At 41.7% G+C, this 241,709-nt stretch overlaps 6 protein-coding genes and 3 long non-coding RNA genes across 19 annotated transcripts; 5 read left to right on the forward strand and 4 right to left on the reverse strand.

Moving 5' to 3' along the window:
* Window positions 1–7,903: 7,903 nt before the first annotated feature.
* Window positions 7,904–17,415, reverse strand: LOC106598990 (mediator of RNA polymerase II transcription subunit 26). 2 transcript variants are annotated; one of them, XM_014190026.2, is made up of 3 exons: window positions 17,105–17,415; window positions 11,517–11,591; window positions 7,904–11,421 (listed from the first exon to the last, which is right to left on the reverse strand). In XM_014190026.2, the coding sequence occupies exons 1-3, from the start codon at window positions 17,174–17,176 to the stop codon at window positions 9,739–9,741; spliced, it is 1,830 nt and encodes a 609-aa protein (XP_014045501.1). In that variant the 5' UTR covers window positions 17,177–17,415; the 3' UTR covers window positions 7,904–9,738. The 2 variants fall into 2 exon arrangements, with proteins under 2 accessions (XP_014045501.1, XP_014045499.1); XM_014190024.2 differs by having other exon boundaries at window positions 11,517–11,594.
* A 10,838-nt stretch (window positions 17,416–28,253) lies between these two features.
* Window positions 28,254–41,339, reverse strand: LOC106598992 (CREB-regulated transcription coactivator 1). Its single transcript, XM_014190028.2, is given in 12 exon segments — window positions 28,254–29,325; window positions 33,343–33,511; window positions 33,947–34,030; window positions 35,431–35,535; window positions 36,962–37,138; window positions 37,477–37,595; window positions 37,827–37,940; window positions 37,943–38,037; window positions 38,601–38,635; window positions 38,878–38,963; window positions 40,708–40,796; window positions 41,206–41,339. Coding segments are annotated over 12 exon segments (1,416 nt in total). The 3' UTR covers window positions 28,254–29,116.
* An 8,702-nt stretch (window positions 41,340–50,041) lies between these two features.
* LOC106598995 (uncharacterized) lies at window positions 50,042–51,919 on the forward strand. 2 transcript variants are annotated; one of them, XR_006769075.1, is made up of 6 exons: window positions 50,042–50,174; window positions 50,831–50,932; window positions 51,048–51,105; window positions 51,218–51,287; window positions 51,389–51,435; window positions 51,643–51,919. It is a non-coding gene; the product is annotated as an uncharacterized lncRNA (long non-coding RNA). The 2 variants fall into 2 exon arrangements; XR_001327332.2 differs by lacking the exon at window positions 51,389–51,435 and having other exon boundaries at window positions 50,046–50,174.
* Window positions 51,920–52,246: 327 nt separating this feature from the next.
* On the forward strand, window positions 52,247–54,061 carry LOC106598996 (uncharacterized). Its single transcript, XR_001327336.2, has 3 exons — window positions 52,247–52,878; window positions 53,531–53,590; window positions 53,751–54,061. It is a non-coding gene; the product is annotated as an uncharacterized lncRNA (long non-coding RNA).
* A 343-nt stretch (window positions 54,062–54,404) lies between these two features.
* LOC123741613 (CREB-regulated transcription coactivator 1 homolog) lies at window positions 54,405–75,699 on the reverse strand. 2 transcript variants are annotated; one of them, XM_045714537.1, is made up of 4 exons: window positions 75,517–75,699; window positions 67,624–67,740; window positions 56,430–56,502; window positions 54,405–56,234 (listed from the first exon to the last, which is right to left on the reverse strand). In XM_045714537.1, the coding sequence occupies exons 1-4, from the start codon at window positions 75,640–75,642 to the stop codon at window positions 56,206–56,208; spliced, it is 345 nt and encodes a 114-aa protein (XP_045570493.1). In that variant the 5' UTR covers window positions 75,643–75,699; the 3' UTR covers window positions 54,405–56,205. The 2 variants fall into 2 exon arrangements, 1 of the variants encoding a protein (XP_045570493.1); XR_006769074.1 differs by lacking the exon at window positions 67,624–67,740.
* A 2,250-nt stretch (window positions 75,700–77,949) lies between these two features.
* LOC106598999 (uncharacterized) lies at window positions 77,950–84,302 on the forward strand. Its single transcript, XR_001327339.2, has 3 exons — window positions 77,950–78,107; window positions 78,456–78,778; window positions 79,098–84,302. It is a non-coding gene; the product is annotated as an uncharacterized lncRNA (long non-coding RNA).
* A 6,471-nt stretch (window positions 84,303–90,773) lies between these two features.
* On the reverse strand, window positions 90,774–93,195 carry LOC106599003 (growth/differentiation factor 3-like). The gene is made up of 2 exons (XM_045715754.1): window positions 92,850–93,195; window positions 90,774–92,249 (listed from the first exon to the last, which is right to left on the reverse strand). The coding sequence occupies exons 1-2, from the start codon at window positions 93,193–93,195 to the stop codon at window positions 91,456–91,458; spliced, it is 1,140 nt and encodes a 379-aa protein (XP_045571710.1). The 3' UTR covers window positions 90,774–91,455.
* An 8,137-nt stretch (window positions 93,196–101,332) lies between these two features.
* On the forward strand, window positions 101,333–181,867 carry LOC106599001 (microtubule-associated serine/threonine-protein kinase 3). 2 transcript variants are annotated; one of them, XM_014190039.2, is made up of 28 exons: window positions 101,333–101,537; window positions 103,195–103,226; window positions 126,439–126,527; window positions 127,345–127,417; window positions 129,971–129,991; window positions 130,147–130,225; window positions 148,137–148,294; window positions 151,727–151,802; window positions 153,311–153,520; window positions 157,037–157,138; window positions 157,431–157,563; window positions 161,732–161,799; window positions 162,085–162,170; window positions 163,743–163,951; window positions 164,294–164,432; window positions 164,851–164,983; window positions 165,857–166,022; window positions 167,209–167,310; window positions 168,207–168,329; window positions 169,161–169,282; window positions 170,788–170,969; window positions 171,385–171,506; window positions 171,723–171,914; window positions 172,256–172,482; window positions 172,918–173,040; window positions 173,542–173,678; window positions 174,177–174,364; window positions 178,096–181,867. In XM_014190039.2, the coding sequence occupies exons 1-28, from the start codon at window positions 101,499–101,501 to the stop codon at window positions 178,902–178,904; spliced, it is 4,140 nt and encodes a 1,379-aa protein (XP_014045514.2). In that variant the 5' UTR covers window positions 101,333–101,498; the 3' UTR covers window positions 178,905–181,867. The 2 variants fall into 2 exon arrangements, with proteins under 2 accessions (XP_014045514.2, XP_014045513.2); XM_014190038.2 differs by lacking the exons at window positions 101,333–101,537; window positions 103,195–103,226 and adding an exon at window positions 123,703–124,162.
* A 1,966-nt stretch (window positions 181,868–183,833) lies between these two features.
* On the forward strand, window positions 183,834–224,780 carry LOC106599005 (phosphatidylinositol 3-kinase regulatory subunit beta). 7 transcript variants are annotated; one of them, XM_045714539.1, is made up of 17 exons: window positions 183,869–184,122; window positions 186,390–186,468; window positions 191,193–191,965; window positions 203,605–203,697; window positions 213,507–213,581; window positions 213,934–214,071; window positions 214,500–214,719; window positions 215,375–215,460; window positions 215,789–215,888; window positions 216,190–216,288; window positions 216,695–216,875; window positions 217,485–217,610; window positions 218,097–218,239; window positions 218,451–218,627; window positions 221,889–221,960; window positions 223,282–223,455; window positions 224,166–224,780. In XM_045714539.1, the coding sequence occupies exons 3-17, from the start codon at window positions 191,647–191,649 to the stop codon at window positions 224,347–224,349; spliced, it is 2,187 nt and encodes a 728-aa protein (XP_045570495.1). In that variant the 5' UTR covers window positions 183,869–184,122; window positions 186,390–186,468; window positions 191,193–191,646; the 3' UTR covers window positions 224,350–224,780. The 7 variants fall into 7 exon arrangements, with proteins under 7 accessions (XP_014045523.1, XP_045570495.1, XP_045570494.1 ...); XM_014190048.2 differs by lacking the exon at window positions 186,390–186,468 and having other exon boundaries at window positions 183,834–184,122; XM_045714538.1 differs by lacking the exon at window positions 186,390–186,468 and having other exon boundaries at window positions 183,869–184,283.
* The last annotated feature ends 16,929 nt before the right edge of the window (window positions 224,781–241,709 follow it).

The following is a 241,709-nucleotide window of genomic DNA, read 5'->3' on the forward strand; positions in this document are numbered from 1 at the left end:
GGTTAGCTAAAAGGATTAAGGTTAGGGGAGGGTTAGCTAAAATATACTGCTCAAAAAAATAAAGGGAACACTTAAACAACACATCCTAGATTTGAATGAAATAAATAATCTTATTAAATACTTTTTTCTTTACATAGTTGAATGTGCTGACAACAAAATCACACAAAAATAATCAATGGAAATCCAATTTATCAACCCATGGAGGTCTGGATTTGGAGTCACACTCAAAATTAAAGGGGAAAACCACACTACAGGCTGATCCAACTTTGATGTAATGTCCTTAAAACAAGTCAAAATGAGGCTCAGTAGTGTGTGTGTGGCCTCCACGTGCCTGTATGACCTCCCTACAACGCCTGGGCATGCTCCTGATGAGGTGGCGGATGGTCTCCTGAGGGATCTCCTCCCAGACCTGGACTAAAGCATCCGCCAACTCCTGGACAGTCTGTGGTGCAACGTGGCGTTGGTGGATGGAGCGAGACATGATGTCCCAGATGTGCTCAATTGGATTCAGGTCTGGGCCAGTCCATAGCATCAATGCCTTCCTCTTGCAGGAACTGCTGACACACTCCAGCCACGAGGTCTAGCATTGTCTTGCATTAGGAGGAACCCAGGGCCAACCGCACCAGCATATGGTCTCACAAGGGGTCTGAGGATCTCATCTCGGTACCTAATGGCAGTCAGGCTACCTCTGGCGAGCACATGGAGGGCTGTGCGGCCCCCCCAAAGAAATGCCACCCCACACCTTGACTGAACCACCGCCAAACCGGTCATGCTGGAGGATGTTGCAGGCAGCAGAACGTTCTCCACGGCGTCTCCAGACTCTGTCACGTCTGTCACATGTGCTCAGTGTGAACCTGCTTTCATCTGTGAAGAGCACATGGCGCCAGTGGCGAATTTGCCAATCTTGGTGTTCTCTGGCAAATGCCAAACGTCCTGCACGGTGTTGGGCTGTAAGCACAACCCCCACCTGTGGACGTCGGGCCCTCATACCACCCTCATGGAGTCTGTTTCTGACCGTTTGAGCAGACACATGCACATTTGTGGCCTGCTGGAGGTCATTTTGCAGGGCTCTGGCTGTGCTTCTCCTGCTCCTCCTTGCACAAAGGTGGAGGTAGCGGTCCTGCTGCTGGGTTGTTGCCCTCCTACGGCCTCCTCCACGTCTCTTGATGTACTGGCCTGTTTCCTGGTAGCGCCTCCATGCTCTGGGCACTACGCTGACAGACAGCAAACCTTCTTGCCACAGCTCGCATTGATGTGCCATCCTGGATGAGCTGCACTACCTGAGCCACTTGTGTGGGTTGTATGCTACCATTAGAGTGAAAGCACCGCCAGCATTCAAAAGTGACCAAAACATCAGCCAGGAAGCATAGAAACTGAGAAGTGGTCTGTGGTCCCCACCTGCAGAACCTGGTTGTCTATTCCATTTGCACAACAGCATGTGAAATTTATTGTCAATCAGTGTTGCTTCCTAAGTGGACAGTTTGATTTCACAGAAGTGTGATTGACTTGGAGTTACATTGTGTTGTTTAAGTGTTCCCTTTATTTTTTTGAGCAGTGTAGTTAAGGTTAGGGTTAGCTAAAAGGGTTAAGGTTAGGGTTAGCTAGCATGCTAAGTAGTTGCAAACAACGTTCCCTCTAAACTGCGTAGCCCCGAGACTGCCACACAGCCTGCCATGCAGAAATATCAGCCCACAGAGAGAAGTACGAAATTGGACTTCACTCAACTTTCTAGAGCAGTGGTCACCAACCGGCATTTCTAGTCGATCGCCAAACATTTCTGTAAAAAACCCAATGATTTCTTGCTCTAGCGACTCCTGTGGCGAGCCGGGCGCAATGCACGCTAACACGGTCGCCGGGTCTACTGTGTTTCCTCCGACACATTGGTGCGGCTGGCTTCCGGGTTAAGCGGGCTTGTGTCAAGAAGCAGTGCGCCTTGGTTGGGTTGTGTTTCGGAGGACGCACGGCTCTCGACCTTGGCCTCTCCCAAGTCCATACGGGAGTTCCACCGATGAGACAAGACTGTAACTACCAATTGGATACCATGAAATTGGGGAGAAAAGGGGGTAAAAAAAACACAAACATTTATAGGTTACACTTTGTTTTAATTAGTCTTGGGGTGTTGTCAGTAGGTGCACCGATTCAGCTGCCCTGTGGCCAGGTAGGCAAACTGTTGCCATTTTTAACAATTTTATATGTCTGAACTCTACCTTCATGGCAGGCCCATATAGCAAATTAAGTGCAGTATAGGCCTATAGTTGATACTGTGAGATTTCAAAATGTTTAAAACCATGACCAGAGAGAAACTGTCAATGAATACAGCAAAGAGATGCTGTTTTTATTAGTGAGTTGATGTTTAACTTCTTACTCAGAACTGTCAACACTTTGTATTCAACACTTTCATAAGCCATAAAATGCATGTTTTTCCTATTTCTACTCAGCGCTACAACAAGCACTGCAGCAGTAATGAATGAGTAGGAAAGTGTCTATAGGCTTGCGTTGATGTTATTATTAGCGGCTTGGGTCTTTTTTAATATTGAGGAATATTTCACTTTCTCTGTTCATCGGAGTAACAACATACATTTTTGCATGAGGCAGAAATAATATGGTGCAATTTAAGTTTCACCATCAGCTGGAAGACGGTGTCACTTTTTGGTGAGTGTCAGTGGAGGAAAGGGAGAGGGGAGGGATGCTGATAGGCAGAGCCTCAGTCTCTTGCTCTCTCCCTCTGCTGAGACTGACCATCAGATGCAGGCACTATTAGCCCAGTAAAATAAACATAAAAAGCAATGTATTCTCAGCTGTGCTGAGTGAGAATACAGCACAATGGATCTATTACCGGTGTGATCATATAGCCTACCTCACATTTAAAAAATGGCCCGAACAACATTGCAATGGCACAGCAATTCAAGCAAAGCCAATATGCGGTGATAATGTATTGGGCCTATAGTTTACTGCACAAACCTCATTGCTACAGTAGTTTTTAATTGGTTAATGTTGCATAGGCTTACTTTTTTTAAGTCATATTAAAAAAAAAAATCTGAGCGGCAGATCTCGGCTTGCATTTTGACTCAAAGTGATCTTGACTCAGAAAAGGTTGGTGACCACTGTTCTGGAGTTTGTCCCGTTAACACTATCAACATTTCCCTTTACTGTGCCAATTGTGATCGAATCAACAAAATATTAGCCACTTTCAATGCAACATACTGAAACAAAACAAACTATGCAAACTTTGTTCTAGGCAGAATGCATCAGAGTAGGATTCTATTGCATTGACAAGCGCTACTCAGCCCTTAATCTACACAGACAGGTGCGGCATAACCAATCAGAGCTGCAGTAGGCCTATATGCAAATAGACCATTGCCATATATGGATTTTTTTAAATGTAACCATTATTTAACTAGGCAAGTCAGTTAAGAACAAATTCTTATTTACAATGACGGCCTACCCGGGCCAAACCCTAACCCTAACGATGCTGGACAAATTGTGCTCCGCCCTATGGGATCTGTGCCATTTACTTTGAACTGGACTGTGTTTACCTCATGAGTGGTCGTGAGTAGATGCGCTTGTTTTTAGATCAAAGAGAGAGCTGCATGTAGCCATGTTGTGACGGCCCTGAATTTTTCTGAACCGTCTCAGTGCTTCTCCTTCCAATAGGGCGCTTTCCCTTTAATTCTCAATTAAATAGTGCTTCTCCTTCCAATAGGGCGCTTGTGATGGAGACGTGAATGAGGATGTGTTCAACCCTCAGTTCTTAAGCTTCTCTCTTCCGTTTGTTTTGTTGCCTATAAAAGTGTGCTTTGTAGCCTAATAGCAAGTTTACCCAGGACCGGATCCACTCTTTGCGTCCGTGGACTACACCTCTCCGTTGTTCTTCGTGGCCTTTCTCCGCTGGAGATCTGTCGGCGGATTGGCTTGTCAGACTGACCACAACCTTTTTGTATACGGCATTTCATTTGTTTTGGTGTGGTGTATACCGTGATGATTTATGTAGTTAGTTGTAGTAGAGGATTTATTAAGATGTGATACGCTTTATAGTTGTGTGGTAAAATATGTTATTTTGATTGTATGATTGACACTGGGTTTACGCTACACTGGTATGAACGGACAAACATTGCGTGACTAAGGTCACTTGAGTTCCCTGAACTTGTTTACCGGGCTGGACTCTTTTTAGGCCCGACGTACAGGACATTTCTGGAGGAACCAGTGCTCATTATTTGTTATATTGTTGTGTGTTTGATGATTTATGTTGGTAATACAACCCACGCAAAAGAATACAGTTGTTTTTGAAGTTCTTTCCAATGTTTTAAGGGTTTATGAAAAGTGTATTTCCATCCTGACTTTTACATGAGTCCTTTGTATTGGTGTAGACTTGACGGACCAGATGGGACTCATTCCCTTCCAAACCAAAAGGAGAAACCAATATTTTCTCTGGTAGGCACAACCTACCTGGCACCCCTATAAACGATAACCTCAAGTCAAAACCGTTACAATGTGTGCACATTGTGTTCATATACTTTGTTAGTTAGTGAGTTATTAGTCCAGTTATATATCATTCGTATTCAGCAATAGGGATGATTGCTTCCAACAAGAGCACAAAACGTGTACATTTCTAGACATCTTTGAAAGGCAAGTCAGGTAAAGAGCTTTTTTGTCTTAAAAGGGCAGTGTTGTATTTTGAGACAGGCTTGAATAAACTAAGTAGCCAATAGGCAGAGGGAAGCATAATTTGTCTCATTCTCTGTAATAATGGTGTGGGAATAATAATTCTTTTTATTTTGTAAAGTGGTTTACATTTTAGTCATTTTGGTTTCTTGCATTAAACAACACAACAACATTTTTAGTCACCTCCTTGTCTGAAGGACAAGTGGATAAACAGGTTAATGTCAAGCCCTGCATGTTTTGTTTTTTTAAGTCTCATGGAATGTAGGCCTACATTAAACACCACACACTGGCTTCTACTGTAGGCAGAATGATAGAACAGCTATTTCAATGTTAAAATGTTATGGGATGCATTTTCTCCATTTTAGATGGTAGACCACTCTGGTAGGCCTACATTATGATTAAATTGCCACAGTAGTCTACATGGCCACAATTAAAACTGTAACTTAAAGCGGGTACAGCCTCAGTGTTCACAGTCAATGTGTGGTGGAAGTTGCACAAAATTTTCACAAAGTTCAAGTTTGCACTCAGCAGACCTGAAATTTGCTCAGTGCTGAAAAAAATGAGAGGGAACATTGGTTGCAAAGTAGCTAAAAAGTAGTAAGTAGTTGACAAAATTTTAAATTTGTCCCTGATGAGATTCGAACTCGCAACCTTTCAGCTGCTAGACATTTGCGTTATATGCACGACAAACCCTCATACTTTTGATTTTGCCTTAAGTAACCATCTGTCTTATGTAACCATGCCAAACCTAACATACAGTATCATACTAATTTGAGTGTGTCGGATTTACATTCACTATGTTACGTCGAGTCTATGAGACCAGGCTGGGAGTTTGGCTGCTGCTGTATCCTTGCAGGATGGTGTGGGTGTCTGGCAGAGGCACAGTTGAAGTCAGGACTTTACATACACCTTAGCCAAATACATTTAAACTCAGTTTTTCACAATTCCTGACATTTAATCCTAGAAAAAATTCCATGTCTTAGGTCAGTTAGGATCACCACTTTATTTTAAGAATGTGAAATGTCAGGATAATAGTAGAGAGAATTATTTATTTCAGCTTTTATTTCTTTCATCACATTCCTAATGGGTCAAGTTTACATACACTCTTAGTATTTGGTAGCATTGCCTTTAAATTGTTTAACTTGGGTCAAATGGTTTGGGTAGCCTTCCACAAGCTTCCCACAATAAGTTTGGTGAATTTTGGCCCATTCCTCCTGACAGAGCTGGTGTAACTGAGCCAGGTTTGTAGGCCTCCATGCTCACACACACTTTTTCAGTTCTGCCCACAAATTTTCTATAGGATTGAGGTCAGGTCTTTGTGATGGCCACTCCAATACCTTGACTTTGTTATCCTTAAGACATTTTGCCACAACTTTGGAAGTATGCTTGGGGTCATTGTCCATTTAGAAGACCCATTTTCGACCAAGCTTTAACTTCCTGACTGATGTCTTGAGATGTTGCGTCAACATATCCTCATGCCATCTATTTTGTGAAGTGCACCAGTCCCTCCTGCAGCAAAGCACCCCCACAATATAATGCTGCCACCCCAGTGCTTCACGGTTGGGATGGTGTTCTTCGGCTTGTAAGCCTCCCCATTTTTCCTCCAAACATAACGATGGTCATTATGGCCAAACAGTTCTATTTTTGTTTCATCAGAACAGAGGACATTTCTCCAAAAAGTACGATCTTTGTCCCCATGTGCAGTTGCAAACCGTAGTCTGGCTCTTGTATGGCGGTTTTGGAGTGGTGGCTTCTTCCTTGCTGAACGGCCTTTCAGGTTATGTCAATATAGGACTCGTTTTTACTGTGGATATAGATACTTTTGTACCTGTTTCCTCCAGCATCTTCACAAGGTCCTTTGCTGTTGTTCTGGGATTGATTTGCACTTTTCGCACCAAAGTACGTTAATCTCTAGGAGACAGAACGCGTCTCCTTCCTGAGTGGTATGACGGCTACGTGGTCCCATGGTGTTTATACTTGCGTACTATTGTTTGTACAGATGAACGTGGTACCTTCAGGCATTTGGAAATTGCTCCCAAGGATGAACCAGACTTGTGGTCTAAAAAAATATTCTGAGGTCTTGTCTGATTCATTTTGATTTTCCCATTATGTCAATCAAGCAAAGAGGCACTGAGTTTGAAGGTAGGCCTTGAAATACATCCACAGGTACACCTCCAATTGACTCAAATGATGTCAATTAGCCTATCAGAAGCTTTTAAAGCCTTGACATTTTCTGGAACTTTACAAGCTGTTTAAAGGCACAGTCAACTTAGTGTATTTAAACTTCTGACCCAGTGGAATTGTGATACAGTGAATTATAAGTGAAATAATCTGTCTGTAAACAATTGTTGGAAAAATGACTTGTGTAATCACAAAGTAGATGTCCTAACCGACTTGCCAAAACTATAGTTCGTTAACAAGAAATTTGTGGAGTGGTTGAAAAAACAAGTTTTAATGACTCCAATCTAAGTGTATGTAAACTTCTGACTTCAACTGTATATCATTTGATCATTGCCTGAAGGCAAGGGGTAGGGAAGCAACAGGGCCATGAATCTGATATGAACAGCCACCAACCACCAGAGAATGAAGAGAAGTGAGGTCACAAGTGAGAACTTAGAGGGCCCAAAGACCCAACAGGCAACAGAGCTCTGATCTGGTCCTCAGTGACATGTTTCCAGACAGTCACAGGAGTGCAGCTGGTTGTCAGAGAGGTGACGCCATGGATGTGTAATGATAATTCATAAGTCTAAAGAGGAGGAGTCATCTAGAAGGAGCAGCAGTTCACTGACTACAACTCAGGTGAGGTAAAAGTGCACTGAGCAGCTTAGTCATGGGTTGATTGGAGGATTCAGCACGGAGGTGTTCTGAAATGCATGTAGAGACTCGGTTATGCGATCAGGAGGAAGAAAGGGAGTTGAGTTGTTGCGGTTTATCATAACAATGAGGACAGCCACAGAACCTAATTCAAAAACATAAAGCTATGATATACATTTCTGTTTAACCATAGAACTTGTCATTGCCCATTCAACTCCATGCTTAAAACCTACCGAAGTGCTCCCCCATGAGGACACAGAATACACAATGAAAAACAAAGTAGTTATGTACCCATAGACATACGCATTTACTTCATTGAACGTACCATATTAATGCCAAGATTAAACAGTTAACCCCAACCTGACTACAGGTTGGGTTTATATTGTGTCAGAATTAAGTCTTATCGCAAATAGGAAAATAGAGCAGAGGGTTTAGAATGTCACTTTATTTTTCAAACTATTGAGAGATGTTAAACACTGAACAAATAAAGATGTCCCAGTCAAAACTGACCAGATCCACATCAATCATCTTTAACATTTCTTTATTGCGAGCTGTGTTTGAGTGATATCGCAGTCTGCAATTTACCCATACTGGACCAGTGTTCACTAAGGACCATTGCTTCAAAAAAAAACGGTGCATATTCCAGCATTATCGGACATAGAATTTGGAATTGTCCCACACATAAACCTAGCTCCAAGGACAGGAGTATTATGCGGAACAAATACAGATTCAAAGGCACATTGGTAGGGATGGATTTAGCGGCACACAGTCTGATCTTCGCCTATCTAAAGTCATGTTATATGTGGAGAACAGTAGCAATGCAAGATGAGAAAAGGAAGAAAAAAAAAACTACTTCTCTGAACTATTATGTTTGTCACATGGAAAAAGTTTAGAACGTGTGATGGTACCACAGCACTCTAGGTTTATGTAGTTAACAAAAAAAGCTAAAGAAACTATGCTCGTTCATTCACCATCATGCATGCTTCTCAGTGAGTAGAACATTTCTGCAAAACAAACTTAAAAGATCTGAGGGAATTTTGACATGGATGTCAAAACTATGTACAAAAATTTGAACTTGCAGGTGTTGTGTATTTTTATCTACACGTAACTTTGTGTCAATTATGGAATTACAAAAGTTATCTACCAATGTATAACTAAATACAAAAGGTCTCATTTCTGTACATTCACTAAGGCCGTTCAACTTTAAAAATCTTGTGATGAAATTCCATAAGGCAAAATGATAGCTAAAGGAATGGTGACAAGTATAGTTCGCGCATACAAACATTTCCGTATTTTCTTGTCCTCACAATTGTTTACAGTTTTAATGCATTAGCGCCCTCTGTTTTGACATTTTTGCTCACAGTTCTGCCTGGGTGAGGATTGCTAGGGGATATGGGAGGAAATACAAAAGGTACATTTAACAAATAATTAATTGAAAAAGTAAACAGATTAAAAAATATATATACTTTTTGGATTGAACACATTCAAAAACAGGCAAAATTTGTTTTCAAGTATTTCCTCCCGGGAATAAGTGTATGATGGCATGGGTACATTAGAACAGAGTGAGGAGAGAGATGTGAGGAGTATGGAATGTTGGATAACTAACGCGCATCGGCCAATAAAAATAAAAGACTGTGCAAAACAATGGTATGCCTCGTTTGCATTGCAGAACAGGTCAACATTTTGTGATGCAAACAGAAAAGCTCTACAGGTTTAGTACATCTGTTTCGATAAACCTCCCCAAAAAACAGAAAAGGTCAAATAAATAGATGCATACATGATAAGACATTTTATAATTTATTTTTTATATATATATATGTGTCACATAAAGCTTCTTGTAACTGCCAAATTGGTGCCAGTATTCCACTTGCTGGACACATTCGGCTTTACTTGTGCTAGATGAACTCTTTCAACCCCTTCTGAGCATAACTGTGCCTCGACTGGACACCTAAACCCCAGTCAACCCTCAACTAGGAGCTTAGTTTGCAATTCCTTGTTAGTAGCAGCACTGCAAACAGGGGCACATCTTTTCTGCAACTTTCTTTTTATTTTTTATCTTTGAAAGAAAGAAAAAAAGAACTGAAACGGCAGCCCTTTGACCAACCAACCAACCAACTTTTTTTTTTTTTTACCAAAACCTCATTCGATTATCTCTGAGAGGGAGGCACGGAGGGAGTTTTGCAGTTCTGGCTTTCCACAACTCACAGTGGCTAAAAAAATAGTTTTCCTTCCTCTGTCAAGTGACAGAGACACTCCATCTACTCAGTCTAGGCAGACATATGGCAGGATGTTAAGTTTGCTCTCATCCCCGTGCGGATCCAAAGATATGCACTCTGTCCAGTCGTACCAAGTGCCCTTGGTGTCGCAGCAACCGTTTACCCCTTGCCAGTGCTCCATATGTACTCTGTGGAGGTCCTCGTCAGTCACCTCTCGGCTCACCCCCGGTGTGTCCGTTACCGAGCTGTCCAGCTGCAAGACGTGGACTCCTCGCCTCGCCTCCCTAACATCGCTCTCCTCCCGTTTCAGGTATTCTGACATGAAAAAGTGTGCGCCGGGGGCCTGGACCCCCGAGGATGTGAGCACGTTGCTCTGAAGGTTTAGGTAGGACTGGATGATGTCGTTTCGGGACAGCTCTTTCCAGTTAGTCTGTTGGAAGGGGCTGGGGGTGGGAGCGGGATGCTGCTGCAGGGGCAGGTGAGTCCTCTGCTGGGGCTCAGGGGGAGGTGGCCTTGGGGGTCCTTCCACCTGAGAGGGTTCTTTATGTACCATGGACTTGATCTGCCCCGTCACAGGGTCAAACGTTAGCCTGCGCTCTTTTAACCGCACAGGCCTCGTTTGGTCCTCTGTGTCCTGCCCCTGCAGGTTGACAGAGTAGTCCCTGGACCTGTACTTCTTCCTCTTTTTGCGGTCCGAGCTGGAGGCAGCGACTTCTGCCTCAGCCTTGACCACCACTACAGAGGAGGAGGGGGTGGGTCTCTGTAGTTCTGAGCTCTCAGAGTTGGTTGGGGCAGGCTGGGAGGTTGGAGGGAACACCGGCGGGGGTTCCAGTGTTGCAGCGTTGCGTGGGGGATGGGTGGTGACCTCTGAGGAGCCGGGCCAGTGCAGTGAGGCCCTATGGGCAGGGGGTGGCAGCCCATCCACATGAGACACTTCGGCTAGGGACTTTAAAGACGGGGACTTTAAAGACTGGGACGACAGCAAGCGAGGGCTCCGAGCTGGGCTTGGGATATTCCCTTTTGGTGCAAATGTTGAAGAGCGCTTGGACATCGTCTCTTGCTTCATAGTTCGCGGACTCCGCAGACTTGATGAGAGACAGTGGGGGCTTTTGGCCTGATACTGCCCACCGCCTCCTTCGTCCAGCCTTGCCTGCTGCTGCAACACAGCAGTCTTGAGTAAAGAAGAAGTGCTAGGTAGTTTGGTGAGGCCCGGGGAGCTTGGGTGAGGCTTGACAGCATTGACAGGGATTCTAGAATGTTTGTCATTCTCTAGGTGCTCTGTCCGGGCCCTGTCCGGCGATGGGGGAGCCTCAGGGCTACCTGCAATCCCATTTGTGGGTGGTGGGGTGTTGTACATCTGCTCGTAGGGGGACAAGTTGGAGATTTTGTCCGTTAAGTGCACACTGTCCCTTTGCTCCCCTCTACGCTTTCTGCTGCTTGACTTCTCTGCTTTTGGCGAGTGGATGTTGTGGACGTCATTTCTAGTTTTCACCTCTGGGACACCCTTGCTTGCCATTGAGACATCAGGGGGTGGAATGTCAGTCCGACAGGGGTGGGCACTGCCATTGGCAGAGCCCGGGACACACACGGCCCCCCGCGATGGAGTCTCATTTTGCCCCGGCTCAATCAATTTCTGCCAGCTCCGCAAAAGCTTCTTGGCACGCTTGGCAAGGTCTTCATCCTTGGTCTGCTTCCTCACATCATTGATCAGTTTCCCCAAGCGAGTTTCCTAAGTTGGTAATAAAAAAATTATAAAAAGTGGTTAAGAACACCAGAATCAACAATACATTTTTTTTTTTAAACGTACAAAGCTTTGGGTCTTACCTCAAGAGCTTCTTTGGTGATAGGGAACTTCTCCAAATATGTGATAACTTCTAATACTGCCACCATATTGCAAATCTGCTGGAAGGAGCAAAAGTGGTGATCAGAACACAGAATTTCTCACAATATTGCTCAACAGTCAAGTCACTTAAAAAGTTGGTGTCAAGCAACTGCAGTTACTAGCTAGCTGACACTTCTAAGTAAACAACAGTTGGCTTGCGAGCTGGCCTATTACCTAGCTAGAGCTAAACGCTATGCTGTTATCAACTGGCTAACAAGCAATCTGGCCAATTATTAGTGATGTTGAACGTTCAGGCTGCTGCACAGACACTATGGAAGTTAGCCAGCTAGTGTTAGCTAGCTACATAGTGGTCTTTATCATAGTTTTATAATTGTGTAGTTTAGAGTAATTATCGAGGTTAGCTAGCCAGCTATTTTCGTCCCCCGCGACGCCATTTTTCCAAACCTAGCCAACTATTACCGACGAGCAGCATTGTAGAAACTAAATACATTACAAAGGAACGTCTTGATTAGTGCTATGTTAGCTAGCTACATAGTTGCTTTTGTATCATGATAAGGTGTAGTACTGAAACTATCGAGGTTACCTAGCCAGCTACACGTTCAAACAAAGTCAACAACGCAGCCACTGCTAGCTAGCCTACTTCACCAGCCAGCAGTACTGTATCATTTGTCAATAAGAGTTTTGCAACGTAAGCTTAACTTTCTGAACATTCGAGACGTGTAGTCCACTTGTCATTCCAACCTCCTTTGCATTAGCGTAGCCTCTTCTGTAGCCTGTCAACTATGTGTCTGTCTATCCCTGTTCTCTCCCCTCTGCACAGGCCACACAAACGCTTCACACCGCGTGGCCGCTGCCACTCTAACCTGGTGGTCCCAGCGCGCATGACCCACGTGGAGTTCCAGGTCTCCGGCAGCCTCTGGAACTGCCGGTCTGCGGCCAACAAGGCAGAGTTCATCTCAGCCTATGCTGCTCTCCAGTCCCTCGACTTCTTGGCGCTGACGGAAACATGGATTACCACAGATAACACTGCTACTCCTACTGCTCTGTCCTCGTCTGCCCACGTGTTCTCGCATACCCCGAGAGCATCTGGCCAGCGGGGTGGTGGCACTGGAATCCTCATCTCTCCAAGTGGACATTCTCTCTTTCTCCCCTGACCCATCTGTCTATCTCCTCATTTGAATTCCATGCTGTCACAGTTACCAGCCCTTTCAAGCTTAACATCCTTATCATTTATCGCCCTCCAGGTTCCCTTGGAGAGTTCATCAATGAGCTTGACGTCTTGATAAGTTCCTTTCCTGAGGATGGCTCACCTCTCACAGTTCTGGGTGACAACCTCCCCACGTCTACCTTTGACTCATTCCTCTCTGCCTCCTTTCCACTCCTCTCCTCTTTTGACCTCACCCTCTCACCTTCCCCCCCTACTCACACTACCTTGTATCCTTTTCCCTCTCGCTCTCATGCAACACTTCTCACTCTGCCCCTACTCGGATGGTATTGCGCCGTCCCAACCTTCGCTCTCTCTCTCCCGCTACTCTCTCCTCTTCCATCCTATCATCTCTTCCCTCTGCTCAAACCTTCTCCAACCTATCCCCTGATTCTGCCTCGTCAACCCTCCTCTCCTCCCTTTCTGCATCCTTTGATTCTCTATGTCCCCTATCCTCCAGGCCGGCTCGGTCCTCCCCTCCTGCTCCGTGGCTCGACGACTCATTGCGAGCTCACAGAACAGGGCTCCGGGCAGCCGAGCGGAAATGGAGGAAAACTCGCCTCCCTGCGGACCTGGCATCTTTTCACTCCCTCCTCTCTACATTTTCATCTTCTGTCTCTGCTGCTAAAGCCACTTTCTACCACTAAATTCCAAGCATCTGCCTCTAACCCTAGGAAGCTCTTTGCCACCTTCTCCCTCCTGAATCCCCCCCCCTCCTCCCTCTCTGCGGATGACTTCGTCAACCATTTTGAAAAGAAGGTCGACGACATCCGATCCTCGTTTGCTAAGTCAAACGACACCACTGGTCCTGCTCACACTGCCCTACCCTGTGCTTTGACCTCTTTCTCCCCTCTCTCTCCAGATGAAATCTCGCGTCTTGTGATGGCCGGCCGCCCAACAACCTGCCCGCTTGACCCTATCCCCTCCTCTCTTCTCCAGACCATTTCCGGAGACCTTCTCCCTTACCTCACCCCGCTCATCAACTCATCCTTGACCGCTGGCTACGTTCCTTCCGTCTTCAAGAGAGCGAGAGTTGCACCCCTTCTGAAAAAGCCTACTCGATCCCTCCGATGTCAACAACTACAGACCAGTATCCCTTCTTTCTTTTCTCTCCAAAACTCTTGAACGTGCCGTCCTTGGCCAGCTCTCCTGCTATCTCTCTCAGAATGACCTTCTTGTTCCAAATCAGTCAGGTTTCAAGACTGGTCATTCAACTGAGACTGCTCTTCTCTGTGTCACGGAGGCTCTCCGCACTGCTAAAGCTAACTCTCTCTCCTCTGCTCTCATCCTCCTAGACCTATCTGCTGCCTTTGATACTGTGAACCATCAGATCCTCCTCTCCACCCTCTCCGAGTTGGGCATCTCCGGCGCGGCCCACGCTTGGATTGCGTCCTACCTGACAGGTCGCTCCTACCAGGTGGCGTGGCGAGAATCTGTCTCCGCACCACGTGCTCTCACCACTGGTGTCCCCCAGGGCTCTGTTCTAGGCACACTCCTATTCTCGCTATACACCAAGTCACTTGGCTCTGTCATATCCTCACATGGTCTCTCCTATTACATTTACATTTTAGTCATTTAGCAGACGCTCTTATCCAGAGCGACTTACAGTAGTGAATGCATACATTTTATATATACATATATATTTTTTTTTTGTACTGGCCCCCCGTGGGAATTGAACCCACAACCCTGGTGTTGCAAACACCATGCTCTACCAATTGAGCCACAGGGAAGACTATCATTGCTATGCAGACGACACACAATTAATCTTCTCCTTTCCCCCTTCTGATAACCAGGTGGCGAATCGCATCTCTGCATGTCTGGCAGACATATCAGTGTGGATGACGGATCACCACCTCAAGCTGAACCTCGGCAAGACGGAGCTGCTCTTCCTCCCGGGGAAGGACTGCCCGTTCCATGATCTCGCCATCACGGTTGACAACTCCCTTGTGTCCTCCTCCCAGAGTGCTAAGAACCTTGGCGTGACCCTGGACAACACCCTGTTGTTCTCCACTAACATCAAGGCGGTGACCCGATCCTGTAGGTTCATGCTCTACAACATTCGCAGAGTACGACCCTGCCTCACACAGGAAGCGGCGCAGGTCCTAATCCAGGCACTTGTCATCTCCCGTCTGGATTACTGCAACTCGCTGTTGGCTGGGCTCCCTGCCTGTGCCATTAAACCCCTACAACTCATCCAGAACGCCGCAGCCCGTCTGGTGTTCAACCTTCCCAAGTTCTCTCACGTCACCCCGCTCCTCCGCTGTCTCCACTGGCTTCCAGTTGAAGCTCGCATCCGCTACAAGACCATGGTGCTTGCCTACGGAGCTGTGAGGGGAACGGCACCTCCGTACCTTCAGGCTCTGATCAGGCCCTACACCCAAACAAGGGCACTGCGTTCATCCACCTCTGGCCTGCTCGCCTCCCTACCTCTGAGGAAGCACAGTTCCCGCACCCCCCCCTTAAATGATTTAGATGCACTATTGTAAAGTGGTTGTTCCACTGGATATCATAAGGTGAATGCACCAATTTGTAAGTCGCTCTGGATAAGAGCGTCTGCTAAATGACTTAAATGTAAATGTAAGTTAGTCATCAAGATTACATTTACAAGACGCTCTTATCCAGGGAGATTTACAGATAGCATTCATTTAAAGACAACTAAGTGAGACAACCACATCACTGTCGTAAGGACATTTTCCCCCCTCAATGACACTAAATCGATTGCTTTAAACAGATTCATATTTTTGGTTTGTCGAACTAGCGGAGGTAATGATTCAATAAAATGATGCAGTCAAACAAAAGTGCTGGGTTTCCTTTGGCTATCTACTGTAAAAACATTGTGGCACAAGGAGATGAGCTAATAAATGGTTACTACAGGTTCTCATCTATCGACAGGTAGGCTATATGTAGTCCTTTAGAAGAGCGCAAATAGTACATGTTGCCGTGGTTATTTTCCAAGATCCATTGATTAATATACAATATCAATGTGAACAAATAATTTGTGCGCAGTACTGATTACAGTACAAGCCACTTGGTAAATGTTGGTGTGAGTAGTTTATAAGGTAGTAATTTAGCAAAATATAAGTTCTCAACACATGTATGTGTACAGAGTAATTTTTGTTTTATCTTCAAAATATCACAACCTATTTCTGCATGTTATGAATTTGGACATTTAAAATTGATATTTTGACACTGGACTACAAATCAAAAATCGATAACAGGAAGCACCAACAGTACCATTTTCAATTTATGTTTTAGGAATATCAACAGGATTCTACTTAATCACGTAAAAACTACTGAATGAGCCCAAAACGTGCTTTGATGTATTGATTTTGATGATACAACTGAAATCGTGAAAATACGTTTATTTTTACTACAATTATTTAAAGCATGATACAGTAGCTTGTTGCACATAACTAGCTACCGATAGCTACATTATCTTATCCATAGCAGGAAACACTGAATAAGATAGCCTGACAACTAGGTAACGTTACGTGACATGAGGCTAGCCATGTTAACCTGACCGTATGCTATTTATAATCTTAGCTAGCTAACTAGTTTGCAATGAGGAGTCAACTGTATAGCCATTGCAGCTAAGTAATGTAGCTAGTACTGTAGCTAGGTAGCTTTCTACTAGTTAAGTTAACTAAGCTACCTAAACCTTAGCCAACAAAATCACTACTGGTGTTTAGATAGGTATTGGATAACACATGTCATGTGATTACCTAGCCAACTACTGTTAACTACTTAGAATTTAACAGATAAACACTTGTTTGAAACAGAGGTTTCATTCGCTGGCTCATTGGCTAACTAGCCACAGTTAGCTAACTAGTTCGGTGAAGGAATTAGAAAATAAGCTTGCCAATAAATAACAAAACAAGTTCGACCTCACTCATTGACAAGTTAACTAACGTTAGTTGTTTGGCTAGCTAAGTTAGGTACTTGGTAGCTATTAGCTTGCTATGTACTGTTAGCTACGCAACAACGTGTATGACGACGCGGGCGAGGAATGGGAGAAAAGTCAAGTGTCAAGTGGGCTAGATTGTTAGCTAACTAAAGTTAGGCTAACGCTATTTTGTCTGATATCGATTTAGTGTATCAAGAGTTAAGCTAACTTGTTTTCAACATAGCTTGGTAAACATTACCCTGTTGGCGACGCTAGCAACGAAGTTAGCGTAGCAAGCTGGCTAGCTTTAACTACCTACAGTAGATAAGTCAGTAGCTAACTTAAGCTAGCAAGCAAGGTGTCAACTCACAAGCTTGTATTATTAGCTATAATTTATCAGTGGATATTTGGCATATTATTTTTAAATAAATATGACGGCAAGTATTCGTCCAGATAGCCACATCGTGTTGCTAGCTACTCACATTGCTGTGACTATCGATGGCCTGCAGCAGCCGGTCTCTCATCTGCTGCGGAGTTGCTGAGGCCGTTGTCATTGCCTGTTTGGTGCGATCCGGCGGACGGGGGAGGAATCCTCCAAAACGAATACTTTGGTACTTGCCGACACTCACGGGCCTTTATGGAGATATGCTAGATACTTGAGCCGCATATTTATCTAATGCCTGTACGCTTAAACGTTCGTATAATGTCACATTGATTCGGAAACGGTTATCGCCTGCTTCTGCCTCTTCGGCGCTCTGGAAACTCACCACCAGCTGCTGACTGCTGGATCATTCACAACGGCCTATTGCATTATGGGATGCAATGGACGCACACTTGACCCGCGCACGTAGCTAAACCTAAACACACCTAGGGTAAGTGAAGGCCTAGTGTGAAGGCCCAACTACTGTGTTTTCAATAACATTTGCTTACAATAACCTACTGTGAAATTAATTGTAGCTTATATTAAACACTACAGCCTTCCCTGTAGCTCAGTTGGTAGAGCATGGTGTTTGCAACGCCAGGGTTGTGGGTTCGATTCCCACGGGGGGTCAGCACAGAAGAAAAAAAAACGTATGAAATGAAATGTTTGAAATGTATGCATTCACTACTGTAAGTCGCTCTGGATAAGAGCGCCTGCTAAATGACTAAAATGTAAAAATGTAAGTGTTCAGTTCTAACTGTTCAGAGTTGACACAGTTGTGTCATGTCATTTTTTTCAATAGGAAGTTATTCCTACTGATGGTGCCTTTTGTGTATGACCCTGCATTGTATTGTTCTTATGCAATGAAAAGCTAAATTAGGTGAACATATGGTCCTATGGAAACCTCACTGGACTTGATTAGGTCAATGATTATTTGTAGTCTAATAGTGTGGACTATTTACTGGCCCAAGCAGTTAAAATAGTTATTGTCAGCATTGCTTTCCTCCAAACTGTTGCTGAAATGTTCATTTGCTGGGCCTTTACAAGATGTGACTAGAGGGACCAGGGGAACCAGGTGAATAATGTTCTTTCCAGCGACTCACCTGGGAAACTCCCAAAGATGTGGAAAAAAATTGCCAATTGATGGGAACTAAATGCATTCTCTTTCTGAAAAGTTGATAAGTAGTTATTATATTTTAGCTGACATAAGACTTGAATGTGACTGCTTCAGGTACAATGGCTCTACAAAATATTATTATTATTATTATCATCTTAGTGTGTGAACATAATATTTGTGCTCTCTACAGCCATCCTACCTCTCATGATCACCAGATGGAGACATTGTACAACAATAAAACCATGGGCCAACAACATTCAGTGGGGTCAGTCACATTGATATGCTTATTTAGATTTTATTTAATCTAATTTCATTTACAAATAGTAATGCAAAGATACAAAGACTGAAGCCTTCACACAAGAAAAATACATTAGGTATGATTCGAATAGAAGCTTAACATCCGTTTTCAGTTATTTAGCACACATTTAATACAGCCCACTTGGATTTTTTGGTCTGTTTTTTCCCGTTTTATATAAAAGCAGAATTTAAAAGAACAAGATTTGATCCATTAATTTTAAAGGGTCAGCTCAACAAAAGTACAGGATTGCCAAGCTGTTCTGCTGAATGCTAGGATTTGCATATTCGATGAGCATAACTGTCCTGTTGCTGTGAGTACAGTAGGTGTAGTATCCAGACATTGCAGTTAAATACATTTGCAACATTTGAGTAATAGTACTGAAAAGAAAATACATTATATTACAATTTAGCTGCCGTTGTATGAGAAAGGGACCACTAGAGTGGGCCATCCCCCATTAAATGCACATATCAGAGGATTTCTAGTTTTTTTTGTTGTTGTGGTAACTATCCTGAATGATCAAACAATGATTATCTCCATTTCATCTGTCTGGTTGATTTTCCCTTTTCACATGTATTGCCACTATAATAAATAAAACATTTACAGACTTATATTGACATCTGCATTTTATCCTACTGGAGATGCTTTGGGTGAGCAGGTTTTAGTCACACAGAGTGTGTTTGCACATGGTTAAGCTAACCTAGTCAGAGCTAAATTCTTGCTAAAAGCAAAAAATATCACATCAAGACTTTTTTACATCATAAGGAGATATTTACAAATTTGGTACCATGTAGAAAGAGTTACTTCAAGGTATCAAGCTGAAAATGTCAGTCACATGTCAGTCTTAATGCAGTAGGTTAAGCAGTGAGAAATAAACTTAAGATAAAGCCGATTTATATTTTCCTCAAATATTTTCCTTTTCTAAATGTAAACAATTCATAGACAAGTGTACAGTTTTAAGTTTATGTAATTCTCAGTCTAACAAAAATGAAAATGTAACTTTTGAGATGCAGTGGGAAATTAGAGTATTTCAAGAGTATTTCAACATTGACAGAAACACATTTTAGTGAAGGACAGATAACAATGTGCTCCAAAATAAGTGCATTACTGGAACTATAAATAAGAGTTAAAGGGACAATTTCTGAACGTAATACGTTGTAAATACAGTAATTTATTTAGCAGCTATACAGCCTGGATCTGTCGGTTTCAGCATTGGACAGCTCCATTGTCACACTCATGACATTAAGGGAAGCTGTCAACTGCTGATTCAGCCAGGCAACCAGGCTAGTTGGCATATGTTAAAATGTTGAGATAGCCATGTTTGGCTGATTACCTGTCTGGTGTCACGGGGAAGTTGATGGGTTTACAGCAGGGTTATTCAACCCGGGGTCCGCAAAAATATATATTTATTTACATCACTAGCAACAGAATAAACTGATTTTAAATTACATACCTACAGTATAAAATATAATACAACTGCTGGTTAGCTTTCTTGACTTGGACATACATTTTTGCCAAAACACAACTAAACTTTGTTTAACCAGCTAAACAGCTGCTCTTAGAGAAAATGGGTTTCTAGCTAATAGGCTATATTAGAGTTTATACTTCCTCTTCCAATTAAAATGTGGGGTGGTGAAAAATATCTACCAAATCTATTTATTTTACATTGTTGATTACTTCTTGCTCTTATCAGTCACCTAATGATAAGACAAGACGTGAAACCATGTATTTTTGCTAACTTATGATGGGGGTTTACAGACTCCTGGTTTACAGTATCCTGTGTGGATTGCAAGGGTCCATTTCATATTAAAACAACATCTTTCCCCTTATTTAGAGAAGGACCTTTGTGTTTGGCCATTTCCTTTTGCACACAGTTGATTTGTATGACTGATATACTATTACAATTCCAAAACAGTCCTTTATAACCGAACTGATATCTACCTGTAGTTCATGTGGTTTATCAATTTCTATCCATGATAAGATATATGAACGTACACACACAAAACATCCGAACCGGCTCCATTCTTTGTAAACGTTTGCTTCTGTAAACGTTTTGAGTATAAACCGTTGGACACCCGAATATTGGTGCAAAAATTGTGGCAGTAATAATAGATCTATCAAATCAGTAAGATTTACTACATAAAAACACCGTTTTTTTTTTTTTTTAAAGAAAAGACAACTGATTGTAAAAACATCAGTCTGGATGTTTGGATCAGTCTGAAATGTTTTGGGTAAACCTATACTTTTAAGTCAGAAAAACAGAACAGAAGAACAATGACATACTGCAGCACATTAATTATCACTGCATGTAACACACATTTTCACTTTTGACATATCACATAAAGCACAAAAACATTTCTACCGAAAAGCAATATACACAGTTAATCTATACACTTGGCAAACATAATACACTTCAGTGGGCATCTAGCGCATAAACACATACAAGATCAAATGTATAGGTAGTACACCAAATAATTGCATCTCCATGTGAATAAAATGCTGATAAAACATTTTTTTTGTTGCTTTTGGACATAGCAGTTCAGTTTGTGTGAGGCCTTGCCACTGTTCGAATCGAAGACAGACAATTGACCATACGAGGAAAACGTAACAGAACATTAAACCACATTTAAACAAAGTCTATTCCACCTTTCTTCCAATATAATCTTTTGCATGACATTGTGCTTGATAGAAAAAAAATAACATATAAAATCAAGCTAAAAATAAGAAAAAGTTTGTCTTGAAACTCATGCAAAGTAATCAGAAAAAAGGAGTAGAAAACATTTCCACACACAAAAAGTAAAAATCAAGCGCTAAAGATTAGAAATCCAGACTGCTTCTGATTTCAGAACCACTCTGGCAGCCAAAACTGTTCTGACATTCAGATCTGTAACCAATAATGTTTTGCATGCTTGGCCAGCTCACACTGAACCAACAGATTCAAGGAATTTATTAATACAAAAAAAACATGTAAGAAGGAAGGTGTCCCTTGTATCTATGGTAAATGGTGATCTGCATGTATTTACTGTGAACATAGCGAAAAATACACTAACATACATGAGACCAGAATTTAGATGAACCTTTCAAATAACACAAAATCCAAGATAGCACAAAGACAGCTCATCATTTGTGTAAGATCACAATGCATTATGCTTTCTGCTATTGCATTACAGTAGCTGCACATTAAGGAATGTACCATATGCCTTCTCCACACAGTAACGTTTTTTTTTCTCGCAAGCGTATCAAAAGACAAATAAAGTCTGTAACACTACTGAAAAGGAAAATGACAGGTGGAAGCCAAACACGTTCAAAGGTCAACTAAAAGAAATGAAGACCAAAACCAGGGTTTGAAAAGATTCCCTCATATTTCTCTCTACAAATGACCAATTCAGAATTGAAAATGCCTCAATTCATTACATTAATTTGAATTGAAGTAGTAAACAGGATACAGAATTCTAATTTGAATTTGAATGAAAAGGAAATAAAATTGAATTCAGTGAAATTAAAATGCCTCTTCTATTCTATATTAGGTGTAGTCTATACAAATATACATCTTGTACATAAAACATGTCATTATATACATGCATATAAAATATTGATTTCAGGACAAACTCTTAAAATCAATGATCAAGGAAAACAAAACCTGAATGTGAAAATTCTAAGATATTATATTTAATTAATCTCTTAAATTTAGTCTAATATAGGGAAAATACTACATTTCCCATAATGCATTAGTTCCCAGAATGCATTAGTTCAATTTGGCCCTAAAGCCTTCAAAATAAGCCAAACAAATGAAATAGTTGGTGGAAATATAATTGGCTATTCTATGCACTGAAATAGAATTTGAACATTGTTTCCAGAGAAAAGTCATATATTATTTGGTATCTGGATGTGTGACCTGTCAGATTCAGTGAAAAACTCATGCTCTATGTCTGAGTGGAATTTCTTTGAATTGCACAGAATTGAATTCTACTTCCTGTCAATCAAACTCAAATTCTACATCCTGTGGGGTGTGGCCAATTCAAATTTGAACTCATGAATTGAATGGGAGTCAATTCTAAAATTCTGAATTGAGCACATATCTGACTGATAAAAATCACATAACTAGTGGTATTTCTTCAAGGTGAATTTACTCACACAGCACTGAAGTATAGATAGCGAATGACACAGTTAAATAGTGCATATTATATGATAATAGTGGGTTTTGTTTATATAGACTCTATGCACAACAAGACGACTGTTCTCACTCCTGTCTATGACATCTTTAGTACATATTTTAATATTAACCATTAAAGTGGCTTCCCACAGCACTCTTTGATGCATCAATTGTGTTACATCTAATTGCTTCCCAATTACATGATTACTTCACCCTGCTTGTATTGTACTTGTAGCTACGCTTGAAGCACAACAGGAGCATGACCAGCCGTATCTGTTCTGCAGTGAGAAATCTTCTATCCAAAAATACAAAGTTTATAATATCGGCTTCCAAAATTGGAGCATTTCAAAGTCACAATATCAGACGCCTCACAAAAAATACTAGCTGATTAAGTAAAAAAAAAAAAAAAAAACTTTTTTATATAGACTATAAACATATGCTTTTAAAAAATACACTTTCTTTTTTTAACAAGAAGTCAAGTTTGACCAAACACATGGGGAAACAGGTCCAGTGCACATAACAGTCGCTCAGAGGGGGTGAAAAAGTCCCAGGGCTCAATGCTTTAATGTTGTGAGTAAAGTGCAAAGTAAAATGCAGGATAATGTCATGGGTACATCCAAGGAAATTACTCACAAAAAGCAAGCTCACTTAACATTAACAGGTAAACTGTAAAGCCTACAGCCGCAACAATACTGAAATTCTGACACTATACATCCAGAAAAGACTGAAGAGCTGATGACAATGAGGGGAAAACATGTGACACACACACACACACACACACACACACACATACACACATACACACACACACACGAGACAAATGAAGGTGTCAAGATTATGATAATACTGTATGAAGATGTGATTAAATACATTCTGGTTGCAGCAATGCTGTTCTAATATAGAGGCAGTTGAATCTTCTTCTTCTTCAGAAAATAATCATATTTTATCAGTAAAATCTACCTCTGACACATCCATGAGATTCACATGAAGGGGTCAATTTTCTAATATATGCAGCATTTGTCTTTTGTCATGCTTTTATACTTTTTCTGCCAAAGCCAAAGTGCAGAATATATAATTTGAATTCTCCAATGTGAAGTGTAAAAAACTAAGTAAAATGTCAATTAAAATGTAGCAAATGAAACATGCCAACATGCTCATTTCTTTGCTGAGAAAAGGCAATCAAAATGGTACTGTACAATTCAACAAGGTAATTTAGTTTAGGTACTTTTATGTCTATTAGATCGCTAATAACGCTCAGTCCTCAATCAACCAATTCCATTTGTTTTGCATAGACATCATAAGCAAGATCCAATTTAGAAATGACAACTAATGGAAGCAAAGCATCTAAATCACAATTAAGGGCACCAGAATGTGATACCTCAGCTCAATTAGGCTGACATGGGCCAATTAGACCAATTAGGCTGACATGGGAAATACAGTACCACTTCACAAAATGTGTGAATGTAAATATGAAAAGCAAAATGGTAACTAGTGAAAAGCAGTGGATAACAACATAAGCAGTGATACACCTCCCTTAGTTGTGTTCAATTTGGTCATATTCTCGCTAGAGCAAATTTCAGTCCGGCGTTGGTCATATTTTCACACTAGTGGCATTTTGAATGAGGCCTACCTCATATTCTCATACTAGTGCCAATCTGAGTCAGGCCTAGGCATTGGAAAACAATGGGGGATGCTTGATAAAGGTTTAAACTTCACTGCTTAAGAGTCTCAACAAGTTGCACAATTACCAACATTTTTTAATGGAGAGATTGGCGACCATAGCTTTCCATATGATGTAATCTTATAAGGCAGAATCTTGTTATCACAGTGATTCATTCAGATTTCATGTCTATCTTGTTTGCATCTCCAAATCAGCTACCATAGTAGAGATTAAATGTCATTTCAGGAATTAAGTGCCAAAATGACCCTATGACAGCTCTTTTTTTGAAAACTCTACAAACAGAGTTGTAAGTGATTTTTAAGGATTGTCTAACTTGAATTTAGGCCTTACTTTGGTTGCCGTGGCCAATCACAAGCTAAAGATGAGGGTTAGCACTCCTAGTTGTTCAACAAAGGAAACCGCTTAACTGTTTACCTGAGGGGTACATACTACAAAGCAGGATCAATGAGTTAGCCAGCTAACTTTGATAAACAACCAGAAATAACTATTGATTTTCTGGGTCCTGAAGAAAGTTAAACTTAGATATGCGTTTTTGGTCGTTGAGTCAATTAGACCTTGACCATTTCAAAAAAATTACAGGTTACTACTGAATATTTAGGCAAGTTAGCTGGCTAACGCATTGAACCCGCTTTGTAGTATACCCTTCAGCACTAAATCATGTTGTGCAACCCTGAAACGCTGACAGAATTTATGGACTGAAACTACAACGTCAAGTTTGGAAAGAAACCAAAATAAAATACTGGTCAAATTCAGAGAAAAAAACTGCACCAATGAATACAACTACCGTGCCTTCAGAAAGTATTCACACCCCTTGACTTTTTCCACATTTTGTTGTGTTACAGCCTCAATTTAAAATGGATTACATTTAGATTTTGTGTCACTAACCTACACACAATACCCCATAATGTCAAAGTGGAATTATGTTTTTAGAAATGCTTACAAATGAAATAAAAAGGTAAAGCTGAAATGTCTTGAGTCAATAAGTATTTAACTCTTTTGTTACGGCCTAAATAAGTTCAGGAGTAAAAATGTGCTTAACAAGCCACATAATAAGTTGCATGGACTCATTCTGTGTGCAATCATAGAGTTTAAAATTATTTTTAAATGACTACCCCATCTCTGTACCCCACACATACAATTGCACTATATATACAAAAGAATGTGGACACGCCATCAAATGAGTGGATACGGGTATTTCAGCCACACCCGTCGCTGACAGGTGTATAAAATCGAGCACACAGCCATGCAATATCCATAGACAACCATTGGCCGTAGAATGGCTTGTACTGAAGAGCTCAGTGACTTTCAACGTGGTACCGTCATAGGATGCCACCTTTCCAACAAGTCAATTTGTCAAATTTCTGCCCTGCTAGAGCTGCCCCAGTCAACTGTAAATGCTGTTATTGTGAAGTGGAAATGTCTAGGAGCTACAACAGCTCCCCCGCGAAGTGGTAGGCCACACAAGCTCGCAGACAGGACCACCGAGTGTTGAAGCGCACAGCGCGTAAAAATTGTCTGTCCTCGGTTGCAACACTCACTACTGAGTTCCAAACTGCCCCTGGAAGCAACGTCAGCACATTAACTGTTTGTCGGGAGCTTCATGAAATGGGTTTCCATGGCCGAGCAGCCTCACACAAATGCCAAGTGTCGGCTGGAGTGGTGTAAAGCTCGCCGCCATTGGACTCTGGAGCCGTGGAAACACGTTCTCTGGAGTGATGAATTACGCTTCACTAGCTGGCAGGTCGATGGATGAATCTGGGTTTGGCGGATGCCAGGAGACGCTACCTGCCCCAATGCATAGGACCAACTGTAAAGTTTGGTAGAAGAGGAATAATGGTCTGGGTCTGTTTTTCATGGTTTGGGGTAGGCCCCTTAGTTTAAATTAAGGGAAATCTTAATGCTACAGCATGACATTGTAGAAAATTCTGTGCTTCCAAATTTGTGGCAACAGTTTGGGGAAGGCCCTTTCCTGTTTCAGCATGAAAATTCCCCCGTGCATGAATTGAAACACAGACTGCGAGCCAGGCCGAATCACCCAACATCAATGCCCGACATCACTAATGCTCTTGTGGCTGAATGGAAGCAAGTCCTGGCAGCAATGTTCCAACATCTAGTGGAAAGCCTTCCCAGAGAGTGGAGGCTGTTATAGCAGCAAAGCGGGGACCAACTCCGTATTAATGCCCATGATTTTGGAATGAGATGTTCGACGAGCAGGTGTCCACATACCAAAAGGCATGTGGGTGACTTCCCAAACATATGGAAGAAGGTACTCTGGTCAGATGAGACTAAAATTAAGCTTTTTGGCCATCAAGGAAAGCGCTATGTCTGGCACAATCCCAACACCTCTCATCACCCCGAGACGACCATCCCCACAGTGAAGCATGGTGGTGGCAGCATCATGCTGTGGGGATGTTTTTCATTGGCAGGGACTGGGAAACTGGTCAGAATTGAAGGAATGATGGATGGCGCTAAATATAGGGAAATTCTTGAGGGAAACCTGTTTCAGTCTTCCAGAGATTTGAGACTGGGACGGAGGTTCACCTTCCAGCAGGACAATGACCCTAAGCATACTGCTAAAGCAACATTTCAGTGGTTTAAGTGGAAACATTTAAATGTCTTGGAATGGCCTAGTCAAAGCGCAGACCTCAATCCAATTAAGAATCTGTGGTATGACTTAAAGATGGCTGTACACCAGCAGAACCTATCCAACTTGAAGGAGCTGGAGCAGTTTTGCCTTGAAGAATGGGTAAAATCCCAGTGGCTAGATGTGCCAAGGTTATAGAGACATACCCCAAGAGACTTGCAGCTGTAATTGCTGCAAAAGCTGTCTCTACAAAGTTATTTCTTGTTTGTGTCACAAGAAAAAATATTTTGCATCTTCAAAGTGGTAGGTATGTTGTGTAAATCAAATGATACAAGCCCCCCAAAAATCAATTTTCATTCCAGGTTGTAAGGCAACAAAATAGGAAAAATGCCAAGGGGGGTGAATACTTTCGCAAGCCACTGTAGTTTATCTTTAAGGTCTCTCAGTCAAGCACTTAATTTCAAGCACAGATTCAACCACAAAGACCAGGGAGTTTTTCCAATGATTCCCAAATAAGGGCACCTATTGGTAGATGGGTAAAAAAAATGAAAGCAGCCATTGAATATCCCTTTGAGTATGGTGTAGTTATTATTTACACTTTGGATGGTGTGTCAATACTCCCAGTCTAAAAAGATACAGGCGTGATTCCTAACTCAGTTGCCGGAGAGGAAGGAAACCGCTCAGGGATTTCACCATGAGGCCAATTAAAACTTTAAAACAGTTACAGAGTTTAATGGCTGTGATAGGAGAAAACTGAAGATGGATCAACAACATTGTAGTTACTCCACAATACTAACCTAAATGACAGAGTGAAAAGAAGGAAGCCTGTACAGAATAAAAATATTCCAAAACATGCATCCTGTTTGCAATAAAAAACTAAAGTAATACTGCAAACAATTAACTTTTAGTCCTAAATACAAAGCGTTATGTTTGCGGCAAATCCAACACAACACATCACTGAATACCACTCAAGCATGGTGGTGGTTGCATCATGTTATGGGTATGCTTATCATAAGCAAGGACTAGGGAGATAAAAAAAAAAATCTAATAAAATGGAATAGAGCTCAGCACAGGCAAAATCCTAGATGAAAACTTGGTTCAGTCTGCTTTCCAACAGACACTGGCAGACAAATTCAGCTTTCAGCAGGACAATAGGCTAAAACACAAGGCCATATACACTGGAGTTGCTTACAATGATGACATAGAATGGCTTAGTTACAGTTTTTACTTAAAATCGGCTTGAAAATCTATGGCAAGACTTGAAAATGGCTGTATAGCAATGATCAACAACCAACTTGACAGAGTTTGAATACTTTTTTAAAGAATAATGGGCAAATATTGTACTATCCAGGTGTGCAAATCTCTTAGACTTACTCAGAAAAACTCACAGCTGTAATCGCTGCCAAAGGTGATTCTAACCTGTATTGACTCAGGGGGTTGAATGCTTATCTAATCAAGATAGTGTTTAATTTTCCATAAAGTTTTTTTTTTAAATGTTAGAATTTTTCTTCCACTTTGACATTAGAGCATTTTGTGTATATCATTGACAAAAAAGGACATTTTAATCCCACCTCGCAACACAACAAAATGTGGAAAAAGTAAAGGGGTGTGAATACTTTCTGAAGGCACTGTATAGTGTGAATTAATGACTGCGCGGGCGGTTAAGTGCACTGATGAAAATGTGAGACTGGCAAGATTAGCCAATAGAGGGGCGGTTGTGAAAAAGCAGATGGGTGATAATGAGACATGCTAATCTAGTATGGCAGGTGAGAGAAAGATAAACAGTTTCCACTACAGACATGATTTTAATCAATTCATGTCTTCAAATGGAAGGTCAGACCAATGTAGTTTGTATCCTACTTTGTTTTCCTTTACAAAAACCAAAGCATCCAACAGAAAGGCAGGCAGGAGGCATATAATAAAATAAATAAATAAACAAGTTAAGTTTGTGGTTAGCACAGACTGGTCACAGGCAGAACCTTAAGCGCAATATCCACCAAACATGACAATGTCGCCCTTCCATCTTTTCAATCCGGAAGGGAGAAAGCAAACTCTGTCGACCATTTCCCTACTAGCTCATCTTACCATGGCTCCTAGAAAGGGGTGGCTGGTGAAGGGAGGTGGCAGTGTGGGATGAATACACTGCACAGCTGGGGCCTAGCCACAAGCTACCACACTCCCAAAATATCCCTCTCCCCTCAGGCCGGGTTCCTCCGAGACAGTCGGTCAACTTGGCATCGGCTCTACAGCCGGTCCATCCGAAAGGCGTCTTCCGTGGCGGGGTCAGTGAGGACCATGTCAGGATCGTTGAGCATGTACAGCCCATCCAGGGTCAGAGGGTCGATCTTCAGCTCGTCCAAGGGAAACTGAGAGTCTGCGTCGAAGCTGATGTCAGCCGACAGAGAGCTGTAAGACAACCCCTTGGACAGTCTGGGTGGTGACTCTCCGGTGGCTAAAACATACATGAGTAAAGAGAGATGAGGAGAGGTCAGGGTCTTTCTGTTGTGTTTACTCCAAAGAATAGCATCTCATTAAATATTTCAAGGAGCAGCCAATAAATGTAGTTTACGAATGTTCAAAACAGGAAGGCTGGTCTGAATGCTTGTTTAACATTATCCAGTAAGCATAACATAATTCACTTAGTTTCCTATTCTACGGGCATTGTGGGAATGAATACAAACACATTATCATCAGCATGGCACAATAATGCACATTCCTCACATTTGCTGTTCAATCTATGGGCTCACTCTTGCAATTATCACCTTCCTCTCTCTCAACCAATGGGCATAAATCTTGGGATGCATGTCAATTTACCCATGCACTCTCACTTGCTGTTTCTCAGCAACAGTTTTCGACAATCATCCACCTCCCCAACACCACCAGCTATAATAAACTTAAGCCCTGTCCATTGGAACTCCTTTCCCCCAGCGGAGGGTTTTGATGCCAGCAGTCCCGCATTGGGCTACCTGCCATCACATCATCTGGCTCCGAGGATCTTCCCTCGGAGACAGGACCATTCCCCAAACTATTTAATAAAATGTCATATTGAATTCCGTCTTTGTTGTTCATTCAGTTAAGCCTGTACTAGATTAAACTACAATTGAGTGTCAAGTAAAGTAAAATGAAAATAAATACAGAAAACCTCAACTTAATTAATTTAGCTAGTGTTCGGAATGAAGTGCTTTGGCGCACAGGTAAACATTACACTTCCACTTCCCACCTCTAGGGGGCATCAGAAACCGGGCCAGGTGCTGAAAGAGCAGGTGGATTGATAAGTTATTGCTCACAGGTGCTATACAGCAGGTCTCTTACACGGAGGGTCAGGGCTATACAGCACGTCTCCCACACGGAGGGTCAGGGCTATACAGCACGTCTCCCACACGGAGGGTCAGGGCTATACAGCAAGTCTCCTACACGGAGGGTCAGGGCTATACAGCAGGTCTCCTACACGGAGAATCAGGGCTATACACCAGGTCTCCTACACGGAGAGTCAGTGCTATACAGCAAGTCTCCTACACGGAGAGTCAGGGCTATACAGCAAGTCTCCTACACGGAGAGTCAGGGCTATACAGCAGGTCTCCTACATGGAGGGTCAGAGCTATACAGCAGGTCTCCTACACGGAGGGTCAGAGCTATACAGCAGGTCTCCTACACGGAGGCAAGTGAAATAGTTGAAGGAGAGTGGGGAGCTTTAGATATGGCGGTGGATGCTCCACTGAATCTTTAGATTCAGAGTGTTGTTAAACAGTTGAGGGAAACTGAAATGCTAATTGTGAAGAAGGTGAATTTTATGGTGTTTATTGTGCATGTGATTAATTGTACTGCACAAAGGAACGAAAAGTCCAAGAAACTGGACATAATAGTATCTGTACAGCACTTTGTGACATCAGCTGATGTAAGAAGGGCTTTATAAATAAATACATTTGATTTGATTTATCTGCTGCTGAAAGGTTTTTGGGTTTCCAGGACTTCACTGCCGAAACATTGCAAAGAATACTGTCAGAAGATGCTCCAGAGCCTGTAGGGATGGGCGTTGGCAGTTCAATCTGAATAAAGGAGTACATTTGAGTTTTCTTTTGTTTATTTTGTTTAGTTATATTTTGTTATTTATTTTGGCAGATATACATCCAAAACAGTAGGTGGCGGCATGAACCTATAGTATTTGTTTGCGGACTGCAATAATATCAAAGAACACACCGCACATACAGTGCAGTCAGACCCCTTGACTTTTTCCACATTTTGTTATAAAATTGCAAAATTATTTTTTGCACCTCATCAATACCCCATAATGCCAAAGTGAAAACAGGTTTATAGAAATGTTTTCAAATGTATAAAATACAAAAAACAGAAATACCTTATTTACATAAGTATTCAGACCCTTTGCTATGAGAATCGAAATTGAGCTCAGGTGCATTCTGTTTCCATTGATCATCCTTGAGATGTTTCTACAAATTGATTGGAATCCACTTGTGGTAAATTCAATTGATTGGACATGATTTTGAAAGGCACACACCTGTCTATATAAGATCCCACAGTTGACAGTGTATGTCAGAGCAAAAACAAAGCCATGAAGTTCAAGGAATTGTCCATACAGCTCCGAGACAGGATTGTGTCGACACAGATCTGGAGAAGGGTAACGAAAAATGTCGGCAGCATTGAAGGTCCCCAAGGTCATTCTTAAATGGAGGAACATTGGAACCACCAAGACTCTTCCAAGAGCTGGCCTTTCGGGCAAACTGAGCAATCAGGGGAGAACGGCCTTGGACAGGGGGTTGACCAAGAACCCAATGGTCACTCTGATAGAACTCCAGAGATCCTCTGTGGAGATGGGAGAACCTTCCAGAAGGACAACCATCTCTGCAGCACTCCACCAATCAGGCCTTTATGGTAGAGTGGCCAGACGGAAGCCACTACTCTTCAGTAAAAGGCACATGACAGCCCGCTTGGAGTTTGCCAAAAAGCACCAAAAGACTCTCAGACCATGAGAAACAAGATTCTCAGGTCTGATGAAATCAATATTGGACACTTTGGCCTGAATGCCAAGCGTCACTTCTGGAGGAAACCTGGCACTATCCCTACGGTGAAGAATGGTGGTGGCAGCATCATGCTGTGGGGATGTTTTTCAGTGGCAGGGACTGGGAGACTAGTCAGGATCGAGGCAAAGATGAATGGAGCAAAGTACAGAGAGGCATTAATGTAACAAAATGTGGAAAAAAATCAAGGGATCTGAATACTTTGCAAATGCTCTGTATGAATGAAATGAAAAAATTACATTTTATTTTCGTGTCAAATCGCCGATTGGCAACCCATCCCTTATGGGATTAATTGACACATAAACAAACATTACAATAATTCACTGTGGTAATTCAATGATAATTCTTCTTCCGGTGTTCACTGCATTGTGCGTCGCATAAAGAGTGAAAAAAATGTAAGGTAAAAATCAATATATAATAGTGATCAATAATTATATCCCCAGAGCAGTAAAATAATATACATATATACAGTACCAGTCAAAGTTTGGACACACCTACTCATTCAAGAGTTTTTCTTTATTTTTACTCTTTTCTACATTGTAGAATAATAGTGAAGACATCAAAACTATGAAATAACACATAAGGAATCATGTAGTGACCAATTAAAAAAAAAATCAAAATATAGTTTAGATTTTAGATTCTTCAAAGTAGCCACCTTTGCCTTTGACACTCTTGGCATTCCCTCAACCAACTTCATGAGGAATGATTTTCCAACAGTCTTGAAGGAGTTCCCACATATGCTGAGCACTTGTTGGTTGCTTTTCCTACACTCTGCGGTCCAACTCATCCCAAACCATCTTAATTGGGTTGAGGGCGGGTGATTGTGGAGGCCAGGTAATCTGATGCAGCACTCATCACTCTCCTTCTTGGTCAAATAGCCCTTACACAGCCTGGAGGTGTTTTGGGTCATTGTCTTGTTGAAAAACAAATTACAGTGAAGAGGCTACTCTGGGATGCTGGCCTTCTAGGCAGATTTGCAAAGAAAAAGCCATATCTCAGACTGGCCAATAAAAATAAAAGATTAAGATGGGCAAAATAACACAGACACTGGACAGAGGAACTCTGCCTAGAAGGCCAGCATCCCTGAGTCGCCTCTTCACTGTTGATGTTGAGACTGGTGTTTTGCCGGGACTATTTAATAAAGCTGCCAGTTGAGGAAACTAGACACTCTTAATGTACTTGTCCTCTTGCTCAGTTGTGCACCGGGGCCTCCCACTCCTCCTTCTATTCTGGTTAGAGCCAGTCTGCTTACACTCCCTTTCATGCTAAATGCAAACATTCAGACAGCTTATGGTAGAGCAAGGTGTGCATTGGACCCCTAGACATAACAAAGGTTAGAGCTTTGTATTGAGAGAGTGTTTACATTAAGTGAGCTCTATTCCACTACCTAGCCTTGCAGAGGCTTGAGTGAGCTACCTGGTGTGGCAGAATAGTACCTGTGAGAATGATGTTGGGGATGTTGCCATGGCTACTGTAGCCCAGCTGCTGGGAGTCTTGCAGGTTGCTGTGGCTACCCATCAAACCTATCATGGCTGCTTGGGAGTAGTTGAGAGTGGAGCACTGGCCGTACAGACTGTTGTTGTCTGTCATGTTGAACTGCTCCAGCTGTTCGAGGAACAGAGAAAACAGAACATGAGGTTAGCCAACACTCAACAACAAGGGCTCATTTCTCTACTATTAACAGGTGCCAAATGGTCAATATAAAGATTCAGTACAATGGGAAAAAAATGGAAACTATTAATCCAGTGTTTCCTAAACTTGGTCCTGGGGACCCCAAGGGGTGAACGTTTTGGTTTTTGCCCTATCATTACACAGCTTGTTCAAATTATCAAAGCTTGATGATTAGTTGATTTAAATCACCTGTGTAGTGTTAGGGCAAAAACCAAAACGTGCACCCCTTGGGGTCCTGCGGACCGAGTTTGGGTAACCCTGTATTAATATACTGTGCTTTGATACCAAGATATTGGCATATAATGCCATATCAAATGTAACTAATATTAGCTTGCATAATTAGTTCTGAGGTAGGATGTTAAACCTTACCTGTTGGGAGAGAGCACTGGTCTGTCTGGATGTGAGTTGCTGGTCATAGAAGTCAGCAAATACACTACCCAATATGGAGTGGTGCTAGAACACAAGCATATCCCCTTGTTAAAAACAATACCATGATGATAATGTACAGGGATAAAACACAGGAAAGGAAGAGCCGATAGAGAGCACAATCACACCACAACTGAATTGTCACAATTCACAAGACATTCACATCAAACCATTGGGTTCAGGCAACACCGAAATCACTGCACACATCTGCAATCCTGAAAGCAAACAATAACATACTGCTGCCTAGACAATAGATAAAGCATGACAGAGTACAAACACAGCAGGAATCATGTTTCGCAAGCCCATCAATTAATTTGCTGTGCAATCAACCTCAATCTCATCCATTAGTTGATTAATTAAGTCATCATAGTAACCTGCCCATCTCACCTTTAAAGATGGTTCGACAGTTGTTGCTGTTAAGTGCCCAACCAGCCAATGTCAACATGCACTGAATACTACTCAAAAGAACTTCATAAATGTCATCAACCCACAACCAACAATGGTGTATGGAGTTGGTTACCATGCATGTCTTGTACTAAGAATTCTTAATAACTTAGATAAAATTAAACCATGAAATAGAATGAAATCATATGGAAATCCCTTTCGTGGGTAAAGCTAGAATTTCAAAAACATTCAAATCATCCAGTAATGCTCTTGAAGTTTTAATTCCATATTCTTATAAAAGCTGAAAATGTTTCCGCTTTCATCGTCTGCCTTAATGTATAAATAATTGGATTATATTCACAGGCAGACTCAGTAAGGCAGCCTTCGCCATGCCCTTTTCAGTTCAGAACCACATTATCTGTGCCCTGCCAAAAGAACAGCGGGCAAGGGCATGATAACAGCACATGGACTGTCTGCCGCACCGCATGTAACTCACAACACTGTAGGTTAGCCGTCTAGGTGACAGAAAGAATCGATGGGCAAAGTCAACCGAAGCATTTAGCTAGTAGCCTAGATACTGAGTGAAAGCTTTTATGATTCCTCTAACAAGAGATGACTTAGTCGTTCAATGTTATGTTCAGTTCAATTAGTTAGTTTATATTATAAACTTACATAGAACTTACAGCTTACATCTAGACTACAGGGACTTGTGGAGGCACAAGGGATTCAAAACTCTAGCAAGGCTAAAAGTAATCTCTGGTAGCTAAATGTTAACTACCAAGTACATTTTCCTAACTCAACCAACTGACTAAAGTGTGTCATTTTAGTGACTATGCTACGAGGCCACTTAGGATGCAGACACAGAGAAGCAACAAGGAGAACGGGATCAGTGACACTGTGAGACAAGACGATGGGGGTGGCAGGGGGTTGGTGGCACAAGAGCAGCCGAAAGGGGCAGCCAAGGGGCCCAGCCGGCGACGAAAACAGAACTACGATGGAAGAACAGTGTATACAGTCAGTGGGTTTTGCTCACACGCCCTTACTTGAGGCGAGCCTCCAGGTGAGAAGCCTTGATTGGAGACTGGAGATGTTGGAGACTGATTGGCCGAAGACCCAGCCCTACTGCGGTACTGTTGGGGGAAAGAGCCCTAATACAGGATCATATTTTAGTTAGACTCACTGACTGGCTAATTGTCTGACTGGCTGGCTGACCTGCTGGGTTACTGGCTAGGCTACTGGCTGGCTGAATGAATGGCTGGCTGACTTGCTGGGTTACTGGCTAGGTTACTGGATGGCTGAATTAATGGCTGGCTGACCTGCTGGGTTACTGGCTGGCTGACCTGCTGGGTTACTGGCTGGCTGACCTGCTGGGTTACTGGCTGGCTGATCTGCTGCGTTACTGGCTGGCTGACTGACTGGCTCCTTTCTGAAAAGGTATGCTCCACTATATTAACAGCAGTATGTGGACACCCCTTCAAATTAGTTGATTCGGGTATTTCAGCCACACCCGTCGCTGACAGGTGTATAAAATCGAGCACACAGCCATGCAATATCCATAGACAAACATTGGCAGTAGAATGGCCTGTACTGAAGTGCTCAGTGACTTTCAATGTGGCACTGTCATAGAATGCCACCTTTCCAACAAGTCAGTTCGTAAGATTTCTGCCCTGCTAGAGCTGCCCCAGTCAACTGTAAGTGCGGTTATTGTGAAGTGGAAACGGCTAGGAGCAACAATGTCTCAGCCACGAAGTGGTAGGCCACACAAGCACACAGAATGGGACTGCTGAGTGCTGAAGAGCGTATCGCGTAAAAATTGTCTGTCCTCGGTTGCAACACTCACTACTGAGTTCCAAACTGCCTCTGGAAGCAAAGTCAGTTCAAGAACTGTTCGTCAGGAGCTCCATAAAATGGGTTTCCATGGCCGAGCAGCTGCACACAAGCCTACGATCACCATTCGCAATGCCAAGCCTCGGCTGGAGTAGTGTAAAGCTTGCCACCATTGGACTCTGGAGCAGTGGAAACGTTCTCTGTGATGAATCACGCTTCAACATCTGGCAGTCCAATGGACGACTCTTGGTTTGGCGGATGCCAGGAGAACGCTACCTGCCCATATGTATAGTGCCAACTGTAAAGTTTGTTGGAGGAGGAATAATGGTTTGGGGCTGTTTTTCATGGTCCATGCCTCTTAGTTCCAGTGAAGGGAAATCTTAACGTTACAGCATTCAAAGACATTCCAGATGATTCTGTGCTTCCAATTTTGTTGCAACAGTTTGGGGAAGGCCCTTTCCTGTTTCAGCATGACAGTGCCCCCGTGCACAAAGCGAGGTTCATACAGAAATGGTTTGTCGAGATCGGTGTGGAAGAACTTGACTGGCCTGCACAGAGCCATCTTCCTTAAAGAAGACTAGTTCCTTTGACTTCAAGATCAAACCAAAGATAGCCGAACAGGAAAAACTACATTTTGTTAAATAGTGTAGGAACACTAAGTCGGTTTCAGCACTATCTTTTCTTATGGACAGGAGTGTAGGATAAGGAAAGTTTTGAAGAGGGAAGGGTTTGAGAAGGTAAGCTTACCAAGTTCATATCCATGGAGTTCTGTGTCTGGCTGGAAGAGGTGTTCGGAGGGGAGGGGAGCTGGACCAGCCTGGTCAGTCCTTGAGTGGTCTGCTGCTGCTGTTGAGAAGAGGGCTGGCTGAAGAACGTGTACTGGGACAACTGTGCCTCCAGTGTCATGGCGTCTATGGTCTCTGCCTGAGACGGATGGACATAGGAGTTCTAAATTAGTCAGTGGGGGAAAACTGAATATGATGTCCACAGAAATGTGATGTGTGATCGAAAGTAGAGCGATGACTAAACTTAGTACAATCCCCAATTTCAGAAACACTCTTGGATGTTCAGAGTCTCTGAAGGCTCCTGGTATATTACCTTTTAATCATTTGACAGGTTCTCCAATTATCCATAGCAACTTACTTTAAGTACATTCAAACAGGGGGGAAACAACTACAGAGTACAATCATTGTAAATACACTAGAAAAGTAATTCAGAAATGTAACAATCGCAATGCTAGAAGGGAAGAGTACGGTACGTACTACCTGGGCGAGGGTGAGGGGTGGCGACAGGGTGGGGGAGAGCTGTAGGGACTGGTGCTGGTGGGAGTCCTGGTTGACCATGTTGTTGTCCTGTCTGCCCTGCTGGGCGGTGGTCTGTCCTGCTGGGACACAAAACAGCAAACATATCTTTCAGAATCCCAACTGTCATAGAAAGCTAGAGACAGAGAGACGTATATAAGATACATTTCGGCAAACTGTCTGACATGTTGGCACCATGTGGTGTCATCATCTCCCAACTTCTGGTGCCAACATGAAAATTCAGAATTTCTGACTGTGTTTCCAAACTCTGTACATCTATGGTTCTGGAAGGTGGAGGACTGAGAGGTCACCTTGGCTGGTGGAGCTGAAGCTGAATGAGTGGCTGGTGGCCAGGTTTCCCGTGCTATTGTAGGCGCTGACGGTAGAGTCCTCAGGGTCCAGGGGGGTGGGCAGCGGAGGGGGAACTGGATGTTGGTCAGATCAGGCAGGGAGCCGCCGCCCGTGTTTTGGGCTGAAGGCATCAGTGACGCGGTCAGTTCCTGATCTGGAGACGGGAATATGCTGAAAATAGAAAAAACATATGATTGGTATCCCCATAATGACAGTAGAGGTATTATATGCACAGTCAGCAGATTTCACAGGCTGCTGCAGTGTATGTAAAATAGCATAGGAAGATAAATGAGAATACCCCCCTCCCCGACTTCAGCAATATTTCCACTGTCGGTTTTCACATGGTCCTTCGAGCTGGACAGGAAGTTGTGCATAAAGCATTACCAGCAAATGCTTTCCAGATATATACTTCTCTTCATGTTTTCAACATGACCCCAAAGGAAAGGAAGGGAAATTGCCTCCAATTGTTTTCTCTCCTATTAAGCCCAGTACTAAGATTTCTGCAAGGGACCCTGTTCACATTCTCAAAATAACAATAACATAACATCCTACACAGCCAGAACTCACTGGTTCCACAACACTTCTTGAAGTATGTCAATGATGTCCCAAAACATCAGTTGGAAAAACATCAAATCATCACTAAACCGCCAACTGTCGTGGGCTGTCATAATCAGCCTTTCACAAAGCTATACTGAAGTCAGGATGGTTAGATTTTAGTCTGTGGAAGTACTCACTTGATTCCTGGGACCTTGGACCTTGATGAAACATTCTGAGGGAAAAATAAAAATGACAACTCAGTAACAATACAATAGAACTCAGAGCTGTAGAACAATACAATAGAACTCAGAGCTGTAGAACAATACAACAGAACTCAGAGCTGTAGAACAATACAACAGAACTCAGAGCTGTAGAACAATACAATAGAACCCAGAGCTGTAGAACAATACAATAGAACTCAGAGCTGTAGAACAATGGCGTTAAGATATATCACCAGATCTGAGTGCACTTCACCTTTTTACCATCCCAGTTCTGTTTTTGTTCGTCTTTGTCCATATCTGATTCTGTGTCTTCTGGCCCTGGTACATGAAGCAGAAGCACTGGAGAGGAAAAGAAAGGACGAGAGGGAGAAAGAGAGAGGGAAATGAGTTCGATTCATCTAATTGTCACTAATCTAGAATTTTAAAAAGCAAAAAAGTACATATTGAATTACCCTTATTTTCATCTTGCCATAACAGTGAAAGGAAAATTAAATAAATACATGATTTGATATCATTTTTCAAACAAGTTTCTCAATAAAAGGAATACGCTTCAGACAGCCATTAGTATGTCACATTGAGAATCACTTGGATATTCATATTCATCCTATGAGTAATGTCTACAGCCTTTAAAGACAGCCTTTTATCATGTACACCAGAGTATTCAATAGTACAATAAAGGGTAGCTGGCAAAGCCATTAAGAAATATTTAATCATCAATACATCGTATATCACCTTCCTCATAATGACAGAGTTAATTAATTTGCGGTGAATTAAAAAATTCACCTACAAACTGGAAACAGAGCATTGGGGCATTATAGGGCCAAGACTTTTTGTTAACCACCTGACCAGAAAAAAAACAAAATCTAATGATGAACTAATGGTAATGTTACACTGAACAAAAGTACAAAGGCAACATGTAAAGTGTTGGTCCAATCTTTCATGAGCTGAAATAAAAGATCCCAGAAATGTTCCATACGCAGAGAAAGCTTATTTCTCAAAAATGTGGTGCGCAAATTTGTTTACATCCCTGTTAGTGAGCATTTCTCCTTTGCTAAGATAATCCATCCTCCTGACAGATGTGGCTTTAGGCATATCAGTGAGCTGATTAAACAGCATGATAATTACACAGGTGCATCTTGTTCTGGGGACAATAAAAGGCCACAAAAGAATGTGCAGTTTTGTCACACAATGCCACAGATGTCTCAAGTTTTGAGGGAGTGTGCAATTGGCATGCTGACAGCAGGAATGTCCACCAGAGCTGTTGCCTGAGAATTGAATGTTCATTTCTTAGAGAGTTTTGCAGTACGTCCAACAGGCCTCACATCCGCAGACCTCATGTATGGCGTTGTGTGAGCGAGCGGTTTGCTGATGTCAACGTTGTGAACAGAGTGCCCCATGGTGGCGGTGGGATCATGGTATGGGCTGGCATAAACTACGGACAACGAACACAATTGCATTTTATCGATGGCGATTTGAATGCACAGAGATACCGTGACGAGATCCTGAGGCCCATTGTCGTGCCATTCATCCACCGCCATCACCTCATATTTCAGCATGACTATGCACGGCCCCATATCGAGAGGATCGTACACAATTCCTGGAAGCTAAAAATGTCCCAGTTCTTCCATGGCCTGCATACTCACTAGACATGTCACTGATTGAGTATGTTTGGGATGTTCTGGATCGACGTGTTCCAGTTCCCGCTAATATCCAGCAACTTCGCACAGCCATTGAAGAGGAGTGAGACAACATTCCACAGGCCACAATCAACAGCCTGATCAACTCTATGTGAAGGAGATGTCACACTGCATAAGGCAAATGATGGTCACACCAGATACCGACTGGTTTTCTGATCCAAGCCCCTACCTTTTTTTTTAAAGGTATCTGTGACCAACAGATGCATATCTGTATTCCCAGTCATGTGAAATTCATAGATTAGGGCATCATTTATTTATTTGAATTGACTGATTTCCTTCCATGAACTCAGTAAATTATTTTAAATTGTTGCATGTTGCGTTTTATATTTTTGTTCAGTTTATAAAACTCTTATATATTAAGTATATCAAGTTCAAATCCGACGCACCTCGTTTAAGCTGCAAGTCCTGTGAGCCTCCTGCAAAAATATCCTGTGGGTTCAAAGTGCTCTGATGCAGCGCAGAGTCCGAGTTTGTCCTATAGCACAGGGAAAGAGACATACACCACCTAGTTTGTCCTATAGCACAGGGAAAGAGACATACACCACCTAGTTTGTCCTATAGCACAGGGAAAGAGACATACACCACCTAGTTTGTCCTATAGCACAGGGAAAGAGACTTACACCACCTAGTTTGTCCTATAGCACAGGGAAAGAGACATACACCACCTAGTTTGTCCTATAGCACAGGGAAAGAGACTTACACCACCTAGTTTGTCCTATAGCACAGGGAAAGAGACTTACACCACCTAGTTTGTCCTATAGCACAGGGAAAGAGACTTACACCACTTAGGGGTGACTAAATGTATCAGTTGTGAAAAGTCAAGGGACGTTTCACAACGAAATCCAAACAGTATCACATGCCACAACAGAGTTGGATTATCTTACCTCCTCCAACTGGTGTCAGGTGGGGGTGACAGATACACCGAGCCATATGGACAGCTATCAATGTGAGACCCCTGGTTAAGGGCAATACAAATCTGTAGCATCTCACAACTGAAGTCAACGATGTAAAACACCATGGCGCCATAGAGTACAGTCTATATTATTAATGTAATTACCATATTACCATGTCATTCGTAATCAAATTTCCATTGCATAAGAGACTGTAAAATTAAGTGTATTAAAAATACAGTTACGTAAATCGACAGTAAAGGATATTTGGCGTCCATGTTTGTCGAGGGGCCTTCCGTGTGGGGACGTGATGCGGTTTCTGTCCCGGTAAACTCTGTCAACCAATCCATGATGCCGTGTTGTCCTGCTGGTGTCACCTGAACCTTGAAAGGGAGTCTGCAGACACCAACAAAACAAACCAGTCACAAGCTACATAGATACAGTTGAAGTCGGAAGTTTACATACACTTAGGTTGGAGTCATTAAAACTCGTTTTTCAACCACTCCACAAATTTCTTGTTAACAAACTATAGTTTTGGTAAGTCGGTTAGGACATCTACTTTGTGATTACACAAGTAATTTTTCCAACAGTTGTTTACAGACAGAATATTTCACTTATAATTCACTGCCTTTAAACAGCTTGGAAAATTCCAGAAAATGATGTCATGGCTTTAGAAGCTTCTGATAGGCTAATTGACGTCATTTGAGTCAATTGGAGGTTTACCTGTGGATGTATTTCAAGCACTACCTTCAAACTCGGTGCCTCTTGGCTTGACATGATGGGAAAATCAAAAGAAATCAGTCAAGACCTCAGAAAAGAAATTGTAGACCTCCACAAGTCTGGTTCATCTTTGGGAGCAATTTCCAAACGCCTGAAGGTACCATGTTCATCTGTACAAACAATAGTACGCAAGTATAAACACCACCATGGGACCACGCAGCCATCATACCGCTCAGGAAGGAGACTCGTTCTGTCTCCTAGAGATGACCGCACTTTGGTGCGAAAAGTGCAAATCAATCCCAGAACAACAGCAAAGGACCTTGTGAAGATGCTGGAGGAAACAGGTACAAAAGTATCTATATCCACAGTAAAACAAGTCCTACATCAACATAACCTGAAAGGCCGTTCAGCAAGGAAGAAGCCACTGCTCCAAAACCACCATAAAAAAGCCAGACTACGGTTTGCAACTGCACATGGGGACAAAGATCGTACTTTTTGGAGAAATGTCCTCTGGTCTGATGAAACAAAAATAGAACAGTTTGGCCATAATGACCATCGTTATGTTTGGAGGAAAAAGGGGGAGGCTTGCAGGCCGAAGAACACCATCCCAACCGTGACGCACGGGGGTGGCAGCATCATGTTGTGGGGGTGCTTTGCTGCAGGAGGGACTGGTGCACATCACAAAATAGATGGCATCATGAGGGAGGAAAATTATGTGGATATATTGAAGCAACATCTCAAGACATCAGTCAGGAAGTTAAAGCTTAGTCGCAAATGGGTCTTCCAAATGGACAATGACCCCAAGCATACTTCCAAAGTTGTGGCAAAATGGCTTAAGGACAACAATGTCAAGGTATTGGAGTGGCCATCACAAAGCCCTGACCTCAATCCTATAGAAAATTTGTGGGGAGAATTGAAAAAGCGTGCGCGAGCAAGGAGGCCTACAAACCTGACTCAGTTACACCAGCTCTGTCAGGAGGAATGGGCCGAAATTCACCCAACTTATTGTGGGAAGCTTGTGGAAGGCTACCCGAAACGTTTGATCCAAGTTAAACAATTTAAAGGCAATGCTACCAAATACTAATTGAGTGTATGTAAACTTCTGACCCACTGGAAATGTGATGAAAGAAATAAAAGCTGAAATAAATCATGCACTCTACTATTATTCTGACATTTCACATTCTTCAAATAAAGTGGTGATCCTAACTGACCTAAGACAGGGAATTTTTACGAGGATTAAATGTCAGGAATTGTGAAAAACTGAGTTTAAATGTATTTGGCTAAGGTGTATGTAAACTTCAACTGTAAATGATCGCCAAATATATGTCAACAAAAGAGTAAACGTGTTCAATTTTGGGTAAGACCACAAATATTTCAAATCAGAGTCCTACAAACACACTTACCTGAAAAAGCATGTCAATGGTGCCATTTCCAATCTGATTGACATTTGGCAATGATCCGCCATAGTACTGCCCACGGTTTTGTCCCAGCTGTAAATACTGGGTCTTCTGTAACTGAAGAAAGAGAGTTAAGAAACAAAACAATAAGCAAACATGGAGTCAGATAATGTTAGCTATGAAATATTCAAAAGGCAATAGAACAAATCATTAAAAAACAAAATGGAGGGGCTTCCGATTGAGCATGTGAATGGAGAAGAGGCTTGTGGATGAGGCTCTTACGCATTACCGTAATTTCCGGACTATTAACCGCACCTGAATATAAGCCGCACCCACTGAATTACATTTTTAATTTTTAATTTTGAACATAAATAAGCTGCACATGTCTATAAGCCGCAGGTGCCTACCGGTACATTGAAACAAATGAACTTTACACAGGCTTTAACGAAACACGGCTTGTAACAAAAATAATTAGGCTTTAACGAAACATGGCTTGTAACAAAAATAAATAGGCTTAAACGAAACACGGCTTGTAACAAAAAATAAAAAATTAGCAGTAAGCTTTAGATGTCTTATTGCACTGAGTCAATTCCTTACGCTGCTGTTTCCAACGTCTTATCATCGACTCATTAAGACCAAGCTCCCGTGCAGCAGCTCTATTTCCTTTTCCAACAGCCAGATCAATCGCCTTCAACTTGAAAGCTGCATCATATGCACTTCTCCGTGTCTTTGCCATGATGAGGGTGACAAAATGACTACCGTAATCAGACTGATGGGAAGTTTGAGAGCGCTCGATTTAATCTAAACAGTAAACCAAAAAGTTGTTTGACCTTAACCCGTTCGGCAATTTCATTGGTCTAATGAAAACTTCATGCCGCCAAAAAACTGAGCACGTCACAGAATGTGTTTTTTTGGAGAAAAAAAATTGAAAGCAGGAAAAATCCATATATTAGCCACGTCATTGTTTAAGCCGCGAGGTTCAAAGCTGGGAAAAAAGTTGCGGCTTATAGTCCGGAATTTACAGTAGTTAATTTTGGCAAATTTTTACTTTGCATTCCACTTTCTTACATAGCAGATTTGATTGATGAGTTCTTAAGTTACCTTTTTGATTCAAATGTCACACAATCTGAGGAGCAGAAGACCTGTAACTAACGTTTCAACCGCGATGGCAAACGTGAATGGTACTGGCGCAGACTCCAGTCCAACCGTTACGCATGCGGTCACACTCCCCACAGATCTTCAGAACTTCTGTATGGTTCTGATCTCGGAAATTACAGCTACCATTGCCACTCAGCTCAAAACTGTCATCGATGCTGCTCTGGCCACCTTCTCCGCCGTCCTGGATGGTGTCCGAGCCGCTGTGGATGAACAAGGCCACCAACTTAACGGCTTTGAACATGACCTGTGTGACTACAGTAACCGCATAGTGAGAAAATGAGAATGAGAAAACAGTTGCCCGTCTGAGCTCCGAAAACCAAAAACTGATTAACAAGACCGATGACCTGGAATCCCATTCTCATCGTTGCAATCTTCGGGTTGTTGGTATACCAGAGAAACTTAGAGGGAACTCAGTTAAGTTCATGTCAGACTTCTTTGTGGAGGTGCTAGGTCCAGCCATCGTTCCATCTACCCCGAAGCTGGACAGAGCCCACCGCATTGACACTTCCCCAGCGGGCAGAGACGACAACTCCAAGCCTAGAGTGTTTATCATCCGTTTTCATTATTACCGTGACAAGGAGCGCATCCTCCAGAGGCAGGGCAGAGACCAGCTACACTTCTGCGGATGCAAGGTGTTCATCTTTCCTGACCTCAGCTCGAGTTTCGCCAAGAAGAGAGCTAAATTCCTTGAAGTGTTCCCATTTTGAACCATTTCATGTGTCTGAAGCTACAAACTCTGCCTTCATGGCAGGCCCGGAGAGCAAATCAAGTGCACTATAGGCCTAGCCCTGGTCAATCGGATGGGTCAGATTACCGTGTCTGCAGTAAAGTAGCAGGCTTAAAAAAAGTCCACAGCAATGTTGATACTGTGATATTTCAAAACGTTTAAAACCATGACCAGAGAGAGAATGTCAAAGAATACAGCAAAGAGCTGCTGTTTTTAAGAGTGAGTTCATGTTTAAGTTCTTACTCAGCACTGTCAACACTTTTTATTCAACACTTTTAGAGGCTATTAAGATGCGCACTCTTCAAACTTCCACTCACGCTACAACCAACACTGCCGCTGTAATGAATGACTAGGAAAGTGTATTGATAGGCTTGCATTATTATTAGCAGATTGGGTCTTTTTTAATATCGAGAAATATTTCACTTTCTCTGTTCATAGGAGTAACAACATGAATTTGTGCATGATGCAGGAATAATGTGGTACTACTCGAGTTTCACCATCAGCTGGAAGACGGTGTCCCTTTTTGGTGATTGTCAATGGAGGAAAGGGAGAGCGGAGGGATGCTGAGAGGCGGACCCCTGTCTCCTCTTGCTCTCTCCCTCTGCTGAGCAACCTGGCCTCCGAGCATTTCGTATTATTCTGTATGTAAATCTGCAACATTATTTAAGATGATATGTTATGTATTAATTTGTGGATGTTCGAGACACACCATATCTTATAATATGTTACGATTTGCAAAATGTACAATGTTACGAATTTTCGAAATGGACAATATATTGCGAATTTGCAAAACGTATGATATGTTACAAATTCTAGCTAGATGTCTAATGTTAGCTAGCTCGATAACGTTTACTAGGGGTTAGGGTTAAGGTTCGAGTTAAGTTTAGGAGTTAGGTTAAAAGGTTAAGGTTTGGGTTAGGGGAAGAGTTAGCTAAAAGGGTTAAGGTTATGCTCTGAGACCAGGTTGCACTAAGACTGACCATCAGATGCAGGCACCATCAGCCCAGTAAAATATTTAAATGTATGCTCGCTCAGCTGTGCCTCACGAGTAATACAACTGATCTATTACGAGTATGATCATATAGCCTACCTCAAATTTTGAAATGTATATATTTTTTAAATGGTCAGAACAACAATGCAATGGCAAGGCAATTCAAGCAAAGCCAATATGCGGTGATAATGTATTTGGCATATAGCCTACTGCACAAACCTCATTGCTACAGTACTGTTTTTAATAGGTTAATGTTGCATAGGCTTACGTTTAAGTCATGTAAAAATAAAACAAATCTGAGCCGTAGATCTCTGCTTGCATTTTGAGTGATCTTCACTCAGAAAGGGTTGGTCACCACTGAACTAGCCTATTCCGGGCCCTCAGAGTTTCCTGCGCCAGTGAGCTCGGGACAGACAGCTGATTTTTATAACGCTTCCATTGGATATATGGGATCATCAGATCATGATATTTTGCTCTTTCACATCGAGGCCAAGAGTGTTTGGAAAGATTTTTCAAATACTGAGGAACTTATCATTCGATGTAAAATAAAATGTAAAAAAAAAGACTTTGTTGCCTTATGTGAGGTGAAGAAAAAGTGACTGAGAAGCTCAGCTTATTGGTGGTGTACGTGGTGTGTTATGACAATCAGAAATCAGACATTGCCAAATGGGCAAGGAGTCTTGGCAATTCTTTGGGCCTTCCTCTGACACCGCATGGTATAGGAGTTGTCGAAGTAATTTAGCTCGTCTAGTAGGCTCGTGTCACTGGGCAGCTCGCGGCTGTGCTTCCCTTTGTAGTCTGTAATAGTTTGCAAGCCCTGCTACATCTGACGAGCGTCGGAGCCGGTGTACTAGGATTCAATCTAAGTCCTGTATTGACGCTTTACCTGACCCTTTAGCTCAGTGTGGATGTTGCCTGTAATCCATGGCTTCTGGTTGGGTTACGTACTGTCACTGTGGGGACGTCATCGATGCACTCGTCACGGTATCTGTGTGCATTCAAATTGCCATCGATAAAATGCAATTGTGTTCGAGGACAGTAGCTTATGCCTGCCCATACCATAACCCCACCACCACGGGGCACTCTGTTCACAATGTTGACATCGGCAAACTGCTTGCCCACACAATGCCATACACTTGGTCTGCGGTTGAGGCTTGTTGGACGTACTGCCAAATTCTCTAAACTAAGTTTTTCTGGTAGAGAAATTACATTTAATTCTATGGCCACAGTTCTGGTGGACATTCTTGCAGTCAGCATGCCAATTGCACACTCCCTCAAAACTTGAGACATCTGTGGCATTGTGTTGTGTGACAGAATTTCCCATTTTAGAGTAGCCTTTTGGCACCTGTGTAATGATCATGCTGTTTAATCAGCTTCTTGAAAAGCCACATGTCAGGTGGCTGGATTATCTTGGCAAAGGAGAAATGCTCAATAAGAGGGATGTAAACACATTTGTGCACCAAATTTGAGAGAAATAAGCTTTTAGTGCATATGGAACATTTCTGGGATCTTTTATTTCAGCTCATGAAACATGGGAACATATTTACATATTGCGTTTATATTTTTGTTCAGTATATATCACCAAAGAGAGCATCCAAGCGAGCAAAACAGTACCCATCTATATGTAGCCCATGTATCTGATGCTGTCTGGACAGAAATAGTATGACATGCCATACTCTTTTGGTCCAGACAGCATCAGATACATGGTCTACACCAGTGATCACTTTCGCAGTCAAAAAGCAAATTGAGATCTACTGCTCAGATTCTTTCAAAACATGACTTAAAATGTTTTAACATTGACCTAATAAAAACAGTTCTGTAAGAATGCGATTTGGGCAGTAGGCCTAATACTTTATCACAGCATTTTGCCTATATGCCTGGCCTACCGATATTGTTATTCTCAGACATATTATATTCCAAAACTCGAGATTTGATTACAAAATAGATCATCAGTTGGTGTAGCACTTGCAAGGCACAGCTGAGCATAAATGTAAATAATTTGCAAATTATTCACTTTTTTTATTTTACTGGACTGATGGTACCTGCATCTGATGGTAATGGTGCTTTCAAGACAACTGGGAGCTCTGGGGTCAAATCATGATGTCAGTGAAATAGTTTCTGACTTGGAATTCCGAGTTGGATGACCGTTCAAAAATATTTTTCCCAGTCGGATCTCGTTTTTTCCTGAGTTCCCAGTTGTCTTTGAACGCACTGAAGTCGGAAGTCGTACATTTCCGAGTTCCCAGTTGTTTTTAACACAGCATTAGTCTCAGCGGCGGGAGAGAGCAGCAGAGGGTCCGCCTCTCATGGTCCCTGCTCTCTCCTTCCTTTCCTCCGGTGGAACTGACTAGAGAGAGGGGACACAGTCTTCCACCTGATTGCAAATCTCAAGTTGCACTGCATCTGCCTCATGCAGAAATGTATGTTGTTCCTATGACCAGAGAAAGTGAAATATTCTTCAATATTAAAATAGTGGGTGTACAAGCTGATAATAATAATAAAAACGCAGGGCTATCGATACACTAGGCTACTCATTCATTGCAGTTGCAGCGTGAGTGAAAGTAGGGAGAAGCGCATTATGTTTTCTAGTAGTGTTGAATAAAAAGTGTTGACAGTGATGAATGAAAAATTCAACATGAAATCACTCCTAAAAACAGAAGCTCGTAGCTGTATTCTTTGACAGTCTCTCTGTGGTCATGGTTTTAAAAGTTATTAAATCTTATGTAGGCTAGTATCGAACTTCGCTGTGGCCGGGGACGTGGAAGCACAGTAGGCACGGTGATTTGAGCTATCTGATTGACCATCTCAGTAGCTGCACTAATTTAGCCTAAGAGTTCCCGTCCGCCGAGAACACAGAGTTTGTCTTTTCAGACAAAAGAAATGGTTCATTATGGTGAGAGGGCGGTGTTAGCCGTTTGAGAGAGTGGTGAATATGCTGCTAAAAACACAACTCCGGGAGCCAAAACTTTGATCAACGTTGGAAGCAATATTTACATGTTGACCCATAATTTATTTCCTTTATTGTGTACAAAATACTTTATATATAGATTTTTTGTTAACAAAAATATATATATTTCAAATTAGAAAAAATGACATAGGTCTGGACCTCGGTGTCCTCATATGTACTGTAGTCTCACGGCCATGCTTTTGAGTGGATTATGATAGAGACGTGAGGTTTGGACCATTGGTTTTCTTAATAGGATTATCTATAGAATTAACATTATTTTACCCATTGGTCAAAATCAGTTTCTAAACCCAGAGGCGCAACATCGCAAGACTTATGGAAACACTTGCGAAGCAGACCAGGCCGGGGTGTGGAGCTTGAGACGTCAATGAGAGAAGTGAACAATTCTTACTTAGATCCAAAATGTTCTCGAACTGACATGTTTTAATGTGTCAAAAACAACTTCATATATAAAGAGTGCCTTTGATTTGACGGCCTGTACCTGCGCAGCTCAGTGCGAGACGACCGTTAAACCCTATGACGAGTCTCTGCGCATGAGCATAGCTAGCCAAAGTTTCCATGACAACATTTACAAGTGTGATTTGGAATTTCTATTGGAGAAGCAGTTTCTGCCCATCTTCATTCTGGACCATATTTGCTAGAATGTTAATCAGCTAACTAGCTAGCTAGAGTGGCTAGCTAGCTTATCTGTTGCATGTACGTGCTGACGTTTCAATACCCAGGCTACGTAGTGGAATGCGAATAGGTCTCAACCAATGAAAATGTGTGGTGGGCAGGCCCAGCCCGGGTCGACCCCGCCCATAGCCAATACTACACCATTCCATAAGAGAAGCCCCTGACTGCAGTGTGCAGTTCGGGGCCGGGATCAATGTGGGCGGAGTCAAATGCGTTTAACCGAACCCTTCAAGGTCACCCAAATTGAGGTAGACGTTGACGGTGTTAACGTCAACGAAAGCGAAACTTAATCGAACCTAACCTACATGGATAAAAATATAAACCATGGAAGTGAGTGAGACTGTCATTATGCATAATGTACTTTGTAATATTCATGTTATACCAGTGCAGTGGTATGTGTTTATATGACCAACTACCGCACCGATGTTAGCATACCGTTAATTTGCACATGAGCTAGCTAATTGCTCACGAGGGAATGTTATTTGGACAAATTTGCCTACTTGAGCAGTAAGCCTAGGTTTATATGTACAGTTATGTAATCGATTTGATTGTTGATTTTTCTGTGTTTCTTCAATGTATGCCTTGTTGTGTTTGGCTGGCTCTAAATGTGTATCGTTGATGCCATTCCCTTAGTTACACACAGCGAGTCTACACAGCCTACACATAGTATATGCAATAATGAAATCACCAGGTCCCAACATACATGGCAAGTCAAGAAAAGTAATTGTAACTTGTCCACACTGCAAACTGAAGTTAAATAAGAAAAACTTAAACACATTTACGAAGAAAGTATACACATTGCTTTGAAACAGTGTCCAATTAAAGATTTTTGGCATGTGAGTACATTGATGCGAGAAATGGTGTGTTTGCAGTCGAAAATACATTTTCTGGTCCAGCAAAATCCATACATGTTGTGAAAAATACTTAGGCTAATTCAGTTCCAACGGTGTTCAAAAAAGTATTAACTATTATCATTATTGTTGTAGTTGGGACTCCCATCCGATTGGCTGATTTTCTTTTTCAAAGGAAAACATGCAGCAAATTAAGCGATGGTGGTGCCTAGTTCTCCTGCAGAACTTTCCAATGCCGTAAGTCTTGAACATTATAAAAACTTTTCATTTGCATCCTTAAAATCACTTGTTTCACTGTAGCCAGACTGACCTGAATATATTTTCATATTGAATGTGTCATTCACTCACTAAGGTCTGAAGAAGAGAAGTTGAATGATTGAAAAAGGAGGCGAAAACAAAGCACACTACATGTAGGTGTCATATGAGTGGTATAGTCTTAAACCCCCCTTTCTCATATGATGAGTGATAGTCTTAAACCAATGTTTAAAGACTTAACCCCTTCCCCCTCTCCAATATATTCAGGATGATGTAGAAGACGTCCCCCCCAAGAAGTCAAAGCATGTCACGTCAGCATCCAGCTCTGCAGGATCAGGTACTGTATAGGCTATTAGCTAAAATAAGGTGCATTATTGTACACACCTCCCTAGAGGTTCCCTTACATTACTTAATGACCACCATCTGTTTTCTTTCTAGACGATACTGAAAACAAAATGCACGACGAACTGGGAGCTGTGAACTGGGTATGTAGTCTGTGTGTAATGCTGAAGGCTTGATGCATGGCAAGATATAATAGTTGTGATGACTTGAGTAGTTCTAGATATCACTGAAAACCCCTTTAGTCACTGTGGCTTTTGTTTGCATGGTGGTATTGTGAAAGTAGGGTGTATTTTGACTTGATGACACAATGAGGCACTACTCTTAATATTTATTCTTCCTTTTTCTTCAAGGAAAAGGGACACCCTGGACGCAGCAATGTGGTGTGAACTACAAACATTTAAAGGCACTGTTTCCCTCCCTAGTGTAATTGGGATTCTCCAAGGAACCATTCATGTTCCAGTTACAGAGAGATGAGATGTTCAATGTGGAGGCAGTTGACAACAAGAAAATGACTGTCTTTGCCTCTTGAGGAGCAGGACTGAAGCCATTTTTGAGGAGTGGCAAACCTTGTTTTTGTCTGCTGTGTTAATTGTGTTATGTTGTTTAGTAAAGATGACGTAGAAGTCACCTGAGTCTCTGATCTTTTTACTGGAGCTGGTATCACTTAATGTACAAAGCACATTCAGCTTGTCAGTATGTCTGTATGGTATAGAGTCTACATTCTCATGAGGAAAGTAAATAGCATTATAAATCAGGATAGGTAGTAACTGTGTGTATATATGCTCAATGAAATAATATAATTAAAGTTAACATTTATCAACACAATTTTAACAGTACATGACAAGTCTGCACTGCAACAATATCAGTAGCTTGTCTCAAATATAGCATGAAGCAAAAAGTGTTACAACACATCTGCTGGTACTTTATATAATATTTCTTACGATCTTAAAATGAAATACGTTTGTATTCAATGTGTGACTTGCGCAAACGTGTGCGTTTGTATTCAGTGTGACTGTCAAACCTCAGACAAAACAAAGGTTGGGCGGGGTCAAGCGTTTGACCCCGCCCACATTGAGACCCGCCCCGAGTTGCACACTGCAGTCAGCGGTGGTGGTCCATAAACCAAGGGGTACTTCAGTCAGTGCACTATGCCAATGTCACTAGCTCTACCCGCATATGTGATAAGGTTGACAGAAAGAACTCTGGGAGTTTATATTTCATGGTCGCACATTGAGATTTGTTGTTGCAAGTACGAATCGCAATGTGTAATTTCGCAAGCTTGTATCGTGTGAGAAATGTAACAATGGTCGCAAATGTGTAACTTGACATTTGAATACATTCAATAAGATTTGGAAGCATCATTTATTTTAATTATTACAAGTCAATTTACGACTGAATATTCTGCAGTGCATCAAAAATACACTTGCAGATATCTGCTCGGGGGTTCTGTCACGTTACCAAGAGACTCGTGAACTTGTAGGTTTTGTTCATTTGTAGAAAGAGATTCGCAATCAGCCAAAACCACCTAATACTGCAACTATTGGCTGGATTGTTCTATCAATCACATCTCAGGAAGTAATTTGAAGGTAAGTCATTTCTACAAAGTAACATTAATGTTACTTGGCCTGAAGTATTAGAATAAAGGTAACCTTTGTGTACATCGATTCTTTTTTGTGTAAAGGCATGACAGTAGTTTGTTTATCATGTGAAATATAAAATGGTACATTTCAGACGAACTCCATTGACAGCAGCTAAGTTAACTTTAGCAAGCTGGCTTCAGACGTTCATCCTAGTTTTACTATCAACTGGCTAACGGTAGCTTTAGCAGGCAGCTTTAGATGCGAGGGGAAAACAAATATATTTGCTAGTTAACCATCTGATAAAGTTTATGCCATAAACTACGTTAGCTAAATTAGAACTGCTGGGAGAAAAACTCCCACAATCACTACCTAAATGTTAAGTTTCTAGAAAATAAAAACGGTATTTTCTAGCTATATTTTAGACATGTTACTGACTTTTGAACACTGTCAAACTACTTTGCTACACTGCCTGTTTGTTGATTTAATTGGGGACTGAAAGTTGGCAAGATATGCCCCTCCTGTAAACCGGCTGTATTGTTTTTGTATAAGTTGGCTGTATAGGCTTGTACACATTTACTTGAGTGTTTTTAATTAGCACAGTTCGCTAAACTGACTGACTAGGATTATTGTTATTCATGTTTTTGTTATTGCATTTCAGGTGGAGGGAGTAAGATCACTAGAAAGCAGAAAACCGCAAGACAACCAAAGGACCCTAGAGGTATTACAGCCAATGCTTATGAAGTGGATATTGTATGTGAATTGCCCATTCATATCATTGACACTTACAAAATGGTTGGATTGTTTAGCAACATGTGCAGTAAATGCTAACACGGCTTTGGTGATTAAGGTACATCATGTATTTGTCGTCTCCCCATCAGGCCTCTGCATGCTGTGACATGGGCCTGGATGGTGAAACACCTGCTTCCAGCTGCCTGACTGAATATTGGGGCCTTCAGTTGTACCTTACATCACAGCAAGAGTCTCCTTATCTCTGTCTGTCATTTAACATGTATTATGTATCCACTCATTCATGAAAACTGCTACAGACACAAGAACTGCACCTGAGTGATGATAGCCAGCTAGCTGAGCCATCGCGTGAGAAATCAAATCAAACTTTGTCACATGCACCGAATACAAGTGTAGACTTTACCTTGAAATGCTTACTTACAAGCCCTTAACCAACAGTGCAGTTCAATAAGAAAATATTTACCAAGTAGACTAAAATAAAATTTAACACAATAAGAATAACATAATGCTATATACAGAGGACACCGGTACTGAGTCAGTGTGCAGGGGTACAGGCTAGTTGAGGTAATCTGTACATGTAGGTGGGGGTGAAGTGACTATGCATAGGTAATAAACAAACAGCGAGTAGCAGCAGTGTACAAGAGGGGAGGGGAAATCAATGTAAATTGTCCTGTGGCAATTTTATGAACTGTTCAGCAGTCTTATGGCTTGGGGGTAGAAGCCTTACTGTCCTAGACTTGGCACTCTGGTACCGCTTGCCGTGCGGTAGCAGAGAAAAGTCTATAACTTGGGTGACTGGAGTCTGACAATTTTATGGGTTTTCCTCTGACAACGCCTATTATATAGGTCCTGGATGGCAGGAAGCTTGGACCCAATGATGTATTGGGCCGTTCGCACTACCCTCTGCAGCGCCAAGTGTTGACTCGGTGTGTAAACTAAGTAACTCGAGGTAGAACAAATGGGTGGGTTATCTTTCACAGGGGGATGTGAAAGGGGTGGTGCTTCAATGGTGGGGTAACACACTGAAGAAACAGCACCGCTCATGCTAGCCAAACAAATCGAATGGCGGTTTAGCCCAGAGGATGCTAGCTAAAACACCAATGGGGCAGTTAACCCACTAACTAGCCAAGACACTTTAAAAGTTTAGCTATTTAACTCTGAATTTCACTCAGTGAAGTTAGCAGAATTCCTGAAAATTAGCCACTGAATGCTCTGTGCTGGGGTGTTAATCCTCACTAAAAGAAACAGTTAAATTGAGAGCTAGTTTTCTGAAGAAAGCTGCTTAACAGGCAAGTAACCAAATAGACTTATGAAGAGGCTAAGAATGAGGAAACCAGAGCGGTGCCGGGTGTTATAGACATTTATGGCGTACACCCACAAAGCTCTGATTGGCCAAACTATGACCGCAAAAGAGGGCGTGTCCAGTAGTGAAATGTCAAAATGAGTCGACTGAAAGAACTGACATTCACATGTCTATTTGTCCTATTCTTCAGGCTTGTCTGGGATATGTATTTAGTAGGCACACCTGTGTGATGTCTTATATACACAGGGGGTGAAAGTAAGGTGGCACAGTCCAGTACGCAAAGATAAATAGTGTGGGTACACCGTACCGGTAAAACATGAGCCTATCACAATTAATACAACATGCCCCAACATTTGCGAATTGACTGGAAACCGGGTGGTTTATGAGCCAAATTGCATTGTGGTTTGAGGTGAACACTTACATTTTGTCAAGGTAGAGATGAGTGGCCGAGATACTTGTCAACAAGGCGGAGATGAGTGGCTGAGACCGAGGCGCATGTGGACAACAATGGATGCATCAATTCAGGCTACAAGTGTAGGCCTAATGACAATCACAGAATGTCAGTACAATACATGTAGGTGTTTTGTAACAGATGTCTCTTTCCACTCATCAAATTGCAGATGCATAGTGCACCGTTGGGGTTTGGATGCTGAAATTATTTTGTGAGTGGACAAATGTGTACGGGTATCTTACAGGAGCAGTGATTGTTTAACAATCAGATGAAAACATCATGACTGGTTGTGTTCATGCCACATTAAAAAGGAACAGGGGGCATGTCCATATGGCTAGGGGAAGCTTTCCCTGAAGTAAATTGAATTATATAGCCTAATTAGTTTACTCCTGTCTATACAGAAATACATAATCATTCAAAATAGGCTACTACACAAGAAAGGATGATTTAGCCACAGAGGATCAATTGCTTCTTAAATAAAAAATAGTTTTAAAATCACATAGCCTACAGTCAGAAGGGCCCGCAATTTGGGCAGCGTGCGCTGCAAATACCAAAACAGTTGACTTGCGACTGTCAGTGAAAAGCAAGAGGCCCAGCCAGGCATATCGCAACATTTAAAAATACAATTATATGGATTAAACAACATCGTTTTACATTTTTTTTTTTTTAAATGAACATGAGTAGACAACTACAAAACTTTATTGCGTTTGGTGATCGACCCCCTCTCCCCTACATTTGGCCATTGGCAAGCCTTGACAGTTGCATCCTTCCTCAGGGAACTAACTGTCTGCTGATGGCTAACAACAGGGTGGCAGGTTTTTACACGTGCCTCTCAAGAGTTCCATGGCCCAGCAGACTCACCTAGGGATAGGGGGATGGACACGTTAGTTTGTCTGGGAGACTTTTAGAGGGAGGAGAGAGCATGAATTGGAGTGAGTACAGTAAATCCAATCCAACGAGTGGCCGTGGATAATATGCTATATGTCATCACACAGACAGCCATAGTTAAGGAGGTTTACATAGTGCGTAAAGTATATTACCACCAGCAGCGCTTACTTCTACTCTGGAGAGATTGCAGGTTGTTGGTCAGAAGGCTTTGGTGGTCCTTGGAATATTCTTTCTGTAGCACCTGTAGAGAAATGGATAGCGGTACAGAATGCAATTGAATGAGAGAGCAAGAGTTAACATTTACTTTGTTAAATATTGAGGAATATAAAGGGTGCCTTCCAATCAGACAAATGGATGCATGAAACACAGCAACTCAATGGTTTTCCAAAGGAGGAGTGTGTTGGGGGAGAGGCTTGTGTTGTCCGTCAGAAAAGTAGCAGACTATCCTTCAACTAATTAAAAACATAGAACAGCATTTTCCTGACCAAACATCTGTGTTGGATATGCGTTTAATGCATTTTGGTTTGAAGGCAGTCTTACTCTGTGGTTGAAGTGGTATCTTCATGCCTATAACTTCACTCACAGGGTTAATACACATTTTAGGTAGAATTTCATGTCTTTTAACCAAATTTCCATGACCAACAATTAGCAGTGTCTATGTCCATATATAAAAAAAAAAAAGTCAGTGTAATGTGGTATGGGCACTGCGAGGCTGCTCTCTGATCCCATGTACCATCTCGTGTTATGCAAGGCAATTAACCCCCCAAAAAGTAGAATACCTGTTGGGCAACTAAATAAAATACGTGTTCAAACCTGAGGCTGGACAGCTACTGGGTGTGCAGGCTTTTGATCAAGCCCTGCTCAAACAGAGCCAGTTTATCCAGGTCCGGTTGAGCAGCTAATTTCTAAAATGTGGTTTGTTAGAGGGTGACTGGAATAAAAGCCTGCACACCATTAGCTCTCCTAGAGGATGGTTGACCACCCTTGATGTACAGTACCAGTCAAAAGTTTAGACACACCTACTCATTCAAGGGTTATTTATTTTTACTGTTTTCTACATTGTAGAATAATAGTGAAGACAAAAACTATGAAATAGCACACATGGAATCATGTAGTAACCAAAAAAATAAAGTGTTGAATCAAAATACACTGCCGTTCAAAAGTTTGGGGTCACTTAGAAATGTCCTTGTTTTTGAAAGAAAAGCACGTTTGTCCATTAAAATCACATAAAATTGATCAGAAATACAGTGTAGACATTGTTAATGTTGTAAATGACTATTGTAGCTGGAAACGGCAGATTTTGTTTTAATAGAATATCTACATAGGCCCATTATCAGCAACCATCACTCCTGTGTTCCAATGGCACGTTGTGTTAGCTAATCCAATTTTATCATTTTAAAAGGATAATTGATCATTAGAAAACCCTTTTGCAATTATGTTAGCACAGCTTAAAACTGTTGTTCTGATTTAAAGAAGCAATAAAACGGGCCTTCTTTAGACTCGTTGAGTATCTGGAGCATCGGCATTTGTGGGTTCGATTACAGGCTCAAAATGGCCAGGAACAAATACCTTTCTTCTGAAACTTGTCAGTCTAATCTTGATCTGAGAAATGAAGACTATTCCATGCGAGAAATTGCCAAGAAACTGAAGATCTCGTACAATGCTGTGTACTACTCCCTTCACAGAACAGTGCAAACTGTCTCTAACCAGAATAGAAAGGAGTGGAAGGCCCCGGTGCACAACTGAGCAAGAGGACAAGTACATTAGTGTCTCTAGTTTGAGAAACAGACACCTCACAAGTCCTCAACTGGCAGCTTCATTAAATAGCACCCACAAAACACCAGTCTCAACGTTAACAGTGAAGGCGCGACTCCGGGATGCTGGCCTTCTAGGCAGAGTTGCAAAGAAAAAGCTATATCTCTGTCCAGTGTCTGTTCTTCAGTCGCCTCTTCACTGTTGACACTGGTGTTTTGTGGGTACTATTTAATGAAGCTGCCTTTGACAGCTTTGCACACTCTTGGCATTCTCTCAAACAGCGTCACCTGGAATGTTTTTCCAACAGTCTTGAAGGAGTTCCCACATATGCTGAGCACTTGTTGGCTGCTTTTCCTTCACTCTGCGGTCCTACTCATCCCAAACCATCTCAATTGGGTTAAGGTCTGGTGATTGTGGAGGCCAGGTCCTCTGATGCAGCACTCCATCACTCTCCTTCTTGGTCAATTAGCCCTTACCCAGCCTGGAGGTGTGTTGGGTCATTGTCCTGTTGAGAAACAAATTATAGTGGGACTAAGTGAAAACCAGATGTGATGGCGTATTGCTGCAGAATGCTGTGGTAGCCATGCTGGTTAAGTGTGCCTTGAATTCTAAATAAATCACAGTGTCACCAGCAAAACACCATCACACCTCTTCCATGCTTCACGGTGGGAACCACACATACAGAGATCATGAAGTTCACCTACTCTGTCTCACAAAGACATGGCAGTTGAAACCAAAAATCTCAAATTTGTACTCAGACAAAAGGACAGATTTCCTCCGGTCTAATGTCCATTGCTCCTGTTTCTTGGAAGCAGGTCTCTTATTGATGTCCTTTAGTAGTGGTTTCTTTGCAGCAATTCGACCATGAAGGCCTGATTCACGCAGTCTCTGAACAGTTGATGTTGAGATGTGTCTGTTACTTGAACTCTGAAGCATTTATTTGGGCTTCAATTTCTGAGGCTGGTAAATCTAATTAACTTATCCTCTCCAGCAGAGGTAACCCTGGGTCTTCCTTTCCTGTGGCAGTCCTCATGAGAGCCAGTTTCATCATAGCGCTTGATGGTTTTTGCGACTGCACTTAAACTTTCAAAGTTCTTAAATTTCCACATTGACTGACCTTTTTAAAGTAATGAATGACTTTCGTTTCTCTTTGCTTATTTGAGCTGTTCTTGCCATAATATGGACTTAGCCCTATTTGGTAAAAGACCATCTTCTGTATACCACCCCTAGCTTATCACAACACAACTAATTGGCTCAAACGCATTAAGGAAAGAAATTCCACAAATTAACTTAACAAGGCACACCTGTTAATTGAAATGCATTCCAGGTGACTACCTCATGAAGCTGGTTGAGAGAATGCCTAGAGTGTGCAAAGCTGTCATCAAGGCAAAGGGTGGCTACTTTGAAGAATCTCATTTCAAATATATTTTGATTTGTTTAACACTTTTGGTTACTACACGATTCCATATGTGTTATTTCATAGTTTTGATGTCTTCACTATTATTCAACAATGTAGCTAATGGTAAAAAATAAAGAAAAACCTGGGAATGAGTAGGTGTCCAAACTTTTGACTGGTACTGTATAACATTGCAACATTTAACCAAATACGTTTTATGCCTTTTGAAATAATTTGCTCAGTAAATATCAGATTAAATAGCTTTTGTAGGATACAAATATTTTTACTCAGCTGAACAAGCCTACAGGTTTTATTCAGGAAATGTACCTTTTCTAGTTTAGCTATTAGCATGTAGTGGTTACTTTGCAGGCTGACATGCATCTATTGACTTGCAATGTCCCATACATTGAATGCCCAAATCAACTGGAAGTATCTACAAAACATGTTGAAGCCACAATCCGATAAATCTAATCTTTTTTTACTAAAATGTAATTCACATGATTCAAGTCACTAATACAATGACAGTCAATTGTTTGTTTTATATAAAAAAGTTTAAATAAAAGTAAAAACGTATTTGTTATTCAAATTAAAAGCCCAATGAATACTCGCCTTTGTGTAATGATTTAATTCCCACCACTTGTGGGACATTTATTTTGAAGGCACGTATAAAATGACAACTGCACGAAGACAGACAGTGACTGACAGGCTGACACACACGTCACAGTTACAAATAGTAGCTAGCTAGGAATTGCGCAAAAATGAGTTTTTCAAAGAAAAGAAAAGTAGACAATGAATGTGGGGTGTTACAGCAAGAGTGGACATCGAAATATTTCTTTATTGAAGTATCAGGGAAAGCTTTGTGCTTAGTGTGCAAAGAGAGCATCGCTGTCTTAAATTGAGGACCCCTTCGAGATAAAATCCCGTTAACGGGATTGGTTGGACAACAACCAGTGAAATAGCACGACGCGAAATTCAAAACACAAAAATCTCAAAATTAAAATTCAAGTATTATACGGCATTTTAAAGATAATCTTCTCGTTAATCCAACCACATTGTCCGATTTCAAAAAGGCTTTACGGTGAAAGCAAAACATTAGATTATTTTATGATAGCACCTTAGCAAAAAAAACAAAAAAACAGCCATTTTCCAAGCACGGATAGCCGTCACAAAACCAGATATACAGCTAAAATTAAGCACTAACCTTTGACAATCTTCATCAGATGACACTCCTAGGACATCATGTTAGACAATACATGCATTTTTTGTTCAATCAAGTTCATATTTATATCCAAAAACCCCATTTTACATTGGCGCGTGACGTTCAGAAAATGTATTCTCCCCATAACATCCGGTGAATGGGCACATCAATTTACAGAAATACTCATCATAAACGTTGACAAAATGTATAACAATTATTTAAAGAATAATAGATAATCTACTCCTTTATGCAACCGCTTTGTCAGATTTCAAAATAACTTTACGGAGAAAGCACATTGTTCAATATTCTGAGTACAGAACTTAGTTCCATTACCGTTTGTAGAAAATGTCAAACGATGTTTACAATCAATCTTTAGGGTATTTTTTTACGTAAAATTGCAATAATTTTCCAACCGGACAATAGGTATTCATCCCAGAAGAAAAAGAACAAACAGCAAACTCGGGTGCACGCGCGTCACGAGACACCTGTCCTCAGACTGGCCACTGATTGACTGAGCCACAATTTTCTGCCCGGTAACAGGAGACGGATGAAACCAGTTTCTAAAGATTGTTGACAGCCAATGGAAGCCTTAGGAAGTGCAACGTGAATCCTATGTCACTGTAGTTTCTCAAGGGATTCAAAAGAAAAACTACAATTCTCATTTCTCCCACTTCCTGGTTCAATTTTTCTCAGGTTTCTGCCTGCCATATGAGTTCTGTTATACTCACAGACACCATTCAAACAGTTTTAGAAACTTCAGAGTGTTTTCTATCCAAATCTACTAAGAATATGCATATTTAATTTTCTGGGCCAGAGTAGTAACCTGTTTAAATTGGGTACGTTTTTCATCCGGCCGTGAAAATACTGCCCCCTAGCCCTAAGAGGTTTAAAGACTACAACTTGTCCCAACACGTCCAGACGAAGCAGGCAGAGAAATATAGGAATACGTTTTCTGAGCAGAGGGCAACTGCATCGAAAGAGTTGCTTTCTCAGTTGCAAAAGCAGCAAGGACTTTTCACAAAACTGCATTCAGCAAACGACGAAATTGCGAGAGCTAGCTATGTATTGTCCCACAAAATTGCTAAACATAGTAAGCCATTCGCTGAGGGCGAATTCATAAAAAAAAAAATGTATTGACTCTGCAGCAATACTTTGCCCCGACAAGAAAGAGCGGTTTAAAAATGTTTACCTGTCAAGACGAACAGTGACACGGTGTGTTGTTGATATTCATACGAGGCATAACCCCAGACTTTGAAATTACAGAGGAGTTTGCTTCAGTGCAGTCAATGAAGAGTACAACCACAGGGAAAGATGTGTTGGAGGAGGTTAATAAGTGTGTGGCAAAGCTGGGACTGAGTTTTGAAAGTTATCCAGTGTGACCACTGATGGGTGCCCAAACTTGACAGGAAAAAGCGTTGGCCTTTTGAAAAGGACACAAGATCAAGTAGCTGAGCTAAATCCAGATCAGAATTTTTTTTCCCTGCATTGCATTATTCATCAGGAGGTGCTCTGTAAATGTGTTCTGAAAATGAGCCATGTTGTGGATAGTCACTAAAGTGACTAAGAGCAAAATCTTTAAACCACAGGCAGTTTGTCTAACTGTTAGAAGAGAGTTGTGTCATGCAGATCTCCCCTACCACACAAAAGGTGAGATGACAGATTGGGGAAGGTGCTTAAAAAGGGTGTGGGACCTGAAGTTGGAGATTGCGGAGTTTTTGCAAATGAAAGGAAAATATGAATTTCCCTCAACTGCAAGATAAAGAATGGTTGGCTGATTTTGCCTTCACCGTGGACATCATGACACTTATGAATGAACTGAATTCCAAACTAGAAGGGAAGGGCCTTTTTTGCACATCAGTTGTACAGGGAAAATTACTCCTGACCCGCCAAGTAGAAGCCAACAATCTCACCCACCTTCTGACACTACTAGTCTGTTCCCTATCAGATGACCAGCGGGAGAAGTATACATCGCTGCTGCGTGCTTTAAACGGTGAGTTCTCTCGTCGTTTTGAGGATTTCAAAGTGTTGGAAAATGACATGCGCTTGGTTTCCTCTTCTTTCACCTTCAATGTGGATAATGCCCCACTGACCTGCAACTTGAGCTTATCGATCTTCAGTCTGATACAATGATTGGAGAACTATTCAAAACAATGTCACTGACGAGGTTCTATGCATCTCTCGATGAACAAAACTTTCCAAAGAATAGGAGTCATGCTCAGAAGATGTTTGAACAGTTTGGGTCAACCTATATGTGAAACTAGAGGTCGCCCGATTATGATTTTTCAATGCCGATATCGATTATTGGCGGGACAAAAAAGCCGATACCGATTAAATCGGCCGATTTTTAAAAAAAAACAACGTATTTATTTATTTGTAATAATGACAATTACAACAATACTGAATGAACACTTATTTTAACTTAATATAATACATCAATAAAATCTATTTAGCCTCAAATAAATAATGAAACATGTTCAATTTGGTTTAAATAATGCAAAAACAAAGTGTTGGGAGAAGAAAGTAAAAGTGCAATATGTGCCATGTAAGAAAGCTAACGTTTAAGTTCCTGGCTCAGAACATGAGAACATATGAAAGCTGGTGGTTCCTTTAAACATGAGTCTTCAATATTCCCAGGTAAGATGTTTAAGTTGTAGTTATTATATGAATAATAGGACTATTTCTCTATACGATTTGTATTTCATATACCTTTGACTATTGGATGTTCTTCTAGGCACTTTAGTATTGCCAGTGTAACAGTATAGCTTCCGTCCCCCTCCTCGCTCCTACCTGGGCACGAACCAGGAACACATCGACAACAGCCACATTCGAAGCAGCGTTACCCCTGTGGAAACAACTACTCCAAGTCTCAGAGCGAGTGACGTTTGAAACGCTATTAGCGCGCACCCGGCTAACTAGCTAGCCATTTCACGAGCGCGCTGCTGCCTACCATCGCTCAGTCAGACTGCTCTATCAAATCATAGACTTAATTATAACATAATAACACACAGAAATACGAGCCTTAGGTCATTAATATGGTCGAATCCAGAAACGATCATCTCGAAAACAAAACGTTATTCCTGTTACATTGCACAACCTTCAATGTTATGTCATAATTATGGAAAATTCTGTAAAATTAGTTCGCAACGAGCCAGGCGGCCCAAACTGTTGCATATACCCTGACTGCATGCAATGAACGCAAAATGACACAATTTCACCTGGTTAATATTGCCTGCTAACCTGGATTTCTTTTAGCTAAATATGCAGGTTTAAAAATATATACTTCTGTGTATTGATTTTAAGAAAGACATTGATGTTTATGGTTAGGTACAGTCGTGCAACGATTGTGCTTTTTTCGCAAATGCGCTTTTGTTAAATCATCCCCCGTTTGGCCAAGTCGGCTGTCTTTGTTAGGAAGAAATAGTCTTCACAGTTCGCAACGAGCCAGGCGGCCCAAACTGCTGCATATACCCTGACTCTGTTTGCAAGAGAAGTGACACATTTTCCCTAGTTAAAAGAAATTCATGTTAGCAGGCAATATTAACTAAATATGCAGGTTTAAAAATATATACTTGTGTATTGATTTTAAGAAAGGCATTGATGTTTATGGTTGGAGCAACGTGTACCTAAGCGATTATATGCAACGCAGGACAGGCTAGATAAACTAGTAATATCAACAACCATGTGTAGTTAACTAGTGATTATGATTGATTGATTGTTTTTTTTAAGATAAGTTTAATGCTAGCTAGCAACTTACCTTGGCTTCTTACTGCATTCGCGTAACAGGCAGGCTCCTCGTGGAGTGCAATGTAAAGCAGGTAGTTAGAGCGTTGGACTAGTTAACGTAAGGTTGCAAGATTGAATCCCTGAGCTGACAAGGTAAAAATCTGTCATTCTGCCCCTGAACAAGGCAGTTAACCCACCGTTCCTAGGCCGTCATTGAAAATAAGAATGTGTTCTTAACTGAGTTGCCTAGTTAAATAAAGGTCTTAAAAAATATATATATATAATGAATACATTTATTTATTTTTTTAAATCGCTGTCCAAAAATACCGATTTCCGATTGTTATGAAAACTTGAAATCGGCCCTAATTAATCGGCCATTCCGATTAATCGGTCGACCTCTAATGTGAACAGACATTTTCAGTGATGAAATATAACAAGTCAGATCATCTCTTACTGACTCTCACCTCTAAGCAATCCTGTGCATAACGATGTCAGAAACTATACCTGACTTCACTGCTCTAGTCAACACCCATCAGAGACTTCACTCCTCACACTGATTGAGTAGTTTAAATGTAATGTTGAGCTCTCTCGTGTTTTTGTGCATACCCGTTAACAAGAGTTCTGTTCGTGGTGCTGAATGTACTTTTCCCTCCATGTAGTTCATTGCATGTTTAATAATGAAAATACCTACCAAAAGGAGAACACGGATGGGGTTTATTTCTGTGCATGTTAAAAAAGTAAAATAAGTAGCATATCTGGATGTGATTTACAGTAGATATGTCAACACAGTCATACACATGATGTATAATCCTGTAATATGATTCTGGCCCACGATGGCAAAAATATATTCTAATGTGGCCCTCCATGGAAAATAATTGCCCAGGCCTGGGGTAGGCCTACCTGTTGCTGCATTGTCTGACAGTCTCTCTCTCCTTGAGCAACAACCCACTCATCTCGCACAAATGCAGGTGATGCTGATATGAAGACAGCTTGTCTGTCGAAACGTTGGACATAAATATTTTTGCATCTGAGCTCCTAGAGTGTGCGGCGCTCCTTTATTATTTTTTTTAAGTGTTCCACTCCGCTAGCCAGCACCTCACCTAAATAGGTGTGCGTTTATTTCGCCTCTAAATAAATTATATTAACATATTATTAAAGTAATTTCCATGGCTTTTCCAAAACTTTTGGGATTTGATACTTTTCCAGGCCTGGAAAACACAATTTCAAAATTCTATAACTTTTCCAGTATTTTCATGACCGTACGAACCCTGCCCCTAAGCCCTCACCCTTGACCCCCCATTAGCCCAAGGCCTCCTGCCAAACCCTCTGAGTCTCTTTGACATGGAGTTACTCCAGGAGTAGACAGATTTATGGTGCATAGGGCTTCTAGACTCCTCATATGAGTATTATATACACAATGCCTTCTGAAAATATTCAGACCCCTTGAATTATTCCACATTTTGTTAGGTTACAACCTTATTTTAAAAAATCCCCATCAATCTACACACAATACCCAATTTTTGCTAATTTATAAAAAATACAAAAACTGAAATCACACTTACCTAAGTATTCAGACCCTTTACTCAGTACTTTGTTGAAGCACCTTTGGCAGCGATTATAGACTTGAGTATGACGCTACAAGCTTGGCACACTTGTATTTGGGGAGTTTCTCCCTTCTCTGCACATCCTCTCAAGCTCTGTCAGGATGGATGGGGAGCATTGCTGTACATCTATTTTCAGGTCTCTCCAGAGATGTTAGATTGGGTCCAAGTCCAGGCGTTGGCTGGGCCACTCAAGAACATTCAGAGACTTGTCCCGAAGCCACTCCTGCATTGTCTTGGCTATGTGCTTAGGGTTGTTGTCCTGTTGGAAGGTGAACCTTTGCCCCAGTCGGAGGTCCTGATCACTCTGAAGCAGGTTTTCATCAAGGATATCGCTGTACTTTGCTCCGTTCATCTTTCCCTCGATCCTGACTAGTCTCCCAGTCCCTGCTGCTGAAAAACATCCCCACAGCATGATGCTGCCACCACCATGCTTCACCATAGGGATGGTGCCAGGTTTCTTCCAGACGTGACACTTGGCATTCAGACCAAAGAGTTCAATCGTGGTTTCATCAGACCAGAGAATCTTGTTTCTTATGGTCAGAGTCCTTTAGGTGCCTTTTGGCAAACTCAGGAGTGGCTTCCGTCTAGCCACTCTAACATAAAGGCCTAATTGGTGGAGTGCTGCAGAGATGGTTGTCCTTCTGGAAGGTTCTCCCATCTCCACAGAGTATCTCTAGAGCTCTGTCAGAGTGACCATCGGGTTCTTGGCCACCTCCCTGACCAAGGCCATTCTCCCCCGATTGCTCAGTTTGGCCGAGCGGCCAACTCTAGGAAGAGTCTTGGTGGTTCCAAACTTCTTCCATTTAAAAATGATGGAGGCCACTGTGTTCTTGGGGACCTTCAATGCTGCATACATTTTTTGGTACCCTTCCCCAGATCTGTGCCTCGACACAATCCTGTCTCGGAGCTCTACGGACAATTCCTTCGACCACATGGCCTGGTTTTTGCTCTGACATGCACTGTCAACAGTGGGACCTTATATAGACAGGTGTGTGCCTTTCCAAATCATGTCCAATGAATTGAATTTACCACAGGTGGACTGCAATCAAGTTGTAGATGGAAACAGGATGATGAATGTGCAAGTAGAGATACTGGGATGCAAAGGAGCAAAAAGAAAAATAACAGTATGGGGATGAGGTAGTTGGATGGACTATTTACGGATGGGCTATGTACAGGTGCAGTGATCTGTGAGCTGCTCTGACAGCTGGTGCTTAAAGTTAGTGAGGGAGATATGAGTCTCCAGATTCAGTGATTTTTGCAATTTGTTCCAGTCATTGGCAGCAGAGAACTGTAAGGAAAGGCGGTCAAAGGAGGAATTGGCTTTGGGGGTGAACAGTGAAATATAGGTGCTGGTAGCGATCGGTTGAAGAGCATGCATTTAGTTTTACTTGCATTTAAGAGCAGTTGGAGGCCACGGAAGCAGAGTTGTATGGCATTGAAGCTCGTCTGGAGGTTAGTTAACACAGTGTCCAAAGAAAGGCCAGAAGTATACAGAATTGAGAAATAATGTAATTTTTATTAATACGCTTGCTAAAATTTCTAAAAATCTGTTTTCGCTTTGTGGGATATTATGGGGTATTGTGTGTGTATTACTGAGGCTGTAACGTAACAAAATGTGGAAAGTCAAGGTCTGAATACTTTCCATAGGAATTGTATATATTTTTTTTGAAATGATGTATTACTTACTGACATGGAGTGTTCCATGTTCCTGCTGGTAGCAGGTCTCAACCTGGATGCAGGGAAATGGCCTGCAGGACTCCTGCCTTGGAGTATGGTTGTATCTACTGTATCTCCACCAGGCTCCTGGAAATCAGACGAGAAACCTGCATAGATTAACTAAATAAAATGGTACCTCTATTTAGTCAAGTCAATATTTTTTTTTACATTGGAGTGTATAGGTTTTTGTTCCAGCGCTTCACCAACACCTCATTCAACTAAGTGATCTAAATTTTACAAAAACTTGCACGCAGTTCAGTCTGCTGGGACAGAAATCACCCATGTCTGTATTATTGAATGAACTTCAAGTTACAAGCTTACAATTCTGCATGATAGAAATATATCCACACATGTTATTCTCTGTCTAACCTTGTGAATAAACTCCAAGAACAAGTTTAAATTTAGCTAGCTAGCTAACATTAGCTGCTGTCAATTGTCTGACATGTACCATTATATTTCACGTTAAACACACCTTTTCACAAAAAAATAAATCGATGTACACATATGAAATAGATGATTACCTTCAAGTAGATTGTTTTATTCTAGTACTTCAGGTCGAGGATTAAGTAAGGTTGTTACTTTGTAGAAATGACTTCTCTTTTCCTCTTCAAGCTAATTCCTGAGATTTGATTGATGGAACAATCCAGCCAATGGTTGGAGCAATAGGCGGCTGTGGTTTTAGCTGATTGGCCAGGAGTAAAAAGGTCCTGCCCCCAGATCTGCTCAAACCATTTTACTGGCGAATGTCTTTCTACAAATGTACGAATCACTTGGTAACATGACAACAGTGACAGAACTCTGAGAATGCATATTTTTGATTCACATCAGAATATTTATAGTGGTAAATGGACTGATGATGTGCAAGTAGAGATACTGGGGTGCAAAAGAGCAAGAGGGTAAGTAATAATATGGGGATGAGTTAGTGGGGTGTGCTATTTACAGATTGGCTGTGTACAGGTAAAGTGATCGGTAAGATGCTCAGACAGCTGATGCTTAAAGTTAGAGAGGGAGATATAAGACTCCAGTTTCAGAGATTTTTGCAATTCGTTCCAGTCATTGGCAGCAGAGAACTGGAAGGAAAGGCGGCCAAAGGAAGTGTTGGTTTTGGGGATGACCAGTGCAATATACCTGCTGGAGCGAGTGCTACGGGTGGGTGTTGCTATGGTGACCAGTGAGCGGAGATAAGGCAGGGCTTTACCTAGCAAAGACTTATAGACGACATGGAGCCAGTGGGTTTGGCGACAGTTATGTAGTGAGGGCCAGCCAAAGACAGCATACAGGTCGCAGTAGTGGGTAGTATATGGGGCTTTGGTGATAAAACGGATGTCACTGTGATAGACTATATCAGTTTGCTGAGTAGAGTGTTGGAGGCTATTTTGTAAATGACATCGCCGAAGTCAAAGATCGGTAGGATAGTAAGTTTTACAAGGGTATGTTTGGCGGCATGAGTGAAGGATGCTTTGTTGCGAAATAGGAAGCCAATTCTAGATTTAATTTTGGATTGGAGATGCTTAATGTGAGTCTGGAAGGAGAGTTTACAGTCTAGCCAGACACCTAGGTATTTGTAGTTATCCACATATTCTAGGTCAGAACCGTCCAGAGTAGTGATGCTAGTCGGGTGGGAGGGTGTGGGCAGCAATCGGTTGAAGACCATGTATTTAGTTTAACTAGCATTTAAAAGCAGTTGGAGGCCACAGAAGGAGTGTTGTATGGCATCGAAACTCGTTTGGAGGTTTGTTAGCACAGTGTCCAAAGGGCCAGATGTATACAGAATGGTGTCGTCTGCGTAGAGGTGGATCAGAGAATCAAACGCAGCAAGAGTGACATTGTTGATATATACAGAGAAAAGAGTCAGCCCGAGAATTGAACCCTGTGTCACCCCCATAGAGACTGCCAGAGGTCCGGACAACAGGCCCTCCGATTTGACACACTGAACTCTGTCTGAGAAGTAGTTGGTGAACCAGGCGAGGCAGTCATTTGAGAAGCCAAGGCTATTGAGTCTGTCGATAAGAATGTGGTGATTGACAGAGTCGAAAGCCTTGGCCAGGTCGATGAAGACGAATGCACAGTAATGTCTTTTATCGATGGCAGTTATGATATCGTGGCTGAGGTGCACCCATGACCAGCTCCGAAACAAGATTGCATAGTGGAGAAGGTACGGTGGGATTCGAAATGGTCGGTGATCTGTTTGTTAACTTGGCTTTTGAAGATTTTAGAAAGGCAGGGTAGAATGGATATAGGTCTATAACAGTTTGGGTCTAGAGTGTCTCCCCCTTTGAAGAGGGGGATGACCGCGGCAGCTTTCCAATCTTTGGGGATCTCAGACGATACGAAAGAGAGGTTGAATCGGCTAGTAATAGGGGTTGCAAGAGTTTCGGAGGATAATTTTAGAAAGAGAGGGTCCAGATTGTCTAACCCAGCTGATTTGTAGGGATCCAGATTTTGCAGCTCTTTCATAACATCAGCTGTCTGGATTTGGGTGAAGGAGAAGCGGGGGGAGCAAGTTGCTGTAGGGGGTGCTGAGATGTTGGCCAGGGTAGTGGTAGCCAGGTGGAAAGCATGGCCAGCCGTGGAAAAATGCTTATTAAAATGATCGATTATTGTTGATTTATCGGTGGTGACAGTGTTTCCTATGGGAGGAGGTGCTCTTATTCTCCATGGACTTTACAGTGTCCCAAAACCTTTTGGAATTATTGCTACAGGATGAAAATTTCTGTTTGAAAAAGCTAGCCTTAGCTTTCCTAACTGCCTGTGTATATTGGTTCCTGACTTCCCTGAAAAGTTGCATATCGCAGGGGCTATTCGATGCTAATGCAGAACGCCACAGGATGTTTTGTGCTGGTCAAGGGCAGTCAAGTCTGGGGTGAACCAAGGGCTATATCTGTTCTTAGTTCTACATTTTTTTGAATGGGGCATGCTTATTTAAGATGGTGAGGAAAGCACTTTTGAAGAGCAACCAGGTGTCCTCTACTGACGGGATGAGGTCAATCTCCTTCCAGGATACCCGGGCCAGGTCGATTAGAAAGGCCTGTTTGCTGAAGCGTTTTAGGGAGCGTTTGACAGTGATGAGGGGTGGTCGTTTGACCGCGGACCCAGTACGCACAAAGGCAATGATCGCTGAGATCCTGGTTGAAGACAGCAGAGGTGTATTTAGAGGGCAGGTTGGTCAGGATATCTAAGAGGGTGCCCATGGTTACAGATTTAGAGCAAGAGTACCTGGTAGGTTCCTTGATGATTTGTGTGAGATTGAGGGCATCTAGCTTAGATTGTAGGACGACCGGGGTGTTAAGCATGAAGATGGATGGGGGGCGATCAATTCACATATGGTGTCCAGGGCACAACTGGGGGCCGAGGGGGGTCTATATCAAGCGGCAACGGTGAGAGACTTGTTTCTGGAAAGGTAGATTTTTAAAAGGAGAAGCTCGAATTGTTTGGGCACAGACATGGATAGTAAGACAGAACGCTGCAGGCTATCTCTGCAGTAGCTTGCAACTCCACCCCCTTTGGCAGTTCTATCTTGGCGGAAAATTTTATAGTTAGGGATAGTCAGGATTTTTGGTGGCCTTCCTAAGCCAGGATTCAGACACGGCTAGGACATCCGGGTTGGCGGAGTGTGCTAAAGCAGTGAATAAAACAAACTTAGGGAGGCTTCTAATGTTAACATGCACGAAACCAATGCTTTTATGGTTACAGAAGTCAACAAATGAGAGCGCCTGGGGAATGGGAGTGATGCTGGGGGCTGCAGGGCCTGGGTTAACCTCTACATCACCAGAGGAATAGAGGAGGAGTAGGGTAAGGGTACAGCTAAAGGCTATAAGAACTGGTCGTCTAGTACGTTTGGAACAGAGAGTAAAAGGAGCAGATTTCTGGACGGAAGAATAGGTTCAAGGCAATGTACAGACAAGGGTATGGTAGGATGTGAGTACAGTGGAGGTAAGACTAGGCATTGAGGGACGATGAGAGAGGTTTTGTCTCTAGAGGCACCATTTAAGCCAGGTGCGGTCACTGCATGTGTGGGGGGTGGAACATAAGGGCTAGCTAAGGAATATTGAGCAGGGCTGGAGGCTCTACAGTGAATTAAGACAAAAACTACTAACCAAAACAGCAGTAGACAAGGCATATTGAAATTAGAGAGAGGCATGTGTAGCCGAGTGATCATAGGGTCCATTGAGTAGCTAGGCGAGCTGGACGCACGGCAGTTCAGACAGCTAGCAGGCCGGGGCTAGCAGATGGGCCTCAGGGGAACGTCACAACGGGAGAGCCAAATCTAAGGGTAGAGCAAAAAAATTAAAGCCCTTTGGGTGCTGCCATAGTTACATTAGAAGTACCCATCCAAGAAGGCTCAAGGTCATTGGCCACAGATAAAATTACGTCAATTCACGTTAGATCTACAGTAGCTTTGATTGGACTGATCGTTTCAACATCATACTTTGGGGGTAGAAGCTGTTACGAAGTCTTTTGGTCCTAGACTTCGCACTCCGTACCGCTTGCCGGGCAGAAGCAGAGAGAACAGTCTATGGTTAGGGTGGCTGGAGTCTTTTTACGCTGCTGCTACTCTTTGTTTATTATCTATGTATAGTCACTTTAACTCTACCTACATGTACATATTACCTCTTACCTCGACTAACCGGTGCCTCCGCACATTGACTCTGTACCGGTACCCCCTGTATATAGCCTCGCTATTGTTATTTTACTGCTGCTCTTTAATTATTTGTTATTTTTTATATCAATATTTTTACTTAACACTTTTTCCTTAACTGCATTGTTGGTTAAGGGCTTGTAAGTAAGCAGCACATGTGAAAAATACAATTTGATTAGAAATCCTTTTTAATCCTTGTCATATGAAGAGAAATAACGAAGAGAAATTATAGATAAAACTTATCGGTGCTCATCGGCCATAAACATTACACAACAAGTTGGAAATCGCAAATTCAACAATGAGTGGTTTTGATGGAATTGGTCGCTAACTGCAAGCATTGCATAGAAATCACTAGCCTGCTATTCAGTGGAGTGGCTGTGTGGTCCCAAGTCTGGGTTTAAGGGTCTCTTTTCCAAACTTCAAATTATAAATATTCAACATTGGCCATGCTGTCAATCCAGCATAATTTCTGGCGCGCTCAAAACAACTTAACTCGGAACTGGGAAATCTGACTTCAGTGAGTTCAAGACAATTGGGAACTTGGGAAAACACGAGCTCCGACTGGGAAAATACGTTTTGAACGGTCATCCAACTCAGAAAAGTCGGGAACTCGGGCCTCTTTCTAGAGCTATGACCTGAAGATCACTGGCATCATCATGATTCAAACTTGTCGTCGTCATCCCCCCCCGAAAGCACCATAAATCCAGAGAATGCCTGACTTTGAAGACAAAATGTTCCCACGAAGGACCGCCGCACCACCTTCCTGTTCAAGAGAGCACAGCACAACAAGGTGAATCCAAAAATGTCTTGTATGCTGCTGCATAAATTATGTAATATGCCAGGGAGATATGTATACTGTAGCTAAGAAAGTAATACTAAGTGTATGTTGTGTTAATAGTCCAAGCTGTTAGTTGTCCATGTGCCTCACCCTAATAGTTTGGTCTATTTTCTCCCCTTAAATTTTGCCTACTATTCTGACTTGGTGGTGCACATGTAGCCTATAACCTGTCTTAGAGAAATGTAATCAATCTTTTAAGAGCTTTCATTGTCTGCTTATATGCCCCCTTCATTTATCCTACTGTTCTGACTTGGTGTACAGGGAGAACACTGTAAGAACGGCCAATGTTCTGAACAAATTTAAAAAGTTATATTTACTACGTCTTTCCTAGCTCGCTCATTAATGTCTCAATCAAATGATGGATTGCCTCTTATCCGCTTGTCGTCCCCTTATGCTATAGTTTGTAAATCTCAATTGTCAGTAGAAACCACATTTGTTTAAGCAAGTCAGCCATATCAGCTATGTTTTTTTAAATTAGGCTGAATGAACTGTTAGCCAGGTGTGGCAGTGGTAAGGTGTTGGGACAGCTTTATGTTGGCCCTAACAGTTTGTGGGCACCGTTTTTCCCCTTATAGTGCAATGTATGTATAATGTATTGTTTAGTGTTGTGTAGTGGCTTTGCTGGCATGCATCCCCCCATATTATTATTTTAAGAAATTAACTTTATTTCTTTATGTTGCGTTTTGAAACTGCATTATCATTTATGGCTGCAATGACAGGCTACATTTGCACAGAGATTGTGTGTGTTCGCCCTGTGTCGCAAGCTTTGAACCACATATTTTTAGGGTCGCAAGTCAAAATTTGAAAACCACAGAGATAGCGAACAGATTGTTGATTGACTGTACAGCTATAAGATCGGGTGCAGCGCAAACGTAAACTTGTAGGTAGAGAGGACAGTGGCGGTTCTAGACCATTTCAACTGGGGGGTCTAAGCTGGGGCCAGTTGTACTGTTAGAGGGGCCAGTTACATTAGACGTTATTGTTGTCATATCGTTTTCTTCACTGCATTACAGGCATTAGCAGGCAAAAGACCATGTTCATAATCATTCAACAATTTATTTGCATTTTCTGTCTAATAAAGAACGATAGCAAAAATTAGTTATGTAAAAATTATTTCATACTCCACATTTAGGGGGCCACAAGGGGGTCAATTACTAGCATAGGCCTACAGTTTTTTGGGGGGGGGAATTTCAAAATTGCTTGAAGTTGTTAACTTAATTATGAAGCTTGAATTTGTTCAAATTAATTTAGGCAATATAATCCAAATGTGTTGTAGACAAAATAATGAAAAGGGCTGTTTTAGCCTCAATAAATAGATAGAGATTTGTAGTAGAGTCATTGCCTGTATAGATTTTGTTTTACTTGACTTAAAAAAAAACATTTGACTACTGGACTTAACTTGCTCTTAGAATGCAAGACTTGGATTTGACTTGAGACTTGGACCTTGTGATTTGAGACTTTCTTGTGACTCGAATAATAGTGACTTGGTCTCACCTCTGGTAATAATTCAGAAAATAAATTATGCTTGCAAATCTTATTGAATGTATTCAAATGACAAATTGTTAAAAAAAATTCACACATCATGATGATACAAGCTTGTCTAATTAAATTACACATTTGCAAATCGTACTTGCAACCACGAATCTCAATGTGCGACCACAAAATTCAAAATACAAACTTCTGTCATTATTTTCCCATACCAGTCCATTTGAAACTATTTAAAATGCGCGGGTTCTGCTGGCAACGTTTCTCAAATGCACCCATGCTATTTTGTCGGGAAATTTAACTACAGCCGAGACCACTGACATGACATTGATGCAGATACCAATATTTTGGTGCGGCATGCGCTTTACCGTCAACATAATCTGTGCGGGGTTGACTCGTCTTTAAAATGACGCTGTCAATCAAATGTACTCTACTTGTCTGTTCAGTCTCACGACTGGGTTTTCCACCTGATTATTAGGCTAAATGTCTTTGTTTATCTATATACTAAAAATACTGCTGTCCCAAATGCTTCAATGCATAGAAATTGCTGTTCATCTCACGCTTCTTCCTCGCCTGGAGTGCAGGCAGAATAACCAAAGCTCTATTTTGATGCGCGCTGTCAAACACGCATGCACGCCCCATATTTGCACTGGAGCAGCTATAATACTGTGCAACTTTTGAAGACGATTGGCCTCAGGATTCCTCTCCATTTGAGAATAACTAACTACACGAATATGATAGTAAGGAGACTGGTTTCCATTCATGCAAATAATATTTGCTGGCATATGGGGCTGTTTGTTATTGTTTACCTCTCTGGCCAAACTACGTGCCACCACACATATTACTGCATTTGACAGGTCGCGAGCAATCACAGCAAATAGCTAAAAACAGACACGCTTACCCTCGCTGCTCGGGTAATACTCAAATCTTTCATCACTTCCTCGAATGCTGCTGTCTCTTCTGCCTGCTTCTGATTATGTAAAGCGATTTTCTCGCTAAATTTCCGCGGATTGTTCGATGTCGCCATGTTTCGCTCTTCTGCTCCGCTTTCCCTCAAGAGACGTTGCGTGCCCACGTCCTTGCGCGTGGGCGTAGTTAAGGCGCACATCTGGAGCGCCCGCGTTTCCCACATTTTTCACCAGGGATGGATAAAATGCAAAAAGTGATAGGTCATTTCCCCCTCACTGTCGCTTAAATATTTTATCCACTGTCCACTTGCGGATAATCTAAAATCAATGATAACTTTTATAAATGATCCTCTATTGAACATGTTGGTAAGGTTCTTCTTATTTTGAATGCCTTGTTTAGCCACTAAACCCACTGTACTGTACATGGTATAACAATACTCTATCCTGTTCCCATTATTTTCCTCTGATGAAAGCTATAGCCTATAGAGAAAAGCAGTTGTGTGTCTGTTACTTTCCAGTTTTTGTAGTCTTTAGTAGCCACTGGCCAGATGTCCCCACTCAAATGAGTGTGCTTTTAGAATTCTCACTGGGAATCAAATGCATAAACCACTGTCAACCACATCAGTCACTAACATGCTGAAAGTACCAATACTGGCAAAAAAAATCGAATGGTTTTCTTTTCCCCACAGACACACAAGGCTAAAGAGCTACAGGCGCAGTCCAAGCACAATGAAACAATATGCTGTTTCACCCACTATTCAGAGTAGTGGAAATAAATTGGCTGTAAAGTAACCAAGGAAACCATTGAAGAGGGTATACCAGGGCAATGGGTGTGTGGGATTATGTTGTTATTGCCAGCTAAACCCTGAAAAAAACCTTGAAGTTGAGCCTCAGTGAAAAGGCTATAGGTAGCATGGATAAAATGACATCTTAGCCGATTTCTGTGTCCTGCTCCTCAGATATTGTTTACATTAATCTAGTTACATAAACAGCTACAGCAGGCTTCCCTGTACATAGACATGTAATCACAAAAATAACTAAAATGGTTCCATAGTTTATCAATTTAATTTAAATAGAGAGAACTTTTTCCCTGACCCCGACTTCATCTCCACTTCACTTTAGATCCCCCCCAGCCCCTTCCCTCAAAACATTGGTGATGGCAGCCAATATTTGCTGTGAAAATGAATATCCAGCTAAAACACAAACCTGTGCCAATGCTATGCCCCAAAAAAGAGAAGCATTTCTGAAAAATGGATGTATAAATATGTGATAAAAGGTGTAATATCTTTAGATAGGTAGATGGATATATTCGTGGTGGATGGATAAGGTATTTAACGTTTTGTGGGATTGAGATATTCATGGTAACTCATGCTCAAGGCAGTTACTGACAGCAGGGGGAGGTATATCTAAAGAGCAAATTGTTTTCACTACTCTGTTGTGCTTCTGTTGTCTTAGTTGTATGGACAGTCCGTCTAATGTGGTGCCCAGATTTGCTTTCACATTGTTGCTATTTAATGATTTCTGTGGTAAACATGTTAAATTGGGTATAGATAACAGCATGTGGTAGAAAACCCTGTTGTCTTCTATTGTTATGAATCTGGCGAGAGACCAGTTTGTTCTTCCAGATTGATATTTCTGTCATTTCTGTTTTGTGTATGTCAGACACCTGCTAAAATACTGAATTTGCATGTCACACAGCCTTACTGGAAATATGTTTCTGAAAACTGATGAAGTTGTCTTTGTGGTGTATACTTCCTTTGCAAGGCTTCTCCAATGCCACTGGTCATGGTCAGCAGGAAATACAGTGCATTCGGAAAGTATTCAGACCCCTTGACTTTTTCCACATTTTGTTATGTTACAACCTTATTCTAAAATTGATAAACTCATAAATCTACACACAATAACCCATAATGACAAAGCAAAAACTGGTTTTTAGCAGGAAAAAAAACGTATTTTATTTTTTCAAATTCACATTATAAAACCTCTCTGCCAATACACATTATAGTTAGGTTCATTTGAACAGCCAAGCATTTTATTCCTAAATCTATTGAGATGTGGTAGCCTACCACTGCAGTATGCAGACAGTTCTCATTGTGAAAAGAAGATACATTAAAATGTATCACATGAAATTGAAGTAAGCCTAGCAGCTATAATATAATTTCACAGAAATAGTTTGCTGGTGGAAATTACATCAAATTGTGTGGGCTATGGACATAAAAACATATGTCAAATGTGTTCTGGATAGGAGTGATTCAAAACATTATTGCACACTGACTCACTGCTTATCAGTTCATATGAGTGAGTTAAATTATACTATAAAACAATTGCTATTTGAACAGTGAACAATTCAGCAATCATGTACAGTAAAGAAATGAAAGTCCCAAACTTGTGTCTTCCGTGCAGTGTGTTCTATTTTTTCTATGAGGTAATGAGGCTTTCACAGGAAATCTTGATGTGACTTTCATTTTTGCTAAGTTCCACTTTTTCACAGTAGAAAAAAGGGAACTTCGAAGTTCAGTCAACAACTTCATCATCTCTCGCTTATAGACCAACTAGAGCACTCTGTTCTTCTCACCAAGGCCTGGTAAAACACATTTTTATTGGTTCTGACCTACTGATCTTCTGTATTTCATGGGTGCTATCTGGGGGCTATTCAAACAATACTGGAATCTGGAAAATGTTCTTAGGATATGCGTTGTATTAATATATTTCTTATTAATTAATTTGTTGTTGATTTCAATTTTAATGAATCGTTTATTTAGCTCATAGGTTATTGAGATTATTTTGCAATGATGACCTGGGTTTGGTTAGTTTAGTTAATGACATAATTTATTGAATGCCTTAAATACCAGACTGTTTATGCATAGTAGGCTACCCTTCTTTTCAACACCCCAAACTGCTGTCATCCAATAATGCATTTTTTCATTCACAGGTCATGATGTCTAATACAACTTGTCTCTCTGCAAACTCTACCACAGACTGCCTAGACTCAGCTTCTTTAAGTTCTTCTGTGGGATATGCTGTGGGTCTTCCTCTGTTCTTCATTGTTCTGGGAGTAGTGATTGCACTGATCTATACCAAGCGCAGTAAATTGAGGAATATGGGGCAGTTAGATCAACTCAAGAGCACAGAGGTCAACACACGTCAGCTTGAGGGTTCCCAATACTCGGCCATGGTCAGACCACCACCCGCTGATCCCAGCCCTATCTACGAGAACTTCACTGACTCCAACAAAACAACCATCAACATGAACAGGTAGGCTACATGATGATGATTAGTTTGGGTTGAAATGTTCAAACAAAGTGCACTGGAAGTTAATTAGGTCATTATATTGAGGAAAATCTGAGTTTGTCTTTGCCTTTTGCAAACTGTTCATTTCCAAGATTTCATTCTTTAATTTTCACAATTGAATTGTATTAATCCTACTGTGTATCAATGACTCAACAATGGACTTTTAACAGAGTTGACAAATGTTGACCACACAACAGTGAGCACACATAGGCCATGTTTGTTGTGGCATAACTGTGCGGGGAAGCATGTTCTGATGTTGGCCCATGTCTACCTGTCTCTCCAGGTCACCCGTTGAACCTGAGGACGTATATCTGCAGTGTGATTTACTCGATGACGCAATTTACAGCAACGACATGTCCTGTAGCCTGGACATACTGCCTCCTGACCCTGAGGAGGAAGATATTTATATAATGCCAGATGTTTTATAGTTACAGCCATAAAGATGACCCTATTCAAATCCAAACGGAGTCATATTTTACTAGGACAGGAAGAGGAATCAAAGGAGCCAATATGTTCTGGTGGCTTTTATGTTTTATCCACCTCTGAAGGAACTTGGCCATATTGACAAAAACATTTGTCTTAATTAGAATCTTTTGCTTTGTTTTACAGACTAAAAGGTATGTTATGTTATTGTACATATTTTAGTTAGTGCCTGCTAGGTTCAGTACAGGGCAACAACTGTTTTGGGCAAATTTAAATATACGTAGCAGTTTAGGCCAAAATGTAAAACATTTTTACAGTGAACTTTTTCACTCTGTAGTTAGGGAGAAGTCGACATTTTCCCAATTGTTCCCCGGAGGGGCGTGTTGCCTAAAAGATTGGCTGTGCTGTGTACACTGCCACTTCAGGAGGTGAGTCCAAGGCTTCTTCCCCCCCCCATTATGGGGTATTGTGTGTAGGCCAATGACAAAAAGTCTTCATCCATTTTAAATTCAGGCTGTAACACAACATAATGTGGAAAAAGTCAAGGGGTGTGAAGACTTTCTGAAGGCCCTGTATAGCAGTCTTGTTGACCGGTCTCGAGTACGGTCTCGAGACCACATATTGAGTGTCTCGGTGTTGTCTCGGTGTCTGATACATTTGGACTCGGTCTTGACTCGGTCTCGGACAGTGAGGACTCATAATTTCTTGCCTAGACCAACAGAGTAAAAAACTCATAATTATCAGCTTCCATTCAGTCCAGTGTTGCAATTTTGTGGTTTTCTTGCCAAATTTGGAAACTTTGAAAACAATGTTGCGGGGGAAAATGTATTGGTCATGGGTGGCAGATTTTTGGCAGTACTTCTAAACTGCACCATTTTACATTACATTTATTTTTATTTTTTTACATTTTAGTCATTTCGCAGACAGTCTTATCCAGAGCGACTTACAGTAGTGAATGCATACATTTCATACATTTCCCTCCCATACTGGTCCCCCGTGGGAATCGAACTCACAGCCCTGGCGTTGCAAACACCATGCTCTACCAACTGAGCCACACGTGACCACCATGGCATTTCTCTTAAAAATATATACATATATTTCACTGTGACCTGCTGCCTCTGACTTTCAGGCAGTGAGCAGGCTGTAACTGAGTGAGTGAGTCAGTGAGTGAGCATATGAATGGGGGAGAGGGAGAGGGCCGGAGGGGTGCGTGTGTGCGTTGAGAGTACTGGTTGAGAGAGTGCTGCAGCAGAGGAAGCTGAGTCACGGAGACAGAGCAGCACCAGTGCACTTTGTGACCACTTTTGACCAGTTGTAGGTAGGCTATTTAGATTGGTCATTATGGAGGCACACTTTTTACATAAAACATATATTAATGCGCCAGAACAGCAACAAAGCATTGGAAAAGGACTTTAGGCCACTAGCGCTGTTTAGATAAGTTTGATCAGAGGTGGTTGAAAGTAAACTGCATTCTAATGTCGACTTTTCTCATGGTTAACCATATCAAGCGAAGGGTTTTACTCATGCTCAGTTCCAGGGTCTGGAGCGCTGTGCGAGTTGAAACTTTAAATGGAAGTTATGGAACACCCTCGCATGCTTCTGTTATGGGAAAAAGTCCACAGTGAAAATGACATTAAATGTGGAGAATGATAGGCTACATCTGCATCTGTTGGCCATCCAGTGGGCTATTCAGTTCTATTCCATTTTAGGCTACTGTGGCCTTCCATTTGAAACAATAAATATGTTGAAATGATTATATTACTGGTGTCATTGCAAACCTATTTGTGTCACTTATGTAGCCTACCTGGAGCAAATGTATCATTCTCCACATTTAATGTCAGTTTCATTGTGGACTTTTCCCTGAAATGATATGTTGGCATGTTGGCCTATCATGGGCTATAGACTACCTGCATCTATCTCAGTAAACCACGGCAAAGTTTAATTGCAATTATAAACCCAGATTTTAGTCATTAGCCTATGCCTATTGAAATAACAAGTCAATCTCGCAAATAGACCATTTATAATGGTTTGTAGTCTTAACATCTGGCACACAATGAAGGCACAATTGACAGAAAATAGCCTAACTTTTTTTTTTTAAAGTTCATCCAAGTGTTTCTTGCGCAGAGATTTGAAGATCCTCTGTCCAACTTTCATCACTCAAACTCTCCTTTCGGATTTATCTATAGTTATGCACATGCTACAATTATAAACTGGGTGGTTTGAGCCCTGAATGTTGATTGGTTGAAAGCCATGGTTTATCAGATGTGTACCACAGGAATGACAAATAACTTGTTTTGACTGCTATGATTAAGCAATAAAGCCCAAGGAGGTATGGCCAATATACCATGGCTAAGGGCTGTTCTTTGTGGTATATGGTCAATATACAACGACTAAGGCATATGTCCTGAGAACAGTCATTAGCCGTGGTAAATTGGCCATGTACCACACCAGATTGGGCTTTCTTGCTTAATCATAGCAGTCAAAACAAGTTAAATCGACATCCATTGAGGGAAAATTATCTGGAGAGTTTAATAAGGGCGATTTATCTTTTCTCTTGCGATATATTCTTAAACTCGCAATAATTATTATTTTAATGGAAAACCAAATGTTGCTTCTTAGTCTACGTCGCAAAAAATTAACTCAATATTCCTTCTTAATTCACTCGATAACGTTATGGAAAAAGTGTTTATTGGATAAATGTGGCAAGTCCTCTTTTGCTGCAAAAAATTATTTGGGCTAGTTTTCAGGCCTTGTACCTGGCAACCCTGATTCAGTCAGTGCATAAAACCACTTCCATAGGCCAAATATATACACTCCTTTCTCGGAACATTAATATCTTAACAGCCTTATCTATTATAGACATGTTTGCACACTGGTGAACCTATAGGCCTTCAGTTTGTGACAGGTTTGTGATTCTGAAAGGACAGCAACCGTAATACCAATGAACTTTTGTAAAAACACAAAGGTCCAATAGTGTAGTGGAGGGTATACTCAGGTATAAACCCAACACAATCTCACACTCAATTCATGCAAATATGTACAAATAGATTTTCAGCAGATTTTGTGTGTTATTGTGTGGCTTAATTTGTGTGAAAAGACACAAATTTTTTGTGCGACTTAATTAATAGGAAAATACACACATTTTTGTGCGACTTCATTCATAGGAAAATACATTTTTGGGGGACAAACTTAGGAACAATCTTTTGAAAGTTATTAGAGCAATGCATGATGGGGTTGTTGTTCTACACTGCCTTTTTTTGTGTCCCACATTTCTTAATTTTAAAAACAAATGTCTTAACAACCCAATCTTGTTAATCAACCAGGTTGTCACCTAAATAATTATAATATAATATTAGCCTTGTTGTTTTTTTATTTGTATTAATGCCAATGCTGTTTTCTATGCTTGTTTTCACATAACACTTTGGAATACTTGTGCTATGTCGGATTTTATGAGGGTCGTCAAATTGGAGTAAAAAGCTTTATTTGTCTGTTTTTATTTTGTGGTATCGATGAAGGTATATGATTGTTTTTTCAGTGGGCATTGCATACAGTATACTCACTTCTTAATCCCTACTGATGCGTATCGAAGTAGTGTAGTGGAGGTATACGACTTATCAATTATGTAGTACAATAGGGAAACCATGCACAAAGTAGCCACACATATAACCTAGTTTCAGCTGAATATCATCTGCAGGCAGCAAGAGTGTGCAGCTCTCAGCTGGTTTTGGCATGGAGCAGCTCACAGAAGAATGACATCGGTAGTGGTAGGGTAGGAAAAACATTTCAACTTATGATATCAGCCAGTAAATGCTAACTAAGGCAACAACGGGTATGCAAACCATGTATTGAAAAAGTTTAGTCCACAGTGTTGGTTAGTTGGCTATTTGTGATGCTCAATTGTCATCATGTACTGTTTGCATCAGGGGTGTAGACATGGATGGGCCTGGTTGGACAGAGGCCCACCCACTGGGGAGCCGGGCCCTGACAGGCCCACCCAATCAGATTGATGTGGTTTAAGCATTGTTGTGGACTTAGACCATCAAATTTTTGTATTTGTTTTATTTTTAAAAAGTGATATTTTGAGAGTGAAAATCTGAAAAATCTATAGGAAAACTCAAAGGACGAGGAGGCTACAATTCCCCATCTTGTTGATGTGCATAACCGAGAGAGTCTACCTTTTCATGGTTGTTACATCAATAAGACTGTAAAGTTCCCATATGTAAGAGGACTTCCGTGGTGTTTACATATTATCAAAAATCCATTCAGGTGTATTTTGTGGCTTTTGGCGAATGCGTTCTAATGATATAAAGTCACACTGTTGCAACTGCCTGTTAACACACAGTCCAGTTCATAGTAAATGATGACAGGTCCTACTGCCTGTAAACACACAGTCCAGTTCATAGTAAATGATGACAGGTCCTACTGCCTGTAAACACACAGTCCAGTTCAAAGTGAATGATGACAGGCCCGTGTGACAAATGGCTTGTTTGTATAAAGGCCTACTGTAGCTCTGATCGGCTATACCGCACCGGTCTGTGAAGACTCCGTTCCTGGACAAGACAGATGTTTTAATTCTGTTCTATTTACTGCAGTATAACGGCCGCTTTCCCACTCTATATTGCTAGAGAATTTTCACAAATGCCTTAGTATACGTAATTCCCAAACATTCTAAGAATTTTTGAAAAAGTGGAAATGACCAGATCTAAGCAGTGGTGTAAAGTACTTAAGTAAAAATACTTTCATGTACTACTTAAGTAGTTTTTGGGGTATCTGTACTTTACTTTGCTATTTATATTTTTGACAACTTTTACTTCACTACATTTCTAAAGAAAATTATGTACTTTTTACTCCATACAGTTCCCTGACACCTAAAAGTACTTGTTACATTTTAAATGCTTAGCAGGACAGGAAAATGGTCCAATTCACGCACTTATCAAGAGAACATCCCTGGTCTTCCCTACTACCTGATCTGGCGGATTCACTAAACACAAATGCTTTGTTTGTAAATGATGTCTGAGTGTTGGAGTGTGCCACTGGCTATCTGTCAATAAAAAACACAAGAGAATTGTGCCGTCTGGTTTGCTTAATATAAGGAATTTGAAATGATTTATACTTTTAATTTTACTTTTGATACTTAAGTACATTTTAGCAATTAAATGTACTTTTGATTCAGAAGTATATTTAAAACCAAATACTTTTAGACTTTTACACAAGTACTATTTTACTGGTTGACTTTCCCTTCTATTTGAGTCATTTTCTATTAAGGTATCTGTACTTTTAATCAAGTATGACAATTGGATATTCTTTCCACCACTGTATCTAAGTGGTTGCTTGTCAGAATATATATTTTTTAAAGTGCCATATTCCTCCTGGGGGTGTAAATGAACAGATTTGAATAAGATTTAATGTTGCTAAAATGCTGTCAGTTGCACTTTAAATGCAACAATGTTTCACATACAAGTTATTTTTGAAGAGATGGTTAACAACAGCTAGCGCACTGCAATAAAACACCCACGATGATCATTTGAAACTGAACTTCTTGTTGAAAGTTATTCTTCAAAAGGGCGAAGCTAACAAATTAGAACCAATATCCTCTTTGATAACACCTGCTGCAGCCGCTGCAATCTAGCTGACAACAAAAGCCAGCTAGTTAGATCATAGGAAACCTACTGCTCGCTATTGCTGAGTGACCTGTTGGCCTTCAAGAAGGAAGAAGTTCCCATACGTTTTTGTAAAAACTGTCCCTTTTATTTAAGTCAAAATATGATTGAATGATTCCACTGTCGCCCCAAAATGTTGCCCTGATACAGGTGAATGGCAGATGCCTTTATTTAGCTTCTGATGGCCTAGCCAATGGATGAATTAGCTAACTCGATTTATCTCCGCAGAGACCAGCAAAGAAAAATCCTGATTGGATTTTTTTTCTCTTCAGTGTTAACCCTTTCCTTTCCAACAAAAACTGAAGAGATTAAATCAGAACATCATTGAAAATAATATTATTATTATTATAATTATTATTTTATAAATCCCAAGCCCTTCTATGAATGCGTAAAGGCCCATTGTTCCGCACTGTGTTTGGGTTAGTAATATTTTGTAGAGTGGCTCTATTTTCCCTCAGCATGCATTTTTTTTTCTGTTCTGAATGTCTAAAGAATCCATATGTTGTTCTGAAATATGAACACAGAAATACTGGACATTTAGAACTCTTATTGTGGTGGTGATTTGATAAAATTACAATCATGGTCTTGAATTGGACTCGCATTTTTCTGGTCTCGGTCTTGACTCTGTCTCGCCCCCCCCCACCCACACCCCCGTCTTGGTCTTGACTCGGACTCGATTTGCTCTGGTCTTGGTCTTGAATCAGTCTCGCTTTAGGTTGTCTCAAACACAACACTGCTGTATAGCCCGCCATTAAAAAAATTCATTGTGAAGCATTTGTGACACGCTACAGGCTGGCAGGAGCACTCAGCATTTCAACAACATGCCTATACAGTTTGCATTTAGGTTGTATAAAATAAAATTGTAAAAAATAATTACTTGGAATTAAATAGTAATGATATGAAAAATGCCTTAGTCATTTTTTTTTAAATACGAGTTTGGCAAGTCTTTGGTTTTGAGTCTCATGCAGTGAGCTAAGCATGCCTGGTTTGTTAATTTATCTTCTCAGATTCTAAAACAGTTTCTAAAACTGCATATCTAAGGCTCTGCTCTGTCCTAGGAGTGAGGTTAAACGGTAGACAGGCTCTCTGCTATCCACTTTATGTTTGAATTATTATTCTGGGTATAGGGAAGGATCACTTGTTTTTTTCCAAGCGTTCAGGGAGGGTCAGGTAAAAATATATATTACTGAAGGGAGCGCCATCCATTTTCCTTTCAGAGAGGTCAGATTTTCTCCAGGTATCCCTCATCATAATTAACTTACAGTCACTTAGAGAGTTGCTGATGGCTTTGATTTCAGCTTCTCCTGTCTCATAAAATAGAAAGGAACAGTCAGTAGAAGACAGGGGATGCCCTTTTTGAATCTGACCATAGGTTATTAAATAGTGTGAAGTGAAGTCATCTGTTGAGCGGACTGGTGATGGGTTGTCTGGGGATGAGCAATAAATAACATTCCTCCTGCACTGAGAGAATGCATATTTGGATGCTTGATTAATTAAATTACGTTTGGTCATTGGTGATGAAGAGAAGCTAGTCAGTGTGATTGTTCAAACATGATGTCTCGCAACGCAAGGGAAATGTTATTTGTTTTACCCGTTGACCCAGTAACAGGTTCTGATAGGATAGGGCCCAGCTACATTATGTCTAAGTGCTCAGCTGACTGATAGCAAAACCAACGAAAGTTCAGGAAGGTTGAAGAGGGTGATAAGCTGATAAGAGCTGAATTAGTAGAATTGTGAACTCAGGATAGAAAAGACAGGAGCTAGCCAGAAAAATAAATAGCAATGCAAAGTTAATGTCTGCTCGCTGTTATCTGCTGTCTTTTATACGCACAGTATTATCAGGAAACATCTGTTTTTCAACGCCGGTTCATGCAACAGACATTAATGTAGACTAATCAAGAAAATACCCCTGGGGGGTATTTTCGGCAGTGTTTCAACCATGATAAGTTTTAATGAGGATCTAAAACTTTAGGTAGATAAATGCAATTCATGTCTAGGGTAGTCAAATGCTGAGGAATAGCAAAAGCATTGAAAATGAGGAAGCGATGCTCAAACTGAAGAAATGGCCCAAAAACATTTAAGATTGAGTCTCCCTGTGTGTTGGAAAAGTTCCAGCAGTGAATTTTGTGTGAGTAGTATAGTGTTTCATTAATGTTTTAAAGGAGACACGTAGAAAGGAAGCAAAAATCACTTTGACCTACAGTACCAGTCAAAAGTTTGGACACACCTATTCATTCGTGTTTTTCTTTATTTTTACTATTTTCTACATTGTAGAATACTAGTGAAGACATCAAAACTATGAAATAACACATATGGAATCATGTAGTAACCCCAAAATATATTTTAGAATCTTCAAAGTATCCACCCTTTGCCTTAATGACAGCTTTGCACACTCTTGGCATTCTCTCAACCAGCTTCACCTGGAATGCTTTTCCAACAGTCTTGAAGGAGTTCCCACATATGCTGAGCACTTGTTGGCTGCTTTTCCTTCACTCTGCGTTCCAACTCATCCCAAACCATCTCAATTTGAACTCTGGGTCTTCCATTCCTGTGGCGGTCCTCATGAGAGCCAGTTTCATCATAGCGCTTGATGGTTTTTGCGATTGCACTTGAAGAACCTTTCAAGGTTCTTGAAATTTTCTGGATTGACTGACCTTCATGTCTTAAAGTAATAATGGACTGTTGTTTCTCTTTGCTTATTTGACCTGTTCTTGCCATAATGTGGACTTTATCTTTTACCTAATAGGGCTATCCTTTTTATACCCACCCTACCTTGTCACAACACAACTGATTGGCTCAAACGCATTAAGAAGGAAAGAAATGTCCACAAATTAACTTTTAACAAGGCACACCTGCTAATTGAAATGCATTCCAGGTGACAACCTCATGAAGCTGGTTGAGAGGATGCCAAGAGTGTGCAAGCTGTCATCAAGGCAAATGGAGGCTACTTTGAAGAATCTCAAATATAAAATATATTTTGATTTGTTTAACACTTTTGTTACTACATGATTCGATATGTGTTTTTTCATAGTTTTGATGTCTACTATTATTCTACAATGTAGAAAATTACTATTCTACAATGTAGAAAATACTACAAATAAAGAAAAACCCTTGAATGAATAGGTGTGTCCAAACTTTTGACTGGGACTGTAGTTTGTAATGGGATACCTTTCAGATTTATCACGCCACAGTGAGTACATCTGAAAGAGAGTGAATGTTAAAAACAGCTTAATTTCAAAGCCCGTTATAACACTGCCTCCTGACTAACCACACTCAACATCCAACGCCACCCACCCAAGTTTGCACAATGATGAAGACTGATTCAGATTTTCATTCCCTGCAAATTGTATACATTGGGTGGTAACAAGACCTTTCAAAACGTAAGATTGAGGGTGTTAATATCAGGTCTTGGCTGTGGAGAAATAGAGGATGGACTTTTAGTAAGCATGAACAAAGAACTTGGGGAATTTCCTGGTGTACATTAGCTGTACTTTTACCAAATGAAGACGGCAAAATTTGTCAATATTTGTATATGTCCGGAGATTGATGACTTACTTATATTCAACTTCCCGGACACTTATGCCACACCCCTCATCAATCTACTGAAGTAATGGACATGTGAACTCAGTACATAGTACTGTATGCCATTGGCGGTCAGTGACGTTTAAGATGAGGGAGGTCACTTTTTTTAATGAGCATTGCCTTATTTCTATTATAGCATATTGGATGAGTGTCATTGATAGTCCATTCACCCAGCTCAATATTACATTGATAGGTTTAGGCTACTACACGATTCTCACATTTTCCATATACCTATCATGAGGTTGCTAAAACTTAGCCTAAGAATGATAATTCATAACGTAGGAGCACAGGTCGAGAGAAAAGGTGACAGACAGTGACATATTCAATACCACCTTGTGCACTCTTACCTGCATCTATCTGATCTAGGGTGTAATCATTAATCCAACAGTTGCAAATGAGAGTCTCTATTGTACAAATTCAGGTATGTTTATCCCCATTTAATTCCGTTTGCTTCCATTTGTGAAACGTTTTTCAACAGAATCGGCGGAATGAATACACCCCTGATCACAGCATGATCATTTTGCTTGTTGTAGAATTCTTTCTCGCATCTACGCACTATCCTCTCACCTTTTCCCTTCGCTTGTGGATTTCAGTGCACAACACATCAGCTGTCTGTAACCAGGTGGAAAAACCTTTCCAAGTCAAACCTTCATATTATAACCACTAATCGCTACACACAGCCTACATCATTAATGTCACCATGTTATCTAACGTCATAGCTATTCAACATAGCTACTAGAACTAACGTGTTAGTAAACCTGCTACAATCATGCAGTACACAGTTACACCGGTGGCAATAAATGTATAAAATCAAAAGTTTACCTTGACTTGGAAGAGTTACAGTGTTGGATAGCCATAGCCAGCTAGCTAACATAGCATCTCTTTCTGTTTGAGACAGATGTTTGAGTAGGCTAGACTAGCTAGCTACATTCTCTAGCCAAGAGAAATTGAAAGTGAAAACAAAATATGAAATATAGCTAGCTAGTTCTCTCTCTCTCTCCCTCTCTCACTTGCTTCTCCTTCATTTATAAATAAATACATTTTTTTTTAAACTGTTCAAATATTGTATTTCTCTCTCTTTGAGTCAACTACTCATTACATTTTATGCACTTTAGTGCTAGCTAGCTATAGCTTATGCTTTCAGTACTAGATTAGAGCTCTGATAGGTTGGAGGACGTCCTCCGGGAAGTTGTCATAATTACTGTGTGAGTCTATGGAACCATGAGCCTCCTAGGTTTTGTATTGAAGTCAATGTACCCAGAGGACGGAAACGAGCTGTCCTCTGGCTTCACCATGGTGTTGCCCTACAGAGTGCTGTTGAGGCTATTGTAGACCTTCATTGCAAAACAGTGTGTTTTAATCAATTATTTGGTGACGTGAATATTTAGTATAGTTTTATCTAAAAAAGCTAACTTTTTTCATGTTTCGCCATTTTATTTTTATGAAATTCACCGAGGAGGATGGTCCTCCCCTCCCTCCTCTGAGGAGCCTCCAATGATGTATGCTTCCCAAAATGTGTTAACGCTTTAGAGTACACAATTTGAAATTATATCAGTATATAAAATATTTTAATAAACATACGCAAATACACATTTGTACTGTATTTGTAAATGTTTATATTTATATGTTTATATTCAAATCTGTGTATATATACACTGTAAAATGTATTTTGAAATGGGCTATCCTCTGACTTTCATATTAAAATCTCTCTCACAATTTACAAAATAGGCCTTCTACACACCAAAATGTTGGGTTATATCCCAAAACAATTGTGTTATATATTGAGTTTTTTTGTTGAATGATTGTTGTTTATTAAGTTGTTTGATAGAAAAACCATCAGGTTAAGTTGCCCGCTACCTGTTTATTGGTTTGTTATCTTTGTCGTTGATAAAAAATTAGATATGATGCTTATAATTATCAAACAGTATCTTTAGCATTATTTGTTCTCTTTATTTATCCAAACTTATCTGTATAATATTTCATTGTGGTTATCGAGATACAGTATTGCCTTTCACATTCCTTTCACATTAAATTACATTAAAATAAATTGTATTTATTGTTTAGAGATATGATATCTGTTCATGGTGCTGAGTTTACAATTCATGTCGTAATGTGTTCTGTGTGCTATTCTTACTGTTATGCAAAATCAAATACTTAGTTCATTTGTCCCGTAGGTCATTCAGTCTTTGGTCAAAGCCACTGTATAAATGGTTTATAACTACAGCTGCAAGATATTGGCTATCATATCTTTTACGGCACACCCTAACTTTGAAATATTATCTAGATGGTTTTCCGTAAAGCACAATCATTTCAAGTTCTTTTACTGTTGCTAAGGAATTAAACACATGGGGTAAACATAATTTGAGAGTAAAAAATATTTGTTGTAAAGTCTGTGTACATATGCATTCAGGCACAACAATCCAACAAACAGTAGGTGTAATATCCACACTACAGTAACTGACATTTTAAAAATAATTTTTTTTCCGGACAAACTTCCAAAATGTTTGGAAATAATACTGTACATAGCATTACATTCAATTGAATACATATTTACAGTGATGTAAGGATCAAGCTAAATAGTGTAACATTGAAAACTACACTACAAACAATACACATAAGTTTTAGAACCTGTTAAATAAATTACAATAAATAATATAATTTGTTACATAGTCTTGGCAGAATATGATATTATGGGCCACATGAGACTAACAAAGTTTATCTTCCAAATAAAATAGTACATTTCAGTCATCGCTCCAGAGTAACTTCTCTCAAAATCCATAGGTGATGGATAATGTTGGGTATTTTTGTTTGCTTAGCTGTTGAAAAGAACACTAGTAATGTCACTAATTGAGCATGACAAATGTTATTTTCTTACATACTTTGAAAACATTATCCATTCTATTTCAGTATGTAGCACTAAAGGAAAAGGTTTGTTCTGACTCTTTTTTGTCCTTGCCTGGGCTTGCCCCGAAGGACTCAAGCACAGTGGCATTTGCTGACAATCAAGTCATTGAAGGGTGTGAGCTTCAACTTTCCCCAACTGTCATAGTGCATGAGGATCACAGGCTCGTAGGCTGCCGGCACGCAACAGGGGTGAGGTGTTGCTCCCTTGTTGATGTGGTGAAGACGAGACTTTGCCTGCGCGTGCATGCTGGCTGGCTTGTAGTTGTGTGGACAGGAGCCGTCGCAGAAATGCATGTTGTAACCAGCGGGGGCCACGACCCAGTCTGACCAGCCAATCTCCTTGAAGGACACATTAATGGATTTTCGGCAGCATCGACCGTCTTCGTCACAGTTGTCCTCTTTGTTGGACCGAGTCCGTCTTCTTCTGCCTGCTGATCTAGGTTCTACAAGGTCTACCTCCAGGACCATCTGAGGGGTCCTCTTGGGATCAGTTCCCTCTTCTAAGGCCAGTTCTACTTCCACAACCAGAGAGTGGCCGTTCGACCTCCCACTCCACTTACCAACCACAGTTCTGATGTCCAAAGTCAAATCACCAGTTCTTGCAGCGACCGTCTGAACAAGGCTCTCTGGGTGAATCAATAGAGAAGAGTTCAGCGGTTTCGTCTCATAGATCTTCACATGAACCTCATCCCTAATCGTGGGCTCGGCAGCTTTAGAACCATCCAACAGCTGTCTGTAGAGCTTCAGCTCAGCCCGGGCCAAAGTGAGCTCCTTCCTGATGTGTGAGTTCTTGTGGAATACAGCTCTGTACCAAAGCACATCTGATGGATGTTCCTCATCACGCCAAAGCACTTTGAGAGGCTCCACTGAAAGAGGTGAAAAGAGGGTTGTTACACAAATGCTCAAGTTCTTAGAATTACTGTCATGGTTTGAATAGGTTGTGCTTTTAAGAGTTGTAACAGATGTGTCTTGTCAAAAAAAGAAAGTGACGTCAAACGATTTAAAACAAAGCTTTGGAGAAGAGGTACTGTGTTACTATCAAGCCTTTGCTAAGACCAAATGTTAATGGTAGGCTTTTGTCGGGAGTGCACACAAAAATGAAGCCCTTTAAGACAAAATTGCTCCTCAGAGCATGACTCACTCATTCTCACAACATATGGTTTCAGAAAACACTCACAGGTACATTAAGATTAATAAAAAAAATGTGTTTGAAGGCTTTTTGTTAGTTTTGTCATAAAAGCGAATTTGAATTCTTCTTGAAGACACAAACGTGGGAGAATGTTTCGGTACACAGGTACACACCTTTTACAAAGCTCAGACCTTTTCTATAAGTTATTAATACACTTTGCATAAAGGCAAAATTCCATGCAGTCAAATCACTATCTAAAGCTTGAATGTCAACAGTCAGGTCCTGTATTGTGGTAGAATCCAGTACAGTAGCGATGTGTCTTTAAGTAAGGACCCACCAATGGCTGGATGAAGCACAGTGGATGCCCTCCTTGGGGAATGCTGGGTTTCCCCCTCCTGACTGGAGCTCCTTCTCAGCTGCCTCAGTGTTTCCCTGTAGAGCCTATGCATCCTCATCAGCTCCTCTTCTGAAGCCATTTCCCTGGGCCTGGCCTCCCTCTCCATCCCCATGGAGCTCAGGATCCCTGTCTTCACTGCCTCCAAGACCAAGGCCCTCTGGTTCTCCTCCTGCCCCAGGCGGGGTGTACCTTCTTGGGTGAGGCGGGGCCGGCCCTCCCCCTGACAGAGGCTGAAGAGGAGGACCACCCGAGAGAAGAGAAAGCACTGTGTGACTGAGCTAGGCATGGTAGGTTTGTTCTCAGAGGAGATGTCAATGTTATGAATGAAATTCCAGACATGCTTTCATATATACAGCTCCTGCATGGCCACACCTCTCCGCTGTCAGGTGAGCACTCCTTCCGCGCTTATACTGTATGTATTGTCATCATTATGTAAAGGATTTAAATATATATGTATTTGTATATACAGTGCATTCGAAAAGTATTCAGACCCTTTCCCTTTCTCCACATTTTGTTAGGTTACAGCCTTATTCTAAAATTGATTAAATATTTTTTTCCCCCTCGTCAATCTACCTACAATACCCCATAATGACAAAGTGAAAATGGGTTTGTAGATATTTTTTGCAAATGTATTAAAAATAAAAAAACAAATACCTTATTTACATAAGTATTCAGACCCTTTGCTATGAGACTCGAAATTGAGCTCAGGTGCATCCTGTTTCCATTGATCATCCTTGAGATGTTTCTACAACTTGATTGGTAAATCACCTGTGGTAAATTAAATTGATTGGACATGATTTGGAATGGCACACACCTGTCTATAAGGTCCCACAGTTGACAGTGCAGGTTAGAGCAAAAACTAAGCCATGAGGTCGAAGGAATTGTCCGTAGAGCTCCGAGACAGGATTGTGTCAAGGCACAGATCTGGTGAAGGGTACCAAAAAATGTCTGCAGCATTGAAGGTCCCCAAGAACACAGTGGCTGGCCAAACTGAGCAATCGGTAAAAACCACATGACAGCCCAATTGGAGTTGCGAAAAGGTACCTAAAGGACTCTCAGACCATGAGAAACAAGATTCTCTGGATTGAACTCTTTGGCATGAATGCCAAGCTTCACGTCAGGAGGAAACCTGCCACCATTCCTACGGTGAAGCATGGTGGTGGCAGCATCATGCTGTGGGGATGTTTTTCGGAGGCAGGGACTGGGTGACTAGTCAGGATCGAGGGAAAGATGAACGGAGCAAAGTACAGAGATCCTTGATGAAAACCTGCTCCAGAGCTCTCAGGACCTCAGACTGGGGCAAAGGTTTACCTTCCAACAGGACAACGACCCTAAGCACACAGCCAAGACAACACAGAAGTGGCTTTGGGGCAAGTCTCTAAATGTCCTTGAGTGGCCCAGCCAGAGCCCGGACTTGAACCAGATCGAACATCTCTGGAGAGACCTGAAAATAACTGTGCAGTGATGTTCCCCATCCAAACCGGCAAAGCTTGAGAGGATGTGCAGAGAAGGGAGAAACTCCCCAAATACAGGTGTGCCAACCTTGTAGCGTCATTCCAGAGAAGACTTGAGGCTTTAATCACTGCCAACAGTGCTTCATCAAAGTACTGAGTAAAGGGTCTGAATACTTATGTAAATGTGATATTTTTTTTATTTTATTTTTTTATCTGTTTTTGCTTTGTAATTATGGGGTATTGTCTGTAGATTGAAGAGGAAAAAAACAATTCGATCCATTTTAGAATAAAATATAAATATATTTGAGATTCTTCAAAGTAGCCACCCTTTTCCTTGATGACAGCTTTGCACACTCTTGGCATTCTCTCAATGCTGAGCATTTGTTGGCTGCTTTTCCTTCACTCTGCGTTCCTACTCATCCCAAACCATCTCAATTGGTTTGAGGTCGGGTGATTGTGGAGGCCAGGTCATCTGATGCAGCACTCCATCACTCTCTTTCTTGGTCAAATAGCCCTTACACAGCCTGGAGGTGTATTTTGTGTTATTGTCCTGTTGAAAAACAAATAATAGTCCCACTGATCGCAAACCAGATGGGATGGCGTATTGCTGCAGAATGCTGTGGTAGCCATGCTGGTTAAGTGGGCCTTGAATTCTAAATAAATCACAAAGCAAAGCACCCCCACACCATCACACCTCCTCCTCACAAAGACACGGCAGTTGGAACCTAAAATCCCAAATTTGGACTCATCAGACCAAAGTACAGATTTCCACCGTTCTAATGTCCATTACTCGTGTTTCTTGGCCAAATGTTGTTTTATTTTTTTTTAAATGTAACCTTTATTTAACTAGGCAAGTCAGTTAAGAACAAATTCTTATTTACAATGACGGCCTAGGAACAGTGGGTTAACTGCCTTGCTCAGGGGCAGAACAACAGACTTTTACCTTGTCAGCTCGGGGATTCAATCTGGCACAATGCTCTAACCAACAGGCTACCTGAAGAAAGTCTCTTCTTATTGGTGTCCTTTAGTGGTGTATATTTATTTAGCTTATACTGACGCATCATTTGTCAAGTAAATGACGTACACTACTGTATATCCTGTAATCATTCATTATAGTGGATGGATCTGTGGAGAGGGTTCTACCTGGAACCAAAAGGGTTCTTCAAAGGGTTCTCCTATGGGGATAGCCGAATAACCCTTTTAAGTTCTAGATAGCACCTTTTTTTCTAACAGTCACTGACATGATGAAATAATCATGTGCCCTGTGATTTCCACCTTGGGGCTAAAAGTGTGTGAAAGGTGACCAAGTATGAATCATCGACAGACCGACAGTGACATAACATTTCTCATGACAGGCTATTGAGTAATCAGCCTTAAGCCAACTGCCAGCATTACAAAGGAAATGTTCTATTTTTGAGACTGGATGGCAAACTGCAACAATTTCATCACCTGTGAACTGATGATAGAGCATTGTCTCTCCCATCACATTCTGGATTCCACAAGGGCAATAGCATGTTTGAAGTGACAGTGTTGTATAGCCTATCAGGGTTGGACTTAATTCGAATTAGGGGCAGTCAATTCAGGAAGTGATTTGAATCAAAAATTCAGAAATGTAAAACTTTTGAAATAAATAGCTACTTTTCAGTTTATTGAGAAGTAATTGAAAATAAATGCCCTTTTTCAGATTATTTAATTGTAATTTTTGTTTACTTCCTCAATTGACTGCCTTCAATTGGCATTGATCCCAACCCTGTCGCCTATATGGGTGACCACTCATTCTTCACTTAATTTTCAATGCCATCTAACTAACGGAATGGGTGGACATTTGGGCATGCTCTTTTCAAGAGTTGGTATATGTATTTAGAAGGTGTATTGTTGAGTAGCTTGAATCGTTTTATAAGAACGTATCAGTATTTTAAATGTTTTGCTCATGGCATAACTATCATTTTATAGCAATTATTTTATACAATGTAGCAATGTCAATGCAGGTCTCACAAGCAAAGATGTCACTTTGGGTCAATTCTATTTAATTGAGCTTTCAATTAAGTTTTCAATTCATGAATTATTACATTTCTTGAATATCTACAATCTGAATAGGTTTGAACCATAGTCATTCATAAGAAACATAAGCACTAGTGAGCATTCTCTTCCCAAATATCTCACCCAATTGCCCCTGAAATGTGTTTCATTAGGAAGGACCTGAATTTTGCTGACAATGTGACCTTACCTGGAAAAACTCTAAGCCCTACTTAGATAACATTCAACTTCATACAGATGTAGGATCTTAATTTGATCATCCTGTTGCAGGAAAACTTTACCACAATGCAGGAAATGTAAGACTTGTAGTGTATTTGACATTTAAAAAGGCTTCTGAAATGTGTAATTTCCACTTATAAATTTCATACTTGATTTTTACTTACGAAAAAAATATATATATATATATATTTCACCTTATTTAACCAGGTAAGCTTGTTGAGAACAAGTTCTCATTTACAACTGCGACCTGGCCAAGATAAAACAAAGCAGTGCGACACAAACAACAACACAGAGTTACACATGGAATAAACAAGCGTACAGTCATTAACACAACAGAAAAAAAGAAAGACTATATACAGTGTGTGCAAATGGTGTGAGGAGGTAGGCAATAAATAGGCCATAGTAGCGAAGTAATTACAATTTAGCAGATTAACACTGGAGTGATAAATGAGCAGATGATGATGTGCAAGTAGAGATACTGGTGTGCAAAAGAGCAGAAAAGTAAATACAAGCAATATGGGGATGAGGTAGGTAGATTGGGTGGGCTATTTACCAATGGACTATGTACAGCTGCAGCGATCGGTTAGCTGCTCAGATAGCTGATGTTTAAAGTTAGTGAGGGAAATATAAGTCTCCAGCTTCAGCGATTTTGCAATTCGTTCCAGTCACTGGCAGCAGAGAACTGGAAGGAAACGCGGTGTTGGCTTTGGGGATGACCAGTGAGATATACCTGCTGTAGCGTGTGCTACGGGTGGGTGTTGTTATCGTGACCAGTGATCTGAGAGAAGGCGGAGCTTTACCTAGCATAGACTTATAGATGACCTGGAGCCAGTGGGTTTGGCGACGAATATGTAGCGAGGGCCAGCCGACTAGAGCATACAGGTCGCAGTGGTGGGTGTTATAAGGGGCTTTGGTAACAAAATGGATGGCACTGTGATAGACTGCATCCAGTTTGCTGAGTAGAGTATTGGAAGCTATTTTGTAGATGACATCGCCGAAGTTGAGGATCGGTAGGATAGTCAGTTTTACTAGGGTAAGTTTGGCGGCGTGAGTGAAGAAGGCTTTGTTGCGAAGTAGGAAGCTGATTCTAGATTTGATTTTGGAGATGTTTAATATGATTCTGGAAGGAGAGTTTACAGTCTAGCCAGACACCTAGGTATTTGTAGTTGTCCACATATTCTAGGTCAGAACCATCCAGAGTAGTGATGCTGGTCGGGCGGGCGGGTGCGGGCAGCGAACGGTTGAAAGCATGCATTTGGTTTTACTAGCGTTTAAGAGCAGTTGGAAGCCACGGAAGGAGTGTTGTATCAACCCCTACAAAAATGAATTATAATTATAATCCACATAATAATTCACATTTCCTGTTGCTGCACGAATATTTGCCTGATGTAGCAAACTGGCTCAAATTAAGATCCTACATTTGTATAAATTGACCCCATGGCATCTTTCATTTAAATGAGTTATTCATTTCCTATGAAGATGTGAAATGTATTTCTGTAGGACTGCATGGTTTGCTTCATGCTCCATTCACAAACAAGTCTCATGTTTGCGTGTGTACGCTGTGTGGTGTCCCATCAGGAGACAGAGTGTAAACATCGATCCTCACACACACACACACACACACACACACACACACACACACACACACACACACACACACACACACACACACACACACACACACACACACACACACACACACACACACACACACACACACACACTGTGTGAAAGGATCTTCAGGGCAGATTGTCAAGGAGGCAGGGTGAAGATGTAGCTTCCAGTGAGGGAGCCTAACAGGACATACTGTAGAATGGCTGCATGTCTCCCTCTAGTGGCACTGAGAATATAATGCGTTCTAAAGTGGCGATCGGCAGAAGAAACAATAACAAACTGTCATCCCTGACCGTTTCATTAAAAAGCTGAGGGATGGGGCTGGAGAAATGTAACCACTCAAATTCATGGATATAGTTTTAACCATGATTTGAGGGTATATAGTGTTTGTTTGCATTTACTTTAACAAACATTGGAGTAAAACAAGATTATATTTCGGGTTCTGATGGAGTACGACCGTTGAACTAAGCATGAGGCATTATCTATAAGTTATATTCATGAAGTGTCAATGGGTACATCATACAGTATCATTAATTAGTAAAAAAAATGTAGAAACTGCTGATTGCCCCTTTAAGTAGATATGCTCTGGGTAAAAATTGTCCTACACACAGATCTAGGATCTGGCACAAGTCCTAACTAGAACCATTAACGGAGAAAATACCAATCTGGGCTTGGATCAGTGTTTAGGGGCATATTCATTCTACATCTGAATCCTGGGGCTGAATTCATTTTGGAGTTGCTATTGATAACATGTAATGGCCTACATAAAGAATCATGATAGTGTATAAGGTCTAATGTGTCCTCTACAGATGTATAGAAAGAAAAATTGGGATATTTTTAAGACAGACTATAGCTGGGCTACATTCATTTGGAATCAAAAGTATTTCATTGTGCTTAGGAATGATTTAAACTTAGCAGATCTGTAGCAAGTTTCATTTTTGTACTACATGTCCTTGTTGACTCCCCACATCACAGAACAGTACATGCATCTGGTTGAATCCTTTTGGGCAACCGGGTGTACTTTCAATTTGCTCTATTGCTATGGCTTGTTGTGGACGAGGAACCGTAGGAGGAGAGAGAAAGAGAGATTTTTCTATCACATTTTCATGGCTGAATAGTTCTCCTAACTATCGTTGATCATTTACAATTGACCTGCCTCGCATCCCAATGCAAAGGGCATATAGCAAAAAGAGGACAAAAAAAGTGGCCTGTAAACATTCAACATTGTGCCTCGAGCAAAACCATCATAATGATAAAGTTGGATGCATAGTTTTTCAATCCCCTCTTGACTGAAAATAATTGCAACAATTTCATGGTAAGAGAAGATAAGTGGATATGAGATATAAAAAGACATGTTAAATGAGAAGGGATATGGAAAAGATTGGACCGTGATGACATGAAACCTCTATAGATGACAGACATACTAGGCCTACATTATTTCCTCCTCAACATTTTGGGGATATTAATGCTTACTTAGGAAGATGACCTTGGGTTAAACTCAGGATTAGAGACAATGCCCAAAATGAGAACAAGGAATGATTCATTTTACCGGTTCACATCAATGAATGTGTGACACCGCATGACAAGACACAGCCATTGTTGTATGAAAACATTGTGGTGCCACTTGGAGACTGGCACCATAGATCATCAAGCCCTTTCTCCATCTGACTGTCAGAGTTGCACCATTGTTCTTGGTCATCTGAAGGCAGGGACGGACTGGCCATCTGGCATTTCGGGAAAATGCCAGATGGGCTGGTTCCTTTTTTGCCTAGTGGGTCTCTCTGACTTATAACTGACAATTATTTGGTTATAGGGGAATCAAGTAAAAAAATGGTCCCAGTGTGTTAGAAATGCCAGGGCCAATTTCTGGTTGCAGTCCACCCTGGTCTAAAAATGTAATTTGCATGAGCCAATGATGATGTGACTGCAATGTATAGCCCACTGTATAGAGCTACACAACATATGGAACACTATAGTGCACACATATAAAGGGTCAAATGAACTATATACTGAACAAAAAATATGAACGCAACATGTAAAGTGTTGGTTCCATGTTTCATGAGCTGAAATAAAAAATCCCAGACATTTTCCGTACGCACAAAAAGCTTATTTCTAAAAAATGTTGGGCACACATTTGTTTACATCCCTGTTAGTGAGCATTTCTCCTTTGTCAAGATAATCCATCCACCTGACAGGTGTGGCATATCAAGAAGCTGATTAAACAGCATGATCATTACATTGGTGCACTTTGAGCTGGGGACAATAGAAGACCACTCTAAAATTTATCACACAACACAATGTCTCAAGTTTTGATGGAGCGTGCAATTGGCATGCTGACTGCAGGAAGGTCCACCAGAGCTGTTGCCAGATAATTGAATGTTCATAAGCCGCCTCCAGTGTTGTTTTAGAGAATTTGGCAGTAAGTCCAACCGGCCTCACAACCACAGACCACGTGTAACCACGCTAGCCCAGGACCTCCACATCTGGCTTCTTCACCTGTGGGATCATCTGAGACCAGCCACCTGGACAGCTGATGAAGCTGAGGAGTATTTGTGTCTATAATGAAGCCCTTTTGTGGGGATAAACTCATTCTGATTGACTGGGCCTTGCTCCCCATTCAGTGGGCCTGGCTCCCAAGTGGGTGGGCCTTTGCCCGTCCAGGCCCACCCATGACTGTGCCCCTGCCCAGTAATGTGAAATCCATAGATTAGGGCCTAATGAATTTATTTCAAACTACTGATTTCCTTATATGAACTGTAACTTGTTGCATGTTGTGTTTATATTTTTGTTCAGTATATATCAACATGATAGACAACATCTGAATGGGATTTTAAGCAATAGGCTGCTTCTTGTGTTCACACAAACACAGAACAGGGCTATATATATATATATATTAGAATGGATGTACTGCAAATAGGTCATTAATGCATATACTTGCCTGATTAAAAAATCCCCATGTAAACTTTCAACAAGTTAGCCAGGGTTGAAAAAAGGTTGCATTGGCTCAATGATATAGGCTAGGGTTACCGAACTGAATGAATCAGCCCACTGCCACCCATAGGCGATTTGTCAGAAGTCCCTCCCTGCACATTCATTCCCAATTCTCACCGCTGCCCGGTCACCTGACAATTAAACGAAATTCTCGGTTTTGTTCAGCTCTCATCCAGTCGCATTGATGATGAGCAGGATACAGGAGGACGCAGTATGGGTTGAATGAAATTGGAAAAAGGGAGTCAGCGGTATTGTAATAATTTATTTTTCTACAATGGACGAGCCAAACATTTTGAGACGTCGTGGGCTGCAGGTAAGAACCCCCATAATAATAAAACATCAGCATAGCTACTGAAGATGAAAATAATACACTCAGGCTTTGCATTTGTGTTGTGGCATTCGACAATTAATGATAGTCTACACAAACATGTATTGACCCGCATTAGGGCACACATGCGTTTCTCTTCTTTCTCTATTTCAAGGGATATTTAATGATTGTCAATTGCTGTTTACTAAACGGTTTACATTGGGCGCACTTTTAGGTCTCCTCAAGGGTAGTTCTATCCAGTTGTGACCACAAATGATGGATATCTCAAAACAAATTCGCATCGAATGTATTGTCCCACTGCCACATTGTTTTGAAATGGTCATGAATAGGCTACAATATCGATCCATTCTGTACACATATGAATGAATGATGCCCCTTCGTTTGAGTAGGCGGTGGCACTGAAGGGCGAGCTTGTGGATGCGCAAGTGTAGTTAATACATACATTTAACCACAGACAGTTTTTTTCTACAGACAGGCATGATGTTTTATAGATGTCTTATTCTCCTTCAAAAAAAACAAAGAGCGTTTCCATAATGATTGTGACTCAAGGAACGCAGCTGTATTGCCATCACTAGGTTGCTGTGGTGATATGGGCGTTGGGCTCAATTGGATTCAGGGATGGATGATTGGTAGAGAAACATCCCTTTATGTTCACTTATATGTGTCTTATAGCCAGTAGGTTGTAACTGAGTCAATCCTAGCCCTCCCGACGGCCTAACGCGTTTTGTTGTTTTTCATTCCAACCAATTACTCGGGTAGAGGCTTAGCTATTTAAATCCGTTGACCATTGTTTGCTCTAAATCCATTATGAAAGAGATGTTGGTGGAAATGTGCTTGTCCACATATTCAAAATGCCTATTTTCATTCTGTTACATTGATTGGTTCATCCACCTTACATGGACCTGCAATTTTAATTTGATTGCTGATTTGCATCGTGAAAAATCAAAATTGAGAATGTACTTTTGGTTAACAAAACAACCTGCGTTTATCTTTGAAAATAGAGTACACTGTGACACAGCATTTTTGGCATACATGTCGTGTACATTATTATGAACATAGGCCTGCCTATATGCAAGGGCTTCAGGACCAAAGCAAAAAGAACAACATACATAATGTGCAGCTATGAATGAGAAGACCTACTTAAGACATCCACAATTAGGCCAGAGCTATAAGATGTTTCCATAAAGGAGGGGAACGAGCAGCAGGGGACATAGCTGTCATACGGTGTGCATAAATAATCAGCCAGTCTTTCCGTCTGTACCGTTGGCCACAGATTGTGTATGAATCATTTTCGATGTGGAGGGGCTTTGAAAGACTAATCAAAACCTCCATCAATGGTTGTTTTCATTTTGTTTCTAAGAATCATTAACCCTTTAGTTCCATGCCTCGGGGATGTAACGGGTGTGTTTGGAATGTATATCAAGTCCAGGAGGTTGGTGGCACCTTAATTGGGGAGAATGGGCGCGTGGTAATGACGGGAGAGGAATTAGTGGAATGTTTCAAACACATGGTTTCTAGGTGTTTGATGCCATTCCATTTGCTCCGTTTCGGGCATTATTATGTGCCTCAGCAGCCTCTGATATCAAGCAAGGCTTTACTGCCATTGTCACCATTTTAATGTATCTTTCTTTCTCAATTCCAGAAAGAGCTGAGCCTTCCACGAAGGGGAAACATGTAAGTATCACTAAAGAACATCACTGGTTATCACTGCTCTTGTTACACTATTTGATACAAAATCACAGGGTGTTACAAGGTGTTTTTATATGTCAACAATTTATCATAGTAGCAGACATTTTACTTGGCACTTCCATGAGAGGCAACACCTCTTAAAAAGCTGCGTATGTGGTTTCACAGTGAGCGCTAGTGCCTAGTGGTAAAACGGAGGATGCAGATACTAGTAAGCAATGTTCCCTCTAATTCTTTGAGACATTGCGCAAATTGTAGGCCTTTTGAACAGAAACTTGAACATTGTGAGAATTTTGTGCAACTTCCGGCGCACGTTTACAGTGAACACTGAGGCTGTACCTTTACAGTTTGTGACAGTAGCTATTGTGGCTATCTGAGCATAATGTGGCCTAATAACAAAACCAAGGGAGAAAATCCCATACATTTTTCACTTGGAAATAGATGTTCATTTCCATGATATATCCTACAGTAGCATATATGTGGTGTTAAGTGCAGGTCTACATTGCATGAGACTTTTAAAACGTTTTTACATTATGAAGGGCTTGACATTCATTAATGATCGTTTTACTTGGTCTGTAACACCATGGGCCAAATAGGTGACTGTAAATTGACTTGTATGATGCAAGAAACCACTTTACAAAATAAAATGAATTATGACCATACAGAGAATTAGACAATGTAGGCTACTCCTCTGCATATTCAAGCCTATCTTGAAATAAAACACTGCCCCTTTTAATTAAGACATAAGCTTTTTACCTGAGTGGATTTTCAAAGACAGCTTGAAATGTAGACTACACATTTTGTGCTATTGTAGGAAGCAGTAACACCCCATTGCTGACCTATACTTATATAGAACTGGGCGAATAACTCGCTAACTAGCAAAGAATATCAACAAAAGTCCACACGCGCAGCTCTCACCGCTCGTGGACTACCCCGCCAATATAACTCTACTCTGTTGCGCTCTGGCTCTGCCTACAACATTGTGTTGCTGCCTCAACAAAATCAGAGACTCATTCTTGCAAAGTTAGATTTGTTTTGGTTTGTTGCATTGAAAAAGGGGCTGACAATGTTTATTCGATCACGGGAAAAAAAACGTTGATCTATATAGTGCAAACTAAAGGGGCGTACTCAGTGAAGTTCAATCTCTTGTGTCTCTGCGGCATGGCATTTCCTCTGCGCGGCAGACCTGGAGAAAGTGCGCTGCCGCGCAAGGGCGCAGTCTAGAGGGAACATTACTGGTGGGGTGAAATATATTTTACTTAACAGTAAATGTGATTTTAAAAAAAAAGTTAAAGTGTACCTCCACACATTGTATGAAAATACCATATGTATTGTGTATAGTCCTGAGGCATGCGCTGTAAGGCCTTGTCGACTAGTCTGGAAATACACATTTGGTTACGCAATTCAATATAAATAATTTCACACATCATGCACTGGATTTTACTCATGTTTCATAATGACATGTCAGTCAAGGCAAAGGACAAGAGTTGGCTTGGTGAGTAGACTGAATGGAAAACAGAAATGAGTGGGCAGACCCATATTTGGTCCTTAGCCACTTTAGTGGAGTGAAGTAATGTGGTTAAACAGTAGGCCTACAGACTTGCAATGAGTCTAACACACCATTCAAACCAATTCTTTTCCCAACAACTTTTAGCATCCCGCCAACTTTGACGACTTTTCTTAATATATGAAAGGTATTGCCGGCAACAAAGCCTCTACTTTTTTATTTCCGCCAACCGACGTCATGGCATTGGCACGCAAAACGCTCTTAAGCTCTAGATGGTTGTTAGGCAGCGCCCGTTACTAGTATCCATCTGCCTGTTCTAAACTTTGTAAGGCATGTCACTTCACCCATCTCTTCGCATAGCCCAATACATGCACTTTTTTCTTAACCATAACTGGATGGATCCATGAAGTATTACTGTGGCAATATATCACTGAAAGACGAAAATATTGGAATAAAGTAGGCTAATGCAATTGAAGGCATCAAATTGTTTCTTACTGAAACTCCCAAAGTTATCCAATTGTTATAAAACAGAAGCATTTCAGCACCATTTTGCGCTGATAAATCAATGTCAGATTTTTCTTTTCACTGAATTTCCATGTGGATATTGGTTAGTCTACGTCTACCATTAGGCTGTGGAAAGTTGAGGTGAGTGCTGCTCGTGATCATCTTGTCTAGTTGGCTCATACATTAGCACTGATCACAACATTTTGCCAGCATGTTAAGTAGCATAAAGGAAAAGTCCACCCAAACACGAGCTTTTGATATTTGTTTCAGTTGTTGATGTAAAGTGCATTCAGAAAGTATTCACACCCATTGGCTTTTCTCACATTTTGTTGTGTTACAAAGTTGGATTAAAATTCATTTCATTATCATTTTTGATCAACAATCTACACAAAATACTGAAATGTCAAGGTGGTAGAAATATTCTAACATTTATCAAAATTCATGACAAAAAACACAAATATATCTTGATTATGTAAGTATTCAGTCCCCTGAGACAATACATGTTAGAAACACCAGTCTTTTTTGAGTACATTTCTAAGAGCTTTGCACACCTGGATTGTACAATATTTGCCCATTATTCTTTAAAAAACTCTTCAAGCTCTGTCAAGTTCATTGTTGATCATTGCTAGGCATCAGTGGAGGCGGTGAGAGGAGCTATAGGAGGAAGTGCTCATTGTAATGGCTGGAATGGAGTTTATGGAACGGAGTCAAGCGTGGTTTGATGTTTGATTCCATTCCAGACATTACAATGAGCCTGTCCTCCACCAGCCTCCACTGCTAGACAGCCATTTTCAAGTCTTGCCATAGATTCAAGCCAAATCTAGTCAAAACTGTAACTAGGCCACACGGGAACATTCAATCTTGTCTTGGTAAGCAACTCCAGTGTAGATTTGGCCTTGTGTTTTAGGTTATTGTTCTGAATTAGTCTCCCAGTGTTTGTTGGAAAGAAGACTGAACCAGGTTTTCCTCTAGGATTTTGCCTGTGCTTAGCTATATTCCATTTCTTTTAAGCCAAAAAATCTCCCTGGTGTCACAGTTTCTGTGTTTTTTGATTGTTGCTTCCTTAGGTTACCGCTGGAGGGCGGCACCCTTACCGTTTTCCAGTCTCCAGGTTACGTTGATTATTTCTTATTGGATTCACCTGTGTTCAATTACCTTCTCTGTTCATCTGGTTGCCTTGTTATTTAGGTTCCTCAGTTTTTTATTTTCTTATTTCACCTTTATTTATCTAGGTAGGCTAGTTGAGAATGAGTTCTCATTTACAACTGCGACCTGGCCAAGATAAAGCAAAGCAGTGCAACACAAACAACACAGAGTTACACATGGAATAAACAAACATACAGTCAATAATAATGAGTCAATAATAATTTGTCAATAATAATAAATAGTGCAAATGAGGTAGGATAAGGGAGGTAAAGGCAATAAATAGGCCATAGTGGCGAAATAATTACAATATAGCAATTAAATTTGATAGATGTGCAGTTGGCCTGTATTCTTACTTAGGTCTCGTTTTATTTAGTGTGCTCTTTTGCGGTTGCCTTGTTTCTGTTTAGACTAAGTAAAAGTTCTGGATTTACCCTTACCTCTGCTTGCTGTGTTTCTCTGCGCCTGGTTTAGAGTTCGTACTAGCAGTATTGTTTCAGTAGACCTAAACCAACCATGGATCTATGGACCGTCGTCCGAGGAACATTCCGAACTTCAACATTTACAGTCGGCTCTCACCCACCATGGAACTGTGATTGGTCGCCATGAGGTGCGGCTGCAGACATTGTCGGATGATTTAAGAACTCTTGCGTCCACTCTGCAGACAGGACAGATGGGAGCAACAGCTGCTGCACCCGTGGCTGTTCCTAACCCTCCACTCCCTACCAGCTCAGCGTCTTCCTCCCTTCAGGAGCCTCATCTCCCGGCACCGGAGCGCTATGAGGGGCATCCTGGGAGGTGTCGTGGGTTCCTGCTCCAATGCTCGCTGGTCTTCGAGGTGCAGGCATCAACGTTTCCCACCGAGCATTCCAGAGTGGCATACGTCATCTCCTTGCTCTCAGGACGGGCTCTGGCCTGGGCCACGGCCATATGGGAGCAGCAATCAGACATTTGTTTTAATTGGCAAAGCTTCACCCAGGAGATGAAGAGGGTTTTTGATCACCCCATCAGTGGCAGGAACGCTGCTCAAAGACTCATTGAGTTTCGGCAGGGCAGCCGGAGCGTAGCGGGTTACGCCATTGACTTTCGGACGCTCGCCGAAATACAGAGGTAGTTCACTCAACCTTTCTGAATGGACTCAGCTAGGTTCTCAAGGATGAACTGGCTCCCCGGGACAACCCTGGGAGGAGCTTATCGTCCTGGCCATCCGGATTGACAACCGGCTTCAGGAACGCCGTCGTGAGAGGACGGAGGTGTTCCGAGTTTCCAGTGTTTTGGGTTCCGCTGAGGAAGTCGATTCTTTGTTTGTTCCACTGCCTTATGCTGCGTCTGCTTGTCCTGCACCCCGTCAGAGTTCTCAATTCGGCTTTGTTTCTCCATCATACCTTCCAGAGGAGCCGATGCAATTGGGATGCACCAGACTTTCCGCTCTGGAGAAAAGTTGCAAGATTAACGAGCAACGTTGTCTTTACTGTGGACAGTCTGGACATTTCCGTGCCTCCTGTCCCGAGCTGAAAGAGAAACGGGATGACTCATCAGTAGAAGGGAGAATACTGGCGAGTCAGATACAGTCTCCAACTGCTGACATGGTACACACCTTGTTTCTGGCCAACCTGCGGTGGGACAATGGGCAGTTGGACATTCCTGCTTTCATAGACCCTGGGACTACTTGCTGTTTTCTGGTTCACACATTAGCTCGCCAACAGGGGCTGCCTCTCACTAAGCTTGACATTCCGTTGTCGGTCACTGCGCTGGATGGTCAATCCCTAGGGTCTGGGAAGGTGAAGCAACTCACCATGCCTATTCAGCTACGAGTACTGGATTATCATGTGGAGTTTATCCAGTTACATTTGGTGGACTCTCCTGAGCTTCCCCTGATTTTTGGACATCCATGGCTTTCTATCCATAATCCTCAAATTGACTGGCCCTCGGGAAGTGTTCTGGGATGGAATTCTTCATGCCAGTCCACCTGCCAGCAACTCCCCACATCTTTCCGGCCCTGCTCATCTGGAGGCTTCCGATTCTCCTGTTCCCCCAGCTGGGGATGACAAGCCTGATCTTTCCCGCGTACCTCGGGATTACTGGGATCTGGGTCAGGTCTTCAGCAAACGAAGGGCCAGCAAACTGCCTCCCCGCAGGTCCAACGATTGTGCCATCGACCTCCTGCCCGGCACCAGTCCTCTGAGAGGAGGGCTGTATTCTCTCTCAGGTCCAGAGACTGCAGCCATGAACAGTTATATTAAGGAGGCACTGGTGGATGATTTTATTCGGCCATCCACTTCACCTGCAGGAGTGGTTTTTTTCTTTGTTGGAAAGAGGGATGGGAGATTACGTCCCTGTATCGATTACCGGGGTTTAAATAGCATTACCATCAAGAACCGTTACCCTTATGTCGTCAGCCTTTGAGAGACTCCAGGGAGCTACGGTTTTCTCAAAGTTGGACTTACGGAATGCGTACAATCTGGTGTGCATCAGACAGGGAGACGAGTGGAAGACGGCAGTCAACACCCCAAATGGACATTATGAGTACCGTGTCATGCCATTTGGACTTAATGCTCCATCCGTTTTCCAGGACTTGGTGAATGATGTGCTGCGCGACTTCCTTCACCAGTTCGCGTTTGTGTACCTGGATGACATCCTCATCTTCTCCAGTTCCATGGTTGAACACAGCCAACATGTTCGCCAGGTTCTTCAAAGACTCCTCTCTCACCACTTGTTCGTGAAGGCCGGAAAGTGTTAGTTTTACGTTCCACAGATCTCCTTCCTGGGGTACATTGTGTCTCAGGGCTGTGTATGGATGGACTCCCAAAAAGATAGAAGCGGTGGTCAACTGACCGTGGCCCAGCACAGTCAAGCAAGTCCAGTGTTTTTGTTCATTTCTACCGGAGGTTTGTGAGAGACTGTAGTTCGGTGGTTGTGCCATTGACAGCGCTCACCAAGGGCTCGGCTGGGCATGTAAGCTGGACCCCTGCTGCTGAGAAGGCGTTCCAGGACCTGAAATGACGGTTTTCTTCTGCACCCATTCTAGTTCATGCGGATCCTTCTCTTCCCTTTGTGGTAGAGGTGGATGCCTCTGAGGTTGGCGTGGGTGCGGTTCTGTCTCAGCGCTCTGCTAAAGACCAAAAGCTTCATCCCTGTGCCTTCTTCTCCAGGCGTCTCACTCCAGCAGAGAGGAACTATGACGTCGGCAATCAGGAGCTTCTTGCAGTCAAACTGGCTTTGGAGGAGTGGCAGCACTGGTTGGAGAGTTTGGAACATCCCTTCACGGTTTGGACTGACCACTTGATCCTGGCCTACATCCAGGAGACTAAATGCCTCAGTCCCCGACAGGCTCGTTGGGCTCTTTTCTTCACTCGGTTCAGATTCACGTTATCTTACCGTCTAGGGTCTAAGAACGTGAGGCCGGATGCCCTTTTCTCGCCAGTTCCCCAGCTCTAGTGAGGATCGGTCGCTTGGATCCATCATCCTCAGGTCGCTTATCCTCGCACCGGTGTCCTGGGGTATAGAGACTGTTGTGAGGGAGGCGCAAGGTAGGGAGGCAGTTCCTGACAGCTGTCCATCTAACAGACTTTTTGTTCCTCTTGAGGCACGGTCCAAGGTACTTCAGTGGGCTCACTCATCGCGTCTTACCTCTCATTCGGAAGGGCAGCGAACGCTAGAGTTTCTGAGGAGGTGGTTTTGGTGGCCCTCGGGTGGGGGCGGACACACGGACCCTTGTGGCTGCCTGTCTGACATGCGCCCGGGAACAAGACTCCTCGTCAGCAGCCTCTTGGGCTTCTTCGTCCGCTGCCAACACCTTCTCGACCCTGGTCTCATCTCTCTATGAATTTCATCACGGGTCTTCCATCCTCAGAGGGCCACACTGTCATTGTGGACTGCTTTTCCAAGGCGGCACATTTCATTCCGCTGACTAAGCTTCCATCTGCCCGTGAGACTGCTCAGCTAGTGAGACTGCTCAGCTAGTTATTCAGCATGTTTTCCGTCTTCCAAGACTTCCTCTAGACATCGTCTCCGACCGGGGCCCCCAGTTTGCCACCAGATTCTGGAGGGCATTCTGTACTCTTCTGGGTTCATCAACCCGAGGACTTAGGGTGATAGCCAGTTTGTCCAACGGTCAAACAGAGCAGGTGAACCAGGATCTGGAAACCGCCTTACGGTGCTGTGTCCGCTAACCCCACCACTTGGAATCTTCAGCATCTTCCCTGGGTGGAGTACGCATACAACACTCTCCAGTGTTCCTCCACTGACCTGTCACCATTCCAGGTTTTGTACAGATACCAGCCTCCTCTGTTTCCAGATCAGGAGATTGAAGTGGCGGTTCCATCTGCTCAACATCTCATCTCTCGTTGCTGCCGGACCTGGAAGAGGGCTTGGTCAGCGCTCCTGAGGTTTTCAGCTCGGTTTCAACGACAGGCTAACCGTCATCGCCGTTTGAGTCCTCTTCTGCATCCGGGCCAGATGGTCTGGTTGCCTACTAGGGTTCTGCCTCTGCGGGTGGAATCAAGGAAGTTGTCCTGTCACAGTTTCAGTTTTTTTATTGTTGTTTCCTTAGGTTACCACTGGAGGGCACACTTACCCTGTTTTCTACTTTCCAGATTACCCTGATTTATTTCTTATTGGATTCACCTGTGTTCTATTACTTTCTCTGTTCATCTGGTTGCCTTGTTATTTAGGTTTCTCATTTGGCCTGTATCCTTGCTTAGGTATCATGTTTTATTTAGTGTGCTCTTGTGTGGTTGCCTTGTTTCTGTTTAGACTAAGTAAAAGTTCTGGATTTACCCTTACCTCTGCTTGCTGTGTTACTCTGCGCCTGGGTTCGAGTTTGTACTAGCAGTATTGTTTCACCTGGTCCTTAACAATGACAAGCGTACCCATAACATGAAGCAGCCACGACCATACTTGAAAATATGAGGAGTGGTAGTCAGTGATGTGTTGGATTTGCCCCAAAAATAATGCTTTGTATTCAGGACATTTTTTATATTTCTTTGCCAAATGTTTTACAGTATTACTTAAGTGCCTTTTTGCAAAATCGGATGCATGTTTTGGAATATTTTTATTCTGCGCACAGGCTTCCTTCTTTTCACACTGTCATTTAGGTTAGTATTGTGGAGTAACTACAATGTTGATCCATCCTCAGTTTTCTCCTATCACAGCCATTAAACTAACTGTTTTAAAGTCACCATAAGTGGCATAGTGAAATCCCTGAGCGGTTTATTTTTACCCATCTACCAATAGGTGCCCTTCTTTGCAAGACATTGAAAAACCTCCCTGGTCTTTGTAGTTGAATCTGTTTGAAATTCACTACTCGACTGAGGGACCTTATAATTATCTGTATGTGTGGGGAACAGAGATGGAGTAGTCATAAAAAAAATGCACCATTAAGAAAATGCACCCCTCCAAACTACTTACATGACTTAATGGCATTCATTACACATTAAATAAATGTTTAAAATACTTTGTCAGCAAACTCAATGGATGAATTTAGCACAAATACTCCACTATGTATGTTATGGCATGTAAGCATTCTTTACTGTACCATTTTGAGAAGAAAAAAATATTCCAAAACATGCATCTTTTTTTAAAATTTATTTTATTTTTATTTCACCTTTATTTAACCAGGTAGGCAAGTTGAGAACAAGTTCTCATTTACAATTGCGACCTGGCCAAGATAAAGCAAAGCAGTTCGACAACATACAAAAACACAGAGTTACACATGGAGTAAAACAACATACAATCAATGATGCAGTAGAAAAAAAATAAAAAAAAATAAATAAATAAGACTATATACAATGTGAGCAAATGATGTGAGATAAGGGAGGTAAAGGCAAAAAAAATGCCATCTAAAGTAATACTGAAAAAAATGTGGCAAAGTCATGAACTTTTTGTCCTGAATACAAAATGTTGTGTTCAGGACAAATCCAATACAACACATTACTGAGTACCACTCTCCATATTTTTAAGCATGGTGGTGGCTGCATCATGTTATGGTTGTAATCGTTAAGGACCGGGGAGTTTTTCAGGATAAAAAAGAAACAGAATGGAGCTAAGCACAGGCAAATTTGAAGAATTTTTTTAAAGAATAGTGGGCAAATGTTATACAATCCAGTTGTGGAAAGCTCTTAGAGACTTACCCAGAAAGAGTCACAGCTGTAATTGCTGCCAATGGTGCTTCTACAAAGTATTGACTCAGAGGTGTGAATACTTATGTAAATTAGATTTCTATCATCTATTTTCAATAAATTGAATTAAAAAAAACAAACAGTTCACGCTTTGTCGTTATGGGGTATTGTGTGTGTAGATTGATGAGGAAAATGTTTTATTTAATACATTTCCTGATAAGCCTATTCGTCTGAATACTTTCCGAATGCACTGTTATTCTGCAGCCCTGAATCATCCCATGATGCGGCTCACTACGCTGATAAGCCTATTCTTTGCCATGTTATAGCCCTATTTGGACAGGTATTCCTAGCGTGTGCTATTCCAGAGGACGATTCACACAGGATCCATTTTTTCCATACTGCCCCGGTAAATCTTATTTTTTTTCAAATTGAATTGATTCTTATTTTTATGTAAGCAGGCAAGTCAGTTAAGAACAAATTCTTATTTACAATGACGGCCTACCGGGGAACAGTGGGTTAACTGTCTTTTTACCTCAGCTCGGGGATTCGGTCCAGCAACCTTTCGGTTACTGGCCCAACACTAACCACTAGGCTGCCTGCCGCCCCCTTGTGACAAAAGCCTGGAGATTTTTAATGTAGGCTTGAAGGTATTTCAACGTCATGTCTAGAAGATAATGGGCTACACTGATAACTAGGGCTTGGCTGTCAAATGTCTCCCCATTATATTTAAATTGATGAAGTGTGATCATAATCATTATTTTAGCGATCTATGGTAGACGTCCTTCCTAATAACTAAATATTAGGAAGGTGTTCTTAATGTTTTGTACACAATGGCTTATAATGCGAAGTATTGCAAAATAAAGTCCTGAAATGTATTTTGATTGTTTATTGACCGGGGAACTTTCTCTACATTTTTTTTCTATTGAATGAGGTGAAAAGTTAAACTTAAGTCTCTTTTTGGATAGGCTTATAAAGGCCTAGTTGGTATTGAACATGCTGTACATTTCTCTGCTATGTTTTTATTAGAAGATAAATCATTATTTATTATGTAATGATAAAATATACTTTTATGGTACATTTCCACAGGATTTAACCCAGTGTTTTATTTTTCCATCGACGCGGGCCGGAACACATGTCTCACTGGGCCATGGCTCCGGCACACCTGCTCTCACTTGGCTCCGGCACACCTGCCTACTTTTCAGCTTGCATTTCCATAAAGGAATTTAACACCTCACAAAGCAATTGTTTGGATTATGCAGAGGTTATTGATTCTGCTCTTCACAAGTCCTCACTGTCAGCCATGCCCTGCTATCTGTGCATTAGAGATGTAGACAATGAGTATGTGTCTCCTCTCTAACGCCCAGAAAGCTCCAAGATTCAAACTCCCATTAGACAGCTCTGCAAGCATTAGGCTATAATGTCAAAATACAGAGTTTTGCTGAGCAACTAAAGATTTAATCTTATGTACTTCCAAAAAAGGTCAAATTAAAATGTATGATAAACCGCAAAAGATCCTATTTGGCACCTCCAATCCTCTGGCCGTTAGTAGTCTTGATCAACTACAAATGTTCTGTTTCATCAACATTTTTGAAGTCATTCCATCAAAACGATTTTAAGGTTAGTTGATCATATGTTTTGTCATTTAGAAAAAGTTAAAGATATAATCCAATGAAATTAGAGCCATTCTTTTGTTTTATACATACAGTTGAAGTCGGAAGTTTACATACACTTAGGTTGGAGTCATTAAAACTTGTTTTTCAACCACTCCACAAATGTATTGTTAAGAAACTATAGTTTTGGCAAGTCGGTTAGGACATCTACTTTGTGCATGACAAGTCATTTTTCCAACAATTGTTTACAGACAGATTATTTCACTTATAATTCACTGTATCACAATTCCAGTGTGTCAGAATTTTACATACACTAAGTTGACTGTGCATTTATACAGCTCGGAAAATTCCAGATAATGTCATGGCTTTAGAAGCGTCTCATAGGCTAATTGACATCAGTTGAGTCAATTGGAGGTGTACCTGTGGATGTATTTCAAGGCCTACCTTCAAACTCAGTGCCTCTTTGCTTGACATCATGGGAAAATCAAAAGAAATCAGCCAAGATCTCAGAACAAATGGTAGACCTCCACAAGTCTGGTTCATCCTTGGGAGCAATTTCCAAATGCCTGAAGGTACCACGTTCATCTGTACAAACAATAGTACGCAAGTATAACCACCATGGGACCACGTAGCCGTCATACCACTCAGGAAACGCGTTCTGTCTCCTAGAGACGAACGTACTTTGCTGCGAAAAGTGCAAATCAATCCCAGAACAACAGCAAAGGACCTTGAAGATGCTGGAGGAAACTGGTACAGAAGTATCTATATCCACAGTAAAACGAGTCCTATATCGACATAACCTGAAAGGCCGCTCAGCAAGGAAGAAGCCGCTGCTCCAAACCGCCATAAAAAAATCCAGACTACGGTTTGCAACTGCACATGGGGACAAAGATTGTACTTTTTGGAGAAATGTCCTCTGGTCTGATGAAAGAAAAATATAAACTGTTTGGCCATAATGACCATTGTTATGTTTGGAGGAAAAAGGGGGTCGCTTGCAAGCCGAAGAACACCATCCCAACCGTGAAGCACGGGGGTGGCAGCATCATGTTGTCGGGGTGCTTTGCTGCAGGAGGGACTGGTGCAGTTCACAAAATAGATGGCATCATGAGGTAAGAAACATTTTGGATATACTGAAGCAACATCTCAAGACATCAGTCAGGAAGTTAAAGCTTGGTCGCAAATGGATCTTCCAAATGGACAATGACGCCAAGTATACTTCCAAAATTGTGGCAAAATGGCTTAAGGACAACAAAGTCAAGGTATTGGAGTGGCCATCACAAAGCCCTGACCTCAATCCCATAGAACATTTGTGGGCAGAACTGAAAAAGTGTGCGAGCAAGGAGGCCTACAAATCTGACTCCGTTACACCAGCTCTGTAAGGAGGAATGGGCCAAAATTCATCCAACTTATTGTGGGAAGCTTGTGGAAGGCTACCCAAAACGTTTGATCCAAGTTAAACAATTTAAAGGCAATGCTACCAAATACTAATTGAGTGTATGTAAACTTCTGACCCAATGGTAATGTGATAAAATAAAGCTGAAATAATTCTACTATTTCTGATATTTCAAATTCTTAAAATAAAGTGGTGATCCTAACTGACTTAAGACAGGATATTTTTATTAGGATTAAATGTCAGGAATTGTGAAAAACGGACTTTAAATGTATTTGACTAAGGTGCATGTAAACTTATGACTAACTGTATACACAGTGCCTTGCAAAAGTATTCATCCCTCTTGGTGTTTTTCCTATTTTGTTGCATTACAACCTGTAATTGAAATTGATTTTTTGGGGGATTTCATGTAACGGACATACAAAATAGTCCAAATTGGTGAAGTGAAAACAATAACTTCGAAAAATTCTAAAAAATAAAGAACTGAAAAGTGGTGCGTGTATATGTATTCACCCCCTTTGCTATGAAGCCCCTAAATAAGATCTGGTGCAACCAATTACCTTCAGAAGTGACATTAGTTAGATTGCACACAGGTGGACTTTATTTAAGTGTTACATGATCTGTCACATGATCTCAGCATATATACACACACACTTGTTCTTAAAGGCCCCAGAGTTTGCACCATCACTAAGCAAGGGGCACCACCAAGCAAGTGGCACCATTAAGACCAATGAGCTCTCCAAACAGGTCAGGGACAATGTTGTGGAGAAGTACAGATCAGGGTTGGGTTATAAAAAACTATCAGAAACTTTGAAGATCCCACAGAGCACCATTAAATTGATTATTAAAAATGGAAAGAATATGGCACCACAACAAACCTGCCAAGAGAGGGCCACCCACCAAAACTCCAGGCAAGGAGGGCATTAATCAGAGAGGCAACAAAGAGACCAAAGATAACCCTGAAGGAGTTGCAAAGCTCCACTTTGGAGATTGGAGTATCTGTCCATAGGACCACTTTAAGCCGTACACTCCACAGAGCTGGGCTTTATGGAAGAGTGGACATAAAAAAGCCATTGCTTAAAGAAAAAAACAAGCAAACACGTTTGGTGTTCGCCAAAAGGCATGTGGGAGACTCCCCAAACATATGAAAGAAGGTAATCTGGTCAGATGAGACTAAAATGTAGCTTTTTGGCCATCAAGGAAAATGTCTGGCGCAAACCCAACACCTCTCATCACCCCGAGAACACTATCCCCACAGTGAAGCGTGGTGGTGTCAGCATCATGCTGTGGGGATGTTTTTCATTGGCAGGGACTGGGAAACTGGTCAGAATTTAAGGAATGATGGATGGCGCCAAATACAGGGAAATTCTTGAGGGAAACCTGTTTCAGTCTTCCGGAGATTTGAGACTGGGACGGAGGTTCACCTTCACAGCAGGACAGTGACCCTAAGCAAACTGCTAAAGCAATTCGAGTGGTTTAAGGGGAAACATTTAAATGTCTGGGAATGGCTTAGTCAAAGCCCAGACCTCAATCCAATTGAGAATCTGTGGTATGACTTAAAGATTGCTGTACACCAGCGGAACCCATCCAACTTGAAGGAGCTAGAGCAGTTTTGCCTTGATGAATGGGCAAAAATCCCATTGGCTAGATGTGCCAAGCTTATAGAGACATACCCCAAGAGACTTGCAGCTGTAATTTCTGCTAAAGGTTGCTCAACAAAGTATTGACTTTGGGGGTGAATAGTAATGCACGCTTAAGTTCTGCTTTGTCTTATTTCTTGTTTGTTTCAGAAGAAAAAATATTTTGCATCTTCAAAGTGGTAGGCATGTTGTGTAAATCAAATGATACAAACCCCCCCAAAAAATCCATTTTAATTCCAGGTTATAAGGCAACAAAATAGGAAAAATGCCAAGGGGGTGAATACTTTCGCAAGCCACTGTACATGTTGGGAAGCCTTAACATAAAAAATTAACTTGTTTAGAGTTAACAATGTTGATTGTTTTTTAGTAAAGTAGTAATATGTTAGGTTACTATGTTGGGGGAAAGATGCCCCCCCTCACTAATGGGGTGAGATCTCGCCCCTTTATGGTTGACCATTTGTTTTTAGCTGTAATTTAGACACTGGCTTGCCCCTTTAGCGAGCTAGCAGCCTCACTTGCAGAAAGTCTGAGTGAAATAAATGCTAGCCAGCTAGTTAGCATGAGCTAATGTCTGCTAGCAATGCTAGCTAGCTCCCAGTTAGCAGGGTTAGGATTAGGGGTCAGTTAGAATAGGGGCCAGGGTTAGAATAGGGGTTAGGGTTTATGGTTAGGGTCAGATTAGGGATCAGTTCTCTAAGATACTTAAAAATATATATTTTCAGATGAGAGTTTACAAGAAAATATGATTGTGGTGGCTATGGCAAAGATGTGCTTCGTTGTGCCCTGAATGCTATTGAAAATGGGCATGGCATTAAGGTGGATGCCCGTGCTTTTAATGTGCCACCCAAAACGCTGAGGCACTGAGACAAGCAGGCCAAAACCCCAGGCCACAGCCATTTGGGTGGGTTACCAGTCTTCACTGGCTCTTTCAAATGTGACCTGGTGAGTCATATCCCAAACATGGAAAGAGCCCTTTTTGGACTTACATCATGGGATGTCTGAAAACTGGCCTTTGACCTTGCGGAGAGGATGGAAATCCAAAACACATTCAATAAAGAAAGCTGGTTGGCAGGCGGACTGGTTTCACAGTTTTATGAAGCTGCACCCAAAATTATCCATCCGTATCCCACAAGCAACCAGTCTGGTTCGAGCTGTTGGCTTCACCCTCACCATGACCTCTACCCCTGCCACAACATCAACCTCCGCCACAACCTGCAACCCACCCAGCACCCACAGGTCTCCAGTGACCTTGCTCTGAATGTTGTCAAGAAAAAACACATACTGTATATAGAAGCATAGAGTGATTAGAAATAATTGTTTATTGAATCAATACTCATGAGTTCTTGTTGTTTATTTTTTTGTCTTTGTTAAAAGTACCAGTTCTACAACAAACAGCGGCAGAGGTCATATTGGAGTTGTCTGACAGGCCAAGGATACAGGAGGCGAGGCGTAGGAAAAGAAAGGTTGAGTCGGCTACAGTCCTGACGGCCTCACCCCACAAGAGGTTCCTGGAGAACAAGGCAATAAACTAAGAGAGAAGGAATAAAACAAAGGGAGAAAGAAACCAGTGACACTGAAGAAAGCTGTGATGCCACTGAAAAAGTTTGTTCCAGATTCCAAAACCACAACAGACACACTAAAAGAAGGGGATGCAGAATGCTTGTTCTGTAACGAGCTCTTCTGTTACCGGTGGGGACTGGATACTGTGCGAGCAGTGTCAGAGGTGGGCTCACGAGCTATGCTCAAATTGAACTGGGGTGGGATTAATTTGTGAGCTCTATGTCAATAAAAAAATTGTGGGAAAATGCCATTATGTTAAGTTAGTCATTGTTATGAAATGTTTAGTGTGTGTTTTTAATCAATATTTAATCAGTTACAGTCGGAGGTTCACATACACTTAGGTTGGAGTCATTAAAACTCGTTTTTTTTAACCACTCCACACATTTCTTGTTAACAAACTATAGTTTTGGCAAGTCGGTTAGGACATCTACTTTGTACATGACACAAGTCATTTTTCCAACAATTGTTTACAGACAGATTATTTCACTGTATCACAATTCCCGTAGGTCAGAAGTTTTACACTAAGTTGACTGTGCCTTTAAACAGCATGGAAAATTCCAGAAAATTAGGTCATGGTTTAGAAGCGTGATAGGCTAATTGACATAATTTGAGTCAATTGGAGGTGTACCTGTGGATGTATTTCAAGGCCTACCTTCAAACTCAGTGCCTTTTGGCTTGACATCATGGGAAAATCAAAATAAATCAGCCAAGACATCAGAAAAAACATTGTAGACCTCCACAAGTCTGGTTCATCCTTGGGAGCAATTTCCAAACGCCTGAAGGTACCACATTCATCTGTACAAACAAGATTACGCAAGTATAAACACCATGGGACCATGCAGTCGTCATACCGCTCAGGAAGGAGACGCGTTCTGTCTCCTAGAGATGAATGTACTTTGGTGCAAAAAGTGCAAATCAATCCCAGAACAACAGCAAAGGACCTTGTGAAAATGCTGGAGGAAACAGGTAAAAAAGTATCTATATCCACAGTAAAAACGGGTCCTATACCGACATAACCTGAAAGGCAGCTCAGCAAGGAAGAAGCCACTGCTCCAAAACCACCATAAAAAATCCAGACTATGGTTTGCAACTGCACATGGGGACAAAGATCGTACTTTTTGGAGAAATGTCTTCTGATGAAACAAAAATATAACCATTTGGCCATAATGACCATCGTTATGTTTGGAGGAAAAATGGGGAGGCTTGCAAGCCGAAGAACACCATCCCGACCATGAAGCACGGGGGTGGCATCATCATGTGGGGGTGCTTTGCTGCAGGAGGGACTGGTGCACTTCACAAAATAGATGGCATCATGAGGTAAGAAAATTATGTGGATATATTGAAGCGACATCTCAAGACAGTCAGGAAGTTAAAGCTTGGTCGCAAATGGGTCTTCCAAATGGACAATGACCCCAAGCATACTTCCAAAGTTGTGGCAAAATGGCTTAAGGACATCAAAGTCAAGGTATTGGAGTGGCCATCACAAAGCCCTGACCTCAATCCTATTAAAAATGTGTGGGCAGAACTGAAAAAGTGTGTGCGAGCAAGGAGGCTTACAAACCTGACTCAGTTACACCAGCTCTGTCAGGAGGTATGGGCCTAAATTCACCCAACTTATTGTGGGAAGCTTGTGGAAGGCTACCCAAAACGTTTGACCCAAGTAAAACAATTTAAGGCAATGCTAACAAATACTAATTGAGTGTATGTAAACTTCTGACCCACTGGGAATGTGATGAAATAAATAAAAGCTGAAATAAATATTTCTCTCCTATTATTCTGACATTTCACATTCTTAAAATAAAATGGTGATCCTAACTGACCTAGGACAGGGACACTTTTTACTAGGATTGAATGACAGTAATTGTGAAAAACTGAGTTTAAATGTAAACTTCCAACTTCAACTGTATATTACAAACCATTGAAAACCGTTTGCTCTTGAATCTTAGCCCGGTAGCTGGGCAAAATCCCCTTTCCTAAAAAATACATTTTATTAAGTAACTACATCTAGCCATTTATTTTCCTTCAGTTTGTTACCCTAACTAAGTATGGCCATCATCCACCTACAATATTTTTTCAATACTTTGCTTTGTGGTGTCAGAAATTAAACATTGATCTTGGACGGAGGCGGGGCGGCAGCGGCATCTTACCCCATGTTCAGAGTTCTCAGACAAATTAAAATGAAGCAGCTGAGCTGCCAAATCTCAAATGACTCGTTGGCTTCTCTTTTGAAGCTCAAGTTTTCCGAAGAAGCTTATTTACATATTGCTTTAGCGCCCTACTGCCAAAACTAGAGGGTTTTGTGTCACTTTAGGGGAATAACTGATGAAATACACTTCACTTGAAAGAAAAAGGTTTAATTAAAATCAAATGTTATTGGTCACATACACATGGTTAGCAGATGTTAATGCGAGTGTAGCGAAATGCTTGTTTCTAGTTCCGACATTACAGTAATATCTAACAATGCCACAACAACTACCTAATACATGCAAATTTCAGTAAAGGAATAAGAAAATATACATATAAATATATGGATGAGCGATGACCGAGCAGCATAGGCAAGATGCAATAGATGGTATAGAACACAGTATATACATTTGAGATGAGTAATGCAAGATATGTAAACATTATTAAAGTGACTAGTGATCCATTTATTAAAGTGGCCAATGATTTCAAGTCTCTATGTAGGCAGCAGCCTCTCTGTTAGTGATGGCTGTTTAACAGCCTGATGGCCTTGAGATAGAAGCTGTTTTTCAGTCTCTCGGGTCCCAGCTTTATGCACCTGCACTGACCTTGCCTCCTGGATGGTAGCGGGCTGAACAGGCAGTGGCTCGGGTGGTTGTTGTCCTTGACGATCTTTTTGGCCTTCCTGTGACATCAGGTGCTGTAGGTGTCCTGGAGGGCAGGTAGTTTGCCCCCGGTGTTGCGTTGTGGTGTAACGAATGCGCTGAGAGTCGGGAAGCAAGTTCAGGGAGGGAGTGTTTTAATAAATAAATGAGACAATAAACACGTAACACAAACAACGCACCGACATGAAAACAGAGTCAATAACACCTGATGAAAGAACCAAGGGGAGTGACAGATATAGGGAAGATAATCAAGGAGGTGATGGATCCAGGTGAGTGTCATGAGGTGCGCGAGACGATGGTGACAGGTGTGCAGGATAATCAGCAGCCTGATGACCTAGAGGCTGGAGAGGGAGTATACATGACATCTGGAGAGACTTGCGGCTGCGGGCGGTGCAGTTGTCGTACCAGGCGGTGATACCACCCGACAGGATGCTCTCAATTGTGCATCTGTAAAGGTTTGGAGGGTTTTAGGTGACAAGACACATTTCTTCAGCCTCCTGAGGTTGAAGAGGCGCTGTTGCGCCTTCTTCACAACACTGTCTGTGTGGGTGGACCATATCAGTTTGTTCGTGATGTGTACGCTGAGGAACTTAAAACTTTCCACCACTGTCCCGTCCATGTGGATAGGGGGGTGCTCCCTCTGCTGTTTCCTGAAGTCCACGATCATCTCCTTTGTTTTGTTGACGTTGAGTGAGAGGTTGTTTTCCTGAAACCACATTCCGAGTGCCCTCACCTCCTCCCTGTAGGCTGTCTCGTCGTTGTTGGTAATCAAGCCCACTGTTGTGTCATCTGCAAACTTGATGATTGAGTTGGAGGCGTGCATGACCACACAGTTATGGGTGAATAGGGAGTATGGGAAGGGGCTGAGCACGCACCCTTGTGGGGCCCCAGTGTTCAGGATCAGCAAAGTGGAGATGTTGTTTCCTACCTTCACCACCTGTGGGCGGCCTATCAGAAAGTCCAGGACGCAACTGCACAGGGTGCGGGTTGAGGCCCAGGGCCTCAAGCTTAATGATGAGCTTGGATGGTACCTTGGTGTTGAATGCTGAGCTGTAGTCAATGAACATCATTCTTACATCATGGGATTTTTATTCAACCTTTATTTTACTAGGCAAGGCAGTTAAGAACAAATTCTTATTTACAATGACGGCCTACCCCGGCTAAACCCGGATGAGGCTGGACCAATTGTGCGCCACCGTATGGGACTCCCAATCACGGCTGGATGTGATGCAGCCTGGATTCAAACCAGGTACTGCAGTGATGCCTCTTGCACTGGGATGCAGTGTCTTAGACCACTGCGCCACTCGGGAGCCCCAAGGGCAAGGCAGTGTGATGGCGATTGCGTCATCTGTGGACCTATTTGGGTGGTATGCAAATTGAAGTGGGTCTAGGGTGCCAGGTAAGGTGGAGGTGATATGATCCTTGACTAGTCACGCAAAGCACTTCATGTTGACAGAAGTGAGTGCTACTGGTGATTAGTCATTTAGTTCAGTTATCTTTGCCTTCTTGGGTACAAGAACAATGTTGATAATCTTGAATATGTCAGTGTCAGCCAGCTGGTTTGCGCATGCTCTGAGGACCAGCTAGGGATGCCTTCTGGGCCAGCAGCCTTGCAAGGGTTAACACGTTTAAACGTCGGCCACCAGAGAAGGAGAGGCCGCAGTCCTTGGTAGCGGGCTGTGTTATCCTCAAAGCAGGTAAAGAAGGTGTTTAGTTCGTCTGTTATTGATTGTGAGCCCGGTGGAGGACTTAGGAAATGTGATACTTGTTATCCTCAGCCATAGTAAAAATCAGACAGACAAGCTTGCAGAGCTGTCTAATGGGAGTTTGAATCGAAGCATCCTGGGCGTTGGAGAGGAGAAACGTCAGAGGCCAACTCATCGTCGACATCTCTAATGCATAGATACTGGTGCATGTCAGAATTCCCTATAACATAAGGGTGTATTATACACTAGTGTACTGTGTAACACTCGTGTTACAGTCGAATAGCAGCATAATAGTTACACTTGTTAATATTTTATCCATTTGCCCAAGGCTTTTTATATAGTCATGCGAACAACATACAGTGACGGTGAAATCCGTTATAATTATTTTACATAAACGCGCCATTATGCTACATCCCCCAGTCTAAATGACAACTTCCTTCCTTCGGCGGCAATCCCTCCTCCTCCAATTGATGGACTGACACATGTATCTGCGCGGTGTTAGCTGTTTCTGGAGTTAACATGTTTTGGTGATTGAGAAAGATTCCAGTGTGTAGTGCGCGAAAGATGCCTTTCCGAAAATTCACATGGAAGAAATAAGGAGATGACTGCATCATCAACGCTTGCTTAGCGCCTACTTGCCTGAACTGCCACGGGTATGGAGTCAGATCGTACCAACCCTTGTCGGAGTTTCTGGTTTCGGACACCGAGTACTCTCCGAAACATTTCGAGCAAATAACAATTGTGTTATTCAAGAGATAGTGGACATTTACCAAACTCGATTCAAAGTACCCCTTTGCATCGTTGTAATTCATCATGTCTGATCAGAATTACTATTGGACCGTTTTGCCCAGCTACAAAACAAGTTTTGTGACTGGGGCCATGATGAAAAGATCAAAAAGGTAACCTGATTTTCTTCTAACAGCCGACTTGTCGAACTATTTTAATCAGTGATCATGCAAGTCTCTTATGGATGAGCCCGTGCAGCCTATTGCATTTAGCATTTTGGTTGTCTGAGTCAAAGCTTTAGACCACAGGGACAAATATTCAGGAAAATGACGTTGCATTTAATAACTATAAGGCTATGCTTTTTTTGTTTTAAGATTTTCTTCAATAACAGCGTACCTTTTCATTCACAACAATGGCACAAATTGGCCTTTCTTTTCATGTTGATGTTCAGTCTGTTTTTGTGTTGTGATTTCTCTGCTCTACTACAATGTGTCGGATTACATCCGCCATAGTTTTGTTTCCGATAGAGAAACGTGGCCATTGTAGGCTGTGCCGTTATTGTTTCCTATAATGTTTTGACTTACAGAAGCCGCAGCTGTATAAGGAGGGACACAGTGTTGTTCATGCCGAAGGCTCACAACTTGTTCGTTACAGTATAGGCTATAGTCTAGCAAAAGTATATAAGTAAAACTGTAACTTATTCACATGAATATTTAGTTATATTAACTTTATAAAAAAATCTGTGTAAACGTTGAATATTTCTTGGGTCTCTAAATTCCCATAAACATTTTTCATCCTTGTGAAATCACAAAGAAAAGCTATTTCACTACAGTAGCATACATTGGCAAGCCAGTCAATATACACTGAATACACTAAACATTAGGAACATCTTTCTCATATTGAGTTGCACCCCCATTTGCCCTCAGAACAGACTCTACAAGGTGTTGAAAGCGTTCCACAGGGATGCTGGCCCATGTTGACTCCAATACCTCCCACAGTTGTCAAGTTGGCTGGATGTCCTTTGGGTGGTGGACCACTCTTGATACACAAGTTGAAGTTCTTGACACTCTCAAACCAGTACTATGATACTCCTGTTCAAAGGCACTTTAATACTTTGTATTACACATTCACCCTCTGAATGGCACACATACACAATCCATGTCTCAAGGCTTAAAAAGCCTTCTTTTATCCTATCTCCTCTCCTTCATCTACACTGATTGATTTCACAGGTGACAGCAATAAAGAATCATAGCTTTCACCTGGATTCACCTGGTCACTGTGTCAGTGTTTCCCAAACACGGTCCTCTGGATCCCAAAGTCTAGCCCTAGCACTACGCAGCTCATCCAAATCATTCAAGTTTGATAGTTAGTTGTTTATTTCAATCAGCTGTGTAGTGCTAGGGCAAAACCCCAAATGTTCACCCCTCGGGGTCTCCGAGAACCAAGTTTGGGAGCCAGTTCTGAATGTTTTGTGTACTCCGTGTATGTGGCGTACAGGTCTGCCCATAGCCTACTACAGTTTTTTTTTGAATCCTGGTGGATGTGGAAGATCTCATGGTGCGTCTGACAGCTAACACCGGCTGCGTCAAGCGCCAAGCATTCACCACAATCTCTGTTGGTTCGTAGTACATCTGTCAGTCTACTATTTGCGCTTAGCTTCCTAAAGCATGGTACTGTGCAAGTCCCTGCAGAGCAATACAGCTTGTTGTTTGACTGAGACCGAGACAGAAGTACTTTCTATTGCCTCAGGGTTTTGCTTAGGATTTTGATTTAATCTTGGCAGGTTGTTTTTGCAAATGAAAATTGCTTGTGAAACAATTGACATGGACAGATCAACGTTTGATAAATGTAAATATGAATTAAATTCATTTTATTACAAGGGATCTTTTTTATTCTCAGTTGAGTTCTGCTATTAAAAAAACATCTCTCCCAGTTAATGCCTTTGGTTTGAGGGGCATGAATCTCATCTCCATGCCGACCCAGAAATGTCAGGCTCAGTTGTCGTCTGAGCTACTCAATTACTTTAGGTCACTGCCAACGAGATGGCATTGATATTACAGTGGCCCTGTGGCAGCGCAACGTCAACAATGGGGCTGGGGATCAGTCATCTACGAAACAAACAAACCGAAAATGAGTTCCTTCCATTCTGTAAATCTACCCTTGGCCACGGAGACATGGAGCCTGGTGGGGACACGCCCTGCAAGCACCGTAGCCCTCCAATAACAGAGACGGTGTTCTTATCAATGGACTGCTAAGCTGACTAATTTGTGTTAAACAAAGTTGTCCAATACTTTTTTCAGTACTTGGTGGTGAAATGTACATAGTGTATCATACAGGCTATATAATCAGAACACCTGCATGTTACAGCCAAGCCCCAATATCACAACTCGGTTTACATTCCACTACTCTAATGTATCACACAAAACAATTCTCTCCCTTTTCCACACAGTTGCCGTAACAACAAGAGAAGGAGTCTGGCAGTCGGGACCCCCTCGCCCACGCTCTCGCGACCACTTTCACCTCTCCCCCTCGCCACAGGTAGGTGTTGTTGTCAGATGTCTCTGCACTGCACTCAGCATGCGATAAAGAGAGTGCAGACCAATCAGTATGTTGTAAAAACAGAGCAGACCAATCAGTATGTGATAAATGTATAGCAGGCCAATCAGCATGTGGCATTAAAGAGAGAGCAGACCAATCAGACCTTTCCAGTGCAGTATACCAGCTAACCACATGATGCTAGACTGTGCGTTCAGAGTTATCTCAGGCAAATTCAAATGAAGCAGCTGAGCTGACGAAGCTCAAATCGCTCTTTGGCTTCTGTTTTGAAGCTCAAGTTTCCAAAGAAGCTTATGTACATATTGCTTTAGCTTTTGTATCACTTTAGGGGAATAACTGATGAAATACATTTCACATGAAAGAAATACAGTTTTCATTCATGGCTATTGATTGTGAGCCCAGTGAAGGACTTAGGAAATGTGATACTTGCTATCCTCAGCCATAGTAAAAAGCATACCGATACGCTTAACTTCGTCATAACAAATCAGGTTGTCCAGACAGTTTATAAACGTTTAATGCTACTGACGTAATTGAGAGTTATCAAGTGAGCGTGCATTAAGCCTATCACAAAACCCTGTGCTTTCCAGACCCCTTGGTTGTAAATACGCGTTGAGTTAATTGAATTCAGTTCCACCAGAGACTGATTGCTTCGGATTTAGGGCAGCTTGTCCTTTACTTGTGCATCATCAGCTCCCAAGAATGACAGCAGACTGCAGTTATAACAACATGGCCTATTTCCTCATTAATAAAACATGTTCCAGTGATAAAATACCAACAGAGCCTAATTGTTGTGTTTCAGCTGGAAGTAGTCCCCAAGAAAGCCCCCGAAATGTCTCCGCGAGTGCCTCCGCCAACTTCCAGTTTGCACGCAGGTAAGGAAAAGTCCAATCCTCCTTTCAGTTATTTCAGTTTAGTAGAAGGAATTCACGTTTTAATTTGGTTGTATTATTGAAGGAGTCCTACTAATAAAAAGGTATGCAATTAATCTCAGAATTAATCTCAGAATTAATCTCAGAATTAATCTCAGAATTCATCTCAGAATTCATCTCAGAATTCATCTCAGAATTCATCTCAGAATTCATCTCAGAACTGTCAAAAGGCACCTTCACTTTAGCACACAATAGGTAGCCAAAATATCTAGTTCACAAAAAGGATACCCCCCCCAGAAATGCATAGAAAAGGGATGGTACTGTAGGGAACCTTCGTCGCTCTTCCATGACAACGGCAATGCATCAAATACCTCTATTAGAAATGAGGACGGTGCTTTAGAGTGAAACCAGCTGAATGGCTCTAGGGCCACTTGTGGGACATAGGACTTGGCATTTGTCAGCGCAATTAAAGGGAGAGTCGGTGTGCAGTACTACTCTGGGCTGCCGTGATGATGCGATACAGACAGCCTTATCCTGAGCCTGTCACGCATCACATATACTGTGAGCCAGCCCACTAGCGAGCTACAAGCATCACCTTCAGTGTTAAACAGTTGCAACCCAGTCAGGCTTGAGGACAGTGAGGCAATGCCTTTTATGGTACAGGAGTAAGTGTACCACACCATAAGCTATAGAGATAAGTGGGGGAAATCACATGAAACATTTTGGCCATGCACACGGTTGCATCAGCTTACATGACACAGCTACATTTACTGAGGGTTCGGGGATGCCAAAGTGGACATAGATGCTATTGGTCTGAATATATATATATATATGTAAATAAAGTATTGTTTTTTTTTATTTTTAATACATTTGCTTACATTTCTAAGAACCTGTTTTTGCTTTGTCATTATGGGAATTGTGTGTAGATTGATGAGAGGGAAAAAAACAATTTAATCAATTTAGAATAAGGCTGTAACGTAACAATATGTGGAAAAAGTCAAGGGTGTCTGAATACTTTCCGAATGTGCTGTAGATGCTATGGCTGCAGTATGTAAGGTGTTGTGCTTGGATAGTTGTTGGTACTCAGACTGCAGTCCTCTGTGTGCAATTATTTGGCCATGTAAACAATCCCATGTGGCGACGTGCTTGAAATACTGACATACAATCAAAGCTGTTATAAGAACTTTCTTTGTATGGGATATTCCAGGGGTATGTCTAAATATTTTCCAGATGCTGCAAGAAAGTTTGTTTTGATAAATGTACTTAAGCAACGTTTGCCTGTGTGAGTAAAAAGAGACTTAACTGCACAGTACTTCTCAAATATAATTGTTCTGGCTTATCCGGAAACTGCTGCACATCGGTATTGAATGATTATGAGCACATCAAAACAGCCTCCCTTTCTCTTCCTCTCCAGCTGTATAAGAACTTTAATATTAAATAATATTACTATCATTCATAATAATATATCTGGGATATGAAGCCGAAGAGACATCCTATATCAGTTGGCTAATCCTTGCTCTGATACGTACAGAAACCCCAATCTCATTAAGTCAGACCTGATTTGTCAGCCATAAACTGCTTTTTCAGGGCTCTAACCTGACACATGAGGAATATTGTGGCCCCCCCCCAAAAATGATTTAACCTTTATCTAAGCAGGGCGTCATGGTGAGACCATGGTCTCTTTCGCAGACGAGTCCTTCATGAACACGTCAATAAACATTGCATTATATATATGTTATACACATATATGTTATGCATATTATACATATACAGTAGCAGTCAAAAGTTTGGACACCTGCTCATTCCAGGGTTTTTCTTTATTTTTACTATTTTCTACATTGTAGAATAATAGTGAAGACACAAACTATGAAATAACACATATGGAATCATGTAGTAACCAAAAAAGTGTTAAACAAATAAAAATATGTTATATTTGACATTCTTCAAAGTAGCCACCCTTTGCCTTGATGACAGCTTTGCACACTCTTGGAAGATTTACCTAACTCGGCGGAGATTGAATGGGTCTGGGTCTGGTAATTGATATGTCTGAAGGTTAACAATTAAGTAAGGCATGGCGGAAGTTTATGCAAGAGGGCTTTATAGACAAAAAGAGCGTAATGCATGATCAACGAGACTTCAAGAATGACCAGCCTACTTTGTACTTTGATACAAAATGCAATGATGTGTACTGAACCTTTGTGCTATGATAAACTGCATCCAATGGCTTCAATACAGTGGCAGCTGCATTCATGTAGACGATTCATATAGACAATGACTGAATTATTTGTTTTCTACTACAAAAGTGGTTGAGCTGAAGGGTGGTGAAACGTGTGTGTGTGTGTGTGTGTGTGTGTGTGTGTGTGTGTGTGTGTGTGTGTGTGTGAGAAATGACTCATTAAGCAGGTACCATTGGGTTCATGGCATCTTGTCAGGTGTTCAGCACATTGACGCCAGGTCGTGAGCTTCTGACAGCTTCACTGTGTCAATGAATGTGTTTGTGTCCTAATTTTTTTCCTTTCTTTCTCTCTGGCTCTTTCTCATAATGTGATAAACCAGCCACCTGGCCCGCACTGAAAGGTAGGAAAACATTTGATCCTTTTTTCCTGTTTTTTGTCGATTTTTAAATTATATCTCCTTTAATCATATTAAACAGTGCTTCATGATTAAATCTTGAGGATATGTATGAGATTTAAAAGCTCATAAGGTTCTTTGTTGTTTCCTGGTTATTCCAGAGCAGATGGGCGAAGATGGTCTGTTGCCTCCGTCCCCTCGTCCGGCTATGGCACCAACCCCCCCAGCTCTTCAGTGTCAGTAAGTCGTCCCTCTCTTCCTCATTAAATATGTAAGCCCTTCTTCCTCAAAGACCAACAAGGGAGTGTACTCAATATAACTACCAATTAAATGTTTATTGAGCAATACCATCTTGTACAGTAAACTCATAGGAAATGTAGCTGTTTAAGTTCAGTATTTAAGGTTGCTAACAGGAAGTCCAGGTAAGACATTATATCTAAAAAAAAATCTAACTTATGCACGATTCACAATATATACAGTACGTTTTGTTGTACAAATATACTGCATTTCAAACAGTTAGCAATAATCTAATGAGTTAAGAGCTTGTGAAATTATACCTCGGCTAAATATAAGCCTTCCACAATCATAAGACCCACAAATTTTATCAAAATAGTTTAACCTGCGTTTTTGTAATAATCACTGATCTGGCTTTCAAGGCCTTCTATGAAAATGGCCTTTTTGTTACAAATGTAATCAAATGTTATTGGTTGCATACACATATTTAGCAGATGTTATTGCGGGTGTAGCAAAATGCTTACGTTCCTAGCTCCAACAGTGCAGTAAAATCTAACACATCTATAAGTAAAAGAAGGGAATTAAGAAATATAGAAATATTAGGATGAGCAATGTCTGACCAGAGTGTAAATATATATTTACATTTACATTTAAGTCATTTAGCAGACGCTCTTATCCAGAGCGACTTACAAATTGGTGCATTCACCTTATAATATCCAGTGGAACAACCACTTTACAATAGTGCATCTAAATCTTTAAGGGGGGGTTAGAAGGATTACTTTATCCTATCCCAGGTATTCCTTAAAGAGGTGGGGTTTCAGGTGTCTCCGGAAGGTGGTGATTGACTCCGCTGTCCTGGCGTCGTGAGGGAGCTTGTTCCACCATTGGGGTGCCAGAGCAGCGAACAGTTTTGACTGGGCTGAGCGGGAACTGTGCTTCCTCAGAGGTAGGGAGGCGAGCAGGCCAGAGGTGGATGAACGCAGTGCCCTTGTTTGGGTGTAGGGCGTATATAGTGTATATATGTGATGGGCTGTATAGACATTATAGGACAGTATTTGGATAGAATATGTAGTATCACTGAAGAATATTAGGATAAAATAGTACAGCAATAGTTTAATAGAATGGCATTGACTAGAATACAGTATATGCAATGCCTTCAGAAAGTATTGACCCCCCCTGACTTTTTCGTTACAGCCTTATTCTAAAATTGATTTTTTTTAAAATCCTCAGCAATCTACACACAATACCCCATAATGACAAAGCCGAAAACAGGTTTAGACATTTTACACATGTATTAAAAATAAATAACGACAATACCTAATTCACATAAGTATTCAGCCCCTTTGCTATGAGACTTGGAATTGAGGTCAGGTGCATCCTGTTTTCAATGATCATCCTTGAGATGTTTCGACAACTTGATTGGAGTCCACCTGTGGTAAATTCAATTGATTGGACATGATTTGGAAAGGCACACCCCTGTCTATATAAGGTCCCACAGTTGACAATGCATGTCAGAGCAAAAACCAAGCCATGATGTCGAAGGAATTGTCCATAGAGCTCCGAGACAGGATTGCGTCAAGGCACAGATCAGGGGAAGGGTACCAAAAACTGTCTGCAGTATCGAAAGTTCCCAAGAACACAGTGACCTCCATCTATTTTCATTTTTGATTGTATTTTTTGTACTTTTTAACCCCTTTTTCTCCACATTTTTGTGATATCCAATTGTCCCATCGCTGTAACTCCCGTGCGGACTCGGCGAGGCAAAGGTCGAGAGCCATGCATCCTTCAAAACACAACCCCGCCAAGACGCACTGCTTCTTGACACATTGCTTGCTTAACCCAGAAGCCAGCTGCACCATGGGGGAAACACCTCACAGCTGGCGACCGAAGCTAGCCTGCATATGCCCGGCGGCCACAAAGAGTCACTCCAGGACGACACTGGGCCAATTGTGCGCTGTCTCATGGGTCTCCCGGTCACGGCCGGGTGCGACACAGCCCGGGATCGAACCCGGATCCATAGTGACGCCACTAGCACTGATCAGTGCGCCACTTGGGAGGCTGCCTCCACCATTCTTAAACGGAAGAAATTTGGAACCACCATGACTCTTCCTAGAGCTGGCTGCCTGGCCAAACTGAGCAATCGGGGGAGAAGGGCCTTGGTCAGGGAAGTGACCAAGAACCTGATGGTCACTCTGACAGAGATCTAGAGTTCCTTTCCAGAGATGGGAGAACCTTCCAGAAGGACAACCATCTCTGCAGCACTCCACCAATCAGGTCTTTATGGTAGAGTGGCTAGACGGAAGCCACTCCTCAGTAAAAGGCACATGACAGGCCGCTTGGAGTTTGCCAAAAGGCACCTAAAGACTCTCAGAACATGAGAAACAAGATTCTCTGGTCTGATGAAACCAAGATTGAACTTTTTGGCCTGAATGCCAAGCGTCACGTCTGGAGGAAACCTAGCACCATCCCTACGGTGAAGAATGGTGGTGGCAGCATCATGCTGTGGGGATGGTTTTCAACAGCAGGGACTGGGAGACTAGTCAGGATCGAGGCAAAGATGAACGGAGCAAAGTACAGAGAGATCCTTGATAAAAACCTGCTCAGGACCTCCAACTGGGGCGAAGGTTCACCTTCCAACAGGACAACGACCCTAAGCACATAGCCAAGACAACGCAGGAGTGGCTTCGGGACAAGTCTCTGAATATCCTTGAGTGGCCCACCCAGAGCCTGGACTTGAACCCGATCTAACATCTCTGGAGAGATCTGAAAATAGCTGTGCAGCAACGCTCCCCATTCAACCTGACAGAGCTTGAGAGGATGTGCAGAGAAGAATGGGGGAAACTCCCCATATATACAAGTGTGCCAAGCTTGTAGAGTCATACCCAAGAAGACTCAATGCTGTAATTGCTGCCAAACGGTGCTTCAACAAAGTACTGAGTAAAGGGTCTGAATACTTATGTAAATGTAATATTTCAGTTTTAATTTTTTTTTAAATGAGCAAAGATTTCTAAACCTGTTTTTGCTTTGTCAGTATGGGGTATTGTGTGTTCATTGATGAGGAAAAAAGATAATTTAATACATTTTACAATGATGCTGTAACATAACAAAATGTGGAAAAAGTCAAGGCGTCTTAATACTTTCCAAAGGTACTGTACATATGAAATGTAACAACAGTATGTAAACATTATTAAAGTGACCAGTGTTGCACGTCAGTGGCGGTTGGTTCCGTTTAAGATGAGGGAGAATTATTTAATTTTTATGAGCATGGCCTTATTTCCATTACAGCATATTGGATGACTTTATTTCATATTCCATTCACCCAGCTCAATGTAACATCGATAGGTTTAGGCAACTACATGATACTCTAATTTTCCCTATACCCATCATGAGGTTGCTACAACCTAGCGTATGAACGTAGGTACACAAGTCAAGAGAATTGAGTAATCAAGGTGACCGACAATGACACATTCAATATTGCCTTAAACACTTTTTACTGCATCTAGCTGATCTAGAGTGTAATCATTAGTCCAACAGTTGCAAATGTGAGTTTCTATTTGACAAATTCAGCTATGTTTATCTCAGTTTCGTTCCGTTAGCTTTCGTTTAAGAAACGTTTTTCAACAGAATCGCCAGAATGAATACATCCCTGATCACACGCAAACAATTCACTTTTATAGCAGCCACATAAAAACCGCATGATCACTTTGCTCGTTGTATATGTAATTCCTCTTCGCAACTATCTACATGCTTTCCTCCTCTCACCTTTTCCCTTTGCTTGTGGACTTCAGTGCACAACACATCAGCTGTCTGTGACCAGGCAAAATAAAACTTTCCAAGCCAAACCATATCATGACCAACCGCTACACATAGCCTACATTGTTGTCACGTCATAGTCAACTAGAACTACAAGAACTAACGTGTTAGTAAATCCGCTACGATCATGCAGTAGATTGTAGTAAGAAAGCAGTTACACTGCTGGGCCCCGATGGCAATAAATTAATAAAACCAAAAGCTTACCTTGACTTGGAAGAGTTCCAGTGTTGTGTTGGATAGTCATAGCCAGCAAGCTAACATAGCATCCCTCTGTTTGAGCAGAGTGTGTGAGTAGGCTAAACTAGCTAGTTGCATCTGGTTAGTGATTATTGTCTTATTTCACTGTAGAGCCTCTAGCCCTGCTCAATATGCCTTAGCTAACCCTTCAGTTCCACCTCCCACACATGCGGTGACATCACCTGGTTTGAATGATGTCTCTAGAGACAATATCTCTCTCATCGTCACTCTATGCCTAGGTTTACCTCCACTGTATCCACATCCTATCATACCTTTGTCTGTACATTATGCCTTGAATCTATTCTACCGTGCCCAGAAACCTGCTCCTTTTACTCTCTTACGAACGTACTAGACAACCAGTTCTCATAGCCTTTAGCCGTACCCTTATCCTACTCCTCCTCTGTTCCTCTGGTGATGTAGAGGCTAATCCAGGCCCAGCAGTGCCTAACTCCTCCCATTCCCCAAGCACTCTCATTTGTTGACTTCTGTAACCGTAAAAGCCTTGGTTTCATGCATGTTAACATTAGAAGCCTCCTCCTCAATTGTATTTTAATTCACTGCCTTCGCACACTCTGCCAACCCGGATGTCCAAGCCTTTTCTGAATGCTGGCTTAGGAAGACCACCAAAAACTGAAATTTCCATCTCTAACTATAACATTTTCCGACAAGATAGAACTGCCAAAGGGGGTGGAGTGGCTATCTACTGCAGAGATAGCCTGCAGAGTGTCATACTATCCAGGTCTGTGCCCAAACAATTCAACCCTCTACTTCTAAAAATCCACCTTTCCAGAAACAAGTCTCTCACCGTTGCCGCTTGCTATAGACCACCCTCTGCCCCCAGCTGTGCCCTGGACACCATATGTGAATTGATTGCCCCCCATCTATCTTCAGAGCTCGTGCTGCTAGGTGACCTAAACTGGGACATGCTTAACACCCCGGCCATCCTACAATCTAAGCTTGATGCCCTCAATCTCACACAAATGATCAATGAACCTACCAGGAATAACCCCAAATCTGTAAACACGGGCACCTTCATAGATATCATCCAAACCAACTTGCCCTCCAAATACACCTCTGCTGTCTTCAACCAAGATCTCAGCGATCACTGCCTCATTGCCTGCATCCGTAATGGGTCTGCGGTCAAACGACCACCGCTCATCACTGTCAAACGCTCCGTAAAACGCTCCCTAAAATGCTTCCTAAATATCCTTCCTGGAAGGATATTGACCTCATCCCGTCAGTAGAGGGTGCCTGTTTATTCTTTAAAAGTGCCTTCCTCACCATCTTAAATAAGCATGCCCCATTCAAAAAAATAGAACCAGGAACAAAAAAGTATTTAGTCAGCCACCAATTGTGCAAGTTCTCCCACTTAAAAAGATGAGAGAGGCCTGTAATTTTCATCATAGCTACACTTCAACTATGACAGACAAAATGAGAAAAAGAATTCCAGAAAATCACATTGTAGGATTTTTAATGAATTTATTTGCAAATTATGGTGGAAAATAAGTATTTGGTCAATAACAAAAGTTTATCTCAATACTTTGTTACATACCCTTTGTTGGCAATGACACAGGTCAAACGTTTTCTGTAAGTCTTCACAAGGTTTTCACAGACTGTTGCTGGTATTTTGGCCCATTCCTCCATGCAGATGTCCTCTAGAGCAGTGATGTTTTGGGGCTGTCGCTGGGCAACAAGGACTTTCAAATCCCTCCAAAGATTTTCTTTGGGGTTGAGATCTGGAGACTGGCTAGGCCACTCCAGGACCTTGAAATGCTTCTTACGAAGCCAGTCCTTCGTTGCCCGGGCGGTGTTTTTGGGATCATTGTCATGCTGAAAGACCCAGCCACGTTTCATCTTCAATGCCCTTGCTGATGGAAGGAGGTTTTCACTCAAAATCTCACAATACATGGCCCCATTCATTCTTTCCTTTACACGGATCAGTCGTCCTGGTCCCTTTGCAGAAAAACAGCCCCAAAGCATGATGTTTCCACCCCCATGCTTCACAGTAGGTATGGTGTTCTTTGGATGCAACTCAGCATTCTTTGTCCTCCAAACACGATGAGTTGAGTTTTTACCAAAAAGTTATATTTTGGTTTCATCTGACCATATGACATTCTCCCAATCCTCTTCTGGATCATCCAAATGCTCTCTAGCAAACTTCAGACGGGCCTGGACATGTACTGGCTTAAGCAGGGGGACACGTCTGGCACTGCAGGATTTGAGTCCCTGGCGGCGTAGTGTGTTACTGACGGTAGGCTTTGTTACTTTGGTCCCAGCTCTCTGCAGGTCATTCACTAGGTCCCCCTGTGTGGTTCTGGGATTTTTGCTCACCATTCTTGTGATCATTTTGACCCCACGGGGTGAGATCTTGCGTGGAGCCCCAGATCGAGGGAGATTATCAGTGGTCTTGTATGTCTTCCATTTCCTAATAATTGCTCCCACAGTTGATTTCTTCAAACCAAGCTGCTTACCTATTGCAGATTCAGTCTTCCCAGCCTGGTGCAGGTCTACAATTTTGTTTCTGGCGTCCTTTGACAGCTCTTTGGTCTTGGCCATAGTGGAGTTTGGAGTGGGACTGTTTGAGGTTGTGGACAGGTGTCTTTTATACTGATAACAAGTTCAAACAGGTGCCATTAATACAGGTAACGAGTGGAGGACAGAGGAGCCTCTTAACCTCTATGGGCAAGCGTCCCACCTACTCAACAGCCAGTGTAATCCCGTGGCGCGTTATTCAAATTCCTCAAAAATGCAAAAACTTCAATTTTTCAAACATATGACTATTTTACACCATTTTAAAGACAAGACTCTCGTTAATCTAACCACACTGTCCGATTTCAAAAAGGCTTTACAACGAAAGCAAAACATTAGATTATGTCAGCAGAGTACCCAGCCAGAAATAATCAGACACCCATTTTTCAAACTAGCATATAATCTCACATAAACCCAAACCACAGCTAAATGTAGCACTAACCTTTGATGATCTTCATCAGATGACAACCCTAGGACATTATGTTATACAATACATGCATGTTTTGTTCAATCAAGTTCATATTTATATCAAAAAACAGCTTTTTACATTAGCATGTGACTAGCATGTGACTAGCATTCCCACTGAACACCTGCCGGTGAATTTACTAAATTACTCACGATAAACGTTCACAAAAAGCATAACAATTATTTTAAGAATTATAGATACAGAACTCCTCTATGCACTCGATATGTCCGATTTTAAAATAGCTTTTCGGTGAAAGCACATTTTGCAATATTCTAAGTAGATAGCCCGGCATCACAGGGCTAGCTATTTAGACACCCAGCAAGTTTAGCACTCACCAAAGTCAGATTTACTATAAGAAAAATGTTATTACCTTTGCTGTTCTTCGTCAGAATGCACTCCCAGGACTTCTACTTCAATAACAAATGTTGGTTTGGTCCCAAATAATCCATAGTTATATCCAAACAGCAGCGTTTTGTTCGTGCGTTCAAGACACTATCCGAAAGGGTAAAGAAGGGTGACGAGCATGGCGCAATTCGTGACAAAAAAATTCTAAATATTCCATTACCGTACTTCGAAGCATGTCAACCGCTGTTTAAAATCCATTTTTATGCCATTTTTCTCGTAAAAAAGCGATAATATTCCGACCGGGAATCTGCATTTAGGTAAACAGACGAAAGAAAATAAAGCATTCGGTCGACTCGGGCACGCGCCTAAGCCCATAGTACTCAATTCGGTCACTTGCCAAACGCGATAAAGTGTTTCAGCCAGAGGCTGCCTCGATATCGTTCAGCTTTTTCCCAGGCTCTGAGAGCCTATGGGAGCCGTAGGAAGTGTCACGTTATTGCAAAGATCCTCAGTCTTCAATAAAAAGAGCCAAGATGAAACACAACTTGTCAGACAGGCCACTTCCTGCATGGAATCTTCTCAGGTTTTGGCTTGCCATATGAGTTCTGTTATACTCACAGACACCATTCAAACAGTTTTAGAAACTGTAGGGTGTTTTCTATCCAAAGCCAATAATTATATGCATATTCTAGTTACTGGGCAGGAGTAGTAACCAGATTAAATCGGGTACGTTTTTTATCCGGCCGTGTCAATACTGCCCCCTAGCCCTAACAGGTTAAAGAAGAAGTTACAGGTCTGTGAGAGCCAGAAATCTTGCTTGTTTGTAGGTACTTATTTACCACCATAATTTGCAAATAAATTCATAAAAAATCCTACAATGTGATTTTCTGGATTTTTTTTTCTCATTTTGTCTGTCCGAGTTGACGTGTACCTATGATGAAAATTACAGGCCTCTCTCATCTTTTTAAGTGGGAGAACTTGCACAATTGGTGGCTGACTAAATACTTTTTTGCCCCACTGTAGCCCTTGGTTCACTCCAGACCTGACTGCCCTTGACCAGCACAACAACATCCTGTGGCGTACTGCATTAGCATCAAATAGCCCCCGTGATATGCAACTTTTCAGGGAAGTTAGGAACCAATATACACAAGCATTTAGGAAAGCTAAGGCTAGCTTTTTCAAACAGAAATTTGCATCCTGTAGCACAAACTCAAAAAAGTTCTGGGACACTGTAAAGTCCATGGAGAATAAGAGCACCTCCTCTCAGCTGCCCACTGCACTGAGGCTAGGAAACACTGTCACCACCGATAAATCCACGATAATGGAGAATTTCAATAAGCATTTTTCTACGGCTGGCCATACTTTACACCCCAGTATCTCTACTTGCACATTCTTCTTCTGCACATCTATCACTCCGGTGTTTAATTGCTATATCGTAATTACCTCGCCACTATGGCCTATGTTATTGCCTTACCTCCCTTATCTTAACTCATTTGAACACACTGTATATATACTTTTTTTTGCTGTATTATTGAGTGTATGTTTGTTTATTCCATGTGTAACTCTGTTGTTGTATGTGTCGAACTGCTTTGCTTTATCTTGGCCAGGTCGCAGTTGTGAATGAGAACTTGTTCTCAACTGGCCTACCTGGTTAAATAAAGGTGAAATAAAATGTTAAATATTGCGAGCTAAGTGAAAGTGATAGTTTAAAAAAATACAACAGAATATCGCTAGCTCTCTCTTGCTTCTCCTTAATTTTGAATCAAATGAATTTGTTAACTGTTCAACTCTTGTCTTTCTCTGTCTTCGAGTGAACTACTCACCACATTTTATGCACTCCGGAAGTTCTCATAATTACCATGAGTCTCCGAGGTTTTGTATTGAAGTCAATGTACCCAGAGGAGGACGGAAACTAAACTCAGCAAAAAAAGAAACGTCTCTTTTTCAGGACCCTGTCTTTCAAAGATAATTCGTAAAAATCCAAATAACTTCACAGATCTTCATTGTAAAGCTTTTAACCTCTCTGGGATCGTTCGGGACGTGAGCGTCCCACCTTGCCAACAGCCAGTGAAATTGCAGGGCGCCAAATTCAAACAACAGAAATCTCATAATTAAAATTCCTCATACATACAAGTATTATACACCATTTTAAAGATAAACTTCTTGTTAATCCAGTCACAGTGTCCGATTTCAAAAAGGCTTTACGGCGAAAGCACACCATGCAATTATGTTAGGTCAGCGCCTAGCCATAGAAAACCATACAGCCATTTTCCAAAGAAGGAGAGGTGTCACAAAAGTCAGAAATAGCATTAAAAGTAGACCTAAAATAGACCTAAAAGTGCCATCTTTACGGCGAAAGCCTTTTTGTTCGCGCGTTTAGTCCAGTAATACAAATGCACAAAGCGTGGGTACAAAGTCCAGACGAAAAGTCAAAAAAGTTCCATTAAAGTTCGTAGAAACATGTCAAACGATGTATATAATCAATCTTTAGGATGTTTTTATCATAAATCTTCAATAATATTCCAACCGGACAATTCCGTTGTCATTAGAAAGGAAAGAGAACGAGCGTCGCTCACGGCTACGCGCGAGACTAAACTAATGTCTTTCAGCTTGACCACTTGTTGAAACAGCGCTTATTCGATCCCCTTTCACAATACAAGCCTGAAACAACTTCTAAAGACTGTTGACATCTACTGGAAGCCTTAGAAAGTGCAATCTGACCCCACAGACACAGGATATTGGATAGGCAATCACTTAAAAAAACTACAAACCTCAGATTTCCCACTTCCTGGTTGGATTTGTCTCAGGTTTTTGCCTGCCATATGAGTTCTGTTATACCCACAGACATTATTTTAACAGTTTTGGAAACTTTAGAGTGTTTTCTATCCAAATCTACCAGTTATATGCGTATCCTAGCTTCTGAGTAACAGGCAATTTACTCTGGGCACGCTTTTCATCCAAACTTCCCAATGCTGCCCCCTATCCCAATGAAGTTAAACACTGTTTCCCATGCTTGTTCAATGAACCATAAACAATTAATGAACATGCACCTGTGTAACGGTTGTTAAGACACTAACAGCTTACAGATGGTAGGCAATTAAGGTCACAATGATGAAAACTTAGGATACTAAAGAGGCCTTTCTACGGACTCTGAAAAATACCAAAAGAAAGATGCCCAGGGTCCCTGCTCATCTGCGTGAACGTGCAGTAGGCATGCTGCAAGGAGGCATGAGGACTGCAGATGTGGCCAGGGCAATAAATTGCAATGTCCGTACTGTGAGATGCCTAAGACAGCGCTACAGGGAGACAGGACCACGTGTAACAACATCTGCACAGGATCAGTACATCCAAACATCACACCTGCGGCACAGGTACAGGATGGCAACAACAACTGCCCGAGTTACACCAGTAACGCACAATCACTCCATCAGTGCTCAGACTGTCCGCAATAGGCTGAGAGAGGCTGGACTGAGGGCTTGTGGGCCTGTTGTAAAGGCAGGTCCTCACCAGACATCACCGGCAACAACGTCGCCTAAGGGCACATACCCACCGTTGCTGGACCAGACAGGACTGGCAAAAAGTGCTCTTCACTGACGAGCCGCGGTTTTGTCTCACCAGGGGTGATGGTCGGGTAATGGTCGGACTCGTGTTTATCGTCGAAGGAATGAGCATTATACCAAGGTCTGTACTCTGGAGCGGGATCTATTTGGAGGTGGAGGGTCCGTCATGGTCTGGGGCGGTGTGTCACAGCATCATCGAACAGAGCTTATTGTCATTGCAGGCAATCTCAACGCTGTGCGTTACAGGGAAGACATCCTCCTCCCTCATGTGGTACCCTTCCTGCAGGCTCATCCTGACATGACCCTCCAGCATGACAATGCCACCAGCCATACTGCTCGGTCTGTGCGTGATTTCCTGCAAGACAGGAATGTCAGTGTTCTGCCATGGCCAGCGAAGAGCCCGGATCTCAATCCCATTGAGCACGTCTGGGACCTGTTGGATCGGAGGGTGAGGGCTAGGGCCATTCCCCCCAGAAATGTCCGGGAACTTGCAGGTACCTTGGTGGAAGAGTGGAATAACATCTCACAGCAAGAACTGGCAAATCTGGTGCAGTCCATGAGGAGGAGATGCACTGCAGTACTTAATGCAGCTGGTGGCCACACGACATACTGACTGTTACTTTTGATTTTGACCCCCCCCTTTGTTCAGGGACACATTATTCCATTTCTGTTAGTCACATGTTTGTGGAACTTGTTCAGTTTATGCCTCAGTTGTTGAATCTTGTTCTGTTCATACAAATATTTACACATGTTAAGTTTGCTGAAAATAAACGCAGTTGACAGTGAGAGGACGTTTCTTTTTTTTGCTGAGTTTAGCTCTCCTCTGGCTACATGGTGCTACCCCACAGAGTGCTGTTGAGGTAACTTTAGACCTTCATTGCAAAACAGTGTGTTTTAATCAATTATTTGGTGACGTGAATATATTTAGTATAGTTTTATCTAAAAGGATAACTTTTCATGATTCACTATTTTTATTAAATTCCATAAGGAGGATGGTCCTCCCCTTCCTCCTCTGAGGAGCCTCCGCTGTTCCATGTCTATGTACATAGGGCAGCAGCCTCTAAGATGCAGGGTTGAGTAACCGGGTGGTAGCCGGCTAGTGACCGTGACTAAGTTCCGGGCAGGGTACTGGGTGGAGGCCGGCTAGTGATGGCTTTTTAACAGATCCATGCATAATGAACGTTCACTAATCATGACCAACATCTTGTAGCAGGCATTATAGAAAATTAACACAACTAGGTCTCATAAACAATCTCTCACGCACTAGTAACCAGCTAAACTTGGATTTATTTGCTGGTTAACAAGGTTGAACAGTTGAATTGTTATGAACACACCCTTTTGTCCATCCCCAACGGTATGCATGTTAGCCTGTCCACTCTGTTCAAATCAAGTGGCCTACCTTATGATTTACGCAGTCTCCTCTGAACAATTGATGTTTGGATGTGTCTGTTGCTTGAACTCTGTGAAGCATCTATTTGGTGTGCAGTTAAATGCCAAATTATTATTATTTATTTTTTTGAGGCTGGTATCTCTAATGAACTTATCCTCTGCAGCAGACGTAACTCTGGATCTTCCTTTCCTGTGGCGGATGAGAGCCATTTTCATCATGGAGCTTGATGTTTTTTGCGACTGCACTTGAAGAAACTTTCAAAGTTCTTGAAATGTTCCGTATTGACAAACCTTCGAGTCTTAAAGCAGTGGTTCCCAAACTTTTTATAGTCCCGTACCCCTTCAAATATTCAACCTCCAGCTGCGTACCCCCTCTAGCACGAGGGTCAGCGCACTCTCAAATGTTTTTTTGCCATCATTGTAAGCCTGCCACACACACTATACGATACATTTTATTAAACATAAGAATGAGTGTGAGTTTTAGTCACAACCTGGCTTGTTGGAAGTGACAAAGAGCTCTTATAGGACCAGTGCACAAATAATAATAATAATAATCAATCATTTTGATATTTATCTAACCATCTTACATATAAAACCTTATTTGTTCATTGAAAATTGTGAATAACTCACCACAGGTTAATGAGAAGGGTCTGCTTGAAAGGATGCACATAACTCTGCAATGTTGTGTTGTTTTGGAGAGAGTCTCAGTCTTAAATCATTTTCCACACACAGTCTGTGCCTCTATTTAGTTTTCATGCTAGTGAGGGCCGAGAATCCACTCTCGCATAGGTACGTGGTTGCAATGGCCATCAGTGTCTTAACAGCGTGATTTTCCAAGGCAGGATACTCTGAGCGTAGTCCAATCCAGAAATCTGGCAGTGGCTTCTGATTTAAATGACATTTTCACAGAACCGCATGTTGCAATTTCGATGAGGCTCTCTTGTTCAGATATCTGTAAGTGGACTGGAGGCAGGGCATGAAAGGGATAACGAATCCAGTTGTTTGGGTCATCCGGTTTGGGAAAGTACCTGCGTAATTGTGCACCCAACTCACTCAGGTGCTTCGCTGTATCACATTTGACATTGTCCGTAAGCTTGAGTTCATTTGCACACAAAGTCATACAATGATGGAAAGACCCGTGTGTTGTCCTTGTTAATGCAGACAGAGAAGAGCTCCAACTTCTTATTCATAGCTTCAATTTTGTCCCGCACATTGAATATAGTTGCGGAGAGTCACTGTAATCCCAATATTCAGATCATTCAGGCGAGGAAAAACATCACTCGGATAGGCCAGTCGTGTGAGAAACTCGTTATCGGTCAAGCGGTTAGACAAGTGGAAATGATGGTCAGTAAAGAACTTTAAGCTCGTCTCTACATGTAAAAAAATGTGTCAGTACTTTGCCCCTTGATAACCAGCGCACTTCTGTATGTTGTAAAAGTGTTACATGGTCGCTACCCATATCATTGCATAGTGCAGAAAATACACGAGAGTTCAGGGGCCTTGCTTTAACAAAGTTAACCATTTTCACTGTAGTGTCCGAAACGTCTTTCAAGCTGTCAGGCATTCCCTTGGCAGCAAGAGCCTCTCGGTGGATGCTGCAGTGTACCCAAGTGGCGTCGGGAGCAACTGCTTGCACGCGCGTTACCACTCCACTATGTCTCCCTGTTATGGCTTTTGTGCCATCAGTACAGATACCAACATGAGCTGCAGCTACGTTTGGCTACATACGGACCGTTAGTGGAATTCCCGCGAGAGAGTAACCGTTAATGTGATTGGATGTTTAATTATTTGACTAGGATACTTGTATTTGACGTTGTTGTTATTTCGCTGAACACTGGATGGTTTAATTGTATTTTTGGCAGTGAAATGAGGCTACTCAGGCGAGGGGGAAAAAAACTCACTGAAAATGTGAAGAAAGAAAATGTGTATTTGACGTACCCCCGACGACATTGTGTGTACCCCAATTTTGGAATACCTGTCTTAAAGTAATGATGGACTGTCGTTTCTCTTTTGAGTATTTGAGCTGTTCTTGCAGCTGGAAACAACAGATTTTTTTATGAAATATCTACATAGGCGTACAGAGGCCCATTATCAGCAACCATCACTCCTGTGTTCCGATGGCACGTTGTGTTAGCCTTTTAAAATTATAAACTTGGATTAGCTAACACAACGTGCCGTTGGAACACAGGACGCTCATTTGGGTTATTCTGGGCGCTCGTTTGGGTGCTCGTTTGGGATATTCTGTCTTTTTGGGCGCTCGTTTGGGATATTCTGTCTTTTTGGGCGCTCGTTTGGGATATTCTGTGCGTGTTGCTTGTCCTTGTTCCTGGATTTAAGTCTCCTGGCCTTCACATGGCCATTTATGATTCACCAAAGGATGGGTTTATGTTCATCTCTATATTGTCCACTGGCTGTGTCCCCTAGAAAAGGTTGAGTGTCCGTGGTTTCCTTTCAGCATGTCTGTGAATTATGTAAGCCAGCTGTGTGACCGAGTCAAAGAGCAGGGAACATGAGTCACCTCATGGGAGAACAGTAATACTGATGAAACACCTCGCAAGCCCTCCTCATCCATTTTAAGCTTTTCATCAGTGTTTTGGCTTGAGGGAGTTATGGTAGAGCTGACTTAAGACAGGAACTTCGGAAGATGACTACACTGTTTTTAAACGTTTTGCACAATGATTTATTAATTTACCCTCATGATTAAAAGCCATTAATGACCTAATTTGAAGTGAAATAATCTCTGATCTTTTTACAAAGTGTCAGGGCATTGGCTGGTGCCTTTGCACTGCTTGTGTTTCTCCCAGCACCATTTCAGTGTTGCGGGCCCTTTTTCCTAGCTATAATTATTTTCCCCAGCCCAAGATAATTAGTCACCTATTGGTTTGAATGGAAAGTTTGGGTGTTGGAAGCCCAGGAAATGTAGGGAAACCCAGGTTAATAATTAACCCTAGACTTGTGGAAAAACTGTACATCACCAGCCAGAGAAAAGTACTCGATGACATTGCACCTTTCCTCGTACTGCACAGTATACAGGAAGTCAAACCCAGGGCATCCAAACAAGGCCCATTCTAATCAGGGCCCGACCTAACCAGGGCCCGTTCTAACCAGGGCCCTATGTCTGGACCGTGATTTTCTACGGCTAAATGCATGGCAGTGAGGTCAGTCCCTCCCACACAATACCCCATTCAGTGCCCAGTGTCAGTAACCTCTTTATGTAGCACTAGGTACGGGTGCCTCTACGGTTTCCTCCTCGGGAGCGTTCCTCCGGTCAGATGAGCCTCGGATCCTCGCCTCCTGTGAAACACGAGCTTATAATTTTGAGCTCATAATTTCCACTCTGTCTGCGTGTCATGCATTTGGTTTGAAATGAAAAATACACACAGCCAACAGCGCCTTGGTCTGTCGTGGATAGAAATACAGGTTCTGGTGACACACTGAAAGCTCACAGAATCCTTTTTTAGACCCAACTGGATGTAGGATGTTGTGCCCTTATTGCACATTCCCACAAAATCCAATTTAACTGAGAAATATAGTTCACTCTGTAGAAACATCAAAGACAGTTTATCTACTAAGCATTAGCGTTTGTCTCACAGTATAATACATAGTAAAGCAGTGTGATGGTCTACATTTCCTAAGGGAAATCTTTTCAGCCATAATCTCCTTTATTTTCAGACCTGAGCTAACCTGAAGTCTATGCAACACAGTTTGTTTTGTCAGCACTTTTAAAATGAACATAGATATTGAGTTTACGAAGGGTGTGTCTTTGATTGCATCATGCACATACACTACCGTTCAAAAGTTTGGGGTCACTTAGAAATGTCCTTGTTTTCCATAAAAACATGCATGAAATTAGTTGCAAAATGAATAAGAAATATAGTCAAGACGTTGACGAGGTTATAAATAATGATTTTTAATTGAAATAATAATTGTGTCCTTCAAATTTTGCTTTCGTCAAAGAATCCTCCATTTGCAGCAATTATAGCCTTGCAGACCTTTGGCGTTCTAGTTGTCAATTTGTTGAGGTAATCTGAAGAGATTTCACCCCATGCTTCCTGAAGCACCTCCCACAAGTTGGATTGACTTGACGGTCAAGCTGCTCCCACAACAGCTCAATAGGGTTGAGATCCGGTGACTGTGCTGGCCACTATTATAGACAGAATACAAGCTGACTGCTTCTTCCCTAAATAGTTATTGAATAGTTTGGAGCTGTGCTTTGGGTCATTGTCCTGTTGTAGAGGGAAATTGGCTCCAATTAAGCGCCGTCCACAGGCTATGGCATTGCGTTACAAAATGGAGTGATAGACTTCCTTCTTCAAGATCCCTTTTACCCTGTACAAATCTCCCAATTTGCCACCACCAAAGCACCCCAGACCATCACATTGCCTCCACCATGCTTGACAGATGGCGTCAAGCAATCCTCCAGCATCTTTTCATTTTTTCTGTATCTCACAAATGTTCTTCTTTGTGATCCGAACTCCTCAAACTTAGATTCGTCTGTCCATAACACTTTTTTCCAATCTTCCTCTGTCCAGTGTCTGTGTTCTTTTGCCCATCTTAATCTTTTATTTTTATTGGTCAGTCTGAGATATGGCTTTTTCTTTGCAACTCTGCCTAGAAGGTCAGCATCCCGGAGTCGCCTCTTTACTGTTGACGTTGAGACTGGTGTTTTGTGGGTACTATTTAATGAAGCTGCCAGTTGAGGACTTGTGAGGCGTCTGTTTCTCAAACTAGACACATTAATGTACTTGTCCTCTTGCTCAGTTGTGCACCGGCGCCTCCCACTCCTCTTTCTATTCTGGTTAGAGCCAGTTTGCGCTGTTCTGTGAAGGGAGCAGTACACAGCGTTGTACGAGATCTTCAGTTTCTTGGCAATTTCTCGCATGGAATAGCCTTCATTTCTCAGAACAAGAATAGACTGACGAGTTTCAGAGGAAAGGTCTTTGTTTCCTGGCCATTTTGAGCCTGTAATCAAACCCACAAATGCTGATGCTCCAGATAATCAACAAGTCTAAAGAAGGCCAGTTTTATTGCTTCTTTAATTAGCACAACAGTTTTCAGCTGTGCTAACATAATTGCAAAAGGGTTTTCTAATGATCAATTATCCTTTTCAAATGATAAACTTGGATTAGCTAACACAACGTACCATTGGAACACAGGAGTGATGGTTGCTGATAATGGGCCTCTGTATGCCTATGTAGTCATTCCATAAATAATCTGCCATTTCCAGCTACAATAGTCATTTACAACATTAACAATGTCTACACTGTATTTCTGATAAATCTTATGTTATTATAATGCACAATTCTTTTATTTATTTTTCTTTCAAAACAAGGACATTTGTAAGTGACCCCGAACTTTCTAATGGTAGTGTATTTACCAAGCTCTGGCTTGTTGATGTATCAAGGCCTCAGAGGCCATGTAATATGTTGGAACACATACTGATCTCTCAATCTCTCTCTCTCTCTCTCTCTCTCTCTCTCTCGCTATCCCCCCTCACTCTGTCTCCCTGCCCCTCCTCTCTCTCCCTACCGATCCTTTCTCCCTCTCTCTTCTCTCTCTCTCTCTTTTCCTCCCCCAGTCCTCCTCCTCCTCCCAGGAGCTCTTGCACCAGCTGCCCTTCCAGCCCACGGCAGATGAGCTTCATTTCCTGTTTAAACACTTCCGGAGCACAGAGAGTGTAGCGGACGAGGAGGGGCAGCCCTCACCCCCCGTGAGGCTCCGCTCCCGCAGTCTCAGGTAGACACACTCACCAATCAGATCACCAACACCCTTAAAAGGGACAGTTCACCCCAAAATAAAACATTTATAGGATGTTTTCACACCTCGAAGGTAATCACATATCAAGCAGTCCTATTTCGGAATGAGGTCATCACATTTTTCCTAATGTTCGGACAAGACGTATTTTCATTGGGAAAATGTACTTTGCTGAAATTGCTTTGACTACTTTTTTATGAAGTACAGTAACTTCTTACTTAGTGGCTTTATGTCAATCACAGTACTTCCTTTGACAAACATTTGTGTGGATTCTTATCTGTGCATAGAGGTGAAGGCTTTTCCATCGACTTTACAATACCAAGATTGTTGACTTCATCCAGGCTCTGTTTGCATAATAGTGTTTATGTTCTTACATCACGGTGTCTCCTAGTCAGTTAGTCACCCCCTCATTAAAAGACAGACGTGTCTCTGACCCATCTGGTTCTCGTGGTGGTTAGAAAGAGGCTGTTGTACAGGCGTTAGGAGTGTCTGTGAGTTCTGCTGTGCTTTGATGTGGTCAGATTTCCTGTGACGTGTACTGCGTGAACCAGCCAGCACCGAGCTGCTAAGACTGGCCCGTGCTTGCTAGTGACACAGATATATAGATATAGATATATATATAGGGCAGATTTTAGTCAACAGGCCTCAATGTTGGCACCAAAGTTTTGTGGCCATTAGATGTAGCATTTTAACTAGACAGTGCTGAGAGCAACCAGTTTCTCACAAACACGATAATATGACAACAAATGTACATACAACGGAGCCCGCTGTTGCATTTGTAAATATACAGCTGAAGTCAGAAGTTTACATACACCTTAGCCAAATAGATTTAAACTCAGTTTTTCACATTTCCTGACATTTAATCCTAGTAAAAATTCCCTGTCTTAGGTCAGTTAGGATCACCACTTTATTTGAATAATGTGAAATGTCAGAATAATAGTAGAGAGAATTGATTTATTTCAGCTTTTATTTCTTTCATCACATTCCCAGTGGGTCAGAAGTTTACATACACTCAATTAGTATTTGGTAGGATTTCCTTTAAATTGTTTAACTTGGGTCAAATGTTTTGGGTAGCCTTCCACAAACTTCCCACAATAAGTTGGGTGAATTTTGGCCCATTCCTCCTGACAGAGCTGGTGTAACTGAGTCAGGTTTGTAGGCTTCCTTGCTCGCACGCACTTTTTCAGTTCTGCCCACACATTTTCTATAGGGTTGAGGTCAGGGCCTTGTGATAGCCACTCCAATACCTTGACTTTGTTGTCCTTAAGCCATTGTGCCACAACTTTGGAAGTATGCTTGGGGTCATTGTCCATTTGGAATACCCATTTGCGACCAAGCTTTAACATCCTGACTGATGTCTTGAGATGTTGCTTCAATATATCCACATAATTTTCCTCCTGCATGATGCCATCTATTTTGTAAAGTGCACCAGTCCCTCCTGCAGCAAAGCACCCCCACAACATGATGCTGCCACTGCCGTGCTTCACGGTTGGGATGTTGTTCTTCGGCTTGCAAGCATCCCCCTTTTTCCTCCAAACATAACGATGGTCATTATGGCCAAACAGTTCAATTTTTGTCTCATCAGATCAGAGGACATTTCTCCAAAAAGTACAATCTTTGTCCCCATGTGCAGTTGCAAACCATATTCTGGGTTTTTTATGGAGGTTTTGGAGCAGTGGCTTCTTCCTTGCTGAGCGGCCTTTCAGGTTATGTCGATATATGACTCGATTTACTGTGGATATAGATACTTTTGTACCTGTTTCCTCCAGCATCTTCACAAGGTCCTTTGCTGTTGTTCTGGGATTGATTTGCACTTTTTGCACCAAAGTACGTTCATCTCTAGGAGACAGAACGCGTCTCCTTCTTGAGCGGTATGACGGCTGCGTGGTCCCATGGTGTTTATACTTGCGTACTATTGTTTGTACAGATGAATGTGGTACCTTCAGGGGTTTGGAAATTGCTCCCAAGGATGAACCAGACTTGTGGAGGTTTACCATGTTTTTCTGAGGTTCTTGGCTGATTTCTTTGGATTTTCCCATGATGTCAATCAAAGAGGCACTGAGTTTGAAGGTAGGCCTTGAAATACATTCACAGGTACACCTCCAATTGACTCAAATGATGTCAATTAGCCTATCAGAAGCTTCTAAAGTCATGACATAATATTCTGGAATTTTCCAAGCTGTTTAAAGGCACATTCAACTTAGTGTATAAACTTCTGACCCACTGGAATTGTGATACAGTGAAATAATCTGTCTGTAAACAATTGTTGGAAAAATGACTTGTGTCATGCACAAAGTAGATGTCCTAACCGACTTGCCAAAACTATAGTTTGTTAACAATACATTTGTGGCATGGTTGAAAAACGAGTTTTAATGACTCCAACCTAAGTGTATGTAAACTTCCGACTTCAACTGTATATTTTGTTGACACCAAATGTTATTCTTAAACTCTGTTTGTTGCAGTTTGAATACCAGGACTTGGCCAGCTGTTTGAGGTTGCAATTGTGGTGGGCAAGTTTGCTAACTTAGTTTAAAATAGGAAAAAGCAAAACGTGTATCCTGCAGTTTTCCGGCTCCTCTTTCAACAATTGTTTTGAAGTCCGAAATGCCCAGAGAGAAAGGCCAAAGGGAGATTATGATGGTCAAATCTTTATCCTTATTATTTTAATACATTACGTAACAAAATGAATATTTTTTTTAATGCCGTTCAGATTCATTTCAAACAAGGCAAAGGGTTATATTACACAGGTGTTCTTTGGCGTGACCTAGAAATAACTGTCTGGACAAATGTTGATATTTTTTAAAGCTGCAGTATATATCTTATTGGGCGACCCGTCCAAATGCACATAGAGATTTGAGTTATAGATCTGTCATTGTCATTGAAAGCAAGTATAAGAAGCGGTAGGTCTGTTCTATGTGTGCTATTTCTATGCTTCCCGTTAAGTTTAGTTTTTGTGTCTTTCACTTTTGGTTTTGTACACCAGCTTCAAACTGCTGAAAATGCAATATTTTGGGTCATGGAAAATATATTTCACAGCGGTTTAGATGGTACAATGATTCTCTAAACAATGACTGCTTGTTTTGTTACATGAACTTTTAGAATGTTAGCAACCAGGAAATGACGGAGGGATTTCTGCATATTGCACCTTTTAACGATTAAGGGGATCCTGATGAGACTGCCCTGATTTATTAAGGGTGAGCCCTACACTCCTGGGCACCCATGTAATCAAACCCAACTGAAGACAACAAGTGTGGTCATGACTACATAACTGTTGAACTAAACTTCGCCATAAGTTGCATTTGATATGTTTTTTTGTGCTTACTTTTGAATTTCTATTCTGTTTGAAAGTTCTAACGCTAAGATTATTCGTACTCTAATGAAGAACTGGACTGTGATTGTCTTCTCTTCTTCTAGCCCTGGTCGGACATGTGGCACCTTTGATAATGAGATTGTAATGATGAATCACGTTTACAAAGAGCGCTTTCCCAAGGTAGGTGTTATTTCCTGACTCGCCACACTGCTTTTCCTAGCACATCAATAGATTCATCATGTACACGTCTGATCTAAATACGTTCGTCTTGTTTACTTTTATATTTCACTTTGATCTGCTTCTCTACATTTTCTTACGTTACAGCCTTATTCTGAAATGGATTCAATTGTTTTTTTCCCTCATCAATCTACACACACTACTCCATAATGACAAAGCAAAAACAGGTTTTTAGAAATGTTTTGAAATAAATAAAAAAATTAATAAAAGGAAATAAACTATTTACATAAGTATTCAGACCCTTTACTCAGTACTTTGTTGAAGCACCTTTGGCAGCGATTACAGCCTCGACTCTTTTTGGGTATGACGCTGCAAGCTTGGCAGGTCTCTCCAGAGACGTTTGATCGGGTTCAAGTCTGTGCTCTGGCTGCGCCACTCAAGGACATTCAGGGACTTGTCCAGTAACCACCCCTGTTTTGTCTTGGCTTTGTGCTTAGGGTCATTGTCCTGTTGGAAGGTGAACCTTCGCCCCAGTTGGAGCACTCTGTCCTGAGCACTCTGGAGCATATTTTCATCAAGGATCTCTTCGTACTTTGCTCCGTTAATCGTTTACGTTGATCCTGACTAGTCTCCCAGGCCCTGCCGCTCATAAATATCCCCACAGCATGATGCTGCCACCACCGAGAAAGCTAAGGTAACTGAGCTAAACGACTATCGCCCTGTAGCACTCACTTCTGTCATCATGAAGTGCTTTGAGAGACTAGTCAAGGATCATATCACCTCCACCCTACCTGACACCTTAGACCCAGTCCAATTTGCTTACCACCCAAATAGGTCCACAGACAACGTAATCACATTGCACACTGCCCTAACCCATCTGGACAAAAGGAATACCTATGTAAGAATGCTGTTCATCGATTTACTGCTCAGCATTTAACACCATAGTACACTCCAAACTCGTCATTAAGCTCGAGACCCTGGGTCTCGACCCCTCCCTGTGCAACTGGGTCCTGGACTTTCTGACGGGCTGCCCCCCAGGTGGTGAGGGTAGGTAACAACATCTCCACCCGCTGATCCTCAACACAGGGGCCCCACAAGTGTGCGTTCTCAGCCCTCTTCTGCACTCCCTGTTCACCCACAACTGCGTGGCCATGCACGCCTCCAACTCAATCATCAAGTTTTCAGACGACACTGCAGTGGTAGGCTTGATTACCAACAACGACGAGACAGCCTACAGGGAGGAGGTGAGGGCCCTCAGAGTGTGGTGTCAGGAAAACAACCTCTCACTCAACGTCAACAAAACAAAGGAGATGATCGCGGACTTCAGGAAACAGCAGAGGGAGCACCCCCCTATCCACATCGACGGGACAGAAAAAAATCTAATTTCACCCAAGGCTGTAACGTAACAAAATGTGGAAAAGGGGAAGGGTTCTGAATACTTTCCGAATTCACTGTATTTGTGAAATGCACTTTAGATAAAGTTTATCATTAAATGTAATGTGATTTTCCAGGCCACAGCCCAGATGGAGGGCCGTCTGCTGGACATCCTCGCCGACTGCTCCCCAGACAGCAACCTGCCCCTGGCCGACGGCGTGCTGGGCTTCATCCAGCACCAGCTAGTGGAGCTGGCCAGAGACTGCCTAGACAAGTCCCAGATGGGCCTGGTCACCTCACGCTACTTCATAGAGCTACAGGAGAACCTGGAGAAGCTACTGCATGAGGTAGGCTGAATGTTTTTGGGATGACTAAGCTAAAGTATAATGCAATATACAGTTGAAGTCGGAAGTTTACATACACTTAGGTTGGAGACATTAAAACTCGTTTTTCAACCACTCCACAAATTTATTGTTAACAAACTATAGTTTTGGCAAGTCGGTTAGGACATCTACTTTGTGCATGACACAAGTCATTTTTCCAGCAATTGTTTACAGAGAGATTATTTCACTTATAATTCACTGTATCACAATTCCAGTGGGTCAGAAGTTTACATACACTAAGTTGAATGTGCCTTTAAACAGCTTGGAAAATTCCAGAAATGTATGTCATGGCTTTAGAGGCTTCTGATAGGCTAATTGACATAATTTGAGTCAATTTGAGGTGTACCTGTGGATGTATTTCAAGGCCTACCTTCAAACTCGGTGCGTCTTTGCTTGACATCATGGGAAAATCCAAAGAAATCAGCCAAGACCTCAGAAAAAAATGTTAAACCTCCACAAGTCTGGTTCATCCTTGGGAGCAATTTCCAAACACCTGAAGGTACCACGTTCGTCTGTACAAACAATAGTACGCAAGTATAAACACCATGGGACCACGCAGCCGTCATACCGCTCAGGAAGGAGACGCGTTCTGTCTCCTAGAGATGAACATACTTTGGTGCGAAAAGTGCAAATCAATCCCAGAACAACAGCAAAGGACCTTGTGAAGATGCTGGAAGAAACAGGTACAAAAGTATCTATATCCACAGTAAAAACGAGTCCTATATCGACATAACCTGAAAGGCCGCTCAGCAAGGAAGAAGTCACTGCTCCAAAACCGCCATAAAAAAGCCAGACTACGGTTTGCAACTGCACATGGGGACAAAGATCGTACTTTTTGGAGAAATGTCCTCTGGTCTGATGAAACAAAAATAGAACTGTTTGCCCATAATGACCATCGTTATGTTTAGAGGAAAAGAGGGAGGCTTGCAAGCCGAAGAACACCATCCCAACCGTGAAGCACGGGGGTGGCAGCATCATGTTGTGGGGGTGCTTCGCTGCAGGAGGGACTGGTCCACTTCACAAAATAGATGGCATCATGAGGTAAGAAAATGTGTATATGTGGATATATTGAAGCAACATCTCAAGACATCAGTCAGGAAGTTAATACTAAGTCGCAAATGGGTCTTCCAAATGGACAATGACCCCAAGCATACTTCCAAAGTTCTGGCAAAATAGCTTAAGGACAACAAAGTCAAGGTATTGGAGTGGCCATCACAAAGCCCTGACCTCAATCCTAAAGAACGTTTGTGGGCAGAACTGAAAAAGGGTGCGAGCAAGGAGGCCTACAAACCTGACTCAGTTACACCAGCTCTGTCAGGAGGAATGGGCCAAAATTCACCTAACTTATTGTGGGAAGCTTGTGGAAGACTACCCAAAACGTTTGACCCAAGTTAAACAATTTAAAGGTAATGCTACCAAATACTAATTGAGTGTATGTAAACTTCTGACCCACTGGGAATGTGATGAAATAAATAAAAGCTTAAATATATCATTCTCTCATTCTCTCTCTATTATTCTGACATTTCACATTCTTCAAATAAAGTGGTGATCCTAACTGACCTAAGACAGGGAATTTTTACTAGAATTAAATGTCAGGAATTGTGAAAAACTGAGTTTAAATGTATTTGGCTAAGGTGTATGTAGCTTTCCGACTTCAACTGTATGCACAAGGTAGGCTCTCATAGATTTACTCGAGTGTACTCAGAGATGGAACTTTTAGGCACTGTCAAATTGCTGTGGTCTGAGGAGCTCTGCCATTTCTATTGGCTCTCTACTGAATGAGTCAGCTAAAAGTCTGATTCAGTGTGTACGAATGTTCAATGAAAATTGCAACAGGGAGGGAGTTGGCCTGCGTTCAGATTGAGGGTGTTTTCCCTCCTCCATGATAGGTTTGTAGAGGAAATTATTGCTGCGTGTCGAGATACCCCGACTGAGTCAAATTTTGTGTTTAAAGTTTTTTCCCTCAAGATACTGCATCTTGCTAAATCACTGCTGCTTTTGGTGTATTTTCACTGACAGGTTACTGAGATGTCACTGGTATCCCACCCCCAATTTGTGAATGTGTTATTAGCCAAGGTTCACTGGATCACGTCACATGACATGTGAGACACAAAATAAATGGCCCTTCAAACCAAATGTTTTCTGCATTGTTTCCTGCAGTATTTGTCTTCTTTTTTTAGATAAATGTTTTTGCGTTGATCGCACTTTGGAAAGCCTCCAATGTCCTCAGTGTTGTATTTTTGTATTGTATTGGACTTTGACGTTTGATAGGTTCTCAAAGTGCTAGGTGTTACGGTTGTCGTAAGAACTGGACCAAGGCACAGTGTACCACATCTTTATTATAAAGTGAAACTTCAGCACAAACAAAACAATAAAGAACAAACGAAACGTGACGTTCTGGAGTGCTCACAGGCAACTACACAAAAAACAAACCCCCCAAAACACAGTGGGGAAATGGCTGCCTAAATATGATCCCCAATCAGAGACAACGAAAACAGCTGCCTCTGATTGGGAACCATACCAGGCCAACAAAGAAATAGACAACCTAGATTACCCACCCTAGTCACACCTCGACCTAACCAACATAGAGAATAAAAGGCTCACTATGGTCAGGGCGTGACACTAGGATTCTAATCTAGACTATTAGTCGGCGCTGGTGCAATTGCCATTTTACATTAGATGGATCTCTCCAGTCTTGCTTGTGATTGCGTAACTAGGGCTTATTAAGTCACTTTCCAATGCTTGACCATTGCTCTACATACAATGGCTTACCTTTATGTTCTGCTTTGTTAGAGCTTTTTGGCTGAGTTTTTCCCCGTAGTTAATGTAAACTAGGAAAGTATGGTCATTTGTTTTTTTAAATATAGGATGCATCTCAGAGTTTTTAAGAACATTGAGTCATCTTATAATGGGTCAGTTTTTGTCCCAAGGCCGAAGATGTGCTCTTTCCTAAAAAAGCACCACAGCCTGGACAGAATTACAGTGTTATGCAACCTTGTCATTGAATGTACACTTTGTTGTGCCCTCACATTAGACTGTGTTGTAGGATCCTCAGTACTCTCTGATCCCCTATCACAATCACTTTGTCAAAGCATCGAGTTAGTAGAATATTGTAAATTGGACTTTTCAAAAAGTTAATTCTCACGCCTGGATACTCAGGCTTAAAAATGCTGCAATGTAATTGTAAGTGAAATTGAGTAAGTTACGCTTACACGATTGCAGCAGTAGAAGGCACTAATATAGACAAACCAAGTACTAACAGATTACTAATGAGAAGCCGTTCAAAGAACTCTCTTTGACCCTAATCTTTGCATAAGTGAGAACAGTCACTCATTATTTTGTTACGGAAGAGCCAAAGTATCACAAGGTAATGTTTTGAAGCCAGTGTTTCATACAAATCACTGCCCTGTCATGAGTAACTATGGCATATGTCAGGCATATAACCTGTCTCTATCTGTATTGTTTTATCTTGGTCATCAGGCGTACGAGAGATCCGAGAGCGAGGAGGTGACCGTCATCATTAAGCTGGTGAAGAAGATTCTCATCATCATCTCCAGGCCAGCCAGGTTACTGGAATGTCTGGTAAGATTCACAGACTCTTTCAGGAAGTTGTGCTCCGTAAAGCAATTGCCAACCAACACAACTAATATGATACAGAACGACCAAGATACATTTTGCCCAGTCTCTATGATGTTAATTATTTTTCATAGGTTAAGTACATTGAGGTAGTGTAAAGTACTCCACCACTGAGTGTACTTGATAGCTTGTTACAGGGTTATAAAACTGTAATAACCCTGGTTTATATATACTTATCTATTTAATGTAAATGATGATAATAATAACCCATATTCCTCTTGGCTTTTCACCCCAATAGGAGTTTGACCCAGAGGAGTTCCTTCATCGTCTGGAGGCAGCCGAGGGCCACGCCAAGGTGGGCCAGGTCATCAAGACAGACATCCCGCGCTACATCATCAGCCAGCTGGGCCTCACCAGAGACCCTCTGGAAGGTACAGTACCACAGGGCTTCCTTATCCTATTAGAATCCCACAGTGGTAAAAAGAAGGATGGACCTCACAGATTTATCTAATCTAAACATTGGCTAAAGCATGACCAGCCATTGGAAGGTATCTGTAGGGTTTCCTGAGATGTTTCCGTCTTACCCTCGCAACCCCGTGGACCGGTTCGTACCAAAAACATTCTCCATTCAGGCTTCAAAGGCATCGATTTTCTCCTTAACTAGATTTAAAGGCAAGAAGGGGGAAAAAACTGGGAAAATATGCATACTTTCTTAATAAAACACAATGTTCCATTTAGGAATGCTAGTCCTGTATGTTGCGTAGGGTACAACAACAGGAAGTAGCATTAACCACTACCATGGTGGTGGGAAATGGTGTTTCATTAACTTCTTATGGCTGGGTGGCAGTATTGAGTAGCTTGGATGAATAAGGTGCCCAGAGTAAACAGCTTGCTACTCAGGCCCAGAAGCTAAGATATGCATATTATGAGTAGATTTGGATAGACAACACTCTGAAGTTTCTAAAACTGTTTGAATGATGTCTGTGAGTATAACAGAACTCATATGGCAGGCAAAAACCTGAGAAAAAATCCAACCAGGAAGTGGGAAATCTGAGGTTAGTAGTTTTTCAAGTCTTGGCCTATCCAATATAGAGTGTCTGTGGGGTCATATTGCACTTCCTAAGGCTTCCACTAGATGTCAACAGTCTTTAGAACCTTGTTTGAGGCTTCTACTGTGAAATGGGGGAGAATAAGAGCTGATTGAGTGAGAGGTCTGCCAGAAGGGCATGAGCTTCAGTCATGCGTGCGCCCGTGAGAGGTAGCTGAGTTCCATTGCATTTCTAAAGACAAAGGAATTCTCCAGTAGAAACCTTATTGAAGATTTTAATAAAAACTTCCTAAAGATTGATTCCTAAAGTTTGATTCTATACATCGTTTGAACTGTAATGGATTTTTTTTGGTTTTCGTCTGGCCTGCGTGTTGTGAATTTGGATTTGTGAACTGAAGGCGCGAACAAAAAGGAGGTATTTGGACATAAAGGATGGACTTTATCGAACAAAACAAACATTTATTGTGAAACTGGGATTCCTGGGAGTGCATTCTGATGAAGATCATCAAAGGTAAGTGAATATTTATAAAGATATTTCTGACTTCTGTTGACTCCAACATGACGGATATATGCATGGCTTGTTTTTGTGTCTGAGCGCCGTACTCAGATTATTGCATGGTGTGCTTATTTCCGTAAAGCTTTTTTGAAATCTGACACAGCGGTTGCATTAAGGAGAAGTTTATCTAAAGTTCCATGCATAACACTTGTAATTTCATCAACATTTATGATGAGTGTTTCTGTAAATTGATGTGGCTCTCTGCAAAATCACCGGATGTTTTGGAAGCAAAACATTACTGAACATAACGCGCCAATGTAAACTGAGATTTTTGGATATAAATATGAACTTTATCGAACAAAACATCAGAGGTCGACCGATTATGATTTTTCAACACTGATACTGATTATTGGAGGACCAAAAAAGCCGATACCGATTAATCGGCCGATTATTTTTTGGGGGGTTTATTTGTAATAATGACAATTACAACAATACTGAATGAACACTTATTTTAACTTAGTATAATACATCAATAAAATCTATTTAGCCTCAAATAAATAATGAAACATGTTCAATTTGGTTTAAATAATGCAAAAACAAAGTGTTGGAGAAGAAAGTAAAAGTGCAATATGTGCCATGTAAGAAAGCTAACGTTTAAGTGCCTTGCTCAGAACATGTGAACATATGAAAGCTGGTGGTTCCTTTTAACATGAGTCTTCAATATTCCCAGGTAAGAAGTTTTAGGTTGTAGTTATTATAGGAATTATAGGACTATTTCTCTCTATACGATTTGTATTTCATATACCTTTGACTATTGGATGTTCTTATAGGCACTTTAGTATTGCCAGTGTAACAGTATAGCTTCCGTCCGTCTCCTCGCTCCTACCTGGGCTCGAACCAGGAACACATCGACAACAGCCACCCTCGAAGCAGCGTTACCCATGCAGAGCAAGGGGAACAACTACTCCAAGTCTCAGAGCGAGTGACGTTTGAAATGCTATTAGCGCACCCAGCTAAGTAGCTAGCCATTTCACATCGGTTACACCAGCCTAATCTTGGGAGTTGATAGGCTTGAAGTCATAAACAGTGCAATGCTTGAAGCAATGCGAAGAGCTGCTGGCAAAACGCACGAAAGTGCTTTTTGAATGAATGCTTACGAGCCTGCTGGTGCCTACCACCACTCAGTCAGACTGCTCTATCAAATCATAGACTTAATTATAATATAATAAACACACAGAAATACGAGCCTTAGGTCATTAATATGGTCGAATCCGGAAACTATCATCTCGAAAACAAAACGTTTTTTTCTTTCAGTGAAATACAGAACCGTTCCGTATTTTATCTAACGGGTGGCATCCATAAGTCTAAATATTCCTGTTACATTGCACAACCTTCAATGTTATGTCATAATTACATAAAATTCTGGCAAATTAGTTCGCAACAAGCCAGGCGGCCCAAACTGTTGCATATACTCTGACTCTGCGTGCAATGAACTCAAGAGAAGTGACACAATTTCACCTGGTTAATATTGCCTGCTAACCTGGATTTCTTTTAGCTAAATATGCAGGTTTAAAAATATATACTTGTGTATTGATTTTAAGAAAGACATTGATGTTTATGGTTAGGCACACGTTGGAGCAATGACAGTCCTTTTTCGCGAATGCGCGCCACATCGATTATATGCAACGCAGGACAGGCTAGATAAACTAGTAATATCATCAACCATGTGTAGTTAACTAGTGATTATGATTGATTGATTGTTTTTTATAAGATAAGTTTAATACTAGCTAGCAACTTACCTTGTCTTCTTACTGCATTCGTGTAACAGGCAGGCTCCTCGTGGAGTGCAATGTAAAGCAAGTGGTTAGAGCGTTGGACTAGTTAACGTAAGGTTGCAAGATTGAATCCCTGAGCTGACAAGGTAAAAATCTGTCGTTCTGCCCCTGAACAAGGCAGTTAACTCACCGTTCCTAGGCCGTCATTGAAAATAAGAATGTGTTCTTAACTGACTTGCCTAGTTAAATAAAGGTAAAAAAAAAAAGTTTTAAATCGGCAAATTGGTGTCCAAAAATACCGATTACCGATTGTTATGAAAACTTGAAATCGGCCCTAATTAATCGGCCATTCCGATTAATCGGTCGACCTCTACAAAACATACATGTATTGTGTAACATGAAGTCCTATGAGTGTCATCTGATGAAGATCATCAAAGGTTAGTGATTCATTTTATCTCTATTTTTGCTTTTTGTGACTCCTCTCTTTGGCTGGAGAAATGGCTGTGTTTTTCTTGACTAGTTGCTGACCTAACATAATCGTTTGGTGTGCTTTCGTAGTAAAGGCTTTTTTAAATCGGACACTGTGGTGGGATTAACAACAAGTTTATCTTTAAAATGGTGTAAAATACTTGTATGTTTGAGGAATTTTAATTATGAGATTTCTGTAGTTTGAATTTGGCGCCCTGCACTTTCACTGGCTGTTGTCTATCGATCCTGTTACCAGGATTCCAGCCATAAGAAGTTAAGAAAGTATGCATATTTTCCCCGTTTTTATCCCCCTTCTCACCATTAAATCTAGTTATGGGGGAAATCAATGCATGTGAAGCCTGAATGGAGAATCTTTAGGCACAAACCGGTCAATACCAGATCAATATCGTCATCTGCCGGCCTTTGGGCTATTTCTGTTGCTCTTCCTGGTACATACCAGGGTTGTCTTCCCCTTAAGTTTCCAGGCTCAGTTCCAAACCAACCACTATCTCTTAATTTGAAGCACTATAGGTTTAGTTGGAAACCTGGCCAAGCGGCTACTTGTTGAAAAGATGCTGTGCTTAGTGATTCTCCCATATTGTCTCTGACAATGCAGTAGATCAACTTGGGATCACACTGAGTTGAAGAGCGTGACAGTGCAAGGGTCATGTTCATCAAGGCACGCAACATAAACATTTGAATGTTTTTTTTACTACAGAAAATGAGTGTCTCGTATTATCCAGGCAGTTTGTTTGGGTGTTTCCTTCTGTTTGGTGCCTGACCATGGTCTCTCTACCGCTGTTGTACCGTAGACATGGTCCATCTGGAGCAGACCAGTCCTGGGAACGGAGCGGCCTGCAGAGACACCGACGACACTGAGGTAAGGCAACCAGAAACAGTTACAAGTTCAGCCTTGATGGTTAGATCATAGTGATGGAAAGCATTGTATTAGCATAGTGTAGCAAGTACTGTGTAGGCCTATTACTAGCATGTTCCAGAATTGAGTTGGCTTGGCTTTGGATGAGATGCATAGAACAAAGCTCATGAAAGCTCTTTTAAACGTAAACATAACTGCGACAGTTACACAGCTTGTTTAGCCATTCCGGCCTGGCAAATTTGTTTGTGTTCGGGTCAAATAGCTTTGTTCATTCATTTTGTGTCTCAGAACCGGGCAGCCTGCACTCCTTCTCGCAGGAAACCACTAGAGAGCGACTTTGAGACCATCAAGCTCATCAGCAACGGGGCCTATGGGTGAGGAAGAGCTCTTATTTTAGAGCGGTCTCTGTCTTTGAGGAAATGTGAGTGTGCTCAACGGGGAAGTGAAACTGAAAGTGAATGTGTGGTGCCATACAGTTGGCTAAAATGGCAGTTTAACATTTCTTCAACAAATGTCACACCAATGTTTATGACACACTGCCCAAATGCCTGTCCAAATATTGTTAGTGCTGTGAGGACAAATTGCGACATATTATGTACATCGGTCCAATCGTCTGAGATCTCCACAGTGCCTAGGGGGTAGGGACTAGAGGTTGTTTCTGGACAGAGATTGTGTTTTACTAGTCTTTGTGAAGACTGATTCCTCTCTTTCATTTGCACTGATCTGGAAACAAAATATGGCAAAAGCAATATGATACATGCTTACTGATCATGCTCTCTCACATCAGTGCAGAAGAGTTAACTTAATACTGTCATTAAGAAGCAACCTGTCTCTCTCTCTGTCTCTCGCTCTCTCTGTCTCTCGCTCTCTCTGTCTCTCGCTCTCTCTGTCTCTCGCTCTGTCTTTCGCTCTCTCTGTCTCTCGCTCTCTCTGTCTCGCTCTCTGTCTCGCTCTCTGTCTCGCTCTCTCTCTCGCTCTCTCTCTGTCTCTCTCGCTCTGTCTCTCTGTCTCGTTCTCTCTGGCTCGCTCTCTGTCTCTCTGGCTCTCGGTCGCTCGCTATCTGGCTCTCTCGGTCGCTCGCTCTCTGGCTCTCTCTCGGTCGCTTGCTCTCTGGCTCTCTCTCGGTCGCTCGCTCTCTGGCTCTCTCTCGGTCGCTCGCTCTCTGGCTCTCTCTCGGTCGCTCGCTCTCTGGCTCGCTCGCTCTCTGGCTCGCTCTCTCTCTGGCTCGCTCTCTGGCTCTCTCTCGCTCTCTGGCTCTCTCGCTCTCTGGCTCTCTCGCTCTCTCTCACTCTCTGGCTCTCTCTCGCTCTCTGGCTCTCTCTCGCTCTCTGGCTCTCTCTCGCTCTCTGGCTCTCTCTCGCTCGCTCTCTGGCTCGCTCTCTGGCTCGCTCTCTGGCTCTCTCTCTGGCTCTCTCTCGCTTCTGGCTCTCGCCGCTTTCGGCTCGCGCGCCGCTTCTGGCTCTCGCCGTCGCTCTGGTTTCGCCGCTTTCGGTCGCCAACTCGCCGCTTTCTGGCTCTCGCTCGCTCGCTCTCTGGCTCTCGCTCTCTGTCTCTCGCTCTCTCTCGCTCTCTGGCTCTCTCTCGCTTGCTCTCTGGCTCTCTGGCTCTCTCTTGCTCTCTGGCTCTCTCTCGCTCGCTCTCTGGCTCTCACTCTCTCTCTCTATGGCTCTCTCTGGCTCTCTCTCTCTGGCTCTCTCTGGCTCTCTCTGGCTCTTTCTCTGGCTCTCTCGCTCTCTCTCTGGCTCGCTCTCTCTCGATTTCTCTCTGGCTCTCTCTCGCTCTCTCTCTGGCTCTCTCTCACTCTGGCTCTCTCTCGCTCTCTCTCTGGCTCTCTCTCACTCTGTCTCTCTCTTGCTCTCGCTCTGGCTCGCTCTCTCGCTCTCTCTCTGGCTCTCTCTGGCTCTGTCTCTCTCTCTGGCTCTCTCTCTCCTTTTCCATGGTCCCAGTGCTGTGTTCCTGGTGAGGCACAGGGAGACCCGGCAGCGTTTTGCCATGAAGAAGATCAACCGGCAGAATCTGATGCTGAGGAACCAGATCCAGCAGGTGTTTGTGGAGCGGGACATCCTGACCTTCGCTGAGAACCCCTTTGTGGTCTCCATGTTCTGCTCCTTCGAGACGAGACGCCACCTCTGCATGGTCATGGAGTATGTAGAAGGTAGGTTCTTGCTTAAGATATACAGTTCGGAAAGTATTCAGACCCCTTCCCCTTTTCCACGTTTTGTTACGTTACAGCCTTATTCTAAAATGTATACAATATTTTTTTCCTCTCATCAATCTACACACAGTACCCCATAATGACAAAGCAAAAACAGGTTTTTAGAAGTGTTTTCAAATGTATATAAAAATGAAATACCTAATTTACATAAGTATTCAGACCCTTTGCTATGAGGCTCAAAATTGAGCTCAGGTGCATCAAGTCGCAGTAGCACACAAATCAAAGTAGGCTCTCATGCTTGTTGCTGTCAGCCTTTTCCATTCTATTTGCTATCTTCCTCAGGTGGGGACTGTGCCAACCTGTTGAAGAACATTGGCCCGCTGCCAGTGGACATGACCCGGATGTACTTTGCGGAGACAGTCTTGGCACTGGAGTACCTCCACAACTACGGCATCGTACACAGAGACCTCAAACCTGACAAGTCAGTGTGAAACCTAACTACCGCACAGGAGGCTGGTGGCACCTTAATTGTGGAGGAGGGGCTTGTGGTAATGTCTGGAGAGGAATGAGTGGAATGGTATCAAATACATCAAACATGGTTTCCAGGTGTTTGATGCCATTCCATTCACTCCGTTCCAGCCATTGTTATGAGCCGTCCTCCCCTCAGCAGCCTCCACTTGCCTACCGCTATAGAGTTGATGGATTCTTTTTCAGTACTAGGCTTATATATTTTTTCAAAGTGGCCATTTGAAGAGGAGCGGCTGGTTATAGGTGTATATATAGCGTATTCCATACATTCTGGACCTTCTTTGCACAAAGGCTTTTCGGCATTGTTCACTATCCAGCTTTCTGTTTGTTCGACGGTCAATTATTTCTAATGTATTTTTCTTCCTGCGTAGTTTGCTAATCACGTCCATGGGCCACATCAAGCTGACTGACTTTGGCCTGTCCAAGATCGGCCTGATGAACATGACCACCAACCTGTATGAGGGACACATTGAGAAGGACACAAGGGAGTTTATAGACAAACAGGTGAGCTCTCCATCTCTCTCTGTCCTCTCTCCATTTCTCTCTGTCCTCTCTCCATCTCTCTCTGTCCTCTCTCTCTGTCCTCTCTCTCCGTCCTCTCTCTGTCCTCTCTCTCCATCTCTCTCTGTTCTCTTTCTCTCCATCTCTCTCTCTCTGTTCTCTTTCTCTCCATCTCTCTCTGTCCTCTCTCTCTGTCCTCTCTCTCTCCATCTCTCTCTGTCCTCTCTCTGTCCTCTCTCTCCATCTCTCTCTGTCCTCTCTCTGTCCTCTCTCTCTGTCCTCTCTCTCTCCGTCCTCTCTCTGTCCTCTCTCTCTCCGTCCTCTCTCCGTCCTCTCTCTGTCCTCTCTCCATTTCTCTCTGTCCTCTCTCCATCTCTCTCTGTCCTCTCTCTCTGTCCTCTCTCTCTCCGTCCTCTCTCTGTCCTCTCTCTCCATCTCTCTCTGTTCTCTTTCTCTCCATCTCTCTCTCTCTGTTCTCTTTCTCTCCATCTCTCTTCTCTTTCTCTCCATCTCTCTGTTCTCTTTCTCTCCATCTCTCTCACTCTGTTCTCTTTCTCTCCATCTCTCTTCTCTTTCTCTCCATCTCTCTCCATCTCTCTCTTCTCTTTCTCTCCATCTCTCTCTCTCTGCTGTGTGTTCTTTCTCTCCATCTCTCTCTCTGTCCTCTTTCTCTCAATTTTTGCCGTTTTTAAATTTCACTCACTGTTGTTTCTTATTCTCTCTCCTTGATCAGATTTTTTCCATCTCTCTCTCTCTCTCGCTCTCTATTTGTCTCTCTCTTATACCTTCTCATTCTGTTTACCTACCTGCCCTATACTCATTTTATCATCCAATGTCCATTCTTAAATCCTCCCTTCTTCTGGTTCTCTGTCCCAGGTGTGTGGTACTCCAGAGTACATCGCCCCAGAGGTGATCCTGAGGCAGGGCTATGGGAAGCCGGTGGACTGGTGGGCTATGGGCATCATCCTCTATGAGTTCCTGGTGGGCTGTGTGCCTTTCTTCGGGGACACGCCCGAACAGCTCTTCGGACAAGTGGTCAATGGTGAGAGTCATCTCATTAATGGGATACATTAGCCTGGTTAAATTAGACTAAATGCTATGTTTATTATTGTTTTAATCATTCACTTTGGTTTATCCAGGCTTGGGTAAACGTGGCTCTGACTGGTCAAATAGATCCAGTAAATATGCATTACAGTTAGAAAAGCTAGAGGGTGCATCTCTTATATTTGGCCATTGATTGCCACTTTTGCATGGTGCTCTCTGTCTTTTTGATCCAAGCACCCCCTCTACCTTGTCTGACTCTGTGATAGGCACACATTCCCAGGTGTCTTTCAAACGTCTAGTCACCAATGTCAAGAAGAACTTCTAGTCACCAATGTCAAGAAGAACGTCTCGTCATCAATGTCAAGAATAACTTCTAGTCACCAATGTCAAGAAGAACGTCTTGTCACCAATGTCAAGAAGAACTTGTAGTCACCAATGTCAAGAAGGATGTCTAGTCACCAATGTGAAGAAGGATGTCTAGTCACCAATGTCAAGAAGAACGTCTCATCACCAATGTCAAGAAGAACGTCTCGTCACCAATGTCAAGAAGAACGTCTTGTCACCAATGTCAAGAAGAACGTCTTGTCACCAATGTCAAGAAGAACGTCTTGTCACCAATGTCAAGAAGAACGTCTTGTCACCAATGTCAAGAAGAACGTCTTGTCACCAATATCAAGAAGAACGTCTTGTCAAGAAGAACGTCTTGTCACCAATGTCAAGAAGAACATCTAGTCACCAATGTCAAGAAGAACATCTAGTCACCAATGTCAAGAAGAACTTCTAGTCACTAATGTCAAGAAGGACGTCTAGTCACCAATGTCAAGAAGGATGTCTAGTCACCAATGTCAAGAAGGACGTCTCGTCACCAATGTCAAGAAGAACTTCTCGTCACCAATGTCAAGAAGAACTTCTCGTCACCAATGTCAAGAAGAACTTCTCGTCACCAATGTCAAGAAGAACGTCTTGTCACCAATGTCAAGAAGAACTTCTCGTCACCAATGTCAAGAAGAACGTCTCGTCACCAATGTCAAGAAGAACGTCTCGTCACCAATGTCAAGAAGAACGTCTTGTCACCAATGTCACAATTCACAACTACCAGTCTGTTTGAACTATTGCCAAATGTTTCATGTTGTATTGTGTGTAATTCAGATTAAATTGTATTCCAAAACGTGTGTATTTCACAGATGACATTATCTGGCCTGAGGGGGAGGACACCCTGCCTGCTGATGCCCAGGACCTGATCACCAGGCTGCTGAGACAAAGCCCCCTAGACCGCCTCGGGACTGGTGGGTGGCTACTTTATTGCATTTATAAAAATACATGTATTTATTTTGGGTATGATGTCAGTACAGTATTATGTTAGGACACTTTAGAAGTATCTGATTGAACAAGTCACTTCTTGGATACTTTTTTGAGACTTTTGAAGAAGTTATCACAAGATAGTTCTATTTAGGGACATGACCAATATCATTGCCACAGATCAATAAATACACACAATACAATTTTACATGTTTATTTATTTAACTAGGCAAGTCAGTTAAGAACAAATTCGTATTTACAATTGACTGCCTACCCCGGTCAAACCCGGAAGACGCTGGGCCAATTGTGTGCCGCCCTATGGGACTCCCAATCACGGCCGGATGTGATTCAACCTGGATTCAAACCAGGGACTGTAGTGACGCCTCTTGCACTGAGATGTATTGCCTTATACCGCTGCGCCACTCGGGAGCCCCTTCAGATTACTGAAATGGTTCAATGTCATAATAGTTGTTTTAATCACCAAGTTGGTTTGATGAGATGAACCAAATATGCACCACCTAAAGTGATGTGGGTTTGACTACACTGAGTGTACAAAACATTATGAACACCTGCTCTATTCATAACATAGACTGACCAGGTGAATCCAGGTGAAGGCTATGATCCCTTACTGATGTCGTCACTTGTTAAATCCACTTCAGTGAAGTGCTTTTAAATGGGGTATGGTACATGGACCAGCATCACTGTGGAACGCTTTTGACACCTTGTAGAGTCCATGCCCTGACAAATTGAGGCTGTTCTGAGGACAAAAGAGGGACTCAATATGAGAAAGATGTTCCTAATGTTTAGTGTATTCAGTTGATGATATTGATGAATAGTTTGATCAAATCGATGATACAATCATGCATCCCCATGTTACTCCCAGGGGGAACACTAGAGGTCAAGATGCACATGTTCTTTGTGGGTCTGGACTGGAACGGACTGCTACGACAGAAAGCTGAGTTTATCCCCCAACTGGAGACTGAGGATGACACCAGTTACTTTGACAGTAGGTGGCGAGCTTTACCATTCTCATTGGGAGTATTTTAAATGTGGTTGTGTACTGAAGTTTATAAGTTGGTCTTAACCTCAGATCTAGGGTCAGAATTCCTTACCCGCCAGCCTAATCTTAATCATATGGGGTGATAAAATATCTGACCCAGGGTCAGGGGTTAGGGCCAATTTAACCTAATCTGTGTAGTATGCTGCTGCTCCTTTCTTGACTTGTATTTAGGGTATATTACTGGTACCTTTTCATAGTCTAAACTACTGGAATATTTACAAATGTTATGGAATTTTCATAACATAATAAAATATGTAAATTAAGATTTGAAACAATAAAATATGATGATTTTAAAATAGAATGACTAAGCTGTAAAACAGTACCCTAAATATAACCCATCATCGTTTGTGTTTAATATGAAAGTTTCAGCATTAAATATCCTTAATATTTTTTACATGCTTTTATTTATTTTACCATGTCAATATGTCTTTGTTGTAAATGTTTTGGCACCAAACTGGTGGCAGACGTGAAAAAAGTCAATTGTTGGAAGAGTTGCGGAGTTAATTGAAAATGTAATTTTTTAGGCTATTTTCTCTTGAACCATGATATATGATCTTGAAACTCATGGACGATATGGACACAGATTAAGATTATTTTATATGAATACATTTTTAAAGTATAAATTACCGAAGTTACCATAGATTGCCATAGAGTACCTGTTAATTACCAAAGTTACAAAGAATTCTAGTTAATTACCAAAGTTACAAAGAACTTTTGTAAATTACTGGTAGTTTTCCAACCCTACTTGTACTAATGTGTGTCTCTGTTGCTCTTCAGCCCGGTCTGAGCGGTACAGCCACCTGGATTCGGAAGATGATGATGATGATGATGAGACCTGTGACGAAGATACGTCCCTGGAGCTCAAGCAGTTCTCCTCCGTGGCACATCGTTTTAGCAAGGTGGGAAATGACCTAACAACTATTCATATCGTTCAGATGTATTCTTTTCAGTTTATTAGGTACACCCATCTAGTACTGGGTCGGACCTGTTGCTTCCAGAACAGCCTGATTTTTTCGGGCGTGGTGTTCAATCGTTGCTCAATTGGTATCAAGGGACTTAACGTGTGCCAGGATAACATTCCCCACAACAGTACACCACCGCCACCAGCCTGTACTGTTGACACCAGGCAGGATGGACTCATGCTGCTTACCCCAAATCCTGACTGCCATCAGCATGACACAACAGGAACCAGCAATTTTTTTCCACTCCTTAATTGTCCAGTGTTGGTGATCGCGTGCCTATTGGAGCTGCTTCTTGTTTTTAGCTGATAGGAGTGGAACCCGGCCAGCTGCAGTAGCCCATCCGTGACAAGGATCAACGAGTTGTGCGTTCCGAGATGTCGTTCTGCAAAGTTACTATCTTCGTGCCTGAAAAGCCCTGTTCTATGTGCGTTATTTCTATATTTTCTCCTGTAGGTTTTCACTCCAACCCTGTTCCTGGAGAGCTAGGTTTTCACTCCAACCCCAGTTGTAACTAAAATGGTTAATCTTATCAACAAGCTAACTATTATAATCAGCTGCAATAGATTAGGGTTGGAGTGAAAACCTACAGGGTGGTAGCTCTCCAGGAACAGGGTTGGAGTGAAAACCTACAGGAGGGTAGCTTTCCAGGAACAGGGTTGGAGTGAAAACCTACAGGAGGGTAGCTCTCCAGGAACAGGGTTGGAGTGAAAACCTACAGGAGGGTAGCTCTCCAGGAACAGGGTTGGAGTGAAAACCTACAGGAGGGTAGCTCTCCAGGAACAGGGTTGAAGTGAAAACCTACAGGAGGGAAGCTTTCCAGGAACAGGGTTGGAGTGAAAACCTACAGGAGGGTAGCTCTCCAGGAACAGGGTTGGAGTGAAAACCTACAGGAGGGAAGCTCTCCAGGAACAGGGTTGAAGTGAAAACCTACAGGAGGGTAGCTCTCCAGGAACAGGGTTGACGTGAAAACCTACAGGAGGGTAGCTCTCCAAGAACAGGGTTGGAGTGAATACCTACAGGAGAGTAGCTCTCCAGGAACAGGGTTGGAATGTGAACCTACAGGAGGGTAGCTCTCCAGGAACAGGGTTGGAGTATGAACCTACAGGAGGGTAGCTCTCCAAGAACAGGGTTGGAGTGAATACCTACAGGAGAGTAGCTCTCCAGGAACAGGGTTGGAATGTGAACCTACAGGAGGGTAGCTCTCCAGGAACAGGGTTGGAGTATGAACCTACAGGATGGTAGCTTTCCAGGAACAGGGTTAGAGAGCCCTGCTCTACACTATACATTGGTTGTTTTGTGAAATTAGGCTAACTATAATAATTTAGCAACCAGAATATGCCGGAGTGATTTCTGCATATTGCACCCTTAAAAAGCATGCTTGTCATCTCACTGGGCTTTTTTGTGACCTTTTCTCTGACCCCTGACCTCTTTGTGCCCCCCAGGTGTACAGCAGCACAGAGCACCTGTCCACGTCAACGCCATCCAATCAGAGCCTGTCGTCGTCGGACCGCAGCCACAGTGAGGAGAAGGAGGAGAGGTGGGATGGAAGGGGTGTCCTCTCCCCAGGAGAGGGACACAAACATGTGGCCAGCGGGGACCGGAGGACGGAGGGCCACAGAGGAAGGTGAGAGACAGAGAAAGGGCCTCAGACTACACTATGTTTGGTGTGTACTTGTGAGACAAGTTTAGCTCTAGCTAAAACATCGACAGAATTCTGCTACATTTGCCTTTTATACACCTAGAAAAAAGGGTTCCAAAAGAGTTCTTTGGCTGTCCCCATAGGATCATCTTTTTTTGGTTCCAGGCAGAATCATTTTTAGTTCCAGGTAGAACCCTTTTGGGTTCCATATAAAACCTTGTGTGTAAAGGGTTCTACATGGAACCCAAAAGGGTTCTACCTGGAACCAAAAAGGGTTCTCCCATGAGGACAGCCGAAGAACCGTTTTAGGTTCTAGATAAGCACCTTTTTTTCCTAACAGTGTGTGGTTATAAGGGAGAAATCACACTTCATTCTGTTCTCTTTCCCTCCTGTCCTCTAGCCTGCGTCCCAGGGCCTCCTCCAGTTCGTCCCAGTCAGAGAGGAGTGCCAGTCCGCTGGTGATGAACAGCACCCAGAGCCTGGACACCATGCCACGCTTCGCCATCGCAGCTGAGGAAGAGGGTGAGTTTAGATTGCACTGGTTAACACACACAAATGTGTTTAGGCCTATACACACAGACACAGTCATATCCGTAAAGTAAACACCCATACAGATTTTGTGCGATTTGTACTGGGCTTACATTACTAAAAGAGAAGAATGCCCATACTCTAGCGTGCACTGTTAGACATTCACTTATCCCCCCAACCCTCTCTCTTTCTCTCTCCCTCCTCTCTCAGACGGGGTAGTGTCCAACTTGCGGCGTATCCGTCTCCGTAGTAACAGCACAGGCACGCGGCCCTCCTACAGGCGTGGGGCGTCCCGCCGCATCGGGCACCAGCTGGACACCCCCGAGAAGCCCAGGCCCCCGGCGGCCTGCAAGGTCCCCAAGTCAGCTTCCATCTCAGGCCTGTCCCTCATCATCACCCCAGGTAAATTAAACCACCAGGGCTAGCTAGCTTGTACCAGTATACTCAGACGTTAAGAAAGGTCAAGTCTCAAACGGTACCGTATTCCTGGTAACATACATTTCTGTAGATTGCTTTTGGCCAGAGCTATGGCCAAAAGTTGCCGTTTATACGGGCCAAGCATTTGAGATGCAGCCACTGACTCTATTCAGAGGTTAGCATAATGCTAACAACACCACTGTATTGTGTATGTAGCCTACAATGCCCTGTAACCTATATGATTGATATGCTTTTACTGACTTATACTTTGTTAAATTCCCCAAGAAATTCCTCAATCCTAACGTGTTCTCTCTCCATACCCCCAGACACCACGGACGGTCTCCCCAGCAGCCCCAAGTCGTCGCTGTCCCTATCCTCCAACCCCTCATCCCGGGACTCGTCCCCAAGCCGGGGAGACCTGTCCCTCAGCATCACCAGCCTGCGCCCCCCCGTGGTCATCCACAGCTCTGGGAAGAGGTTCGGCTTCGCCCTGCGCGCCATCCGCGTCTACATGGGGGACTTGGACGTCTACACCGTGCACCACATGGTCTGGGTAAGTGTTCCTGCCACAGAATTAAATAGATCACTAGACAACATGACTACAGGGTGGCCATCTTGGTCAGGGACATTTTCATGGAACAGGCCACTCAAGTATGTATCTCTATGGTTCCTAGTACTGCTGCAGTATTGGGACTTGGTTTTACTGTCTGGTTGAACTATCTGTGTGGTCTGGTATTGGTTTGTGTTGTTTAGTTATTTCATTATGTGTAATATTTGTTTATAACAACACTTGTTCTTTCAAATACCAAATGTCTGGCTGGTTTTAATCTACTAGTATTATTGTTAGCTCGCGTGCCAGTCTGTTACGGTTTCTTCTATAGCCAACATATTATTTCGTCTTGTTTTACATTTTGTTCTGAAAGCATTGATAAATGCAAAAGCAGTCAGGGTTACATTCTGGTTGGTTATTCTTCATGTGTTCCTGTAGTGTGTGGAGGAGGGCACTCCGGCCCACGAGGCGGGCCTGAGGGCTGGTGACCTCATCACCCACGTGAACGGGGAGTCGGTCCAGGGGCTGGTGCACACTGAGGTGGTGGAGCTGCTTCTCAAGGTGAGACCCACTGGAAGAGGACCATCACGCTTTCCTGATACTCCTTCTTCCTCTCTTTGTTTGGTCTCTGTCGCTCTCTCTGTCTCTCTCTGTCTTGCCTATTTTCCTACCTTCCTTCATTCCTTGCTACCTTCTGATATAAACAGTATGACTACATTTTGTCCCCAAAAATGACAAAGGAAACAAGACCGGAGGATATAGCCGGTTAACGTTTCAGCACAAGGCCTTTCTCAAGACCAGTCTCCCTGAAAAGAAACCCCAAGAAATTCCTCAGTCCTTATATTGCCCATGTCAATATTAACCCCACTGCAGTTGTCCCTGTCCCTGTCGTCCAACCCCTGTGACAGGTGGCCATATTAGACCCTGTTACTTTCACCTGTGCAATCCTGTTACAAATCAGTGATCACTGTTCTATAAGCAGGAAATATATATTCCATATGCAATCTCTATCCTACATAGAACATTTGGTGCCCAGTAAAACAATCGCCGTTCTATTCCCAGAGTGGCAGCAAGGTGACGCTGCAGACCACGGCCCTGGAGAACACCTCCATTAAGGTGGGCCCAGCCAGGAAGACCAGCTACAAGAGCAAGATGGCTCGACGCAGCAAGAAGAGCAAGAGGAAGGATGGCCAGGACAGGTAAGATCAGAACATTTTACATTTTTGTCATTTAGCAGACGCTCTTATCCAGAGCGACTTACAGAAGTGAATGCATACATTTCATGCATTATTTATTTTTTTGTACTGGCCCCCCGTGGGAATCGAACCCACAACCCTGGCATTGCACACACCATGCTGGCATTGCAAACACCATGCTCTACCAACTGAGCCACAGGGAAGACAGAACATTACAGGGCTCTCCATTATATGAGGAACAGTTACTCCAGTCACCACTACTGTAGTGCCTGCTATCTGGGTGTCATGGTAGATAAGACAAAAAGCCCTCCTCTATTGGGTGCCATTTGTAAAAAATATTAATTCTGTGCCACAGAATGCAAACATTGCCATGTTTTGCGTTCACATAATCATATATCAGAGTATTATAAAAATCATCTAATACCCAATCGGCCTAATAACTGATTTCTGAAAGCCTGTATACCCACAGCCTTTTCATTGAATCCCATTTCTCTCCTGTAGTAGACGACGTAGCATCTGGAAGAAGCTGTCCAAGCACACCCCTCCTCCCATGCAGAGCAGTCGCAGTTTCTCCTCTGGCTTCCAACATTCGGTCTCCTCCAGTGACAGCCTGTCTGGCTCCCCCACCCAGAGCCTCTCACCTGGGCCATCCACACCCTGCCGCTCCCCCGCCCCCGACCAGTCTGGAGGTGAGTTGCTAGCTTGCCTCTTTATTGGATCGAAACTAGGCCACCATTTTGTGCCGTGCATAGTTTTGTGTTGGTAAGTGGGCGTTTGACAATGTTTCAACCCTTGTGGTAGACCAAGTAAATTTGTATTTGAAGAAACGTGTGTTATGCCAAAGCTTTGGATTTAATGGCATACAGTACCAGTCAAATGTTTGGACACAACTACTCATTCAAGGGTTTTTCTTTATTTTTTTACTATTTTCTACATTGTAGAATAATAGTGAAGACATCAAAACTATAACAAATCAAAATATATTTTATATTTGCGATTCTTCAAGGCAGCCACCCTTTGCCTGGATGACAGCTTTGCACACTCTTGGCATTCTCTCAACCAGCTTCATGAGGTAGGCACCCGGAATGCATTTCAATTAACAGATGTGCCTTGTTAAAAGTTAATTTGTGGGTTTGAGCCAATCAGTTCGGGGTGGGATACAGAAGATGCGCTTATTTGGTAAAAGACCAAGTGCATTTTATGGAAAGAACAGCTCGAATAAGCAAAGAGAAACGACCGTCCATCATTACTTTAAGACATGAAGATCAGTCGATCTGGAACATTTCAAGAACTTTGAATGTTTCGTCAAGTGCAGTCGTAAAAACAATCAAGCGCTATGAAGAAACTGGCTCTCATGAGGACCGCCACAGGAAAGGAAGACCCAGAGTTACCTCTGCTGCAGAGGAAAAGTTCATTACAGTTACCAGCCAAATTGCAGCCCAAATAAATGCTTCACAGAGTTCAAGTAACAGACACATCTCAACGTTAACTGTTCAAAGGAGACTGCGTGAATCAGGCCTTCATGGTCGAACTGCTGCAAAGAAACCACTAATAAAGGACACCAATAAGAAGAAGAGACTTGCTTGGGCCAAGAAACACGAGCAATGGACATTAGACCGATGGAAATCTGTTCTTTGGTCTGATGAGTCCAAATTTGAGATTTTTGGTTCCAACCGCCGTGTCTTTGTGAGACGCAGAGTAGGTGAACGGATGATCTCTGCTTGTGTGGTTCCCACTGTGAAGCATGGAGGAGGAGGTGTCTGGTTTGCGCTTAGTGGGACTATCATTTGTTTTTCACCAGGACAATGACCGAACACACCTCCAGGCTGTGTAAGGGCTATTTGACCAAGGAGAGTGATGGAGTGCTGCATCAGATGACCTGGCATCCACAATCACCTGACCTCAACCCAGTTGAGATGGTTTGGGATGAGTTGGACTGCAGCGTGACTGAAAAGCAGCCAACAAGTAGGGCTGGGCGGAATACTGTATTTTACTATATACCGGTATTTATGCACGGACCGGTTTGGGTTTTTACTTGACCTTCTATAACGGTATTTGAATGTTTGGTTTGTTAAATGTGATACGCCGTGTATAACGTCCATTTTTATAGTTTACTGCGCTACTTGAGTCATCCCTCTGCTCTCTCTCGCTTTCCACACAGACCTAGTCCCACCCCCTGTCACTCAAGGAGCGCATTTGTTGTTGTTTGACCACGAGACACTTTCGTTCAGTCTGCATGGTCAATGTTGATGACAACGATGTTGTTTTCACTTTGATCTTAATATAAACCCACAAGCGTTCTATAATTACAATATTAGTTCGTGTTTCTTACATCTGCAAACAGATAGTTTGTATTTTCTTAGCAAGTTAAGCTAAATCGTGTTAGCCACTAATGCTAATCGCTATTTAGCTGGCTAGCTGCCTAGCTAATAAAAGTACTGAGTCAGAGCAAACATAGCTAGCTAATACAGCCTGATACCAATACTGGTGGAGGAAATAGTATCTTCTAAATCAAAGAGGAATAGGCGAAGCATGAATATGTTGGCTATATGAATAAAGATTTAATGTAGCCAAAGATTATAGGGTCCCCTAGGAAACACGGAATATCACTTTGCTTCCTACCCTGTTACAATAACTCGTCCATGGCATTTTCATTCGTTGTCATGTCAAACAACACTATGCAAAGTTCCCACTATTATTTATATTCTAACTATAGAATTATAATAAACAATCTTTTTCCATGATTCCAAAAGTTCACCCAAGTGTTTTGATCTAAATCACAATTGCAATATTTGGTTTAAAATAAGGCGTAGTATTTTTCCCCCATATCGTAGCAGTGTGGAAATAATCTCAAATGAGTGCAGGAAGTGCAGAAATGTATGGAAATGCATGAAATTATTTTTGGTTTAAGTTGAATTGAATAGTATAAAACAATCCGACTGGAGAAAGACCCATTGAAATAATTTAGAATTTAGAATATACACTACCGTTCAAAAGTTTGGGGTCACTTAGAAATGTCCTTGTTTTTGAAAGAAAAGCAAGGCAGAGTTGCAAAGAAAAAGCCATATCTCAGACTGGCCAATAAAAAGAAAAGCTTAAGATGGGCAAAAGAACACAGACACTGGACAGAGGAACTCTGCCTAGAAGCCAGCATCCCGGAGTCGCCTCTTCACTGTTGATGTAGAGACTGGTATTTTGCGGGTACTATTTAAGGAAGCTGCCAGTTGAGGTCTTGTGAGGTGTCTGTTTCTCAAACTAGACACATTAATGTACTTGTCCTCTTGCTCAGTTGTGCACCGGGGCCTCCCACTCCTCTTTCTATTCTGGTTAGAGCCAGTTTGCACTGTTCTGTGAAAGGAGCAGTACACAGTGTTGTACGAGATCTTCAGTTTCTTGGCAATTTCTTGCATGGAATAGCCTTCATTTCTCAGAACAAGAATAGACTGACAAGTTTCAGAAGAAAGGTCTTTGTTTCTGGCCATTTTGAGCCTGGAATCGAACCCACAAATGCTGATGCTCCAGATACTCAACTAGCCTAAAGAAGGCCAGTTGTATTGCTTCTTTAATCAGAAGAACAGTTTTCAGCTGTGCTAACGTTTTGTAATGATCTATTAGCCTTTAAAAATGATAAACTTGGATTAGCTAACACAACGTGCCATTGGTTGATAATGGGCCTCTGTACGCCTATGTAGTCATTCCATAAAAAATCTGCCGTTTCCAGCTACAACAGTCATTTACAACATTAACAATGTCTACACTGTATTTCTGATCAATTTGATGTTATTTTAATGGACCAAAAAATTGGCTTTTCTTTCAAAAACAAGGACATTTCTAGGTGACCCCGAACTTTTGAACGGTAGTGTATGTGTTGCCACCTTAGGGTCACGCACTACTCATAAAGCAAATGTGGAAGTTTTATTAATCAAGAACATAAAATACTGTCAAAAATGTGAAAAATACCATGATATGATATTTTGGTCATATCGCCCAGCCCTACCAACAAGTGCTCAGCATATGTGGGAACTCCTTCAAGACTGTTGGAAAAGCATTCCAGATGACGCTGGTTGACAGAATGCCAAGAGTGTGCAAAGCTGTCAAAGGCAAAAGGTTGCTCAAATATAAAATATATTTAGATATAACACTTTTTGGTTACTATATGATTCCATATATGTTGTTTCATAGTTTTATGTCTTCACTATTATTCTACAATGTAGAAAATAGTCAAAATAAAGAAAAACCCTTGAATGAGTTTGTGTCCAAACTTTTGACTGGAACTGTATGTCATACAGAAAAAGTTTAGGATAACGTTTATTCTAGCTATTATCAAACAGTTATCAGCACTAAAGTGAGAATGTTTGTTTGATTTCTGCAATTACAAAGCAAAGGCTTATCTACATCATGTTCTTCTGTTCTCTCTCAGACTCCAACTCCCCCCAGAGCTCCTCTCCCTGCTCCAGCTCTCCCAACTCCCCCGTCCCCCAGGCCCGTCCCAGCTCCCTTCACGTCCTGGGCCGCTACACCAAGGCAGGTCGCTGCAAGTCTACAAGCAGCATCCCCCCCTCCCCGCTGGCCTGTATCCCCCCTCCGCAGCCCCTCTCCCCCCAGTGCTCTCCATCCTCCCTCCCCAGCCTTTCAAAGGGCCTCCACGGCTTCCACGGCAAGACCCTGTCCCCTCCCACCATCGCCCGCCATTCTGTGCGCCCCCGCAGCGCCGAGCCGCCCCGTTCGCCCCTCCTCAAGAGGGTGCAGTCGGCTGAGAAGCTCTCAGGGGTGTACCACGGCGACAAGAAGGCCTACGCCACCCGCCGACACACCATGGAGATGCCCCTGTCGGAGGGGGAGGGGCTTGAGGACCTGGAGGATACCGCCACAGGGTTTGTCTGTGTGGGAGAACAACATGGCCGCCAGGGCCTTTATCTGGGCGGTCAGAGAAGCCACAGGGAGTCGGCCAGCAGCGACCACCGCTCCAATGAGGTGGTGGTGATGAGGAAACTGGCCCTGTCTGAGAGGAGGGACTCCTTTAAGAAGCAGGAGGCGGTGCAGGAGGTGAGCTTTGACGACCCGGAGGAAAAGGAGGCCCAAAGCCCTGCGCTTCCCATCAGGCAGCCGCGTTTCAAGGCGTCGTGGATCAACTCAGCTCAGTCCGACTGGAGCCTGGAGGTGGCAGGGCGAGGAGCACAGGGTACAGCAGCGCAGAAATCCAAGCCAAGGGAGAAGGAGGGGTATTAGTCTAGTGTTGCTCCAATAAGGTGAAAGGTCTAGGTAGAGTCACACCCTAGACTAAGGTTACATGCTCTCTGACCGGCTACTGTACCGTATATGAAGGGCTTGCATGTTTATCCGCGAGAATATACTCAAGCCTGAGCCAATTGAGGCAACTGGAGGGAGAGTACAACAACAACAAAAAGACTTCACACGGTTGAGTTACAGTATGCCTCGTACCACACTCGAAACTGTTGAGACAAAATTGGTTTAATCCCTCCCACCTTTGGTTTTAGGTTCACTGTAGCACCTGTAACATTTTTGTACTTTGTAAATACCTTTTTTTTATGAAATAACCTATTTATTACATTTTATGTTCATTTTATTTGTTTCGGGCTGAATATGACTTCATTTATTGGCCCTTATTTGTGACAATGTCACAAATTTGATGCGCCCATTATGTTGTGTGAATGGATAGAGACATGAGGAAACTCCAAGTTAATGAACTAAATTAAGAACAAAGATTTGGATGTGGCTTATAGATGCAGACAGACGATGAATAAAATGTTTTCTCCAATATCTGTTAAATTGCTTAACATTCTATTAGTGTTCCAAAAGTGTTTCATGACATGAAATATGGCTGCTGATTTTGTCTGATCAAAATAGGCCTTTCAAACATACGTTGAATGTTTATGTACTTAGTGTGTCCAAGCCCTTTAATTCAGTGCCGTCTTTAACACACTAGAACAATAATGTGGTAGTAATGATTCATGGTCACAGGGATAGTGAAATAGTGCCCCCGTGCCAAAGCATGGATTTCTCATAAGAACCCTTCTAAATAAGAGGTACTGTACATAGGAAGCTTCAGGATTGAGCCCTGCTGCCAAGCCCTGTCAATCATTCCAGTGATGTCATCAAATGGATAAACTCCACTGATTCTTCCATTGGTTTAAATCACAAAATGATTGACGGGACACAAAATAAAGGACGCTTTGTTCTGCCATTGCTACCTTTTTGATACTAGATTGTTGGTGATCCTGCAATGCCATACTGACCTGCTTGTTGAAGCAAGCTACCCTACAATGTAATCTAGCGGAAGAGTGTATTTGCACAGGTTAGGCGTTATCCCCTAACACTGTTCTCATTATTTTTCAGAACTCTTGTTTTCCTTTTGCATTTTAAGAATTGTGCAGTGTATGTAGAAACTGTCTCCCTGTGCTGTTTTTTTAAAACCATGTTATATGAATGAATGTTTACATTTTAGGGTCAGATGTGTCCTGTATGTGAACTTTTTCCATCTTCACTGTTGAAGGGGGAAATCTGCAGTTGCTCCATCCATTTTTGGACTTATAAATTAATGATATGTACCCATTGATTGTAGAATATTATAATTTATAAAAGCCTCATGAGCTTGGTTCAACTGTCGTTCCCCATCAGAACCCAAAATATAAACTTGTTTTTCTCCAGTGGTTGTAAACAAAGTAAATGTAAACAAACCCTGTAAAGCCTCAAAACATGGTTAAAACTATATATTTTTTTGATATCATGAATTTTAGTGGTTGCATTTCTCCAGCCAATTCCTCAGCTTTTTACTGAAACAGTGGCGGGGAGAGAGTACGCTTTGTTATTGTTTCAACTGCTGATTGGCCCTTTAAATTATTTGAAAAAAATGTACCCCCTTTTTCCCTTCCCAATTTTGATCTTGTCTCACAGCCGGTTGTGACACAGCCTGGGATCGAACCTGGGTCTGTAGTGACGCCTCAAGCACTGTGATGCAGTGCCTTAGACCGCTGCGCCACTCGGGAGGCCCCCTTTAAATTATTCTGAACAACGAATGACAGGGATCAGCAGGATTCCCACAGAAGCCCTGAAGGACAAAGAAATTTAACTGTGTTTTGTATATTTGGATATGGAAGCAGTCTTGTTGCATTGCTGATATGCCTATGCTGTTTACAAACACCATAACTAACCTAAACGGAAGTTGGCAATCAAGAACAACAGACTTAATAGAATGGTGAGAGATTTGAAGATGTAGGCAATGGTTTGGCTGTCAACACTGTATACTGTCATTGTTTTCTTCTGCAACTATAGAATGAACAACAAAAATTCTTCCACTCGTGGTTATTTCAGATAAACTGTCATATTAGGATGAACTGTCTTACTGTATGTCAGATGATGTTAGGAACACGTGTTTCACAGTTGGCTGGGGATATGGGAATATTGACCAAGTTAAAATACAAATAATAATGTGTCACCAACTAATACTTGAACAACTGGAACGAGATAGGATAACAGAAGGTCAGAAATCTAAAACGTATCTACTTTTTTTTATATATATACTTTATTAGTACTTGAAACAAGTAAGTGTGATTTTTGTGAGGGTATAATAAAATAGGTCATTCAATTCAAAATGGATTTCCCAGATCTTGATGTTGTCAAAGTGTGGTCCATTTATTGGAAATAATACTGTGTCCTCATGCTAGACATTTTTCACTGAACTGAATAACTATTTGTTATATTAGTCAGATGTTGTTTTCATGGTCTTGCTTGCTAGGGAATTTATCTGATTCTTTGATTGCAAATATATTACCCATTCTGCACTTTTACATTGTTTAATGTAACACAAGAAAAAAGACTTGTTCTGAATGCACCCAAATTAGTGTGTAGTTTTACATAACTGAAATGTATTCATTTAGTGGTCTTCGATTCAACTTCAATAATAAAACGGGGTGAAAGCCTGAGGTGCACGCAGAATATAACCAACTGATTACAACTACCTTCTCATATTTTTCCTGATGTTTGATAAATGGGATATCTGTAATGGTCAATTGTAATCCATAAACATAATTAATGTTTGTTTTGTCTTACCTTGGTGGCCCTCAAACTTCATTGTATATTTCCCAAACTGGTTTCTGGTGGAAGTTGGTGTGAAATTCATTTTCTCTCAATTGTCTAACAGTGTTTGAAATAAATGAATGGCAGAAGAATAATATGAAGTGTACAGTTCTTTTTGGGACTTACATCTTACAACATTTTGGAGAAGCACATTCACAACACTAACAACTATAGAGGCTTATTGTGATCAAATGCATATTTCTCTATTCAAAACATATATCGTCTGTAACAATAAGTCTTCACATCTGAAGGCCAGGTACATTATTTTATTTATCCTTTATTTAACTAGGCAAGTCAGTTAAGAACAAATTCTTATTTACAATAATGGCCTACCCTGGCCAAACCCTCCCCTAAACCGGACGACGCTGGGACAATTGTGCGCCGCCCCTATGGGACTCCTGATCATGGCCAGGTGTGATACAGCCCAGAATCGAACCAGGGTCTGTAGTGACACCTCTAGCACTGAGATGCAGTGCCTTAGACTACTGTGCCACTCGGGAGCCAAATCTTTTTCCTAAATTTGAATATTCTTTGTTCAACCTGGTAGCTAATTGGCAACAACAACAACAAAAAAGATGGAGTAGCCTAGTTATTAGCTCTTCCTGATACAGCACAGACTATCCTTCATCAGCATTCTGAACAAGGTTATGGTATAATCAATCAATTTTTATAAAATGCTGTTATGAAAAGGCATGAAATAGTTGTATTGTCAAAGTACTTTTTTTTAGGATGATTGAAATGCTTCAATTCAGGAGAGGAAATATTTATCATGGTCATATGGGCAATTGCACGATAACGGAATTGCGCCGAGACTGATTTTTCACTTTGAAATGTATGCCAAACAAAAAACTATTGATTGAAAAATTTAACAAACCATACAACTATGCACAAGGACTACTTTTAAATATTTACACTGAACATTTTACAAAAACATTTACTGGAAGAACTGTGCAGATGCAAAGTTTGGTAACATAATTTAGGTAAAATCTCCCACTGTTTTTTGTGTCCACGTTTTACCAAAACTGTTAAATATATGCTCCAAATTAAGATTTAACGATTACAGAAAGAATGGGGTGTCAGCTATGACATGACACATTGACTTTGAAGAAATCTATTTTGATTTTGGTTATTGAACAACAGTAAGTGAAGTGGATTTATACCCAGTAACGGAATTACGGTAATGGAATTTCATCATGGGTCCCTGATCTGTATTGCACAGAAATGCATGGATATGAATGTCATTCTCTTCATGGTGATGTATCTTGAATAGGTACACAAAGGCATAGATATGCAATATCCTAATTTGCATATTTGGGTATTATTCTAAACATTGGCTATTATTTTAATGAGCTCTGCCCTCAAACAACACAACATTTAGTTGGTCAGGACCAAATCTGAACCAGTCATAGACATCTATATTTCACAAGTTTGGACATCAAAGTACAGCACAGTAGAGCTCAGTAGAGTACAGTGGAGTACAGTACAGCACAGTACAGTAGAGTACAGTAGACTATATTTCAATACAATACAGTACAATACATTATACTGTACTTAACTCTAGTGTACTCTACTGTAGTAAACAATACTTTACTTTGCTTTACTGTACTGTGCTGTCCAAACTTGTGGTCTGTGCCTACTATGATTTCCCATTGAAGCCAATTCAATTGCAGACATTCTGTTACAGATTTTACTGAAATTCTGTTAATGATTTGGATTTAATCACTTAATAATTAATAAACAAAATTGATATCAGTAAAAACCCGAACTACTTGTCACTTATGTGAACTTTCATTATCCTCCCTCCTCATGAGGGATGAAAATGAGAAAAATATGTTTTCTATGAACCCTTTTCCAACTGACCAAGCCTTCTTTTATTCTTAATTTTTTTGGATGAAAAATGGTTGATAAATGGATATATGCCTTAATTAAAAAAAATATAGACTCTTAGCTTTCATTTGACACACAATTTGACATGATCCTATAAACTTCACAGGTTGGTGCTCATGGGTTCTTTTACATGGAAATGGCCATATGCTTCCCGTCCTGCAATGATTCGGTTTTCCGACTGGGTTCGTTTTTTCCCGTGCTGTTCATATTAGTTCCCACGCACTCTACTTTTCTGCGCCGTGCTGTGCTGGAAAATGGCTGTGTAGGGAGCTGAGAGTCATGTGCAGCAAAAGAAAGAAAGGGAGAAAGAAAGAAACCGGACTAGAAGTAATCAAAGGAGGTGGACGACTTTAAAGCATTGAGGGAAAGAACAGGTGAAAGATAAGGAAACTCGCTGTCTGCATTTCGACGTGTTAAAGTGCCGCTGCAGCGAGATATTTGGAAGAAGTATCTGCGTCTGCGGGTGAGTTTTTCCTAAGTTGGTGCACATTTCCAGTGCTATAGCCTCTGAACGGGAAAATGGTGGAAGATCTTCAACTAGGTGCCCTACGCACACAAGGCAGTACGAACTTTCACAGGTCTATAAACCTGTCGAGGACACTGCAACAAGTCGTTTTCTTTAAAGTAAGCTAAATGTTAAAATAATACCTAGTTAGTTGCATAATGTCTGCCACTTGCAGTACTAACGTGCGCCTCTCTATTGACATGTAAAAATCGACCAAGTCGAGCTAGCTAGCTACTGTAACCATCTTTTCCAGAGTTCCCATACGGCACGTCAATGTTGCACTATTTTGTGGGCTACATTTTTACTCAGTGTAGCAACATTGTGCTTAACACAGACAAAATAATGGCAAAGGTTGCGAATTTCTCGAACAAGTCATCTGCAAGTGTATGTGCGAGTTTTACTTGCTACATTGTTGCAACATGGGCAACTTAGCTGTAGTTGACAGCAACCCTATATTTTGGACCATTCTAATATTGTTATTACACATTTAGTGCGCTTTGTTGTTTAAACGTTACGCGTATTCTGCACATGTGCATTGGTTTAGGACACGGCCAAAATTATATTTCCAGATTTCTCTTGGATTGATTCCAAAACATGCAGGATCACCAATGTCTGTGGCAACAATGCCTGTTCACATGTCTGTTCAGTCGCTATTGCTGTGTAATAATTTATGTAAATTCAGTGTAAGTTTCTTGTTGTTGTATTAACTCGTTAGCTACTTTGTGCATTGTACTTAGGGTTAGGGTAATGTAGGGTTGCTTATGTAAAGGTTAGCAATGACTAACTATTACACTCTATAACTTTTTTTTCTCCAATTTAGAAATAAAAGAGAAGCAACTAGCCTACATATGAACACTTACGTTGAATAGACTTCTACTTAGGACATCCTCGAACGTCTGTATCTCTTTTTCAAAGCATAGGAACACCTTGAGTTGTGTTGAGAGGTGGTAGGGCATGCCAATATTTATTCAGTTTAACTTTTCATCATTAGCTTTTAACAATTTCGCTGAAAATGTATTGTTTTTTTGTTTGACATACTTTTTAAAGTGAAAAATCTGTGTCTCAGTGTCACTCCATTATCGTAGAATTGCTCATTTATATTTCTTTATTTCATAAAATATAAGGTATTTGTAAAAATGTTAAGTGGGCCTATGTGTAATTTCCTCTAGGCTATATCGTGGTTTTAACACAATGTGACAAATTTACAATATCTGTAGCAAGTGTTTTACAGAGATTTTGCTGTATCGACCTTAAGCTAGCCAGCTCCAGCTTCAGCCAAACAAAGCAACACATATTTGAGAAGTTCAGGACCACTTAAGGTGGAGTTATGTTTCACTACTTTACTTACTTACGACATAAAGGTATTGCAAAATTGTTCGAAAGTTGCAATGATTATATACCAAAATATCTTGGCTTGCAGATACTCTTAACAACCCTACAGCTTATTCCTGTTGATACACACTGTTAATTTGTATGAGGTTGTATGACTGGTGACCCCACAAAGAATACAAATGTCTATTTGAGTTTCTAGTTATATTAATCTTGATTTAAAATGAAGAAAATCTAAGTTTATTGGTTGCGTACACAGTTAAGCAGTTGTTATAGCGGGTGCAGCAAAATGCTTGTCACTAGCTCCTAACAGTGCAGCAAAATGCTTGTCACTAGCTCCTAACAGTGCAGCAAAATGCTTGTCACTAGCTCTAAACAGTGCAGCTAAATGCTTGTCACTAGCTGTAAACAGTGTGGCAAAATGCTTGTCACTAGCTCCTAACAGTGCAGCAAAATGCTTGTCACTAGCTCCTAACAGTGCAGCAAAATGCTTGTCACTAGCTCCTAACAGTGCGGCAAAATGCTTGTCACTAGCTCCTAACAATGCCTCTGATGCTGTAAAGGAACCTTCTGTTTTGAATTTAATACATTTGTCATCCAGATTTTGATAAATCAGTTATTTGTTAATTTTAATGGTCCATTCCTAGTAATTGTAAAATATATCTTACCTAATATTGCAGCACCAGACATTAATTGTATCTGTATAATCCATTTTTTCATAAATATATTTGTTTTATTATCATACTGCATACATTTCAGTGTCCTCCTCAAAAAACCGAGTCAGTCTTTGAGGATGCAAAGTGCAATGTAAAAAAGGTGGAGTTGTTTGGGTCAGGAGCTTGATCACTGCCTAGATACATTTTCTAATATTAGAACATTTCCTTGATTTGCCCAAGCTTCTCTGGTGACTCCGGAGCACATGGCCAAACAGCAGCCAATGGGAGGCCAGGCTTAGTTTCCCTCTCTCTAGCAACAGTGAGTTTCTTGCCTTTTATTCATTAATAATTTTTTTGTGGTCTCCCTCAGCCGCTTGGGCTCTCCTGATAAGTGTGCCGTTTCTTGACTGAATAAAAGTGAGGAAAAAAGGATGGCTCCAGTAACGACGAGCCTGCAAGCTGCTGCCTTGAAATGGAGGCTTTTTTTTCAATGTGCAGGACTGTAACAGAGATGATTCTCCTTTCAACTCGTATTAGTTGCAGCATTTATATTGCTGTGTGTGGGGGGGGGATGCTGAATTGGGACTACCAAAGAGTGCGGGACGATTGCAGCTTTCTTCTGTAAGGTTGTGAATATAAACAAACAAAAAATGGCAAAGTGGAATGGACTTTTTTGGTGGGTGAGGGCGGGGGGAGGGCGGAGAGAGGGGTGGGGGGGGGGTTGGTGGTGTGAGGATTGCGGGCTGTGGTTGGGTATGCCAGTGCCACGTGTCTACCCTGGCACCTCTTTTCTCGACACGGAGGATGTCGGACAGAGAGCCTTGGTGAGTCTGTGCAGTTCCTCTCTCCTCAGAAGTGGGGTGAGTAGTGTTGCCCAATGGTTCGGCCTGTAATCATGATAATTATTTAAGGTTTTATAGCGGTGATATTAGAACTCAGAGATGATCACGAGAATGTTTGCTTGCTTTTTGAATGGGGGGGTTGTCTGAGGTTCGAGTGCACGTACACCCAGATTTGAAGATGCGCCACTGAGAAGTGTACAGTTCGAATTTTGGCTTATTTAGATTTTAGCAGCAACTTATCATATCCAGTCAAAAACAAACCTAATGGACGAGCATGTCGTAAGCGACATCACAAAGAGTAGTGATTTGGATGTTTCGAGAGATGCTCCAAAAAACTCTGGGGGCTTCTAAGCTCTTATGTCCCGAGTCACAAGCCCAACCCCTCCATTACAGCTCTATCTCTGATTTTCTTTTGGTCATCACTTCACCCACAGAGGGGAAAAGGAGACTTCATCTCGCCTTACTTTGTGGGACCAAACACTAGTTTGAAAGCCTAATCTCTCTCTGAGGCGCAGTTGCCATTTTGATGGTTAACTTACTGGCTTTTTTATTTTGTCGCTTCACTCCTCTTGCTGAAGCTACAGTAAAAACAAAGGTAATGTCTTTGACCGTGCATACAGTAGTCTTCGTGTTTTCCAATTTTCCTACTGTGGCTCTGACTTAATCGACAAAATCGATTGAGAAGAGACAGTCCTATTAATGAAAAGTAACCTTTCAAAACTGTCAGATTATGATTTTGTCACTGAACTGGTCTTGAATAGTTTATTAGGCCTAGATGACATCTCAAAAACAATGATGTAATGGGTCTACATTGCCATTGAGGACTTTTTTGACTAACATTTATAAAGCAAGCTTGTATGAATGTGAATGATTTCATGGGAGAGATGTTTTTCTGCAATGAATCATGTTTGATTATAAGAGCAAGGAGCGTTTTGCATCGAAAGGACTTTCTTTCAATGTTGTTGCATTGAAGGGTTTTGGCATGATTAGGCTACTTTTGGAGAAGCCTGCCGAAATATTTCTGGAGCAACAGAACAGTCTTACGTCGGACATAATACCCCAATTTCCCTTCATAGGAAATGGTCTTAAATGAATCCGCATTCTTTCATTTGGATGCTTTAGAACTGTAAGGCTGGTCATATTTTTCTGTGTTTCAAACATTGCTATTGCGAGTATTTATCTGTATTATCCCATTCAGAGCATCAGGGAATGGTTGAGAACTGTAGTATAGTATATGTGACTTTTAATCAAAATAGAGATTTGAAAATGTGATGCAGTATGACTTGGGGAGTCTGTGGTACGTTATGACGCAGTAGCATCATCCCAACCAAGATTGCACAAAGGCATAGCACTGCCACAGTTCGCCATTTTCATGCTTTGTGGCCGTGACACAGGGATGCTTCGATTATTGTAGGCGACTAACTAGTTATATATATCACACACACACATACACACACAGTACCAGTCAAAAGTTTGGACACACCTACTCATTCAAGGGTTTTTCTTAATTTTTACTATTTTCTACATTGTAGAATAATAGTGAAGACATCAAAACTGAAATAACACATATGGAATCATGTAGTAACCACAGAAGTGTTAAACAAATCAAAATATATTTAGATTTTAGATTCTTCAAAGTAGCCACCCTTTTCATTGATGACAGCTTCATAAGAAATGCTTTTCCAACAGTCTTGAAGGAGTTCCCACATATTCTGAGCACTTGTTAGATGCTTTTCCTTCACTCTGCAGTCCAACCCATCCCAAAACATCTCAACTGTGTTGAGGTTGGGTGAATGTGGAGACCAGGTCATCTGATGCAGCACTCCATCACTCTCCTTCTTGGTCAAATAGCCCATTCACAGCCTGGAGGTGTGCTTTCGGTCATTGTCCTGTTGAAGAACAAATGATAGTCCCACTAAGCACAAACCAGGTGGAAGTACGAATCGCTGTGGTAGCATGCTGGTTAAGTGTGCCTTGAATTCTAAATAAATCACTGACAGTGTCACCAGCAAAGCACCATCACACCACCTCGTCTATGCTTCACGGGAACCACACATGCAGAGATTCATAAGACCAAAGGACAGATTTCCACTGGTCTAATGTCCATTGTTTGTAATTCTTGGCCCAAGCAAGTATTTTTTTCCTTCTTATTGGTGTCCTTTTAGTAGTGGTTTCTTTGCAGCAATTCGACCATGAAGGCCTGATTCACGCAGTCTCCTCTGAACAGTTGATGTTGAGATGTGTCTGTTACTTGAACACTGTGAAGCATTTATTTGGGCTGCGATCTGAGGTTCAGTTAACTCTAATGAACTCATCCGCTACAGCAGAGGTAACTCTGGGTCTTCTTTTCCTGTGGTGGTCCTCGTGAGAGCCAGTTTCTTCATAGAGCTTGATGGTTTTTGCGACTGCTCTTGAAGAAACTTTAAAAGTTCTTGACATTTTCCATATTGACTGACCTTCATGTCTTAAAGTAATGATGGACTGTTGTTTCTCTTTGCTTATTTGAGCTGTTCGTGCCATAATATGGACTTGGTCTTTTACCAAATAGGGCTATCCTCTGTATACCACCCCTACCTTGTCACAACAGAAATTAACTTTTAACAAGGCACACCAGTTAATTGAAATTCATTCCAGGTGACTACCTCATGAAGCTGAGAGAATGTCAAGAGTGTGCAAAGCTGTTATCAAGGCAAAGGGTGGCTACTTTGAAGAATGTCAAATATAAAATATATAAAACACTTTTTTTGGTTACTACATGATTCCATATGTGTTATTTCATAATTTGGATGTATTCACTATTATTCTACAATGTAGAAAATAGTAAAAATAAAGAAAAAACCCTTGAATGAGTAGGTGTGTCCAAACTTTTGACTGGTACTGTATATACACTACCGTGCAAAAGTTTGGGGTCACTTAGAAATGTCCTTGTTTTGAAAGAAAAACACTTTTTTTGGTCCATTAAAATAACATCAAATTGATCAGAAATACAGTGTAGACATTGTTAATGTTGTAAATGACTCTTGTAGCTGGAAACTGCAGATTTTTTTTATGGAATATCTACATGGGCATCCTGTGTTCCAATGGCACGTTGTGTTAGCTAATCCAAGTTTATAATTTTAAAAGGCTAATTGATCATTAGAAAACCCTTTTGCAATTATGTTAGCACAGCTGAAAACCTTTGTGCTGATTTAAAGAATCAATAAAACTGGCCTTCTTTATACTAGTTGAGTATCTGGAGCATCAGCATTTGTGGGTTCGATTCCAGGCTCAAAAGGGCCAGAAACAAAGAACTTTCTTCTGAAACTCGTCAGTCTATTCTTGTCCTGAGAAATGAAGGCTATTCCATGCGAGAAATTGCCAAGAAACTGAAGATCTCGTACAAAGCTGTGTACTACTCCCTTCACAGAACAGCGCAAACTGTCTCTAACCAGAATAGAAAGAGTAGGAGGCCCCGGTGCACATCTGAGCAAAAGAACAAGTACATTAATGTGCCTAGTTTGAGAAATGGATGCTTCACAAGTCCTCAACTGGCAGCTTCATTAAATAGTTCCAGCAAAACACCAATCTCAACGTCAACAGTGAAGAGGCGACTCTGTCATGCTGGCCACTTTTAATCAGCACAACAGTTTTCAGCTGTGCTAACATAATTGTATTTCTCAGAACAAGAATAGACTGACGAGTTTCAGAAGAAAGTTCTTTGTTTCTGGTCATTTTGAGCCTGTAATCGAACCCACAAATCCTGATGCTCCAGATACTCAACTAGTCTAAAGAAGGACAGTTTTATTTATTATATATTTTTTTTAATCAGCACAGTTTTTAGCTGTGCTAACATAATTGCAAAAGGGTTTTCTAATGCTCAATTAGCCTTTTCAAATGATAAACTTTGATTAGCTCACAACGTGCCATTGGAACATAGGAGTGATGGTTGCTGCTGATAATGGGCCTCTGTACACCTATGTAGATATTCCATAAATCTGCCATTTCCAGCTACAATAGTCATTTACAACATTAACAATGTCTACACTGTATTTCTGATCAATTTGATGTTATATTAACAAAAAATGGGATTTTCTTTGAAAAACAAGGACATTTCTAAGTGACCCCAGACTTTTGAACGGTAGTGTATATTCTAAATGATTATTTTTACATTGTCTATGTATTTTTCCCTTAAAACCACTTGTTTTTCCTCTGTGTTCTGTAGGTTGTCACCGTCCAGATCGTGAGGAGCCTGAAAGAACCAAGTACTATTATAGTGTCCTACTCTGCCCCCCATCCACCCCCACAGACAACACAGGTAGACTGAAGAGACCAACGTCTCGGTTAGTTAGGTTTAGAGCCGTTCCAGCTAGTTTTTGCCACTTGAAGGAGCATGTTGCCAACCCTGTCCCTCTGTTCCATCATTTGGTTAAACCGGGGTATCAAGCTGAGGAAAGTGCTCCACAGTGCCAACACCGGGCTGCTCTGAGGCAGCAGCACCCTACCTACCTTCCTCCATAGACTCGGCCATTTTAGCAATGCTTCTTAGCTTCGGTTGAAAGTTCTAAACGGCCACTACTCATCACCCTCTACTGCCTGTACATTTCTGGGTTGCCGTAGCATCGGGCCGACATTCGCATCCTCTCAGCGTCTTCGGCAGCTTTTCTCGGTTTCCCAAAATGGCGGTTGAGGGTTTCCAGTACCGTGCCCTCTACGTGTACACCAAGGACTTGGAGGAAGATGTTGATCTGCAACCCGGGGACATTCTGACCGTCAGCAAGGCCTCCCTGCTCTCCCTGAATTTCAAGGAGGGGGACGAGGAGCGTCCCGAGCTCCTAGGCTGGCTGCTGGGCTTCAACGAGCGCACCAAGCAGAGGGGGGACTTCCCAGGGACATACGTTCAGTTTGTGGGCCACGTGAGGATGTCACCGCCATCCAGTCAGCCTCGCTCCCAAAGAATCCTCCCAGCAGCCCCAGGGCCTGAGCTGTCACAGCAAGGTAAGACCTGAGTATATCCAACATTAGGAACACCTTCCTAATGTTGAGTTGTATCCCCCCCCCCCCCCGCCCCCAAAGGATTCCACAGGGATGCTGGCTAATGTTGACTCCAATGCTTCCCACAGTTGTGTCAAGTTGGCTGGATGTCCTTTGGGTGGTGGACCATTCTTGATACAAAAGGGAAACAGTCGAGTGTGAGAAACCCAAGAGCGTTGCAGTTCTTGACACAAACCGGTGTGCCTGGCACCTACTACCATACCCTGTTCAAAGGCACTTACATATTTAGTTTTGCCCGTTTACCCTCTGAATGGCACACATACACAATCCATGTCTCAATCCTTCTTTAACCTGTCTCCTCCACTTCATCTACACCGATTTGAAGTGGATTTAATAAGTGACATCATTAAGGGATCATAATGTAGCTTTCACCTGGTCAGTCGGTCATGGAAAGAGCAGGTGTTCTTAATGTTTAGTATACTCAGTGTATTTCACTAGATATTTATATTCTGTTGATTGATTGTCTCTGCAGAGATAAGTCACCAGCATTATAGTTTGTTTTACTACTTCCTTTAAAAAAAATACAATTTGAGATGTTTATTAATACTCTAATGAAGTTGCCCTTCAACGTTGAGGAGAGTTGTGCATTCCTCTCAAAATAGTGATGACATTGTAAAAAATGTTATGAAAAACCAACTCCAGCGGTGTTGTTTGAAGAGAACATAAATCCTTGAATGCGAAGTCCATATTTGCTAGAAAGGTTTAGTATATTGACTACTAATAATGTGTCTTAATTGAGCTGCTCTTGGCTTATTGTTTTGTCCAAGGCTTTCACGGTTTGCTCCGACCGCAGACTGACCCTTGTAATCTTCCGTAAAGACTAAAGAGCTGTCATAAACCTCTCTCATTCCAAACGCAACTAAGCAATTTCTAATTTGAACCTAATCCAGTTACTGACCAGACTCTTGGTCAGGTTTTCTTTAATGTCTCCTATATTATTGCCTTGACCCTCCATTCAACTCTCCTGCAAAGGATTGGGGTGAGTTGCATTCAATCGTGTTGTACAAGGTTGTGTCCAAGAGTTCATTAGTGAGTGCTACACATTAGATGTGCTGCAATCTTTTTACATACCTATTACACATGTATTGCTAAACTCCCTGTACACATATGAGAGGTTATTAAGGAACTTAGCAACTGAACTTGTGAGAGGTAAATTGTGGATTTGCTTTACTGCATTTCTAACGGGTTACCCCTGAGTAGAGAAATGTTCCAGTTTATTTATTATGAATAAGTCAGATTGTGAGGAAACACTATCACATTGTTTCACCAAGCGATAACCTGTCCAATCTTTTAATCTCTGAACTACTATATAACTGCATAAATATATGGATGATTAATTCATGAAGTATTTTTACTGTGGCGCTCTCCAACTCAAATATACCCTTGGCTTTTGCCTTCTTCTGTACTCCTAGTTCTCTCTCTCGCTCTTCCTCGCTCTCACTCCCTCGCATTTAGCCCTAAGATCTCATTTATGGCTTTCTTCTTTTGGAAGGCCAGTGGTTCATTGGGCCAAAATGGATAAAAAATGATTTATCTAGTTACTTATGTGATTTGTATTGGGTTGAAAATGCACATTCCTCCTCTGTCTAAGGTAATGTTCCCCAACGCTCCATTCTGCCCTTTAGTGACAGGTAAGCTAAACTTTGAATTACCTCTAGTTCATCACTTATACAGTGGCTCGTTGTAATTCATGTTGACTCATTTGGTAAGCACTCCAGTGCAGGCCTATTAAGCCCAAGCACAGGCCTGCTCCAAACTCATTAGAGCTAACTGGAATTCTGCAAGTCTTGATTATGCTACCTGGATAGGAACATGATGAATATTTTACCTGGAAGAACCAGTGGTAGAGTTTAATGGTAAGCTGAAGTGAACGTATAGGCCTAGGCCAGACTAGGGGGGGGCTCCTCAGAGTTGATGTTTGGCTAGAGAAACCAGTTGGGCAGCAGAGGTCTCTCTGATTTGGATAGAGCAGGGGAGACGTGCCAAATGCTTTGCCAAGAGAGACAGTGGAGAGGGGAGGGAGGGAGCAGGGAGTTGATTTGGCCCAGCACCAATAGTGCATTGTAGATTAGGAATGGGTAGGCCCAGATTTTTACAGATATCATCTTTCTATCTCCCTCAAGAAATTGAGGCCCTAGTTGTTGTTGTGTGAGTGTAGCCTACTATTTGTATTTTTTTTTTTACAGATTTAGCATTTGGCCTTAATATTTGGTTGAATTGATATGAATTGCATGTTAAAACGGCAAACCTAACTTTATCCAATGGGCTGATTTGTTCATGCATTTGAACATGGCTTTGTCTTGATTTTGTATAAGTATTCTAGAATGCTTAGTGGAGGCATAATGTAATGAGTACACTAGTTTCTTTCTTACATGTTCACAGGGAAACTTAACTTAGAATAAAATGGCTTATTGGAAGAATCCCATAAGTACATGTTTTCGCTCAGATTCGCTCTAAACTTTGGTCCTGCCAGTTTGAAAAGAGACAAGTAGGTATAATCTTTTCAGATAGCTTTTACAGATGCTTCCATTCCCATCAATCTGTGTTATTTGCCAGAGAAACCCAGGAATTTGGGGGAATTACACCAGATTTTAAATCAAAATCAGGCTAAAGTCCCAACAGTTCTCCTTTGACATTAAAACGAAGCATTGCTCGTGAGGAGGGAGGCTTTTTTTCTCCTTCCTCTCCCTGGCCTCACTTTTACTGCCTGCTGAAGTGAACCATGGCTTGGCATTTTTGCAAACTCCTCCGCCTCCTCCTCATCCCCCTGGTTCACATACTCTTCTGATACTGTCTCCAGGCAGCTATAAACTATCCACCCGCCCCAGTTCTCAGAACGGAGAGGCCTTTTCTCTCTGCTCCCTGCCCCTTACCAGGAACCAGTTTTCAAAGAATCCAATGAAGGAAGGGGAGTGAGGCCTTCCCAGTCTCAGGCAGCAGATATGTAGGAACCAGCTGGAACTGCGCTTGCTTTTAGGACAATATATTTGTTTTGTTGGGGCCATACGTTTCTTTGTGACTGGAGAACTGTGGGCAGCCACTTGTGGATTCGTTTCTGCTCGGGCTCGTTTTTACATGCCCCAGTAAAAAGCATAGATTTTGGGGGTAAAATAAAACAAATCGAAACAGAGTGGTCAAGCAAACCAATGCAATGTAAATACTGAGCTTTATAACTTCGTAGTGGCCTGGCCCCCTCAGACTGGGCCGCATCAATGTAATCTGGGTCTGAAGCACATTTTGACTCAAGGAGTGATATGGTACTTAATACACGGCCTGTCTACATTGCTGGGATGCACTGTTCAGAACTACAGATGTACTGTAGCCCATGCAATATGAGCAGCACTACTGCATAACATCACAGAGCTGTTGACGCATCATTAGCAGAATCTCCTGCCTTGTTCTACATTGCATAATGTATTGTGCAGATAACAGATGCATTCTTTGATGGCTGGAATGAGGAATAGGATACATTTTTAGGTGCATAATTCTGCCGTGACTTTTAAAAGACAATCCATATGTTTTATACACGTGGCACATTATTTTATCAACTAAGAAAAGTTTTATAAGGAGGATCCAGAGAAAATAATGTTCGATAAACACATGTAGATTTCTCTATTGGAATTGGTGTGAAGTTACTTTGAGTTGAGTCTGAGGTTTCGGGTGCAAAAATAGGTGGAACTTATTTTACAGTGCAGGTGATGAGAAGACTGAATCCAGAGGTTGTACGTACAAAATATACAAGTGAGGAAAAATAGCTGTCAGAAATGTGTAACTTGAATGGTGATTTGGTTGCACAATTCACATTACAATGGCCAATGCTAAACTTGTTAATAACTTAATTAGCATAGAAATGCACGTTTTCGATAAACAATGAGACACCCCTTAACGGAGACCAAATACAAAGAAGTGCACAGCCTGTGCCTATAAAGTCCGAATTAATTGAAGATAAATCAAGAAATCTGTCATGAATATAAAGGTTTTTGCATCAGTCTAGTCACGCAATTTAACATCTAGCTAAGATGTTTGGTGCAGTACTTCTCAAGTGTAACAATGTGCATGTAAACTAGTAGTGCACTGCAGACAGAAGGGCCTAGCACCCCCCCCATTATTGTTGACCAATCACCAACAAAGGGGTGTAGACTTCGGCTACCAAACTTCGAATTGCATCAACAACACAAAAATGGTGTCCCAAAAAATGTAACTGCCAAAGACCCAAACAAACAGAAGTCAAAATTTTGTCATGATATATGCAGTTTGGCGACAGAACAGTTTGGCGACAGAACAAAATAAATACAAACTCTAAACTTTTCTAAATAATTGACATGATTACCAGACTCTCACATTTGTGTCTTACATATTACATTGCACAATGTTTTGAAGGCATTAGCGAATTCATAGCCATAGGTTAGCAAGAAATGTTTGAACCAAATAATCAGTCCTTTTGTGTGGTAGCACAGCCGAAGCAGATTGGAGAAGGCCTTGCTATTTGAAGCTAAAATATTTGCACTGCATCTCCAGTAGCTTATCAACTTGCTAACTACCTGGTACTCGGCACTCTATTGTCCCTCTAATCATGCTGTCATCAATGTAAATGTAATCAGAAATGTAATCAAACACTTCATGAGTTCCTATGAGCTCATGTTGCGCAACATTTCTATAGGCTATGCAATTGTGTGAGAAAACAGAGTGATGGCCTCTATTAAAAAGAGGAGGTCCCATCAGCCTTCTATAGGCTCGGCCAACTATATTTATTTCTCAACTTTCCGAACATTAAGCACATTGCTTATCTTTACAACAGGAGTATAGCCTACCTGGTTGACATGAAAATGAATAATGGGAAAAGTGTCCTTCATTCGCTATTTAAGTGCATAGATGACATATTTTTTACGATCGGTCTAGATATATTATTTAGTATATGTAAATACGCAATTAAATCAAGGATAGTGTGATGGGTGACAATATTAACTTAGCAAGAAACAGCGCATGCTTTTTTTTTGGCAACATTTTCAAATCATAGTCGCACACGTCATTTAGGCTAGCCCGTAGGCCTATATATTTTGATAAGGTTTGTATCACAACTAAAGTGGCCAAATAACTTTCTTAAAATGAAGAACATTAAATTGCTTTAAAACGGGTGTAGAGCCTAACTGGCATACATATGCAGCACGTGAGGTTCAAGTTTGTGGAAGATAATTTTCACCATATAAGTGCACCTTTTTATAATAAAAACATTACATGCATAATCACATTTGTGGACACTTTTGAGAAGGGTGTTTTCCTGCTAATGGAACATTTGCACTTATAGCCTACTGCCGTTTGCATTGCAGCACTTTTAATGTGAAGAAATAGCCTAATAGTTTATCAACATTTTAAGCTAAATGTTCTCATCTGTTGCGTCAGGCTCATTGATTAAAACAGGTTTTTGGTTGTGTTAATTTGGGATCTATTGCATTCAACAACTGTCCCAGACTATGTTTGGAATATGTATATCTCGCACAGAATAGAATAGGTTAACATTTGTACTGTGGGGGATAGTAGATTTACAGGCTAGTGCTTTTGCTGTTTGCTAGTCCTACTCATCTTGTTGGATGACGAAAAGTAAATGTGGACAGTTCTTCCAATATTTTCAATATGCGCCTCGGAATTGGAAAAGGACTTGCTCAGTTGCGTCCCCGATGTGTCTGTCTTCACTTGTAGCCTGTGAGAAAGACCTTATCACATGACAGAGAGCCATGTGAGTGAGAGCTTCTTCGGCACGCAGCCGGTAGATTGTTTATAATTATTATATTCAATTCAAATCAAATTTGATTGGTCACACACATAGTAGTATCTAACAATTCACAACAATACACATCTAAAATAATGGAATTAAGAAATATATAAATATTAGGACGAGCAATGTCAGAGTAGCATTGACTAAAATACAGTAGAATAGAATACGGTATATACAGTTGAAGTCGGAAGTTTACATACTGTCACGCCCTGACCTTAGATCCTTTTTATTCTCTATTTTGGTTAGGTCAGGGTGTGACTAGGGTGGGTACTCTAGTTTTTGTATTTTTATGTTGGCCTGATATGGTTCCCAATCAGAGGCAGCTGTCTATCGTTGTCTCTGATTGGGGATCATATATAGGCAGCCTTTTCCCACCTGTTGTTTGTGGGATCTTGTTTTTGGTTCTGTGCTGTGTAGCCCTTCTGAACGTTACGTTTTGTTTGTATTTGTTTTTGTTTTGTTTTCGGTGTTCATTTAATAAAGAAAGATGTACGCCTACCACGCTGCACCTTGGTCTAATCCTTCCAACAACGAACGTAACACATACACCTTAGCCAAATATATTTAAACTCAGTTTTCCACAATTCCTGACATTTAATCCTAGTAAAAATTCCCTGTCTTAGGCCAGTTAGGATCACCACTTTATTTTAAGAATGTGAAATGTCAGTATAATAGTAGTGAGAATTATTTATTTCAGCTTTAATTTCTTTCATCACATTCCCAGTGGGTCAGAAGTTTACATACACTCAATTAGTATTTGGTAGCATTGCCTTTAAATTGTTTAACTTGGATCAAACATTTTGGGTAGCCTTCCACAAGCGTCCCACAATAAGTTGGATGAATTTTGGCCCATTCCTCCTGACAGAGCTGGTGTAACTGAGTCAGGTTAGTAGGCCTCCTTAATCGCACATGCTTTTTCAGTTCTGCCCATATATTATCTATAGGATTGAGGTCAGGGCTTTGTGATGTCCACTCCAATACCTTGACTTTGTTGTCCTTAAGCCATTTTGCTACAACTTTGGAAGTATGCTTGGGGTCATTGTCCATTTGGAAGACCCATTTGCGACCAAGCTTTAACTTCCTGACTGATGTCTTACATTTTTTACATTTTAGTAATTTAGCAGACGCTCTTATCCAGAGCGACTTACAGTAGTGAATGCATATATTTCATACATTTAATTTAATTTCAGGCACTTTATTTATTTTTGTACTGGCCCCCCGTGGGAATTGAACCCACAACCCTGGCGTTGCACACACCATGCTGGCGTTGCAAACACCATGCTCTACCAACTGAGCCACAGGGAAGCTGTGATAAGGGCTTGATGTTGCTTCAATATATCCACATAATTGTCTTACCTCATGATGCCATCTATTGTGTGAAGTGCACCAGTCCCTCCTGCAGCAAAGCACCCCCACAACATGATGCTGCCACCCCCGTGCTTCACGGTTGGGATGGTGTTCTTCGGCTTGCAAGCGTCCCCTTTTTCCTCCAAACATAACGATGGTCATTATGGCCAAACAGTTATATATTTTTGTTTCATCAGACCAGAGGACATTTCTCCAAAAAGTACGATCTTTGTCCCCATGTGCAGTTGCAAACCATAGTCTGGCTTTTTTATGCCGGTTTTGGAGCAGTGGCTTCTTCCTTGCTGAGTGGCCTTTCAGGTTATGCCGATATAGGACTCCACTTACTGTGGATATAGATACTTTTGTACCTGTTTCCTCCAGCATCTTCACAAGGTCCTTTGCTGTTGTTCTGGGATTGATTTGCACTTTTCGCACCAAAGTGCGTTCATCTCTAGGAGACAGAACACGTCTCCTTCCTGAGCGGTATGATGGCTGCGTGATCCCATGGTGTTTATACTTGCGTACTATTGTTTGTACAGATGAATGTGGTACCTTCAGGATGTTTGGAAATTGCTCCCAAGGATGAACCAGACTTGTGGAGGTCTCTGCTTACTTCTTTTGATATTCCCATGATGTCAAGGAAAGAGGCACTGAGTTTGAAGGGAGGCCTTGAAATGCATCCACAGGTACACCTCCAATTGACTCAGGCTTATTGACATCATTTATCAGAAGCTTCTAAACCATGACCTAATTTTCTGGAATTTTCCAAGCTGTTTAAAGGCACAGTCAACTTAGTGTATGTTAACTTCTGACCCACTGGAATTGTGATACAGTGAAATAATCTGTCTGTAAACAATTGTTGGAAAATGACTTGTCATGCACAGAGTAGATGTCCTAACCGACTTGCCAAAACTATAGTTTGTTAACAAGAAATGTGTGGCGTGGTTGAAAAACAAGTTTTAATGACTCCAACCTAAGTGTATGTAAAATTCTGACTTCAACTGTACATATGAGATGAGCAGTATGTAAACATTATTAAAGTGACTAGTGTTCCATTATTAAAGTGACTACTGATTCCATGCCTATGTATATAGGGCAGCAGCCTCTAAGGTGCAGGGTTGAGTAACTGGGTGGTAGCCGGCTAGTGATGGCTATTTAAGTCTGATGGTCTTGCGATAGAATCTGTTTTTCAGTCTCTCGTCCCAGCTTTGATGCACCTGTACTGACCTTGCCTTCTGGATGATAGAGGGGTGAACAAGCTGTGGCTCGGGTGGTTGATGTCTTTGATGATCTTTTTTGCCTTCCTGTGACATCAGGTGCTGCAGGTGTCCTGGAGGGCAGGCAGTCTGCCCCCGGTGATGTGTTGGGCAGACTGCACCACCCTCTGGAGATTCCTGCATTTGCGGGCAGTGCAGTTGCCGCACCGGACTGTGCTACAGCATGACAGGATGCTCTCAATTGTGCATCTGTAAAAGTTTGTGAGGGTCTTAGGCGCCAAGCCAAATTTCTTCAGCCTCCTGAGGTTGAAGAGGCGCTGTTGAGCCTTCTTCACCACACTGTCTGTGTGGGTGGACCATTTCAGATTGTCATTGATGTGTACGCCAAGGAACTTGAAGCTTTCTACCTTCTCCACTGCGGTCCCGTCGATGTGGGTGGGGGGTGCTCCCTCTGCTGTTTCCTGAAGTCCATGATCAGCTCCTTCATTTTGTTGAGGGAGAGATTATTTTCCTGGCACGACTCTGCCAGGACCCTTACCTCCTCCCTGTAGGCTTTCTCATCATTGTTGGTAATCAGGCCTACTACTGTTGTCGTCTGCAAACTTGATGATTGAGTATTCAGCCCAAGGGCACGACGGCCACTGGTCGCAAAAGGCATGGATTTCTGGGGGGGAGGGGCATTACAACCACACAAAGTGGATGCAGCCGGGAAATTTGAGACAGTATCAAGTTCTTCTCAAATTGTGAATGAGAGACTGATGAAGTGTGTACAGCCTGCGCAAAAAGCAAACCAGAGCTCATGCCTTTCATCTGATTTTTTTTTCAAATCATCATTAGAGTGGCATCATGCAGCACCATATAGCCCAACATTTGTATCACAACTAATGTTACATAAATAACTCTAAATTAAGCATATAGGAGGACCTGTTTCTTTGGTAACTGCTGAACACAGAATAGCCGATGTGCCCACTCCCTCAAATCGTTTGGAGACAATATCATTTCTATTTTATTCAGCTATGTTCAATTGTGTTATTCATACTATAAAATAATGCCACGTAATTCTAAGAAAATCTTGTCTAAATGAACTAGTGTAGCCAGATCAGGGCCTAACATAAGGACAACTCAGAGTATGCTATTCTGTTCTGTTCTTCATAGCATGTTTCTTTAGACCTGTCTAAAATTAATCATGGATTCATTGTGATGGTGTAGGCTATATTACATGGATTTCTTAGACATTTTCAGATGTGGATGTTCCAAATGTCTGCATTAGTGGCTTGTAAACTATGCGTTGAAGCCAGGAGATGCTAAATGTTTTTATGTTAATTAACGGTCAATTACTGTGAGGCCGGTAGTTATTTGCGTGACAATCACCGGTTGACAAAATGTCATGACCGCAACAGCCCTAACCAAAACAGACCATTAAACTTCCACACAGACGGCCCATCCCAGCGTGAATAAAGCTGGTTACGGTTATCACATGATTATACTGCTCTCTCCCTCTCTCCATCTGTTCTCTCTTTGTCTCTGTCTGTCTGTGTTCTCTCTCTGCTCTCTCTCCATTTGCCTCTCTCTCCATGACATGTTGAGTCGCAGGCCTGCCTGCCAGCACACAGACCGCCGAGGTGGTTCTAATTGAGTAATGATGAGTTGGTGCTCTCTCCAAAAACCCAAAGATGACTCCAGGGCCACAGCTGTCCCCCCCACCCCACCCGCCCCCTCATTTGCACAAAAACCCAAGCTACTCTGAGCGTGTGTGTGACAGAGCGAGGGATGGTAGAGTTATTCTTCTGGAGGAGTATATGGCATTTGATTCTCCTGCCACCCACCTCCAAAGTATTGGAATACATTTGTTTTGTGGTTTTTATAGTCTATATTTTTGCCTATTGGATTTGATTTCCCTATTTTATTGGCTGCGGCCCACCCCAACCCCAAGTGCATATTAGTTCCATGCTAGACTGCATGTCTGTGGATTGCCTTCAGTCCTGTTGAATTGAATATTCACTGTACTATGCTGTTAAAAAGAATAACTACTTGATTTTAGTATGACTTGCATAGTCTGTATTTATCGATAGGTATTTATTTCCTTTATTATTGAACTATTTCCTTACCAGATACGAGAATACCTATTGGTGGGAAGAACATTATGACAACTGAGCAACTGCTGCTAGAGTCCGACCATGCATGGGTGGACTTCTGAAAGGAGTCAATTGAAATTGAGCCCCAGCTGCCTTCCCCCCATGTAAAGTTGTTTACATGGCCTATATATATATTTTTTTTTTTGAGTTACTGAAATTAAAAACATAGATGAAATAAACATTTTCAATTGTGCGGGGGAGGGTCCCCTCAACGGCATTTTGAAATTGCTAAGTCTGCCCCTGCGAAAATCAACCCACCAAAAATGGACACTGCTGCTGCATGCTAGCACAGGCTATTACCGCTCATCACTCCGGAAAAGGAGTTCCCATGTTTAACGTGCAACGGATAGAGGGAGAGAGCTAGAGAGGTGCAGAATGTGCTGACGCTGCGCTTTCGTCTGAACTCCCCAAATCAATAATCAGCCGCGGTTCAGCCGTGCACTGCCAGGAGAAGGAGGCTGCAAAGCACTGGCCTCGGGTGCGGTGGGCCCGAAAAGGAGGCCCTGGCAGCCGGACACAGGGCTTTTGATTAAATCCTTTATTGTGCTCCACTCAGGCAAAGGGCCAAGGCGAAACAAACGCAGAGAAATGACTGGAGGGGTGGAAAAGGAGAGCGAGGAGAGTGAAGGGAAATGGGATCTCTTTTTCTCTCTGTTAGCCCTCCCTCACTCTCTACCTCGCTCTCCCTCTGTGACTGAAAAGATGTTTGATTTACTGTATGGGGTAGTTGTGGTGAGGTGAAAAGTTTTTGTCCCTCAACAGACCGGCTGGCTCTGGTTGTGTATCGTCTTTCTGTTCACTAAGCCCCTTTCCTTTCTCAATGGTACATTGCTTGTCTGGGATTATTTCTATTTTTGGACAATGTAAATGTAATGTATAAGGGACTCAGTCTCTGGAGTCTAGACAATAGTGTTTTTGGCTGCCTCCAACTGCTGTTTATGGGATATGTGGTCTTCCTTGAGCAAATATGAAATGAAAAGCACATGCATTCACATTTTAAAGGACAAGCGATAGTCCGGTAGTGCAGCGCTCTGTCAATGGAGGCCTTCTGGAATCTAATTTTTAAGGTTTTTCCAGAAAATATAACCATGGTTTGTGTTGTTGTTTCAGCTGTTTCTCTTCTGGATTTGACCGAGCAGTTCACACCACCAGAAACTGCTCCCCCTACCCTGGTGAACCTAGTGGATGCCATTGAGAAGAAAGGTACGCACTCACACACAAGGCAATGCAACACAACGCAAACATTAACATACATACACAGTAAATAGAAATATACAGCGGTATCCTAGTAGTCGCCTTTCAGAGGAGAGGCACAATGGGAATACATGATATTATTCAGGTAGTATTCCGTTAGTCCAAAACCAGTCTCATATCTGCTCAGACTGCACTATACAGCCAATACTGTAGTGTTTATTTGTCCCTGATATTTATTCTCACCTGTGTGCTCATGGTGTCATGCAGGACAGTGGTCTTCATTCACACTGTATTACCAATTAACCTCTCTAGGCTAGATGGGATGCTACCGTCCCACCTGACCAACATCCAGTGAAAGTGCAGGGCGCCAAATTCAAACTACAGAATTGTAAATATTTAACATTCTTGAAAATACACAAGCAATATGTCAAACTTAAGCTTGACTTCTTGTTAATCCAGCCACGGTGTCAGTTTTCAAAAAGGCTTTACGGCGAAAGCAAACCATGCTATTATCTGAGGACAGCACCCCATCAAACAAACACAGACAATCATATTTCATCCTGCCAGGCGCGACACAAAACTCAGAAATAACAATATAATTCATGCCTTGCCTTTGAAGAGCCTCTTCTGTTGGCACTCCAATATGTCCCATAAACATCACAAATGGTCCTTTTGTTTGATTAATTCTGTCGTTGTATATCCAAAATGTCCATTTATTTGGCGTGTTTGATCCAGAAAAACACCGCTTCCAACTCGTGCAACATGACTACAAAATATCTAATAAGTTACCTGTAATCTTTGTCCAAAGATTTCAAACAACTTTCCTAATACAACTTTAGGTCTTTTTTTACGTAAATAATCGATCAAATTTAAGACGGGATAAACTGCGTTCAATACCGGACAAAAACAAAGTGGAGCGTGCTTTCAGGTCATGCGCCTCTAACAAACAGTACACTTCACTTGACCCTCATTCTGAACTGCCCTACTTCTTCATTACACAAAGGAAAAACATTCAACCAATTTCTAAAGACTGTTGGCATCTAGTGGAAGCGATAGGAACTGCAAGCAAGAGCCTTAGAAATCTAGATCCCCATAGAAAACTCATTGAAAAGAGTGACCTCAAATTCTTTTGCCCCTGGATGGTTTGTCCTCGGGGTTTCACCTGCCAAATAAGTTCTGTTATACTCACAGACATCATATCCAAATCTACTAATAACACACATATCCTAGTTTCTGGGCCTGAGTAGCAGGCAGTTTACTTTGGGCACGCTTTTCATCCGGATGTGAAAATACTGCCCCCTACGCTAGAGAGGTTAACACCACTCAGGAGGACTGTCTTCATTCACACTGTATTACCAACTAACACCACTCAGGACGAGGTCTTCATTCACAGTTTCAGTGCGCGTAGGGGAGAGCCGGGACTAAAGTAACAAAGGGCGAAATAACACGGCCATTTTCTCAGATGACACTGATGCTAGAATGATGTAGTGAAGTCAGCCCGTTCCTAATGCGGAGGACAAGCTCCCTGCAAAAAAAAAACAGCCCAATGCCGACAATGTTTTGCCCAGTTATCTACAAAACATGTTTCTGTAAGTAAAAAAAAACGGACCTGGAAAGGTTGGTTGGAAAGGTTGGTTGTAGAGGTGTTTAGTTTAAGGTTGCAACAATGTAATTTTCTTAACCCATCATAGGTTTCAAGTATCATGCCAGCTAGTCTTGGGTCTTAGCCTGGGAGAAATTACAGGAGAGACGGGTGGGACGAAAGTAACACAATGTTAACTGAGGGACCTGAAATAAAATAAACGTTTAATCACAGGCCATTGTCTCCTCTAGTTCATATTGCTTTTAAAATGTTAGCATAATCTCAACAAATGACAGAATGTTTGAAAATTATATGACATCATTAGAATGATGCCTTAATTAATTGACTTGATCGATCAGCTTCTCGCATAAGCTTTTGTCGACAGGTTAATGGTAAAAAATATATTTATGATTCTGGGGTTGAATACCATGTGTCAAGCCATGGAAATGTGATAAGCATGATGAGTTTGCCGTTTGTGAAGTTGTGAAGAGAATAATGTTTTACAATTCTATCAAGACACGAGGAGTGCGCCAAGGACAGCTGGAGCGCACCTGCATAATCATTGAAAATGGTGAAAAACATACTCTACATTCCCATTTAAAGGGATACTTCGGGATTTTGGCAATGAGGCCCTTTATCTACAGTACTTCCCCAGAGTCAGATGAACTTGTGGATACCATTTTTATTTGTCTATGCTCAGTATGAAGGAAGTTAGAGTTTCGCGTATCTACTCGACTTCTTCATTGTGCTAATGCTAGTTAGCATTGGCTCGCGAAACTACTTCAAAATTACAGTTGCTAATGGTAGACATATAAGTTGTTTGTCATGAGATATGGTATCACTAACTGCATAGATCTGAGTAATTAGAGGGAAAAAACGTGTTCCTTTTGTCCCAGTTTTCCCCTACATACATACACGGACACACACAGAGACGTGCACACAAACAAATAACCGTGCACACACACAAATAACCGTGCACACACAGCCATGCACAGGCACAAAGGTGGGGCACACACACCTTTCGTCCCACTCTACCCAATACCACAAAATTGTATAAAGTACAATATATACGTGTTGGACAGACGTGTCAATTTCACATATTAATGCTCACTATGCTTGGTTTCTGGCTCTTTAACTTGTTTTAGGCTAAAATCTTATTTTAGTTTTTTTTTAAATTAAATATATTACTCAATCTCATTACTGTAATGTACATTTTGTAGGACTTTACATGCATTTCATTTATAAAATAACTAGCATATTTAATTAAAATCAATTAAATGTTGTTTAAAGTGATACATATTCAAAGACCGTTATTGTTTCTGGGTATTCACATTACAAATGAGTCATATTTTACACCAAAAAATGATCACGTGTTTAGCATTTCTTCAAGTTCCTTTACAAAGTACAGTTTTTTTCATTAATAACATTCGGCCCATAACGCACTACCAAGAAGAGAAGATCAAAGATGGCTACAAGGTAAGCTAGTCTTTTCTCTATTACTATGTTTAAATTTGATAATAGTCCTCGTACACCCCATTGACCCATTTTTTTTTTTTATATTATCATTACCGTAACTGTGTAATACTTAACAATATTTTTTTTACCCCTTTTTCTCCACAGTTTCCAATTGGTAGTTACAGTCTTGCGTCCTCCGAAACACGACCCAACCAAGCCGCACTGCTTTTTGACACAATGCCCACTTAACCCGGAAGCCAACCACACCAATGTGTCGGAGGAAACACCGCACACCTGGTGACCGTGTCAGCGTGCATGTGCCCGGCCCGCCACAGGAGTCACTAGAGCGCGATGGGACAAGGACATCCCTGCCGGCCAAACCCTCCCCTAACCCGGACGACGCTGGCCCAATTGTGCGCCACCCTATGGGTCTCCCGGTCGCGGCCCGCTGTGACAGAGCCTGGACTCGAACCAGGATCTCTAGTGGCACAGCTAGCAACTGCGATGCAGTGCCTTAGACCACTGCACCACTCGGGAGGCCCAACTGTATAATACTTGATGTTTGAGCAGAAACATTGAATAAACTATTTACAGTATAATAGAGCATGAATTGATGATGTAAATCTTTTTGCTGAGTCATAGTGGTTTCTGCCATTGTTAGCTAAATTTGCTAAGGGCTTCTCATGACCATAATGACCAATTCTCATTACCATGCCATATGGTTGCCTTATGGTAATTATAAGTTGGGTAATTATAACTGTTTCTGATGCATGTAAAATGTAACTCCATCACACTATGTGAGCAACAGATACACTGCTAACCAAACAACAGTGCTAGGTGCATGCACACTTGAATTAAAGAATAACTACACAAAAAATGATTTATTTTATAAAATATTTTTGGACCTAAAAAATTGTCTCCTGATGTGGTTTATGCAATATTCGCACATCCAATTGTGTTTTTCTATTAATTATTTATGTTTTTGAAAACCTGAAGAAAAAAAATTGAACAACCACCACCCCTCATGCTTCCATAAACCTTCATAATCCCACCACTGCAAAAAAAAAAATGATAGGGAAAAACTGAGTTACCATTTTATAATTTAAAGGCTTTTTAAAGGCACATTAAACTTTAAAAAAATCTTACACTAAGATGCCTTTAAACAGCTTGGAACATTCCAGAAAATTATGTCATGGCTTTAGAAGCTTCTGATAGGCTAATTGATATCATTTGAGTCAATTGGAGGTGTACCTGTGGATGTATTTCAAGGCCTACCTTCAAACTCAGTGCTTTACTTGACATCATGGGAAAATAAAAATAAATCAGCTAAGACCTCAGAAAAAAAATTGTAGACCTCCACAAGTCTCCTTGAGAGCAATTTCTAAAGGCCTGAAGGTACCATGTTCATCTGTACAAACACACGTATAAACACCATGGGACCACGCAGCCATCATACCGCTCAGGAAGGAGATGCGTTCTGTCTCCTGGAGATGAACATACTTTGGTGCGAAAAGTGCAAATCAATCCCAGAACAACAGCAAAGGACCTTGTGAAGATGCTTGAGGAAACAGGTACAAAAGTATCTATATCCACAGTAAGTGGAGTCCTATATCGACATAACCTGAAAGGCCGCTCAGCAAGGAAGAAGCCACTGCTCCAAAACCGGCATAAAAAAGCCAGACTACGGTTTGCAACTGCACATGGGGACAAAGATCATACTTTTTGGAGAAATGGCCTCTGGTCTGATGAAACAAAAATAAAACTGTTTGGCCATAATGACCATCATTATGTTTGGAGGAAAAAGGGGGATGCTTGCAAGCCGAAGAACACCATCCCAACCATGAAGCACTGGGGTGGCAGCATCATGTTGTGGGGGTGCTTTGCTGCAAGAGGGACTGGTGCACTTCACAAAATAGATGGCATCATGAGGGAGGAAAATTATGTGGATGTATTGAAGCAACATCTCAAGACATCAGTCAGGAAGTTAAAGCTTGGTCGCAAATGGGTCTTCCAAATGGACAATGACCCCAAAAAGCATACTTCCAAAATTTTTGGCAAAATAACTTAAGGACAACAAAGTCAAGGTATTAGAGTGGCCATCACAAAGCCCTGATCTCAATCCTATTGAAAATTTGTGGGCAGAACTGAAAAAGAGTGTGCGAGCAAGGAGGCCTACAAACCTGACTCAGTTACACCAGCTCTGTCAGGAGGAATGGGCCAAAATTCACCCAACTTATTGTGGGAAAGCTTGTGGAAGGCTACCCGACACGTTTGATCCAAGTTAAACAATTTAAAGGCAATGCTACCAAATACTAATTGAGTGTATGTAAACTTCTGACCCACTGGGAATGTGATGAAAGAAAAAAAAGCTGAAATAAATTATTCTCTCTACTATTATTCTGACATTTCACATTCTACAAATGTATTAAAACTTAAAAACCGAAATATCTTATTTACATACAGTACCAGTCTAAAGTTTGGACACACCTACTCATTCAAGGGTTTTTCTTTATTTGTACTATTTTCTACATTATAGAATAATAGTAAAGACATCAAAACTATGAAATAACACATGGAATCATGCAGTAACCCAAAAAATATATATTTTATATTTGAGATTCTTCAAAGTAGCCACGCTTTGCCTTGACAGCTTTGCACCCTTTTTGGTTACTACTTGGTTCCATATGTGCTATTTCATAGTTTTATGTCTTCACTATTATTCTACAATGTAGGAAATAGTACAAATAAAGAAAAACCCTTGAATGAGTAGGTGTGTCCAAACTTTTGAATGTTACTGTGCATTTAAATCATTTGCTTTTTATTTTACTGACGGTGCCTGCATCTGATGGTCACTCTCAGCGGACGGAGAGAGCAGCAGACTGAGGGTTCGCTTCTTACTATCCCTCTGCTCTCCCTTTACTCCGCTGACAAAAAGTGACACCGTCTTCCAACTGATGGCAAAACTCGAGTCGCACCGCATTATTTCTGCCTCATGCACAAATTCATGTTGTTACTCCTATGAACAGAGAAAGTGAAATATTTCTCGATATTAAAAAAGGCCCAAGCCGCTAATAATAACATCAACCTCAAGCCTATAGATACTTTCCTACTCATTCGTTGCTGTTGCAGTGCTTGTTTTAGTGCTGAGTGGAAATAGGAAGAATGCGTATTTTATGGCTTGTTGACGGCGCTGAGTAAGAACTTTAAACATCAACGCACTCATAAAAACAGCTTCTCTTTGCTGTTTTTGTTGACAGTCTCTCTCTAGCCATGGTTTTAAACGTTTTGAAATCTTACAGTATCAACTTTGTTGTAGCTTTCTTTTATGTCTGCTACGTTACTGCAGACACGGTCATCTGAGCCATCCGATTGGCCAGTGGTAAGCCTATACTATACATGATTTGCTCTCTGGGCCTGCCGGAAAGGCAGAGTTTATGCCTTCAGACAAATGAAATGGTTCAAAATGTCAGTTTGATTACCTGATTCAGGCAGCTGAATCGGGTGCACCTACTGGCAACAGCCCGAGACTAAATTATTATTTTTTTTTCAATTGGAACACAAGGCTTTATCATCGTTTTTTTTTTTTTACAGAAATGTTTGGCGATCGACTAGGAATGCAGTACAAGAAAGTTGAGTGAAGTTCTCTCCCGGGGGATCTGCGCGGCGGTCTCGGGCTAGCTTAGAGGGAACATTGATGCCGAAATGTTGGTGGTTTACCCAATACATTACTGGGAGCTTATATAAAGTGTGAGACTCTATTTATTTGTATAACCTACAGTTTACTCACCATTAGTCAGCATCTCTACTAACTGTTTTGGGTGTATGCCAGCTCAGGCTTTTCACAAGATAAATACACACCCCATGCCAGTGATTTGTGTAGAGCCAGCTGTATGCCTCAACACCATGCATATAGATGCTGCTACACAATGAATGGCCTGGCATGTGGACTTAAAGGGATAGTTCACACAACTGACATATTGGTTTTCTTACCCTGTAAGCAGTCTATGAACGAGATAAGACTGCAATCCATGCTTGGGTTTTGTTTACCTGGTCACTGTCTCCTTGCATTTATAGCACAAAACCAATGTAAGTGAATATCCTTGAAATTAGCATTTTTCACATTTAATTTCAAAATCATCTTGAAATAACTTTATTGAGCTATACAATCCATTTTACACTTTGGGATGATTTGGACGATTTGGACATGGAACTTGAAATTGCTTATCAGGGATATCCACTTGCATTGGTTTTGTGCTATAAATGCTAAACAAAATCAAAGCATGGATTGCTATCTTGTCCATCAACTGCTTACAGGGTAAGGAAACCAATGTGCCAATGTAATTTGGGTGAATTACGACTACATTTGAGGTATGGAAACATCTGACCAACTACATTTGTTTTGTGTAATTCTCCTTTTAGGGGTTGTTTTAATAATGTAGTCTAATAAACATAATCTGATTTAATCTAAACATCTTGTTATTAAGATTGGCAGGTAAGGAAAGAAAGAGGACTGCATCAAAAAATACGGTGGAGAAGCATAAAGAGCAACTGTACAGAAATCCAGAGCTGCTTGAGGAGTACAGTTCTCATTATGTTACGGTAATGAGAACTGGCTAAAATGAAAATATACTTAATCAAAATGTCATATTTTTTTATGAAAATGTTTTGTAATAACTCTCCTGTATCTTTAGGCAATTAAAACTATTTGTAACATTTTCACCGTGCAATGTTTTTTTCTTCTTCTAACTTTACAAGCATTATGGTAATTAGATTTTATTTTGTGTGTGGTCTTAGAAAATGTGTAAAAAAAAAGAATTATCTGATTTTGAGATGGTAGTTTATCCATTTCCCCCCAAAAATGTGGGGTCTTTTCAAAATGTACCAAGAGTAATACCAAGTTAGCAAGAATCACCCAGCTGTGTGTTGGGTGATTGTTATTGATGACTCCTATGCCCTTACAGAAAGGTTTGGTAACAATGCACATGACATTGGTTTTATACCTGTATTGTAACCTGGGCTCTAAATTAAAAAAAATCATTGGTAGCACTGTTTTTCATTGGTAGAAAAGTTAGAAGCACCGCCAACATTTTAAAAGCAGCAAAAAAATACATTTTTAAGATATATAGCCTACCTACTTACTTTTAACGTGCATCTCCTGAAGAAGATATACATTTTCCTTTCTGTGCCACAAAATGTTTGCATAAACTGGTAAAGTTACCAGGTTATTAGTAGGGCTGCATGATATGGGCAATTTTTAAATCAAAGATCGCGATTTGACTTGCGATTATATATCAAAACATTTGAGTGAACTGTTGGAATCATAGAGATAGAATGATTATTCTAATCCTATGGTTGGTGTTTAGCATGACAACAAATGGAAAAAGCCAGGTAGGAGTTATGAAAGGGTGGGAACCAACGTGTTGATCGGTGTTTCCCAGGGGATCCTAATCATATTTCAATAACATTTAGACAACATTTTTAGAATTGACTATCTGATTCAGAACATGCCGTTGCACAAACATGCTGATCTACAACATGGGTAGCAACCTGTATTCGAGCTAACGTTTGCTTTGCCCTAGCTAGTAGCTATTTAGCTAAGTGGCATTTAGTTAGCGATTAGCATTAGTGATTAGCATTATTGTAGGCACTGGTTGTAACACTGTAGTTAGCCTACACTAGTAACACAGTAATCATGCTATTGCATTGTAATTGCATACTAATGGAGTTTAGCTATTTATGTAATTAGATAAATAGGGAGGGACTGTATGTAAGTGACTCATGAAATTGAATTTGGTATCATTTCCATATTTCACATGTACCAAAAAAACGAAACAGAAATTGACTTAAGTCTCTGGCAGAGTTAACTCCTAAAGAACACAAAAAACATGAAGTACTGGGAGGGGGGTGGGATGTGGGATGTGGTGTTCATTATTCATTTGTTGTTCATTCTTCAGATGGTTAAAATGGTTCAAAATTATATTTTTGCTCTTAATGTAGTACCATTTACTCATTACCTTAATGCGGTCTCATCTACCGTAACATGGCTCTCATTACCAAAATGCATCAATGATAAAATATTTCTAGAATAATATTACAGAATCCATATTATTTGAGCTGTGCATAAAATGTAATTTGCTCTATATTTATGTACTTTAAATATTAATAATAGTTTAAAACAGAAAATAAAAAAAATCAAGGTTATGAACATGCCACACATGTTATCTACCTGCCACCCTAATAACTTCTCTATCTAGCCAATTTGCAACATTTTCACCATCCAATGTTTTTTTTCCTTCTTACTTTACAAGCGTTACGGTAATGAGATGTATTTTTTGCGAGGTTTTGGGAAATATGTAAAAATTAATCTGATGATTAATTTAACAGTCAATCATTTGTGATTTTATCCATTACAAAATAAATTATTTTTGTCTTGAGCAAGAGTAATACCAAGTTAGCAAGAATCACCTAGCTGTGTACCAAACGACACCCTATTCCCTACATATTCCCTGCATTACTTAGTAGAGCACTATAAAGGGAATACGGTGTCATTTGGGATGTAGACTAAAACAGTTCCTCAAACTGAAACGTCTTTCGACTGTTTCTTCCACACAGATGTCTCTCTTCCACTTTCCTCCATCTTAGCTCCCCGGAGTGTATTCATAATCACATCCCTAGGGTCTTTACATTTAATGTGACCTGTCTGTCTGCCATGCACACTGTAGAGGGTTTCTTTTAGAAGGACGATGAGCTAACGTCTCAAATCATCTTGATTTTTCTGCAGGTCTGGACTGCAAGACACTGTACAGGACACGTCTCGCATCTGCCTCAGATGGCCCAACACAGAGCCAGAGAGAGGGCGAGTTATTATTATCACTCTTCAGATGTATTTGTTCTGTTAGAATTAGTAGTGATGTGTCATTAATCATTGAAATGAAGAGCTTTGACTGACTTACATTTGTGAGGATATTTGCAGTGACAACATTTTCTTTGTACTACTTGTATAAATAATGCATGTTCATACTTTTCTCACACCCAGTGTATGACTGGATACAACTTGCTAGTATCCTATATAAATGTATGAATATCATGCAATGCGTGTCAAAATGCTCCCAATGCTTTCTAGGGAATTTCCATGTGACAAATCTGATTTAATTAAATCCATTTGGTCAGACCCGCTGACTGTTTCTCTCTCTCACCTCTTTCCCCAGAGGTGGAGTCGGGGCCTGGTAGTGACGTGGGCGCTGTGTCGGAGTGTTTACTCCGCTACCTGCGGGAGCTGCCGTCCCCTGTCATCCCCCCCGGTGTTTACCCAGACCTGCAGGCTGTGCTGCAGCAGGGCGCCGCGGGTACATGCCACATTTCACTCACCCCTGCTTGTGCGCAACCAGTGCCCCCCACCAACCCATCCCCAGCCCCGACGAAACAGACCCAGGCAATAGCAAGTAACAGAATCACATGAAGCCGAACGAGCAAACAGATAAATTGTATGGCGAGTCAATCACATGCCCCCCTCCTGCCTGAGGGAATAGGCCCAGTGTGGAGTGCTGGGGATGAGCTATTCACAGGCATCCCAGAAATGTTGTAACTTATATTGCTACCCTGGTCCCTGGTGATGTCAGGGACGGTGTGCGTGCCTGCATGCCTGTCTGCATATGAGAGAAAGAGAAGGGGGTGTTGTGTGTGTGTGTTGAGAGAGCTCCTGTTTGTGTGTGCACTTGCGGTTGTGTGTGCGTAACGGGCTGCCGTAACACATGTGGTGTCCGTCCTCCCACAGACTGGTCCAAGGCTGTGGCGGCGAGCAGCAGTGGAGGCAGGGAGCTGAGCCTGGTCCTGGAGAGGGCCACCAGCATGCCCCTGCATCACCACCTCACCCTGCACTACCTGCTCACACACCTGGGTAAGGTGATCCAGACCTCCCATCTTAATGGCCTGGACCTTCACACCCTTGGTCTGGTCTTTGGGCCGCTGCTGATCCGGCCCAGCTCCGCCACTGGGTGAGTAGGAGAATCCCTAATCTAACATAAGAATAAAGGAGGTTGCACACTGTAAACAAGGCCCAACACACTTCAACATTCTTAAGTTGGTTGTTTTTACAATGTTCTAAAGCCACTTTCACATCACCCAGACAAACACCAACAAACAGAGTTGGGTCAGTGTACGCCGCTCGTCTGTGTTGGTTGGTGTTTGTTGTCCAATTTGGCATTTTCAATCAGCGTTTGGTGGTGTGTGCGGTGTGCAAGCAGTTTAATAGATTGCTTATTTTTAGTTGCTTTTCACTAGGTCTCAAAGCACTTTACATTGTATTGGGTAACTACTGTAACATCAAACCCCACCATTGTGTATTTGCACCTAACTTGGTAATATACAGCAGCCATTTTGTGTCAGATTGCTGAGTTACCACATAACAGCGATATCCTCGTGAAACAGACAAGAGAGCTCCAACGTCACTGGGTGAGTGAAAGGATGTGACCGTTAGATCTCGCTCCCTCGTGCGACTCCAGATGAAATCCATAAGGCCAAATGCTGTTACTACAGATTGCAGTCGAGTGCTTTTCCTCTCCCTGCACAGCACCATGTGTTTGAATGACCTGCCGTTGACTGAACATCCTATGACCATGTGTCTGACTCCCTGCCGTTGTTGATTGACAGGTGGGAGGTGGGGGAGGAGTTCCCTGCACTGGCACTGGAAAGGCTTCTGATGGAGATGGCCATGGGACAGGAAGTCCCGCACCCAGGTATAGATGGATAGATGCAGTGCTTCAAAATGGAGGGCTCCATAGAAATTAATATAGAAGCTAGAATGGATGGAAATACTGTTTTTAGAATGGAATGTATTTACTGTTGGCTCAACTTGTTTGCAATTGTTTTGCAATGGTAGTTTGCAATTGTTTGGTATTTGAATGAGTTAGTGCTGATTAGTACAGACTGATGAAATGTTCCCGGCAAAAAGTTGTTTGTTTCGTGTGTCAGGATCTGTTTGTTTGAATTACATTTATTCTATTAATCAACTGTGATGCTTGTCAAAACCTTTCCTAACTAATGGGCGTCTATGTTTATGTGTAGCTTTACCTGCCATGCCAGTAAAGGTCAAAGCTACAACTCCAGCCATGACTGAGAGCAGCATACTGAGTGATTCGGAGTGGTACTGGGGTGAAATCTCCAGGTAAAGAGCCATTCATGTAACAATAGCATTTCTAAATCAATGAAATCATTTAATACATCAACAAAATAGTAGGCCTATAGTTTAGTACTTAGGATTATAGTACTTATCTATCCAATGTACTGCATTTTTGGGTGGATTAAAACGGGATTATAGTAAACATTATTGTGGATTGTAGTATAGGATACTCTGCACACATTGAACAGCCTATTATAATTGCGTGCAAGTGATTAAGTTGTATTGTGAAGGATGTGGTGCTTTCATGAATTCCCAATTGCCTCTAACTGTGCCGTTGTGTTCCCAGGGAGGAAGTGAATGAGAAGATGAGAGACACCCCTGACGGGACGTTCATGGTCCGCGACGCCTCCAGCAAACTGGAGGGAGAGTACACACTGACCCTCAGGTGAGAGGCAGCCCCCAGTAGATTATATATACATGTTATGTCAACAGGACCATTAACATTACCATTCCTGAACCTCTGTGAATACTTGATTCTGTGTATCATTTTCTATCTCCTTTTTGAATGTGGAATGTTTGCTATTGCGATACTTGGGACCCTTGTAGCTCAGTTGGTAGAGCATGGCGCTTGCATCGCCAGGGTTGTGGGTTTGATTCCCATGGGGGGACCAGTATTAAAATGTATGCACTCATTACTGTAATTCGTTCTGGATAAGAGCATCTGTTAAATGACCAAAAAGGTCAAATGTCTTGGGTTCACATTTGAAAAAGAGCAGAGTAAAAAAACGTTAAGGAAAGAACTACAACTACTTTCTAAAGGACTTAAGACTGATTTCTCAACTGTTCCACAGGAAAGGCGGAAACAACAAGCTGATCAAGGTCTGCCACCGGGAAGGTCGCTATGGCTTCTCAGAGCCTCTCACCTTTATCACGGTGGTGGAGCTCATCAACCACTACCGCCATGAGTCCCTGGCCCAGTACAACGCCAAGCTGGACACCCGGCTCCTCTACCCTGTCTCCAAATTCCAGCAGGTACATACACTACATGAACAACAACTGAACAACATACAATTGTCAATGAAAAAAAAAGTATTTTTGCTGGCCCACCTCTCTTCAGGCTACACAAAACCCTCCTGTAATTGATACTATGGTGATATTTGTGAAATATCTGAGGGGTTGCCATTTAGGCATCTGAAGTTCCTGGATAATGCAATTAAGTTAGAATGCAAGTTGGAATGGCCTTTTCATTGAACTTTTGATGCCAAAATGGAGAAAACAGTTCCTGCTGAATTTGTATTGCTGTATTTGAATTTGTATTGCATCCTGAGTGGCTGCTTGGTGAGTATTCTCACCGACTGTTGGCTGACGTGAGAACCATATATTTAGAGAGTTAGGACATTGAGGTTTCTGCATTATGACCCATTTACATGACATTACATTCCATGGCAGCCATGTTAGCTCCCCATGGGCAATGTTGACCAATAGCAGTTCACTGAATTTTCTGAATTATTAACAATGCTATGCTCAAGATTCTCGTCATGAATGGATAAATGGAATGCTCAAAGGCACTAACATGACGTCCTGTTTTAAAAGTTGCCCCAACTCTCTAAATATATGGCTCTGGCTAACATTTCTCCTCAGGAGCAGCTGGTGAAGGAGGACAGCACTGAGGCGGTGGGCGAGCAGCTGAAGGTGTACCACGAGCAGTACCAGGAGAAGAGCTGGGAGTACGACATGCTCTACGAGGAGTACACACGTACCTCACAGGTCCTATATTGCTTATTATAAACTGGGTGGTTCGAGCCCTGAATGCTGATTGGCGGGTATGACAAAACATTTATTTTACTGCTCTAATTACGTTGGTAACCAGTTTATAATAGCAATAAGGCACCTCGGGGGTTCGTGGCATATTGGCAATATACCACAGCTAAGGGCTGTATCCTGGCACTCTGCATTGCATCGTGCTTAAAAACAGCCCGTAGCTGTGATATATTGGCCATATACCACACCCCCTCGGGCCTTATTGCTTTACTATACTGTAGGCATACTATACTGTATAGAAACTATTAGTCCACACTACTGACTTCTGGACCACCCCTCTCAAGCTCTGTCACAAAACGATTTGTCTTGTATTTGTCTTTTTTGTATCCTTCCTCTGTAACCAATGATGTGAAGGAACTGGTGAAAACGGCATGATGGAAAATCACATGCCTCCTAATTGTCATGAGGTGATCCCCTTTGTGTCTCTGTCAGGAGCTCCAGATGAAGCGCACGGCCATCGAGGCCTTCAACGAGACCATCAAGATCTTCGAAGAGCAGTGTGAGACTCAGGAGCGCTACAGCAAAGAGACCATCGAGAAGTTCCGACGTGAAGGCAACGACAAAGAGATCCAGAAGTAAGCATTTTGCCTATTCATAGTGACAAGGGTATTTATACCACAGCCTGTATCAAACTAGTACCTATGTATGTATGTAGCATGTATTTTAAGCCAATTTTAAAACAACATTCAGTCAATGTATTGTAAAGAACAGTCAAACCAAACCAGACCACTACAAATGAACCTCAGAGCAAAAACTGTTATGGAGCTTTCTTCCCACTCACTTCAGGATCCAGAGCAACTCGGAGCGTCTGAAGTCTCGGGTGACAGAGATCCACGACAGCAAGAGGAAGCTGGAGCAGGACCTGAAACAGCAGGCAACCGACAACAGAGAGATCGACAAGAGGATGAACAGCCTGAAACCAGACCTCATGCAGCTAAGGAAGATCAGGGACCAGTACCTGGTGTAAGAAAACGCTATACTGTATGATGCTATACTATCCCAGCCCTTACATTTATATTCAGTCTTTATCCAAGGACTCTTAGCTAGAACCTAGTTGGGTTAACCTTATGGGATAGACATGGAAAAAACCCACGTGGGCTACAACATGGGTCCTTATGGCTGCATTTACACAGGCAGTCCAATTCTGTTTCTTTTTTCCACTAATTTGTCTTTTGACCAATCAGATCAGCTCTTTTGCCAATAATTGGGCAAGATCAGAATTGGACTGCTTGTATAAACGCAGCCATGTGGACCCCATACCATTTTTATAGGGCTACAGTAACCTTATTTGTTTTTCATTTGAAAGACTCTTTAATATTTTGGACCATTCAGAATCAGTTTTCTGGACAGTCTGTTCTAACAAGCCAATTTTAGCTAGCTCAATAATTGAACATGGTATTAATTTTAGTTCAGTTAGTGTAGGAGGCCAACTTTCTAATTTCAGTTTAATTTTACTACAAATTCCACAAACAACACTTGAGTCCTTAAATTGATTCCACTCAAAAAAATACTTAAAAAAATACATTCCCAGCATATTACAGCATGTGAATCGCAAATCATTTGCCAAGCGATTCCTGAACAATTCATCAGCATTCTGAAAAATGGCAGCCGTCATTCTGATTCAGATTGTACTTGCCTGGGTAGCAATTAACATGGCTTGAAACTTGGACCGAGTAAGTCAACGGCCGATAAATACAGCGAGGGCCGTATAATTAGCTACTGAGAAATGTACACTCACAAAGAACGACATAGTTAACTAAGTGGTTCAAACATATCATGAGTGTTTCCTTTACTACTAACGCAAGCTTGTTCAGCAAGCAAGCCATTTTTGTTGGCTCCCATGCAAAACGAGCTAGCTAACAGTAACCAGTGTTGCCAACTTAGCGACTTTGTCGCTATATTTAGCGACTATTCAGACCCCTCTAGCGACACATTTTCAAAAAAATCGACTAGCGACAAATCTAGTGACTTTTTCTGGTGTTATTGGAGACTCTGACGGGAAAGCACGTATCGTTCGTGGGCCCCATCCCCGTCCCAAAGAAGTCACAGGCGTCCCAGTCCTCGTGCAGCAGTCCTTCCCAGCTGCAGTCAGAGCAGGAGATGATACACGGGCATACTGCCTGTATTGTAAGGCTGATTTCTACACCAAACTTAGTGATGTAAAAAAACACGACAACTCAAAAACATACTCAAAAGGCTAAGCAGTTCCACCCAAAACAAGCTGCCATTTATGGTTTTAAAAATTTACTCTGCAAAAAAGGCTGAGGCCACCATGGCATTAGCTATCACTGAACACTGTTCCATGCTGGCATGTGATCACATTGGAGAAGCATGTAGAGCTGCTTTCTCGGACTCCACTGCTGCTACCCACTTACTTCAAAGTGCACAGAAATGATTAATGGTGTTCTAGCACCATACTTTCTGAAAAAGTTGGTCGCAGATGTGGGTGACCAGCGTTTCAGCCTCCTCCTCGATGAGTCCACGGATGTAAGTGTTTCTAAGTACCTGGGGGTTGTGATAAGGTACTTAAGTGACACCAAGCAGACAATTGTATAAACTTTTCTGGGGCTTGTTGAGTTGGAGGGAGGAGATGCCAGATCTATAGCCCGTGCTGTTGAGGCTTTCCTCGAGAAGTGTTGTCTTAAAAAAGAGAAACTCCTGGGGATAGGGACTCTGTTATGACGGGGATTAACAATGGGGTGCATAAAGTGCTGAAGGAGGAGTATGGCCTCAAATATCTGGTTCTTATTCACTGTGTGTGCCACTCTCTGCAGCTTGCTCATTTGTACTTCTAAACATATTTAGGGTGTTTTTTACTCACTTTTTGTCTCTCCCACGACGTTATTCCTCTCCTACAGCGTCCATCACAATTACATGCACATGGCCAGTTATGCAAATTAGGTGATGCCATCATTTAGCGACTTTTAGGACAGCCAATGGCTACTTTCCTTACTGAGGAGTTGGCAACACTGACAGGAACTAGCTCAACAATAAACCAAGGGCTAGTATGTTCGTGACGCGCCTAGATAGCTACCTCGACAATAAGGAGGATTTTTGAGCTAGCTAGCCACATTGTTTCAGCTCGTCTTGAGTTAGAAACATAGCGTTAGCTAGCTTACTAGAAACAATGCCAAACATTAGCTAGCTAGCTAGCCATCGTTAGTTATAACAAGTCTGCAGCCAGGCAACATCAGAAAATACCAAAACTGATTAGCTAGCTAACCACACAAAAAACATCACATATAGTCCATTCCACTTACCGATCAAATCACTTTGTAGATTCCCAGCTCCCGTTGTCTTGCCTTGACATGGAGTTAGAACCCCAATGTTTACTGTACAGTCTTTGGTTTAGCGCCCGAATTTGAAATTCCGTCATATGCCCTTGCTCCTCAAAATATTGAATGTGCATGAGTCTTTAAAGAAAATGTGACAGCACGCACTAGCTAATGGCTTTTCAGGCAAACATTATGTTGACAGGAATTTCACCAGCATGATATAATACGTCACAATTAAACCCGCACAAACATGAAAATGTTGACACAACTTTGTTAATTTAACTTCTCTACATTTCATTAGATGCCGTTTTTACAGCGCATTAAAAAAGTATTCAGGGCCCATTTTGGAGCCACACTATAACCCACAGGGGTTTTCTCCATGGACAGGTTTTCTAATGCATGACCCAGGTGCTCTGCCCAACAGGGTCCCAGAGACAATCCCTGGCCATATTCACACCAGATAGCCCCTTTATAAATGGTAAAGGGCCCATTTGGGACCTATGGGTTTGCCTGTGTGTGACTTAAATGGTTAACCCGATTGGGTCCCAATCATAATTCCTGAAAAACTAACACCAGATTGCCAATGTGAAAAATGATTCAGGGCCCATTTAGGACCCATGTTATAGTCCACATGGGTTTTCCCATGTGCGACCCTGGTAGTAGGCCCAACTGGGTCCCATAGACAGACCCTGACCATATTCACTCGGTTTTTCCATGTCTTGCCCAAAAGGTCAACCCAAATGTGTACCAGCTAAGATAACCATGTAGAGCCGTTGCTCCCCACCTGGACATGTTGGTTGGGTGGCTATACAATGCTAGGCTATACAATGCTAGGCTATACAATGCTAGGCTATATGATGCTATGTTATGCTTCTTATTCTTTTCTATGAGTATTTGTGAACTGAATTGAAGAGGAATGGAGTCAAATTCTCTTTCTTTTGTCTTGCAGATGGTTGACACAGAAGGGGACGAGGCAGAAGAAGATTAATGAATGGCTGGGCATAAAGAACGAGGCAGAAGAGTAAGTGATGAAGAAGGAATGTTTGACAAGTTATTAGATCGCTTGTTAAGAGCTACGTACATGGGCAGGAGCGGACTGGAACCAGAAATCGGCTCTGGCATTTCTAATACACCCGCCCATTTTACCCCCATTATAATTTTGCTTAAAAAAAGTTGTTGGACAGGCCGAAATAGGCAAAATATTAACCAGCCCATCTGGCATTTACACATCTGGCCATCTGTAAATGTTGAATTTGAAACTATTGCCTTATATTCTGTATTGACGTCAAATTTATGTCATATTCTGGTTGTGAAAATAAATTTTATAAGACGACATAGTTACATCATTGCAACCAATTCTGCCCACTGACAATGATCATGTTGTCTTTCCCTAAAAGGCCCCAAGGCTTTTAAACTCTGCACCATCTCCCCAAACGTCCGCAGCACCAAAATACATCTAATAATAAACCTAAAACTGTTATAAAGGATTTAGAAAGACATCCAGTAAGACGATAAGTCATTAACCGCCCCATCTTTGGGCTCCCGAGTGGCGCAGCGGTCTAAGGCACTGCATCTCAGTGCAAGAGGCGTCATTGCATTCCCTGGTTCGAATCCAGGCTGCATCACATCCGGCCATGATTGGGAGTCCCATAGGGCCAACGCCTCCGTTGGCTGCCTTTCCTTTCAGTTCTCTGCTGCCAGTGACTGGAATGAATTGCAAAAATTGCTGAAGCTGGAGACTTATATTTCCCTCACTAACTTTAAACATCAGCTATCTGAGCAGCTAACCGATCGCTGCAGCTGTACATAGCCCATCTGTAAATAGCCCACCCAATCTACCTACCTCATCCCCATATTGTTTTTATTTACTTTTCTGCTCTTTTGCACACCAGCATCTCTACTTGCACATCATCATCTGCTCATTTATCACTCGTGTTAATTTGCTAAATTGTGAATAACTTCGCTACTATGGCCTATTTATTTCCTACCTCCTTATGCCATTTGCACACACTGTATATAGACTTTCTTTTTTTCTATTGTGTTATTGACTGTACACTTGTTTTTTCCATGTGTAACTCTGTGTTGTTGTTTGTGTCGCACTGCTTTGCTTTATCTTAGCCAGGTCGCAGTTGTAAATGAGAACTTGTTCTCAACTGGCCTACCTGGTTAAATAAAGGTGAAATAAAATGTAAAAAAATAAAAGGGCGGTGCACAATTGGCCCAGCGTCGTCCGGGTTTGGCCCGGGGTAGGCCGTCGTTGTAAATAAGAATTTGTTCTTAACTAAACTTGCCTAATTAAATAAAGGTTAAATATGTTTTCTTTTTTTATCTCCCTCCTACAGCTCCTACTGGCTGGTGGAGGAGGACGAAGGCTCGCCCCACCACGACGACGGCACCTGGTACATGGGCGACATCAAGCGCACCCAGGCAGAGGAGCTGCTGAGGGACAAGTGTGACGGCACCTTCCTCATCCGAGAGAGCCAGACGCAGAAGGGCTCCTATGCCTGCTCTGTAGTGTGAGTGTTTATTTCAATGTGTTACATGTCCTTTTGTGTCAGTTGAAAGAGCTAAGATTATTCATTGATGGGTTGATCTATTTAAAATTGGCAAGTAGGAAAATAGTATGTGGTTGTAACTAAAACCACATACTATATCCCTATTCTTACTTGCCAATTTTAAATAGATGTTGTTGGCATCCCCTCAAATGACATTTGTACACTGTGCCATTGATTTAAGGGGACACCAGTAGACAACAAAGGGGAGACCCATATAGCTACTGCACTGTAAAAACAATCCTGTCGTTTGTACTGTAACTTATTGTCAGCCAGTTACCTGTAAGTTATTGTAAAAATAAAGTACAGTATTCAACCTTAAATTCCATTGAAACTTTGGTTTAACAGTACATTGTAAACTTTACAGTTGCTTTGGAATTTTACATAATATATTGTACCTTTTTTACAGTAACTTACAGGTAACTGGCTACCAGTAAGTTGCCGTGAAAACAACAGGATGTTTTTACAGTGTGGAGTAGGTCAAAGCTGTGCCCTGAAAAACCTTGGTAGCGCATGGGTAAAGTTGGGGCTTGTGATGATTGTGAATTTCCTTTATTTTTTGTCTTCAGACCAACCCTAATGTATAACTAAAATGTTGTTTTGGTTTTTAATTACTAAGGAAATCTTTATGTTTGTTTGTTTGCATAAAATTGTAATCGCTGTGTCTCCCCCAGTGTGGATGGCGATGCCAAGCACTGCGTCATCTACAAGACGGACAAAGGCTATGGCTTCGCCGAGCCCTACAACCTTTACGGCTCCCTGAAGGACCTGGTGCTCCACTACAAGCATGAGTCCCTGGTCCAACACAACGACCAGCTGAATGTAACCCTGGCCTACCCGGTCCTCACCCAGACCTAGCAGCAGCACCCCAGATGAGGGGCAGCGTGGCATGATGACCCCCAATGGAGACCAGAGCTTCTAAAGCATGGCAAATCAAGCACACTACGTACTACAGTACCAGCCACAGTAAACATGAGACAAAAAACATAGACGTGTTCGTAGACGAAAAACAACATAAGCACACAGTTATGATATAAGCTTTCAGACCATAGTTAGAAGAGCAAGAGGAGTGAGAGAGGAAAGGAGAGAGTCGGGAAGCTGGAGGGTAAAGATACTGGATGTAGAATAGATTTGGGGGGAAAGGGAAGTTGATGCCAGCTTTCAGATGCATGGTGCTGAAAAGGAGGGCTGGGGTGGAGGGTCAAACTATTAGATTCTATAAAAAGCTTGCTTAAGTGCCATAGAGAGCCTTGATTGACCACAAGCCTGTGTTGTGAAAGAAGGGGACTGTGGGGTGGGTGGGTGGGTGGTGGGAGGGAGAGCAAACTACAGCTTTAGAAATATATATATATATATAGATATTGTTTTTTAAGTCCAATTTCCATGAAACTGCCGTGGGCTCTCCTCCAGTTTGTTGTAAGATATAAATTCTTTATGAAAAGAGATGTGATATATTTGGTGTATTGTGAATATATAGATGATATTCACAATAGATCAAATATATAGTGTATTGATGAATACAGTTTCTAAAGGGATTGAAGTTTCCCTTTTTCGTTTAATCATGGCTAGTGGAGAAATCTCTCCATGCTCGTTTCTACATTTCTGTTCTCGTCAGGGTTGGGGTCAATTCCATTTATATTCCAGTCATTTCAGGAAGTACACTGAAATTCCAATTCCAATGATCTTTAATGCTTTTCAATGAGGAACATTTTACATTGGAATTTAATATACTTTCTGAATTGAGTGGAATTCAAATGGAATTGACCCCAACTCTGCTTCTAGTGCTTTCTTTTATACTATAGCCTGTAGCCATAATTGACTATGGTATTACTGTTAGTATTCTTGGTGTTTTTATTTCTACATGAATATACTCACAGAGCATCAATCTATTGGATCTTAACTCTCGGTACTGTATGGATTAGTCTCTAGGAAGCCTGTCTAGTACAATGTTATTCTCACAAGCATTTGCTTTTGTCACAGCGTTACTACGACTCACAGTACTTCCTCTTTGAGCTTGACTGTTGTTTTTATTTGACACAAGCTTGATTCACAGAGCTGTAGAACATTGTTGTACATAAGAAACAAACAGATTATTGTAGAAAGCTGTTATATGACCCATATATCTACAGACAGTAACAGGCAGTGTGACTGTCAGTCTAAAAGCTGTATTTGCTGTACATAACCATGCAAACAGAAAGTATTGAATGCTTTCCTTTCCAACTGTGTCCCCCCGCAGGGGAAACTGCTGGAGGATGCACAGTATCCAGCTAAACTTGAGCCAAATGAAGGATGTCTTTCATGTAGCAAAAAAATATCTGATCCGTTTTGAGCATGACCACGGAGGTTCGAGAGATTTTCTATAAGTACGGAATGCATGTAAATCCTTCTTTTGGATAGTACCTAGACACTAGCCCTAGTACTCGTGCTGTTTTAAGTGTGTACGTCTCATGTCGTAGACCAGTATAATGCACAAACAATAGTAAGTGAATAAGAATACATGGAGATTTACAGACACACTCACTGTCGAGTGAATCCCTCCACGGGTACTGAGCAGTACTTTTGTTATGTGGCTTCAGGGACTTACTTTGCCAATGCTTCTATTCCTTTTCCATAGCATAGACTTTGTTTGTGTGAATACACTTCAGCCAAAATTTGAAGGTTGATTCTTGACTTAAAGGGAAAATCCACTCAAACTATCTTTGGTATTTTTTAGGACTGTATCAACAGAAAAAAATCGAATCAATTTTATTGAATGGATTTTCCCTTTAAAGAAACATCATGTAATGAAACTGAGGATATCGAGGATTTAAATTTGGTGACTTGATTTAAATGCTGCATTTAGATTCGTTGAGAAAGAGGGAACATTTGTAGAATGATGGCCACTCCTTTTTGGGCAGTTCTAAACATGATAATTTGCTCAAAGTGTGATTCGCTCTTTTGGTAATACAGATTAAGTATGATGCGTAAATATTGCAATTGAACAGTCATGCAATTGGATTGGTTAATTAGTTATGGGAAATTAGATGGTACAAATGTTGGTTGGAGACAAAAAATTATGTTAAGGATAAATACATTGGTACTGTTTAATGGTGCTTTGCACAGTTCTTGGCCAAAAGACTAGACAAGAATTAAACTCAGAGTGACATTAGTTGGGTGCCTTGAGAGGGATATAAAAGAGTATGAATCACAAAGTTAAGAAGTGCCTTCTCTGTCTGTGTTACTTAGCTCTTGTCTTTTTGTCAGAAGAGCTTCTCTCCTGTAGACAGAGCCACAGTGTACTGTAGTCTTTGTTTAAAAAGCATTTGCCAATGTCATAGCCTGACGACCCGCACTAAATTCTTCCGCTTCCCTGTCGTTCGCTACATACTTTAGTCCGAGACTACCATCATTGAAGTCATTTGTGGTGAGGAGGGGCGTTGTGCAAAATAAAGTAATCAGCGATTGGATTGTCTCTAACCAATTAGTGTCAAAGCCAATGACGAATTTTCAAACCGCCGCTTTACCCACTTGTGTTCTGGCTCTGGCCCAACCCATCGGTTTCTGGACCAATCAGGTGGCCCCGAATATATTTGCATTCGGTGACGGGTCGGGGAGGTATTGCGTAAGAAACTAACGTCCGGGGGTGTGGCATAGCGTTTGGCTGGAGCAAGGAGTCTGAGTAGCCAGGCAACTAATGTCACCCTCGAAGAGAACTGGCAAATGAGCATAGTTATCGTCTTTCCTTTAGTGTGTGTGTGTGTGTGTGTGTGTGTGTGTGTGTGTGTGTGTGTGTGTGTGTGTGTGTGTGGTGCGAGTTATGGGTTGTTTGTTAAGTTATGCTTCTCTTTTGTTCTTTTTTGTGGCTATTGCTTGGTCCTCTTCAGTGAGCGAGGCAGTTTCCTTTGGGGTTTGTTGTATAGTTTATTGAATCAAACCTAGAGTGGATAGAAATGTGAATACACAGTCGTTGCCCAACACCGCGTTTTGTTTAATAAGCCGAATCTCATTCCATAAGCACTCAATTGAATGCATGCAGTATTTCTGTGTTTTCACATCAATACCCTGTGAATTCAGATCCAGTTTACCCAGCTACTGACGTATTTATTTACAGTCTGTCGGACCATCATTTTGTGAATGTGCTTTTTCCTGTTCCACACTCCTTAATTGAGTGTGTCTAGGTCTAAAAAAGTATGAATTAATCCTAAACCATGTCAGTGAAGCTCAGTAAGCCATGATAGTGTTTTTTTTATTAAGCGTCCCCTGTCAGGGATGTTTTATCTGACTTTCTTTGTGAATCAAAGTGAAAAAAACTTTGGTGTCCCCTTACACAATACATAGGGTGGAGGCATGACAAACTTAGAAATAGTAGCCTGTATTCTGAACCTGTTTTGAAATTGACATTGAGGCAAGAGGGACTAATGTCCATTATTGCTGTTTTTCATGATTCAATTGTTTAACTGTATATACTATAAAACTGTGTTCCGTGTCTGGTTTTGATTGTGTCAGGCCTACCCATTTCCCATTTGAAAATGGGTGACCCGTTTCAAACCAAATGAAAGGGAAGCTAGCTCATATGCAATCGGTATAATTGGTCGGTCCTCAGCTCTCTAATGCTATATGAATGTCATGGAGTCACATTAACGTCACTTGCATTAACATTAATGTTAACATTTGTGCAGTGATCGTGTTTCAGTGGTTGTGCCCAATGAGATTGGTTTGCGGAAGAGGGATCAGGGTGAGTTGACCATTGTTGTGCTTTTTCTTGGAGCAGAAGTTGCTTTGAATTGTCCTTTACCCTGTTATCGTGAAACAGCATGTGTCCGAGCACCCTCCAAAATGATCAGATGAATTACCCATTATTGCTTATCTCTGCTCCAAAATACCTGTAATAAGGTATCATACTTCTACCATATCATTTACTGAATACAAGTAATTAACATTTAGTACGTTTGATGAATATTTAGGTTTGAAGCATATTTGGAAGAAATATATTGAAATATATCTTGACATATTGTTTTGGGTTATATATTCTGATTTAATTATGCTGTAAACGGATCAGAAACAGAAGCTAACTTAATCAGAGCTTATATGGTAACACGTCTATTGACGTGCCACAGCAGCATTTCATCAGTGGGCCAAGTGATTTCTAGTTTCCAGAAACTGAGCTTTATCATAATCAACAGCAAGCTTTCCTTCTTTTTTGATTGTGGTTCTATTGATTTTAATTGACCCATAATAATTATAATGAAGAGGAGGCAGGCTCATCTATGTTTAAAATGCAGCTCTCAATCTAGTTGTCCATGATGATATCATACTGATTGGTCAACCTTGGCCCCATTTAACCAACTCACACATATGTGTTTGTATCAAGTCTGAGTCGAGATTATCAGTAGCCTTGACACCAGTGTCTTTCAGCAAAGCTCCATTGTTGCTATCCTACCAAGGGCGGTGACAACAGAGCTGATCAACACTGGGACTAGCTGCTATCTAGACTACAGCCTGTATATTTTTAAGATCATAAGAGAGTTTTTTTTAGCAGAAAATAGTTTCCTGTACAGATCTGCTTTGTCCATAGGATGGGGAAAGCACCTTTTTATTTTCCTTTATTTCAGATCATGGTGGCAATTCTTTTTATTTTGACATGAACATGTATTCTCAGTTTGAGATTCTGGTTGTGTTTTTTATTTAGCAAAAGGAGGCAGTTTGAAAGTTTCACCAGGGGAGTGTTTGAGATGGTATGAAAATAATGTATGATTCGAAGAGCGGGGCATTTATTAATCATTGGATAAAGTCCCCCCAAATGCACTAGAAAACACATACTTTATACCATCCAAACATGTTGCCAACAACAATAGTTAAGGTACAAATGTAAATGGTTCAGAAACACTCCTTCGGTGAATAACAGACCTTTATACATGGAACAATGATGGCATTAGAAAGTGTTCCTTTAAGGTGCCTGAGTTGGGTTTGTTTTTAATTTGGCTTTTAAGCCAATTGATTTGTCTGTCCAAGTGTTTGTTTTGTTTGTTTTTGTTTGTTAATGATAACCGTACAGAATCTATCAAATAAGCTAGCTTGAATATTTTCCTCCATACAGAAAAGTACAAATGTTTACGATATCTAATTAACCAAATAGCAAGTATGCGTTTGAGAATCAATCTGTCTGTCACTAAAAATGACTCTGATAGATTGATTTGATTTATTTCTTTCCTCTGTCATTTTAAACTTGAAGATGTTATGACTGCTTATTCTTTTTGTTTAGATGTTGTGGTTTTTTACTTGTCAAACAGTGCTCCCTCAATATGACAAAATGAGAATTGTTACCATCGTCTGCTTAGAACAAAATCGACAATATTTTTTTTTTAAATGGCACCCAGGGCAGAATGGTCCCTGGGTGGCTTAGAATCATTAAAGAGAGGCTGAACACGCTGATTGGCATGTGTTTTTCTGTTTCTCATTAGAAAAAGTAGATTTCAGTCTTGGAGGTGTGTTTCCTGACCGATTCCTCATTTGGTTAATGATGTTTGTCCCCCATTAGACACTAGAAGCCTATTTCCCTTCCTCAAAATCCCATAATGAATCTAGGATAACTCAAGAAATCTGTAATTAATTTAGACGTTTTCGCCGAGGATGTTTTAGTTGCAAAATTAGAAATCTGACTAAGGTGTTTGGTGCAGTATTTCTCAAGTAAAAAAATCCGAGACGCATTGTCTTATGTTAAAAGTCTGAGCTGCTGAGCACGTCTGCCTTACTGTGTATGCTATTGGATAGAGAGCAATCACCGCAGCTGTTCATCCCATGTTAGTGGGTAAATGGACATTGTCCAATCAAAACCCAACATTAATTAACCTGTTGTGACACACGTATGTTCCAGACTCCGTTTTAGACCAGACTGACTTTATGACAAAAATTATCCTATTTACACTTTGTAGTAAATTTTGACATTAGAATAAATGTTTCTGACACATATCGATGACACATAGGCCGTTTTCCAACGGATTGGTTGCATTTTAAAGGCAGTCCTCTAAATGATGTTCCTTTACCTTCTGTACTGCTGACTACATCCTCTTAGACTGAACCTTGTGTATGCACAGCCAAACTTTAGACAATCTTAACTTTGCGTTTTTGCACATCGTGCATTGATGTCAATGGGAGATTAAAAAAATATATAATAATACATATTTTTTGGAGTTAGTCGCAAGTCTCAAGTTAGGTTTTGGCTGTAGATTAAACCATAGATGATTTGGGAGGCTTTAGTTTTCAGACTGCTTTTCAAGAGTGAGAGAGAGGTTTAGCCAACTAGTACATTTTAATTTGGAAATTGGGAATGTGAAGAGGCATGGGTTTCGATTTTGCACTAAGAGGTCATCCTCGTCTCACTAAGATGGAGAAATGCAGTACATTTGTTGACTTGCTCTCTGTCATTCAAAACAGACTCAATTAAAAATGATGCTTTCATTTACTTCTGTTATCTAATCTCTGCAACCCTTCAATGTAGATTTCATCCTAGGTGGTGTTTGTGATCATGTGACAGTCGTAGAATGCACGTCTGGTGCAGTACATTTTGACAAGCCTTTCTTTGCTTTGGAGAAATCAAAGTACAGTATGATAATATGATTCTTATTGTAGCGAGATGTGGCATCATGTTTTTCCCTTTTTTCAAAACGGTAAATGGACATGAACCAGACTGTCTGATAAAGCTACTCTACACCAAAGTGCAATTGAACTCAGAGGGAGCACTGTTGGTGAACCAGTGGGAGTCTTCTCTCCTGGTTGTGGTGTGCACAATCTTTATGTAGGGAAGATTATTATTCTTCTCATCTTTTTCCAGTCTGTCTTAGATAATTCAGATGCAACATTTTTTCTTTTGTTTTCTGTGTACAGCTTGCTTCGGAGTTGTCTCAAACAGGTACTCTTACTTCTGTACGGTTCTTTCCTTAGGATGATGCAATGATTAAAAAAATAATAATAAAATATGTAAGAAAAGAAAGAGGTCTCCATGAGTATTTTGTCAGTAAGTTTAACATGTAGGCATGAGTTCAGTCAAACCTGTGACGAGGATAAATGGGGATAGAGCTGCAGCACAGGTAGCTGGTGGCACCTTAATTCGGGAGGACGGTTTCCTAGTAATGGCTGAAATGGAATGGTACTGACACATCACACATACACAATTTCCTTGTGTTTGTACCATTCCATTCACTTTATTCCAGTAATTATGAGCCCTCATCCCCTCACCAGCCCCCTGTCAGTTGGGGTCAATTCCATTTTAATTCCAGTCAGTTCAAGGCTGGTGGACTTAGTGTTGAGGCTGACTTGTGACGCAGTCCGTATTGAATTTCAACCACATGAGGGAGACATTTTGTTGTTGTTGGTGTACACAGTGCCTAGTGAATGTTTATACACCCATTGCAGTCTTCACATTTTGTTGCCTTAAAATTGTATCTAAAAAGGATTACATTTCAAAATGATTTGCTACTCCACATTTTCAGAGTGAAAGTAAATGATAGAAACATTTCCTAATTAATTACAAATACATTAAAATGTCTTGATTGTGTATGTCTTCACACCCCAGTTAATACTTGATGGAAGCACCTTTGGCAGCCATTACAGCTGTGAATCATTTTGAATAAGATTCTACCAACTTAGGGTAACTGTATTTCCATTGATTTTGTCAAAATTGCTCAAGCTCTGTAGAAATGGTTGGGAATCATTGATGGACAGCAATATTGAAACCTTGTTTCCGTAATTTTGAAAGCAAATGTAAGTCCGAACTGAAGACTCAGTTTGCTCCTTTCATATTTATTTTTATCCTTGTCCCCGCCGATAACAAGCATACACATAACATGATGCCGCCAACCGCAACACTTGAAAATACAGAGGGTTTCAAATCAAAGTTTATTTGTCACGTGTGCCGGATACAACAGGTGTAGACTTTACAGTGAAATGCTTACTTACAGGCTCTAACCAATAGTGCGAAAAAAAAGGTGTGTGTGTGTGTAGGTAAGTAAAGAAATAAAAACAACAGTAAAAAGACAGGCAACAGTAGCGAGGCTATAAAAATAGCGAGGCTATATACAGACACCGGTTTGTCAGGCTTATTGAGGTAGTATGTACATGTAGATATGGTTAAAGTGACTATGCATATATGATGAACAGAGAGTAGCAGTAGCGTAAAAGAGGGGTTGGCGGGTGGTGGGACACAATGCAGATAGCTCGGTTAGCCAATGTGCGGGAGCACTGGTTGGTCGGGCCAATTGAGGTAGTATGTACATGAATGTATAGTTAAAGTGACTATGCATATAAGATAAACAGAGTAGCAGCAGTGTAAAAGAGGGGTTGGGGGGGCACACAATGCAAATAGTCCGGGTAACCCTTTGGTTACCTGTTCAGGAGTCTTATGGCTTGGGGGTAAAAACTGTTGAGAAGCCTTTTTGTCCTAGACTTGGCACTCCGGTACCGCTTGCCATGCGGTAGTAGAGAGAACAGTCTATGACTGGGGTGGCTGGGGTCTTTGACAATTTGTAGGGCCTTCCTCTGACACCGCCTGGTGTAGAGGTCCTGGATGGCAGGCAGCTTAGCCCCAGTGATGTACTGGGCCGTACGCACTACCCTCTGAAGTGCCTTGAGGCCGAGCAATTGCCGTACCAGGCAGTGATGCAACCGGTCAGGATGCTGTCGATGTTGCAGCTGTAGAACCTTTTGAGGATCTCAGGACCCATGCCAAATCTTTTTAGTTTCCTGAGGGGGAATAGGCTTTGTCGTGCCCTCTTCACAACTGTCTTGGTGTGTTTGGACCATTCTAGTTTGTTGTTGATGTGGACACCAAGGAACTTGAAGCTCTCAACCTGCTCCACTACAGCCCCGTCGATGAGAATGGGGGCGTGCTCGGTGCTCCTTTTCCTGTAGTCCACAATCATCTCCTTAGTCTTGGTTACGTTGAGGGATAGGTTGTTATTCTGGCACCACCCGGCCAGTCGCTATAGGCTGTCTCGTCGTTGTCGGTGATCAGGCCTACCACTGTTGTGTTGTCTGTAAACTTAATCATGGTGTTGGAGTCGCCCTGTGTTGTGTTGTATTAAATTTATATAATGTTGTTGATCCTCTGTATTTTCAAGTCTTGTGGTGGCGGCATCATGTTATCTATATGCTTGTCAGTGGCAGGGGAGTTTGTCAGGATCAAAAGAAATATGAAAGGATCAAGGTCCAGGTAAAAAGTTTAAAAGAAAACCTGCCCAAGTCTTCTGAAAACCTAACCCTGGGATAGTTGTATTTTTCAGTGGGACCATTACACACATTTTTATTCCAAAGACACCAGAAGGGCTTTCCAAGAGGTGTTGAGTGTTCCTGAATGGTCCAGTCTCAGTCCTGACTTACATCTGCTGGAAAATCAGAATGTCTGAATATGTATGTCCATCACTAATTCCCAAACAGATTTACTGAGATTGAGCAATTTTAACAAGAACAATATCTTCCTAATTGTCACGTCCTGACCAGCAGAGGGCGTATTGCTTAGTCTTGGTCAGGATGTGGCAGGTGGTTTGTGTTTGTTAAATGTTGTGTTGGTGATTGGGACTTCCAATTGAAGGCAGGTGTGTATAGTTGCCTTTGATTGGAAGTCCTATATAGGTGTGTGTGTTTTTCTTTGGGGTTGTGGGGAATTGATTTTGCACTGCGTTTTGTATTGCCTGCAAGACTGTCCATGTCGTGAGTACTGTCTAGTGTTTTTTTTTCAAGTGGATGCCTTACATGTTTTGTCAGTAATAAACATGAGTGTCCACAATCCCGCTGCACCTTGGTCCTTCTCTCTCCCATACGACATATTCGCCGAAGAGTACGACATTATCTGTGACACTAATATTGAGTTGCAACCACTTTTGCCCTTAGAACAGCCTCAATTCGTTGGGGCATGGACTCTACAAGGTGTCGAAAGTGTTCCACAGGGATGCTGGCCCATGTTTTTTTCTTATTTTTTTCTCAAGATGGCATAGCAGTGCAGATGTGGTTTGTCGTCCTTTTGTGTACTTTGTATTTTTCGTCTTTTTTGTATATATTTCAATTTATTTTCAATCTCTTTTCCATTTTTAAATTAAATATACCTTCCGGTATACCTTCCGGATCCGCAATTTTTTTTGACCTTATAGCCAGAACCTCCATCAGAAGCTAGCCATCAGAAGATAATTAGCTACTAGCTATTTAGCCATTGTTAGCCACTGGATAATACTTGCCAGCATCGGACTGTTTTCTCCATTACAATGCCGGATTCCTGCCATAAACCCTGGACCATTACTCCTGATCATCACAGCTAGCTAGCTGCCACCGAGTGACCCAGCCCCGAAGCTAGCCCTGAGCCAGGCCCACCTCCCGGCCTACTCTGTGATAACCCGGCTACTCAGCCGATGCCTTCCGGACTCTACCCCAACACGGCTAGAATCCACCACTCCACCGGATCCTTGCCGTAGCTCTGGACCTGTGCATCGGATCATCGCTGCTACCGAGTGGCTATAGAGGCTAATTCCCCTGCCCCGAAGCTAGCACCAGTTAGCCGTGAGCCAGGCGCATCTCCCGGCTAACAAACAAAATTACTACAACTACAATGACCTCTTTCGCCATCTGGTCTGGACCCTTTGTCGACAAGGCGCCCCGCCGTACCACCATGACTGGTCCGCCCACTTAACTCCATCTGCTGTGCCCTCAACCGGCCTTTGCCGGATGTCGGAGCAGACGCTTCTACTTACCCCGGCCTGCTAACTATAAACGCTGTGTCTCCCGCGTGCTAGAGTAGTAACGACTACCCCGCGGCTTCCCTGTTCCATCTATTGCTGTTCACTGGACCCTATGATCACTTGGCTACATAGCTGATGCCTGCTGGACTGTTCATTAATCATGGTACTCCATTTTGTTTATTTTTTGTTTATCTGTCGGCCCCAACTCAGGCCCTGTGTGTAGTTAACCGACCCTCTCTGCCCGTTCATCGCCATTTTACCTGTTGTTGTTGTCTTAGCTGATTAGCTGTTGTTGTCTTACCCATTGTTGCCTTAGCTAGCTCTCCCAATCAACACTTGTGATTGCTTTATGCCTCGCTTTATGTCTCTCTCAAATGTCAATATGCCTTGTACACTGTTGTTTAGGATAGTTATTATTGTCTTAGTTTACTGCGGAGCCCCTAGTCCCACTCAACATGCCTCAGATTCCTCCTTTGTCCCACCTCCCACACATGTGGTGACCTCACCCAGCATAACTTGGCTATAGATGGGTTTACCTCCACTGTCCCCGCACCCCGTCATACCCGTCTGTACATTATGCCCTGAATCTATTCTACCACGCTCAGAAATCTGCTCACTTTATTCTCTGTCCCCAACGCACTAGACGACCTCATCCTACTCCCCCTCTGTTGTGTGGAGGTTAACCCAGGCCCTGCGTGTCCCCAGGCACTCTCATTTGTTGACTTCTGTAAACGAAAAAGCCGTGGTTTCATGCATGTTAACATCAGAAGGCTCCTCCCTAAGTTTGTTTTTACTCACTGCTTTAGCACACTCCGCCAACCCTGATGTCATTGCCGTGTCTGAATCCTGGCTAAGGAAGGCCACCAAAAATTCTGAGATTTCCTTCCCCAACTACAACATTTTCCGTCAAGATAGAACTGCCAAAGGGGGAGAAGTTGCAATCTACTTTCATACTTTCCAGGTCTATGCCCAAACAGTTCAAGCTTCTAATTTAAAAAATGAATCTCTCCAGAAATAGGTCTCTCACTGTTGCCGCTTGTTATAGACCCCCCTCAGCTCCCAGCTGTGCCCTGGACACCATATGTGAATTGATTGCCCCCATCTATCTTCAGTTCATTCTGTTAGGTGACCTAAACTTGGATATGCTTAAAACCACGGCAGTCCTACAATCTAAGCTAGATGCCCTCATTCTCACACAAATGATCAAGGAACCCATCAGGTACAACCCTAAAACCGTAAACATGGGCACCCTCATAGATATTATCCTGACCAACTTACCCTCCAAATACACCTCTGCTGTTTTCAATCAGGATCTCAGCGATCACTGCCTCATTGCCTGCATCCGCTATGGGTCCGTGGTCAAACGACCACCCCTCATCACTGTCAAACGCTCCCTAAAACACTTCTGCGAGCAGACCTTTCTAATCGACCTGGCCCGGGTATTCTGGAAGGATATTGACCTCATCCCGTCAGTCGAGGATGCCTGGTCGTTCTTTAAAAGTAATTTCCTCACCATCTTAAATAAGCATGCCCCTTTCAATAAATGTAGAGCTAAGAACCGAATAGCCCTTGGTTCACTCCAGACCTGACTGCCCTTGACCAGCACAAAAACATCCTGTAGTGGACTGCAATAGCATCGAATAGTCCCCGCGAAATGCAACTTTTCAGGGAAGTCAGGAACCAATACACGCAGTCAGTCAGGAATGCAAAGGCTAGCTTTTTCAAAAAGACATTTGCATCCTGTAGCTCTTACTCTAAAAAGTTTTGGGACACTGTAAAGTCCATGGAGAATAAGAGCACCTCCTCCCAGCTGCCCACTGCACGGAGGCTAGGTAACACTGTCACCACCGATAAATCCACGATAATCGAGAATTTCAATAAGCATTTCTCTCCGGCTGGCCATGCTTTCGTCCTGGCTACCCCAACCCCGGCCAACAGCTCCGCACCCCCCGTAGCTACTTGCCCAAGCCTCCCCAGCTTCTCCTTCACCCAAATCCAGATAGCAGATGTTCTGAAAGAGCTGCAAACCCTGGACCCGTACAAATTAGCTGGGCTAGACAATCTGGACCCTCTCTTTCTGAAATGATCCGCCGCCATTGTTGCAACCCCTACTACCAGTCTGTTCAACCTCTCTTTCATATTGTCCGAGATCCCTAAAGATTGGAAAGCTGCCACGGTTATCCCCCTCTTCAAAGGGGGTGACACTCTAGACCCAAACTGTTATAGAACGATATCCATCCTGCCCTGCCTTTCTAAAGTCTTTGAAAGCCAAGTTAATAAACAGATCACTGACCATTTCGAATCCCACCGTACCTTCTCCGCTGTGCAATCCAGTTTCCGAGCTGGTCACAGGTGCACCTCAGCCACACTCAAGGTACTAAACGATATCATAACCGCCATCGATAAAACACTGTACTGTGCAGCCGTCTTCATCGACCTGGCCAAGGTTTTTGACTCTGTCAATCACCGTATTCTTATCGGCTGACAACAGCCTTGGTTTCTCAAATGACTGCCTCGCCTGGTTCACCAACTACTTCTCAGATAGAGTTCAGTGTGTCAAATCAGAGGGCCTGTTGTCCAGACCTCTGGCAGTCTCTATGGGGGTACCACAGGGTTCAATTCTCGGGCCGACTCTTTTCTCTGTATATATCAACGATGTCACTCTTGCTGCGGTTGACTCCCTGATCCACCTTTACGCAGACGACACCATTCTGTATACATCTGGCCCTTCTCTGGACACTGTGTTAACTAACCTCCAAACGAGATTCAATGCCATACAACACTCCTTCCGTGGCCTCCAACTGCTCTTAAATGCTAGTAAAACCGTTTCAACCATTCGCTGCCCACACCCACCCGCCCAACTAGCATCACTACTCTGGACGTTTCTGACTTAGAATATGTGGACAACTACAAATATCTAGGTGTCTGGCTAGACTGTAAACTCTCGTTCCAGACTCATATTAAACATCTCCAATCCAAAATTAAATCTAGAATCGGCTTCCTATTTCGAAACAAAGCCTTCTTCACTCACGCCGCCAAACATACCCTCGTAAAACTGACTATCCTACCGATCCTCGACTTCGGCGATGTCATTTACAAAATAGCTTCCAATACTCTACTCAGCAAACTGGATGCAGTCTATCACAGTGCCATCCGTTGTGTCACCAAAGCCCCTTATACCACCCACCACTGCGACCTGTATGCTCTAGTCGGCTGGCCCTCGCTACATATTCGTCGCCAGACCCACTGGCTCCAGGTCATCTATAAGTCTATGCTAGGTAAAGCTCTGCCTTATCTCAGCTCACTGGTCACAATAACAACACCCACCCGTAGCATGCGCTCCAGCAGGTATATCTCACTGGTCATCCCCAAAGCCAACACCTTTCCTTCCTGTTCTCTGCTGACAATGACTGGAACAAATTGCAAAATTCGCTGAAGCTGGAGGCTTATATTTCCCTTACTAACTTTAAACATCAGCTATCTGAGCAGCTAACTGATCGCTGCAGCTGTACATAGACCATCTGTAAATAGCCCACCCAATCTACATACCTCATCCCCATAATTGTTTTTTATTTACTTTTCTACTCTTTTGCACACCAGTATTTCTACTTGCACATCATCATCTGCTCATCTATCCCTCCAGTGTTAATTTGCTAAACTGTAATTACTTCGCTACTATGGCCTATTTATTGCCTTACCTCCTCACGCCATTTGCACACACTGTATATAGACTTTCTTTTTTTCTACTGTGTTATTGACAGTATGCTTGTTTATTCCATGTGTAACTCTGTGTTGTTGTTTGTGTCTCACTGCTTTGCTTTATCTTGGCCAGGTCACAGTTGTAAATGAGAACTTGTTCTCAACTAGCTTACCTGGTTAAATAAAGGTGAAATTAAAAAAAATTACAAGTTTAAAATGCTTCCCACAGTCGTCAAGTTTGCTGTATTAACTTTCGGGGTGGACCATTCTTGATACACAAGGGAAACTGTTGAGCATGAACAACCCAGCAGCATTGCAATTCTTGGCACACTTAAACTGGTGCGCCTGGCACCTACTACCATACCTCGTTCAAAGGCACATCAATCTTTTGTCATGCCCATTCACCCTCTGAATGGCACACATACACAATCCATGACTCAAGGCTTAAAATCCTTCTTTAACCTGTCTCCTCCCCTTCATCTACACTGATTGAAGTGGATGTATCAGGTGACCTCAATAAGGGATCATAGTATTCACCTGGTCAGTCTATGTCATGGAAAGAGGAGCTGCACCTACAGTTTTGAACACTCAGTATGTTGCCCTAAGAGTTGTACAAGGTTGGTAGGATCTTATTCAAAATGATTCACAGCTGTAATGGCTGCCGAAGGTGCTTCCCCCAAGTATTAACTCTGGGGTGTGAAGACATACACAATCAATGCATCTTTATTTTTTATTAATTTGAACATGTTCTATCATTTTCTTTCACTTTGAAAAGGTGGAGTAGGGGAGAGTGGGGTATGTTGAGACAAAGAAAATGTAACATTTGGCATCACTACGTCAAGAGAAATGTAGTATTCTTTCAGACAAAGATATCTACATATTTCATGATGTTGTGTTTCCTGGAAATAATGAAAATGTATGTAAAGATAACAGTTTTAAAAACATAGTTTGTCCAAAGAAATGTGGTCTCTTGGCATAACTTTCCCCAGGTCTGGGGTAAATTGAGACTAGGAACAGGGTTGAGCTCGATTGGGGTAAGATCTACACAATTCTGTAGTTGATGAAATATTATCACCACCTTTGAAAAATCTTGAGTTCATATGCATGACAAATCGCAAAAATGCTATGCATATTACTGACCTAATGTAATCATAATTTGTATGGGGTATGTGGAGCCATTGGCTCAACTTGCCTCTGGTTAAATGTTGATATTGGCACAATTTACCCCAAAGCAACAATTTTGACTATATTGGCCTACTCCGCTACAAGGACGCACTTTCATGCTAGGTTTAGGACCTCATATTGAAGCTTATAGAGACCCCAACAAATGTAATAAACAGTCAACTATCTACTTTGATTTAGATACAAGCATCATGAAACCTCTTAACACTATACATTCATTTGACTTTGTGAAAATAATTTTTGGGGACCTAACTTGCTTACCACTTTTTCCATGTGATTTCTTCCTTCACTCCATGAAATCATGATCTCTAAATATTTAGTCACATGATTCATTTTGTGTATGGTTCCATAGAAACAAGGGGTGGCTCAACTAACCCTTGGCACAACTTACCCCCTCTCCCCTAGGTTGTGTAGATCTGTAAGAAAATAAATATAATTGAATCCCTTTTTAGATTTAATTTTAAGGCAGCAAAATGTGAAGGCTGTGCAAGGAGGGTGTAAACTTCCACTAGGCACTGTACACATTGAGGGTTGGAATCAATCAAACATGCACTGCATTTGAACCGAATTGCTAAAGGATCACTTTCAACAAAAATACATATTTTAGGCCGGGATCAGGGCACTTTGTGAGAACTGTTTATACAGAAGACATCATGCAGCTTTGTTGCGTACAATATTGCCTGGGTTTCTTCCCAGACCACAATAGATGTAGCCTGGTCCCTGATCTATTTGTCACTCATTGTCATGCCAAACATGATCTTGATGTTTGGCATGACAATTCTATAAGGAGTTGGCAAGGGATCAGAAACAGACCGCCACCCAGGCTACAATCAATCCTTAAATATCAGCTGATGTAAGAAGGGCTGTATAAATAAATACATTTGAATAAATTTGATATAGGAGAACCGGCTGTACAGAAAAGTAGACAGTCAACTGCCGTCATCGTAAAGTTATCCTCCTGTCCTGTTTGTTTGCTCTGAAGATTATAGGACAGCCCTAAAAAATCCCATGACACTTGGTTCATCTTTCACAAGAAATTAGGCGTATTACTTTTTTTGCTGTGGTGTGCATTGCTCATGACACCATGACGCTTAGTAAAACGAGTTCGGTGGAACAAGAAACAGCAGCATGGTTACTGATAATAAAAGGGAACTTCCAAGATCTTAACCTGGACTCAGGGGTAAACATAACATAGTAAATGTAAATCCTGGACACTCCAATTAGTATGGTATGTTATGTTTTGCATGGTATGTATTTTTTACAATATTTTAGGGGTGGATCAGCTTAATATTGAGGAAAGATTGTTGCTTCCAACAATGTAATTGTCTGCATCATTTACAATCCCCCATATCTTCTTTTGGTAAATATATATATCCATATACATACATACCCATACATATACATATGCATATATAAACATTCATACATATATCCTTATATACATACATACACTTGAAGTCGGAAGTATACATACACCTTAGCCAAATACATTTAAACTCGGTTTTTCACAATTCCTGACATTTAATCCTAGTAAAAATTCCCTGTCTTAGGTCAGTTAGGATCACCACTTTATTTTAAGAATGTGAAATGTCAGAATAATAGTAGAGAGAAGGATTTATTTCAGCTTTTATTTCT

The sequence above is a fragment of the Salmo salar genome, chromosome ssa03 (genome assembly GCF_905237065.1).
Source record: "Salmo salar chromosome ssa03, Ssal_v3.1, whole genome shotgun sequence".
NCBI classification, from domain to species: Eukaryota; Metazoa; Chordata; class Actinopteri; order Salmoniformes; family Salmonidae; genus Salmo; species Salmo salar.

Excerpts from the sequence above, each read along its gene's own strand:
- LOC106599003 (XM_045715754.1), bottom strand. The coding sequence starts at position 93,195 with ATGCCTAGCTCAGTCACACAGTGCTTTCTCTTCTCTCGGGTGGTCCTC. Across the intron at positions 92,250-92,849 it reads TGTGCTTCATCCAGCCATTG|TGGAGCCTCTCAAAGTGCTT; the intron begins GTGGGTCCTTAC and ends CACCTCTTTCAG.
- LOC123741613 (XM_045714537.1), bottom strand. The coding sequence starts at position 75,642 with ATGGCGACATCGAACAATCCGCGGAAATTTAGCGAGAAAATCGCTTTA. Across the intron at positions 67,741-75,516 it reads GTATTACCCGAGCAGCGAGG|GAGCCTGGTGGAGATACAGT; the intron begins GTAAGCGTGTCT and ends TCTGATTTCCAG. Across the intron at positions 56,235-56,429 it reads GCAATCTCTCCAGAGTAGAA|GTGAGTCTGCTGGGCCATGG; the intron begins GTAAGCGCTGCT and ends CCCTATCCCTAG.
- LOC106598990 (XM_014190024.2), bottom strand. The coding sequence starts at position 17,176 with ATGACAACGGCCTCAGCAACTCCGCAGCAGATGAGAGACCGGCTGCTG. Across the intron at positions 11,595-17,104 it reads CCATCGATAGTCACAGCAAT|CAGATTTGCAATATGGTGGC; the intron begins GTGAGTAGCTAG and ends TGCTCCTTCCAG. Across the intron at positions 11,422-11,516 it reads TCACCAAAGAAGCTCTTGAG|GAAACTCGCTTGGGGAAACT; the intron begins GTAAGACCCAAA and ends TTACCAACTTAG.
- LOC106599001 (XM_014190038.2), top strand. The coding sequence starts at position 124,077 with ATGTCTGATCAGAATTACTATTGGACCGTTTTGCCCAGCTACAAAACA. Across the intron at positions 164,433-164,850 it reads AGAGACCTCAAACCTGACAA|TTTGCTAATCACGTCCATGG; the intron begins GTCAGTGTGAAA and ends CTTCCTGCGTAG. Across the intron at positions 171,507-171,722 it reads CATCGCAGCTGAGGAAGAGG|ACGGGGTAGTGTCCAACTTG; the intron begins GTGAGTTTAGAT and ends CTCCTCTCTCAG.
- LOC106599005 (XM_014190048.2), top strand. The coding sequence starts at position 191,647 with ATGGCGGTTGAGGGTTTCCAGTACCGTGCCCTCTACGTGTACACCAAG. Across the intron at positions 215,461-215,788 it reads ACAGGAAGTCCCGCACCCAG|CTTTACCTGCCATGCCAGTA; the intron begins GTATAGATGGAT and ends GTTTATGTGTAG. Across the intron at positions 223,456-224,165 it reads TCCTATGCCTGCTCTGTAGT|TGTGGATGGCGATGCCAAGC; the intron begins GTGAGTGTTTAT and ends TGTCTCCCCCAG.